Raw genomic sequence first — 283082 nt, forward strand, 5'->3', positions numbered from 1 at the left:
AACGTTTTAGGCCGGACAGATACATATCTGTAACTCACGGAATGAAGTTGCCTCCCATTTAGAATATTTTGTATCTCTTGTAAGACATGCTGGCAAAAATGCACAAATGATTTATCAAGTAAAAAATACGTGGCTTACAAAAATTCATTTAATGTGAAACACTATCATAAAAAGTTCTGTGTTTATTGATACACAGTGCCTGATATACATCAATTATTAACTGACTCTTTTTAACTTTATCAATAGGAAATCTGTTTGATTTACTTTGAATTTTGCAAAAAAACAACAACTGCTCGAGGACTATCTGCTCTAGTCGTTCCTAATTTATCAATGGTAACTCTTGGGCTACTCTTTTTCCACCGAATTGTGGGATTGATTGTACCATAATAACGCCCACACGGTTGAAAGGGAAAGTGTGTTTATCTTCATGCCATGTTAGGCCTAACCATCTGGACACATCAGGTTTCATGAACAGGAGGACTAGTGTTGAGATTACTGAAGTCAAAACTTTCTATTGTTTTATTCCCGAAAGTTTTAATTTTCTCTTTACCTTCAAGGAAATTGTAAATGACATATAATGATTAGATTAATACCGGTTCTCTCTCTCTGATAATGTTACAGTATTTTTTTAAATATTCTTAATAATGTATTACAGATTGCTACGTATTAGAATTAGTAGTTCGTTAGTACTAGCGTTTTATGGCCTGGTAGTAAACCTGTATTTATATGGTGTATTATGTAGTCTGGAAATCCAAAGTAATTTAGGGTATTTACGCTCTCTGACCTAATTGACTGTATACCATATTTTGATAAAACTGAAATGTGTTTATTTATGACACTTCCTATGTCTGTTTTAACGCATTTATAATCCTCTTTACCTGAGGGTTTTAGTGTATTCAAACTAAACTATTTCTTTACACAAAGTTTTAATATAAAACTTTTCTACAAATGACAACAAAGTTTTTTAGTTGCTTCATCTGTGAGGATAATCTAAATGCCCTGTAATTTCTTTTTTACCCATAACATGCTTGTTTTTGATAATTGTCAAAACGAACTTTACTCCCTAGATAATTTATAAAGGACTTTAAATTTCAACCTACATTTTAACATTGCCGCTTCACTAAGGGTAGTTTGGTTTGAATTTCGCACAATTATTTGTTTGTTTTAGTTAAGCAAAAAAGTAAACAATGGGCTATGTATGCTCTGCCTGCTACTGACATCGAAACCCAGTTTCTAGTGTTTAAGTCCACAGATTCCCCTATGCGAATAGGAGACGAATTTCGCACAAAGCTACACTGTAGGTTTGTCTGCTTTAACCGTCTCTAATTTAGCAGCGATAAACTTGAGAAAAGGCAGCTAGTCAACGCGTGGGAATATTTTAACTTTTTAATTTAATTACCTAATTTTTTAACATTTAAAATCAATTTTGAGTAGCATTCTTTAGCGAGAAATTATTGTGGTTGTCTTATTTCGTCCAAAACATTTGTTTAATCAGTCACACACGTTACACGTTTATTGTATCCTCCAATGAGTAAGTAATAAATTTAAGAATTTACAACACTAAAATCCGGGGTTCGATTTCAGTGGTACATAGAGTGCTCATAGTCTATTTTGTAGCTTTGCGCTAACGATTGTCAACGGCAGGAACACAGATTAAGCTTGGTTAATGATAATGTAATTGGAAAATGTTGAAGGAAGCACTTCGTTGACGATAAACAGATGCATAAGGTAATTTTGGAAGTTCCTATTTTCGTAGATATAATGCGCCACTTTTCTTCGTTAGATTGCACAAGTTTTTAAAACTAAATTTATGTGTTTATATATAAATATATTTACTTTAACGTAATAGTTTGGTTTGCTTGATTTGTTTTGAATTTCGCGCAAAGGCACACGAGGGTTATAAGATTGCAAATTAAACGTTCTAACCAATGGATTATGCCTGGTGTTACCCAACGTTGAAATAAAAGGTCTCTTTTGTTTTTTAGTTGTATTGAAATTAAAGATCGTATCGGATCTTTCAACTAGTCTTGATTAAACTGGTGGGACAAGTTTACCGACATACAAACTAAGAATAAGGACTTCCAGTCATTTTCTGTCTTATATTATGATGTAAATAAAGCTGGTGTGCATCAAAATATTTATGCAATAACATGATTGCACATTTTGAAACTCTACACTTGACTTATGGCGTTCTACAAAATCATGTTTTCTAGGAAAGGATTCGTTCTGAGAATGGTGAATACTGATCATGTAAAAAATGGTGATTATGTTTAACCATTTATTTATAACCAAAAGCACTTTTCATTACCATAAAATTTTGGTAAAACAATGTTAACTCGCGTATTTCGGTACTCGCTTATAAAAAAAAAAATTATACAGGGTGTTCGGAAAGTCACTGTGCACTTGTATATTTATTAACAGACATGTTTCAATATAAAATACAGGAGATAAATATGAATGACACTTATAAACAATGTTGAAAGTGACCCTCGTTGGCATCAATATAGGCTTGGATTCTTCTTATTTTGTTTCTAAACACTGCTATCAGTTGCTGACTTGAAATAGACTGAATAGACATATGATTACAAAACTGCACAGTGGCTTTCTTAATACCCTGTATTACACTTGCAAGAAGTACAATAATCTGATATTTGTTTTATTTTTCAAACTTTTCTTATATTAAGACTTCTACTGCTAAATACAATCGTGGTAGCAGAAATATAATTAAATTTACTCTTGTTTCACTGAAGGAAACCGTATACGAGTTTGCGGACTAAGTTGATATCATAACCACAAGGCTGAATGCCTACATTTGCTTTTAACAGTAAAATAACAGTATGTTAGGAAAATGTTTACTTTTGATTTCTTTACTTCAGAAGTTTTACAAAAGAATGGTACGGCATGGCCAGATGATTAGGGCACTCGGACTCGTCATCAGAGGGTCACAGGTTCGAATGTCCATCACCCCAAACATGCTCACCCTTTCAGCCGTGGGAGTGTTATAATGTGACAGCCAATTCTATTATTCGTTGGTTAAAGAGTAGCCCAAGAGTTGGTAGTGGGTGGTGATAACTAGCTGCTTTCTCTCTAGTCTTACACTGCTAAATTAGGGATGGCTAGCACAGATAGCTCTTGCGTAGCTTTGCGCGAAATTCATAAACAATCAATACAAAACAGACTGACAGAAATACTTGATAAACAGTAATAACTAACTGAACTTGTAAGACTGTTTCAAGTGTTTCACATTTATAGGCAATTTTAACGTTCCCTATTGGTCCAGTTTTGGTTGCTTAAAATAATGTCAAAAGATTCATTTTCCCCCACCAGAACTTTCTATGAAAAACAAAATCGAAAGACGCTAAAGTATTTGCGAGAAAAAAAAAGAATCCGTTGCATATTTTAAGCTTTTTCATTCATTTTATTCAACAGAGTAGAGAAGATTAGGCCCACTAACAACAGAAGGTTCTCGAATTTCGTACTTGTATATATGTTTCTCAGCGAGTTGCAACAGATTTCCAAGAAAGCGGCAAGAGACAGGCTTTCACAAACAAGTAAGTAATGACACTTTCGTAGTTACCACTCAAACATATAATACACTAAACAGTAAAGTATAAGGTGATCGTATATACGTGAGTTTGTCACTAACAAGAGCTGAAGAAGGCATTAATAGAAGCTAAAGTGTTCTTGTCAGTTGGAGTAGATCCCGTTATAAGTTAAATTATGTAAGACTCTTCTAAGCAAAATAAAGAAGTTACTACCTGAATAAAAATTTCCGCAAGTGAATTATCACGTCATATTACATAAAACTTTCAAAACCATGAAATCAATACTACACTTAATCCATTGACATTTAGCGTGAGCAAACACTAAATAAATGCCAAATCTTTCACACAGAACGTGAACAAACAGTACAAAAATGCTAAATTCTTCATATAGAATGTGAACGAACGTTACACTAATGCCTAATCCTTCGCAGTTAACGTGAATAAATGCTACAGAATTGTTAAATCCTTTATCCTTAATGTGGTAAAATGTCACAAAAAGTCCTAAATCCTTCACATTTACTGTGGCCAAATGCTACAAAATTACTATATTATTTCCATTGAATGTGGTAAAACGTTACAAGCAACAATCAAAGTCATTCATATTTAACACACATGAATGCCACAACAATAATGCCTTGCTCTTTTAAGGCGAGTACAAGAGCAGTAATGTAAGATACGCTTACGAGTAACTCGAATTTTTAGATTAATGTAGAAGTGAAAGTATAAACACATTACAGCAGAAACTAAATATTTATGTCCAATATTTTATGACTCAAACCGTAAATCAGTAGAAACAAATAAGGAAGACGGAAAAATGCGTAAACATTACCCAAACTTATACTGAATATCGTTAAATCAATCTTGTAAAATTCTGTGAAAAGTCTGCTTTTGCAAATCCACACATTGTCTTAAAGATATCGATAAACTCTTAAAATTCCTGATACAATAAATAGTTATTGGCTTTTGTCAGATCGTCTGGCCAGTCAAGAACAATTCGATTCACAATCGTTACCTGATTAGCTAGCAAGAATAACTCGGCTCACTTAGTGAAAACAAAATAGTTATTTTTGGAAGAGAATCAGGTAAGAAGGTTTAGGCACTTCTCAAGTGTCTTTCTGCATCCAACTGAAGAATTATGAAAAACAACATAATTTTAAAAAATTTACTTTTTGACTAATGGGGTTGAAAACGTATAGTAGATTTCCATACTACAGCTTCCCTCCACCTTTATTTTTTTAACTGATCCACTTTAGAACTATAAAAAGTCAGATCAAACTTTACTCACGTAACATTAAAGAAGTCAAACTAATTCCTTCTCGCTTGTCCAATAACACTTAAACTAAATATTGCAATTCAAAACAACATTTCTTGCATTACAAAGTTCACCCACCCACTTATATATACTTATATACACAAAAAACCTTTTATCGGAAGGAATGTACCAACTTAAAAAACCCTTAAGAACAGTTGTATATTAAAATAATAAAAACGTTTAATGTATATATACATTCCTTTTTTGTTATTTCATTGATACATGATACATTCAAAAAATATCTCGCGAACATTAAAACTGATGACACAATACTCATAAAATAATACAATATTGTATTATAACATACTCTCGGTTTTAATGTTTTCTAATTGTACATATAATTGTTAATGTCATTTTTCTGTTATTAACGAGTCTTTTTCTATAAATGTTTAATCATTAGCATATATTTTAATATTCATTAAATTTCTTTGAATGGTTTTAAATAAACTTGATACTTGATAAAAAATTTATTTTTTTATAATTTATAACGACCTAACTTTTTTTTTGCATTTATATCATGATCTATTCTTAATTTAAAAGATAGTACAAAATAGTGCTTTATTATAATAGTGTATTGGCATTATTTAAATGCATTCAGTATATTCAAAATTAAATTATCTTTCATAAGCAACCGTATTATTCCTTTTTCTTATTAGTAGAATATTTTTTACCATGCTATCTCGGAACTGCTATGTTTTTTAAACATAAAACCAGCAATTAGACTTCCTATATTGTTATATCATAACGAATCACAGATTCTCATAAAATAGTATAAACCAAGTAGCACTCAGAAGGAGTGTTATTAAACTGAAGCTCATAAATATTTCATGTATAAGATCTAGCACATACGCATTCCACATGTGATTTTTATCGAAAATTGGAATCTATGATAATTTCTTAATATTTAAATTGTATTGATTTTCAATTGTTACAAAAGTACATGATAACCTGAAGTTAGTTGTATTTAAAAAGAAACAAACATTTAATGAAACAAAAACTCATATGAGCAATCAAAATAGGATAGTTTTGAATTATTCTGCACTGAGTATGAATACACGCCCATTTAGTTTTATCTGTGTTTAAATAGGTATGATTTAAGTTCAACCATTTCAGAGTATCATTAAAATCACTTTTGCTTAAGTAGGATTATAATCACTTATTGTATAGGTGTAAATAAAACTATCCTTTCACAAATCGCTTAACCCCTTTAAAAGAGAATAGTCTAACAGGCTACGCATGAAACAAAACAAGGAAAAATAAACAAAAATCTTCAACACAGATCAGAACAAAGTAAACGAAAATAACCTTTTAATATCTTAACCAAAAACATATAAAGTACACATACATGAAAACAAACAAACAAATACTTCAATCCTAGCTTTAGTTCTAAACGAATACACAATGTGCGTCAATAGAATGAGCCTTGTAACTAACTGTACAGAATATTTATACACAATAATTTAAGAAAAATTGTACAGTTCGATTGAAAAAAAAATAGAATCCAGTGCAACCATAACCTTTTGGTGCATCATGATGGTCTAGTGGATAATCTCACTCAAAAACCTTCCAAGTTTGTAGCAGATCTATTAAGAATTGATGCGCCTTCTCCTCTAACTGTGTTAGCTGGTTTTATTGCTTTATCAGATAGTCCTCTTCAGAAGTACAGTGTTCCAATACCCTTTTCCATCTGATTGCTCGATTTGTCAGTCGAGTATTAGCACATATGCTGTAACATGAGTTGCTATCTTATCTCAGTTGGATGCTTCATGGGAAGCACTACTCTCTCTCCAATGACTCCTCAGGAACCAAGGCAGTGGAGCGGTGGAATTGGATGCCCTTGTGTCAATATCTTGGTTTTGCCCTTGTTGGCATAGTCATAATGGACAATGCTACTTTGGGGATGTTTTCGTTGTTGTGGTGATAGTACAGTTAGTGTAGATGGTTGAAAAAGTGGCCAAATTGGAATTTGCCTCACACTGAATTGGCTGTAAGTACAGAAAGTTCCTACTTAAGTGAAAAAGTTTGTAATCCTACCAAAAATGCATATGCTTATCAATATGATTATCGCTTTCATACTTCATCATAGCACATTCGTGATATAGAAAATTAACGTAACAGTTTAATTATTATTAATTGTTTCTGTTTTACATTAAATATTTAGCTACTTGCTTATGGTTACAGATATCTGCTACGCTGAAGAAATATCAGTGATACGTAGAAAATCCTACTACCTACTTATTTTCCAATGGCGCCCTGCCTCTACATTAGATGTGAACTTTTACAGACTTTTATTACATGCATATATTAAAAATATGTAATATGAGAAAAATAAAAATCTCAATTATGTGTAGAAATACATTTAAATATACTATGTTTTACGTAGATGATACTAGTTCGAGGCTTCATGTACTAAGAAAATGACGAGACAGAAGGTTGGGGTTTGTTTGTTGTTAGTTAGATTATGCTTGAAGGGCTATCTGTGCTAGTCGTCCATAGTTTTGAAGTGATAGACTACAGGGTAGATAGTCTTTCAACGCTAATCACCGTTAGCTGTTTGGCTACTCTTGTCAGATACTGCAGATCGTGATATTTATTTAGTTATTTTATTTTTCAAAGCGTGAAGCTCAGCACTCTATCCATTGTATCATGCTTGACCTAAGCGAAATCTAGAAATTGGACATCTTTAGTATTTTCACCGAAGGTCTCATAAAAATGTTAAAGATGTACAAAAGATGTATTATTATTCTTTTTAGGTTTGAATAATTAACTACTGCCTGTCACTAGATATTCAGAGTTTGGATCAGTCTCGTGCATTCGAGTAACCTTTATGGTGTAAGGTTATACAATAAATCTCTACCTTTTTATTGGTGTTAGGTAGATTATTTTTTAATTTGATTTTCCATACTCTCTAGCTAGAAACCAGGAAGTTTGTTTTATGACTATGTACTAATAAGACCCCAACTGTGTAGACAATAATTGGTACCAATGAAGACTGGCTCTGTAGTCTCACTGTGTTACATATGGTCTGGATCAAGGTCAGACTGATTAGTAGAATTATTAATGAATTGGCAATTTTTTATAGCTTAACTAATGTTTTACCCCTCCCCCGTAAATTCTATACTCTCATTCACTTACTTAATTACTGAAAAAAATAAAACAGTTCTGTTTATACAGATTCCTCACTGAACGAAGTAATGCGTTCATTCAACAGGATATTCTGATAATAGTCCTTGTCTGTTGAGGTCACATATATAGGTTTTCCCACAAAACGTGTTTAATTATACAACCTTCCTCCTAGCTCGAAATGTCTTTTCACAGCTATGTATTACGCAACTAAATTAGCATAGACCTATATATGGGCTGTTTCGTGGTATTTCCCAAAGAAGGAAGTTACATTTAATTCGAAAGACACCTCTACATTCATTGTCATAATTTTTTATTTGTCGTTGTTGTATGACTCACTGTAGCATACAGAAACAATACTAAAGTTTTATTTCAGAGCAAAGCCACAAAATAAGCTATCGGGACGTTGCACACTGTTGGGAATCGTACTTCGGATTTTAGCGTTTTATGTCCGTAAACTCACCATCGACCAATTGGGAAGCAACTAGTAACACAGACTTCAGACTATACAATGAGTTAAGTGCAGGACAACTTCTGAAAATTCGTCTTACTCTAAAACTAAAAATTATACGTAGGTTTGACTGAGTATTTTTGTGTCGGAAAAACTAATTTTCACTTGTGAATTTCACGCTAACCGCTACGCCACGCCCGATCATACGAAGAAACCCAGTAGTGGTGCCAGTAAAGATGCAACTTTCTCGAATGTAAGATGTTATAACTTTTGCTTCTCTAAAGTCAGACCACTGAGAAAATACAGGATTGTATGTAACGCGTTTTACAAATACGATTTCGTTCGCTGACATTAGTCATATATATATACGAGTGTGTATGTGTACGTAACGAGAATGCTTTGCATCTGTGTCCGAGAGTACGTTATGTGGGTGTTCATGAATATCAAAGACGAAGTTGCTTGAGATTATCACCACCAAGCGTCGAAATAATGAGCTTTAACTGTTCTAGGAAAACACCATTCACAAATTTTAAACAGACTTATGGCTAACAATATTATTAGTTCTGAAAACAGTTTCCACATTACTTCCAACCACAGCGACCACCACGTTTATGAATGTCTCCCACTTGATGTGCTCATGTGTTATCTTAATTTTTCAACGAACTCTAAATTGTTAAAATAACAGCGGTAACAGCAGATATAAGAAATTAAATACTTATGACAAAAATGTAAAATAATATAGAAAACTTTGACATTTTTTTACCCACAATATAACTTTTCAATTGAAATTTAAATATATATATCAAATTTGTAACAGAGACTAATTTTTTACAGCTATCTTGAAATTACAAGTCTTTTAACCCTGATGGGAGTTTTTCGGCAGAATTTTAATACGAACTTTTTTATAACAGCAAAAATATAGTTTTTAAGTCAAGCTCAAAGCTACACAATAAGTTATCTGTGCTCTACCCATCACGGGTATTGAAACCTGGTTTCTAGCATTATAAATTTACAGACATTTCGCTGTATTATTGCGAGGCGTTTTATGTTGGTGTCGAAATAACGATATCAAAGAACAAAATACGTTAATAAAGCGCTTTATACTTGAAACGTATTTATAATACTTTTTTGTCTGTATTAAAGCAAATCCACATGGGCTATCTGCTGTTGTCCACCTCCGGGAATCAGGTCCTGGATGTTAGCGCTTAAGTTCGTAAATTTATCGCTAACTTATAATATTCAAAATGAGCTAAAACTCTCTACAATTAACAAAATAAACACTAAGTCTTACTAGAGAACTGTTCTACAATATTCTGTGATTTGACCCGACATGGTCAGTTAGTCAGGGCGCTCGACTTGTTACGGGAGGGTCGTAGGATCGAATCCTCATGCCACCAAATATGCTCGCCCTTTCAAGAGTAGCCCAAGAGTTGGCGGTGGGTGGTGATGACTAGCTGCCTTTCCTCTAGTCTTACACTGCTAAATTAGGGACGGCTAGCGTAGATAGCCCTCGTGTAATTTTGCGCGAAATTTAAAAACAATTATTTAACTTTTGTTCAACATTTCTGTCCTCACGAAATTTATTATCATTTACATTACAAGGATATTTGGATCTTCTCAGAGGTTTTCTTCTCTCGTTGTTTCTCAATAATTTAGAAAATGCTTACATTTCTTTTTAACCTCTCAGTTTTTGTATTTCCTATGCTCCTACCTAAACACCTTCACAAAAAACACTGATTATTAATTAGATAAATATGCTGAGTACAATGAAAATAATCAAAAGGATATGTGTTCGCAAAAACAGTAAACAAAATTAATTTATTTTATTTGTTTGATAATTTACTTTTCAATGTACACCACCAAGAAGGCCCGCATGGACAGATGGTGAAGGCATTCGTAACCTGAGGGTCGCGGGTTCGAATCCCCGTCCCACCAAATATGCTCGCCCTTTCAGCCGTGGAGGCGTTATAATGTTACGGTTAATCCAACTATTCGTTGGTAAAAGAGTAGCCCACGAGTTGGCGGTCGGTGGTATTGACTAGGTGCCTTTCCTGTAGTGTAACAGTTATAAATTAGGGACGGCTAGCGCAGATAGTCCTCGTGTAGCCTTGCGCGAAATTCAAAACAGACAAATATCACCTAGAAACAGAAACAAACACACGGTATGTTTTAGTTGATTGAAGCTTTCATTCTTCGTGAAACGATAACACCATCCAACTACATGTTTTAAAATGACGAACAGTAGTTTTCTCTTATATATTTTAAGCAAGTTTAATGAGTATTTGTAATGTATGGATTATTCTCATTTTCTTCTTATTTCTATACTTTTGAATAGTATTTACTAAAGACTGAAGAACCCTGGATGTGCCGTTGTGCATTTCGTAATATCGACACTGTTATAACTGTCTCGTGATATAGAAATAATTTTTCTCATTTGTCTAAATAAATTGTCTCTAGTGAATTTTCAAGTTCCTATACGTAAAATTAACCCTATTTGTATATATACGATATAAGATACAGGTTTACTCAATTATTCAGACTGCCCAAGAAGCGTGGTAAAGGACGGAAATAAGGTTTGAAGTTACAGAAATAAGGCGTTAATCTCGCCGTCAGTTTCCCTAGGAAACATTCCTCAGATTTTATGAAGTACGTTTGTGTATCGTGTGTTTGCAAATATGATAAGTGATGACAAATGCGTAAAGTATTTCAACTTAGTTTCCGTCACCTGATACTGGTAGATACGCCCGAAAAATTACAACTTTTGATAATGGTGTTACGTTGTACCATGTATCCTGTTGCACAAGCTGGTGTTATTCTTAGGCGAGTGACGTGGCTTAAAACACAATCAAAACTATAAATAAGTAAACAATAACGTGCAGCTTTCTCATGTACTTATCTAGTTACGGCGTTTCTTCTGCAGAACATTTGTTTTTCTTCTTTGTATCATGTTTTAATACAATATGTTATTTTTTACTTTCTGTGATCACTTTGATCTGAGGTCTAAAGAAAAAGTCTTTGTAGCACGCGCTCTTAACGTCCTCTACTTAGACTAAAATGCTAGCAAGAATAAGTAGATAAAATATGGGAAATTTGTTATACATGAGAATTAACTTCAGTCTCTGACTGTACTTTTAGTATGAGTTCAAAATTAATGGACGTTAATACACATAGCCCTTGTAACCTTCATACAGATCTCTGAAATAAACAAAGCCAACTAAATAAAACATCAAATTAGTGTGTGTGTGTGTGTGGTTTCTTACGGCAAAGCCACTTGGTGCTATCTGCTGTCTTCACCGAGGGTAATTGAACCCCTGATTATAGAATTGTAAATAACAGACTTACCGCTGCTAGCGCAGATAACCCTTATATAGCTTTGCGCGAAATTCAAACCAAACTAGTTTACTAAGTTGGATTTAGTTTTCAAAGCCCCTGGTGACTTCAACTTTTTAAATTATTACAAGCTTCACACACGCCAGTAGAATTTTAGCGTTTTCCTTAAAACTGTTCAAAACGTTGCCTGAGTTCGGCTATTTGCGACTATTTGATATTCTAAAAATCTGACATTCTATTATGTTTATATTCTTTATATAAAACTCATAAATGACTTTATATGTTTTTGCACCTTTATGTCATACTGTTAACTATTGGACTATTTGAAAATTCTATCAATTTTTGTAATTATCATTATAAGCATATTGTACTATTTTCAGTTTATCCGCCTAATTAAGTATATCAGAAATGCATAGTATTTTGGCTAATTCACTCTCATAAATATGACATTACTTCCCGAACTTCTTGTTTCAATTAGCAGCTTTATCATTGAGTTGATTCGTAACTGAAATTTCATATAAGACAGTACTAGTAGCGTATTATTATGTTATTTCAAAAAAATAAATAGTTGGATATAACCGTTGTCTACGGCATCGCAATCACTGGGACTGCGAATTCTGATTAATACCTAATGATAAGGCAAATCGCATTTTAAGTATTGTTAATTACATCAGATACAATTGGATTGCTGCAAAAACTACAGGCCATTGAGTTGCATAAAATAAATACTAATCATTCTATATTTTAAAAGATAAAGCAAAATACTTCAGCTCACATGGTTGATATTTAAACTATGATTATATAACAGTCTTCCTTCCTATGGTGTCTAATAATGTCAATCCACTATTCGTTGGTTCATGAAGCTGCCTTCCCTCTAGTCTTACACTGCAAAATTAGGGACGGCTAGCACAGATAGCCCTCGAGTAGCTTTGTGCGAAATTCCAAAACAAACAAACAAACAATCCTATGGTGTCTAAAATGCTTCAACTATTTGAGTGTTTAATACAAATCACTCACTTAAATGTATACATTTTCTTCCAGGTCCCTAAATATTTCGACCATCGTTATACGTCTGTCTTACGTCTTACCCTGACTGATGTAATAAATAGAGTTTGGCCAACTAAACAATAAATCGCCATGTTGTTATCCATTATGAGCGGGATATCAACGGTATTAGCGTGTAAACTATCTGTACTGTCTGCACGGTACAGCTTTGCTTACCTTTAGACATGGGTTCACTTCACTTTGCACTCTCAGTGTTTTCAGTATGAGACAGAAACAGTTAAACTATTAAAGAATTGCATGAACAGTCGACATCCTGCAAAGGTACAAACTATAGTCATTTTCCATGTTAACCTCGAAAAGACTATTTTAAGCACGAAATTAGCCAAGAAAAGAAACAAATCTAAAATATGATATATCTAATAAATGATCTTGATAAATAAATAGTATGAACGTACTTACATCTAATAAACGAAAAAATATATATTATAGAAACATGTTTGTTTTGAATTTCGCGCAAAACTACTCAAGAACTATCTGCGCTAGCCGTCCCTAATTTAGCAGTGTACGACTAGAGGAAACGCAGCTGGTCATCACCACCCACCGCCAACCCTTGGGCTACTCTTTTACCAACGAATAGTGGGATTGACCGTATTATTATAATGCCCATATGGCTGAAAGGGTGAGCATATAAAATGAGGTATTTTGACGAACACTTTATTTTCTGGGATGGAATGTTTTAAAACGTCGTTGGTCACTACAACTATAGTCTACGTTAGTTTCTGCACGGTAACCCTTGTGACCATGCTCTTGCTCCAAAGTTGTCGTAACGGACAGCTTCAAACTGTCTTTGTTAAGCTGAAGATGATCTGATTGGGTCCAAAACATTGAGGTGGAAACAGCTCCTTAATGGCTGAACTGACTAGATCATCGTAGGAAGCTTTGACTGTTGATTGATTAAGAAATTCTGCTACGAAACTCCAAGTATCATAAAGATGTTTTCTGGTTGTATACAGCACGGTACTTTCACGAAGCGTATCATCAGATAACGCAAAACTTTATTAAACTGTAGCTTAATTCTCTCTTGATCTTACGTATTAATGTTTTCTTTCCTTTGTAAGTCTGTTGGGCTTATGCATGTAAACCACATTGTTCTGTCGACAAGTTTCTCCTCATGTTTACATATTCGAAAAATATTGCAAAAAAAATTCTAATTTGTTAAGGAACCATTTAAGTTCATTAAAAATCAAATATACAGATTTAATAAATAAATCATATATGCAGTCTTGTAGACTATTTCCTGATTCGTGTCATACTAATACATTGTAAACTTTTAACTCAATTTATGGTTAAGCCTGGTCAAGTTAACAGTAATTCATCTAATAGCTCAAGTTTTCCAGTCTGCCAAAACATGAGAAACGATTAGGTGAAAAGCTGTGTTATAAGGTTTCAAAGAGATCATGACGAAGAAAAAGGCTACAACTAGTCACGAAACATACAAATGAGTTATCATTTACTTTTGCTTTCTAGTCTTCACAGTGAACTTTTTTATTTCCCATTTCCGCTTCCGTTCCAGATCTCGAAGGAACCTATGGCTATCCATCATCTAGATCGGTTTGAACAGATTAATATCACGTCATTTCTTCAATAAGAATTACATAAATTGAAAGTCAGACGTGCTTATGGCGTTCGCTCAAATGGTTAACATGGCGCCTTGCTATCACGTGAGGTCGTTCTACCTAATAATGGTCTTATTCGACTGGATCCAAGCTGGCCAGACTCTATTTATGGCTCTGAAATAATACCTAGTATCTGCGCTAGTAATTATGTTCAACAGGAAATAATTCGTAGGTTCGAATAATCAATAGTTGAAAGAGGTAATTATTTCTCTGTACAACATTCCTTTTCTCCAGTATCTCAATGAAATTAAGTAAAAAGCTACACAATGGGCTATCTGTACAGTACCCACCGCAATTATCGAAACCCGGTTTTTAGCATTAAACTTTTTTAGACTTATCGATGAGCCACTGAGAGGCGTTTCAGGTTTCTCGGAATGTTATTTTCGTCATGAAATGTGGGAGGATCAGGTACTCCCTGGATCGATACCTCGCTTCTTAGTTGTTCTTTTCTTGATTGACAGAGCTGTCTTTATTCTCTGATATCGTTCGGTCCGGTAGCCAGGAAACATCTGTACGTTATGTAGCCACTGCATGTGGTCTACAATTGATCATAGGTTATCGCATACGTGTGTGACCCTTTTTAGGCTACTTGGCTTTGGTTTGTTTTGAATTTCATGCAAAGCTTCACCAGGTCTATTTGCACTAAACGTCCTCAGACTAGAGGGAAGGAGCTAGTCACCATCACCCACCGCAAACTCTTGGACTACTGTTTTATCAACGAATAGTGGGATTGACTGTAATGCGACCATAAGATTGCAAGTTGATCGTTGTAATCACCAGGCCAGGACCAGTTTCGTATCACATTAAACAATTTTCGGTTCTACATTAAATATAAATATAAACATACAGATGAGGGCCTCTAATCTTTTGTTATTATTTATAAACGTATCTCATGTTCCTTGAACAGTATTTAAAATCTCCAATAACGTAGCATTCCATTTAATTTAAAAAACCTTTTTCTCTAGAAATTAACATTATATGATCATACTTCGTTAGTAATTAAGAAATGTTATAATCTTATTTATGCTTTTTATATTCGTATAGAATTTATAAATAGCAAATAGGATTGTGGAATACAGCAGTAAGACTTTGGTCTGTCTTGAAAGTGTGGTATAGATACAACCCAGTTTTCTCTTATAAGGTGAAGTTGTGTTCTTTTTAGAAGTAAAAAACATTGAACAACATGGAGGTCAGTCACATAGTAAAACTATGCGCATTTTGTGTGAAAAACAAAGTTTTGTCGTTGTTTAATATTTGTTTTGCTTCACATACTCGTTTCATTCTTCCACAAATAAATCATTTTTAATCCCCTTCCATACTGCAGTTTTGATACCTACCAAATTGACTCCAATTTTTATCTAAGAATGTAGTAGCTGAGGTTATCACACCTGCTAGTCTTTTTAACAATCTGCTTCCATACTATTCAACATTTGTATAATATTTCCATAGTTTAGTTCTTTGTGGCAGTTCGGTTGTAACAACTGTAAACTTGTGCCTAGTCTTCTTCTGGTATTGTTTGGAATAAAATAAGTGAAAGTTGACTTTTGACCTTCAGGAGTTAAACGTATGGTTTTTACCAGGAGAAACAGAGTGATAAAGTTTCAGTGTTCTGTGTGATTACTTAAACGTTGAAAAGAACATGTATGTATTTAATACAACTATACTTTATCAAGAACACTTGTCCTCGATTTCGCTCAGTAAAGCCTAGTTTATCCACTTTTTATGTTGTGTATTTCTGTAAAGTTCTGTCTAGGAGGTCTGTCAAATAAACACTTTTACTTCAAATCCAACTGTGTTTATGTGTACAATTTCTTTCTTTCTGGTATTATACCACTTAACTTAGTTCCAGCATTTTTTAAGTCTGCTAGTGGCCCGCCTAGCCAGGTGGTTAAGGCACTTGACTCATAATCCGAGGGTCACGGGTTCGAATCCGCGTCACACCAAACATACTCGCTCTTTCAGTTTTGGGACGTTATAATGTGACTATCAATCCCATTATTCGTTGGTAAAAGAGTAGCCTAAGAGTTTGTTGGTGGTGGATGATGATGACTAGCTGCCTTCCCTCTAGTCTTACGCTGTTAAATTAGAGACAGCTAGTGCAGATAGCCCTCGTGTAGCTTTGCACGAAATTCAAAACCAAACGAAGCCCTACGATCAGACAACGGTAAGTCTTCGGATTTACAATGCTAATATCAGGGTCTCGATTTCCCTCGGTGGACACAGCAGATAGCCCGCGTGGTTGTGCTGTAAGAAAATACACACATACATTTCATTTTTTTAATTTCAGTGGCTCGCTTCCAGCTGAATCTTGGTGTTCTTCCAGTTATCGCGGTTTTAACTGATTTACATGTGACCCTTAACTTAGGAAAAAACACAAACTTATTCCAGGATTAATGTAAGGAATCGTTAGCTTTTTTGTATATTAAAACGATTCACATCTAGATGGTTCGTTTATCTGTAATTAAGCACAAAGCTACACAATGGGTAATCTGTGCTCTGGTCATTACGAGTATCGAAACAAACCCTGTTTCTATTATTGTAAGTCTGCAGACATGCCGCTGTGCCATTAGGGGGCCACATGCAGATTGAATATGCTGTTATGTGAAACATTGAAAGAGCTCAGCTGTTCCGAGAACGACAAGTGTCTACCACACTTTACGACTGAAAACTAAGTCCGATTTTAGATTTCAAGAGCTGGTATTATGAATGAAGCTTAACCGTCAGGTACTTGCTTGAATTTCAAATAAAAATCAGCTTAGCAAACAAACAGCTAAGCTGTTATTTACAGTGCTGGCCAAAATCTTAAGGCCAATGAACTTAAAGAAAAAATATGCATTTTGCGTTGTTAGACTCAACCACTTAAATGAGGAGAGCTTCGAAAGATGAAAATAAGAAAAGGGAAAATAAAAATATTTTTTTTTTAGCATTTAATGGGGAAAATGAGAACACTATGAAATTAGCCTAAATACCAGCTGGTCAAAAGTTTAAGACCATACTGAAACAAAGTGTTGATCGGTAAACATGTAACGAAATTTAGTTATTTGTGTTCAAGCATTGGCGTTGTTAACATCTCCCACTGACATCTCCTGTGTTACATTTGGTAAAAACATGTCAAAGGCTAAAAAGTTGACAAAGTTTTAACGTGGCAGAATTGTCGAGCTGCAAAAGCAAGATCTCTCTCATCGTGCCATCGTTGGTGAGATTAAGCGAAGTGAAACTTCTGTTGCGAATTTCTTAAAAGACCCTGAGGGATACGGAACGAGAATTTCCAGTGGTCAGCCGAAGAAAATTTCGCTGGCGTTGAGTAGGAGGATTTAATGGGTTGTCCGGCAAGACACCAGCCAATCGTTGAACCTGATTAAGGCCCTTATTGACGCAGAATTCAGATCAAAAACAACAAGAAGTCATCTACGAGAGAAAGGCTTTAAAAACCGTAAACGTCTTCAAAGGCCACGCCTCCTTCCACACCACGAAACAGTTCGGTTAAATTTTGCTGAGAAGCACCAAACATGGGGCGTAGAAAAGTGGACGAAGGTTTTGTTCTCTAATGAGAAAAAATTTAATCTGGATGTTCCAGATGGATCCCAACGTTACTGGCACGATAAAGATATCCTACCGGAGAAATTTGCTACACGACACAATGGAGGAGGTTTCATCATGATCTGGGGTGCTTTCTCCTTCCATGGAACAATGGAGCTTTAGGTTATACAGGGGCGTCAAACAGCAGCTGGCTACATTGGCATGTTGGAGAGCGCATCCTTTTTGACTAAAGGCCCTCGCTTGTGTGGAAATGGCTGGATCTTTCAGCAGGACAACGCTGCAATCCACAATGCCCGCAGGATAAAGGACTTTTTCATGGCGAATAACGTGATTCTTTTGGACCATCCTACATGTTCGCCCGAACTGAACCCCATTGAAAATGTTTGGGGGTGGATGGCAAGGGAAGTTTATAGAAATGGACGTCAATTCCAAATATTACATGATCTTCGTGAAACCATCTTCACCACTTGGAATAATATTCCAGCCGGCCTTCTGCAAACGCTTATATCGGCCATGCCAAAGCGAATGTTAAGTTATTCGCAATGATGACTGTGTAACTCACTACTGAGACCTCTTGTTGGGCAGTTCCTACCCTGTTTAGGACTTCTTTTTGGTATGGTCTTAAACTTTTGACCAGCTAGTATTAAGCTAATTTCATAGTGTTCACATTTTCCCTACTAAATGCTAGAAAAGTTTTTCATTTTTATTTTCCCTTTTCTTATTTTCATTTTTCGAAGCTCTACTCAAATAAGTGGTTGAGTCTAACAACGCAAAATGCATATTTTTTCTTTGTGTTCATTGGCCTTAAGATTTTAGCCAGCAGTGTCTTTATAAGAACTGCATTCCAAAACTCCTAGGCTTAACTGTTTGAATATAAATTAAAAATTATCTTGTTTGTTACTTATTACTATTTAACATCAAACTTTAATTTATTTTGAAGTAAGCAGATAAGTTCCAATAACCTATTTTCGATTTTACTCTTCACCACGAGCTTTCATTTCCACACACAAAATGTTAAGTGCAAATATATGACTATAGAAAATTTGAAAATTAAAATCACAATTTTGATTTTTTAACTTACAGAACTACTCTGTTGATACAAGTACCAATGATATTTGTGTATGAAAATCATAAATCGGAAACAAATCGTACTTGAGATGAAATCTACTAATAGCACTTAGTCCTTGTACACGCTTTATCTTTAGTTACCCTAATGTAATAACTAAAAAGTGTGAATATATCAATAGTTTTTTAGATATTACTTCCACGATAATATTCTTCCGATATCTTTCCTTAGTTGAGTACGTTATGTTTAAAATTATCTTTAATATGTAACTCAGAAAATCATGAGACAATCACAGCCGATATGAATTCGCGGTGAATCAGATATAGAATAACCAAATTTGACATTGTTTAACGTTATATAAGTAAGGTAAATAACAATCCTTTCCGACGCAAAATATTCATACACTCAGTTGGGGAATTTAGGATTTTCAAAACAAGGACATCACTGTATCTCAGAACGGCTGGTATGGGTATTAACACTTCTACTGATAAGCAGAGAACAACTTTTCGACTTTCTTATGTCATCTTCAAGTTAACAAAGAGGATATCACTTACATTTAATGACATTGGAAAACAAAGAAACATGAATCAGTTGGGGTGCCATGACTATCAAGAAAGAAACTTGCAACAAGTCGCACCCAAACCATGGTAAGCAAAGTGCAGTGTATTGTGTAATGTTTGAAGATCAACGAACGTATAGGCCAGTGACAAAGCATTTCACATGCCCCAAGTAACAATTTCCATCTGGAAAACCAACAAAAGTCATGTGCACTCAAGCTATTTTCTCTAAATATCCGTTCTACCATTGCTTACCACAAACAGCTGGAGAATGAAAAGGAAATTCATGCTATTCCATATGCAGACATTCGAGATAAGTCACTGGACTTGGTTACAAAGAGTTTCTTTATAATCAACGATGAAACGAACGATGAAAATCAGTCATTCTCGTACATTAGAAATATATAAGATACCAGGGAAGACGGATGCAAATCGAACGCAGCAGCCTTATGATCAACGAAGCCTTATGCAAATCAAAGTACTCAACTCGCCCATTGCCAAGGTGCATGTTTGTTCGTTTATGTGAAATTATATGGATATGGCAACATAGACTGAAATAGCTTGTCGAGTCTCCAAAATCGCTTTTTTTAATACTCAAACTCTGTATATGATTTTTAAAAGTAAATACAGCTTTATAAATGAATAGTAACATATATTTTTATTAGATAAGACTAGAGGTCTAAGAATTCACAAAAAAATAAATGATTTAGTTAATCCCCCCATCTTAGTAGAAAATAACTGTCTTTAAAGCACTATCACTTTCTATCCTTGAATATTAAATTGTTTAATATCGCAACGCCTCCCAATAGCACAGCAGTATGTCTACAGACTCGCATCACTAGAAACTGACCCTTCGATGCCCTCGATGGGCAAAGCAGAGACAGTTCTGTTTACTGTTCTGCCATCTAGTGTACCAACATTGACTTCGTGAAATTTGTATTTTGTTGTTTCTGTTTAATCTTTTATTCGCTTGTAACTCGATCGTGTTACAGTTTTTGTTTTTAAATTGAAACAATTATTTCTTTATTAAAATACTCCATATTGTATTTTGCCATCCTCTCAAAGCCATATAAAGGATAGGACTTACACGGATAAGAACCCTCTTTGTGTTATTGAACTTATTTTTTAATTTATTCTGAATCAATATAAATATCTAATACAGCTTCAACAACTAAAGGGTATATTTTTAGTATTCTTGGTCATTTATTTTGTTCAACAATCAACATAAAAATCTAATACAGCTTCAGCAACTGAAAGGTTTATTTTTAATAGTTTTGGAAATATATTGTATTCAGCACTCAAAATAAAAATGTGATACAGCTTCAATAACTAAAGGGTTATTTTGAGTAATCTTGTCAATTTATTTTATTCTGCAGTCAATATAAAAATGTAATACAGCTTCAACAACTGGATGGTTTGTTTTCAGTTGTCTTGGCAATATATTGTATTCTGCAATCAATATATAAATGTAATGCAAAGGCATGACCATTCTCCTTAGATGATGGAACTAATCAGAGTTGAATATATTTTGCTTTTTAAAGCTTATTATTTTTCTAAGAAAATGTTTAATCATTTACCGAGTTTATCCAGTATATTTGTTTAGGGGTAATGAAGCTTTAACGCATTTAAAAGTATATATTAGTGTTAAAGTATAAGTCTAGAGATTGGAAAGTTAGAATCCCGTATGTAAATATTTAATCAAATTGTGAGAAACTTTCAATTATCTTATTAAATAGTATGTAGTTTTAGCTTTAAAAATTAATATAATTTATCTTTAGTATTTTTAACACTTTTTAAGTTTTTGTTGTGAAACATAATCGACACACTAGTTCACGGTTTATGCTTTCAAGTTCAAATGGTTTTACAAAGTAATTCACAGAGTGTGATTTTTGATCTTTATTTGACTCAAACTAGATAACAAATCAAATTTATTTTCTCTGTTTTTTTCTAATATGACTATATTTAGACAGGTTTTGCCTATTCTTTATTAAACTTATGTACAAACTATTAGGACTCTTAATAAAATGGCGGTATATCTGCGAATGTACATCGCTAGAAATCGGGTTTCGATACCCGTGATGGGCAGAGCTGTGTAGCTTTGTGCTTAACTGTAAACAAATGAAATAAGCAAAAAACAAACTATTAACTAAGTAGCTATTCACAAGTTCAGTTCCTTATCTTCTTTCTGGTTGATGGTGACGTATTCAGACATACGTACAAAATGGATATGTCACAAGCGTAAGATTACAGTTTATAACAAATTTATCAGTGCAAATTCTTACAGTTTTATCAATCTCTTATATTTCCATTCTTTTTTAAGTTAAATAAGAAATACAGATAGTTTAATTACATTAATTAAGTCAAAATACGAAGTAATTAAACAAAAATTTGAAATCCTGAAATCCCGGGATTTAAAAAAGCTTTGAGACTACAAACCCTAAATGGAATTTATTCTTCACTGTCCTCGCTTTGGTTTCGTGGTTATATGATATATTAACGACATATTTACCGTGGTCTTTAGTGTGTCTTGCTGAGTCCATCGAGGGGAATCAAACCCCTGATTTTAGCGTTGTAAATCTGTAGACTTACCACTGTACCAACGGGGGACCTTTACTGTAATAACCTTCATTGTATACTTTAAATTCTATTGCTTTAAAAATACGTTCTGTTATTTATTTTGAAGTTCATAACATGGTGAATAGGTACTGCAAACAACAACAAACTTGAAATTTTTAGTGTTAAAAAACGCAGCGACAAAATTGTAGGTGGCGTCTCCAGGGTTGGAATAATTCTATCTTATATTCCTTTTTTTTCAGCATTTTAAACCACATAATTTCGATTTGAACCAATACTTTATATACAACTGTATATGTTATTTAATCAAAAAGCATATCTTACTTGTAACTGTAGTTTTTTATCTGTAATTATTACAACAGCGTACGTTCAAGGCACTTCTCGATAATAAGAAGTAAATTTAGTTTGAGATAACAGTAAATATGCGCTTGCATTAGAACAAAGAAATATACAAGAGCTTTTCACAAAATGTTTTCACATTGTTTATTACAATTTAACGATAAAGGCTTAAGAGTAAATAATCGCATTAATAATAATAGTAACAAGAGTTTAGGGTAAATCACCTAACCTAATCAACCAAATTGTCAGTAGACAAGACAAAAAACGCTGGCTAATTTCGTATTTATAATTTAGTAAATTTCACTCACGAATTAAGAAAATACATATTAATAATAATAGGCGTTTAACAAAAACAAAATAAATAACATGAAACAGATGTTTTCAGCAGACACCAAAACAAAATTATACAATCTTTATTATTAAAATAAGCTTTTAAAGAATTTTGCTTTTGAAAGACTTAAAACGCCATATATTAAGTATACCAAAAACAAGTTGTTGGTAACACTGAAAGCCTATCAAAGAACACATATTCTGTATACAGACTTTAGATATTTAGTATTCTGCCTTATTGTTATTATTATATAAATGTATTCTCTCTAGTACATTCTATCAGAGCCAGGTCTGCAGTTGACTAGCCCTCTTCTTCTGGCAAATTTTCTGTATCTGGTGTGTCCAGCTTGGGGAGACTACGCACAGCTGCCGTCTTTTTGATTGGTCCTTTTTTGGGGTCAATTACCCGTTGATCAGGTGAAATATTTCTGCAAGAAATGTTTTTTTTTTATAGTTATAATTTTATACAAAAGTAAATTAACTGATATGTTTGGATTTCACGCAAAGCTACATCAGGGCTATATGCACTAGCCATCCCTTAATTTAGCAGTGTAAGGCTAGAAGGAAAGCAGCTAGTCACCACCATCCACCGTCAACTGTTGGGCTACACTTTTACTTGGGATTGACCGTACCATTAATACGCTCCCATGGCTGAAAGGGCAAGCATATTTGGTGTGACGGGGATTCGAAACTGCAACACTTAGATTATAAGTCGAGTGCCTTAATCATCTGGCCATACCGGGCCGTAAATTAATTGAATTGAACTAGAAAATAGCAAAGGAAGCGAAACAATTTTTTCCAAAATTCTCTCTTAGAAATCAAACAACATATTTATAACATATAGCACTATAACAAGGTATTCTTTAGTTCATCAAACGAAGATACTAAAGCAGATAGTTTAAATAAAAATAAATAGTTTCGTAGATATAGATAAAAAAAGTTCTATTGATAAAACATAATTTTTATAAAATGTTATTTGGTTTGTTTTGAATTTCGCGCAAAGCTACTGGAGGCTATTTGCGCTAGTTATCTCTACTTTAGTAGTAGTGGACCTAATGGGAAGATAGAAAGTCAATACAATAAGCCGCCACCTCTTGGTCAACGTTTTTTAGAAAATTTAGTTATTGACTATCACATTATAACGCCCCCACAGCTGAAAGGGGAAGTAAATTCTTGAAATGTTGTATGTGTAGCTATGAGATTATTATTTTGCCCTTAACAACAGTAGCATTTACACCCAAGAAACTACTTTTTACTTCATCTAACGGCCCGGCATGGCAAGGTGGATAAGGCACTCGACTCGTAATCCGAGGGTCGCGGGTTCGAATCCCCATCACACCAAACATGTTTGCCCTTTCAGCCATGGGGCGATATAATGTGACGGTCCATCCCGCTATTCGTTGGTAAAATTGTAGCCCACTGCTAAACTAGGGACGGCTAGCGCAGATTGCCCTCGAGTAACTTTGCGCGAAATTAAAAAACAACAACAAACTCTTCATCTACTGATTACTCATTAATAACTGTTTTACAGTCAGAGTTTAACGTTGGTTCAGTGTTATTATGATATTCATAACGTAATATTCTGTGAAAAACTGTCTTTCTTAAGTACGAATTTTAAAATGTATTTGCATATAATAGTAAATGATGATTTAATAGTTTTAATGCTGATATTTCACACTTTATATTTTACTTGTGGAAAGATGATAAAATTCACTGTTCTATGTATTATTTAAACTCTATTTAGGAAGAATAGTCATCATAGATAACAAAATTTAATGGACTTTAAAGGTAGTGTTTCAAGGCTATAATGTACTCCTGTATTTAAAGAAAAACAAATAAAAATTAAAAGGACAACATTAACTCTAGCAGGTTATTTTTGGTACCCTTTTCAAAAACTTTCTTTTTAATATTTTTATACAAATTTCCTAAGATAGGGTCCGACATGGCCAGGTAGTTAGGGCGCTTGACTCGTAATCCGAAGGCCACGGGTTCTAACCCCTGTCACACCAAACATGCTCGCCCTTTCAGCCGTGGGAGCGTTAAGATGTAACGGTCAATCCTACTATTCGTTGGTAAAAGAGTAGCCCAAGAGTTGGAAGTGGGTGGTGATGATTAGGTACCTTCCCTCTAGTCTTACACTGCTAAACTAGGGACGATTAGCGTAGATAGCCCTCGTGTAATTTTGCGCGAAATTGAAAAACAAACAAACCAAACTTCTGATAGGGAGCGTGGTAAGCATACGGACTTACAACACAAAAATCCGGGGTTTGTTTCCCTGCTGTGAGCGCAAGAGAGGGCCCAATATGGCTTTGTTCTAAATAAAACAAAAATAATCCTGTTGGAAAAAAATGTTCTTTGGTTACAAATGATTATGTCAATAGTTCATGAACTTAGAAAATCTTGTATCCTGCCAGATTGTGATTGTGATTGTTTTTTTATAGCAAGGCCACATCGGGTTATCTTCTGAGTCCAGCGAGGGGAATCGAACCCCTAATATTAGCGTTGTACATCCGTAGACATACCGTTGTACTAGCGGGAGGTATATCCTGCCAAAGAAATAAAAGGAAAAAATAAAAAAGTGGGTGAAACTTCGAGTATTCAAAATGCAACACAAGTTTAAGCAGTCTGGCATGGCCAGGTGGTTAAGGCTCTCGACTCGTAATTCGAGGCTCACGGGATCGAATCCCCGTGACACCAAATATGCTTGCCACTTCAGCTGTGGGGCGTAATGATGTGTCGATCAATCCCACTATTCGTTGATAAAAGAGTAGCCTAAGAGTTAGTTGGTGGTGGGTGATGATGACTAGATGCCTTCCCTCTAGTCTTACACTACAAAATTAGGGACGGCTAGCGCAGATAGCCCTTGTGTAGCTTTGCGCGAAATTCAAAACAAACCAAACCACAAGTTTAACTAACACAATGTTAGTATCGCTTTGGAAAGATCAATATTTGTTACTTCTTTATGCTGTGTCAAAGCATACTCAATATGTTCTATTTTTTGTATAAAGTAGGTATTTTCCTGCATTTTGAAATGTTTAACTTCAGTATGTTCATTGTCATTAGATTTGTTTCCTTTCTTTAACAAATTGTGTGTAAAGAAATGCATTTTTATTTCTGGGAGAACTTGATTCATGCATTGTGGACACAAAAAGTTTAAAATATAATAAAGTATCTGAATAATGCATAAGAATTTTACATATATCTGAGACGACGAGGACATTTTGCTATAGAACCACTCTCGCTGGTTTCTAGAAGCTTCAAGCGGTTCCTCATGGCCTCGAGATTCAACATAGCATCGGTAATCTCAGTCATGTAAGCCTTACGAGTGTCGTTGTATTTATGAAATTCCTGAAAATAATGACATTAATATATTCTTAACAAATGCACATATAACGACAGAAGTAATTATAACTTAACTCATGAAATAAATTAAAACCAGTTTATAGATAAAATCTACACAAATATCATCTGAAAACTGTAGCGTTGAGTTACATTAGTTCTCGTTAACTTAACTAGCTAGTTGATTTGTTTGTCAACGTTCGAGCAAAGATACTCGAGGACTATCTACGAAAGTCAACCTTAATTTGGAAGTAATAGAATGGAGGGAAGGCAGCTAATCAACATTAACCATTGCCAACTCACAGGTTATTCTTTATCAATTAATAATGGAATTGACCGCATATTATAATGCGATTCACAGGATTGAACCCACTATCGAAACCTGCTTGCTAGGACTATAAATTGAGTAGATTCTGTTTAAATATAAGTCTTTGTGCATCAATGAAACATGTAACAAACATTGCGATAATATAATTAACACGTCAGGGAGTAGTAATATTTAATACGGTTTTTCGTTCAGTTAAATTTTAAACACTTCAAGAGAATTTTAAACTACATACGAAGATAAATGAAGTACCGTTGCTCGTCCGTAACGCATTTTCAAAAATTCAGAACTTGAAACATGATATAGCAGTCTTCGTATTTACCACATACATTAAACATATTGACAGTATGATTCTTACTTCCCTGACGAGAGTAAAGTGATGTGTAAATAAGAGCAATAATGTTTTTATATTACATCTTACTCTTACTGATATAATCTGTGCAATTACACTTAAAGACTTTCAGTTATTATTTTAATGGTAAATAATTTTCCCCTGATAATTCTCCTGCTTTTCATCCTCAGCCTATTTATATTCAGGAACAGGCCATGACAACGCACTGAAAGAGTCACAAGGTATAGAATAACATGTACGACATGGCAACATTAAGCAGGGTACAGTAGGTATAGAATAGCATGCACGACATGACAAATCTGTGCAGGGTACAATAGGAATAGAATAACAGGTACGACATGGCAAGTCTGAGCAGGGTACAGTAGGAATAAAATAACGTGTGCGACTTGACAAATCTGAGCAGGGTACAGTAGGAATAAAATAACGTGTGCGATTTGACAAATCTGAGCAGGGTACAGTAGATATAGGATAACATGTACGACATGAAACCCTAGACAAGGCATACTGTATATAAAATATCGTGTACTACGATATGACACCTCTGAGCAATAAGGTACAATAGATATAAAGTAATACTTACGACATGACAACTTTGAGCAAGGTGCAGCACGTGTAAGATAACATGTACGATATTACAATTCTGAGAAAGGTGTACTAAGTGTCATCATAAAGTATCCGTTTCCTGGAGACAACATCAAGTTTTACATACTTTTGATTCTTGATCAAGTTTCCATTCAGTGTCACGAAGCTCGTTGTATAGAATGTTTCGGTCTTTCTCCAACTGCTTCAGGTATCGCAGTAACTGATTCTGGAAGCAACAAAAACCATGTTTACCAAGCAGTCCCAGTCTTTGACTATTGTTCAACTTTTTCTTATTGAATGTGGCAATAAATGAAATGAAAGATTGGAAAACGTTGCAGCAGAAAATATCTGGTGTATTATTTATTATAATGCACTAATACGTTCCTAAAGATAATTTTCAAGCCGATGATAATTTATTTAAGTCTGCTTATAATAACGGAAAATCTAGGTATAGAAACTTAAGACTCGTGTGAGTTGAAGTTTAGTATTCTTCTAAATAAAATAAACTGAAAATTATAAACGTTTTTATTTAACTCTATTTTACCTCAGACAAACTATCCAAATCCAGGTCCGCCAGCATAGCTGTGACACCTTGGAAAAAGGAATTAATGTATTATTGAAAAACAAAAAAATCATGCTTACTAAATAACTACACTTCTTCCGTTGATCGGGAATAAATATTATTGAAATTATTACGTTATTATAATTAAAAAAAAGTTTTATTTTCTTCGTGTTTTGAAATTCAATAAAAAGCATCTATGCTGAAAATCTCAAACACATTATTTAAATATTTTAAACAAGTTAATTGATTATTTCGTACAGAAATAATTTAAAATAATGATATTTAAAGTTTACAACTTTTTAGTAGTTAACATAATTTCAAATATACCCGTAAATTTAGATTTAATACCATACTTAGAGATGTCATAAAACTGTTAGTAAAACGAAACTAGACAACCGATTCCAACTAACATAAGAAAGGGGCATCTTTTTTAAAATGAAACTTTACACTATTTCCCAAAGGCCCCTCACTAGTACAATGGTATATCTACGGATTTACAAAGTTAAAATCAGCGGTTCCATTCCCTTCGCTGGGCTCAGCAGATAGCCCTATGTGGCTTTACTATAAGAAAAACCCACACACGTTTCCCAGAGATGTATTCTGTTTAATACTGAGAGTATATAATAATTTTTAGAAAAAATCTGTAGATGTTAATATAATACAATACTTCTACAGAAGCAAGACGTCGTATTATGGGTGACATATTTAGCATCTAAATACATGTATTTAGTTCACAGCGAATTCTCATCCATTCCACGTGAAGTGCAATGCCGCAGTGTAAGAGTTAGAACTGGAGGAATATGTCACAGCCATTTCGAAAGAAGAATGTTCCTATAGTGAGATTTGTAAATGATGTGGAACAACAAAAACATTTTGAAGGAAGGATCTTACAATATTCTCAATGGAAAAAAATAAGTCACAAAGTATCACATCCTAGACAACCCGAAACAATGCTTTCGCCCACAAAGTGAAGGGTGTGGCGATGACAAAGAATCTTGACTCTGAAAACCATTGTGATTCAAATAGACCTATCTTAGTCGTAAACAAGATAAGTAGCGAGGCTATGAAGCTGTCAAAATTTTAAGACGAAAAGTTCACAATCTTCCAGCCACACTTCGAAATTAATGAGCGTTTCCACGCGAAAAATGACATTTCGTTCAAGTGTCTAATACAGCTTCAATAGACTTTCGAGTTTTTGGGCTGCTTAAACGTGATTTTGACGTGAAAAATTTATGATCCAAAACTGACCTCGTCGTTCTTTACGAGTACTTGTGAAAGATCGTTATTTTAATGTTATGAACCCAAATTAAGCACTTGGCTATCTAGTTATTTGTTTTAAAGATTTACTACATGATAGTTTATCACAAAATTATTACACATTAAGTTAATATCCCTCAACTTTTGTTATTAAAAGCACAATAGTGTGGGATGGTAATGTTATTTTTATGTTCCAGTCACATTCTGAGAAAGCTGGACCCGTTTTTCTTTAAATCTAAACAAAAGATTCAACAATAATACAGGGTGGCCCGTAAGTCCCTACCCATTCTTATGTTATTATGTTATATTCAATTACGCATATACAGTATACCCTCACCTATTCGCGGTTCCCCATTCGCGGGTTAGGCTCTTAACCCTATCGCATCGTATGCCGGTATACCAGGCTAGCGTCATAACGTCATAAAAACAAATGCTCGGTAAACCGGGTTTTTGTAGGTCATAGAGACTAAAAGTGCTTTTCGAGGGTATGTCTGTATTTACTCTCTCAAGCAGTTTTATCGATTGACGTCTTTATCGAACAATTATTACTGAATTCTACTGTACTGTATTATTATTACCTGAACTGTGCGTACTGTATTTATCTGTCTAAGTTTGCCTTTAAATTTGTTCCACTTTCTGTCAATTCTAATACATGTGTTGTACGCATAGAAAATGACTTTACGGTACAGTAATACAGTATGGGTAACTATACTATGTACGTTTCTTTTTGATTAAAATATTGTTGCAGTACAAAATTAAAATGTGTTTACATTATCATTACTACATTAGTGAAATACATGACTGCATGCAATATTACTACATTATTACTGTATTAATGAGTAAGAGTGTCTTTAGAAAGTGTCTGGGAAGCATTTAGTACCGTATATTATCTCATACATAGAAGTTTTAAAACTGCATCCAATATTCGCGGTTTTTCGCTATTCGCGGGGGGTAAAGAACGTAACCCCCGCGAATAGCGAGGGAATACTGTATTATAAATTTGTTTCTTTTTTTCAGAGAAATATGGCCGATGTAAGCCCATTTACACTTGAAGAGCGTATTGTGACATGAATGTGGGTACATGAGCGCAAGAATACTGGTGACACCACACAGATACACTAGATACATAAGATATATGGATGGGTAGGGACTTACGGGCCACCCTGTAGTTCGTGTTGGTTACGTTCATCAGTTTTGCACTCAGTTACAGTAGTCTAAGTTTATTAATACACAACAACGTTATAATGTGTCACATCTTATTTCACAGTGCCCAAAATTTGTTTATTATTTGTCCACTGAAAGTATCGAACCTCCAACTTTACTAACATAACCTTTAAGACTGCTGTTGAGCCATCGAAGTGGGGTGTTGTCATAAATAAGACAATAAATGTTGTTATTACGTGTAAAGATTAACCGCGTGCGCGTGCACTTACGTAACGCTAACGTAAGCCTAGCGAGTTCATACTCAACCAGTTTTATTGACGCGTCTTATGCCAACCAAGAAATTTCTTAGGAACTAATTAAATCTCTGATGATGATGACCTTTGATCCTTAACCAACAATATAACCTATTTTATATATGACAGGTGTTAACAGGTTAAGGACACAAGTATTACTTCGCAGGTGTTTCCGGAGATGGTTTTGGCCTGAATCAACAAGGTTCAACAAAAAAAATCAAAGTAAAACAACAACAAAAAACATGAAAGCATTACGTAAATACAAAAGAACAAATCAATAAAAACGACGAAATATGAAGAACTTGTTTGAACATTAATTTCTTCTTTTCTTATGATATACCAGCCTTACGTTTTAATAATTCAACATTTTACTATAATTCATTTAGTAATTCATAATAGTACTGGCACATGAGCAATAGAAAATATTGCAACGCAGTCTTAATCAACAATAATTATATGACGCAAATAGTGCAAACTAATTCTTAAGGTGATAACGGCACACTGTAATGGAAAAGTAAAAAGTATATGATACACTTACTCTAGAAGTGTTACAACACAGTAACTCCCTCTTCCATGTTGGCTCATCGTTCAATCATTTAATCAAACTTGTGCATTTCCGAGGACTTTGGAAGTGTTACGACATGGCATATTCTGCTTTCTTGATGGCCAATCTGCTCATCAATTCTTCAAACCTAATTCTTGCAAACAATGTACTTGTCGATTTTTAAGAATTTGTTATGCCCATCCTTAACTAAAGGTTTATATTTACTTAAAAAACAACAACTCGTTATTTCGGAATGTTATCTATGTCTTCTTTAAATTCTGTTTTACTACTTTTATCAGTAAACATCTTGGTTGCCATCTTTTTATGGTGTCACTCAAGTGATTTGCACAATTACCAATGACACACAGTACGGATGGGTGCACAATGTTTTGTATGTGAGTTAAGATTAAACTGAAGTCCACACGTTTTTTTTACTAACTTTGTCACAAAGACTCAGTACTAGTTTAGACACATTCACCTGCGTCCTCCTTACAGCCATTTTAATAGATCTACTAATGTGAAAACCGAATTTTTTTATGCTTTCTGGTTTGGTTTGTTTTTTTATATTTTGCGCAAAGCTACACGAGGGTTATCTGCACTATCCGTCCCTAATTTAGCAGTGTAAGGCTAGAGGGACGACAACTAGTCATCACCACCCACCGCCAACTCCTGAGCTACTCTTTTACCAATGAGTAGTGGGATGAACCGTCACATTATAACGCCCCCACGGCTGAAAGAGCGAGCATGTATGATTCTCTCTTTATTTTGGGGCTGGGTTCATTGCACCTCTTGTTCCCCAACATTTATTTCGCTACTGAAAGCTTAAGAATCCAAATTAATATAAGTATACATATTCATATTTACAAAAAAAAAAAAAAAGAATATGATTTTTTTCGTTTTTCAAGTTCATAGGAAGCAGTAAGCGCTGGATATTAGCTCCTTCTCTTACCTTCTGCTGTGTGGTTGCGTGCAGTTTCAACACGTTCACGCAGCCAGTCACGTTGTCGTTCTAGCTGACTGTTTACCTCTACTTGAGTGTAATACCGAACTTTCCACTCATCTTCTGGAAGAAAGAGAACCTTTGATCAAAAAGGTTAATTGTTGTTTATAATATTTCAAACTAAAGTACAGTCTTAACCAATATCTGTCGTTTTGAAGAATCGTGGCTCAAAATAAACCAACCACTTCAAGCTTGACCTTATAGAATTACGCTTTGTGGTCAATTTGTGGATGTGCGTAATATAGTTTTACCTAAACATAAAATCCTAGAGAACACAGATATTTTAATGGTCAGTCTTATAGTTCAATCAAAACGCTTTGCAATAAAAAAAATGGTGTTTCATAAAATGACTAATATAACTTTTCAGAAAAAAAAACATTTTTGTATCTCTTTAACGAATTAATTTAACCACCTCTAATTGAAGAGGTCAACGTTACAGTTCATATACAGCCTTTAGACTGAATAATTGTAAATTAATTTGTTTAGTTACAATCGTTACAAACGAAATATTTTAATTGGAAACATCAGTAAGTAAATATCATAAAATAAAACTCCCTTCCCCGTTGTTGTTTTATTCTCGAGCAAAAACTATGGAGAAGACCTTTACATATTTTACAATTTATTTATGTATTATGATTGTAACTATATTTTGAAAAACATACTTTCAATTGCCAAGGTACAATATAATATCAATCATTCTCGTCAAAGAAACGTTTGTATTTCGCTGTTTTCATTTGTTTCTTTAATTATAAACTGTGCTACATCTCACACACCAATAATACAATTTTTTGAAACTAAATTTATCCAAACTTAGTCTCAAAAGAAAATATAACACTAAATGCCGGATTACTTTTCAACACTCGTGATGGGAACAACACAAATAACCCGTTGTTTAGTCTTGTGCTTTACTATAAATGAAGAACTATGTGCCATAAGAAAATACCGCCGGGCATGTAAAAACTGAGTGCGTTAGAATAAAATTTTTAGTGCCATAACATCAAGCAGATGGTGCGCGAAGCAGAGACGCGTCATTTGTGATCTGTTATATTATCGCTTTCTCGAAAATTACGATATATTGATTATAATGAGACAAAACGAGGTCCTTTGTGAGAGGAGATTAATGTATATTTTGTTATTTTATGTAAAATAGTTCCAATATTTGATCAATACAAAGAAAAAACGTAATTAAATACCTTGCGGTGAATAGTTTAGGAAGGCCATTCCTAGGTTTACAATGTGAAAACTATAAAAACAATGATATCTGATAAATACGTAATTCTGTGAAATGCAGATATCATGTGACTAAACTAACATATTGCAAAGTATGTAAATATATCCTGTTCATAGAACTTTTGAAAATGTGATTGTGGGTTTCTGTACTAACAAACTATGAATAAACTGGTTATGCCCAACACACAGCTATGCTACTTTTATGCTTTGGGTTTCAAAGTGTAGTCTATTTTAAATTATCACAGACTAAGTTACTAAGAACAAATGTGATGCTTTGACTAAAAATATTTTGAAGGCATTTAAATTTGACGTGATTTTTGTACTCCTTGTGCTCTCGTAAATTATAATTTTGAAGTGAATTGAGATGGAAAATTGTTTCCAAGGTGACAAAGAGTTTATTGTGAGGAGGAATAAATAGTTACTGAAGTACAATCTTGGTAAAAGACTACAACGAACTTCTAGAAATCTTGTTTTGGATGTGATGCTTTGACCTCGGACCTTAAGACTCATGCAAACATTTTCAGTGTAGTTACTAAGTAAATGGATTGAGTTAAATCCCAGGAACTGTTCATTATGTAGAAGAATTAACAACCTTTAGTCGCTATGATGATCTATGCTGATTAGATAGATTTGTGACCATGCTCAGAATATATGCTTATTATATTCTATAATTCACCACAACATTCGTTCATGTAAAAATATCTGTAGCTTCAGTGTGTCTAATCTTTATCATCAGTTACAGTCATCAGTTACAAGACGAAAGCCATAGGTGCTGCTAGAGCTATTTTATCATCAGATGTGGCAGAACGAATCTCAGGAGAAAAGGTGCAAATGTTTTGAAGTCTTACGTCAACTGGAAGTGCAGAATAGAGTTGACTAGACTGATAATCTATTGTTTACAGCCACATTTTGTTCTGCTGCTCAGGAGTCAGAGCCATACGTTTGTACTTAGCCTCTTTAATGATACAGATATATCAATTATTGGTGAGCTTTTTCATTAATTGCTGCAATTCAATGACAGGAATATAAAAATCTTCCAATCTCATTCTCTAATCAGTTAATATTGTTATGTATGACTATATTTGACGTGTTGCACGAAACATCTTTCAATTTGAAAACATTAATACCTTTTTCAAATACAGTTGACTCAGATTCATATCTAGTTTTCAGTTTTAAATATTCTAGAACTTGTTAATGTGATTTTAGTAATTTATCTGAGAATGTCAAATCTATTTTGTGAAGTAATTTTAAAAGGTAAAAACAAAACAACAACAACATACAAACAAAAAACAATCAAATGAAAATTAAGAACTTTACCAACCAAACTATCATAGCAATTGATTTTATTAGAAATGTAAGTAAAGTTGAAATAATTTTAATATAATTTTAAAAGTTACAAGCAAAAGTGCTCTGAAAGTCAAAATTATATATGAAATAAAGTCACTTATAGCTCTAACTGCGTTCGACTTTTAGGTTAGATTTTGATATCGGAAGAATAGTGAATTTTCAGCTAGCATTAACTGGGTTTTAATTATATGAAATTTGAGCATTTTAATAAAACTTTCAGACACTCACCATCCCCAAGATCAGAGTTTTCTGCTTGCTGTTCCAAAGTTTCCACACTCTGTTCTAGGTCCTCAATGGACTTTTCTAAGAAATCCCTGAACAAAAAGAACCTATTAACAACTTTTTGCAAAAGCACTCAACTGTGGCTCTATCTATTTATTTAATTGTAAAGTAATGGAAGTAACTTTTACTGTTACTTTCAAATTTCGAAAAGTGGATTACTACTAAATAATTTCTTAATTTCTGTTGTTTGAAAACAAAAATTCACTTACAAAACTCCCAATGATAGTTAATCCACAGCCTTGGTTGTCTTTCTTGTAAAATTTAAAAACTGCTATATTATTGTGAGAACTCTTATCGTTCGTAATAACTTTATAGAAACAGTGCTGATAGAAATTCTGGTCTTTCAATCTGCCGAGATTAGAGAACAATTCATATTTTTGAAAAAATGTGAAAACTGTTCAAATGCAAGCATTTATTTAAAAACTCTACTAATGTGTCTGAACATTATGGCGTCATTCATCTTGTAGGTTCGTTTATAATTTGTTATATGCCATTTAAGTAATTTTAGTTGTTCTTTTGTAAACACGTTCCTCAGTGAATTAGCGGTAAATTTATGGGCTTACAATGTCAAAATGTGTAGTTCGATATACAGCGTTGGACAGAGCCTTAATAGCTCACTGTTGTGCTTTGCGCTAAAAACAACTTATAAACACTTCGTGTATAACGTAAAGACGTTAAGCTTAATCCAGATTAAAAGTTAATTCAAAGAATGTTTACCAGCTTTTCACCAACGTAGCGATACTTTAGTATGAAACTTCAGTAACTAGTATTATACAAGTATGCATGCAAATAAGATTTTTTTACTCTATTTCTGAGACACATAAAACAGGTATTCAAAGAAGTAAATATTCTCACTTCATCTTCTGTTCATTCTCGATTTCAGCGAGGAGTTGATATTCAGCAGCGTCATCATCGTTAATAGTTGGTGTCTTTCTCGGCATGACGTCTGATGAAACTTAAATTCTCCGTAACTATTTTATATAAACATACAACAACTTCTGTCACCATAGTAACTACAATAGGTAATCATGCTGTTTATGACGTCACTCAGTATAGGATCAACCATTTTCTCTAGCCAAGGGTTTGAGAATAACGAACAGACCAACCAAAACAACCCTATCAGCAGTATAAACTAGAGAACAAAGTGATGGCATTTCAAAATTATGGTGAAAAACGTGGATTCTTGATTTAATTTTGGGTCTGGTCATTAATTGTGATGCTATTAAATGGCGAAAATATCGAAATAGAAAATAACTTTTATCTTAAACATAAAGATGTAGGCTGGGAAATTGTTCTATGCTCACACCAGGAACCTAAGCCCAAACTGTAATGTTAGTAAATCCCGTGTTTACTGCTGATATTTAATAACATTACAGTTATGGCTTAGATTCCTGGCGTGAGCATAGTACAATTTACCAACCTACATCATAAACGCAAACTGATATTGAAGGGAAACAAAAGCAAATACATGAAAATAACATACACCGCTCAAACGGAGACCTCGAGATAAAAAATATCAAACAACCAAGTTTGATTCAGTTTTTCAACTAGCACGCAGTTTCTAGAATAACAAAGTGTTTTTACCATTGGTTTTCTGCAAGAAAAAACAACTTTGATTTCTGATTGTAAAACATTGCCAAAACGTGCAAAAATTATATTGAATAAGGTTATGATTTGGTAAATAGACTTCTGTGCCAACCGCTTTTTTGTGTGTATTCTAATAAACACGTTTAAACAGATCTCTAAATGCGATGGGTTTGTAGATACCAATGATTTTAATACTTGGTTCTTTTTCCATATTCTACAGCATAAACACTAAGATTTTGCAGTATAAAAAAAAAGTCGTTTTCGTTAGTTTAACCGTGTATGTGGAAAATGATGTATATTTATTTGTTTAATTAAGTACATAGCTACACAATGGGCTATCAGTGCTCTGCCCACCATGAGCATCGAAACTCAAATTCCAGCGTTGTAAGTCTACAGATGTACCGCTGAAAAGAAATGATACACACACACGCACGTTTTAAACAGTTGATAAAGTAACATTTTATTTGCATGTTCTTCGCGAACTCGAATATTTCACGTCATCTGACATTTGGGCAGCCATAAAAATTCATAGGTTTGAAGGGTTCGTCAGTTTATACAAACTATAACTACTTGTTTGTATGTTCATAAACGATAGTATGTCGTATACCAGTTAAATCTTTCATACTTGTTTCTAATTTAGAACTGATAGGCTAGAAGAAAGCCAACTAGTCACTAGTACTCACTGTCAACTCTTCTTTTGAATTTAATTTAATTGTCAGTCTTAAAACAAGTGCATAGTTTGGCAATGTGATGTAAACAATAAGCTTTCTCTGTTGTTCAATTCTAGTTTGAATTTTGATTTTTTTGTTTAAATGACGATGTATTTTAAGTTCCAATATTATTCACATATTTGTTTCTAGAATTATTTGGTTTGGTTTGGCTGGAATGTCGTGCAAAAGCTACACGAAGGATACCTATGTTAGCAGGACATAATTTAGCAGATACACTAGAGGGAAGGAAGCTAGTTATCATCATCCACCTTCAACTCTTGGGTTACTCTTTTACCATTGAGTAGTGGGATTGGCCATGGTATTATAACATTATCACGACTGAAAGGGTGAACATGTTCGGTTAAGGAGATTCGAACCCACGACACTCAAATTACAAGTCGAGCACTTTAACAACCAGGCCATGCCAAACCTTTTAGAAGTTATGTCTTGGATGGTTCATACTGAGCAAATGAGTGTTTTGCTTTGAGCACTTTTTTTGGTTTTTTTTGTAGACATAGGGCACAAACAGCTGATCCTCAGATTCACAATCCAGACCTGAAGAAGATACAACCACTAATAAAGTTTAATAATTTATTTCAATAAATCACAAAGTTGACAATATACACATTACAAAAAACTGTAACTACATGAAACCAGCAGTATTCAGGTCTATAATATAGTAGTATAATAAATAGGGACAATCTGAACTCACCAAACAGCCTCTTAAGAAAGTCGTATTGCTTTTCACCTAACTTGTTTCCAAAATATGCATAGACATTATTATAAACATTTGCCATAAATCTACAACTTTTTGTAAGTGATACACCATATTTTAATAGTAATAAACACTCTTTCTTTCTCTCTTCTTTTCCATAAAACATCCTACACATAACTACTAGTATATTGCATTATCATTTGTCAGAAATGATTATATTCTAGAATGTCACAGTATGTTTCCAATTTAATTTCAAGACATCTTTTGCCAATTAGCGAGATATTTAATACCTCTTTTTTTTCTCTCCTTACTGGTTGGTGCTTATAATCACATCAAGTTGAAAATAACAGGATAGTAGACAAATCAAATGTCATGTTGATACATATGTATTTAAACTTCTATCAGCTAGAACAGTCACAATAAGAAATAAATTTGGTAAGGAAACAAACGTGATGAGATCATAAATAATTATCAATGGCCTTGATTTTGGTAGAAATTCAATAATTTTTCTTGCTGTTCAGTAAATTTTATATTTACCAGTGCACTAATAGCTTGTTTAACAGAAATTAGGACAAGCAGTCTTTAAACTAACTACTTAAGTAAGGCAAGACGTAGCTTAAGATTTTCCAATATATTTTCCATCCTACAAGAGTTGTCCTACAATTTATTGATTCAATATTGGCAAGAAGGAGAAGCATAATTATTATTATTATTTTAATTACAAAATTGTTAAGAAAAAAAATTTAAAAAATTTAATGTTTTTTCAAACAAACAAACAAAAAGACTGAAGGTTGAGAAACCTATATTTAAAAATAAGAAATAAATGAAATGGTCATACTGCAAGTTATTAGGCTTAAAATAGATGAAGTATATTAAGAAAGTGAATTTAATAAGAGATCTGCACTCCAATTACCACCATATAAATCTTCAAAATTTATCTTACTAAGAGCATTAAAATATTTGTTCCATAATCCTTTTGCATGTGTTATAACCTGGGATTTTTTATGCATGAAAGATTATTACAAGAAACAAACTAAACTGAAAAATCCAAATTAGTATAAATACTATCTCTTACAACACACATTTAACTTTCTGTGCAGTTTAAAACAAAAGTAACAATTTCATTTAATAGTAATAATAATCTCAATTTTATAATTTAATTTGTTAATATTTAAAAATTTATCGAAGACTTTTTTCAACATGAAATATATACATGAATAAATATTGGAAGATTTTCATAGAGTACATTTTTATTAAGCACATTTTTGTTTTTTCCAATTAAAAAGTTATTAGAAAATTTAAATCTGTAAACTTTAATACTGGGATTATAATCAATTTAAAGTAACTGGAAATAAATTAAACAGCAAACAGGGAAGTACTAACAAGAACATTTTATTACAGATACTATTCACACTTTAATTTGCATATTTCTGCAACATTTTATAAATAATGTCCCAAATCTTGCAAAAAAGGATTTAGTAAATTGGTCTATAAAACATACGCTTGTGCCAGTCTGTAAAATTTTCTGTTTCCATTGACCTATCTAGAGCTAAGAAAATAAAAAATATAGAACTACTAGTAAGACTTCTTAACACAAAAACATGCAATTTCTTTGCATATATTTATGGCACTTCATAAATATGAATTCAAAAATGTACAGGAAAAATGAAATGTAGACTGTACAAAATTAATCTATTTAATAATGTATATCAATTATTTTTTCCATTTTTCTGACAATTAATAATGTTTTCTGTAAATATTTTTTTCTGTTAGTGTAAAATATAATTTTCCACTTTTTAGAATCTGACATTAAAATATAATTTAATATTTTGTCAGATGGAAAGCATTTCTATTTCAATCATAACCATATGTATAAGCTTAACCAAAATTAAAAAGAACTTGTAAAATATTCTAGAAAAAAATAAAAGGATATCAAAGTAAGATATTTTTAGTTTATATCTTTGGAATATCCAATTTTCTGTTTTCTACAGTCTAATGTTTTATTTCTAATGCAATCTTCTTCAGCCATTTTGTTCTGAGAAAAAAAAAAAAAAAAAAAAACTTTTGTACATGTTCATCAAAGATTGCTTTCCAAACCATGATGTAAGTGAAAGTAAAAGACAGTTCTAAGATATCAGGTAAATAAATTTTTTCCATTAAAAGTAGATTAAAAGACATATATGAAACATCAAGATTGTTCTTTCATTACTATAGGATGCATTGAGGAAATAATTCTTAATCTTTATGTGCATTTCTGGTTTCCATCACAGTATTTTCTAGTAAAACAAAAATGTAGAAATTAAAGAAGTTATGATTGCTACTGCCAACAGAATCCCATTAAAGTTGATCATTTCTAGTTGGTTCTTGACCATACTTTAAAATTCTGTAAACACCTTGCTACTGATCAGAAAGCCCCTTTACAATGCAGAAATTGAAAAATTCGATGCACAGTATCCAAACGTTTTCTCAAAGAAGTCATTGCAAGGATAGCCAATTGTGCCTTTGGGTCAATAGGAAGGGTAGCAACAACCCACCAAATCCAAGCTGGACCATCTACAAGAGTTAAGTAGTCATTTTCAACAGCTGGCATGGCACCAAAATGCTGAAGTATCTGTTGCTTAGTCTGTTGAGGTAAATTCATAAACCATGTTTCTGCTTCTCTATAGATCTGCCCATGAAGTCTTTTCACTTCTTTTTTTCATTAAAAGAACAAAAAATAATTAGTTACTAGTAGCAACAGAAATCGTAATATTTCATATACAATAATGTTTTGGAAATGTTACTTCAAATTATAATAATGTAATAGTTAATTTATGAAACAAATATATATTAAATGTTTTGTATAACATTAAAAAAAAAAAATTTAATACATATCTTAAAACAAGTAAAAGGGAAGCAGAAAATGAACAGTATCAATAGTTTATAAACTTGTTTCTCGTGGTGTATGTTACATTTTTTTATTATTTCTCTTATATCTCCACAACAACAACAACAAAAGCACACGTGTCATCATTATTAATAACATATTTTAACTGAATACATTTTCCAAAAGTAAAAAGTCATTGGCATTTCTTCCTAAAACCAAAAGCAAGCTAGTGGCAAGCTAAATCAGGTGAAAATTTAATAAAAATTTAACAGTGTAAGTGATAAGTTATTAAAATAGCAATTAAAGTTACTTGTGGTGTACCAAATTCAGTATGAAATGTAGATATCAAAGTAGTACATTATATCTAATACTACAGGATCACAATCTCTTTCATTTCTGGTAAGTTTTAAAAATTTATTAATAACTGGGATGATTTGAATAAGTCTGTTTCTTATTTTGGTTCTGATATAGAAGGAATTTAAAGTAAGAAAATATGTTATCACGTACATAAGTAGAATTATTTTTCTCTTGTACTTTGATTTTTAATATGCAATAAAACAAAACTTGTTACACAAGGCAAAAAACAATTTATGATTTACAAAATGTGATGCAATGTACTTAAAACATCAAATAACATTCTAAACAACAGAGAATATGTTATTATTGTAAGTCATACTAATCTTGTTGGGTTTTGGTTAAATATTTGTAACATGAAAAACAACACCAATTGGTGTGAACAAAACTGTAGCATGCTTCAAACCTTGCACAACAATTACAAACATAGAATAGTTTATCATAGCATACTAAAACATTAAAAAACACCTACAAATTATATGATAAAAAACCAGCAATTTCTTTTAGTGAAAACTTTTGGTGAAGTATCAGGAGTGTGTTTTTCAGAAACAATAATTTTGTTCATAATTTCAAAGTAACTAGCAATCTGTTTATCAAAAACAGTACAGAAATTTAAAACCAAATGCCTACATTATTTCACCTGAATGCTCACCTTGTATTTCAGCTCCTTCTGGTGGCTCATCCTTGAGAAATTCTACTGCTCCTGTGTTATATCCATCACGCATTCCTCGTCTTAAAACATGGAAGCGATGTCCTCCTACGGTGTAAACAATGGAGCGACCGTCAGGAAAGTACTGGACATCTCGAATTTCCAGCATTGATCCATAATCAGGGACTCTTTACATAAAAAAAAACGATTATTCAGATCAAATAACTATAGTATATTTAAAATGAATTAGCAGTAACAAGTATAACATAATAATATCATGCTAACAATGTGTCAGTTGACAATAATTACAAGAAAATATTACACATTTACAAAACAAATAAAAAATTATACATTATAATAACAGCTTAAGTATTCACCCTTGAGAACTGTCAGCAGAATAAGTACACATGCCAAACTGCCGAGTACCAGACTCTATGCACTGTCGGATCATAAGTCGATAGCGAGGCTCAAAAATGTGTAGTGGGCACGGTATTGTTGGGAATGCCATGGCACATACAAAGAGTGGAATCACATGTTCTGGATCTTTTCCAGCACTAAAAGGGTTGAAACATCAATTTCATATCAACTGACATAAAATTTATGTGAAATATATGAATAAACAAACATGCTGTGGACAAAAAAAATTCATTCAAGTTGTAAAATCACTTCTAAAGTAGCAAACTACTACTACCAATTTGGACACTGAAAGTAATACTGGGTTTTCAAAATGTTTAACATGAGTTTGGAACAATTTTCAATGTCAAGGAATAAATTTCAGTTTCACAGGATGCAAAAAGTTAAATTCACAACATTATGTCATATCTAAAAGAATTAAAAGTCAAAATTTTAAATATGAAAAGAAAGTATTAGTCTGATGATATGAATGTAGTGAATCAAAATGCTGTGGCTGACTAGAAGAATGGATATTTTAACAGAACACATCTTCCAGTCCAACTCTCCAGAAGAGTAAGGAATTTAAAAAAACCAAAAACATTCTGTCCCTTCAGTTAGTTATTTTCCAACCATATCATGTTTAAGTTTTGCTATGCTCTTGTGAACTGTATATAATTAATATATTATACATCTCAACATATGATTAAAATATGTCTTTCAAATCTAAAACCAGATCCTGAAAATAGAAGCTAAATGAAAAAGAAACTTAAAAAAACAGTAGTTTGTTCTGTTTAAATTTCATACAAAGCTACATGACGACTATCTGCACTAATCATCCATAATTTAGAAGTGGAGGACTAGAGAAAATGCAGTTAGTCATTACCACCTACTGCCAACTCTTGGACTATTACCAACAAATAGTAGGATTGATCATCATATTATAACATCCCCATGAGTAAAAGAGTGAGTGTATTTGGTGAAACAAGGATTTGAATCCATGCAATTAACAGATTTCAAGTCAAGCACCCTAACTCCTGGCCATGTCAGACCACAACTAACAGACTTGTTAACTTGATGTTAGAACAGGTAGTAGTAACTACATGTTTACGTGACATTAAAGAACTGTAACAGTGATTTTTTTTATTATTATTATTTTTTTTTTATGAGGGGCCAGAAATTCAGCTCTGAACTTATGATTCTACTTTGTTATAACAAATTATTCTTCCAACATAAACTTTATTAAAGTACTATCTGTGGTTCAGGTGAATGGTCCTGATGCAGTAAGCCTTATGTCACCTCAAAGAGTAAGTAGTACTAGCAGTTGTTGCCTACATGCTAGATGAAATACTTGTAACTATGTATTTTAACAGTCATATGCTAAATGTATGCATGCATAAATAACAAAACCTAATTTATAATTTTCAAGTAGGAAAGAAGTGATATTGTATTTTTCTTTATTGGAAATAAGATACTCTAAATTTTACTTTTGAAATAAAACAGTCAATCACTAATAAAGTAAAATTATAATAATTAAAAATAAATACTTCACAAGTTCTTCCATCTCCTCTTCAAAGATAAGCTTTCTTTCTACAAAGTCTTCAGGAAAAAACGTTTGTAGAACCAATTCCATGAATTCAGTAGTAGTATGTTGTCTCTTTGCTAAGTACTGTAAACAAGTAACTCATTATGGACAAAAGAAGTAAACAAAGTATTATTTTAAAAAATGTGAAAATAGACAAAGCAGTAACCATACAAAAAAGATGATAAACAAACAAAATATGATATAAAAATATAAAAAAAACATTTGTGAAAAAAATTAATATAAAAATACATTTCCAGATGATATAATCACTTGGTAAGCTTTAGGCCTACTAGATGCAAAAAACGGAGTAAATCAGTAGTAAATACAATACCTTTAAGTATTAAATCATGTTTAGTATTGAAACAATTGTTTTACAGTGAAACATATACATACCCAAACAACACACACAGCTAGATACTAAAACTATACAAATAACTAGATCATTTTTAACCTTTCACACATTTATCACTATAACTTATAAAGTTCAAGACAAGAAAAACAAGTAAGAAATAACACATTTTTTTCCAAAATTTGTGGAAGACGCTCATAGTTGGAGCACAGATTTAACATTTTTAAAATTCTTTTTCACCTTTGTAAAGTTTGTAGCAAACCATGGAGAATAATGTAAAATTAGCATGACTAGTTTCTGCTGAAGCTCTTCCAAAAAAGTGCTGAAATATATTGTATAAACCTCAACAAGTTAAAAATTAACTAACCATAAAGGACTTCCACCTGTGTATTTTCAGTTAATGAAAACTAAAAAAAATAAAATAAAAAGCCACAATGTGAAATTAAAACAGTAAGATAATGAAATATAACTAAACTAACATAAATGTTTAAAAACTGAAAGACATGAAAATCTGTGGTTTCTGTTTGGAAGATATTTGGTTAATCTTTTATCATCATAAGACTAACCACTGGACTACACTGTCCTATGCATATTATAAGAACATAAATAACAACCCAATGCACTTCGCATGTAATAAATGAGAGAAAAAGAGAAAACTACAGGTTCACTGTTCAACAGTGATGTATATTAGTTCATTTAAAAGAACAGTACTATTTGATTATTTGCTCTTTTAACACTTGGTGTTTATCAAACATAATGAGAAATGTAAATTGAATCATATACACACACACACACACACACATACATACATACAATAAATCAACAAAAATATCTAATATGTCATCCTGTTTCTTAAGCAATGCAAGTTTACTGTCACAGTATCCCAGAGTAATGTCAATACTCTTTAGTACATTTTCACAAGTGTTTATGATTTAAGTTGAAAACAATTTACTGTAAAAAGATTTGTTTGTTGTCACAGCTGTTTCTAAAAGTGCCAAAACAACACTCCATATATGGAATTCTGGTACGCTCTGCCACAAACTTAAATCAATGAACATAGTATGCATTAAAGTAAAATAATATTAATTATTAGATCTCACACTTTAAATTATGGCCTGTTACTTTATTTTTTATTTGAAGATTTGCTTTTTTATGCTGTGCAATTTCTCAATAAAATTACTTCACAAAATGTCACATTTATACCAAACCCCATTAAATACCTCCTGAAGTGAAGTCTTGCACATGGGACAGAAAGGTTGGTGATCTAAACACCTATCCAGACACATTCGACAAAACATATGGCCACAAGGAGTTGTTACAGGTTGCCAGAATAACCTAATATAAAATTAAGAAAATTATAACAATGAACATGTATTTCATTTCATCCTTACAACATATATTGTTTACAATGTATGTATACCACACACAACACCAAAGTATTCTATGATAACAATTACATAATAATACAATAATATACAGTACACAAAATAAACCACTAAATCACTGTGAACTCACATGACATACATAATACATATTGCTATAAAAGTACAAAATCAATTAAACTAAAAACATTTTTACATTTCTGTTTGTTTTTGTTAAATACAAGGTACACTATGGGCTGTTTGTGCAATATTTAGTATCATGAGCTCAAATACTTGCCACTGAGCAAGTGTGAGATCCTTCGTTCTTAGCAACATTCTAAGTGCCACCAGCCGAATATTAAATGGGATAGCTACTTCTTCTTTGAAGAGTAAACAACTTTTAATTAATATTCAACTGGCTTTGAATTTGTAAATAAAAGTAACATGGCAAAAAGCCTTTGAGTTTGATTTAGAGTAAACAATCTTCTAAAATATGAAAAATAGAATTATCATTTTGAAGTGCATCATTTTTTTAGCAAAATTAACAATAAACATAAAAAAAAAAGAAATTGTTAGTTACAGTTTTGAATTATTTTTCCCACCAAATTACACTTCAAACTATCTATAAGTTTTAAATAATGGGGGTTACATGATTTGGTAAAAGTTTATAAATAAACTTCTTTTCCATTTTTTGCTGGGAGTATGTAGACACTAACCTTAACTTGAACAAATAAACTTCCTGAAAATTAACCAGTAATGTCCTTTAACCTTTAAACAGCAAGAATGCTGTAAATAGCAGCATCAATTGATGATGGCTGCTGTTTAAGGGTTAAAGAGATCCATAACAATAATAAAACATTGTTTGGGAGAGTTATAAATGCTTTCCTAAAAGAAAAAAAAAATCATTGGCAGTGTAATGTCCTATGTAACATCAGCCTGCTTAGTTTATTGTTCTTCCATGTGTACTGCTGTTGATACAATAATATTTATACCCATATTCAAGCTCTGTGGACAAGTTAGCTATGAGAGCCTTTAGAGTTAATAACTGGCCTTTGTTTTGTTTTGAAAACATGAAACTTTTCAGTTCTTCTTCACTGTCAGTTTCATTAATATCATTGGCTACTATTTTCTTTTTCAACTATGAAGATTACTTTCCAATGTCAGCTTAGCAAGCAGATATGGTTCTAAATTAAAACTGCTTGTGCTGGCTGAAAAATTGAGAGACATTGTTAGGGTTATCCTGTAAATATTGTGAAGGCAAAGGGTAATTAAAAGATGACTCAATATATTCTAATATTTATAATAACAGTATATTAAATTAGTAAATTCATTGCTGTGTTAAATAAAATTAATTCTGATCTATGCAGGTAGTGTGCTTTGATCAGAAATTAATTAACAATCATGGGTTTTAGCTTACTTTTATATAAACACACACACACACCTGTAACAATAAGTACCTCTTGCATTTGTTTAAATATAAAATTGGCTTCATTAACTTGTAAGGTACTTTTTAACTTACTTTCCATCAGAGGTTTTTTTTTTGGTTTTAATAATTAAGCTTCAATCCCTTTCCATTATGATGTGTTTATACAATTATATTTCTGTCAATAAACAAGTAATAAATCTAAATTAATCCACCGGTGAAAACATTCTATAAAACACCACAGAACTTATGATGAAAGATGAAATAGTTGAAATGTAAACAATATTATTTGTGTAACTTAATAAAAAGCAAAGAATTTTCATAAATTCTTCAAAACTACCTCCAGTAAGATGTAAATGACAACTATAATTAAAATAAGCACAAGGTAATTGCTAAAAACAAACCTAAAGACTTTGACATCAGCTGATATCAAAATTAATGATTCAGTTTTTACTTCTTAGATTCTAGAAAATGTAGTCACTTGTTTCCCAATAATTAAAACTGGAAATTATTGGAGTACTAATTTTTAATAAGATTCACTATATTAAAGTTATCACAATTCTAATAGCTTACATGAGTGAAATCAAAATTGAAGCCAATAAATAAACTAAGATTAGTATATATTTATTATTTTTTCAAAATAGAGAGTTAATGCAAAATAATAAACTAAATGATCCACATCATAATACTCTACAATTTATTTAAAGCATATAAGAAATGTCCATCCGTTTATGACCCATGATTTCCGACATATAATTTCAATCAAAGATTCACAACATATTTTTTAAACTGTTAATAAAATATTGTTACTGTGTTCAATTTAGTTTTTAATCTGAAATATCTGTCAACTGTTTACTGAACAACTTTTTATGAAATCTCCTTGACCTACCTAAGAATAAAAGTTTAGACTATTCAGTTTGCTCACACACAAGCTTTTCTTTTCCCATAGTAATGTTTACAGTGTTGCAATGAATGTTAGGCTAACTCTTGTTTCTTGTAACATGCTGCAGTTATAAATTATGAAAGGAAATGTCCTTATATTTCTTGAAGAAATAAATGCCACACCTTTGGACATAGTTAACTTTTCATCTGAGCTTGTTCTAGTACGAGAATTACCTGTTATAAAAAAATATAACAAGAAAATGACAAGTGGTTTTGGCCACAGGTAACTGTTTTCATCCAGAGAAGGCTTAATACTGAAATTGGTTGTAACAAAATCATCCCTTCTATACAAGATCTTTGGACTTTGTAACTTATTGCAATAAGGGCACTCAAAAGATGGAATAAAATGTCTATTATTATTATTATTATTATTATACATAATTATTTCATTGAAAAAATATTTCACACAAGGTTTCAATGATTGTACACAGTAAAAGTTAACATTTGCTGAAACTGAAAATTTATTTCCAACAGGTAATTACCTCATCTCATACAAAATGTATCTTAACCATCATCTTCCCTTTAAACATCACAAAAAGAATTTTTAGTAATCAGTGCACCACTCTTTATACCTCACCAGTTACCTATCATTTCTGAACATGTACCTAACATGTGATTACCCTCCACCAATTGTACAGTTGGCTTTCTCTGCTATTCCCACTCAATCCTGACTTTCAATAACTGGCAGGTACTAAAATAAAACCACTGGTTTTGGTAAGGAGGAAAGGTTGGAAGTGTGTGCACAAAGATAAGGACCTATCAGAAGTATATTTTTAGTGTAAGAAAATGTTAACTTGCAAAATGGACTTACCTTCCCTCATACATTATAAAGGTGGAGGGCCAATGTATGCAAACAACAAACAAATCAATCAGAATGAACATGTATGCACAGAGATGAAAATTAAGCACACCAGTGAGGTACTGCACTACTTCTGGAATAGGTATTCTCTTCAGCCGGGGTTGAGGATAGAATGGTGAAAAAGGTAGTGCTTGTACGACTGTAAAAAGTGTTAAGAAGATGCAAGCTGTAGCAACATATTATGAGAGAAAAAAAAAAGTAATAATAACAAGTGGCTGAGACATGTGGACCAAGTTACTGATACCCAACAACCAAACTGTATGTAAACAAAGTGCTGCAAATGAAGCAACTATAGTTACAAAGAGGAAGTGAGCAGTGACTATAATCAGAAAAACTCCCAAAACTGCTGTGAGAGCAAAAAGTATGTCAAACCAAATTCAGTATTATGGATTCTTGGCATTGGCTTGACTCAACTGTAAAACTAGGGAAAACTATAACAGTTATTATAGGCATAATCAAATCTCACTCAAACATAAATGCAGGGCAGAAAATCCTGTACCTGGAATTATAAGGACAAGCAGTATTCACCCAACCATAAGAATAGAAGCCATCCCCAATTATTTTTGATCATTGGCTTTACTGACTGCAGTCCACTCAAGTAGAAAACAATAAACAAGTGTAAGTACAGTAACATGAAATTATATTTAGAAAGATGTCTTCACGATCCACCACACCAGCAACTGGAAACCGAGAGTGGTAAGTACTTCCGTGATCCACTAGAAGAAATAAGTGGGGGTTAAAATGTAGTGGGTAGTTCAGAAGAATGTCACACACGAGACAGTGCAATAGGTGAGTGTGCTGTTGCCTATTTTGAAATATAGGCCAAACTCTATTAAGGAATCAAAGGATTAGCATGGATGGGCAGAAATCCTCTTCTGCTTTAATTATTAAGTCCATGAGTAACAGTCCATCAAATATATAGTTTTAATTATTTATAATACATTGTTTGATTGATTGATTTAGTGTTTTATGGCACAAAGCAGCTAGGCAATCTGCGCCAAATGTCCGGTAAAAAGGTAAAAATAAATTAAATGTAGTAAAATACAGAAAAGGAAATGAAGGTAAAACAAAACATCAATGAAAATCAGAAAAGCATAAAACTAATGTTCACACCTAGTTTACAATGTTAAGAGAGAAAGCAGAATAAAAGAAGTTGTAAAGTACTTACTCTAGCAAAATGGTAATGATCATAACCTGCCAGGAAGACTAACAGGTAAGTTCAAGAACCACCGTCAGTCACCTGAAGTTGGCCTTTCCAGTCCTGGTTCTGGGTTATGTGTCATAGCAGCCATTATAAAAATGTAAAATAATAGAAGTTTTAAAAGACATATAGCAAAATCGTAATAATGAGTAGCCAAATGTCCAGTAAAAAGGTAAAAATAAAGTAAATGTAGTACAATTTGTAAAAGTAAACGAAGGTAAAAACAGCAATTAAAAACAGAAAATTGCATAAAACTGATGTTGACATCCAATCTATAAAGTTGTAAAGAACTTCTGTAGCAGAATGGTAACGATCATAACCTACCAGGAAGACTAACAGGCAAGTACCAGAACCACCGTCAGTCACCTAAAGTTGGTCTTTCCAGTCCTGGTTCCGGGTTATGTGTCATTATGGCCAGTACCAAAGGGTAAAGTAATAAAAGTTTAAAAGACATGCAGCAAAATTAGAATAACAACACGCTAGGACAACTAACGGGTAGTTCAAACAGCAGCATTAGTCACCTGAAGTTGACCTTTCCAGTCCTGGTGTTGAGTTTTTTAATGTTCTGGCCATTTTTCAATGTCAAATTCAACTAGAGAGAATGAAACTGTGAAAAGGGAACTACAATTAAAAAGGTGTAATGAATAAATATCCAACACTTAAATGAGATTAAAAAGATTAATGGCCATTAAAAAACTAAAAACTTTATCAAGGTGGACGGTGTCACCATCACCAATAACACTGTCTAATGTTACAGATAAACCCTGGGAAAAAACATGTTTAAAATATTGCCGTCGTTGAGAATCATAATGATGGCAAGAAAGTAAAATGTGGCTTATAGTGATTTGAGTGTTACACAAACTACACACTGGTGCATCAGTTCCAGATAAAAGAAAACAATGAGTTAAAAAACTGTGACCAATGCGTAGTCTAGTTAGAACAACTTCCTCCTTCCGAACCTTACGGAAGCTAGATGGCCAAAGCCCAATATAGGATTTTATTTGAAAAAGCTTGTTGTCGTGTTGCTCACTCCAAGTGGACTGCCAGCTGGCACGGAGCCGGGCCTTGAATACAAGACCATAGTCCATGTACGGAATAGGCACAGTGGTGATAGTGCCGGAGCAGATAGATTTAGCTGCCATGTCCACAAGCTCGCTCCCGCAAATACCAACATGGCCTGGTATCCAGAAAAACTTGATAGAAGTAGCAGTTAATGAGAAATGGGCCAGTCGGTTTTGAATATCAGCGAGAACAGGGTGTGAGCCAACGTGAAGTGATTCCAGGGCCAGTATAGAACTAAGCGAGTCAGTATAAATAGTGCAGTTGGAGTACTGCTTAGCTTCAATATGATCCAGGGCAAGAGATATGGCATACAGTTCAGCAGTGAACACAAAAGCTGTAGAGGGGATTCTGCTCACAACCACCAAACCGCAGCAAACCATAGCAGAGCCCACTGAATTACCCGATTTGGAACCATCTGTATAAATGGGAACGGAATGATTGTTTGAAAGATGTTCGTTAAATACATGATGGAACTTCCAATCTGGAGTAGTTCAAAATAGTTGCAAACGGTGAAGGTGCAGAGAAGATTCATGAGATTCAACGTATAAGCTTTAAACTGGAGAGGTGCGGAAAGCCCCAGTGCAGAGTCAAAGTCCTTGGTGATGAATGGGGTCTAGCATCTTTAAGGCTGAGGGTCTGGCAGAGCCATAGACCATTGATCCATAGTCAAGTTTTGATCAAATAAGAGCATGATATACCTTTAACATAGAACATCGATCTGCCCCCCAACTGGTAGTAGAGAGGACACGGAGAATGTTCAGTGCTCTTGTGCATTTGACCCGTAGCTGCTTTAAGTGTGGTATAAAGGTCAGCTTGCGGTCAAAGATAAGCCCCAAGAACTTGGTCTCAGGGACCACTGGCAGTGAAACTTCACCAATATGAAGTTCAGGATCAGGGTGAATACCCCGTTGGTGGCAAACGTGCATGCAAACGGTTTTAGAGAGAGAGAAATTAAAGCAGTTTGCCATAGTCCACTTCAGTACATGATTGAGGGCAGTTTGTAGTTGCCATTCAATATATCTCATGTTCAACGAATGACATGAGGTGTGAAAGTCGTCGACATACAGCCCATTCGCAATAGTGAGAGGGAGTTGTTCAGTGATGGCATTTATCTTTGTACTGAAAAGTGTGACACTCAAAACACAGCCCTGAGGGACTCCAAGTTCCTGTACAAAAGAACGGGAAAGTGTCAAACCCACACGAACTTGGAATCTTGTGTCCATTAAAAATTTTTTAATAAACATGGGTAAATGGCCACGTAACCCATATGTATGGAGGTCTTGCAAAACGCCATACCTCCATGTTGTGTTATAAGCCTTCTCAATGTCAAAGAATATTGATACAAGATGTTAGCATTTGAGAAAGGCTTCTCTGATTGATGTTTCAAGTCGAATTAGGTGGTCCGTGGTGGAATGCTGTCGTCGGAACCCACACTGGGTGGGCGAGAGGAGGTTGTTTGATTCGAGGAACCAAACAAGATGAGCATTAACCATCCTTTTTAAGGTCTTACAGAGACAGCTCGTCAAAGCAATTGGATGGTAGTTTGAAGGAATCTTGGGATCTTTCCCTGGCTAAGAGAAAGGTAAAATAATAGCCTGGCGCCAGGCATCAGAAAAAACATTCTCCTGCCAGATCCAGTTAAAGACAATAAGAAGGACATCAAGAGAAGCAGGAGATAGATGGTGCAGCATGTCATAGTGTACATCATCAGGTCCAACAGATGTACTGCCAGACCGATGAAAGGCCATTTTCAGTTCCACCAGTGAAAAGGGACAATTATAGTCAAAGAGACAGTTAGTTCGAAAGGAAAGAGGTGAACGCTCTGCCCAAGTCTTGATGGCCAAGAAGGTGGAGGAACAAGCAGAAGTGCTTGATACCTGGCAAAAGCTTTCACCTAGAATATCAGCAATGCTCTGGACATCAGCCACCTCCTGACCATCAGAGAGTAAGATCGAGAGGAAGACAGAATTGTAGTGCCCACTGACCTTTCGAATCCTGTCCCATATGACCTTGGAACTGGTGGTAGAAGATATGCTAGTTGTGAACTGAATCCAAGATTCCTTCTGGCTTTGACGTCTTACCCACCTAGCATGTGCATGGGCCCGTTGGAAAGCGACGCGGTTCGAAAGTGTGGGATATCTACGAAAAGTATCCCAGGCCCGTTTTTAAGCTTTCCATGCTAAGTGGCAAGCAGGATTCCACCACGGACGAGGATATCGTGGAAAATGTGTCAAGGTTTTATGAATACATTGAGCAGCTGCTTGTATAATACAGCCAGTTACCGCTGCCACACAGTCGTCTATTGATGGCCGATTCACGATGGCAGGATCAAGTTCTGTGAGAGCAGTGTAAGTGGACCAGTCTGCCTGATCCAGCTTCCACTGGGGCACGCGGGTAGGGTGGCATCAACCATGGCCAGTCTCTCTCAAAAGTATAGGAAAATGATCACTGCCTAGTAAATAATTGTCAACCCTCCATGAAAAATGGGAGAATAATTTAAGGGAGCAAACTGAGAGATCAATAGAGGTAAAGGACTGACTAGGTGCATGAAAATAAGTGGAAGAACCAGTATTGAAAAGAGAAAGATTGTGATCAGAGAGCATACGCTCTACAGAGCGACCCCTCCCATCAATAACAGCACTTCCACAGAGGGGATGATGTCCATTAAAGTCCCCCAGGATAAGAAAGGGGAGATGGCAACTGTTCAACGAGAGCATCAAGGTCTGATTGATCATATGTCTCTCCAGGGGACAGGTAGAGAGAACAAACAGTGATGGTATGACCCAAGGAAACATGGATGGCTACGGCCTCCAAGGGTGTGTTGAGTGACAAAGACAGGGTGGGCACATGCTGATCAACCAATAGTGCCACCCCTCCATGCACTCGTCCATCACACAGCCTGTCATTTCTGTACAGAGAAAACTGCCGAATGGTGACTGTATCAGCAGGTTTTAGAAATGTTTCTTGTAAGGAAAGACATACAGGATGGTAGGAAGCAATCAGTGTTTTGATATCATCCAGATTAGAACGTAAACCTCGACAGTTCCATTGTATCAAGGTGGCCATTTTTAATAACGGGAAGGTGAAGTGGCTGGAGAACCCTTCTGTTTACGACCACGTCTTTTTTCCTTACTGTTCATAGTTGGGGGAGGTCTATCAACCTCCATGGATCCTGCCCTGGGTTGATTGGGCAGGTCTTTGTTAGTAGAAAGGGATTCCAGTGACTGAGGATGCAAACAAATGATTATTTTGCCTCTTGGGGTGGGAGAAAAAGATGTATCAAAAGAAATGCCTGTATCTGAAACTGAAAGATGTGGATCTTGAGGTTTGTTGGAATGTATGGGAGGAACAGAGATGAGTGTGGAAGTCGATTCATCAACCTTTCTAACCATGGAGGTCAAAAGGCTTTTCATTTGTTTTGAAAATGATTCTCTTGGAGGCACAGAGAGATCTGTCTGCACTCCCACTGTAGTTGTGGAACAAAGTGCAGCAGCATATGTCCGAGATGGAGTGGCGGGCAGCAATTTCAGAGTCTCAGGATAACTAAAGTTATGAGTCGTTTTCAAACGCTGCACCTCTTTTTCCTCCAACCATTTTGGGCAAGAACGAAAGGAGGAAGAGCAAGAACCATTGCAGTTGACGCAATGTGGGTCCATGTCACATTCATAGGCATTGTGGTCCTAGCCACCGCAACGAGCACATGTCAGGGAACCACGACACGATGTCTTTGAGTGGCCGAACCTCTGACATTGGAAACATTGGAGGGGGTTTGGAATGTATGGCCGTACTCTGCAAATTAGATAACCTGCCTTGATGGTGGCAGGTGCACGTGATGATGTAAATGTCAAAACGAGGGTATTTGTTGGCAGTGTAACTCCATCTTTGCGAGTGGAGATGCGCCTCAAGGTGGGAAGAATAGAAACCACATTGGAAAAAAAAAACAAATGCCAGCTAGATATAAACCTGCAAGTCCCTGAAAACCAGGCAGATAAAATTAATCCTGTGTCCTGGGAAGTCATGCTATTGCCTATTACGATAATATCATCATCTGCCATATGAAATCTTGAATTCATACCAAAACATGTAAATTCAATAATGAAAATTTTAATACAAATTTGTTGAAACGAATGAAACCAAATACAAATATTCAAAACTGTTAGACAAACTTCATTGGAAACGGCAACAATGCACAATAAAAAAATTCTAGTCACACTTTGAAAAACTAAACACATCTAAACTAAAAAATGGAGGATTGAGTAGGAATAGAAGAGAGAATTAGCTGCACCATTACAGGTGGTACAGTACTATTATGAGAGAGTAATCACATGATATTTACATGCTCAGAAATTGGTACAAAACTGGTAAGGTGTAAAGACTGCTGTGCTGATTACTAAAAACTCTTTTAGCAATGCCTATAGAGCAGACAATGATTGAGACAGCATTTTTTTGAAGGGAGTTAATCCATTTTAAAACTTTTGTTAACAATGTTTCACTAAGTTTACCGAGAATCATCAGGTGAAATAGAAGAGTTGAAGCTAACAGAATTAATCTGAAAAAAAAGTTAAGTGAAGATCTATAATAACACTAATCTGCAAGCACACAACTAGGCAAGTGCAAATATTTTATCAATAAACTATCAAAGTCAAGAATAATAAACAAGACTTTTAAGTTTCACTCTACATACATTATTTATACAAGAAAGAGGGGAGTAATAAAAATAGATTTGTATTTGTTAAGAATAAGTTTTTATTATTATTTAAATATAACCTAGTTCTTTCAAATATTTAATAAAATAAATATTTATTTTTAAATAAATTATTTTTTAAACATGAATAATAGATTTAATATATTGATAACATCAGATTTTAAAAATTAATGAAGTATTAACAACAGTCAAAGCTTCTACTGATCACAGTTGGATCATTTTTCACAGAACAAAAAGGTTTAAAATTGATGACATTTTGAAAACTTTTTTTCTACATGTGTAGTAACAATTTACTGTTAACACTTCAATTTGTGTCATTTTAGTTGGACTAAAATAATGAACATGCAAATTTTTAATAAATTACTTTAAAGGAATGCAATATTGTTTCAAAAACACCAGTGTAAACTTACTGGAAGATTTTAAAAACAATTCAATTTCATGTTTGTTACACTTGCTTGGTCTTCAGTCCGTTTTCTAATGCAAGTATAAACTCTATTTTCAGTAGTAGAGCAAGGAATAAGGTTACTTAACCAAACTTCACTTTTCTTAAACTGCCAAAGCACAAAATTATAGGTTGAAAACAAATAAGTTAAAAATACTGTAATTCTTGTAAATATTTTGAATGAAAATTACTTCATAATAAGAATTTAAGTGATTTAGAGGTTAATTTCTACATTTGGTTTGTATGATTGTTTTAAAAACAAATTACAATCTCAACTGATTGTGTCATGATGGCTAGTGAAGAAATAATACTGAATGCTTCTGTTCAAAGGAAATATCAAAGAAATTTACTAATACTGGTGTACTATTTTCATACAATAAATGGTTATTATAGTGCAGTTGCTAAATATCAAATACACACAAGTTATTACACTAAATCACATTTAGTTTGAACTACACTCTTTCTAGATAAGTTGTATTCTATTTAATAAACATTACCTGAAACAAAGAGGACATTCTACATCTTTTTTGTCCAGCTTCTTAGGGTCAACTGGTCGATGTTTCAATGTTGGTGCAAAGCCTATTACCAAAGAAACAGGTCATTATTATTAAAAACCATCTTTTTATTTTTGGTAAGATGATATGACAAATCCAGTTTATTTATTTTAATTGTTTTACTCTCTAAAGTGATAACTGTTGAAAGGTTAAAACACAGGATACAAGAGCACTAACAATATTTAGCAATATTGAAGGAATAAGTGATATAATAATAAATATTATTTGAATTATTTCCAAAATTATGAAGAGAAAATCAATAGGTATTTTTTTTTAAACTATAAAGTTTTTAGATCTTAAATCCTTGTTTCAACACCTTCAGTTAACGTACATTTGTCAGTACACACACAAGGTTTGCGTCTTTAAATGTTATCTTGCTATATGAATACAAATATTTGGATTCAGCTTTTCTTTACTTTAAGCTTATAAACATCAAAATCTGATTTTAAATCTCTATTTCTAAACTTCTTTTCTCAGTAAGTGCTTGTGTACTTTATTTGATTATGAAAAAAAAAAATAATACTCACTTTTCACTTTCTGTGCTTCCACAAAGAGTCTGTCAAGCACTTTATGGAAGCAATTGTAATCCCAGTCTCCTGTTCTATAGCTTTCAGTCTGTGTCCATTAAAAAAATTTTTGTGTTCAAAAGAACAGTCAACTGTCAGTTTCTGCCAGTTGTTCAGCATATACTTATTATACTGATAAATCAAATTTTATAATTTGTCTTATATATTTCCACTCTGCTGTGAAATAACATGAAGACATAGAACATAAGTATTGTATATGATTAGATGAAAAATATCCTAAGTATAAAGTACAAAAAGAAACTGGAAAAGAGCAGATGTGCAAAGACGGTATGGAGAGTAGCACATAAATATATGGAAAAATAAGTAGGTCTAAAAGCAGGATAAATGAAGGTGAACAAAGCAATACTGGTTAGAGATACAAGAATGATACATATGTAGAAAAAGAACCACAAGAGAGAAAAAGATAAAACAAAACACACTAAAAAACTAGATTACTTTCACAAAGAACTTTACAGTACAGTGAATACAAGATAAAGACTCAAATTTAACAGCTCACATAGAAACCTCAAATTAAGGGAGAAAATTAATTTAAAACAGTTTTTTTCCTTAAAGAAAGGACCAACTAGTCACTGTAAGGTTTAGGTGTGAAAATAAATTTAAAGGATACAAGCACTGAATAAATGAAGATAAACTACATGATTTATATCAAGAAAATAAGTATACAATGCAACATTTAATAGCAGAATGTAAAGGGTAGACAAGGTTTAAATATAAACCAGGAATAAGAGGGGGTACTAACGAAAATTCTGGATGAAGATAAAGGGAATTTAGAAAACTTAAGACATCTGCAGAAAATGTTAAAGTCTACAAGTTAAAAAAAAACAAAAAACAACTAACAGTGATTGTATTGTTAATATTTTAGTTACTTATATATGACAATGAAAAAGTTAAAGCAATAAATTCATAAAGATTAATTTGAATTTACCATTTTCACACTTGAAAAGACGAGCAAAATAAAAAATAAAGATTGTGTTCTACAAATGAATTTTGCAAAAAAAAAAAAAAAAGAGGCAACTATACAAGCACAGTTCAACATACCTGGTAAAAGCTTTCTTCATCACTGTCACTGGTGTGATATAGACTATCACTGCTGGCAATACTGTAAATGCTTCCATCACTCCCTCCTAAAAAATTTTGTCCTGGAAAGCTTGCTGAAGAACTGCAGCTTGATTCTGAGTCTCCATGTTTTAATGACGAATTAAGTGGAATCACACTTTTTTGAATTATCTATATTTTATGGAATATTAGACACAAATTTTAAAAAATCACAAATCTAATAGAAGTGGATAACAACAGAAGAAATTAGCATTTCAAAATCTCCCGCTCTCTAACAACCCACGAATACATGCGACAAAAACACATTTTACGTGATAGGTACTAAAATATGCACATATCTATCTGATATCATAAGTGTTTTTGTATTATAGTTGGGTTTGTTTTTTTTAACAAATTCAAGCTTCTCATGGTTGACATTTTTAGTTTAGAAGGAATGTCTTTTGCTTCTCAAAGAAATGAAGTTAACATTTTTCCACAGGTCATGCCATAGAAAATAACAGATTAAAAATTCAATTTTAGAGTAAATGATCATATAGTGACATTAGTTAAAAGTAAAAGCATTTTTTAAGTAATCAGATAGTAAAAAATTTAAAGCCAATAAAAATAACATCACCAACAGCAGATAAATATTTGTTAAAAAAAGTAATCAAAGGAGGAACTTTCAACTAAACCATCATTTCCATGTACATAAAAATTACATATCAATTTTATTATGACCCATGACTGTAATAAAACTACACTGTATTTCATAACTATTACAAACATTTATGAAACAAATGTGTAGCTAAATACAATTAATAAGCACTTCAATCATCACTATCAAAGAGTTTAGCTTCACATCTTACAAAAGAGATAACTTGTAAGAGAAAGTTGAATATTCTTTACTTAAAACTTTGGTATAAGAATGTCAAAGGTGTTGACACAAACTTAATTTAAGACTAATAGAAAGATCCTACTCCTGGTCAAAACTGATGAATTTGAGCAACCTTTTAATAAAATTATTTATGTTATCAAATTTAAAAAACTAATAAATCAGTTACACAAAGCTTTACCAGAGATAAATTACACTTTATAAGGAAAGATTTTCCTATACTTAATTAAATTATTAAATAACATATACCAAAAGGACAACCTCTTAGAGAAGAGAGTATCCAGTGTTCTCCAAAGGAGTGAACAAAATTGAAAAGAAGAATTTAGGACAGTAAGGTGTTTTAAAACCATACACTAAATCAGTCTGAACAATGTTTTAAAACCATACACTCAGTCAGTCTGAACAATGTTTTCATCCACAGAATGAAATTATAATTCCAAAAAATGATACACTGACCCCAAAAGCCATTACAATGAAACTGGACATCCAGAGTCTTTTTAGGGCTGTCTTCCTTATAGTAAAGCAAGTTATAATGTGCAACTATTCAATGTTGCAAGTTCATTTTAATATCATAGGTATAATTTATATCTAATGAAAGAAATATTGATTGAAACAGTTTTTAAGTTGTGAAAACGTTTGCTGGTAAGCACAACTTATAATCAATCATATCTGTCATAAAAAAATAATATTAGCTTTGTCATAATTTCAACTACTATGTTGTTCATTCAGTCTCTTAGGGTTTTTTGAAAAGTGAGGAGTAAGGGTATTTGAGCTACATCATATCCTAGGGTAGTTTAGAAGAAATTAATCTCCTACAATGTTCTGTTAATTTTCAGTTTTAAGAAATTGAACTTACTTCTGTAACTTCTTGTTTGATAATTGCTACAGAGGAATCCAGTACTAAACACTGTAGATAAGCCACTGCTGCCTCTTCATACCGCCCTAGGCTGGCAAGTGCAGCTCCCTTACGAAAGTAGCCCTAAAACAATATAATGTGTATTTATAAGATAATCAAATTGGTTTACAAATGCAAGGTTCAATTATACTAAGATAAACAATATCAAGAAACGCACAAGCAGCATACTTTACATATTATACAACTAATAAAAAATGACATAACATTTTAACCACTTCCTCTTTGCAATAATGTTAAAAAACTACAAATTGCTATAGTTACAAGATCATGTTTCCTCAATTAATATCATTTAACATTTTAAAAATTTAAGATAATAGTTCTTACATTCAATTTTACTTATAATTTTTAGACATCCAGTGTTATGCTTTTGATATTAGCAATTGGTTTTCATGTATTATAATTTATCCTGGATGAGTTTCAAATTCATTATATTACATATTATAATTTCAAATACCTGGAAATTTGAATCTGAAATTAGAAGCTGTATACTTGAATATTGAAGAAATCTGTGGATCCTTTTCTTGCTTGGGAATCAGTTTACTTATGGCAAATGGAGCTTGACCATTTGAACTAGATCCCTTACATCAATGATTGTCAATCACCAAGAAGTTGCCAGTAGAACAATTATTCACAAGATCCCTATCAAATCTAAAATATGTTGTCCTCTGAACAAGTGTCTATCATTTGTTTTTGGCTTAATTTCTTAGCCTGAGCTTGAGTCACAGCACATGCAAGAAACATTGAGGTTTTTCTCAGCATCATCATTCTTAGGAGAAACAGTGATTAGCTTGCTATCCAACTTTTTTGGCTTCTGTACAGGATTGTTCAACAGTGAGATGGTTACTTTCTCTTCCACCTTCAATATGGACTTGTTTGACCTCATGATGTATACTTTCTATTTCAGCTTTGATAAAAGCATGTTCAATCTCAATTTGTTTGGGTTTTAGCTGAATTTCTAACTTATCTTTATGACTCAACTCTGATTGGCTAGTGGAAACACTAGAGTGTTCCTCTAATGCTTCCTCAGACAACAAATCATTGGCAACTAGTACTTCAATAATATGCATTTTTAGTTCATGAATTCTTAACATCTAATTCTAAAACTCTGGCAACATTGAGCAATTCACTTTTTTTATATTATTCTAGTTGTTTGAGGGAGAGTTTCAAGAGATTCTTGATAATCAGACATGATTGAATCTTGTTGGCACTGATAAACATATACTGAATTAAGATTTGAATTTTGTTCCTGGTTGAAATCCCAGAAAAGCCCCCAGTTTATAATATTATCTATATAATTTATCCCAGATGAGCCTCTGAATTATTATCTTAAATATTACAATTTAAAATAGGCAGAAATTTTAATTTAGCAGTTAATTGAATGTTGCCATGTATCAATTTTATGACATTTGCCAACAAGATTCACACATAATTTTCTTTCTTAACACAAATATACAAACAGTAATACAATTTAAAATAACAGTTGTTATAAATAGTTATTACAAATAATGACATGTGTATACATAAACCTGCAAACACTGCTGAATCTTACATCTCATCTGGAACTTAATATTTGATCAACACATGATGAGTGAATTATTGTGAGTTTATATGAGAACAGTAGTTAGCCATCCCTTCACACAGGTTTTTTCTAATGAAAACATCCAAAGTATTCATCAAAAATACTAACATTTGAAGTTAATTTACCGAAGTTAAACGGTTTACAATCTTCTAAATATGTAAATGTTCCTGGTCAAATATCTGTAGTTTCCTGATAGATAAGCATTAATCACCATTATAACTTTAGGTTTTATAGTATACAAACTGCAGCAAACAATATTAAAACTGTCTCCTTTCACTGCACTAGTTACACCTTATAAACTTCAGAGGAAATTTTCTAGACATTTTAGCTAAGGCAACAATAGTCACATTTTACATACACACATCCTACATAGTTGATTCTTACAATCATGAATCTTCTATAAATTTAGAGAACAGGCAGGACTTTTGCAATACACACTTAACAATACAAGTTAAATGCATTTCTAAATATATATTTTATTGAACATTAAGATTAAAATAAATATGCATTAATAAATCCATCACACGTGACATGGTCTTCCGCCCCACAAAGTGGCGAAGTTTTATAGCAGAATGAACTGAGATATACTAGACTTTAACGTATTCCATAAATAATGTAAATTGTTTAATCATTGAGTTTGTGCATGGTATCAAAAGTAAGTGTTAGAAACCAAACCCTGCAAGTAAAAAAATTATACTCCAGATCACTATATCAAACCTTAAATTTCATCACATTAAAAAATACAATTTCATCCTATAGCAGATATTTTTTGCATACAAACAGTAATAGATCAGTGTTTAATTACAAAATGTGATGAAAGACATTTAAAAACTCCTACTTTAGGCCATGTAGGACACAAGTGTGTTGCTAAGTCAGCAACATTTAGTGCTTCCTGTGTTTGTCCCAGTATCAACAAAGCATGAGATCTGTTGCTGGCTACCAGGTGATCATCTGGATCTGATGGAAGTAAACAACATTTATTTTAGATAAAAAAGCTAAAATACAACTTAAACTTCACTCACAACAACCACTGGTAACTGTCTTCTATAACTGTGTTTAAGGATGAATAATGTACATCAAAGAAAGTTAATGTTTTGTAATACTAATATAACAAAAAGTTTATTGAAAAATATTGAGGAATCTTCAAACACAATACTATATCACAAACAATGACAACAATCTTTTCAATAATTGAAAAATAAATACTGTAACAAAAAAAAAAATACACACAAAACTGCTATACATTTCAATGACCACTGGTCATCATTCTGAAGGGCATGCTAACCAGAAATTCATAATCATGTAAACACAAAGGAATGAGCCAATAGATATCATTCTGAAAATGTTTTACAGTTGGTAAATATGCAAGAGAGGTAGCCACTTAACATCAAAACTCATTACATTTTTGTAGCTTTTACAAATACAACAACCTTCAAAACGTCCTAATATTGTAAAGTTGGTAGAATGTTCAATAATTTCCAACTTCTTCCAATTACTATTATAGTCATTTAAAGAAAATGATCTATAATATAATCTATAGATGTTACATTTTTTTAAACTACTTTATTATGGTCATTAATGCATGTTTATCCTATAAAAGAGGATTAATAATCATCAGATTTAATTTTATACATTATGCCAATTTATGGCAGCCTTTATTTTTAAGTGTATAAGGTTCTTCATAATGAGGAACAACATTTATATGCAACTTGAATACTGACTTCCTAGAAATTAGTTAAATAAAGACTATCAGGATGAATCTGAGAATGGAAGGGTAAGAAAATATCTTATTGAAATAAGCAAAGTTATATGTGAAAATTGATAAGATTTTTTGTGCTGTATTCTTGAGACAATTGTATGAAGTATAAGCTTTGAAAAATGAATAATGAGCTTTAATTAAGACAGTTTTTAAGCAGAATAATGAACATTCCTTCAGTAGCAGTGCAGGCTGGCACTTAACAGAAGTTTAAGAAGGAAACTGACAATCTTCTGAAAAATCAAGGATGGGTTTAAATCTGTATGTTTCACATGGATGTTTTAAAAGGACCAAACAATCCCTTGATGAGGTAGCACATACATTACATATGTTATCAGGGTGAGTAGGGTTTGTTACAAAGTCTTAGTCTTGTCTATAATTTATTATCTATGTTATTAACATTGTTTTATTTACGTACTTCACAATTTACAGTTCTTTTTCAAGTTCTTAAGTTTCATCAACTGAATAGAAGCTGGCAAGAGAAGTAAAAAATACTGTTAATATTTGTCTGTCTATTCTGTTATTATTAATTTATGTTACTTTGCATGTAATGTTTTTCATAAAAAATGAAGACAACATGTAGCACTCAATACTTATCCTTTAATTAGTAATTAACTTTTAGCAGAAATGCTTTGAAATTCTGATTTTTTTATTTTTTTTTAGCACACAAGACTTATAATGCTTACTGATAGTTTGCCAGATTTTGTGAAGATACAATTTCAAGAGAATGGTATTACAGTTTCACGATATACTCATATCACTGTATTACCACACCTTTATATGTTACATTAATAAAGATATTCTAAACACAGTAATGAAAAGTCTACAGTTGAATTAATCAAGCAACAAATATAGTACTATATTACACTTAAGAAAACATCAACTATGAGTTTTTACAGGCTTGAACAGTAAACTCCAATGATATATTAAAAACTAATTGGAACTATAAGCTTTATCTATTTATAGAGTTCAAATTTTGTCACATAGTCTCCATACAAATTGTATAAATTCCACATCCAATACCTCTGCAAGAGAAACAGATTTTAGTAACAGTAAATTTCAGGAAATTAGGTGATACTAGCCAAAATAATAAAATACAAACTTACAGTGAAACTAAGATAACCTTAACATCATTAATAGATATAAAATTAATTTAATTAACATAAATTTCACAGATAATTCAATCAGCATATGATAAACATGAATAAAACTACAAAATCTATACAAAACCATTTTATGTAATTAAAAATCATAGCTACCACTTTTAGTTTCTCTGAACTGACACACATCAGTCAGTGCAGCAAAACCTTTTTTTTAATCAACTTTATAAGCCTTAAACTTGCAAATGTAGACTTAAGATTTACTTTGCAATGTTAATATAATTTTTCTTTTGTTTTATTGTACAAACCTAACACTTAAGTTTCAAATTACATATTTAGTGGTACTCTGCCAAATAAGAAATACTATATTTACACCTTAAAATGACCCATGTTGAAAATAAGGTTAAAAACGGTTAAAAAAAATAAGTTTATAGTGGTGAACTGTAAGCATTTAATAATACAATCCTCAGCATATTTATAAAACACTTGTTACCCTGCCCATAAGATCAACAATAGTCTTGGAATGGCCATTTACAGAGGTTGTTTGGTGTGTTTTTTATCTCGTATTTTCGATTTTTAGTTATAAATTATAGGGCTAACAAAAATTGTTGTAAAACAATACATTTTACTTCAAAAAAAAAGTCAAAAAGTTGTATAATGAAGCCATTAAAACACTTTTAAGAGATATTCTAAATACGGGGTCAAATCTCATAAACTGAGAATTGGTAATCCAAAATCCACAAGAAACGTAAATTTGCGTACCAGAACATCTATGAACGCAACTGTCATATAAGGTACAAGCAAGGTCGTTTATATAACAGGTTGTTATAAGCACATCCAAGAGCTATGTTTAAGGCTCTTTCAAGTAATAACATCTGGCATATTATACGAGCAATGTACAAGTCACAATTTGTTAGACTGATAAGATAAAGTAATAACAAGTGTGCTTCAGCCTTTTCCTTAATTCTTATTCAAATAATAACAAAAACATTTAATGCTGATTGCTGTAACCTTTTCTTCTATTCAAGCTCTCACGAGGAAATTAAATTTCACTTCCATGCCACATACAAATACCAATATCAAATTATACACAGTAAGAAATTAATATCATTGTCGGCATGTTCCTGTAAAACGGCGATAAATCTGTTCACGGCTCAGGTAAAAACGGGTTTAGATAAAAGAAGGCTATATTAATTTATTTTTGTACATATGTGTATTATAAACACCCGTTTAACCAACTATTATGACTAATAAGTATATTCAATAACCAGCAGATTTTCTGTAAAAGTGCAAACTTACGATTGTCTTCGCATTTTTTAGTGAATAAGCAAAACACACACAAATCAAGTACGATTTCTTACAATTTAAATTATTTGATATTTAAAAATTTATTTTTGTTACTGTCATCAGGAAACAAATATTTTCTTCAAATAACTGTTTACAGTATGAATATTCAGAAACTATTCACAGTAATTTACGTAAAACTGTGTTGCTGGTATAAGTTAATTTCATTGTTGTCATTTGCACTCTATTTTCGAAAATTAAAGAAACCACACTTATAAAAAGGAATCTTCTGGAATTATTATTCATACAAAATTCAAAAGGCGCACTATTATATATAAAACAAATTTGCTTTCCATTTTTATGCCTACGTGAAAACTATAATATCCGAATATTCTATATTATGCCAAATTTGAAAATAAACAAAATTTTAATATAATGAAATATACAATAGTGTTCCATTATCCTTAAGTAATTCTACTATATACTCTGTACTCGAATTTATAAGTTTCCCTGGTAACTTTGTAATCCATATTCTAAAACTGTGCATTTTGTTTGTTCAGGAAAATCGCGGAAATCTGCACAACGGCTTACGAGTACCAACAGTCCCTAATATTGAGCCAACAGAACACCAGTCAACAGCACTCACCGCCCTCTACCTTTATTATTTCACCTCATACTGCTCTGAAAATTTGAGCGTAATTTTTAGACAGTGGGACGCAAATCTGTTTGTTTGTTTGTTTGTGAATTTCGCACAAAGCTACTCGAGGGCTATCTGTGCTAGCCGTCCCTAATTTAGCAGTGTAAGACTAGAGGGAAGGCAGCTAGTCATCACCACCCACCGCCAACTCTTGGGCTACTCTTTTACCAACGAATAGTGGGATTGACCGTCACATTATACACCCCCACGGCTGGGAGGGCGAGCATGTTTAGCGCGACGCGGGCACGAACCCGCGACCCTCGGATTACGAGTCGCACGCCTTACGCGCTAGGCCATGCCGGGCCAGGGACGCAAATCAAAACCCTCAGATTCGTAATGTGGCATGCTAACCACTAACTTTATATTACCATAATTTAAAACACGTTTCACTTTTTTCTCATTTTACACAATTATCCTGGCTCTGACAATTTATATTCCTCTAATATTACATCTTAACTGTGTTGCCCAATATTTCGTATTTTCTTTATCTAATAACACTTGCAAATCGTTTATGCAGATACTTTCACCAGTTTTTATTACTTGTCTAACCTCCGATATCACTAACACTTATATTTTTATGGACGCAATAAAGAGAACACCGAATACATTAAAAAAATTAAAAGAATCGATGAAATACTGCAGTAATAACATTACGCTACAAAATAATCAAACATCTATGAAATATTCTAAATTTAAAATTTCTGTATAGGTGTTTAACTCCGACGAAGTCGCTAATACCACTTCAATATTTTTCAAAATATTAGTTATACGACAAAACTCGAGCCTATGCTACGATCGTTAAAGTCCACAACTGAAAATTCCCAAAGTATAACACTCACGGCAAAATTAACTTCTATAGTTTGAAAAAGTTAATATAATAATACTCAATTTTACATGTTCTGGAAATGCGAGTGCACATCATTGTTTAAATGCGCAGATATAAGCACTCGATTTAAACATACTTTATTAGTAAAAGTAGAAGGACTATTTAATCCTCGAGCACCCATGTTGTTTTCCCAGTTCCACCAGAAAATTATTGTATCCGTGCTAGTTTAGAAATTTTGCACAATAACATTAATAACTTATCAAACTTAAAAAGGTCTAATGTTAGGTCGTAAGGTAACGCTATAAGTGTAATGATAGTATTAAATACGGTAACGTTAGCCCTAACTAAAGTAAAAGCAAAACGTACAAGTTAACTTTGTAGTTAATTTTATCTCTTATCGTATATACTATAGGTAAGAAGTACGAAAAAAAGTTTAACTAATGTTAGGCCTTGGTCAAGTGGACACTTAAATTTTGGTGTCGGCGATTAGAAGTCTTTTGCATTATTCAAAAAATTCTGTATATGAAAAAGTACTGTTGTACTAAAGATATTAATTTGACTGCAAAATATTTTCCAGGTAACTGCTAGTTTGTGTATGTGTGCATGCGTGTGTATGACCATAGCACAAACGAAAATATTATACAAATATACCAAAAAACTACAAATTAAATATTTAAAACTCTTGTTCTCTTTGTTATTTCTACCAGTTTGGCGACTTTACACTTCAAGATGTAATTTTACACAATCTATAACAAAACACTAAAAATCAAATACTTTTTTCAATTAAATATAAACATATCGAAATATGTAGACATAAAATACAATCCTTGTATATATTGAACAAATTAGAATATACTAAAAAATAAATTAGTTTAAATGTTTCAATATACTTTCACTTTTTTTTTTATCCTTTATCAAATTATTGAACAATAAAGAGGAATTAATTCATCCCAGGCTTAATACAGATTGTTTTATGGAAAATACTAAAGATGTTAATAAGTTTGTTGTGATTTTAAGTTCATAAATAAAGAGATTAAGTTTACCTTTGAAAGTAATAAGAGTGCTTTATCCTTTATAGCTATTCTGGAGTTTCACCAGAAAAGACTGAAACCGATATATTTTACAAACTTAACTCACTTCAATATGTAGAATTTTTAGTAATAACCTCAACACAAAATATTAAGTGTTACGGTAAATCTTGCAATATATTGCTACAGCTAAAACAGTTTTAGTTTAAATGTCACAATTCAGAAAATGTTTATTCTTAGGTTTGAAAATTGATAAGAATAAAGTGTTTTGATAAAAAAAAAACATTCAGATGGAAGGATTAATAAACCTTAGGAGAAAATTATACCATTGTGATTACTCATTTTCCAAATATACTTATTAATATTTCATTTGTTAAAACACAATCAAAACAAAATAAAAAAACTGAAAGATTTTTCAAAAAAAATTTATCAAGACAAGCAGAAAATTTATATAGATTAGTAAGTAAACATAAATATCCTTTTTCCCCCCCTAAAGAATATATTTTCAGTTGTGAAAGAAAGAATTAAACAATGTAATAAAATTTTTACTTTTCCTTGTTCCTGGACAGAAAGTGTTATTTCCCAATTGCTTATGCAAAAGACCTATTTTTCCTTCAAACTTTGCTTTTGTGACCTGAGAGCAAAAAATGAAAACATGATGGGAGACGATATTTGGGGGCTGATACATGAAAGTGATTTATATTAGTCGCATATCTCAAAAAACAACTCACAAACAGTTTTGTGTAACTTTAGTATAAATACATGTAAATCTTGATTCATATGTTGTTTTATTCAGACCTTACGTAAATGAAAATGCAAATTTACCCATTTTTACATAGAAAATTGGTTAATTTCTAAATTTCATTATTCAGGTCACAAAAGCAAAGTTTGAAGGGAATGGCCATTTTCTGTACTTTTACAACATAAGTAATTAAGAAATAACACATACTATCTAGGAACAAAATTTGTGTTACATAGTGTTATGTTTTATGTCATTCAGGTTATATTTTATTAAAAATTTATTTAATTACAATTCTAGAAGTGTAACATATCTTTTAGGTTTATGGATAAATTCACATAAATTTGATGTTAGAAGTAAAAAACACACAAATACACTATATGCCAGTAAACATTTCAATAAATTTATTTTGGTTAAATTTAAAATTCTAAATAACCCTTATTTTCAGATGTTCCCTCTTCTGGGTGTGTATTATAAAACATACAATATTAATTTTTTTCCAAAAGTACTTCCTGTTTTTTGACATTACTTTAAATACACAGAAGTAAATAACAGTAGTTGAGTAATGTGAGTTGGAATTGTGCAATATTAAAAACTGTTACTAGGAATCACAGAAAGAACAATAAAGAGATACATCTTGTATTAAGCTGTTAAATATCACAGAAATAAATTGCTTTTCCAATAATAACAGGAGAAAGCATGACTTAGATAAAGTTTCAATAAAAAAATTATAAAGGATTGGATGAGTATATTTTTTTATGAACTTGTGTAAAGCTTGTATTTATGCATTTGGAAACATGTATTTAATTCAGGTTATTTATATTTAGATGAAAAATGGTATTTGAACATTTTTATTACAGATTCTTTGTAAAATGTAATTCCAAACTAGAAGAAAATAATAAGGAGGAAAAAAAGGAAAGTTCAGTTATTGTAGTAATTTGGTACATTTATATATAGTAAGTTTTTAACATTGCATAATTCCAACTCACATAACCCAACTACTGTTATTTACTTCTGTGTACCTATACATCCATATGAGAAAATTTCAAAACTTATAAATTCATGGCAGTATCTGGTCATAATATAAATGTATTGAAGGAGACTACAACCTGAAAGTGCAATGGATTCATACAAGTTTTGAAATTTTCTCATATTATTGTTTGATAGTGCTGATCTTGATTGCCTGTTGATAATTATTATAAATAATAGTTTTGAAACTATTCCTTTTACTATACACACACACACAAGTAATAATATGCAGGTGCACATCCTCAGGGTCCACTTAGTATGGGTGCAAACTTTGAGGTTTCTAAAAAGATGCACACATGTGGGGATAAGTAACAATACCCAGGTGCACACTCTCACGGTCCACTTAGTACAATACGTGTGGAAAATTTCAGTTTTTTTATTCTTTCCTCTTGAAGTTATGGTAGTTGCACACACAGTGCCACAAATTACTTTTTTTATGACATACATACAACATTGCATTGATTATTGTTGTTGACGCATTAGACCATAAACGCAATCAAAGTACCTTCCTTCCCGTTTTTGTCATTTTAGTAGGAACATTTTTTGGGTATAATTATAGTTTTGAAATTTAACAACAGAAAATAAAAAAATAATCTTTACAGTAAATAATAAAAAACTGCCATATTGTATAAAGTATAACCATTTAGTTTTGTTTCAAAATGTTATGTCACATGATAATCCCTGATCTCAGCTAGTCTGATTATACAAATGTAACCTGACCTACTCCAACTATCTTTAAAAATAAAAATCAGAAACTAATAAGCATATGGTTTTATAACTTGTTGCCAAAATACACATAAATGATGCTACAAATAATCTGCAAACAATAAAATTATTTTCAAATTTAGTATTTTAAGAATTTTAGATACCATAAATTGGTACATTGATTGTTTTTACTTTTTTGAAAATTTCTGTTTGTAATTAAATTTACTATGCTTCTTTATGCTTTATATTGATACTAGGGCCCCAAATAGTTATGTTGTTACTCATTAAATTTTGCAACAATATGTTGTGTCTATGTGTATACATAACTTATCAGGTGCTCAAAGTAGTCCCTTAAGACAGGGACTACTTTGAACAACATTTACTGATTGTTCAGAAAAATCTGAAACTAAGGTTACTTTAAATAGGTAAAGGTCTTATGAAATACACATGTGCAATAAAAATACAGTTTTATAACTATAGTTGTAATACAAGTGTAGGAATATAAACACACATACAACTACACATATAAAATTCTAAACAAACACTATGCTAATAAACATTGCTAAAGTAACTGTCTATTAAACTGGGAATTTGATATCAAGCATGGATTGCAAGTGCTCCTCAGTTGCTGAGAGTTTAATGCACAGTCACAATTCAGTTCCAAGAAACATCAGACATTATGTTGTATCTTTCTATGGAACACTCAAAGTGTTGATTATTTGCTCTAAACCTTCACACTCCTCATCACATTTGTGGAACTACACAAATTTTAATGACACTTTCTGCCAGGACTGTAGAACTTTGATAGCAACTGGAATTGAATCTGATGAAGATGTTTCTCTTCCATTTTTCACCTGAAAGTTTACCAAGTAATACTGTCCACATTCTTCAGCATCATACTTAACCCCCGTCTCCTCACCATTCTCAATCTCTCTTCATAATAACCCCTATTTGATGTGAAACTGCACAGTTAAATTGTTTAACATAACATGATTGCATGTTGTATTTAATAATGATTAAGTCATTTAAGTATGCAAATACATAGTGAAATACTCTATTTTAACTATATTCTACAAGCATATACGAGTGTGCTTATGAAAATGATATTAACATATTTACAGTTTGAAAGTTAAGGTTGAAGGTGACAGCGGGATCAACTGAACATTACAATTAAAACCAACCTAATCTCAAGAAACACGTTAACTTTTCATAAACACGAAATGTACTTGTGTTTTAAAAAAATATATTTTCAAAGCTGTCCGGTTTACAATGATTAATACTTAAAACTATATAATAAAAGTTAAATCCATAACAATTAATACGTTGGACGTTACTTCAAATATAAGTTATAACAGTTGAAATTATTTCACATTTCTAATTAACTTAAAAAAAAATAGGAATATCATAAACCTACCTTTTAGAATCCATTATTACTGAACACAACTTGAACTCCATTATTATATGTTATGAATATAAAATTTTCGATAGAAGTAAAACTCACCTAATTCATAAGCTCGCGTATACTTTTCAAGGGCTAAATCCACTTTCCCAATGAGAAACAATTCGTTCCCGTCACATCTTAATTTTGCTGACTGCAACGCATTTGACCACCATTTTTCTACGAGTGTCGAAATAGTCACATTAATTTTAAGATTTGAAATGTGGTTAAAAGTGTTAGTTGCCCCACAAACATTACATGTAATAAGCACATTTTCTTTAATCAGACATTTTCTACAAAATGTGTGTCCACATGAGACAGTGACAGGTTCGAGAAAAATACCCTGACAGGCATTACATCCAGCCAGGTCCACGATCTTTGGCAATCTTAAACTAGGACGTCGACATGACCTTTCTTTGGCTATTTCAGTTAGAGATTCTATAATACTTTCCAACTGATCTGGTGTTGCTGGCCCACAACGACGTGGATGGGAATATACTTCCATAGTTTCCTATTATCTGCTACCTTAAGCGAGTTTAACACTATCCGATACGCCTAATGGTAATAGTACAAGCACTAATACTACTAGTGGTACTGGTATTGGTATTAGTAACACCTGGTACTGCAACTTGCAAGTCTGTTGTTCTTGTTGTAGACTCGTATTCTTTCAGTTTCATCGCTCTTTCGCACATGTCACTTGCTCAGCATAATCACAATTTGTAAAATATTTTGATCACCGTCACTGTTCATTACATTCATGCTATTAAATACAATCACCAGCTTCAATCAAATGCATCTTCACTGAAGACAAGCGTACTCAAAACATTTCACTCACTTCTCAAACCGCTACACATGAAGGCAAATACGTTTCAAGTCGCTTATGTAACACAACGTGTACGAGGCGAGTGTATAACAATCACGTGATCACAAAGTCGCGTGTCATTTGTTGTCACGTTTCTGACGTTCACATCCAGTTTATTGCCCTTCGCAGAAACGTTTTTGTTCATTCACTTAGTCTATTTTTTTCACTGTTTAAATATTAATACCGATTATTTCTAAAACAAGTTAAAGCCAAAAACATTTATTCCTAAACACATTCCTTTCCACATTAAGCTTATCTTCTTAATCAACTAAAAATTTAGTTAGTCAACAACATTTTATCTATTTATATTCATAAGTACAATATATAGTGCATAATAACAGCGTAGACGGAGGAATCTTGGGAAGGGGGGGGGCACGTCACGTCCCTCCCCTAAATTTAACTATCATAAAACATCGCTCTTTCAGTTTTGAATTCAATGGTCACGGTTAACTTTGCAAATAAAGTAACCCCACCACCACCACCACCAATTGTCAGTGCTCCTCCCAATCCAAATATGTTCCACTGTCTACGTATGTCAGTATTTCAAAATAATATAAAGACGACTAACATAAACAAAATTTTTAGTTACAGTAGCCCAAACCTTTATTCCTGTAATAATCAAATGTTTCAAAACGATTGAGTGGAACTCCTTAACACTGCATGCAGCGTGTTATTAGCCAAAGCACTACAAATACTCCACGTTGCTAAGACCTCAGCCCGAAATATTTTATCAGGCTAATCGTAGCACTTCAAGTGCTTTTTCATAGGAAGTAGCGTTGCTGTTTGTGAAGGCGACTGCTGTATAAAGACTTTCAAAAGATATACATACGATCGCTATTTAACAAAAGCTGGCAAAGAGAACGGTATCATTCTCGAATTTACTTACGTGTTTAATAAACATACTGAGTAGAACTTTCAATAGTTTCCTCATTTTAAATCATGATTATTCAGGTTTAACTTAATGGGTAAATTATGTGTTAATAACAAATACAGAGAATACAACTTTCATTCTATTTGCCATAAGACATAAGTATTAGGCCTATTATATATACATATTTATAAATATGATATGTTTTACCTGGTACCTTAGTGACGCCCCCACTGGCAGAGCGGTATGTCTGCGAACTCATGACACTAAAAACTGGCTTTCGATACCCGTGGTAGGTAGAGCACAGATGGTCCATTGTGTAGCTTTGTGCTTAATTCTAAACAAACAAACCTTGAAAATATTCAAGATTATTAAAGAATTTTGTTACGTGTTATAATTTATCTTGGACAAGCCCCCAAATTATTGTGTTACGTATTGTGTTTTCCAATAGCCTGAAATTTAGTTAAATTTTAATTTAGAAGTTAATTAAATGTATAGATGTATCAAATTTATAATGTTTGCAAACAAGATTGATACACAGTGTTCTTTCTTAACACAAATATATTTTAATATACAAACAATAATACAGTTTTAATAACGGTTGTTACAAATAATGATTTATGTACAAAAGTTTAACAAACTATATTGAGTCTTCTCTCTGATCTGGAACTGATTATTTTATCGACGGTTAACAATGAGCGAATTAATTCAGAGTTAATATGGCCCGGCATGGCCAGGTGGGTTAAGGCGTGCGACTCGTAATCTGAGGGTTGCGAGTTCGAATCCCCGTCGCACCAAACATGCTCGCCCTTTCAACCGTGGGGGCGTTAAATTGTTACGGTCAATCCCACCATTCGTTGGTAAAAGAGTAGCCCAAGAGTTGGCGGTGGGTGGTGATGACTAGCTTCCTTCCCTCTATTCTTACACTGCTAAATTAAAAACGGCTATCGCAGATAGACCTCGAGTAGCTTTGCGCGAAATTCAAAACAAACAAACAAATATTGAAAACCTTAGGAAATGTAGCGGTGTGGAAAAGTGCCCCCACTCCTTCAATTGCAGCAACAAACCTCCAACCAGTCCTGAATAATTTAGAGGAATACTGCCAGAAATATAGAATAAAAATAAATATTCCGAAAAACCCAAGTAATATTATTCAGCAGATTAAATAAACTGAAAAAATAGCCACCTAAGTTATACATGAATGGATCACTTTTGCAGGCTGCTACTTCTGTTAAATTTTTAGGATTAACTTATGATACCAAATTAACGTCGATACAGCATAAAAACAATATTCTGATTAGAATCTGGAAAAGAGCAAATTATGCAAGAAGTCTTTCAGGTAAAAATCAAGGAACGTCACCTGATAATATTATAAAAATCTACAAAACTTTCATTAGACCTATAATAGAATACGTACCTCTTGCCTGGATAAACATAACACAAAAACAATTACAGAAACTACAAAAAATACAAAATTCAATCTTAACTTCAGCCTATAAAGTACGACGTAGTACTTCATGCACAAGTATGCAAACACAGAGACAATATTTGAAAGACTCTTACATAATACACTAAACTATTCTAATAAGAATTGGCATAAAAATGATTTATTGTGTAATCTCGACAGATACTACGTACATGATGAACATAGTCCTAAGCACCTCTCTCCTATAAATATATATTTAAGAAATGATGACTAGCTGCCTTCCCTCTAGTCTTACACTGCTAAATTAGGGACTGCTAGCACAGATAGCCCTCGAGTAGCTTTGTGCGAAATTCCAAAAACAAAAACAAGAAATATAAATCAAGCTGGCCACCCTGCGCTAGACACATAAAACTAGTTTTATTTTATTTTATTTTTTATGCTTTTCATTTTATTGTTTTTTCCCTTTCTTTCCTTTCTTTTCTTTTACTTTTAATTATTATTATTTTAATTTTTCCGATAAATATATATAGAAAATGGGAAATATATATATATAAGTGGGAAAAAAACGAATAGAAATATAAAAAATGGAATAGAAGTAAAAAAAATGGATAAAGAAATAAAAAAGGGTAAATCAAGACAATACATGGGCATTGCCTTGAAAAGGGCCGGAGTACTGTGGGATACTTTGACCCAAAATCTACAACAATAACAAATTCTTACTAGTCGCCGACAGGAGAGCTAAGGGTGGTGGAAAAGGTCTTGTGCACCTGACCCTCCTGGGTATTCAAAAATTAAACATACCCAAATACCCACAAAGAAGAAGCGAAGCCTTAGGAATAAATTCGTATTTTTAGAAAGCAACATTGAACTGCGACTTGATTGTTTATTGTCCTGGAAAAAAAAAAATGTTTTAATGTAAGAACAAAAACGAATAACACGTTGTGGTGATAAACAAATGTTAGTTTTCATTTCATTTCAATTAGTCTCGCATCTGACTGACCTTTAGCTTCGCATCTGATTGACCTGCGTTCATAATTTAAATATGCATTTATTTTATTAACCTTGTGTTGAAAATAATACATTTAAAACAGTGTTTAAATGATCTATGTGATATTAGAATCTGAAATTTATTTTATTAAAAACAACTCAAAACAACAGTGAACAAGACTGCTAATTCTGTTTTTTTTTTTCCTTTCTTTTCTACAGAAAAATATAAAAAAACTAAATATTGCAACTTGCATTTGTTTTGGAATTTCGCACAAAGCTACTCGAGGGCTATCTGTGCTAGCCGTCCCTAATTTAGAAGTGTAATACTAGAGGGAAGGCAGCTAGCCATCACCACCCACCGCCAACTCTTGGGCTACTCTTTTACCAACGAATAGTGGGATTGACCGTCACATTATAACGCCCCACGGCTGGGAGGGCGAGCATTTTTGGCGCGACTCGGGCGCGAACCCGCAGATTACGAAGCGCACGCCTTAACGCGCTAGGCCATGCCAGGCCGCTGCAACTTGCAAGTGTATATAATATAGATTATGATTTCGGATCATTAAATTCTTGTTTTATTTGTTAGTTTCGTAGCTTTAAAGTAAATTTTAGGACAGAAGTTCAATAATCTTTAACAATATTGTTTACCAACAGTAATAATACTTAAAATATTTTTAAAAATGCTTCGTTACAAAACTAAAACTATTTCTCATGCAGAGATTTCAACATTATTTTAGGCCAAGATACGAAAAGTGTTGCATCAAGTTGTGTAGATGTAATTACAGTTTTTTTCCACGTGAGCTTTAGTATTATTAGAGGCTACTTATTTATATATGTATATTATCTCTCTTTTTTACGCTCTAAAATCAAGCATTATATAAGGGGATCGATATACTGGACTTCCCAGTGACTAGCGTGAATGTTTCAGTTCGTGCCACGAAGACCTGAGCACGCGTAGTTAATATTTATCAGACCGGTAATTTAGTACGGTGAACTCAGGAGGCGGAAAATTCCATTTTACTAGTTCTAAAACTTGTAAAAGTGTACGATTTTTTTGAATAAGATAAGCTATTCGAAATTGAACAAAGACTATATGACTGTTAAAGAAAAATATTATTTTGTCAATCTGTTAATTCGATTAGAACCATGTGAACTAATGATATTTCGGTACTTATATAACATGTTTACTTGGTATAGACGTAGCAACAGCTGCAACGCAGACATTGGTTGTTGTCTGAATAGCGTTCACGTGTGATGTTACATAACGCTCAATGGTAATGTTGTTTATGAGAAACATTTACACATGAAATTTAACTAAAGGAAAATAAACACTTATGAATGTTATACCTAATTTAGCACGAACGTCTTTTCAAATGCAAATTATCTCTATAGGTGAAAAATAATAAATAATTTTTATTTAGTTAAAAAAGTCAATTATATATAACAAACTAGACGTAATTACAACAGAAAAGCGAAACAACTCGATAACAATTACAATATGTAAAATAATAATTTAAATATCCTCACTGCCAACAATGTCGGTCGTAATAACAATACTATCAATCAACATTCGGTAAGTTTACGAGATTTAGGCCAGTCTAAATCCATGTATTGAACTAATTATGCAAAATAATCTTTATAAGTGTAACTTTTTTACAAATTACCTAGCGTATAGCCTATTAAAAATGATGGGTCAAGTACTACCCTACCCTATAGTAAACTCATAACTCAAATTTCGTAGCTAACAGAAATAAATAAATTTTGCGAATTCAAACTCTTCTTTTAATCACTTTTTACAGAAGTAACTGACGTTCCTTCAGGTGTAGCAATGGTAGAAAGATGGTGGTTAAGCTATAGGATTGTTTGCTTTTTTAAATTTGCACAAACCTATACGAGAGCTATCTTCATTACCCACCCTAATTTAGCAGTGTAAGACTAGAGGTTTGTTTTGAATTTCGCGCAAAGCTACACAAGGGCTATCTGCGCTAGCCGTCCCTAATGTAGTAGTGTAAGACTAGAAGGAAAGCAGATAGTCATCACCACCCACCACCAACTCTTGGGCTACTCTTTTACCAACGAATAGTGGAATTGACCGTTACATTATAACGCCCTCACGGCTGAAAGTTCAAGTATGTTTGATGTGACGTGGATTCGAACCCGCGACCCTACGATTACGAGCCGTGTGCCTTAAGTACTTGGCTATGCCTGGTCAACTTTCAACACATCAGTCTTCTAAAAACAACGATAAGAGTAGAGGCACTGAAATCAGTGTGATAATAACTCTCATTGGTACTTACGTAACTTGTTTGTCGTTGCTACCATATCTATCCCGCACACAGCCTAAACTGCTGAATACATTTCAAGGTTGTTCTCATACTCCTAACTATTTCACTTGGCAGAGGGAAGGCAACTAGTCATCACCCCCCAAACTCTTTGGTTTCTCTTTTACCAACAAATAATGAGAATATATAACGGCCCATTATAACGCCCTCACGGCTAAAAGGGTAAGCGGGTTTGGTGTGAGAGGGATTCGAACTCACAACCCTTAGGTTGCGATCACCTGGCCATCCTGGGCCGTATTTACACAAAGCTATATAAGGGCTATCTGCGCTAGCCGTCTGTAACGAGGAACTAATAAACTAGAGAGAAGGTAACTAGCAAACTACTCCTACTGCCATTTCTTATACTGTTCTAAACAAATAGTGAAATTTGACTGTCACTCTTATATCATCTGCGGACGCAGAGTGTGGACCGCAATGATGAGGCAACCGGACATGAACCATAGATTTCACGGTTCGGCAAATTAACAACTAGGCGACGCCAGCCCATTTATGGCGGAATAATGCCAGCTAAATATTGAAATGGCCCGGTATGGCCAGGGGATTAAGGCGCTCGGTTCGTAACCCGAGGGTCGCGGGTTCTATCCCGTCACAGCAAACATGTTCGCCGTCTCAGCCGTGGGGACATTATAATGGGACGGTCAATCCCACTATTCGTTGGTAAAAGAGTAGCCCAAGAGTTGATGGTGATGGTTAACTGCCTTCCCTCTAGTCTTACACTGCAAAATTAGGGACGGCTAGCGCAGATAGCCCTCGTGTAGCTTAGCGCGAAATTCAAAAACAAACAATACTGTTAATAAATAAACATTAATTTTAATTTAACCAGGAACGTTGAGCAAGTTCTTCATTGTTCATTCATTTTAATGGGCTTGTGCCAGTGGTATTATTGTAGCTTTGCGCGCGTTAATAAATAAACATTAATTTTAATTTAACCAGAGACGTTGAGCAAGTTCTTCATTGTTCATTCATTTTAATGGGCTTGTGCTAGTGGTATTAGTGTAGCTTTGCGCGAAATTTAAAAAAAAATAAAAAATTGTAATCTAGGTTAGGTTAACGTAAATCAATGCTTAGAGGTTTTATATCTGATAAAGTTCCTAGGCATACATTCCTTAAACAAAATAAAATAGCTCTAAAAATACTGTATCAGTTAGGAATGTTACATTATAAAATTACTGTAGTGTCAGCATTTTGGTTCTGAATGCATTGAAGCAGCTAAGAAGGTAATGTTGTAATAATCGCATCAGGTTTGCTTTGAAACACTTATATATAATATTTAAGTGTTTCGCCATTGTTTAGGAATTATACATGACTGAACAGGACGTACGTTGGATAGCCACTGTAATCAAATAGAGTCTGAGCAAAGAGCTAAGTATTCGGTTTCTTAGATTCAGTCGGTCCTATCAGTGTTAGATATACACGACTGTTTCATTTGAATTTGGTACAATAATTGTGATTTAGATAGTCGTTGGACATGACTCTTAAATCTAGTATTTTTGGTAGTGATGGTTTGTCGTAGATTTACTTACCTAACTGTTTAGGAATCATGAATCATTCGTTGTGTTGTTCAGTTGTTGTGAATTGATGTCGTGTGATTTGAATTTTCGCAATTTTTATCGTTGCTTTTGTGTGTATTCTCACATCATGACGCCTCATAGTTTGTGGAAAGTTCTAAGCCCTAGTAGAGCAATATATTTATTTATTTGTATGTTTCTACTTTAGCACAAAGCTACACAATGGACTATCTGTGCTCTGTCCACCACGGGAATCGAAACTCCGTTTCCAACACTGTAAGTCCGCAGGCATAATGCTCTGGCACTGATGGGACAATATATGTATATGCAACCAAATAAGCAAGTTAAGTTAGTGAAAGTAAAAGTGAAGTTAAACTGCGTGTTAGTTTAATCATAACGAGCCATTTCTAAAGTAAGTTTCACAACTTGCATTGTTATAACAGAAATAAAGAATAATTTTTCTCATCAAAAGATGTTCTAAAGTAATTGAACTAGTCTGCGTAAACTATGATGAAAAGGTGACAATTACTTAAAACTCTGGATACAATATGGTAACCAACAGTTATAGTAGTTATTTTAAAGTAAGTATCACAGCCTTGTATTGTAATAACAAAGATAGAGGAGTATGTCAATGTATGTTCTAAAGTAATTGAATCTGCTTGCGTGGATTTTGACGAAAAAAGATAATTATTTAAAGTTCTGGATACAATTTTGGTAGAAAGAGAAAGATCAAAAGAAGAGAAGGAGGGACTGGAAATAGAGAGAGAGAATAAAATCATAGTTTTAGAAATAGAGATAATCTACACATAAAGAGAATAAGAGCACAAATTGAGATTTCCAAGCTCATGCAACAGAAAAATGACAATTGTGTCAGAAGCAACTGACCCAACCAGTTCAAATTTGATGAACAGAAAGACTACTTGGATGTTGTTGTTGTTTTTTGCGAGGTGTGAAAGATTTACTAAAAGTCAGAACTGGGACAAGGGTAACAGGGCAGTTTGTTTCAGCCCACTTCTCACAGACAAAAACTTACAAGTGTATTAAGGCATGATATCAAAAGATGTCATGGACTATGACGAGTGAAAAGTGGTCTTGCTGAAATGTTATGAACTTTCCAAAGAAGGTTTTCATTGGAAGTTCAGAGAAATCAAACTTGTCACGTCAATTTATGGCATATATGCCATGATACTCCACAAGATGGATTTTTATGGCTAAATGTGAAAATAGTTTTGAAGGACTGGCAGGCGAGTAATAAGTGAACAGTTTCTGATTACGTGCTCAATTGACATGTCACTGTTTATTAGGGAGAGAGTATCAAAAGATTTGGACCAGATGATCAAGCTGGTAGAACAGTATAGGGAAGCCCATGGATTGAATATAACTGACGTGTTCAAGAATAATGAGTAAAAGTCAAAACCAGAGGAGTCTGATCAAAATCAGGATATTGCTAAAATGACAAGAAGTCAACAGACGGAATGAGGAAAAGATGGTATGCTTGTTATAAAATAAGGTACGTTACGAGTAAATACTGGTTTGTCACCAACAAACAACAGTAGAAATCTCAACAGGAAGCAAAGCGATGCTACATTTGTTGTACAATTGGACACACTGTGAGAAAGTGCAAGTATTTCATCACCAAGCAGCAGCAGAAATCTCAAAAGAAAGCAGTTAGAGTTACATATAAAGGTGACATTAGCAAGAAACAAAAGAGAAGTGACTGTTATTAAGGATTCTGCTGCCAGAAGAAACAGAATCAAGAATACTTGCCAGATTCACCAACAGAAGGGAGTGCTGTCACCATGATTAGACAATTCATGACTGATAGCAAATGATCAACAGTGTCAGTACTCAATGAAGCATGTGACAAGCATTGAGATATTCCAACACATGACAGTATGTGAAGGCTATGTTGGGGACAAGAAATTAAAGGTACTATGAGACACTGGGTCCAACAATGAAAACCAGACTAGTTCTTGATGATCCAATGGTGGGTAAGGTACAGTTATGTATGTTGATTGATGGGACAATGAGAGTTTTCCATAGCAAAAATAAAGGTGGATATTCCATATTAAGTCGTAAACCTTGAAACCATGTGTATGAAAGCACCCATCTATGACTTGGTGATTGGAAATATACCAATCAGTGGAAACTTGAAAAAAAAACAGACAGAAACAAGAGTGATGAGAATCTGCAGTCACCACTAAAGCTCCAGAAAAAAAAAAAACAGGTAAGATATAAATCACTTGCAAGTCTCAAAGGTGACATCCTAAATGTAATTTTAAGGAAACTGAAGGAAGAGACCTTTTACTGAAGAAAATTTGGAATGGTGCCTAGTAGAAAGTTGAGGTCAAGACAAAGGAGAAAGGAACTTACAGGATACAGGACCAAAAGATAGTACTGTACCAGTTCCATCAAGGTAGTTATACAGTGGAAGTTAAACAAATTGCAATATCAAGAGAATACTGTACTTAAGTGATGAAGCTGGCTCATGAGTCAGCAGTGGGAGGACATCTGGGAAAGTCGCTGGTAATTCTGTCTGCCAAGGGTCATCAGAGATGGAACCATATTCTGTAGATCCTGGGACATCTCTAAATGAAAAATACTTTAAGGGAACGTATCGAAGGTGTCATTGGGTGAAATACCTCTTATTAAAAAGTATTCAGCAGAGTATTTGTGAATTTGATGGGACTACTAGTAACAGTTTCTGACAAAGACAAGTGGGACATGTTACTTTAAGTGCATTGTTGCATCATAATGTCTTGTAGTTTGTAGAAACTTCTAGGCCCTAGTCGGCTGCCCAAGCAAGCAAGTTGAGTTAGTGAAAATAAAGTAAAACTATGTATCAGCTCAGCCATAATGAGCTATTTGTAAAAAAAGTTTCATGGTTTGTATTGTAATAACAGAAATAGAGAAGGATAATTTGTCATATCAAAAGGTGTTCCAAAGTAATTAAACCAGTCTGTGTGAAATTTGACGAAAAGGAAACAATCATTTAAAGCACTGGATACAACTATGATAACTGGCAGTTATAGTAGTCATTTTAAAATGAGTATTACAGCTATGTATTGTAATAATAAAGACAAGAAGAACAATTTATCTTGTTAAAGGGTGTTCTAAAGTAATTAACTACGTCTGTGTGAACTTCGCCAAAAATGAAAGAATAATTTAACACTCTAGATATAATTGTGATTATCAGTAGTGTAACGAAGTTTTGTACATACTTTTGACTTGTTTGACTGTTATTTTAAAAGAAGTGGATTATATGCTGTTCATTTATTATTGAAATTTATTGCCAACAGGGTTGCAGTAGTATATGTTCTAGCTAGGTACTATATTTTAATAGGCCAATTCTCTCTGCCAAGAAACTTTTTGCTTGACCAGTGTATAACTAGTGACCACAACCAATGTTTTGACATTCATTGTTGTCATCCCAAGAATCTCTCGCCTTGTGCAAATGTATGTGCTGTAACCAAGTCACGTCGGCCCTGTTAATATAGTGTCATTCTAAATTTATGAGCTATTTCCGAGAACGTGTAGTTTCACATACCACAAGGGCAAGAAAGTCATAAAGCTGGTATCATTTTGTCTTCCTTTGGTCTTTGTCATTATACTGAAATCACATCTCTTCTGTTCGTAGAAAACACGACTGTATTGTTGCACGTTGTACAACAGTTCAGGCATAAATCTCCTTCAATAACATCAAGTTTATCTTTAGGTTACGGCATTCCCCTGTGTTTGAACGAGAATGACCAGTTATACAGCGTCACTAGACACTCTGAGTTAATCTTATCTTACACTATTTTCGTGTAGATACCACTAGATGATGATTGCCACAAATAATGCATCAAGAGATCCAGGAAGAGCAAGTGAAACACTCAGAACTAGCATTCTTTTCGTTTGTTTGTTTGTTTGTTTTTGGAATTTCGCACAAAGCTACTCGAGGGCTATCTATACTAGCCGTCCATAATTTAGCAGTGTAAGACTAGAGGGAAGGCAGCTAGTCATCACCACCCACCGCCAACTCTTGAGCTACTCTTTTACCAACGAATAATGGGATTGACCGTTACATTATACGCCCCCACGGCTGGGAGAGCGAGCATGTTTAGCGCGACGCGGGCGCGAACCAGCGACCCTCGGATTACGAGTCGCACGCCTTACGCGCTTGGCCATGCCAGGCCCCATTCTTTTCGTGTAGTAAGGTAAAGTACAACTAGCTGAGAAATAGAAATAAATCTCATGTATGAACGTTTGCGTGTTGAACCACTTATAAACTGTTTAACTGCTGTTCTTAACCTGTATTGCAGCTAATAGTTCCCAGTACTTTGAGGCCAGAGACTCTCCATATCTTGCATAACACAAAGACTGGAGGGTATCAAGTATTTTAACCTTCAGTGGCAACTCTGTTTGTGACATTCAAGTTGAGGCATTTAATTCTGATATCATCAAAAAAAAATACCGGCCTAAGAAAAGTAAATTCTAGCAGAGAATTGTTGGTTACCCCTACAAAGCATAACCATAGATATGACTGGTCAGCCTCCAGAGATGGAACGAGGTTATCTGTTTATGCACGTGGTCATTGACTACTTTATGAAATGGGCCAAGATTTATCCATTGATCAGTATGTCAGAACACTCGGTGTATGTTGCACTGGTAGAGCTATTGATAGCTCAGTTCAGAGCATCTGAAAAGATTAGGGATCAAACTTTAACAGCCAAATATTTTCAAAGTTGTGCAAAATTTTCGGTGTGTTGAAGATTTCCATCTTGCTTTTTCATACCAGTCTTTTGGTTTAGTTGAATGGGTAGTGCAAACTGTCAAGCATATGCTAGATAGCTTCATTAATCCCGATCAAACAGAATAGTAGGAATACTTACTGCCAAGGTGAAATGGAGTTCAAGAATCTCCTGATACTGTCTTGATCCATAAACAGATGTAAGTTATTGGCTACGTTCTTTCCTATTTGGCATTTGGGGGAAATACATTATATGAAACCAATAAACAGCAGTGCATAACGGAAGGATAAGGTTTTTAGCTGAAACGTAATGATAGTGGTGCCGAATGCTGTAAAATGGTACTATGTTTTTCAAAGGAGTCGCGTTACAGATTTTATAAGCAAATAACTACATTGAACTAGTAGAAAGGGTGCAGTTATATCATTAAAAAGAAAACTAAGGTAAAATATAAATGCATGTTTTGTACACTTATGTAGTATGTTTTAAGTCTCCTAAGCCGAAGTAATACGATATGCTTATTCTGTTCGCTTATTCTTTATTAAACGTCATTCCAAAGTATACAGGCAATCTGAAGAACATTTATTACACAGTCTAGTGAATAACGATGGACCATTTATTTAAAATAATAAAGCACTTAAAAGTAGTAAATTTACATTTCTGTTCCCATGGTAACTACACACAGAGTCAAGTGAAGGCAACTGAGTAAAATTTTATCAGGAATCTTCAAGGAACAATTTAGTGTCGGTCTTACCTTTTTTGTAGCCCGGCATGGCCAGGTGATTAAGGCACTCGACTCGTAATTTGAAGGTCGCGTATTCGAATCCTCGTCACACCAAACATGGTCTCCCTTTCAGTCATGGGGCGTTATAATGTGACGGTCAATCCCACTATTCGTTGGTAAAAGAGTAGCTTAAGAGTTGGCAGTGGGTGGTGATTACTAGTTGCATTTCCTCCACTGCTAAACTAGGGACGGCTAGCGCAGATAGCCCTCGTGCAGCTTTACGCGAAATTCAAAAACAAACAAATAAAAACAGTCTTACCTTTTTGTAAGGTAAGATACTTAAATCTCCAAAACATTAGGCCATACCACTTGTCTACGAAGCTAAGCCATGTGGTAAGATTGAAACGAGACTGAAGCTGTCTTTAAAACTATTGATCAACCAATTTAGAAAACAAGCATTCAATAAAGGTAAGACTAATGTGTTAATAGAGTTTAATAAATGAGTGTAAAATAATTAATCTTTCTGTAAAAGCTAAGCCAGTGACTAGAGAATAAAACATACTCTGCGTATTTAAAAAAAACTGAGTCGATCAGTAGGATAAGAATGACATTTTTGTAAAGAAACAAAAGCGATAATTGTTGACGATTATACATATAAATATAAAGGAAGTCTCGGTGATGTTTGCCTTATTGTAGCTCAGGAATTCTGAGTTTCAGACTGATCTTATTCACTGTAGTCTCCACTATAAATAATATAAGTTTAATACATCAGCATTATCTACGATTTGTGAACGCACACAGGCCTGCCCCCGCTAGTACAGCGGTATGTCTCCGGATTTACAACGCTAAAATCAGGGTTTCGATTCCTCTCGGTGGGCTGAGCAGATAGCCCGATGTGGCTTTGCTATAAAAAAAACACACAAAGGCCACATCAAATACGCTATTTTTTTTTGTAACAGCAACAAACAATGATAAGGACAATTGGTTTTATGACCTATTGAAATTTGGAATATGGTATAAAATTGCATACGAGTTGAAGGTTATATATCTAAAAGATATTTCGATATCTAAAAGCAGAATTGATAAGCGTCAATAGATGTTACCTAGCAACATATTTTTTCAGATATTTTTGTCATCATATTACTGTATCACTATGATAGTGGATAAAGGATGAATGATTAACAAGTATGCCACATGCGTGTGTTATTATGAAATGTATACTCTTTGGTCTATGAGTAGTGAACGTGCGCATGTGTATTCTTCACTTTTCGGTAAGATAACAATAATCATTTCTATTGTATTGATTAGGTGAGCTAGTTTAATCAAAAACGACCCGGCATGGCCATGTGGGTCGAGGCATTCGACTTGTAATCTGAATGTCGCGGGTTCGAATCCCTGTCACACCAAACATGATCGCCCTTTCAGCCGTGGGAGCGTTATAATGTGACGTTCAATCCCACTATTAGTTGGTAAAAGAGTAGTACAAGAGTTGAAGGTGGGTGGTGATGACTAGCTGCCTTCCCTCTAGTCTTACACTGCTAAATTATGGACGACTAACGCAGATAGCCCTCGTGTAGCTTTACGCGAAATTCAAAAACAATCAAAAAGTGAATGAAAATATTTTAGCTAAAGCTTAATGTATAAGGTCACGGTCATAGTAACATGCAGTGTACTGCACAATAACTTTCTTTTTGTCGAAGTATGTATTTTTGTAAAAAAACAAACCTTTCTACCAAGATAAAACCAGTTCATAAAAACAAAATAGATCTTTCTATAGTGTTTTCGTTGATGACTTCTTAAATGCACGATAAGGTAACAAAATCTAAAAACGAGGCTACATAACCACACTTAAAATATATTATTTTATATATTATTATCGTCACATGTGAAGTTTACCTTATTTTAAGGCTTTAAACACATATTTCAAAGAGATGATGCAACAATATGTTGTGGAATACAGAGCTTATTATATATTTTGTACGAACTTAATTGCTAGATATATTGAACAAAATTTGATGTATTTTTTATTTTGCAGTAGAATTTCAGTCAAGGAAACCATTAAATTCTTTTCACCCTATTTTCTCACAAAACTGGGTCAGTCTCTAAGGGCAACACGTGTTCTCTATTAGTAAATATTGCAGTAATACAAGACTTACTGTATAAATAGTGACAGTGACTGGTAAGACGATGGGTGTCCCAAGGATATAACAACCCTTGTTTTTGGTCAAAGTGGCCCTCAGTCACGTGGATGGCATATGTTCTCAATAAACATGACACAGTTGTTTTCACTGTACAATGACATATCAGAAACAGCTTGGGAATAGCATTGGATATGACAGATATAGTGTGTGGTTGACGTCTTATTAGATATTCGTAAGTTCTTAAAATTACTAAAGTAGTTTTCTCCCATTAACTCTGTGGTTGCTTTGAGTCACTCTACAAACGAGACAAATTTGATGGTTCACCAATTTTTCTGAATAATTGTAAAGTTAATTCAAGTAAAGTTGTAAGAATAAGTAATTAATGCTATAATTATATGAATTCATTCATTCATTCACCATTTGATTCCATCAAGGAACATAGGGCCGCAATCGCTTGCGGATTCTTAAGTGAGTCGGTTGTTAGCCCACTGCACCGAGCCGTCCCTAATTTAGCAGTGTAAGACTAGAGGGAAGGCAGCTAGTCATCACCACCCACCTCCAACTCTTGGGTTACTCTTTTACCAACGAATAGTGGGATTGACTGTACCATTATAACGCCCTCACGGCTGGGAGGGCGAGCATATTTGGCACGACGCGGGCGCGAACCCGCGACCCTCGGATTACGAGTCGCACGCCTTACGCGCTTGGCCAATTATATAAATTGTATTGCGCTATTGATCCTTACCAGATTCTGATTTCTGAATTTATAATAATTACACTTCACTTACTTAATCTAGGTCATACCATAACAGCTGTTGTTCACGCAAATGACAAGGCCATTCCAAGCAATTTTGGAGTGGTCAAACTGTTGCCACAGCTAATGTGACACACATTACCTTCGTTTAAAGCATACCATTTCTAGGGGGTGAGAAATGCTTTCTAGAAATTGTTTTGAAAATTTAATACTATGAAATTGATCCTTCAACCATTTTAACTACAAATACTTTATTCACACAACGTAATGTATTGAATTAAAAGGAGTAACTTTTCAAATGTAAGTTGTAGCTATACATACTATGAAAAAATGGTTAAGCTATGGCCTGATTGATCTCATCGTGTCATACAACCCTGATTACTGATAATGTAAATAGAGTCTCGTCCACTAATAACTTTGTCATATCTCAACCAGCTTGATGAACCCTAATACTGGAAGACAGGCTTCGCGGCACTGGATGTATCAGATATAGTGTGTTTGATGTATTATTATACATCCTTCTTTGCTTTCACCCATAAGTTATCAGCACATACAACTTTTAGAATTTCTTTCTTTACAACTTCAACATCTCGAAAACTTTAGCTTAACTTAAAGTCAACCTAAGCCTAGATTGCTGAGAAAATACATTATAATTTTATTGTCAATACCACTGTTTGTTGGCAGAAAAACGTAGCTCAAGAGCGGTAGTGGATGGGGTTGAGTAGTTGCTATCCTTCTTGTTTATCACTGCGGTAGTGGATGGGGTTGAGTAGTTGCTATCCCTCTTGTTTATCACTGCTATATTAGAGACGGCTACTGCAGATAGTTTTGCACGAAATTAACAAAACAAATAAATTGACTAACTTTTTTCTAATAAATATGTATAACAAACACTTGTCTCTTTCACTTCAACTTGATTAACTTTTGTAAGTAAGGATTGTTATTGTGTGTAAAATTGTGGCCAATCTCTTTCTTTATGTCAGACTCAGTCAAAGTCAAATCTGGTATATTCATGTGAAACTGAGTTAAACTTCAAACTTGAAATCTAAAGGTTCTTCTCCGTTTGGGACATTTTCTTGATATCTATCATGCGCCTGGTGCTGAAGAGATGTAGAAAGTAGTTGATGTGATTTTGTGGGCATGCCTAGTTCTAGCGAGGTATGTAGCTTTGACCAAGAAATCAGCCACACCATTTGTGACAGTACCAGTTGAAATGGCAAACAAGCGATCATTAGAAATGCAAGTTTCATATTGTAGAGTGCATCAACTAGTCCTCGATTTCTTGCTTCATCATGAAATTTTAAGGCAAGATAAGTTGATATTCAAAGTTGTGAGATGATCTGAATTACACGAAACATTATATGTTTTGGAGTAGATTCCTCTTTAACATGCGATCCATCCAGTACCATATACACTAATGCAGTCAGGAATAAAGGTCCAGATAGTTCTTGACATTTTGCAGGCAACCTTCCATCAAATGTTTGTTTTAGAGATAATTCATTTCAAAAATTGATCTGTGCTGCTTTCTCTAGTGTTACCGCTTCTGAATCAAAATCCTGACTGCAGACGTGTTTGAGTGCTTCTCCAATCTCTTGCTCAAATCCTAGTAGGAACTTATTAAGTCTGAAATTATTGCCAATGTTATATTAGTTAGCCTTGTGGTGTGCAACTTGTGTAGTACAGACTTCTTAGATTTGCGATACAGAATGCTGGTTTCTTTTCTGTTAAATATCGAAGTGTTTAAATGTGTGAAACTAGCTCAGCAAAGACATAACATGTGGAGAACGTTCACTTGAATTAGGTTCTGTATCTTTGCCAACCTGTGGATCAAGTTTGTATGGCTTAGCCAAGCCTTTTGTATGGTATTCAGCATCAATTTCCACCATATTTCCAGGTTTTGTGAACAATTTTGTGTTTTTGCACACTTCCGTATGTTAAAATCAGTATCAAATGTTGATACCTTAGGAAGTCCAGCAGTACGACCTACATTATTACAGAAAATAAACAAATTAATGTTTTCTTTGTGTTTGATTTGGGGCCTGGCATGGCCTAGCGCGTTAAGGCGTGCGCTTCGTAATCTGAGGGTCGCGGGTTCGCGCCCGAGTCGCGCCAAAACATGCTCGCCCTCCCAGCCGTGGGGGTGTTATAATGTGACGGTCAATACCACAATCGTTGGTAAAAGAGTAGCCCAAGAGTTGGCGGTGGGTGGTGATGACTAGCTGCCTTCCCTCTAGTCTTACACTGCTAAATTAGGGACGGCTAGCACAAATAGCCCTCGAATTGCTTTGTGCGAAATTCCAAAATTTCTTCTTTCTTTTCTGTTTGATTTCAGATCTGAATCTTTTAGTTTTTACAGAACTTGTCTTCTTCGATTCCTTATACTTTCTCTTGCATGTGTTTTCAAGATTTAGACTTCTAATTTTTATCACGCAGTTTTATTGTCTTTTTATGCAATTTCCACTCCAGAACCTGCTTCCAGTTTTGTATATTTACTCTTACAAGTATTACATTAAGGCTGTGGAACCGTAGAAGATTTTCAGTAACATTTGTATTCAGCTCCAACATATTTTATCTTGGAGTTTACAGGACACTATAATGTCTCTTGAGCTTCAGTCTGGCAAAGAATATACTTTTTTCAAGTCAATAGGATCGACAATCTCTCTTGACATACATGGCCCAGCAGTACCTACAAGCTTGTATTATTTTGATATAACCACAAGTCAGGTCTGCCTTCCAAAGCTAATCTCGAGGTACGTATCATCGCAACTACAATTTCTGTAATCAATAATTCAAGACCATAGAGTTATAAACAGAGAGATCACTCTGTACATTGACCAATCACAGACTGTGACGTAATGGAGGTTTCAAAATGGTCGCCAAAACGGGAACAATGCCAACAACACACAACCAAAACACTAGCACATGTGAGTTTCGAAGGGAGTGAAAATTGACTGAGAAAACTGTATAATTGACTAAACATGTCTGCGATTATAGTAATTGTGAAGCAAATTGCGTGCATGAAGTAAATTTGCGCAGTTAATTGCGGGTCCTATTGTCGAATAACGCCCGTAGGCATCATAACCTACCTGATACCGTAGAAATTTAGTTTCTATATTTACGTATGAGTACGAACCATATTGCTTAAATTCGCCGGGTTCTTAAATTTGTCAATGAGGTTATATATATTTCAACAAATAATTTCCCCTACTTTTGTGACTGAAAAGCACTGCAGGCAGTCTGAAATATAAAAATGTTCAAATTCCACATTGAAAGCTCCCACCTGCAGACTTTTATAAGCCGAGTAGCGAATTTAGAAACCCGACGAATATAGGCCCTATGGCTCGTAAGCTTCAAAACGCGCGACTGGGCGATATTTCCTTTCTTTGCATGCTAATTCACATTCATCTTTTAGAAGCTGATATTAAATGGACATGAAGATAAAAAATGATAAAGACTAATATGGTGCCAGTGCTGTTTCGGCCCTCGCTGTTATAACGCGGAAATTCTTTCTGGATATCTTGCCCGTACTGGAAATCTTCTATGTGTGGTATATCGTAAAACAATGCAAAGGCTAATTTTGACTTATGGTCAGTTGGGATATTTAGCATGTCATAGTTCTAGCTTTTTAAATCGTCAATCACTTTTTTGAGTTATATATTCAACTTATTACGTCTCATACATTTCGTGACATTACAGTAAAGAATGCATAATCAGACCTACATGTGTATTACTGAAAAATAAGTCATAATATGTAATGTTATTCGAAAGGTATGCCAACTAGCATTAGTCTTCACTATCCTTGTTAATTTCCTTCAAGTGATTCAAAGTCTCTTTGAGAAAGCCAGGTTCTCAATTTATACTGGAACACCACTGTGTAATTGTTGTTACATGCGGTAGTGTGAGGTAGCCTCGTAGAAATTCATATGCTTGTGGACTATAAAAATTAACTGTGATTGCAAATTGTTTGAGATGATCTGAGTAATGCATTCCCTTGGGGTCAGTCTCACATGCCTTCAACTCATTCTAAGTAAGATCCAGATTTTTATCATTGAAGTTTAGTGACATATAATCAGCTTGTGCTTTGGTAAAAAGATTCTTTTCTTTAAGGATTTGTAGCAGTTTTGCAATAGATTCAGTTTTACTTTTCATTTTTTGCTTGATTACTCTCATATAGTTTTTGCACTTTTTTTAGCTTGTCCTTAGCTGCTTCAAGCTGATCTTCCACTGGGACAGCTGAACAGTATAAATGCTCAACACCTGATGTCTTTTTCTTCTTCTTGACAGGTACTGGGCATGTTTCCTTAATTTCAGGAGCTCGTTTTATTGGAGGTGGTCTACCTTGTGATTGTACAACTGGAATCATGAACCTGGAAAGATGGTAGGCACTGCTAGAGGTTTCAGTTCATACTTCAAGATGTCACCTTCTTTTACCTCTTTTGGGTGTACACCTGGAAATAAATAAAAACTTTTTTTTACGTTTTGTGATTGCAGCAGGTTTTCAAAAAGAAGGCCACTGGTAGTTTGTTATCTCATTTTTTAAACAGACCCGAAATTAAATATACATGGCCTATAAACAGTAACAAACCTAGGCAGTCATTATTATGTATTTTACATATGTTATAAAGTCATTGATTGTATTTTTGAAAAATAAAAATATGAATTTTATTTTCAAAAATATTAATAAATATTGACAGGATTGTCCAAGTGGTTGCATACTTCTTATATAATTTTTTGCCAGAAAGTGTTCACTGCACACCCTGTAATGCCTGAAATTTTTCACGACTTACATTTTCCAACCATTGCTGACAATTGCTTCATCAGAAAGGAACCTAAAAATGAAATTGTACTGTAACTGATTTTGAGGACACACTTTCCGACAATTCTCCACTACATCTATCTGAAATCTTCTTTTCAAATTTTAAAATCAGACAAGAAAAAACATCATTGGGACCAAAAACGTGTTTAGTCTGCGCCTAATTTTCACCAGCGACCATTGCCATTCATGATTTGGCTGCTTGATCGCTTATTCATACCTAAATACTGGTATATTTAATACCTCAGTCTAAATCAGTACCATATCAAACTCAATTCTGATGTCTAGTATCTTAATTAGACCTATCGTGGATAGCCTAGTAGATCTAGTAGAAATTAGTACATTACAATACAGTTTGGCCCTTTTGGCCTTGGCAGACTCAAAGCAGACGACATTTTGTAATTGCCTGAGCTTCAAAGCCTTCATTTTGAAAGAAAAGTTAATAAATGTGAATATTTACTTGTGGAAGGAAATTCCAAAGTTTTTTACGCTTATTTGTGCAATTTAAACAATTGCACAGCTCTCAGGCATTGTTTAAAAAGTTGGCAGTTCCCCATCTTGTCACACGGACACGTGACCAGAGCTCTCTCTCTCTCTCTCTATTTATAACTCTATGAAGCAAACATACTACACGCCTGGATGTTTATTGTTTCACACAGTCAAACCTACTGCATATAGTAAACAAATTTTAATTTAAAAAACAATGATTTTTCAGGTAAAAATGCTAAGAAACTTCAATTACATTGTCCAAGAGATGCAATTTCTCAGTTTAATTATAATATATCCATTATTGTTTCTTCAAGTGAAATAACTTCACCTTATGAAAAGTATATGCACAAAATCTCAAAAATTACATTTTCAGTTTTATTTCCACCGTGAGGCATTGTTAACTGGGTTCCATATCCAAAAATATTCCGTATGGATTAATTTATAAATGTGCCAAATCTTACACTTTTAACCCAAAGTGAACCATTTTTTGCTTTACTGTCCCACAAAAAATCTGATAAAAATGTTTTGAAAATTCATTTAACAGAACTTGAAAATTTGTTGGATGGTCATTATGGTTTTACGAAAGATTTGTCTCTCATTAAATCTTATTCTTTTTAGATTTACACCAAAGATACAAACAATAGATTATTTAAGTTTGCTGATGGTATTTTCCTTTTGGATGTCGCTGGCTGTGAAAAGGATGTTGCTGTCTTACACAAGGATTTGGATTATTTAGTGAGTTGAGTGAACAAATGGTAGATATATTTTAATTATAATAAAAGCAAGGTAATACTTATGGGATACAGCTTTAACAGTGTTATGAAAGACAAAGATCTTTACATTCTGGGTGATCAGTCTCTTGAGCATTTAAGCATTGTGTTGTTGCTAATAGCAGGGCAAATGGGGATTTTAGGTTTTATCTACAGAAATATTGAATACAAGTTTAAATTGGTTATAATGGCTAGGTCATTGGTTAGACCACATTTAGAGTTGTGTGTTCAGTCTTGGGCTTCTTACCTTAAAGAGAAAATTAAAATGCTGGAAAGTGTTCAGAGAAGGGATAGTAGAATGATATTTGGAACGAAAAGGTTGTCAGACAAAAATTTGTAAAGAACTTCGAATTGTTTCTCTTGAAAAATGAGGAGTTAGAAGGGATTTAATTGAAGTGTTTAAGATTGTTAATGAAATTGATAGTGCTCATGCATCTTTTTCATATTTGATGATAAAAGAAGGAAAAGTTGGACTTTCAAATGGGTTACTTTTGATGTGATGGAAACAGTTAATAGGAAGGAAAGTTTGATAAGTATTTGAATAATAAGGGCTGTCTTTGAGGGATTTTTTAAAGTGTTTAATCTACTTTAGTGGATAGGATGGCCTTAATAGACCGAATAGGATTTTACATTGTATTTACAGAAATACTGAATACAAGTCAAAAGAGGTTATAATGACCTTGTATAGGTCATTGATTAGACCACATTAAGAGTATGATCTTCAGTCTTTGGCTACTTACCTCAGAAAGAATGTTGAATTGTTGGAAAGGGTCTACTAAGTTAATACTTGGGATGAAAAGGTTATAATACGAGGATAGGTTAAGATCTCTGAACTTATTTTCTCTGGGAAAAAAGAAGAATTTGAGGGGATCTGATTGAACTGTTTAAGATTGTTAAGGGAATTAATAGTGTTAATGATAACCTTTTTCATACTTATTGGAGCGAATGACAAAACACGAGAATACAAATATAAAGTCTGGTAGAAAAGAAGTAATTTTCTGCTAAGGAAGCTTTATTTTTCTAACAGGGTGATTACTCTCTGGTTTGGATTCTCTTCGGATTTGGGGCATGCAATTAATTCAAGGGAGCTTGAAGAAAATCTCCATAAATATTTGAATGATTAGGGCTGATGTTGAGCCTTTTAAGGATTTAGCTCTATTTAATGAATTGGACAGACTTGATGGACCAAAAGATCCTTAACTATTCTTTAATGTTACGTTACTGGAAATTCTTATCAAACCTATGGAAAATTGCAACCATGAGATACCATCTATTCTACCACTGAAGGAAAACATTTCTATGTTATGTACTAAGTGCAGCTATATTCCCGTGAATAGAACAAGTGTGACCACAATAGAATGAAGATGAACAAATGTAGCTAGAATATGATCAAATTTAAAACTTACTCATATCTTCATCACATGTTATCACACACACTAATAGCTTAAAACCAATTACACCAATCGCTTCTGCCTCACACGCTAATTATTTTGCCAGTCTTCTTAGGTTATACCAGGTAGGATACATTTCCATAGCCATGTTACAGTAGAATGCTGCCGTATTGGAACTATCAATCTCAAGCATTTTTCATTTTAGGGTCATAAAGTAAATAATCACAAACAGAAAAATTACGACTTTTTAGCTAAAATTATCATAATTAAGGTCTGTATTTGTATTGTTATTACAGTATATATATATATATATATATACATTCATAAGAAAAAACTTCATTACTGATGTCGAGAACTCGTTTTGCTCTTTAGGTATCAAGAAAATATCTAGCAAACACTATAAAACATTTCCTATAGAGTTCTCGTTACTGAGATTGATAAGATAATGATTCTTGTGAAATGTCTCTAATGTTTTGCCTTGTAGAAATTATTTGGTAGCTAGTAAGGCAACGTCTCCAACACTCTTTCAACATATTTGCTATCATCTTGAGTTGTACAAACAAATGAGGCACTAGGCATTAAATCTTTTGGCAGTAGCCATCTTAAACTGTGTTAATCAAACAAGTTTGTTTTTTGTTTTTGAATTTCGCACAAAGCTAATCGAGGGCTATTTGTGCTAGCCGTCCCTAATTTAGCAGTGTAAGACTAGAGGGAAGGCAGCTAGTCATCACCACCCACCGCCAACTCTTGGGCTACTCTTTTACCAACGAATAGTGGGATTGACCGTTACATTATAACGCCCCCACGGCTGGGAGGGCGAGCATGTTTGACGAGACTCGGGCGCGAACCCGCGACCCTCAGATTGCGAAGCGCACGCCTTAATGCGTTAGGCAAACAAGTACTATTCTATATTTAAGAAGTAACGTTTCTTGACACAATAAAAGATGGAGTATTTATTAGGTTTAATTATCCAATAAAGGTTTTATCTTTCGTAATGCTAAAAAACGTCGTTTTTGTTTTAACTCTTAATATAATAGCAAAGTCTTCCGGAAAAGAAATTGCAAATACTTTTTTACGTTATTATAACAAAAATTTGAGAATATTTTCTAATACTGAAAATGTGAAATAACGAGTCATTAAGTTGAGTATCTTATATTCTTACTTTTATAGTAGGTGACCACAAAAACATATGAAAAATAACATCAAAAACTTTACTTTGGAACTTCGCCCAAAGTTACACCTGGACTAGCCATTCCTTCTTTAGCAGTAACAGGTTTGAGGGAAGGTAAGCTAATCAACATTGCCCACCGAAAACTTTTGGGGTACGTTTTTAGCAACAAATAGCTGCATTGACCTCAACATTATAATGCTCCTACGCCTGAAAGTGTGAGAATATTCGGAGCCCAGATTGCGAGTTTCGCGCCCTAATAATCAGGTTTTGCCAGATCGAAAAAAAATTCTTCTGCTTTTTATTTTGAATTTATAAAAAATTACTAAGATTATTTGCCACTGCCCCTAATTTTGAGCTAATGTTCAGATTGAAGACAAAATACAAATTTAGTTAAAATCATATAGGCGAAGAAAATATGGAAATTAAATAATAGGTTGACGTTTCGAAACATCATCCTTATTTAAAGAAAACAATATATACAAGTTGGCAATTGTTAAACTTATTATTTAATTTAAATTCAGAAGTAAAACAGCTAAGAAAGTACCTTACCATCCACGTTGAAGGATTTTCTATCAATCTTACAGAGATTAAAGAATGGAATTTATCCCAGCAAATAAGTTCCGAAATTCCAAGTACATCCAGGGGGACTACCCAGCGCCCTTAAAAATTTTAGAATGCTTGACTGCCAAAAGAAATAACGTATAATGTATCAATGGGACAACTGATATTTGAGCATACTTTCAAAATAATGGGAGTATAGCTTACAAGGCTTTTTATTTTAAAATATAGAATTAAATGTTGAACATTTAAAATTCTTATGCTGAGTCTTTTTTTATCAGTTACGTCTCGTTTATTCTGCCCAACAGATTACTAATTATTAACTAGCGCCATCTATTTAACAGTTTAAGAAATATAAACAGTGATACAAAATACAAAAATCTGAAATTTTCATTTTAATTAATGCTGTAAGTAGCATTTTTCGTTTTGAACTGTTTTTGTAAATTTAAATACAAAATAACGAGCTTATAAACTTTTTAATTGTGCTGTGATTGTTAGAATTTATTACTTCTTACCGACTTTGCAGGGGTGGAGTTGTTTGTTCGTTTGATGTTCAGTACAAAGCTATACAATGGGCTATCTGTCCTCTTCACACCATGAGTATCGAAACCCGGTTTCTAGCGTTGTAAGTCTCCACAGACATACAGCTGTACCCCTTGTGAGTTAGAGTAAAACGAGATAAAATGAGGAAATATTTTACTCTAATAAAGAACTTTCCATCGAAGATAATTTCGTGCATTTCAAAGAAAGCAGAAAGTCACAAACTAAACCGATAAAAAACAACCCAGAAACCAACACAGTAGAACAGGGTGCTGTCGAGAAATATTCATTTCTTCACCACGTGAAGGAAAATTTCGTTTCATCTCACTGTACACTACAGAGATACTGTAATTCCCAAGAGGAATTAGGGAAGAGTGTGTGTGTGTTTTCATATAGCAAAGCCGCATTGTGCTATCTGCTGAGTCCACCAAGGGGAATCGAACCCCTGATTTTTAGCGTTGTAAATCCGTAGACCTACCGCTGTACCAGCGGAGGACTCCAAATTTTGTAAGGTGTTCAAAAGTTTCTGCATTTATGGATTTTTTTTCAGCAAATGCATCTTGAATTTCTGAATCAGTTTAAATCAGTTGTACTAATTATTATTTCTAGCTGTTTAAAACGTTGACAGAAAGTTGCAGAATATACTGAATTTAATATATTTATATTTCTTCCCGAATATCGACAAGAGGTGCAATCAGTGCACTTTCTCAATTCAATTGATATTCATTCTCAAGAAAACTGATCCCATAAATACCAGTATTTATAAAATAAAACATTTGATCCCATTTCTGTCTCATTATACTACTTCTTAATAACCCGTTACACCAAATATGCTCGTCCTTTCAGCCGTGGGGGCGTTATAATTTAACGGTCATCCCACTATTCGCTGCTAAACGAATAGCCCAAGAGTTGGCGGTGGGTGGTGATGACTAGCTGATTTTCCTCTAGTCTCACACTGCTAAATTAGGGACGGCTAACGCAGATAGCCCTCGTGTAGCTTTGCGCAAAATTCAAAACAAGCAAAATTAAACTTCTTAATACTAAAGGACGAGTACAACTCAATAAATTACGCTTGTAAATATTTGAATGGTACCTGCCATGATAAACATTGCTGTTTACCAAGTTGTCAAAAGTGAAATAATAAACACGTAGTTCTGATTACAACGTGGGACAGCGATAAGTGTATAGACTTGCAACGCCAAAGTGCGGAAGTGGATTCCTCATAGTAAACATTGCAAATAGTCCAACGTGACTTTACTCTAAAACAAACTGATTATAAAGAACTCACATAATATAAATAAGAGAACTCAATATAAGTCTCGTGTTATTATTCATCTGTATAATAACAGTGAAAACTGACTAGAATACTTGAAAAAATATATTGATTTTTATATGCGATTAGCCTTATATCGAATAAAAGTCAAATAACTTATTATTAAAACCAGAATTAAGTGAAAATTGTTAAGATTGTTGTGGTTGCCTTTTACATTGGATAAAATTAATGCTCTCTATGTATTGTAATGTTTTCACAAAGTAACAATAAATGAACTGTTTGTGTGAAAAAATATTTGGACTTGATTCACGGGGTCTGTTTTTGTACCAACAACTTGCATTACTTACAATGTGCTCCAACTGTCAGTCCGAGACCTCATGTTCGTAGCCTGCTGTCAAAAAATATCTGCAAGTTGAGACCGTGGGTGATAGTCAGTCATTTATACGATCAAATAGAAGTAACTTAAGAGTTGGTGGTGGGTGATTTCAAATTCTGAGAGAGCTATGCCCCAATAGTCCTCATGCATCTACGTCGTAAATTCTGAAACAAACTAATTTTTATTATTTGATTAAAAACGAAACTACTAAACAAATTATAATATTTTAACTTATAAGTGCAGCTTATTAGCTGTTAGCAGTATCTGGTATATTGAATAGTATCTTCGAGGGTTTATTTACTTATTTTAAAATGTTTTTAGAAATAATGCTAACCTTTGACTACGTTTCTATACTCAGGTGTGCATGATTCTAACCGCAACCAACACCATAATGAATGATAAACTTTTTTAAATAAATGGAGTTGATGGCTGACAGCTTTACATTAAAGTCAAAAATAGAATAGTTTTATAGCTTTTATACTGACACAAATGATGATAAATGTATAACTCTTGTCCCTATGAGTATAGATAAATACATCAAGTGATACACTAATATTAACATTATATATATATTTTATTAAGTTTTTCTTCAGAAATTATATCATTTATATTTAAAGATGGAACGTACTTTGTGACAATTCATGAGAAAACACAATGATAATGCATCAGCACAATATTGTGCAAATGATTAAAATAACAAAACCTTGAAAACACAACTAGTTTCGATATGAAAACTTGTGATTGTGTATCATCATTATTGCGTCGTTTTGTTGTTAGGCCTAGCATGGCCAGCTGATTAGGGCGTTCGACTCTTAATTTGTTGCTTGCGGGTTCGAATCACCGTCACAGCCAACATGTTCGCCATCTCAGCCGTGGGGGTGTTATAAGGTGACGGCCAATTCCACTATTCATTGGTAAAAAAAAATGGTCCAAGAGGTTGACTAGCTGTCTTCCTCTAGTCTTAGACTACTAAATTGGGGACGGTTAGCGCAGATAGCCCTCGTGTAGTTTTGCGCGAAATTCAAACAAACAAAGTTTTTGTTGCTGTTACACACACACACACACACATATATATATTCTGATTATCAGGATATTTTCTTACTTATCACAGTAAGAATCAATGAGGCTTAGGTCAAAACATGTACGGAAATAAAATTATTGTTTGTGCTCTTAGAGAAAATTTACAGTTCGTTCAGTTTATTAACTACAATTTCGTGCTACATTAACTAGCATCAACAAATATAGACTGGGTACATGGCAAGAAACAGCTAAAATGCAAAAATATGTTTGTTGTAATTTAACTTCTTACACCCTTCTTATGATTTTCCATTGCAAGTATCCACCAGTGGCACAGCGAAATGTCTGCGAACTTACAACGCTAGAAACCTGGTCTCTATACTCGTGATGGGCAGAGCACAAATAGCCCATTGTGTAGCTTTGTGCTTAACTTTTAACAAACAAACAAAAACATTGTAAGAACTATGCCAAACAAACTTTACTAACTCAGATAGAGCTATAGTGTGATTGTCTTTGTTCAGAGGACGCTAAATTCACGTGACGAGAGAGACAGGATTTCTTTGTTTCTTGATTTACAAAACAAAATGATTTTGTTTTTTCCTATCATGAGCTTTATTTGGGTATACTCTTTCTTTACACGTATCGCCTACTTTCTGAAGGTCACAGATTATAATATGATATTATATGTTTTACAACACAGCTTAAACCATAGAAAGAATAAAAATAAATAAATAAAAAGGAAGTTCAAGCTGTAAAGTTAGACACTTATAGTGTCTTTCTCTTCGTAAAACTCTATGAAATAATGGAGCGTAAAAAATAGTGCAATATGTAATGTACAATAACTAAAATGGAAAAGCAAACAAAGTATATGTGCTGTGGTAAAGAAACGAAGATGTAAAAGTAAAGGGAGCGAGAATATGGATATAGAGAGAATTTTTAATTTGCACTGAAAACGAAACTTGCATTTTGCACGGAAAATTTTATGATAGACCTCTATAACGTTATCGCCCTATCTGCTGTGGGGGCGTTATAATGTGACGGTCAGGCCCAATATTCGTTGGTAAAAGAGTAGCTAAAAAGTTGGGGATGTATAATGATGACTAGCTGGCTTCCATCTAGTCTTTCACTGCTAACTTGGGGACAGTTAGCGCAGACAGCCTTCATGTGGCTTTGGGCAAAATTAAAAAAGAAACGAAACTTTAATTTCATAAATGACTCCAGTTCGTTGATCAAAGTTGTTATACTATTAGTTACACATATTGCTGGACTCAAAGGAACTAACATTGTTAAAATCTTTTGGCACCATCCAATATATATAGAGGAAAAGCTGCAATAATTTAGAAAGTATTTTTGTTTGTAATTATAAATTAATAACAATTATCCTGTATAATTTACTAGAAATTGGTAGCAGGTTAAGACTAGTTACCAAAAAAGTAAAGCCTGTAATAGAATACAATGAATCACAAGTTGGGTACACTTACTGTATGCATGTGCATGTTAAAATTATAGAATATAAGTATAGAGTTGAAACAAATAAAAAGACTTGTAACACATTTCACTACTTTTTAATATTGGAGTGATCCGCTACGCGGCGTGACATTATGTCTTTATTGAAAGTAAAATACAAATTCAAATAGTATTGCAATTGCACGTGGATTCCACCAGTTGTTGTGGTACGTTTGATTTGTACCACCGTCTTGCGCCTCAGGGAATAATTCTATTTTTTGTCACACGATGAATGCAGTCGGATGTTTTTTTTTTTTTTAATAGTGATAGATATAAAGTTTTTTGAAAATAGGCAAAAGTATATTAATCTAAAAATCGGCGCTGACTCTTATGTCAAGAGGTTACAGTTTTATATTCGTAATCCAGCAAATGGCAGTAGTAATGAAGACAAACTTTATCTTGAAGACATTCACGTTCGCCCTCTACAACTGAATAGTTCGCACTAGTAACCAAAGCAACGATGGAGGCAGCATTTTGCAGTTAATCATAACTGGTGCGTTTTCTGTGTTAGCGTGAACTTTAAGATGTTGACTAAACAGAAACTTCAAATCTGTGATATTATAGCGGTATAAGAGCGTTCAGTCAACAGTGCTGACGGTTAATTTGGACCGAGTCATTGTAGCTTTCCTACGATTATAACATGTTCGTGCTTGCGGGTCATTATTATTTTATTATTATCAAGGACAGGTAAGAGTAGTGAATGGTTGAATTATTCAAATAGAAAACTTGTAATAATAACATATACTACAATAATATAATATTTTTTATCTACTTCTGGGCCAAAATTTGGATTTCTACACATTCGTATTGTACTGTATGTTGTTCAGATGCAGGTTTTAGGTACAATTGTTTCTGAAATGTATGCGTTTCTTATTAGGAATTATATATTTTTATTATTACCAGTTTAATGACATTACCTATTTAATTATGTCACTAACTATATTAAATTATAAAAAAATACATTGGTATCAAATATAACTTAAGCTATTAAACCAAGAAATCATAGTTAATTACAAACGGAACTATGATATTTAATATTAGTTAAAAGGGAAACAAAGATCGGCAAATGTTAAAGTAGCATTTTTTATTAAGACAGTTTTGCAATTCGACTTAATATTGTAATGAATATTACGAAAAGCTATCCCATCTTTACTAAATATACCGTGTTTCTCCGAAAATAAGACAGGGCTTATATTAATTTTCACTCCAAAATATGACACTAGGGCTTATTTTCGGGGGATGTCTTATTTTGATATATTAAAAAAATGAAGTTACAAAGTAAAACTATTAAACTAACCATTTAAAATAAACTATTATTAAACTATTAAACTAACTGATTAATACTTAAACAAACTAATTAACTAACTATTAAACTAATTAATAAATTATTTTTTTTATTTCTTTCCTCTTCCTGCCACTCTTAACTAGGGCTTATTTTAAGGGTAGGGCTTATATTAAAACTATCCTCAAAAATCACACTAGGTCTTATTTTATGGGTAGGTCTTATTATCGGAGAAACACGGTATCTGTACCTTTTACTTTATTTTAGGCTTACCTCCAGTTGTCACAGTGTATAAGATTGTAAGTTAATAATAGATTGGAATGAAACAATAAAAATTACAGAACATGAAATGTTTTATTGTATGAGAACATATCACCTTAAAAACACTTTTTATTAATTATCTTGTTAGAATTTAGTTCTAGAAATATAAAGATAGTAAACTTTTCGCGTGATAAGATCATATATTTAGTGATTCTATTTATCAACATTCTAAGCGCTAACTTGACGATGTTCAATTTTCAGAGGCATTCAAAATTGTACAATTAGCGACATCATAAAACACGATATTCAGATGCATTCAATTTCGTAGAACTTGCTGTGCTCTTTAATGGCGTTCAAAGCGCTAGTTTAGTGATATATAATTTCCAGAAACCTTCAAGATCGTAAGCTTAGGAATGCTACTAACTTAACATTCAACACGCCAATTTGACGTTATATGATAAGAGAACAGAAGAGCTAACAATGGCATGTGGAAATATTCATGATACGCAATTTCTATAGTCATTCAAAATAGGGAATTTATCAAAAACAAACAAAAATAATTTTTATAGCTTTTAAAAAAATAAAGGACGTAAACTTATAAAAATATTAGAATTTTCACCACAAAAATTAAGAAACAACAAAAACGTATTTAAAGACATACAATACACAGTGCTGACAGTATTATTGTTTATTATACCAGAAATAGTAAATACATTTTAAAACGTTCAAATGTCACCAATACTCTGCGAGTTTCCAATACAAAAAGAAGCAGTACTATGTGCCATGTTTGTGTTTAATTTTTTCAGCAGTTTGCTAATTCTCGTCAGTAACCATAGCTAGAACTCATGAAACCTGCGGAGCAACAATATGTGGGGGTTTTTAACCACTATTGGTAACTATTGTAGGGAATCCAGTAAGCGTGAAGAAAATATGTGTGTGTTTGTCTTATAGCAAAGCCACATCAGGCAATCTGTTGTGTTCATCGAGAGGGATCAAACCACTCATTGTTGTAAATCCGTAAACTGACTACTGTCCCATCAAAACTCTTGGGGTTTGTGGAGTACCATTACATGAGCGTCCTTAGCCACTGTTTGTTTGTTTGCTTAGAAATTTCGCGCAAAGTTACACGAGGGCTATCTGCGCTAGCCTTCCCTGCTTTAGTAGTGTAAGACTAGAGGGAAGGCAGCTAGTCATCACCACCCACCGCCAACTCATGGGCTACTCTTTTACTAACGAATAGCGAAATTGATCGACATCTTACAACGCCCCCACGGGTGAAAGGGCGAGCATATTTGGAACTACGGGGATTCGAACCCGCGACCCTCATATTATGAGTCGAACGCCTTAACCCACCTGGCCATACCGGGCCTAGCCACAGTTATTAACTATTGTGCGATACCTAATAGGGTTAAGGCACTCGACTCGTAATCTGAGGATCACGAGTTCGAATCCCTGTCACACCAAACATAGTCTTCCTTTCAGCCATGGGGTGTTATAATGTGACGGTCAATCCCACTATTCGTTGATAAAAGAGTAGCCCAAGAGTTGGCGATGGGTGGTGATGATTAGTTGCCTTCCCTCTAGCCTTACACTGGTAAATTAGGGACGACTAGCGCAGGCAGCCCTCGTGTAGCTTTGCGCGAAATTCCAAAACAAACAAACAAAACCTAATAGGGTTGAGGATAGGCAATCGGATTCTTGGAGTGACATTAAATGAGGACTCTTAATCATTGTCGTTAACTTCTGTACGTGCTTAAGACTTTTTTGATTTAGATTACTATTTATCTGGCGTTCAAAATCATCTTGTTGTACGAGATATCGTCCAAATACATCGGCGAAGAACAAAACGAATGTTTTAAAATCTGGATTCTTCACAAGAAATCACAAAGCCATTCTTTTAAAACAGAAGTTATGTCTTTATTTGTCATAATATACGAGACAGAATATGTACAGTTGACATATGAGTGGATTTATTTTCATCGCTACTTATTAAACTGCTAAAAATTAAAGAAACAAGTACGTTTTCTTACATAATTTATCTCAGTGTTCCAAATGTGATAATATTTTTATTTTTTAGGTAATTTGCCTCGTTTTTTAATGTGTGGTGAACGCTAAAACATGGAAAAATAATTTTTTTAAAAAATGACCAATATCGCCAAAACTGATATCCGATATGAAACAATACTTTAAAAAGTTTACATGTGTTTACTCAAGAAATGTTTGAAACATTCAAATATCTAGTGTGACCTCCACGGGCTGTGATACACTCCTGACACCGATTTGGCTCACTTCGAATCAGTCTATAGAAGTTATCTTGGGGTATGGCAGCCAACTCGTCTACCAGGGCTTGTCGGAGTTCCTGTACATTGTGAGGAGGGTGCTGGTGTTCACTAACACGCCTCGACAACATATCCCAACAATGTTCAATCGGATTTAAATCTGGAGATCTGGCGGGCCACTCAAAAGTCTCTATTTCTTCCTCGTCAAGGAGGTCCATACACAGTCTGGCGACGTGGGCCTTAACCTGCATGAGAATAAACCCATCGCCGACAGTACCAGCAAAAGGACTCACGATGAGTTCCAGAATTTCGTCTCTATATCATCGTCCGTTCAGAGCACCCTTGTCGAGTATGAATAAGTCCGTGCGGCCACCCAAGCATATGCCTGCCCAGACCATTACAGAACCTCCATAAGCGTCAATGTTACAAGCGGAAAATCGCTCTCCTCGGCGTCTCCACACTTTCGTACGTCCGTCATCACGAGATACAGTGAACCTGCTCTCGTCTGTTCACAGCACGGTGGCCCGTTGACGACGTTCCCAATCCAGGTGCTGACGAGCAAACTCCAACCTGGCTGCATGGTGTCGCGCTGTCAGAATAACGCCTCTTGCAGGCCGTCTGGCTTTAAGGTGTCCTTCGTGCAGACGATTGCGAACTGTTTGGGTCGACACACGGGTTCCAGTGGAATACTGAAGGTCATTTCGCAGTGATCGAGCCGTAGCTAACCTGTCCCGCAGAGCGGTAGTCATGATGTATCGGTTCTTTCTGGCTGTTGTGCAGCGATGACGGCCTTGACCTGGTTTCCTGACATAAGAGTTCGTCGTTCAAAGTCGATTGATGACGCTTGGTGACACATCGACGCGCTGTGCCACCCTCCTTTGGGTCTGGCCATCCTCCAGCATCTGGACTGCCCTGGCCACCTCGTTCTCTGTCAGATAGCGCCTGACACAAGATGAAGGTACACACTGACAAAACGAGTCGCAAAAGATCCATGTTGGTGTTTGTTTCGAGAATTAACGAGGAATGCATAGTTTCACGTAAAATCCTTATATAGGGTACCTTGAGTTGTATTCTCCTTGAGTGAGGTGAGTTTTGTTTGAGTTGCTTAAAACTTCACTCGCAAGCTTAAAAATACATTTGTAGACGAACGGATATGTTTTTCATACATAGATTTAGTTGTGACAAAAATATACTGAAATATGTACTTGTTCCTTTAATTTTTTAGCAGTATATAAAGTTATCAAACTTATATGTAACATCTTCACTTGTTTGTTTCTTTAGTGAAAGCATAATGAGATAAACATAATGTTTAGTTATGATACTTTAGAAAAACATAGCAAGATAAACATAGTATTCAGCAATGCTGGTTTATTACTACATGAGAAAATTATTATAATTTTACGCAATGCTAGTTTAGTAAGAACTTAAGGACATAAATATATCCCGCATTAATATTATTTTAGTATAAACAAGGAGATAGGCATAATCTTAAATTATTGTTGCTTTAACAAAACATAACAAGATAAGCATAATCTTTAATAATGCTACTTTAATAAAACATAATAAAAAAGTATAATTTTCAAGAACGTTACTATTGTAAAACTTAGGCCTTGAGTAATGTTACTTTAATGAAACATAAGGAAATAATTATAACCTTCAGTAATGCTGCTTTATTAAAACATAATAAGATAAACACAATTCTCAATAATTCTGCTTCAGTAAAACATAATAAGATTAACATATTTTTCAATAATGCTACATCAGTAATAGATAATGAGATAAGTATAACTGAAACAAACGATTTCACCAATTATTAAACAACTTTGAATTATTGACCCGAATAATTTTTAGTTCATTTTATTTTCTATTACCTATTTCCTCTTTTGTCAACCTGTAACTTGTTCGTCATTTTAAAGTAATGTTATAAACTGGATGCAAAAAATTCATTATTTTTTCTTTTCAAACTTTTTGAGAAAATATTTTTATCGAACTCTTGTTTTGACTCAAATTTTAATTATTTAATAATTTATATACAAAAGTCAAAATCTCCCTGTTTTATTTTTTCCCGATTTCACTGCGCAGGTCACATTTCTCTCATGTGAAGATGCGCAAAGCAACAATTTTTCACTGATATATACGTCTATCGTTTGTTTGTTTCTGAATTTCGTGCAAAGCTACACGAGAGCTATCTACTCTAGCCGTCCCTAATATAGCAATGTATGACTAGAGGGAAGGCAGCTAGTCATTACCACCCACCGCCAACTCTTGGGTTACTCTTTTACCAACGAATAGTGGGATTGACCGCACATCATAACGGCCCCACGATTGAAGGGGCGAGCATGTTTGGTGTGATGGGGATTCGAGCCTACTATCCTCGGATTATGAGACGAGTGTTTTAACCACCTGGCCATGACGGGTCCTATCGTTTGCTAGCTGAACCGGTAATCTTGTCGTTAACATGTATGTTACACAAATAAATTCTATGTAGACTTGACTTTTTTTTGGTAAGATTGAGTTAACATTTAATTCAGAATATAGCATAATAGGTCTCTTTAGTTATAGATCATTAACTATACGTCTACTAAAACATCATATATTTAATCTCGCACACAAAAGAAGTGTATACAGAGTTCGAATGTGTGTAAAAAACAGTAAGATTTACGTTATAATACTTATTGTGTGAAATTAAGTAATTTTAACATAATATTACCAACATATTTACGTTTAAAATTTTAATATTTGAGGAAGGATAACGGGGGATGGGAGGAACAGGCCTAAGCTTATCCTGTTTTGCTAGAACTGGGTGCTTAAACGTCTATAAATATTTGTCACGAGGGCCTATTTATTAGTGTCAGTGCAGGAAAAACAAAAAACACCGTTCATAAGGAAATTCTGATTTAAAACAAGTTTGTAGTTTATTTTCAAAACCAAACCTAAGGTATGTTTTCTTTTTGTTGTTGTTGTTAATAAATTCACAAAATATTTTTTCCTATCGAAATACAGAACGGGTAACAGAGAGAATAGTTTTGTTGTTGTTGTTTTTTTGAAAATCCTAAAAAGCCTCTAGTTAAATTGTAAGAGGTCGCGACACTGTTCTTGCACGAGATTTCTACAAACCGGCTGCTGTTCACAAGAATGACAGGTTGTATTTTTGTTTAACCTTGTGTAACAATTACAATGGAAAAGCTGTTATGTCTGATTTCAAGATATAAATTAGAAAATCTGTTTTATTGGAATAATTTGATGGTAGATTAAGAAATAAACTAGATGATTGTATGGTGTATCATCAACACTGATTTATCTAATCATATATTTGAATATTAGAAGTACACGATCTTATAACACAAAACTGTACAACTGGACACTCAACGTTTCGCTTTTACAGCTTCTTTAGGAGCGTTACGGTTTGCGCTTTAGTGGAACACTCCTAAAGAAACTGTAAAGCGAAACGTTGAATGCTCAAATTAAACAAAAATAACAAAATTGATGTTATGAGATCGTTTATTTACAGTATTAAAATTTCTTCCATACGTCAACATGCACTACAGATATTAAGATAACACATTGAACACATTTTTGTGTTTAAAAGTTATGACGTTACGTATTGTTGTTTTTCGGGTGACGTTCAAAGCACGGGTGGAAGAACAAAGAGGTTGACTAATAAACAGATCTACCATCAACATATGTTTAATTGCTGATCGTAATACGGAATACTTATGTGACGCCACATTATTTTGTGATTCGGAATGTTTATCTAACGTAACATTGTTTTAAATTTTCTTACGAAAACATTAATGTCCTCAACGCAGATAAGCAACAGAATAAAGGACGTAACAACCGCTTTTCTCATTTAATTCATGTTATACAGAGTTCATGTTATGTAATGATAAACGCTTAGGTAAACTTAATTAGAAATAAGACTTTTATGTTTTGTTGAAGTATAAAAATAAACACTCACTCTCAAAGCTTTTTCCATCTTCATAAAAACAAGAACTGCACAGCAAGCACTTAGTCTAACAAAATATCAGCTGATATAACATTTCATCTACAAAATATTTTTTCATTAATACCTAAATCTTATTGCAACAATATTGCATGCGCTGCATATAATGAAATAACCCGGCACAAGTATATTGCCGTAAATTAATTTCTTTGTTCTTATTGGCTGTATCGAGAACTATTCAAAATTAACTTCCCACAGCTCTATTTCGCCTTCGAATACGTATGTCTGTTCCTGTCGGCCTGGCATATAGCCAGCTGGTTAAGGCATTCGACTCGTAATCCGAGGGTCGCGGGTTCGAATCCCAAACATGCTCGCCCTTTCAGCCGTGGGAACGTTATAATGTGACGGTCAATCTCACTATTCGTTGGTAAAAGAGTAGCCCGAGAGTTGGCGGTGAGTGGTGACGACTAGCTGCCTTTCCTTTAATCTTACATTGCTAAGTTAGGGACGGCTAGCGCAGATAGCCCTCGTGTAGCTGTGCGCAATATTCAAAACAAACCAAACTATTCCTGTAATTATCAGTCTATAGTAAAACTAATTGAACCAATGCTGATGATGTCTACTAAATCTAAACCACCCACAGTTCCCACGTGAAGGTTTGTGTATCTGGCTATAACTAATAATCTATTATAATATAACTCAATTTATTTTATTTCCCGAAAATGAGTGCGCACCTTACTATTTAAATACGAATGCGTGCGAACTTCATTTCAATGTATGTAAAAAAAGGCAGTTGCAAATAGACTTTAGTGAACATTTTGTACAACACTTAAAAGCATACCAAATTTTTGTTTATTTTGTTATGCAGAAAGCTACACAAAAGCAATCTGTGCTCTCTGCCCACTACGGGTATCGAAACCCGGTTTCTAGCAGTGTAAGTCCACTGTGCCATTGGGTAGCAGTCTTAAAATGGTCTAAAGTTAGATCGTATTTAGTTCCATAAAGGTTAGTCCTAATTAAACCGAAGAGAAGAACGTACAAAAGTTACAGTGTTAATATATCTATTTATCGAATTCAGGCCTAATGTTAGGTTTAAGACAAGTGTTCATTTTTGTATTGCTCAAGGAATCGTGTATTTAAAGAAGTACTGTTGCAATAAGAATAATAATTTGACCACAAATGTTTAGCGGGTCTCTGCTAGCATGTAATAAAAACCAAACCACCCATAATTTCGACGTGAAGGTTGTCTTGTTTCCCTATAATTGGCCCGGCATGACCAGGTGGGTTAAGGCGTTCGACTCATAATCTGAGGGTCGAGGGTTCGAATCCCCGTCGCACCAAATATGGTCTCCCTTTCAGCCATAGGGCGTTATAAAGTGATGGTTAATCCCATTATTCATTGATAAAAGAGTAGCCCAAGAGTTGGCGGTGGGTGGTGATGACTAATTGCCTTACCTCTCGTCTTACACTGCTAAATTAGGGACGGCTAGCTTAGATAGCCCTCGTGCAGCTTTGCACGAAATTCAAAAACAAACCCTATAACTACTAGTATTCAATAAAATTAAACTAGTGATATCTAATAAAATCAATTTCCAAATGTAATTTTTGTTTTTATATAACAAACGATATTTGGAAAACAACAACTAATGCTTACAGTTTTCTTATAACTTTGTAACCATATTTCCAACCTTAAAAAGTTCGCAGGGGGGACAGCGGTTGGTCTAGAACTTACGCCGCTTACGTATGGGGTTGATTCCCTTCTGTGGACATAGCAGATAGCCTGATCTGGTTTGGTCTAAGAAAGATACACATACAACCTGAGCATTTGTAAATTTCTAAATTGCTCTGATATTATTTTTTTTATATACATATGTGCCTAAATCATTCAACGTAGAAATATTTTTGTTAATCACTTACTCTTATCTGCAGTATTTATATTGTGCGTTTATCTTCCTATTTTGACGTTTTGACCTCACAAGCTATACTGTCACTCGAGATGAACCAGCAGGTAGCAGCTATACGCGCAATGCTTTCTCTTCAGTTACACATTGTGTGCAAATGTTAACTAAAATTTATTAGATATATAGAACATTACGACAAATGATCTAAATGGGAGAAAAGGATTCAACGGGAGTGGCCTAGTGGTTAGCTAGAAATTGAAGGGTTTGGAGTTCGAGACGTAAACACTTTTTACCTCTTACTGTGTTATAAAGTAATATTAATTTCGTTATTAAGCCCAAAACACGCAGACAAAGCCTTTGCAGCTGTAGTTGCTGTTTCTAGTTGCCTTTGCTATAGTCAGTAGCTCAAAATTAGGGACGGCTATAACTCAACTCTCAGGTTTTACATGGGCGCAAGGTGCTTTTCGATTTAAACATTTCAGTTCTAATACACTTGGGACAAAGAAACCAGAAATTTGAACGTAAATGAGATCTTATTTTCAGTGGTTTATTTATCAAAATCCAATCGAATTTACTCCTTAGTATTCCAGCCTTTTGGAAAGGGATTATCCTTTACAATATATTTGATCTTGATAAAGAGAAATCCATGTTTAAGAAAATAAAAGTTTTAAAATAGTTTGAATAGGTAATGAAAAATATTTTTTATGAACATACAACGTTTTGAATATTTCATAATCAGGTACAAGTAGATCACAGAGATACATGAGTACATACATATATATATGCAGTATAAAACAAAGGAATCACATGAATGGATATTTTTTCATATCCTGATATAGGTATCTTGGTACCATTTGGGTGTTAATATAGGGTTGACTGTTTTCTTTAATTAAGAAAACTTCTTTTATTTTGCGTTTATCGATTTTAGGTTCTCTGGTTAAAATTATAGTGTTTTGTATGGATATATGTGAGGTTTTTTTTATTATGTTCAGTGAATCTAGTTTCCAATTTTCTACCTGTTTCTCTGATGTAAACTTCTGGACAGTTATAGCATGTTATTTTATAAATGATGATGGAATGGTGTGATTCTATATAATTTTTATATAATCATAATTTTAGTTTATTGCTGGGTTTTGGGCGAATTTGACGTCAACAAAAATATTATGTTTGATGGCAAGTTTTCTCCAAGTGTTGATTATTTTTGGGCTGATGTCAGGATAAATGGTAAACTACAGTGTAATGTTGTTTAGTTGTTTGGTGTATTAGTGTCAATTTTTGTTTGTGAATTTCGTTTTGAAGTCTTTTTTATGGTGGTTGTGTGGAAATGTTTCGACAATGGTCAGTGGACATTTGTTGGTGTAAATGAAAAAATGCTTTATAGAGTTGGTTTATTCATCTATGTACTTAGTTTGACAGAGTCTTGAAGCTGTGTGTATAAGCGGTTTTAGTATATTGTTATTTGATTCATGGGCTGAATTCAGAGAGATAAAGAGGCTTGTGTGATTGATTTTTCAATGAATTTTGGTTTTAAAATATGTATGAGATCTGATGATGTCGAGGTTAAGAAAATACAACTGTTTGTTATTTTTGTGTTCAATGGTGAATTTAATGTTACAGTGAATGGTGTTTATGTATTTCGAAAAGGGTTTATATGTTCCATGGAAGTGTAACAGGCAAGAGTGTCGACGACACATATGCACTCATGTGTCTCTGTAAACTACTTGTACCTGATAATAACAAAAATCTTGTCGATACGTCGTACGTTCATAATAAAGTTTTTTCATTACCTTTTACTTTATAATTTTTTCTCCATTATTTTCTATTTTGGACTTTAATAAAATCATTATTACTAAGCGTAAGTGACTGAAACTTTGTATACATTCCTATTTGACTACAGTGTTTATGATATACCAAGATCACTTTACCATCAGGTATTTGATTCTGGTACTACCTTAAGAGTAAAATTTATGGCAACAGCCTGCCGCATGCCATGAGTTGAAAAACAACGTGCAGCAGGTAGCCAGCTCTACAACCATGGATGCACTAAGAACGGAAATATGAAATGCTTTGCCAACACATTTATTTGTTTGGTTTGTTTGTTTAGAATTTCACACAAAGCTACTCGTCAAACCGAATCTCTGCTTTATTTCCAATTTTTAATTTGGATAAATCTCCTGTATTGTGTTCATTGTTACTTATATATTTCTCTCAGTTCGTTCTATTAAATTCACTTAAGTCACTATCTTGTTCTCGATTCTTTCCTTTCTTCACACTTTGTAACTGCCTTCCAGTTTCTTCTTCTGGGCAATTCATCTCTCTGCTTCATACCAGAACACAATATATGTGTAAGGCACTCGACTCGTAATCCGAGGGTCGCGGGTTTGAATCCCCTTCACACTAAGCATGATCGCCCTTTCACCCGTGACGGTCAGTCCCACTATTCGTTGATAAAAGAGTAGCCCAAGAGTTGGCGATGCCTTCCCTCTCGTCTTACACTGCTAAATTAGGGACGGCTAACACAGATAGCCCTCGTGTAGCTTTGCGCGAAATTAAAAACAAACCAAAATAAAAACCTTTATTAGCTTACTTCATATTATTATGTCATATGGATTATTATTTCAGTACTGTATGATATATCAGTTTTTTATGTTTTGGATAAGTTTCTGTTCTATACTTTATACTGTTAATATTACATTCTGTAAATCTATGTGGTATTTGTTATACCGTTAAAATTACATTTTGTAAGTTTTTGTGGAATTCGTTATACTATTAATATTACATTCTATAAATTTCTGTACTATTCGATGTACCCTTGATGACGAAAAATCCACTTGAAATAAAAATGTATCTCATAACGGCTGGTATGGGTATTAACACTTTTATTGATAAGCAGACAACAACGTTTCGACTTCTTGTTAACATGAAGATGACCTAGGAAGGTCGAAATGTTGTTCTCTGCTTATCAATAAAAGTGTTAATACCCATGCCAGCCTTCCTGAGATGCATATTCGATATACTGTTAATCTTACAGTCTGTAAATTTCTCTGGTATTCGATATAATGTTAAGATTGCACTCTGTGAGTTTCTCTGGTATTCGTTATAACATTAATATTACACTCTGTAAGTTGCTGTGCTATTCGATGTAATGTTAATATTAGATTCTGTGTCGTACATGAGAAATGTACAGTAAAATTATCTCCAGAAATGTTCAGTTACAAGTGATGGGTCTTAATACGAATACAATGCAGATAAATAATTTCTTATAATTAAGATCTAACTAAATAATATCCAAGTGATACCATTCACAACTTCACTACTAACACCAAAGCATTGATTTGTAAGGTGTCTTAGCATGCCACTCGACTTTCAGTTCTTATAGAAGATCGCGTGGGAGTTTAGTATTAATACGATACCTGACTTTTTAGTTCTTATTACAAAATAACACTGATTTGTAAGTTGAGTATTGGTATGATATCTAACCTTCAAGTTGTATTTCTTCAAGAGTTGTGTAGCTACATGATTTAAAGTGTGAGTGTGATACTTGATTTAACACTTCATCCAGAAAAACACTAATGAATAGAATATAAAGTCAGAGTTATAACACTGAACTTAATTCCATTTACAGAAGAGTGAGAGACAGATAATACAATGCTGATATAATACTTAATATTAACACTTCGCACAGATGAATGACACAAGTAATTATTATGACTGAACTTAGTTTACTCTCAGAATGTTAGATGCAAATAAAATGATTCAGTCGACATAATATGGTGTGCTTGTTATAGAACAGCACTGAGAGATTGGATAAAGTACAATTATAGTAATTAAACTCGTATTCTTTACACATGAGTACAAACGGTTGAGGCAAATTATTGTTGCGATACGTAATTGTAATATTTTTGTTGTTGTTGCAAACTTTTACAAGGGATATTAATTGCTACTAGAATGCTTTTCTAGTTTTCCTCATTTCAATGTTCTATCATGTGATGTGTGACTTATAATCTTGTTTGTATTAGGTAATGCAATAAACATAACAAAATTGCAGACGATATGAAACATCGTTTGTTCATTGTGGATCTGAACTTGAATCGATCTTAGCAAAGGTTGTTTTATTTATTTAGCGAAGGTCCTCCTTAACGAAAGTTGCTCAGACAAACGTAAACTCCAGCTGTATTCGGAGTTGATACAACACCATTTATTAATTTATTCTAAACAGCTAAACAAACGCCTTTTACTGAAACGTTAAAAGCGCTCTTTTCAACGAATCAGACGTTCACAAAATATTGTTTAAAGATAAGGCTTAGCAACTGGTTTTTTTACGCTATTTCGTAAGAATGCTTTAGATTTGATTTATACCTTTTATGAGTGACTTGGGAGGTAACGCTATAACCCTAGTTACCATTTATTATTAAAATTACCATTATATAGTTTTAAGGAAAAATCTTACAACTAGCAGAAAACGTCACTGATAGTACAGCTATAGCTATTTGTTTTACAATATACATCATTGTAGAATCATAAGTGGTTATATATAATTCAGAAGTCAATTGAACGTTGATGTGTATTAAATTCACGATATTTGCCAACAAGGTTGATACACGCAGTGTCATTCAAAGAGATATGTATAACTTAATCATTTTGTACAGCGTTTCATTATCTCAATAAATATTTTTAAATGTATGTGGGTGTGTTTTGTTATAGTATAGCCACATGGGGCTATCTGCTGAGTCCACTGAAGGAAATCGAACCTCTGATTGTAGCGTTATATATCCGTAGACTTATCGCTGTACCAGCAGGGGACCCAATATGCTCGCTCTTTCAGCCATGGGACGTTATAACGTGATGTTCAATCCAACTGTTTCTTGGCAACGGATACCCCAAGTACTGACGATGGGTAGTGTCTTCTCTGTACTATATCACTTTTAAATTGGGGATGGCTATCGCAGTTAGCCCTCCAGGAGTTTTGCACGAAATTCAACAAACAAATAAACCCTCTCTATTTACAAATTAAAAACGGTTAGAACAGATAGATCCTGTGAAAATAATACAAACAAATAAGCAATATTTAGTTCGATATATTATTATGTAAACAGTAAAAGCAAATCAGAGTTAAGTTAAACTTGATAAAGCTATAAAATTTGCAGATTGACGTTGAACTTAAGAAAAACTCTAATCTAAACTATTTAAAACTTATGCGTAATCCTGTATCTAGCAACTATTTTAAACTTACGTTTTTGTTTGTGAAAACAAATCTATATTTGTACTACATATTGTCCCCTGGTGGAACAGCGGTAGTTCTATGGACTTACAATACTAAAATTTGGGGTTCAATTTTCTGTAGTGGACACAACAGATAGCACAATGTGACTTTGTTAAAAAACAAGTAAACAATTTTTACTGTATATATAGAATGCTATGTTTCATTTTAAGAAAAGTAATATGGCTCGTTATACCTAGAAATATTTTTACCAAAAATTCAGTTGTTTCTTTTAATTGTAATATTTTTGAGAAAAGTGTTTTTATCCCAAGTATACACTGAAATGCTATTGTCTTGTTTTTAAATAGCTGTAGATTGATTGAGACTATCTCCTGCAGCTTATTATCATTGCATAAATATTATTTAAATCATTTTTCTGTATGTTTCTCCATAAAATATGTTTTGGACTATAAAGCAGTTCCAACCGACCTGGCCCGGCATGACCAAATGGTTAAAGTACTCAACTCGTAATCCGAGGATCGCAGATTCGAATCCCCGTCACACCAAACATGCTTGCCCTCTTAGCCGTGGGAGCGTTATAATGTGACGGTCATCCCCACTATTCGTTGATAAAAGAGTAGCCCAAGAGTTGGCGGTGGGTGGTGATGACTAGCTGCCTTCCCTCTTACAGTGCTAAATTAGTGACGGTTAGCGCAGATAGCTCTCGTGTAGCTTTGCGCGAAATTCAAAACAAAACAAATTCAACAGACCTTACAACAACCAGGTGAAAATTAATAGATAAATATTGTAGAAAATAAAACTTAAACTGTAATTATGATCCATTTACGCCCTTGAGTCTGCACTTTTTTTATCATTTTTCATTTATACTTAATGTCCGCCCTAAGGTCGTGCATAAAGTAATGTGTGATCCGCTACTAGTACAAATTTAAATAACTTTGATTTTAACAAATAACCTCACATTTTATATACAGTGTGTTGATGAATAAGAAATTAAAATAATTTAATGCTTCCATTTATTGAAATAAATTGTTAAAGATAAAAGTTTGCTTATTTTAATGTGCAATGTTTTTGAATTTATTGCAATGTTCAATGTCTCATTTCCAACACTTTACTAACTGCATCAGTATTCTTCTTTAGTTAGGTCTTCCACAAGAAAACAAAATGATTAATTCTAAAAACATAAATCCTCCGTAAGATAACGTATGGGGGCACGAAAGTGTAATTGATGCTCAAGATATTCATTTTTCTAAATTTCATAAATTGTAACCGTAATTTAAACATACTGTAAAGAATGCCTTGGATAGTTTTAGCTCAACACTATGCCCGGCATGGCCAGGTGGTTAAGGCACTCTACACATAATGCGAGGGTCGCGGTTTAGAACCCCCGTTACACCAAACATTCTCGACCTTTCAGCCGTGTGAGCGTTATAATGTAACGGTCAATCCCACTATTCGTTGGGAAAAGGTTTGGCGGTGGGTGGTGATGACTAGCTGCTTTCTCTCTAGTCTTACACTGCTAAATTATGGAGCAGATAGCCCTCGTGTAGCTTTGAGCAAAATTCCAAACAAACCACTCAACACTACTGTCTGGGATGTGACGTAAATAATTAAAAATATATTTATTGTATTTTTTAAATTTTTATCTCACTGTTTATTTTCAAAAGTTGCAACAATTCGCAAAATGTCGAAAATTTGAAGGAAATTGGTAACATTTACAAACAAAAGTTTGAAGATTATTAAATATCAAAATATTCATAGTTTTAAGTCAAATTTAACTTTCTTACATTCTTTCACGAAGTTCGTGGTCCGTTGCCTGGGACATTCGACTTCCAGACTGAAGGGTACGGGTTCGAATTCCCATTTTAGCAACATGCTCGTTCTTTCAGCTGTGATGGTGTTATAATATGACGATTAATCCCACTATTTATTGGTGAACGAGCAGCTCAAGAGTTGACAGTGAATGGTGATGACTAGTTGCCTTCCCTCTAGCTTTTCACGGCTAAACTAGGGACTGCTGGCGCAGATAGTCCTCGTGTAGCTATGCGTGAAATGCAAACCAAACCTTAACGACTTTTGTAAGTAAGTAGCGCCTGTAAATGTATTTGATTGATAAGTTGTTTATAATATAATGATGTGAATGATCCTCAACTAACTAATCAAAAAGTAAAGATTAAAATTGACATTACGTTATTCATAACAGCTGAAAAATTCAGACATTTACCATTTTTGTTAAATACTATTTATTTTGAATATTAGTAAAAGAATTAATTTGAAACAAAAAATTATAAGGTGGTTTCAGATCTTTAATATATGTTCTTCTGTTTATATAAGCCTCAGTCGTACTATGTATACAATATGTTTTGATTTAGTTTGATCGATAAATAAATTTCACAAATATTAACTTCAATCTCTAAACAACCAAATCTCGTTGATCCTTTCCTAACTTTCTCTCTGGTTTGAAAGAAGCCCCCCACTAGTACAGCGGTAAGTCTACAGATTTACAACACTAAAATCATCGGTTCGATTCCCCTCGGTGGGCTCCGCAGGTAGTCCGATGTGGCTTTGCTATAAGCAAAACAAACACACACTCTCAGAATATTTCCTGGGGTTTCTAAAGACACACGTATAAACGTGTTTTTTTTTTAATATCACGTGATATATAAAAGCTCTTTGTATAAACGCCAAACAATACTTCACGTTATAACATTGATGTAGCTTTGTTTCACATCGGTTTTTTTTAAGCATTAAAGTAAAAACATCAAATTGACTGTCTTTCATCATGGTTATAAAATCCCCGTCGCACCAAACATGCTCGCCCTTTCAGCCGTGGGGACGTTATAAAGTTACGGTCAATCCCACTATTCGTTGGTAAAACAGTAGCCCAAGAGTTGGCGGTGAATGGTGATGACTAGCTGCCTTCCCTCTAGTCTTACACTGTTAAATTAGTGACGGCTAGCGCAGATAGCCCTCGTGTAGCTTTGCGCGAAATTCCAAAAAACAAACAAATAAAAACCAAACCAACTTTTAAACATTTTCACTACGACTGTATCACTAAAAACTACTAAAACGAGCGAACTATCAGATTTAAGTATTACGTGAATTTTTCAAAATAGGAGTCATTTACGGTTATATATTTGTTATTGTTCATCTGATTACAAACTGTACATATAAGTATATCACACATAAAAATTATATTTCAAAGCTCAAGCAGTCAAACCGAATTGGCAGCCCTCATGCTTTAGGTTTAACGGAAGCTGTCTTTCCGTTAAACAAAATAGTTGAAAATTAAAGACAACACAATGGGTTGTGTGTGCTTGGCTATATAAAGAAAGTTCTCGACAGCTTCGTTTCTGAAATGGGTTTATCGCAAAGCTACAAAATATGTTATGTGTGCTATTCCCATAGAAATACAATTTTTAGCTTATAAGCGTGCAGATTTATGGCTAAGCCACCGGAAGGCAAAACACTTGTCTCTTATGAAATAATGCTCAAGTATTTCTGAGTATTTCTAATGACGTAATAACGTAATTAAGCTGTAATTCTATGCTTTTATCAAATTGCAATCAAATTTAATCATCTTAAAAGTAATTTTAGGCATAATAAAATACACACATTGCGATTAAAAACTATTGTAAGAACGTTGCTCATCCACTATAAGTGTGAAATGTTGATTTTAGGTTTAGATTTTCTATAATATATTCCAATAAAAATATTGAACATTCTTAGAATTTGTTTTTAACCGTTTATAAAATATATTTGTTAATTACATCTCTTCTGTGCGGCATTTTTTCAAGTTACATTCAATTTCGACAACTTCAAGGAAATACTGTTTGCTTGTTTGTTTGTTTGTTTTGAATTTCGCACAAAGCTACTCGAGGGCTATCTGTGCTAACCGTCCCTAATTTAGCAGTGTAAGACTAGAGGGAAGGCAGCTAGTCATCACCACCCACCGCCAACTCTTGGGCTACTCTTTTATCAACGAATAGTGGGATTGACTGAAACATTATAACGCCCCCACGGCTGAAAGGGCGAGCATGTTTAGCGCGACGGGGATGCGAACCCGTGATCCTCAGATTAGGAGTCACACGCCTTAACGCGCTTGGCCATGCCGGGCCCCGAGGAAATACTAAACTTCTTATATAAATAGCCGAACGTTAGCATGGCGGAGAATAAATTTGAGGTTCCGTGGCTCACGTTTCGTTACCACTAATTAACAAATCACGTTCTGCACTATGGAGTTGTGGGTGGGTGATAAGAGTAGTTGAACAGTTGTCAGTAGATTTTGTTGACTCGCTGCCCGCCCTCTAATCTACCATTTCAAAGTTAGGGTCGGCTAGTTTTACGTGAAAACTAACAAACTTGCATAAAATCCGTACATGTCGCTATTTCCAAAAGAAAAAAAACGTTTCTACCAGCAGCTTTGTTCATCAATAACGGAGGTTTTGTCATAAGTTTAAATAAAAAGAGTATCTACCTCGAGTACCATATCGTTTTTTTTTTTTATTTTATCCAATAATTTTAATAACAGATCACACAACCAAAAGAGATAGATCGTTTCACAAGTCCCTCGCTGGGATAGCGGTAAGTCTTCGGATTTACAACGCTAAAATCAGGGGTTTGATTCCCCTGGATGGACACAACAGATAGCCAAATGTGACGTTGCTTTAAAAAAAACACAACACACTCGTTTTCTAAAGTGTCAAGATCAATTTATGAAAATATGGCATGCTATAAATAGATGGCGCTGTTCTGTTACTTGGTGGTAAGCTTTTAGCAGCTGCCTGGTATAAAAAAGTTATATAGATGAAACATTCAACGAATATATTCTATTTGCAATATAATAAAGTGTTGGTAAAGCTTTTTTCTTTGTTACAGTTTTGATACGTTCATTAACAGGTATTTTTTTTTTCAAAATTAGTCAGTTACTAGTAACTAAAAATATACAAATAATAATATATATGTATGGTAATTTTATTTTAAAACGTTTTATTCAGTCGTAAAATCATAAATAATAAATAAAAGAAATAGTTTGTAAATTTAGAAAAAAGGAAGACAAATAACCCATGCTAATGTTAATAAACTTGTGATTTAAATACATACGGTCTTTCATTGAATATAAAGTCAGAACCTTAGTAATTTTTAATACAACTCTGTAAACTACAATCAGAATTTTATTAAAATGTGCACTTATTGATGTTTTTCCTTAAATTTAATTAATGTTCTTCCCACTTTATTTTTTAATTAATTTTTATATTAAAAGTTGGGTAGAATTTTTTACTACATTTCAAGATGCTCACACAGTAATTTCAGATTATGTTATTGTGCGCAGTTCAGGTACTATATCATCCACTCACAAATTTAATGAGTCTGCACATTTAAAAGAACGATATTGTCCCTTCATCGCACAGGAATTCTGTTGCGATATATACATATATATTGGAAAAATGGAAACAGTTGATATGTAATGATCACATAGAAACATTCTATAAATTTATCTGTAACGCGCTAAATGAAAACAAGTTAGTTTTAAATATAATTTATCTGTTTCACAGAATCGTGTTTCTGGATTTTATAATGTAGATGTCTGATAGCAAAGTTTGCACAAATAACTTATTTTGACGAATCTAAGATACTCTTTAGCACGTATGGTTACAAGATATGGAGTCTGTGTGGTTAAACAATATCCTAGCATCAAGAACGTTATAGATATTTGCAGAGCAAACTTTCAGCAACAACATTGCCTCATTGTGTTTTTAATTTCACTTTGCCAAACAATGTTAGGAAGCAAAGCTATAATCGTGGTTAATTTTCAGCATGTTTTTGTATTCGTGATTGTATACATCAATATTCGTACAGTTTAAGTCAGCTAAAAGTATTACTGGAATCAATATTTGTAGTACACGTGTTTGCGTAATCTGTGTTGTTGTTGCTTTCTCCTGGAAGAGCACAATCACTATAATTCTTCTTCTGTCGTGACAAGAAGCGTGTTTAATCTCCATCAATGTCCGTGCATCATGTACACTGTCGCTCGACTTTGGAATTCCAATTGTAACACGATTCTGCATAGGAGAGTAAAGTCAGGTTTAGATCACACATCTTTACCAACTTTTCACAGGTTTTAATTAAGACTAAAGTTGAAGCACATCAAAGGCAAAAATGTCAACTAGAAGTACATCAGGAGATTTGATTGGTATGTAGTTAAATGGGATTGCTGTGGTTATGCTTTAGAGCCATCGTTTTGACGAAAGGAGTCGTTGGTTTGAGGTGTGGATGAAAGTATGTAAGCCTTCGTAAATTTGAGGTTCTTGTTTATTATCTAATTAAGTACCAGAAGATATGACCAGGTTCATCACAGTGCCTTTTGTTTAGGTTAAGAAGGTTAATATCGTAACCACTATTTAAATTAAATCGTTTCTTCAGACTAAGGTATTGGTTTAAAGTCTTGCTATCCTGAATGCTCTGTTTGCAAATGTTTTTGTTTAAAATCTATGCAGAACGATTTTTTCGAAATATTGAGTTTAATGTAATTAGTCTAATGTCAAGACATTGCACTGTCAAATAATTTAAAATTTAATATAAACTGAACATGTCGCTCTTGGCGCCACGGCTTTCACCTGCGTTGACATGCCATTGCACTTCTGTATGCACTATGTAACTGTCTTTTTAGCGCAAAACTATACAATGTTCTTTTAACACTCTGGCCCATCATGGTCAGGTGGTTAGAGCGATCGACTGGTAATCTGAGGATCGCATGTTCAAATCCCCATCACACCAACCGTGCTGGCGTTATAAAGTTACGATCAATCACACTATTCGTTTGTAAGAGAGTGTCCAAAGAGTTAGTGGAATGACTAGCTGCATTCCCGCTAATTGTACACTGCTAAATTAGGGACGACTAGCGCAGATAGTCCTTGTGTAGCTATGCGTGAAATTAAAAAAACAAGCAAACAAACTTTACACTCTGTTTAAGGTGGTGGCTCTAACCTCGGAATTCAGCGTTGTAAGTCCATAAACTAGCCACTGGCGCACTGAGTCAAGTTCTTGTGTTAAAGTACGGTTAAACCTCTTTACTAATTTAGTTTTTGTAGATTTTAAAATTAACGCTAAACGTGATAACTGTTTAAGATAACTCTGGAATTATTCGCTACATTCTATATTACTGCTCTTTCTTTTTAAAAAAAACAGTGCATAATAAAAACCTGAGTTGTCATGATTACTTTTTATATTACTTTACTCTAAGTGTCTTATCATTTGTCCAAAGTGCTATTAAAGATTAATATGATCCGAAACACATCTTGTAGATAATGCAGTTTGGAAATCTGGTAATTATGTAACAAAGCCATATAGCTACCAACAGTGACGTACTTTTACGAAATAAGACACTGTATTCGAACTTTTGTTCAAAATATAAGCAGCATTTAATGTTGTCTTAGGACTAAACTGAAACTGATTACACTTTCTTTTATTTTTAGTAGAACTAAAGCAGGACACTTAAAATGCAAAGATTGCTCTCCAGATGTGTTTAACGATTTTTTTCTAGAAAGATTTTACTTTAAGAACACGTGAGCAGAATGTGCTGAGAACACATAAATGGTTCTCAGATTTATAAGTGGAATGTAATAAGATGCTTTGTTTCCTTCATGCTGTTCACATACTTTCCCACTAGCACAGCGATATGTCTGTGGACTTCAGCGCTAAAAACCGGGTTTCGTTACCCGTGATTGGCAGAGCACCGGCAGCCCATTTGTAGCTTTGTACTTACTTCTAAAAAATAAATATAATCTGCTCAGATAGCACTAAAACTAAGTCAAGAATAACACATAGAATAAGAAACATTCTCTTTAAAAGTAATAACGCGCAGAATAAAGGCTACTTTTAACTTTTGTTTGTCTTTTCTCCTTTTCATCAAAATCGTTCATAACTTCAACTTATTTTGCTTCTGTACGCTTGTCTTTCTTTATTTTATTTTTCCCAGAAGTGATCCAATGGCTGAATCAGTAGTTGTGGGCTTCGGAACGAAAGGTCAAATATTCGCATTCGTAATATATCGCTAAATATGCCACACACTTCCAATTATGAAAGCGTTATAAAAGTGGCAGTCCATTTCGATAGATGATGAAATGTATTTCTGAAATTGAAAGGTGCTGCTGATAAGTTGTCTTCTCTTTGGTCAGCAGTTCAAAATTAGGGACATCTATGCCAAATCTATGATCGCGTAAAGTTCAGTTCAAGTTGAAAATACCAAATAACAATACACTACTCATCCCATCATTTTGCTCGTTTTTAGAACGTATTTTCTCACTGCTAAATAAGTAATATATTTCTGACAGTTACATTTACTAGGTCAAATTGACACCTGTAATAAATAGTCGTTATATCGAGTGAACTGATCGCAACGTGAATGACAAATTCGATAACACCAACAAATTGAAAAAGGAGTATTGGGACGATCTACGTAAAAGACTACTTTAAATACAGTTGATACGACGTCCTAAATAGGACTTGAGAAATGTTTTTCGTTTAGGCTTAACATAATTTTTCTTAAGAGGTATAGAATGAGTTGGACCAAAAATCACAAGGCAGAGTAGAAATAAGTCATAGATTAATCTTCTTTAATGTATTTTCAAACTCTGCTTCTTTCAAACTGTTCTTAAATGAGTCAAGACAATAACTAAATAGCCATTTTGTGTTCATTTTAAAAAAAATTATTGTTGTTTGTTTACACTGAGCAATGAAAATTTCACAAACAGATACTATAAAAATTTACAAAAAATGCGATAAATAGGCTTAAATAATTTATCAAGGTTTATACTTAGATATACTTAAAAGTATCTGCATGAATACTTAGCAAAAAACTTATCTTTTGATTTACACTAAAGGTTATTTTGACATTTATATTTTTTGTTTCTCTTAGGATATTTACTCTATACAAAGGGCTATCTATGTGTGCACAACTGATCCTAGTTCTGAATATACAGTCCGGTTAGGCCTGGCATTACCAGGTGGTTATGGTGCTCGACTTACAATCTGAGGGTTGCGGTTTCGAATCCCTGTCACACCGAAAATGCTCGCCCTTTTAGCCGTGAGGGCGTTATAAGGTGTCGTTCAATCCCACTATTCGTTGGTATAGAGAGTAGCCCAAGAGTTGGCGATGAGTGATGATGGCTAGCTGCCTTCCCTTTAGTCTTACACTACTAAATTAGGGACAGCTGGCGCAAGTAGTCCTCGTGTAGCTTTGCACGTAATTCAAAAACAAAACAGACAGGTTGATTTTTATATGCAAAAACGGCTCGTTTGGGTTGAGAAAATATTTTACATAGAAGCGCGAACAACGTTTCGACCTTCTTCGGTCATCGTCAGGTTTGTGAATAAACACAAATTATAAATTTCTCAACAAGTGGGTTTCTCGACATCACTGAGACAGGTTGATTGTACTCACCGCCAATTTTTGGGTTAGTATAGTCTATCCAAATTACAGGTTTTGACAGTCACCCAAGGCCCCAAAATGCAGAGCAACGTTTGAGAGCAACGAGCAATGAACCACATTCACTCCTAATAAAACATTTTATTAATTTATAATACATGGTTAAAATTATGTATTGAGTAGTAAAATGATTTCAGTGTTAAAAATGGATTGATATTTTTACGTATCGATAAGGTTTAAATTTCTCAGTCTCAGCATGTTTATTATGTAATATGTTCAGGAAAACTGGAGATTTGGTTTTTCTTAAAATCACATGAGACTTTTCATTTTGTTATTCAGACACACGTTCACGAATTTGTGAACGTCTTTCAGCAGCGTTTACAAAATTCCATGAGTTTTCATCAAATGGATTTATCAAAGATAAATATCTATTTGATAACATTTTAGGAAAAGTATATATTTGTGTCTTTCTGTGACAAAAATGTTCAAACATCCCAACCTTTGACCACAACAAGTCTTCCAGTGGGTCAACTGTAGTTTTACACACTTAACCACAGAGCGTCTGTAGCCCATTATGTAGCATTGCGTTTAACAAACGACAACAACCTTTATCTCATTCCCTCAAAAACTCAGCAGCAAGTCAGTTTATTTGTTTTTAAGCACAAAATTACACAATGGGTTATCTTTGCGTACCCACCACGGGTATCGAGAACCGGATTTTAACATTATAAGCTTTCAGCCTTACCACTGAGCCATTGGGGAGGGGCTCTCATCGGTAAGTTTGAAGGTTTATACCACTAAAAATCGGATTTTGATATCCGTGGTATGCTCAGCAACAATAGCCTATTGTACAGCTTTGCTATAAACAAACAGCACCTTCTGAACGCCATGAAATTTTCAATGGTCTTTGGATATGCCCCAGAGGGACTTTTAGATACCTTACTTAATTATTAATTTTTCATGTTTACGAGTTTTGCAGGCATTTCAGCTTTCTTACCTTTCACTAATGACTTAATGCCTACCTCCTTAATTCTGATCATCAGAAAGGCCAGGTGTTACTGAGTAGTTAGCTCATCAGACTGTCAGTTTGGAGGTTTATGGTTGGTATCTCGTTGCCGCAAAACACGCTACTCACTTTGTGTCTTATTTGTTTGAAATTTACAATTTTGTTTTGCAGAAGGCTAAAACATTTCCAAATGAAACTAAATATTGAAAGAAATGTAGAATAAAAGTATGACATATTTCTTGGATAATTCTATTCATTCAAAAATGAATCTAATTTTTCGTACAGCTTTGAAATCCAAAGAAATAAATTCCGTGCTTAGCACGCTTACTTTTCGACAGTCTTCTTTCATAACTGTTTTAAGAAGGTAAATTACCCATCAATTTATTTAATACAGCATCTCTAACATCTTCTTCATCAGGACTGAAAACGGGGAATACTTTCGTCTTATTGAGTCTGATATTTTTGCGACAGGTAAGCTGCTGCTGCTTATAGCGTTCCTTGTTCAGTCATTGATCGAACGTTGGGTAAAAGGGAATCGATACCTTAACTCTAGGTGACCAACACGGTTATTTCAGAAGACAAAGATACGAGCATGCGTAACTTACATTTATGGATACAAACATACATACTCTCAAAACCGTCATTTATCGTCTGATACGTCGCCTTAGTGGGAAAATGGTTGTTCTGACTAATAAGGAATAGAGAAAGTAACAAAAAAACAAGGGAGATGAATAGGGTGATAAGTAAAACTTATCATTTGAAGTTCACTCTCTAGCCTCATAACAGTCAAATGTTTCAATAAATAGCATAATAAGACTTAACATAGTTAGGTCAGTAACTGCTGCTGTTGTTTGAAGAATAAAAAATTAAATCAATCCTCATATGTCAAACAAATATGATATTAAAGTGGCCGCTTAATTATGCAAGCAATCTTAATTTTTTTTTTTTTAGAATTAAGCACAAAGCTATACAATGGGCTATCAGTGTTCTTCCCACCACGGGTATCGAAACCCGGTTTTTAGCGGTTTGAGTCCGCAGACATACCGCCATGCCATTAGGGGGTAATCTTAAATGGCCTCGCATGTAACCTAACAAGCATGTCAAAAATAATGTCAACATATGATGTTAATGTTAACGCCACTGGGGGGGGGGGGAAGCCATAGTTCAACTGGAGTAACCTCTATTTTTCAGAATCATAAACTAACGATGAGACCATTCTACTGTTTAAGTATTTCTTCTCGTTGCAGAGTTATAAAAACTAATTTGTTTTCAAACCGCTAAGATAAAACAGTGTCGTTGTATTTCAGTCTCAATAGCAAAAGGTTCAGAACGTGATCTGAAAATCTGGTAACTTTTTCGACCTTCGCATTTTATCTTTGTTTAGACTTTAAGATGCAGTTTACTTACAGAAACATCATCGAGCTTCGAAGAAACTGAAATCTTAATATGATTTTATTTTCTGCTTCACTGACTCTATGAAAATGGACAAACTGTTCCTTCTCTGTTTCTCTAACACTGTCAGATACTGGTGTTGAGAAATTTGGGCGTGACTTTCTCGTTGTCGTTAAAATTTAAATTCAACCGGGGCTGTGAATTCAAGGTATGTCAGTGGTATGGATTTTAGGGCTGGTAAATTTCGTTCGATGCTATTCGTTGGGTCACGTTTGTTTTCTAGTTTTATTCTATATAAAAATAAAACTAGCATCTCAGCTCTATTATGAGCTGTGTATAGTTACTAATGGTGCAACTCTTGGAACCCATAATTGTTAGACTTTTTATATTCTTAACGCATAGAAGATCCACATTACACATCCTCTCTTCCCTTTTTTATCAAAGGTAAAATTACAAATTGACCAAAGCTTAATTTCGGTATCAAAATAAAAACACTGAGTTTGTTTCTTAAATCAACGTTTTTCGTAGATTGAATTTCTTTTTTATCCTCAACATTTATTACCTTTCTATCGCCCCCCGATGAGACAACGGTTACAGATTTACAAAGCTAAAAATTAGGGGTTCGATTCCCCTCGGTAGACTCAGCAGATAGCCCGATGTTGCTTTGCCATAAGAAAACACACGCGCACACACACACCTTCCTATCTGAATTTAAAACGTTTAATTATTCACTTAACTAAGTATTCACGATATTAAAACCTACGTAACATTTATTTTTAAATGCATAAATTGTTGACTTTAAATAACCGGTTTCTTACAGCACGTGAGAAATAAGTTCAAGAATGCGAATCTTCTTCTTCCTCACATCAGATATTTCAGAACTTTTTTTCAGAGATTGCATCATCTTCGACGACTTTGTTTGGCTACGCATACATGTTTGATTAAGCAATATGTTATCATTATTATGTATTTTACTTACCTTAGCATGAACATCAAAATACTCAACATGTTAGAAACTTTTATGTCTTCCCGTACATTTCATATAATCAGCTTATGTATTTGTGTTTTGTGTGTGTGTGTGTGTATGAACAGATGTCAGAACTTTTTAAGTTTAAAATTTTTCATAAAATTAAAGATGAATTAACTAAAAGTGTTTTTCCTAGAATAATGAAACTTCGTCTTTTACAGATAAATGTTCGGTTTCAGTGTTTATACAACCATTGTTTAACAAATACGTCTTCTCTATCGCATTTCCATATATATTCAGAAGTTCAAATTTATATAGAAACGGTGAAGCATGGCTTTAGATATTAAGATGGCCAGTTCACATGAGAAAAGGTTAAATGTAATTATACATGTCTAGTGGGTCAAATTTATATGACATACTGAGGTAAGGTTTTTACATGTTTGGTGGGCCGGGTTTATATGAAACACAATGAGGTAAGGCTTCGCGAGTCAGAATGATCAGGTTTATGTAACATAAATTTAGATATAGCTTTACATGTCCGGCGGATCATGTTTATATAAGACACCGTGGGATATGGCCTTACGAATCAGGATGAGCAGCTTTCTATGACACAAAATTAGATAAAGCTTTACACCTCCAATAGAGGAAATTTATATGAGAGACACTGAGGTAAGGTTTGGTTTGGTGTTTGGAATTTCGCACAAAGCTACTCGAGGGCTATCTGTGCTAACCGTCCCTAATTTAGCAGTGTAAGACTAGAGGGAAGGCAGCTAATCATCACTACTCACCGCCAACTCTTGGGCTACTCTTTTACCAACGAATAGTGGGATTGACCGTCAAATTATAACGCCCCCACGGCTGGGAGGGCGAGCATGTTTGGCGCGACGCAGGCGCGAACTCGCGACCCTCGGCTTACTAGTCGTACGCCTTACGCGCTAGGCCATGCCATGCCCACTGAGGTAAGACTTTACACGTCTGGTGGATCAAATTAATATAAAATACTTTATCATAAGGTTTAACATGTCTGGTGGATCATATTCATATAAATTATCTTATCATAAGGTTTAACATGTCTGGTGGATCAAATTAATATGACACGAAATTAGATATAATCTTACATCTCCGGTTGATCGGGTTAATATAAAACACTGAATGTTTGTTTGTTTTGAATGTCGCGTGAAGCTACTCGAGGGCTATCTACCCTAGCCGTCCCTAATTTAGCAGTGTAAGACAAGAGGGAAGGCAGCTAGTCATCACCACCCACCGCCAACTCTTGGACTACTCTTTTACCAACGAATAGTGGGATTGACCGTCACATTATAACGCCCCCACGACTGAAAGGGCGAACATGTTTGGTGCGACCGGGATTCGAACCCGCGACCCTCGGATTACGAGTCGAACGCCTTAACACAATTGGTCATGCCGGGCTTCATATAAAACACATTGAGGGTTGCAATAACTAACTTATTATCTTCTTTATGCAAATATTAAGTATTGTTACTATCGTCAAGGTTGTGTGGGCCCTACATCCCATGTACTTTTACATATAATAATTTTATCAATGGGCCCTGTAAGCCCTACCTATATACGCTACTGCTATCATATAGTTGAGAACAAACAAAATTCGCCTAGTTGTTGTGACGAATGATTTAACAAGCATCTATAAAAAAGATATTAGCTATTAACAGATTAAAGTAGAATCTAAAGACAAGGTTTTCCTTCCTGTGTTTGGTGAAACATATTTGTTGATAAAAAAAAAGAAGTTGAAACTGGCGTTTTCTAAGCCAACAAATTCCCATCAGCATTTAGATTTTTAAGCAGTTATTGTAAAAGTAAGTAAGGTGGGCGTGGCTTAGTGATTATTAATGTAATGGCACTTAATAGTTCCGAATTTTTAAGTTGCTGATATGCTATGAACGTAATGGTCAAATCTATTATTCACAACACTATTCCACCTTGACAACTTTCAGTTATTTCAATTTCCCTTGCAATGAGATCAGTTTTCAGGGATAAAACTCGATCTACTCTTCTGACATTGGCTGAGCTTTTGGAATCTGCAGGTGCAGACAGATCAAATCTGCGAACTTTACAATATTAACAAAAGTCTGACTTCCAAGAGAAAACTTTTCCTTCTCACCATATGGATAACAGAGTTTCACCTTTATCGGAGCTAAGAATGTATTAGGTTGGCTCTATGCCTTCAAGATGTGTCTGGCATGACTTGGTTGTTAAGGCACTCGATTCACAATATGAGGGTTGACAGTTTGAATTCCATCATCGATCATGCTCGCCTTTTCAAACAGGTGGAGGTTATAACGTGATGATCTGTCCTACTATTTTGTGGTATGTGATGTCGACTAGTTGCTTTCTCTCTAATCCGTCGATTCTAAAACATTAGTACAAATAGCCCTTGAATAGTTTTTACGAAATTCAACAAATTCAAGACTTAACCTCAAACTGCTTGACTCATGCAAGATGGTGTTACAAACTGACTGAATCTCGTGTCATTTAGTTTAATCGGTTACTACAAACTTGCCCAGAACAGCATGACTGGTCATTTACTTTAAAATGTAAAAGAGGTTGTGACCCAGAGATATCACCTGACCTATCATTGGAGGGCACTGATATTGACCTTCATACACAGCTTGCAACTTTACAGCTACATTCCTAGCAACAGACAAGTGTTAAATTCAAAGCAGTGACAAAGAACAATGGAAGTTAGAACGAAATCAACTTCGCGACGTTTTGATCACGCATTATGCAAACATAGTAAATACTTGAATAATTAAAAACGTTTGAAAATCTTACTTAAATAAAAAAGTAAAAGACGCATGGTATAAACCAAAATTACAATTAAAAGTGTAGCTTGGATTTTAAACAAACTTTGGTGTTTATGTTTTGCAGTGAAGCATATTTGTAACAGACTGTATGATAACTTTCTTAAATATGAGAAAATATTTCTGTTTTTATTGACACTTACCTCAATCATCATAGAAATTGACAAAGTTACTAATCAATATTTAAAGATTTTGTTCAATTGATTTACCTAAACGTTTTTGTTGATTTTTTTATTGTATCTCTGTGTGTTTCAACTAGTGACATTTGAGGCCATGCCAACATCGAAGAACTTTATACCCAAACAACATTAAACAGTTGTCACATGAAGAGCACTTTATCGTCATCTTGGACATAAAAACCTGGGAAAATCTGACGTGACCGTGCAAGCTGCACGTGCGCTGCTTATTAGATTATTGTTCCAATCCTATTTGTGGTGACTTTTTGTTAGCCCAACTTGACTTCTATGTTCTTCTACAGAAGGACTGATCTACTTGTGCTGCACAGCAGTGGAAACAGGTTAGGATATACTTTCATTGTCGGGAGTTTAATTTTACCTTTACACATAACCAAGCAGTAATTTAATAGGCTGTGCTCTCTCCAATGTGTAAAGTTTCTCCAGCGAATAAATCAAGGTATTGTAGCAATATCATGTGTCGATGAATTAAAAATAGCACAGATTTGTAAAAATTAATTCGCCGTTTTCAAAGGATCAGACTTTTAACTATTTAAACAACCTATAAATGGGGAAGTTGTATTGAGAAGTTTATGGAAACGTTTTCTTTTTCAGTTGTCAAATAATTCGTTTGTAAAATGTGTACAGATCACTGTTACTTTTTCATTGATTGAAAGTTAATCCTAAGTGTCTATCAAGAACGATGTTCGACTTCAAATTTACGTACTGAGCATTTCATTATAAAGTTAAGGTTACGTTTAGAAAAGTTACAAAAATTAATACAAATACAAAAATTATTCTAAATAAAAAACGTCTAAAGGTTTTAAACAACTATTTGTAATTGATACGTTTCTTGTATATGTGTAACGATGATTGAAAGCTTTGTTTAACAAAAGATTACTTTTGCCCCCTTCCAGTGGTTCAGCACTAAGTCTTAAGGCTTATAACGATAAAAGTCGAGTTTTGATACCCGTAGTGGGCACAGCACAGGTGACCCATTTTGTAGCTTAACAACAAATAAACAAACGATGTCTCTGACTCCCCCGACCTCAGCAAGTTTAAACAAGACTTCAAATCACTAAAACTATTAGGGAAATATTAGCAGAAATGAGTAGAAAAAACAAAAACAGAAAGATCGATCAGACAGTTGAAACTTAACATCACATAGTATCTTATGAGAATCTTCAACTGTAAGTTTTGACTAACAACAATAAATAATACGAGGAAGTAGTCTGATTTAAATGAAATTCCACGTATATCATGAAATCATGTTAATTTTACCTATACTGAAGAACACTTTATTGTCGTCTTGAACATAGAAACATATTTGTATGTGCATCATGATATCGTGCTAATTTATTCGTTTCGAAAGTTGGCAAGTAATAAGTTAAACAACGAAAAGACAATATTTAAGCAAGTCAAATATTCCACTTTTTAACCAATGAGGTTTTTTATCTCTTGCAAGAAATGGTGTAAAGTTAATTAAAGTTATAGCAGTAGGAGAACTTGTACTGCTTTAGCTGAATTTCTAAGTATAAGAACTGACAGTGTTCACTGAATGGTACAACTTTGGCTAGACTCGTAAGTGTCTCAGAACTGATACAGCTTTGGCAAAATGTGCAATAATTTAAGAAATGGTGCAATTTCTTCTGTATTTTTAAGACTGTAAGAATTGGTATGAATTTACTTGGCATTTGAAATAATGTGAGAATTAAAACAGCTTTATTTGGATTTATGTGAATAAAAGGAATCGTGCAGCTTTGGCTGGATTTGTAAAAGTGTAAGAATCCGAACAATTTGCCTGGATTTGTGTTTAAGAAGTATAACAGCTTTTGGTTGGAATTATGAGAGTATAACAAACTGATAGCTTTGGCTGCACTTTGTTGTAAATGTAAGAACTAGTGTAATGTTGGTTGAGTTCATAAGTGTATTAATTGATATAGCTCCAGCTGGATTTGTAAGAGCTTAACAACTGGTTAGTTTACTTGAATTTGAAAGAGCACGAGAAATGAACAGCATCTGATAGATTTGAAACTTAAAGAAATGGTACTTTTTCACATTGGCGTCGATTGCAGGAGTACATGGGGACAAGTCCCCCTTATTTTTTGCATCTCGAAGGACAGGTAGTTGCTTCCGTTTTACAATCGTATATCTTCAAAAAAAGTATTGATCTATTCTGCAAACCAAATCTCAAAATACGAGATTCTATTAGGCTATTCCTGTCAATGAAAATATAAAACAACACATAAAAAAATCTGAAATAAGAGGCGATTTGAGGGGGAAATTTTTACGCGTTGTATTAGTTTTCTTTAACACGAATATCCGAAAGTTCGAAAGTAATTTGTGTCTTGTATCATCTTTCGCTTAACAAGAAGATATTTTCTAATCAACTAGTAATAGTTACAAGAATGTTTTTAACAATTACAATAACTGTATCATATCTTTCAGTCTGAAAATATATATATCATAATAATAACCTTTTCTTATGCAATTATAATGTAAATATACATACAATTCTCTAACCATACACACACACGCACACAACTATAATATAGATCGACGCTACTGCTACTTTGGCTTGAGTTGAGTGTAAGAACTGGTAGAACTGATAGACATTTGAATGGTTTTATAAGGGTGTAAGAAAGAGCCAGTTTGATTGGATTTGTAAAAGTGTAATACCTGATAGAGCGTTAACCTAACACAAAGCCGTTGACCCAACAAATGTGCCTTTGATATGTTACTTGGATTATTTCTTTGTCAGTGTGTAAATTAGTAACTCTAACTCATGTCGTGATTCAAGGAAAAATCTTTTCAGGTTAGGCCTAATCAATTACTCTGTGATTGGAAGATTATTTTTGTGCAATTTCTTTGAGTGAGATGATGAATTGAAGTCTATAGATATTAACAAAAACAACAACATCATCGTTTTCAGAGAGAATCAAAATTTGTTATTACTCGCAGGCGTTATAGTTTACTTGAATTTAAACGGAAGGGCTTCTTAATTGATTACACAGAGTATTGATTACAATGTAGCCTAACTTGGATAACTAAAGACTTTTCACGATGTTTAATAATGTATGATATTTTCGAAGTACACCAATAATTATGTGCTGTATACGTTTGTATTCATGAAATTTATGTTACTAGCATCACTTACTTTATGGGCATATATTCGTTGTTATTTTTAAGATTCTGCAGTAAATATACTTGATAAAATGCTTCATTGAGAATGCGTAACATTTGTTCGTAAGTTGTAACTCCAGCTTGGTTTGTTTCGCTTAGCAATAAGCATCTTTGCTTTATTATGTTATATGTAATTCCATTAAATATGATTAGTTTTAAAATAAAATGCAAATAAGGTTTACTTTTGAGAAACTTATAACTCATGTAGAGATGACGCCTAGTCTGTCTACTTCAAACTACTGTGTTTGCAGCGTAGACGATTTGTATATGCTTTGACCATGAGTGAAGTTTTAAGGATTCAACATTAGATCTGAGAGCTGCATAACTGTATTATCATTGGTGACAACTGGCTTATCTTTTTTTCTCACCTGTATTTTTGGGGTTTTAGACTTCGATTATATAAAAAGAACAACTATAACATTAGGAAAGTAGGTTTCTAATTAATATTACATTCACCAAGATAACACAACAATTTTTATTATATTATAATGTATATAAAATTTATCAAACCTGCAACTGTAAAGTGGTCATTTTGAAGTATTGTTTATTATTTGTTTTTGTTGCTTTGTTTTTTCGTGCAAATCTGTAAAGGCTATCTGTGCTAGCCGTCCCTAATTTAGTGTAATACTAAAAGGATGGCAGATATAATAATTTTCTATGATATAAATTCTTAATATAAGAGCTATAAATCCTTCTATATTGCAAACTTGGCTATACCTAATTAAATCATGATAGTATAGGTATAGGATGAAAATAGTTTTGCATTTAAAATGAACATTGGGTATGTATGTACAATAACAAGTATTCTAAGACGAGAAATTTGAAGCGCTTTATTGTTTGATATTAAGCGTAATGAGTTCATGAAAATGTTTGTTTTTTGAATTTCGCGCAAAGCTACTCGAGGGCTATCTGCGCTAGCTGTCCCTAATTTAGCAGTGTAAGAATAAAGGAAAGGCAGCTAGTCATCACCACCCACCGCCAACTCTTGGGCTACTCTTTTACCAACGAATAGTAGGATTGACCGTCACATTATAAGCCCCCCCCCCAACTGAAAGGGCGAACATGTTTGGTACGACCCTCAGATTACCAGTCGAACGCCTTAACACACCTGGCCGTGCCAGGCTCTCATGAAAATGTATCTCGATTAACAATTAGATTAACAAATCGTATTTGCTTATTCTGCTTGCCAATATCTTTGTGCTGTACTTATTTAAGCTATCAACGCAGACTGTTTTCTTCCAATAAAGTTTAGAAAAAAAGACAGTGACAGTGGGTTATCTGTGCTGTGTCATCACGACATTCGAAGTCAAGTTTTAGCATTATAACTTTTTCAGCTAATCGTTAAGTTTATGCATGGTTGATTTTTCATAGTTCATATGAAAATTTAAAAAAGGTCATTAGAATGTGATTTTTGGCGTTTAAGTTTCTAAACTTTCCCCGGGAAACCTTCACTAGAGGAAACGTTACTTTACACACCACTCGTGTTTTTAACTTCAGCTCTTTAATAATATTTATATTCCACCATAAAGTATACTAAATCCTATTCTAATATATGTTTAAGCTGTGAATGTGAATGCCATCTGGTCGTTTTCACACCTGTAACCATAAAATTTCAATAATTATAGGTAAATACACACTATCATGTAAAGTAATTTACAATAAATAGCTTTATTTTGAGTTTACTAATTTATTATAAATAACATTTTATTTCAAGTTACAGCTTTTACAGTGAGGAAAAGTATTTTAAAACAGGTACAACATTTCGATCACCGTTGCGACATCGCCCTTTCTGCCGTGTGGGCGTTATTATGTGACGATCAATCCCACTATTCGTTGGTAAAATAGTAGCCCAAGAGTTGGCGGTGGGTGATGATGACTAGCTGCCTTCCCTTTATTCTTACACCGCTAAATTAGGGACTGCTAGTTCAGATAGCCCTCGTGTAATTTTGCGCGAAATTCAAACAAACAAACCGTTGCGATCATTCTCAAGTATCATATTTTTAAAGCATTTTTCCTTACTGTAAAAGCTGTAAATTATGGTAAAATAATATACAATAAAGTTAACATCTTTATTAACGAAACAATACTAAATGTATATGGATAATAGTTTCGACGTTTACATTGAAATGTGAAATACTGAATGTATTATCCATGTAAATGTTGTTTCTTTTTTCATTAGTGTGGATTTAAACTTCATTTTCAATTTCAATACTTGTCTAAAACAAGATGAAAAACAAGGAGGTTCTAAAACATTGACAAAGTTGGTTTTTTTTTTATCTATAATGGGTTATAGGAAAACAATAAAAATTATTAGTCTGATCTATATGTTACTTTCATGTAAAACTTTACCTGATCTGATATATTTCTAATGTATTTCGTCCCGGCATGGCCAAGTGGTTAAGGCACTAGACTCGTAATCTGAGGGTCGCGGGTTCGAATTCCCATAACACCAAACATGCTCACCCTTTAAGCAGTGGGAGCATTATAATGTAACGGTTAATCCCACTATTCGTTGGTAAAATAGTAACCCAAAAGTTGGCGGTGTGCGATGATGACTAGCTGCCTTCCCTCTGGTCTTACACTGCAAAATTAGGGGCAGATAGCTCTTGTGTACCTTTTTGCGAAATTCAAAACAAACCAACGTAACGTATTTTATTTTTACATCGATACAAATACAAAAATAATGTTGTTTACTTGATCCTTCGTTGTAAGGAATATTCACGTATAGTTTGCGTATGTGTATTTATGTTCTTATAGCAAAGCTACATTGCGCTATATGCTCTGTTCACCGAGGGGAATCGAGTCCCTGATTTTTGTGCTGTAAATCCGAAGACTTACTGTTGTCTCAGCAAGGACTATTCACGTATACTTCAGTTTTCATAGTGGTACAACGGTATGTCTTTGGACTTACAATGCTAGAATCAGGATTTTGATACACATGGTGGGAAGAGCACAGATAGCCCATTGTGCACATTTGTGCTCCATTACAAACAAACAAACTTTCCATAGTGCAAAGAGGAAAGCTTCCCCTAGAGAAAAATATTATTAAAGGAAAGTCATAATAGGCTACAACCTCTAATTCACGGATAATATCCGATTTACTGGATTTTTAATGTCTATAATCTGAGTGCTGTAGTACTGTTACGACTTTCAACGAATTACAGTTTGGTTCTTCTCTCGCGTTAAATTTCTATATAAAATCTTCCTTAATTTGAATTCCTATCATTGTTGTTAAACGTTTTGAAATTAAATCCCACTTTATTCAAAGGAAAAGGGATTTCTAAGTTAGTGTTGTGATGCATGTCATGATTGTCAACAGCTCATAAATGTCTGAACTGTTGGCTCCACATAAACTGATAAATAAATAAAAATACGCATTAAATTACGTATTATGTCAAAAGAGAGCGCTGCAAACAAAATCTGCAGTCGATTCTGATCTTAAATGAACTGAAAGCAAAAACACTGAAAACCTTGGTGTACACATATATATATACTTTCTTTTATATACGTAAACAAATTATCAAAACGTTTTTATTCATAAGGGTAGGATTAGACTATTAACGTTTGGATAACTAAATATTTTACTTCTCTACTGATTCATCACTTGTATTCAATATTTTCTAACAGTTATAAAACGTGTAGTTTTTCACCCACTTTCGAATTATATCAAAAGAGTTGATGAGATAATTTAATTAATATATATTACGTTCATTTAATATAAAAATTCCTATTGAAAAAAAAATGTCACGTAAGCTTTCTACCATAATATTTTTCAATTATTTTAACTCATTACAGATCATTCATATTTTCTACATTATTACCTAATAATCAATATTTTACTGTATTATTATGACTCTTAAATGCAGGATTCGATTCGATGCAGTTCGCAGAGTGCTTGTTTTGTATTTTTGCACTAATCGTCCCTAATTTAATATAGTGATACTGGAGGGTTGTATCTATGCTTTCTTATAGTAAAGACACATCGGGTTCTCTGCAGGCAGTTATCATTATTCGTTCGACTCATTTACCAACGAATAGTAGGTATGTTTGGAGTGAAGGAAATCCGAACCCACGACCAACGGATTGTGAATTGAGGACCCTAACGACCTTGGCCAAGCGTGTTAAGGCGTGCGACTCGTAATCTGAGGGTCGCGGGTTCGCATCCACTTCGCGCCAAACATGCTCGCCCTTTCAGCCGTGGGGGCGTTATAATGTTACGGTCAATCCCACTATTCGTTGGTAAAAGAGTAGCCCAAGAGTTGGCGGTGGGTGGTGATGACTAGCTGCCTTCCATCTAGTCTTACACTGCTAAATTAAGGACGGCTAGCACAGATAGCCCTCAAGTAGCTTTGTGCGAAATTCAAAACACACACACACCTAACAACCTAGCCATGCCACGCCAGGTTTACAGCCCGTGAAAGCCTACTGTGTAGCTTTGCTTTAAGAAAACAACAACAGTTTCTACAAATCTGATTGAATATGTAGCATATTAAACAAAACACCAAATATTTTCTTTTTTTTCATTATAAGTGTTAAATGTTTTAAGCAATATTTTCTATTACTGTGTTAAAATTTTAAAATGTTAAGACTAAATGCATGTTTTAGTTTCAGTTTGATACATGTAATTTTTTATTATTTTAGTATTTCTTATTTTTGGTGTCTCTTGCTGATATTCTAGGTTTCATCTTTATGATGAACCGTAATAAGCAATTTTTGTTGACATTTTACTTTAAAAACATTTACATTATTATTCCCTTACTATTTTGTTTCTCAAAATCTTTTTTGTAAAAAAAACAACAACCAGGTGGTTGCGTATTAGGTTAGCAGTTCTATATAAGACAATTAGAAATAAATAAAAACTTGGAATATGGTGAAACTTCTGGTTACCGTGAGAGCTACGTGAGCTAATATTTCCTTTTCTGACTCTCATTTTTCACCATTAGTCATGATAACAAACGGCTGGGCATGGCCAAGTGGTTAAGGCACTCGACTCGTAATCCGAGGGTCGCAGATTCGATTCCCGTCACACCAAACATGCTCGCTCTTTCAGCTGTGGGAGCATTATAATGTGAAGGTCAATCCCACTATTCGTTGGTAAAAGAGTAGCACAAGAGAGTTGGCGGTGGGTGGTGATGACTATCTGCCTTCCCTCTAGTCTTACGCTGCAAAATTAGGGACGGCTAGCGCATATAGCCATCGTGTAGCTTTTCGCGAAATTCAAACCAAACCATAATAACAAAACTTAGCACGTGAGAGGTGAGACGAAATGAGTATATGCAGTAATTAACTGAACCACGTGACTGCGAATATTAATTAGTTTACTTTTCAATTAAAAATGAGCTGTATCATATTTCAATTATATTTATAGAATCAAACTTGAAAGAAGAGATATTTATATGGAAGATCGTAGAATAATGCTTGTAATAAAATATGGTTTCCAGTATGTAATCATCTAAAGATAAGAACATATAATCAACTACATATTCCCTTTTTTTCTTATGGAATTACTTATTGACCTTACTGGTGTGAATTTGGTCTTGATTCGATGAAATACAAAAGACAGTTTTGTATGAGGAAGTTATTCTGCGATAACGTATCGACAAAATACATGTTTTGCTTCTTAAACTTACTTTTTCAGAAACTGTATGTTTTATTAGTCATAATCATCGCTTTTGACTAAACATAAAGGTCACAATGATTTGATTTATCTGCTGGTTATTTCCCCAATATCCTTGTAACAAAGCAATAACCAAATCTTTCGTGTTCGGTTTGTTAACGTTTCGTTCAGTACCTCAGAGTGTTATAGAAGACCCGCTGGGAAATAAATCTAAAGAACAGAATGGTATTCTTATCACTTGGTGCTGTTTGCTTCGAAGTTATGAATAAGACTCTATTTTGTCTACATTAATGACGTACATACTCTGTTTGATTACGAGATTTACACACAAAGAAGCGGCGAAACGCCTGCATGTCTGTGCGACAAGCTACGGTAACTATTATAGAAAACAAATATTGAATCATCTGGGATCCTGGATGGTTACCATGGCAACAAAACTCTTGAGATTTAAGCTTGTTCTATAAGACTGGTGTCAAATGTCATCATTTTATCAGTTATGAATCAGAGTGAACGATATCGATAGTAGTGGAATAGGACAGACCCAAATGAAGCCTATTATATGCTATTTAGAAGTAAAATCTAAGTCTGTAACTCGATCCGCCAGTGTGATGAATTGCATCTTTTCCATTGGTCGCTATTCTAAAACGTGACTTTATTAGTAGGGAAAAAAACGTACGATTGCACTAAAAAGTAAGCTTTTCTCTTATTAGTCAATACCGCAAAAGATCAGGCATTTTATATTTTTGTTAGTAAAATGGTAATTTTAAAAGAAGATACATTGTACACCATGGTTAATGTTTCTATATATTTTAATTATTCTGACAACCAAGTTTAAATTAAAACTACACGACTTCAATAATTTGTCAGTTTTCTATTCCTGTCACTAAACCATTGAGATGCAAAACGAGTTTGCTGGTGACGTATTAAACTGTTTCTATATGTGAAGTAAAAGCAATGACATGTTTAAAGCACTGCCAGGAACGTTTTTGGATTTATTTGTTTCTTTTGGTATGTATTTAATTTTGCAGGTTGCTCTTTGTTAAAGATTAGATTTCTATTTCTGTCAATAAAATAATACAATGTTTAGGCGTTGGTGATGATGTACTGTTACGTACAAGGTGGTGTTGGAACTTATCAGTGTAATAATTTTTGTCGGTAAACCATTATTATAAGCACAATATTTTTGGTGTCGTATAAATGTCATCCTATTTCAAAAAAAATCACACGTCAACCACGCTGTTTTACCACTAAATATTTTGATTATGGCCTCATCATTTCACTAGCTGTTTCAAGAGTCATGTAACAAATGTTACCATATTTCTGTATCCAATCCAAAAAGAGAACGATGTTCTTGCCTCCAGTAACATGATAGTTTGGTGCAGCCTTTTCTGGATGTAACTGGTACTGGAAACCGGACCATTCTATGTTACTCTTGCTAGTGAATCTTTATATGAGTGGAAAAATATACATATTTCAGTATGTATAAATATGTATGTGTATTACCATTTCTACACATATTTTTGCACTTTTCAAGATTCGGAAGATGAACGAACATCCTTCTGTGCATAATATACTTTGCAATTATTATTTCCATACTTCATAAAAGTTAATTCTAAATCAAGCTGTGTCATGTTCTCTATAGCTAATGTGCTAAGAACAGATTTTGATTGCATAGCCATCAATATGACGTAATACAACATAAGTTTTGCTATTGTTTATAACAAATAAAATGTTTAAGAACATCTGAAATCATTGAAACCACATTTCTATCCCATTTTATTGTTCTGTAATCTGGTAAAACATTTGAGGCTCCTAATGACTCACATCCTTTTTCCTTCTCTTTACTATTTCATTTGTATGTTTCATTTTTTAGTTATCTTTGTTCCACTAAATACCATACTTTTTAAGGATGTTTCTTCACAAAAATTAACAAAATTATGTTTTTAAATTAGTTTCAAACGTTCCAAAGCCACGGGAAAGACTGTCATTCTTATGAAAAGTTACAATCGCTTTCTGGCTAAAGTTTTGGAGTTGCACATTTTCCTTTTTGTCTTAATCTCACTACAATTCTAAAAAGTACACACTGAAATTACCCCAATCTCAACTACACGTTAGCAATAATGAGAGGATAATAAATACATTTAGTTTTATCTATTAATCTATATATACATTTTTTACTATTGAATTTTGTTATAAAAATTTAATTGGAACTATTCTGAAAGTACTTTTTCCTATACCTTTTCTTATCTTTGACACCTCCTTTTTTAAATCATTAAAAATTTATAAAATTTATGAATTACATAACAATAATTTTCTTATGAAACACGAGCTATAGATCCCACTGTGTGAAGTTAGTAATAATATCTCGAAGATTTGTGAAATATTTCATTCTTAGCATTATACTCAAAGTCAAATTAATCAAAGCAATCCCAAGATTTTTCTTTTCATGTTTTCAATGTTGTTATCTGACCACACTAACAAGATGTAGTGAGTGTTTTGTCAGATCTGATATGACCAATCAGTTTCATGCTGTTTTAATATTTCAGACTAAAAATGTTTCATGTTTAGAATAGAAATGGTCGAAGAGTTTCTTGTAAGAAGGAGTCTTGTGGACTTAGAAATAAATTAGTATACGTATTTGTTTTCTGAGAAAAGCTAGGACATTGAAGGACAACTATCAAACAGAACTCTTCGACGACTTTCAATGATTTTAGTAGCTTCTTCAATTCTGTTATTTATTATAATTAAAACCAGTGAGCATCTTCATTGATGCAAAGATGATTAAAATCTGTTGACGAATATGTTGTTTTACTTTATTTTTCCATCTTTTGCAGTTTTCTACTATATTTACAAAGCGAGTAATATATTTAATTTGCTAATATAATTCATAAATAATTTCATAACCTCTTCTATACATATAGTATTTTGTATACTTAACCCATGGTTTTCCGTAAGCACAAATTAGAATTAAGTTTGATATTTTTCTACGTATATGTATGAAGTATCTCACCAATAGCGTTGCAATGTCTATTAACACAAATATATTAATGTGGAATCCAATAGAAAAACTACTTCAGTTAAAGGAAGGATTTATTAAACTTGATAATATATGAATAATAATTCGCTGTCATTAAAGCTCGAAGTTAACGTTACAATGAAAAAAACTTCAGGACAAATTTTAATTTTTTTTAGTTTCAGATAAAACTTAAATGCTAGTATCTTCAGTTTTGTAGATAATGCTTTATAAAAAAAAAGCACAATGTGGTTTGGAACATTACAGTTCTTGAACTCATCTGTTCCCGTTACACAGATTAATTATTTGTTTTTTATTATTCTCTGAAAGAATTATTAAAATATTAGTTAAAAGTGCATAAGCATCCATTTTATATGGCTTCGTAACGTATTCTTTTAAGTACACTATTCTACTAATTAACTTCTTAAATAACTGAATAATCATACCTGTATCCAAATTATGCATTAATGACTGACAAATAAATCCAGCTACGATCTTTCTGCCCAGCAACCTCATGAACTTGCCAGAACATGTGCACGTTTATGTAAAGTAAAACGCAACCTCCAATTCACTTCGGGTTTAAAATAATCTACAATGTGCCAGAAATGTGTAAAAGTAAATTTAATAAGAAAATATATACTTGAAATTATCAGTACAACAACTTGTTATTGGAAAAAGTTTTAGAATTCAACACGCACACACTAATTTGCTTCAGATAAAAAATCAGCCCCATGTTAGCCTTCCTAAAGGCTGGGATTTGATATCAGTAAAACTTAATTTGTTTTCCATAAAATCTAAGTAAATGCTCGAAACAAACTCATTCTCAAATAAAGCATATTTCTACAACAAACGAATGCTGGAAATTGATGTAAAGAAACGTTTGTTTTTAACGCAAAACTACATACACTAGCTGTTTCACCGCGGGGAATCGAACCCCTGATTTCAGAATTTTAAGTCCAAAATCTTATAGCTGACCCATAGGAAGGAAGGGCAAGATATGTTTGGAGTTATAAAATTTTATATAATTTTATTTGTGTAAATTACTACATATTTAGTCGAATTAGTATTTATGAATATCGTTGACCTAACTCTTAATGATACAATTAGCCATTGGTACAACTAAGTCACGTGACTTATGTTTCGTAATATTTTTTCCCATATTCTAGTGACGAATGGTACAGGTGAGCTGACGAAATGTCATCTAGAGGAGAGACAGTTAGGTCTTGCTAAAGCAATCATAGAAATCCCCAAAGAGAAACACTGTGATTTATGCCATGGACAGTTCCAACGGTTCCATGATGACCAAGTCTTTGGGCCGCAAGAAGAAAGTGAGCATTAAGAGGAAGCACATTCCTATTCCACTGGGACCATTAAAAGACAATCAAACTATGGATCCTAAGGAGCGGACATTCCTGGAAGCAGCCGAGCGGGGCGACAAGCACACCATTATCCGGTGCCTTCAGCCACCTAATCCTGTCAATGTCAACTGTACCAACATTCTAGGTCGCAGCGCAATTCAGATCGCTGTGGACAATGAAAATGTAGAAATAGTAGAGCTTCTTCTGATGCAAGATATGGTAAAGATTGGAGATGCCTTGCTTCACGCCATCCGCGAAGGTGTTTACAAAATCGTGGAGATGTTAATCAACCATCCGAGTATCACAGCAGGCATGTTGTCCAACGACTGGGCTAAGAGTCGTCAGCAGGGCGAAGAGAGCTCAGATTACAGCCCTGATATCTCACCTGTTATCCTTGCTGCCCACTGCAATCAGTTTGAAATATTACAGCTCCTACTGTCCCGAGGAGCGATGATTGAGACACCACATTCTCTGTCCTGTTGTTGTCAGAAATGTGAGGAGGAAATACATACGGACAGTTTACGTTACTCTCTGAGGAAGATCCACACGTACCGAGCTTTAGCTAGTCCAGCCTGGATCTCACTAACCAGCAACGACCCAATTCTCACTGCTTTCAAAGTAATTACATAGTCTTAGAAACTTTTGATGCTCTGTTGTAAACAAAGAAATCTTCCTATAGGTATAGATAATTAGACATAGCCATTAACATAAGTGTATTTGTTTAGTTGAATTAAGAGTGGAAAACTAAACAATACGGAGGATTATATATGAAACTTCTGTTCGTTTAGTTTTGAGAATAAGATTATTTTCGGTAACTTTCGTTTAGTTTCTCTCTGAAGCAATCGTTAAATAGTCTGTTGATTATTTTCCCAAGTTGTTTATCATGAATACAAATTAATGTTGTTTCTTTTACATATTTTTTTCAGGGTAGGAAAAATAAATATTCGTACACGTTAAAAACACGCATAATAGTGTTTCCATTAGACTTTTTCAGTTTATTGATAAGTTGTTAGAAACATTTAAAGTTTGCACATGAGCATGTTTTGATTACATCTTTTCATACTACTAGTTTTAGAAATAGGTAAAGCTCACATATGAGAGTTTTCGATTACATCTTTTCATATTCTTAATCAGTGTTTAGAAACACGTAAAGGACACACAAAGTGAGTAAGTTTCACATAAATTTTTTTCTACCATGCCCCCAGTGACATATCGGTATGTTTGCGAACTTAAAACGCCTGAAACCGGGCTTCAATACCCGTAGAACAAAAAAAACAACATAGAAGCAATTTAGAAACACGTAAACCATAAAAATATGTAGTAAGCATAATTAAAATTTAAGCCTAATCTCTCATTCGATTCACCTCTTGTCATCGAATTATACCAGTTTTGGCAAATTCCACCCCTCGTCAAAAACCCTAGACGAGGGCAACTGGAAAGAACAAGATAAGACTTATAACATATAATATACTGAGCCAGTTTCGACTGAGGTAACTAATACATTATCTTCCTTTTTTATATTTCATATTTGTTTTATCTTAGATGTTATTCCCGGTGTTTGAGAAACCTGAGAAAATATATTAAAATCTGATTATACGTAGAGATACTAAGTTTAATTGAGAGATACGTATGCAACATTTTTTAAATTGAATGTTGTTTTCATAGAATTTTGGATAGTTCCATAATACGTGTTTGGCATCACGATAATCTATATTTGTTTTTTTGTCTCTCAACATGGCTGTGACATTACCATGTGCAGAAAGAATTAATTATTATTCTGCATGCAGTTCAGAACAATAGAAATATGAAAAATCTATAGGTATCGAACATACTTCGCTTACATACTTACTTAAGGTACAAGTGTCGTTTCAATTGTATTATAACCTATTACGTCTTTCTGTGAGTCATTTCATAATTTATATATATATATATATATTTCTATAATATCGAAACGTGTAAATATATATTTAATCTAATACATATACTATCAAATGCATAAAAGACCTTGAACTCAACTGATGCATTTTAATAACACTTGAAGTCACTAAAATAGCATTCAACAAAGACATACTGTCTCCACACATTTTGAAGTTTGTGTGATCTTCAGTTAGCGGAAAATAGACAACAAAAAAATGGAAGAAATTCATGTCGTGCACAATTTAACCTAGAAGTTAGTGAGCAGACAAAATATAAACATTTTAACCCTTGTGAGGAGACATCAAACTACCAGAAAAGTAAAATACCTTTGTCTTGGTTTAAGTTATCGTAAAGATTCATATAGTTGATGGGGAATCAAAGTCGTATTCACATTTTCTCTTACTTTTTTTTAATTTTATCCTCCGATAATTCAGTGGTAAATAAACTTGCAGGCTGATAATCCTAAAACTTTGGTTCTATGCTTACAGTAAGCGTGGCTCAACTAATCCATTACGTAACTTCTCGCTTAAAAACAAACAAGCATTTTTCTCTGAAATTTTCCCACTATTGCAGTTTTCTGATAAATTGATATGTTTTTTAGCAGTTTAAGTCCACAGACAAACTATTATGCCACTGGATGGAATATACTTAATAACACTTTAAACTTTGATAAATACACCAATAAGAATACGTAGTACATTCACATCATACGTGGCTCGAGAGTGGAACTTTCCATGTGAATGAGGGACGATGAATAAGTGAAGGAAGTTAGTTACATGAAATTGAAATAAATGCAAAAACGAAATAAATATATTTTTTTACTTCTTTTTGTATATTTTCAGGAGAAAGTTTATTATTGTTTACCATTGATAAATATTATTTTTGTGTTGAAAGTTTCGTTGTGTTGAACACAATTTGAAACATTCTTAAAATATTCAGCACGTTTTTGTAGGCGGGTTCTTTAGTGTTGTCCAGATAAACTACTTACATTAAAATCGTGTTTCTTGGATACTCCAAAGAATATAAATCTCCCCAAAATATTATTATTATGACCCGATATTTTTTCTTCCCTTTCTCCTTCATTACGTCTCCCGCTGGTCCAGCGGTAAGTCTACGAAGTTACAACGCTAAAATCAGGGGCTCGATTCCCCTCGGTGGACTCAACAGATGGCTTTGCGATAAGAAAACACGCACTCCTTCACTATCGTTGACATGAAAACAATGATTTCAATTGGACGATTGTTTCCATTTGTTTTGAAACGTAGAGATAGTGGTAAATTTATTTACTTAAACAAGAGAAAATATCGGTTACGATATTATACAGGCTTGCTCCAATTATCAGATGTACAAGTAGAGATGAATTTCCTTCTAGCTATACGTAATGCTGTTTCATATTTAAATGAGCATGAAAGTTTATGTACTAGAAATATGCTGAAAACGTTATTTTCATCCACATGTACGTAAGCAATAATCTCAACACTTCTACTAAACTTAAAGCAAGATAATATGATGCTTTCATTCATAAACATTTTATCGGTTTCTTTTCTTTAATAGCTTGAATACAATTATCTTATAAAGAAATTCCTGATACAGTTACAGCTTGACGTGTATTTTTGTTTTAACTGTAATATATTTGTAATTACGAACATCCTTAAAGCTTTGCAATGTAGAAAATAGATAAAATTAAATTAAAGTACTTTTACTGGTTCGTAAAACAGAGATATTAGTTGACTTTGAGTATCAAATTTGTAGGAATATGAAACTTGTTCTTTTTCGGTTTCTTTTGCTAAAACATATTCTAAGTTAAACATTCTTATAGCACTAATATGTTGAATTCAAGTTACTGCATAATTTATTTCTTTTATAATCATATTTTGAATTGCTGTAAGTCTCAAAATGTAAACAGTTTTATTAGTCATTTGTTGTAACATTGTACAGGGAATGTAGAAATACAAAAACCAGTGAAATGTCAGAGAACAATATTTTTTATTTCATCGCCAGACGATGGCACCTAAAACTATTTCAACAGTAATAATAAACATTCCCATTAATTTCTAACTTTCGACAATGCTCTTATTATCTTTATGACGTTACGATGTATTTTCTAATGTTAAGATCCAGAAACAGTTGTTTTTTGTGGCATAATTATCACAAAATCATTGTTTTATTTAACAGAAGAATATAAATAAAAAATCTTTTCACGGTAATATGTAAAATCTGTACTTAAAACGGTCAACGTACGTCGCCTTAGGACTAGCTAGTGATAGACCCATACGCAAAATGTTTGTGAGGGGGATTCTAATTTATTATATCAAAAGTTAACACATACTGTAAGAACCACAATAAACATGCTAGTGCTACGAAGGTTTGCGGGCATATCCCACTTCAGAAAATTTGTGAAAAGTAGGCGTTATGAGATTAAATCTGGAATGAATTTTCTATTAAATAAAGCTTACGCAACTGTATGGCTGTTCACACAAAATTCACAAACATCCAATGAAAAATCAACAAATATAATTTTATTGTAAAACTGAAAGGAAATCTAGACTGTGCATGTTTTATTATAATAAAGCACTGTCCTATTCACATGTCGAGTAGTTATTAATTGTTATATTATATTACTAATTTAAAAACTCTGTGCAACAATAGCATATTAGTCAGCATATACATACATGTATGCGCTACTGAAATAACACGTTAGCATACGCCATTCTTCTGGGATGCTTTACCATAAATAACTAACCTACAATTTCTATGTTGGCAGCAGCGAGTCTGTATTAAAGCTAGAGCACACAGTCTTTCTCGGTTTGTGTACACTTCAATTATTCAACCGGCAAAAAGCAGATGACGAACTTTCACATGAACATAAACTAGATGGCGGTATGTTTTTACATCACAAAAATAGGAAGTTCGGTCGAACTCCCCCCCCCCTCATTCCTGCGTACGTACTTAAGTATGTAACATCATAGAGAGAAACAGAATCTCTGTTAGCAGCAACTCTGAAGAAATCAAGGAATAAGACTAGACCTATTTTAAAACTTTTCAGTATTAATTGGTTTGACATAAATATCCAGTCAGCTGACCCAGAAGAAAATATAGGACTTCTGAGCAGTAACGTATTAAAGTTTTCCACCAATAGGAATTGTCATCTAACCACTCTGTGGGCTAGACATCGTTTCAGCCAAGAGGTATAAAGTTCTTTAGACCAGCGAGGTCGAGAAATGCGCGAATTGCGAATCTTATTTTTTTCACAACAGCTTATCATTGGTTTGTTCATCACATATTCTGTTCACTTCAACTAGTATCCCGCACGTGGATCTGAGGGGGTCAAGTTCAATTTTGACCTCTTCTTCTCTCCTACAATGGTGCTTAGGTTTCAGTTAAAGGGGCGAGCATGTTTTGTGGGGCGGGGATTCGAACCCACGACCTGCAGATTGCAAGTCGAGCGCCCTAACCATCTGGCCTTACTGAACCAGAAAAAAGCTCCACCGTTCGAAAGCACTCGGATTGTAGGGTATCGTATTTTAGTCTCAAATAAATAATGTTTAGATTTGCACTGCCTTCCTAACTATAAACTTCTTGGAAAGAACGGGCCGGGCGGGACTTAATGGCTAGAGTGCTGATCTGAGGATCCGACGGCCCACAGTTTGAACCCGTGATGTGCCACTAAAGACGTTTCGAATTTTCAAATGTTATATAATTGACAGTCAAGCCTTTTATTTGGCTACTAGTACCCAAATAGGTAACAAGTGCAATAATGTCTACCCTCCTGCGGTTAGTAGTTTTAATTAGGGGCAGATATGTCTGAACCTTGGGGTCTCTAACTTGGGCTTTTAACTTCTCTGTCATGTTAGGTGCCGTTAAGATCGAAAATACCAAATATTTTCAAAGAAGTGACAAATACACATTACAATGGATATCCACGAGATTTTCTAAACCTGCTGATTTCTTTATAGTAAGTTGCGCTAGTTTCAAAAAAAATGGTGTCTGTATTTTATCATATTTCGTCCTATTGTTTCAAAACTTTGGCGTATATTTTGTATAACAGTCACTTAAGTTAGATGCAACCGTATTCCTCGGACTTTATTAAATAAAGTTGAAAGAAAAAGATTAATTATATACTCTTAAAGTTTTGATGTAATTATTTTATAATAATTGTTTGTTTGTTTTTGAATTTCGCACAAAGCTGCTCGAGGGCTATCTGTGCTAGCCGTCCCTAATTTAGCAGTGTAAGACTAGAGGGGAGGCAGCTAGTCATCACCACCCACCGTCAACTCTTGGGCGACTCTTTTACCAACGAATAGTGATTGACCGTCACATTATAACGCCCCCACGGCTGAAAGGGTGAGCATGTTTGGCGCGACGGGGATGCAAACCCGTGGCCTTCAGATTACGAGTCACACGCCTTAACACGCTTGGCCATGCCGGGCATTTTATAATAAAACTGCAGGAAAAGACTGAAGACACAAGTAAACACATATAAATTAATTAATTAATAATTAAACTTCATGTTCTTGATTCCGCTTCCATATTTATATTGGAAGTTTTTTAAAAGAATAAAATAGCTCTTTGCTCAGGCTTTGCTGATAATATTAATATTGTTATTACGGCATTTCATTTAATGTAATGGGAGTTATAACATATTGATATAACCTTCTTAATTTATACCGAAAATAAAACAGAGTAATATGTAGTTTTCCTGAAGTCCTAATTTGCCAGTGTTTCCATTTTTCACCAAAGTGAATATATTAGAACATATTTCATTATTTTCATTTAACTCCGATGGTTTTATCGACGTTCTTCTCTTACCTACTCCTTAGCTCTCCTGGGAATTGGAACACTTAGCAATGCGTGAGAACGAGTTTAAGGAAATTTATCTGGAGCTGAGTGATCAATGTAAGTGTTACTCCTGCGATCTCCTAGACCTATGTAGGAGCACGGAGGAGGTAATCGCCGTTTTGAATAAGCAGTCTGACTCGGACTCTGAAGACGACGAGGACGAAGAAAACTCAGACAAATTAACCCTAGCTCGTTTAAAGTTAGCACTAAAATATGAACAAAAACAGGTAGGTTTGTAAAGGGGAAACTAACCATAACTTGTCTGAAGCTAGCACTAAAATATGAACAAAAACAGAAAGGTTTGTAAAGGAAAAACTAATTCTAGCTCGTTTAAAGTTGGCAGTAAAATATGAACAAAAGCAGGTACGTTTCTAAAGAGGAAACTAACTCTAGCTTCTCTAAAGTTATCACTAAAATGGAAAAAAAAGCAACTAGGTTTGTAAAAAGAAAACTGCCTGGAATTGTTAATTAGGTTTCATATGCAGGCGATTTCGAACATTAGGCTATGTTAAAAGAATGTTGTGACATCTTGAGTTGTTACTGAGGTGATCACGAGATGTTACATGGTAAACTAACTTAATAGAAGTGCGTGATATGCTATGCTGTTAAACAACAAATAAGATTAGGAGTGAAAAGTGCAGATGTGAAATACCATTAATGTGTTGAGTGACAATAAGAATTTCTTTATCAGTTTGTTAAACTTATACAAGTTTAAATTTTTTATATTATTATCACAATACTTGATAAAATAACGTGAAAATGTAAGAGAACAATACAGATCATTTATTGTAACGAACTATTGATTACTATCTTAAAATGGGTTTTAAAATCTGAACAATTATTTTAACACTTAAGTTTTTGAAACAATCCAGTATTTATCCTTAATCGGTTAAAATCATTTTCTTAATACAGGAGAGAGAATAGGTAAAGGAAAAATAACTTATGCCATACTTTTTCAAACCGAAAATGATAGAATTTCCCGGTGGTTGCCAGTAAAACTGAGGTATTATAAAGCTAAACCTTGGGTTTCTATATCCCATAAAGGCACAGCATATCTAGCCCATTGTGTAGCTCCATGCTTAACAAAAAAATAGACAAAATGAAATGACAGAAGATAGGAATACCATCCTTCACAAGTCATTATTTAAAGTTAAGTATTTTGCCGCAGAACTTTAAAATACATTATCAAAATCATATATACTTATTTATTAGTCTTTCTCAAAATTACCAGTTTATAGCGCACCCTAACTGTCAGCAACTGCTAACATCCATCTGGTACGAAGGCTTACCTGTCTGGCGACGGTGGAACGGTGTGATGAAGATTTTTATGTGTTTTGGATTGATTGCCTGTATGCCCCTGATAGCGCTCTATTACTTGACGTTTCCTAGGTCCAAATTAGGTCGTATCGTCCGATCACCCTTTATGAAATTTATCTATCACAGGTACGTATTTTTTGTTATTGTTATTTTGTTGAATATACTTGTATTTTTTGTTATTGTTATTTTGTGGAGTATACTTGTATTTTTTGTTATTGTTATTTTGTGGAGTATACTTGTATTTTTTGTTATTGTTATTTTGTGGAGTATACTTGTATTTTTTGTTATTGTTATTTTGTGGAGTATACTTGTGTTTTATATTTTTACAATTAAAGCTCAACTTAGACACATCGCATTATATTGGACTAAACATCTCATATTTTGTTGCAATTTTGCGAAAAATAAAATCTAATGCATTTTCATTATAAATATTACTTTATACACTGATGTGAGAGGCTTCTAAATTTTGTGTGTCCTGGTTGACTTCAATAAAAGTCGGAATTAGACTTATTTTTCAAATATAAAATAGACTCATAACTAATATTTATAAAATAGCCACGTAATATTAATATTTATTTTATTCTCATTTGTTCATTTGTTTATATTTCTAAAATATTAGTTATCAGTTGCTTATATTAAAAAGAGTTGATAACAACAAATCCGAAGAAGGATCGTTGCCTAATCGTTAACATGTTGGCCTGCTGATCGAAATGGCCAAAGTTCGAACCGTAATATTCTGCCGAATACACTCAAATATTTTAGAATAATCATGATAATCAATTCCGCTAGTTGGTTAATAGTAATTGTGTACACGGCGAATGCTGCTGACTGATTGCCTTTCCTGTGGACAGTAGTTATATATTGATTATGCATATGCCTCACCCATTCATGGGATCCCTAATCTGGCCGTTTAGCCCTTGTTCAGCCCTTTACATAATTGAAAATACCAACTACCATTACAAATATCTGAGTTAACTTCTAGTGCATTGAAAACGCCCTGAATTTACCTGGTTTACAGATTCATAAATATACAATTACTGAAAGATTGTCTTATTTGAAAATATGTGGAACGTAAAATAATAAGGTTTTATCTGGTTTAGATATTTGTAGAATATGAACATATAGTGTTTCTCTAGTTTAACGTGCGTGGATTAAAAAAAAAAAGATTTATAATGCTTAAATATAAGGAAAAGATTTATTTTATAGTTTCATTGATTGACAGGAATATATAACTAACAAAATTAGAATAGTAATTCTTGATTATGAGAAATCCAGTTGAATTAAAAATGTATATCAGAAAAACAGTTGAAAAACTGACAAACACAACACCAACATAATTTCTAAAATACAATGCAACAACTGCCACGACTTCTATATTGGAGAGACAAGCAGAAAAATGGAAACTAGATTCAAAGAACAAAAAAAACACCTTCACACGTTTTTGAATAATGCAATTCAAATAAACACAACATATCTATAGAACACACCCAGATTTTAAGTAGGGAAACAGATATAAACAAACGGAAAATTAAAGAAGCCCTACTTATACAACAACTAAAACCAAAATTAAACCAATATAAAGGAACACGTTTATACATATACTAATTAATAACCTATCATCCACCTGCATCGTCCCCTACAATCTCGTATCCGTTTATACTCTCGTCCCTAAGACATGCATCCGTCAACGGTCACATTCAAACTCTCTCTTGAGCTGAAGATGACCTAGGAAGGTCAAAACGTTGTTCTCTCCTTATCAATATAATTGTTAATACCCATACCAGCCGTTCTGAGATACAAAATTAGAATAGAATGTGTTTTTGGCCGGCATGTCTTCTTCTACCAGCTGTAAGTAATTCCAATGGAAGGTAGCTTTAACCCGCACGTTTACCTTATACTTCTGATTACCGATAGAAGTATAGAAGTAATTAAGTTAGAAACAGTAATTAGAGTCCCTCCTATAGAACATTTTAACCTAAGACTTAAACAATTAAATATCAAACTATCAGCTATTCTTGTAAAAGGACTGTTTACAGTGACATTTGAATCTTGATATATTGTTGTATAACATAATCATCGAAACGTTAGTTATGCAACATTTTATTCTCTAAATGCGCGTGTAATGCTTCCACTTACATTTATTCTCCCATCGACCACGTGTTCACCAGTAACCTCGATATTGTAAGTTATGAATATTTACAGCTACTAAGAAGTAAATGTCCCAAATTCCTTGAATTTTCAAAAATCATTTGGACAGACACTATGAAAGTAATCGGTATGACCCAGTAAGAGAGATCACTTGAAGGTAATCCTATTTAGAAACTGTGCAAGTAAAATTAAAAGATAATCAATAAATGCATAGCGTAATTTAAACAACTATTCACAATAATGAACATATTATGGGTAAGTTATTGAACATTTAGATTATTCACGTAACAGATATCTCATCAGAAACAAGTTAAAGCTTTGTTTTCATTCAAGAAAAGTTTTAATGAAAACAACTAAAGGTGACTTAAATTAACTTAAACCTTCAGATAAGGAACTTTTTAAAGATGTTAAAACTGATACGGTCCTGCATGGCCAGGTGGTTAAGGCACTCAACTCATAATCCGAAGGTCGCGGTTTCGAATTCCACTCGCACCAAATATGCTCGCTCTTTCAACCGTGTGGGCGTTATAATGTTACTGTCAATCCAACTGTACGTTGGTAAAAGAGTAACCCAAGAGTTAGCGGTGAGTTATGATTATTGGCTGCCTTTCCTTCTAGTCCTACCTTGCTAAATTAGGAGCGGCTAGTGCAGATAGCCTTCGTGTAGCTTTGCACAAAATTCAAAACAAGCCAAAATTCCTCGGAATAACCTTTAGAATAGTAGAGAACAACTCTAGTGAACTGATCATTGATTTTAACTCATGTTAGTTTGAGTTACTATTGTATATAGTTACAATAATATGACATCATATTACCTTTTGATGATTACCGTCTTTGCCACATTCCAACCACACTATCTTTCCTTTTTGAATACTATTATTTTTAGCGAACACTCTATTTCCAAGAGGCGTATCATGCTTTCTTTTCCCCTTTTACAGAAAGTTTAATGTAATTTACTACTTCTAACTCTATGTATTTGTTACAGAGGGAACTTAAACTGAGAGTGGTTTTGTTAGGCGAACCACGTATTATGTTTAGCTTGCTGTTTCATTTAATATTAGTATGTTGCTACTGAATGGGCTGTAATAGGAACGAGGAACGAGCATGTTATGTTAACTTCACGTTTTAGAGATAATTTTCTAGTGCAACAGTAGCACGAGCAGAAAGCTAACGTTTCCGTGTCCCTTAGATACGGAACATTATGTTATCCATTTATTTTACTTTCATGAATAATATTGGTTATACTGTTGTAGAACCGAACTGTGCTACATGTTTTCTATTCCTTTTGGTTTAAAAATTAGGTTCACAATTTTTTTATAGTTCCCCGGGTTGAGACGTCACATTGCTCGAGCAAGTTTCAAATTTTAACTTGTCAATGGTCTTCACTGCCCATTGGCCGACTTATCTGACAAACACCAATCAGTGTTTTCTTACGTCAAAAACTTAAAATTGTATTACCATATTCAAAACAGCGTAAGAACTTAGGGAAGTATATTTTTCTATACACTTTCAGCAGACTTTACCAGATTTTATTCAGTAAGAGTGTAATTTCAATTACGTTTGTTTTTTGGATTTCGCGCATAGCTACACGAAGGCTATCTGCGCTAGCCGTCCCTAACTTAGCAGTGTAGGACTAGAGGAAAGGCAGCTAGTCATCACCACCCACTGCCAACTCTTGAGCTACTCTTTTACCAACGAATAGTGGGATTAACAGTCACATTATAACGCCTCCACGGCTAAAAGGGCAAGCATGTTCCGTGTGACGAGGATTTGAACCCACGCCCCTCTGATTACGAGTCGAATGCCTTAACCACCTGGCTATACCGCACGACAAAAGTTTGAGAAACGCTGTTTTACGTGGTAAATCATCTTGAAGAATTAGTTTCGTTTGCTTGTTTATCGAGTCAGACGAACGTGTTTTCTTTTCCAGTGCCTCGTTTGGATTTTTTCTTTTACTGCTGGTTCTAGCCTCCACACGTCTCGAGGGGTCCGAGCGGTCAAAGCAGAATATTCGTGGACCTCCTCCATCCTTGATCGAGTGGTTGGTCTTCTTTTGGGTCACAGGTAAGGTGATGGATCTTTTCCTTTTTTATGGTATTAGCGTATTACTAAATAAAAATATTGATATAAACATTTTGAACCTCAGTATACATTTTGCTTGTTTCGTCTACCATAGCCCTTTTTGTGGAATAACTTAATGGTTAATGTAGCTGACTGACAATACGAAAGTTTCGTGTACACTTTAGCTGTTGGCGCATTAAATTAAAAGTCAATCTTGCGATACAGGTAAAGGTAACCGCTTTAGGCGGTTGTTACTGACGGCTATCTGCCTTATCTCTGGTCTGTAATTCAAAGTTACGGACGAATTTACCTGAACCATAAGTGTGTTTGACTGGTTGAGAAACACTGATCTAGAAGTTACACTTAATAATGGTGAACTTCCAAGGTCAAATAAATGTGGATAATGTGACAGTATTATTCACAATGTTTTCTTCTAGTCAGCATTGTTGGCAACAAACAATTCGTTGAATAAGCAGGAATTGTTGCGAAAAACATGCTGCAGTTTATGATACTTTCCACTTGACGATATTTTAGTCCCATATGTTATAGAATATACGCAGTAAAAACATTATTGTCTAGCTCTAATTTCATGGCATATTGTCAGATCAGGTTAACTTACCTACAGTTTAGCCACTAGAAAAGATATAAATTTTAATCACGTGTTTTATATTGCACCTTGACTCTTGAATCTTTTGATCTGCTAACCGTTAGGCACGACCGACCAACAAATATGACTTTATTGCTTGAATATTCAGGGGTAATTTCACTTTCAGACCATCGTTTAATTCGGATCATTGTTACGGTATATTCTATTTATCCACTTAAAAACTCAGCCTTAGATTTGATGACCTAATTTTGTTGGTATTTAAAAACAACATTTGCGTCGACTTGGTAATCTAGATACTTTTATCGGTTTTTTTATGAACACAACTCTTATAGTCAGTTTCTATAATAAAAAGGAATGTGGATGAACACCTAATTATCAGTTTCTGTTTACATTCTAGGAATGGTTTGGGCGGAATGTAAACAACTGTGGGAGGAAGGAATCAAGGCCTATGTCCGACAGTGGTGGAACTGGTTAGACTTTATCATGTTGTCTCTCTTCCTTACCGCTTTCTCCCTCAGGGCAATGTCCTTCTTCCTGATCCAGAGCGAACAGTATGGGCCTCGAATACTGGAACGTGCTCGCTGGCCCAACAACGATCCCACTCTCATTGCTGAAGGCGTGTTTGCCATGGCTAACGTTTTTAGCTTCGCAAGGATCATCTACCTGTTTCAGACTAACCCTCATCTCGGACCTCTACAGATCTCGCTAGGATGTATGATCATTGACATAGCCAAGTTTCTATTCATCTTCTTTTTAGTACTGACGTCCTTCGCCTGTGGTCTGAATCAGCTCTATTGGTACTACGATATTGACAGTGAAGTTTGCGACACTAAAGTGGTCGGTGGTGAGAACGTCACTGTTAGCTGTCAGCGCAATACAGATGCTTTCATAACGTAAGTTCGAATTTTTAATTTTCTCAACGAAGTAATCTAGGACTTTCTGGGAGTGAAGTTATTCTAAAAAAGGAGCTTTTACCCTCCAAACAATAATAATAAAAATTAAATTATTTCAGCCAAGGTTTCACTATCGTTACTTCATCAGGACTAGTAGTACAAGAACTCTGGTACTACACTGAAGCTACTGTCTATGTGTTCATGTTAATCGATGTTTGGAGTGAAACCGTTTTCTTTTTCCTGATTGTTGGGCTTTATTGATTAGTTGTAGGATATAACTAGGCTTACGTAAAGCTATGAATGTTATGAAATAAGGTCTTATAAATGAAAATGGCGTATAGCAGTTTGTGAATTTATTTTAATAGTACAATGATTAAAAGATAGAAGTCGGTTATTAAAACAACCAGACTTCTTACTGGTGATTCGATTTTTGTGTTAACTGTTTTTTGTGGTCGCAAAAGGAAAACGACAATCGAATTATTTAACAGCTCATCATACTCCAACCAAGAATTATATGCCCTTTAATATCACGCATTTTCTACCTAGCCAAGTTTATTGCATTCGATCGTAGTAATGAAGAAGAGTTACAATTATTAATTATTTATGCTCACCTTAAAAATAATAAGAGCTTTTTTTTAATAATTATATTTGAAATCAGTACTAGATCATTTATATGAGGTATGCATTGCCTGTATTAGTACTCGTTTTTCTTTTATAGAACAACTTAAATCTTTGATCCATTTAGTAACTATCTGAACGCACTAACTGATTCTTTCAGTTTTATCTGCACCCGCCAACTCTTTCAGTAACTATCGTTGCGCTTAGAATCTCATTTTTGTTAGCATTTTTATTCTATATCAACCACGATTTCACTCTTTTCAGGATGTGTTAGTTTTGTTCTACAATTCTCAGTGTTTCAGCTTTTGCTGTTACTTTTCCTTCTCCCTTCTATGTTTATGCTAATTTTCTATATTTTTTTTCAGCTTATATTATCTCATTTCCTTTGTTTTAGATTACCTGAACATTGATTGTGATTATTTTACAAGATAACTTTAGATTTTCTAGTCATGTTCTACTCCTTCTTTATTTTTGTTTTTTCTCATTCTAGTTCAGGTGTTTTAAAACTCTAGTTGAAAAATGTTGCTAAATGTTTTCTTTGTGAAAAAGCACTTCTTCGCTGGAACTAACTGCATAACATGAATGGTAATATAAAACCTTTTTTCAGTAGGTTTTTTGTTGAATAATGAACGAAATTATACATTTTGTTTAAGTGGCAAATTACTTTGCACCATTTAAATTATTTAATTTTTTATGTTATTCCTTTGTCATTTTGTAGTATTCTGATATTTCTCTCCAGTGACTCAGCGATAAGTATGAGGACTTATAGTACCACAATTTGGGTTTGATCTTTCTTGTGGGCTCAGTTCCAGTTTTCCGCTGTGCAACATAGCATTTAAAATACACAAACTTATTTTCTGTAATATTTCAGGTTTATTGTTGTTCGACACGCCAAGCCTTTGTTTTTTAACACTCCTACGAAAAGTGGGGCCTAATAGGCCCCAGAGCAACTTGAAAGGTTATTAATATTAGGCTAATAATTTTGTATTTAAATGAAATTGTCATTTAAATCCATTAATGAATGGATTAACGAGATTTCCACTTTCCCTATCTACTATCTAGCGAAACCACAGCCAGGGGAACGGGCTTAAAGAAATCAGGACTAGAAACGTCTTTTCGTAGGAGTGTTAAATTGTCTTTACATTTCCACTTTATCTTTTGGTTGTTTTGTTTTTCTTGTGTGATAGTACTTGATGATTTATGAAAGCTCTTTCTTTTGGTTTTTAACCTTGAACTATAAAGCCCTCTAGGAATAACATATAGATTTTATTAAGTTATTTATTTTTTAACAGTGTTATTTCTCATCTCATTGGTTTTAATCTTTATAAAGAATAATTACATGTGCATTACAAATTTACCTGATTAAATTTGTTGTTCATACAGTTGAACTCGCAGTTAAGATCCTCGATGGAACTTTTGTGCCCAGGCAAATCCAAAAGTTGCAATGAACAACATAGCTCGTAATTTACTGGACACTTTTGACGATGTTATCGTGTGAGCACGCATCTTGGGAATGTTTATCCACTCTTAAAAATATAAAAAAAATCTTTGTTTTATTTAAATCAAAAGCGCATGATTTTTCAAACACAGGTCTAGACGTGTGTTCAGTGGTTTGTTTGTTTTTTAGAATTTCGCACAAAGCTACACGAGGGCTATCTGTGCTAGCCGTTCCCTAATTTAGCAGTGTAAGACTAGAGGGAAGGCAGCTAGTCATCACCACCCACCGCCAACTCTTGGGCTACTTTTTTACCAACGAATAGTGGGATTGACCGTTACATTATAACGCCCCCACGGCTGGAAGGGCGAGCATGTTTGGCGAACGCGGATGCGAACCCGCGACCCTCAGATTACGAGTCCACGCCTTAACGCGCTTGGCCATGTGTTCAGTGGTTTTAGAAATATATAACACTGAATGAGGATATGTAATATTGGAGTCAAGCGAGAAAGAATGTAAAGTTCTGTGTTAAGTGTTCTACATCACCAATTCTAAAAATAATTTCGTCCCCAAGCTGTCAGTCCACAAAGTTTGTTTCTTTTTGTCAAACGATTTCCACTTGTTTAGAAATTGGACAAGAAGCTACTTCTTGTCTGCTAAGTTACAAACATGTTAGCTAGTTGTAGAAAGTATGTGCTGAGTTTTATTTATCCGGCAAAGGAGGCATATGGATGAGATTATTACATTTTTCACCACAACTCTGTTTACACAAATGGTTGTTTGCGATGTGTCCGCCGTGAACTCTGAATTTTCGTGCTATAAATGCCTTCAAGCTTACTACTGAGCCACCAACGGAAGATTATCTTAAGAAATTTCGATAAAATATTGGTAATACCATTTTCAAACTGACGGCATATGTGTGATTCATGGTTGAAGTAGTCACTCAGCAACTTTAGGTGTAACTATTCTTTACTGTAAAACTGTCAAGCAGAAGGTGTGAAACCAAGTCATCAACATCCATAACCTATACGATTAGCGGAAGTGGCTCTCAGTTTGATAATGTGCCAACAGCAGAAAGTGCTGGGAGTTCAAAGCGTTATGTGGCTGGCTCGAACCTTCGATCTTCCGATTTGCAGCAGAGCACGCTAACCATTAGGCTCTTTCAATAAAGTATTTAATTATTTCGACAAAAAACTCCTGTTCCTCCAAATTATTAAACACCTCGATCAACTGTTAATAGTGGATGAAAAGTACTGATTTCTAAGCGAATTTGAAAGAGATAGGGATTTAAAAACTACCACTAGTCAACTATAGTGCGAGATTTCAAAATTAGATAAGTTTTAACGTAATTTTTTTTACGCCACTATATTACCTAGCTCGTTAATAAACTGTAATAAAGATAAGTTTACGCTAAGTTTTAAGTTTCAAGAATGAAGTTATGGATTAAAATTGTCATCGAGTTCATATGTATGAAAATTACCATTAAAAATTTATTAATTTTGAGAAAAATGTCTCGTATGCTACTAGTATATCCATCTTTATACACTGATACCATATGGTGATATATTTTGATTAAGTTCAAAAGGGAAAGGTAATATTAGCTCGAGGATAATTTAAAATATACCTTAATAAATGAAGTAGTCTTTTATTTTATGGATAAATGCTTCTTGTATCTTTCAAGTAATCTTTAAGGCCTACGAATCTTCAGTTCTAGTGTGAAACGGTCTAGTGATACCCTAATTATATTATATATAGAACATTGGTAGTGAGGAAATAGTGAGTAACAAATTAATCATTCAATCATATCTCTTAACTCGTAACCAACCTTTCAGAGCCTCACAAAGATTAAAAAACATATAAACAGTGAAGTGTTGTTGAATTTATTATAACAAAAACAAGGTTCAGTTGATAATAGTTATTACAAACTTATTACTTCTTGTTTCTCACAGAATGGTATGATTTATTACTGGGCAACTGTTTGTTTTAAGTTTATCATTGAAATCACATATTTGTTAAGTATATTATTTAGAAAAGTATAGATAATATGACATTACCTCAGTAGTAAATTATTTATTTTAAAATTTAATAACTTTAAGTTTAACATTGTTTATTTGAACCACAACTTTAGTCCTAATTCCGTCATTCTCTTTTATTTTGTTTTTTAACCGTAAGCCATTTTCAGAACTGCATAAGTTCTTCTGTTCAACGTTAAGACTAGTTAGTACCAGGTTTTAGAGATTAAAGAAATCAATTTTGTATGAAATTTATAAATTATTTGTCACTTATAAAGAGCTTAATGCCTGGATATTTGTTTAGTAATAGTAGGGCTTTATTTGAGCAAACTTTACACAAAACCGCTTTCACACAAAAGTAACAAATTCAATGGTGAACGTTTCACCAATTTCACTAAATCAAACAAAAAACAAATATTTGATCAATTGGAATATTTTATTACTTGAAGTTGTATTTCCTTGAAAGCATCAAATGCTACTTTACACCGGAGAATGAAAAGGTTTTTAATCTTGAAGAAACGTCATTTGAACACATTTTTTAAAATGTCAAATGTATTATTTCGTTACGTGATAAAATAGAATTTATGCACTTATGAAAACTGAATTTCTAGGTTCACTTTTAGTCCTTTATGTAGGCATAATTATTAAATTTATTAATTGCTAAGATTATTTTTGTAGTTCGACAACTCTTGTAACCATTGAATACAACTTACTTTTTTGATACTCTGTTGTATAACTGTATGCGTGTTTTCTTAGCATAGCTTCCATTTCACTTTCAACCAACCTTACTTGTTATCTTTATCCACCACAGCATAGACTCCAGCTATACAACTTTGTTGTGGTCTTTATTTGGTGTAATTCCTATCAAGGACCTGAAAGCCAGAGAGGATCAAGCCTTTACCAAGTGGGTGGGACAAGCCCTCTTGGGAGCTTACATGATCATGGCTATGACAGTTATGATTAACATGCTGATTGCAATGATGAGTCGCTCCTTTCAAGATATAGAGGTAAAAACGTCTAGTGTTCCTCTTGTGGTCATACAGAACAGTGGTTGGATGTTCAGATTCGTAGTTTAACATGTTCAGTACTTTCTATCATACGCAGTTTGTAGAATTCAGTTTTACTAACCAGGTATGCGCGTTTGGAGCTACGATAATTCTGGTTTTACGTTAAGTACTGTTTTGCGCCCAGCAGTTATTTTGATGTTTTTTTTTTACAACTTCCAAAACTGACTCCATCAAATGGTAAGCTCGCTCTTATTCGTTTCCAGGGCAGGAGCTTAAACAAGACAACTTTGGAAAAGTATAAATGTTAACAGATGGGGATAACTTATTAACAAAAGTTATGTTGTTTCTCCCATCGCTGCTCAGGATCGGGAACACGTTCGGCACTCTCTTCTGGTCACTTTTCGGCGTTACTTACCCGGCCAGCACCGAGCTCATCGAGGACCACGCGCAAGTCGAGATGGTGGGGCAAGGGTTGTTCATGGCCTATCACGTCACTGCCATCATTGTCCTTATAAACATATTAATAGCTATGATGACCAAGTCCTTCCAGGTGATTGAGGTACGATCCCCGGGTCATTGACCCTATTATTCCTTTTATTCGCTATAGCTTCTCCTTGTGGTCGTTGTTTAGCTGCACAGCTTACTTTAGAGTCGTCAAATTGACCCTCACTCATGTCTTTTAATGAACAATTATACACATTTTATTTTATAACGAAATTATTTTAAAGAAATTAATTTAGACTGTAAATACCTAAATTTCATGTATATAAAAAAATCAGTTTGTACTTTACTTCTTAGTAGCTGAAAAGCAAGAATAGAGAGACTCAAAAGCCACGCACACCACAGTGATATCTTCAGTTTGTGCCCTAACTGCTCAAAAGGTGCAGAGGTAATATCATAATACGCAACGGCAGGATTGCTCCCATGTATTTGTGCAAGGCTAGTTACATCCCAACCAGTTAAAGTGGCAAAAGACAGTAAGTGTAATTCAAACATAACTTGAAAACAAGGAAGATACTTAGAAGTATCATGATGGTGCGCGACTTTTGCTCCATTTGGTGTAATGAACATTGCTTATTTATAAAGCTTAGGACAGACAATATTTGTGTCAGCTGTTACGTTATACAACTAGAGGGGCGCGCAGTACAACGCATATCTCCGCCACGCAGCGTTGATTATATTCTGCTCTCAAAAAAACACGAAAATGTGTCCATTATGCTCGTCGTTATCAACGGCACATGCCATTTTTGAAAGGACAATTAGGAATACTATTTCACATACGTGCATCAAATTTCATAAGATCTGATCATTTTTGTCTGAGTTATAAGAGCAAGCTTAATGTGAAAAATCAGTCCCTATATTAATAGACAGTGATTTTTTATTTTCCATGATTCTGACCCTTTAAAAACTAATCATTTCCAAGTTGGGTTATATTCCAAATGTATACCAACTTTCATTCAAATCCATTCACCCCTTTCGATAAGTCTTGCTGTCAAACACACAGGGGTTATAACATTATATCCTTCCACTTTCGGTGGCTGAGGTAATTACACATAACTTACAGACTCTAAAAATAAATCACATTCATTAAGTTTTAAAATAACCATAAAACTTTTAAACTCAGGTAAAAATCATATAATTTGTACGTTTCTTATCAACATACTTAAAAATAAATTAATAACTTATTTTATATTAAACATATGCAAATCGATGATTCAACAACAAAAGCTCTTGATGGTAAAATTTAATAAACTACGCGCCTGTAATTTTTTCTTCTGATCTTTTGATATTCGCACGAGGCTGCTTAAGGGCTATCTGCACTAGCTGCCTCTAATTTTGAAGTGATAGAGTAGAGGGAAAGCAGCTAGTCAACTCTTGGGCTGCTTCTGTCAGGTAGAATAGTGAAATCCCCGGTGATTAAGTATGCGGACTTACAATTCTAAAATCCATGGTTCGATTTCCACCTGTTGATAGACTTCAAATAGATCATCATTTATCTTTGCACTAAGAATACAATTAGTACTGAGTTTTGTCTGTCGCCATTATAAAGGAGCCATGACCTAAAATAAACGGAGCGGGAGTTTTTTTATTGTAGTAACGGGACACAAACTTTGGACCTGCAAACCAACACTACTTTTACTCGGCTCACCTATAATTGGAAAACAACTTTCTCAGTAAGAAAAACATTGATAGTAGTGCTTAATATTTGAATATAATTCAAAATTATGAAAGTACATTTGAAAACAATTATTATAGTAGGATCTATAGATAGTTTTTTATGAATAGTTTGAACAAATATTTTTATCACTCAACTTTATTAATGATAATATATACATATATCATGTTTAAATAATTAAAAGAAGAAGAAAATATCTAAACCAAAGGATTTATAGAATTGATGAACCACTGAGAACTTTAGCGATAAGTTAAACGTTACTGGCAAAGGCATCGTTAAAAGCAATCAAACCAATTTAAATTTTAAGAAATCACAGTACACAGTTTAGTTGTATATTGTGACTTTAAATGACCGCAGTTTGAATTCTAACAATCAGTGTATTTCTCACTAACAACAAGTATCGAATTATCTGCGATAGCTTTTGATCAGAAGTTTAATCATAATTATTTTATGCTTTTTTTTTAGTAGCAGCTCTTTAGGTAAGTAAGTAATATCTGTTGTAGTTCATTTGTATATATATGGCTTAAGTAAGCTAAAAAATGTTTTAAACATATTATATCAAATGGAAAGGTAACGTAAATTTTACACAACACATCCAAACCTTAAATTAAATATAATTAGAGTTAATTTTGTAGAGAGAATATATATATATATATATATTTGACAAAATGCAGTTACAAACAAATATCCAACACCAGGTGTAAAATAATAACAAACAGTTGGGCTTAGTAAGTAGAACCTTAACATTTTGGTATTCATGTCCAAACATCATACTGACAGCTGGAATACCAACTTCAAGAACAGTTTTGCTATCTTCACCGTTTATATATAGTACTGTGTTATCTTTTTAATTATTAATGTGAGCAACCACCTTCCTACGTTTGGCTGCGGTCACCGAAAAGTGGTAAAGATTTAAGATCTTATGGGTTTCAGTAATCACATCTGCTCTTTTTTTCATTTTTAATCATGTGAATCTGACGAAATTGGAGTAGACAGTATACCCCCAATACAGTTTGGGTCCTACTTTTCGATACCTCTAAAAACCAGGACACATTACATAATGACCCACCTTATGATTTGTGCCTCGATGTTGTATATTTATTTTGCGACAGTGTTTTCATTATTTTTCAAGTATATTTTTAATTTCTTTATTTACGTATTTATGTATGTTTGCCTTCTCTATAAAATTAAATCTAATTATATTTACACGAAGTCTGAATACACAAAACTTTCTCTACGTTTGTATCAAAGTGCCCAATGCGTTTTATGATAAATTACGTCTTTGGGTTAGAGTTAACTAGAAAGGACTAAGACGAAATTGCTTAGAACTTTAATGCTTAAAATCTGTTCCTTTAGTTTTCTTTTCGTAACGATGCATTTTAACATTTCCAGAAATATTTGTTGAATCTTTCAAGAAAGCCATCAAGCAGAAAGAGGCAATCTTCTGTGATGATTTGGTATCCTTGGAGTTTTAAATCTTTTGTTACCAAACATCTTGGTCCACGGGTTGTGAGACGTCTTTGCAGAGAAACTGAATACCTAATTTAGTTAACGGAATTCGTCCCTTCTGAAAACGTCAAGCTTGCTAACATTTCCTATTCTGAAATATTCTAGTGAATTAATTCAGTATACTTAGATTAACTAACATAAATCTTATAGCTTTCAAGATGTACCTTTTATTCTAAAATGAAAGATCTAAAACAACACTTCTTATGTATACTGTATATTCGAAGGAATTTTAGACACAAATAAGTGCTATAAAAATATTTAGCCATTTATTTTCAGAAGTATTTTCCTGAATACTTTAAAGGAATAATTTTATTATCCTAGCTTATAGAACACATATTCTTATGTTCTTCCAAACCCTGCGATTCAAGCATCTCCTGAGAACATTCACATGGTACAAAGCGCTTCCTGCAGTGTACTTAAGAAAGGATAGAATAATTTAGAAAAAATATTTATAGATAAGAAGGAAGGCAATATCAAAAATATAAAGGTTTCTTTTCATAGTGAACTGTAAATATGCATATACATTTTCGCGTGAATTGTTTTATGACTATTACCTAATAAAAATTCTCCCTTGTTTATTTCGAATCTTCTTATGAACATATATCTACTAGCTTTTCCTTATATCTCTGGATCATAGTTTTGCCAATTGTTTTAAATATTATCAATGTCTTAGAAACCTTCAAGTCTAATTTCAACTGCGAAATCAGGAAACTTGTAAGCATTTAATTACTGGACATTTGGCGGAAATGGTGATTATCTAATTCTTTCAATTCATTTGTGACACATCTTAAACTTACTATTTCACGTTGGAAATTGCTCATTTAATAAATATTTTCAATATTTGTATTATTTATCTAAAAGCTCTGAAACTTGCAACAACGTTAGTTACAGTTTATTACTCGTATATATATACACACTCACATTAACTTGGAAAATGATTCAACACATAATACATTTTTACTTTATTTGGTGAAAATTCTATTGTTTTCGAAATTTTTAATTTGGCAATGTAACATGGTTCGTGAGCCTTCACTTAAGAACGTCCTCGATTAATCAGCGGTAAGTTTAAGGACTTACAACGCTAAAATCCGAGACTCAATTTCCAACGATAAAGAGAGTGCAATCAGCCCTGCAGCGTTGCACAAAGAAAACAACAACAATCTTAGGAACAGTTAACGTGACAAATTTATTCGTTATTTCAAACTACGACTAGCTGGTGATCTTCACAGTTAAAAATAATGAAATGCTTCTTTTAGATGGGATCTTAAGTTAGTAAGTTTTAACTTGTTAAATCACAGATATCTATTTTGCTGTGCTTTGAAACGTTCAGTAACTTAGATGAATCAAAATCTTCACATAACTGGTCTCTCAAGGTCTCTATTTAGCAGATGTGGTTACAGCGAGTGCTTACTAAATGGTTATCTCGACCTGGAGTGAGAGAAAGTGTTTCCTGTCCTGAGCATATTTTTGTAGCATGTGAAACAGAACTTCTTTAAGGTATATATGTTGGGTGTCATAGAAGTAACTCTGTCATTGAGTGCAGAGAAAAGATCGAGTGTAACTGTTTCTTTATCAACTTACTTTTCATGAAAGTATGCTTTATGATATACAAATCGTTATTTATTCGTGTTAAGTCTGAGAGGCAAAGTATGTATTGTTTGGTATATGTTAAGCCTACTGCATGAAAGTGTCGTTTACGTGATAATCATTGCTCTTATGATGCCCTCAGAGAAAGCTTACAATGAACAATTAATTCCTTATAGGCACATCTGTTTGAGGGGGGGGGAGTGTGTAACATGTAAATATATTATAGGTAGTCTTATTTTACTTTCTTTACTTATAACTATAAAACTGGTTGTGGCTATTGGAAAAAAAGGTTCCAACATACCCCCCTAATTTTCAAATCGTTGAATGAATTGTAAACTTTAATAGATCAAGTCGCTTCCTAAGCTCCAGAGAGGGCGCTCCGTTGTTAAACACAACTAACAATGAAAATACTGTTAGTTTTTATTGTCAAAATTCAACAAGAATATAACCAAAAAAAAGTTTGACATTTTTTATTGTTGCTTTTCTTTCTATCCACTAACTTATTTCATTAATTAGTATTGTTTTTACACGTACCTTATCGTCCAAATATCTCTGTTAGTCTATGGAATATGAAATATTTTGTATGAATTATATACATTTGTTTATCGTGTAAGTGAATGTAAAAGAAATATCACTAAAAAATAAATCTGTCTTCCCTGACATTAAGGATCATGCAGACAGAGAGTGGAAGTTCGCACGTTCCAAGCTGTGGATGGGTTACTTCGACGAAGGATCCACTCTTCCACCTCCCTTCAATATCATCATTAGTCCAAAGTCTATCTTATACTTTATACGAGGTCTTAAACGTCTTTGTGTGACCATGTTTGGTAAGACCTCCATGAGCCACCAGTCTACTCGTAATACTAAAGCAAATATCAAGGTAGAGATCTCCTTCATCTTTTCTCTTTTGGGGTATTTTTTTTTCTTTCTGTGATAATCCTTTCTACGCCTTAAGTGAAGTTTACAGCTATTGGCTTGACTGAGACTATCATTTTGTGGAACAAGTAATGTATACCAAATATGTATTCTTTCAAAATACATTTAGTCTCAAATAAGACTTGATTTACTTGAGCGTGAAAATACAACAAAAGAAAATCCCTGTGCGCGCTTATTTATAGGTATTGCTTGTGGACTGTACAGAGTTCAATGTGATATCTAAAGATATCTTCATTTAATTGAAATCAGTCAGTGTTTCTCTCATTTGAATAATTTTCTGTTTTTATGGTACTGTAAGATCGTCAATTATAATTCCAATTGGCAGTGCAGTTTAACATAAGTTTTTACTTTGAAGATTACAAACTAAGTTATCAATGTAAAATATTTATTTGGATAGTATTATTATTTAAAAATAATAATGTCTAATCAGTGAATAATTTTATAGTTAATGTAAAAAAATATATTCACCCTGTAGTATTTGTATAGTGATTATACGGCTTAGTTTTCGTTTTCCTTATACAATTATGCTTATTTTATTACGTCCAACATTATGGGCATTAACAATATTTAACGTTGAAACTCTTTTTTTAAAGTAAAGTTTTTTAGGCTGTATATAAAAGCCATGCATGGCCAGGTGATTAAGGCACTCGACTCGTAATCCGAGGGTCGGGGGCTCAAGTCGCCATCCCACCAAACATGGTCGCCTTTTCAGCCGTGGGGGATTTATACTGTAATGGTTGATCCCACTATTCGTTAGTAAAAGAGTAGCCCAAGATTTGGCGGAAGGTCTCACACTGCTAACTTAGGGACGGTTAGCGCAGATAGCCCTCGTGTACCTTTGCGCGAAATTCAAACCAAACTGTATATAAATGTTTCAGTTTCTTAACATTTTTTGCTTTCCATATTTTAGGATCGAAACAAAATCGCTGTTTTAATGTTTAAATATTTGTTGTAACATAACCATTTCATTTGTTAAGTTACAAAAATTCAGTAATAATTAAGAACATGTCCTCTGAATCAGAAATACACCCTTTTTCTTATCTTATTCACACAACATTCTCTTGTTTGGAACTTGACACTAAGATTAAATTTCTTGAGTTAGAACATCATATGAAAGCCAAATCCTGTTCAACTAGCTTTCGTTCTATACGGTCCACCATGGCCAGGTGGTTATCGTGTTCGAATCCCCATTTCACCTGTTTGCCCTGTCGGCTGTGGGATGTTACGATCAATACCACTATTCGTTGATAAAAGAATGGCCTAAATTATGGACGGCTAACACAGGAAGCCATCGTGTAGCTTTGCGCGAAATTTAAAAACGAAACAACCTTTCTATCTAGCAAAATAATCAGTGAATTGTCTGAAAATATTAGTAACGTTTATCTCTCGGTAGTCAAACGGTAGGTGTTCCTCATGATTAAATAAAGTTGTATTTCTACTAAAGAAAAATAACAATAAAAGGTGATTGACTTTTAAAGTCTTAACTAATTTGTATAGTTGACTGAAACACTTGTTTGTAGTCCTGTTCTTTCAAAACGTATACTCTGTGTTTGTGGTTAGAAAATGTAATGTAACAAACAGGACTATTAAATTTTCATATACACCTATCTAATCCATTCTTTCATTAGAAACCTACTTCACACTGTTTAGTTTTTTTTAAGTTTATCCTGTATTTTTTTCAATATTATTTATGATATAAATCCTGCTATTTCTCTATAATATGCCCGATATTTTTGCAAAAACACAAAACCAGTTAAACGTTAATTTAATATATTTTTGTGTATTCTAAGTCACTTTGTTAACTATCTTTCAGCACGGACACCCAACAGTTGCCTACATCAGCGATCCTGACGAGAAAAAGGCAAGTTCTTTCATAATGTCATTCTAACTGCTCTATTTAACAGGATTTACAACGGCGCGTTTAAAGTAGGCTTACTTGTATATTGAGATTTAATTTTAACACATCAGGCTACAACCATACAGGCTAATAATAGAAAATTGTTTTAAATTTTAATTTAATTAGAACTAAAAGAATAATTTGTTCTTTCAAATTTCACATACCAATCTGGAATTGACTATGTAGTGTTTCAGACTACGGATTTACAACGTTAAAATCAGGGGTTGGATTCCCCTTGGTTGACTCAGTAGATAGCCCGATGTGGCTTTGCTATAACAAAACACACACACCTGTCATCACGATATTGCTTAGATCTCATCAGGAGCTTCTAGTTTCGTAACTATCAGAAAGCAAGAATAATGATATCTTCTCACTGGCTCGAAGCATAGTTTTCACGCTGACATTAGCAGCATTTCTATTTCATCTGCGGTTCTAAATAATAACTGTTTGTTTTAGGAGAGAAACTACAGTGCATTTATTCCTTAAAGTATACACAAAAAAATTGTACATTTAAAATTAAATAAACTTAATCAGTTTATTACCTTCTTAAAAAAAACATCCTCCTTTTCAGTGTAGTTTGCATAGCTATTACCGCACTAAAAATGGCTAAAAAAACGAATAACTACGTTCTTTATTTCTAGAGCCGGGTCCAGTTTACAATTAGAAAAACAATTAGAAAATGGCCTAGCTAATGGTAGATATTAAATGTTTTTTTTTTCACTATAAAAACATGTTAGTAAGTTTAAAGGTATGCAGATATAAGGTACTAACTGAATATAGCTTTTAAGCACCTCAAAGGTATAAATTATCGATATTGAAATGTTTTCTACAATATATCTTTCTTCATATTGTATCTTTTATAATTTAGCTCTTGGCTTGTTTACTGGGTTTGTGATTGTATCTAGAAACAGCTATTACCCAGGAACTGAAAATAATTTTGTTCTTCTAAAATCGGGAAGCAGTGCGACCTGTTTCTGGTTGATTTATTTTTCTAACCTTCCAGAAAGCATTTTCGCACGGAGTTATTACAGTACCGGGAAAAGTTGATTCATCACAATGTTTCGAGCGAATGACCTCTGTCATGGAATCAGTTTAAATTACTATTGATTAGATACATTTGGAAGAGGGAGAATTTGTCAAAAATAGTGTTTAATAAACCTTTTGTTTGCATTATTTTAATTATTCGATTTGCCCTTTTTCGCGTGTTTTGAAACATTTAGATTTTTTATGTTTTGAAGCTGAATGAAATATTTTGAAACTAATGTTTACAGAGAAATATATTTACTTGTCCTTTATATCATACATTCTAATGGGTGTATCTTGATTTAGACTAAGAAAAAATTGATGCCTGCTGCCATAAAGAAAATTATCAGCTTAAACCAACGTTGAGGATATTTAAAATATCTTCAAGGCTATTATTTATGAGCAAAAGTAATTATTAAAGGGAGCCTTAGTGTTTAAAGTTTGCCACACCAGAAATGTGTAAAATATTGTACTTAACAGCTTGTATACTGCAAAAACGCTGAGCTTAAAAACTCTGATTTTCGAGATATTATTCTTTCGATATATTTTTCTCGCAACAACAGTGTATGTTTATAACAAGCTGACACTTTCCCAATTTCATCGCTACAACCTCCTACCGTTTTTAATAGTACTCCAAGGACTCGCCAAGCCTAAACGGTTCTACTGTGCAAGTAGTTCCGACTTCTAACGGAAATAGCGTCAACTACCAGGTAAAAATATATCACTTAAAGCTTTAATTTGCTCTTTAAACCTAATGAGCTTTTGAAATGCTTGTGCTGTTTCAAAATAATTTTTAACATAGCAGATTTCTTTAGCTTATATCAGCGTATTTCTTTTGCACCTTTTTTAACTTGTGTTGCAAAATGTTTATATCTATTTGCACATTCCTTTGCGCTCTTAAATAACTTACACTTTATTTTACTTTAGCGCAAAAAAGAAATATATTCATCTGCTTGTTTAAGCTTCTTCCAAATCTCCTTCTGAGAAACCTTAATAGGTTGTTATTTTGCATATAATTTTGCTTTATGTGACACAATGTGTTTTATAACGAATGTGTCATTTTTGAAACATTCAGTTTACTTGAATTTTCAAATGCCTTTGCCAAAGTCAATTTAATATATATATATTTAACAACTAAAAGATGATGCACTTTGTGTCTCAAATGGTATTGCTGTGTATTATATTTCAGAATGTTTTGAAGGAAGGAGGGCCTGGCATGGCCAAGCGCGTAAGGCGTGCGACTCGTAATTCGAGGGTCGCGGGTTCGGGCCCGCGTCGCGCTAAACATGCTCGCCCTCCCAGTCGTGGGGGCGTATAATGTGACGGTCAATCCCACTATTCGTTGGTAAAAGAGTACCCCAAGAGTTGGCGGTGGGTGGTGATGACTAGCTGCCTTCCCTCTAGTATTACACTGCAAAATTAGGGACGGCTAGCACAGATAGCCCTCGAGTAGCTTTGTGCGAAATTCCAAAAACAAACAAAGGAAGGAAAGCGTTTTTGGTGCAACCTAATATTATCAATTAAATTTGTGTGTTTTACTCTCAACACTTAACACTTGTAATTGGGAATGAAATCAAAGACCCTGTATCTTATAGACCGCTTACTTTAAGTGCTGCCTTGCGGATGGTTTGATATAACTACTATTTTAAATACTCAAGACATTCAAATTCTTTCTGTTAAATATGTGGCGGCGTCTCAACGCGATAATAACGGTTTTGTCATAACTTCGTATCGTACGAAAGCTTTCAAATCGGGTTGAGTAACTTCTAACTGACAAAGGAAGTAACAGGCTCAAATAATTTGTTTTCCATTCAAGTTACTAAAATGAAATGCCTTAATTATACCCAAACGTAATTTGTGTGTGTTAAATAATAATTTATATGCATTTAAGATTTTCGTATGATACTAAAAACTCGATCTGTGTTTGGCAGTATGAAACATTTTAAACTTCATGCAGGATGAACTGTTATGTTATCTTTCTTTTTTTTTTTTCAATTAATGACGGATGTCTTTTCCTCAAACCGAAAACAGAGTTTATTTTCGTTTGTTTTTATACACCTTACTTTTTTTTCGCTGGTAGGAAGTGATGAAACGGTTAGTAAGTCGTTACATTCACCAGACGAAGAAACAACTTCGTCAAGATGGAGTGAACGAAGATGATTTACTTGAGATTAAACAGGATATCTCTAGTTTGCGGTGAGTTTACAAATGATCAAGTTACTGTAAGATCAGATGAGGTTAATTATAATTCGTGCTAAATGACTCAAAAACAACAAACTTTAAACAGGTTAAACCGACACAGTGTATACATTAAAGTAAAAAGGGAAAAAATTTACTTACAATCCCAGTTTAATTAAACAAATGAAACGTTACACAGTTAGTTTTGCCACTTCTGTTTCAACAAGCTGCTAAAAAATGAAAAAATACAGTTCTATTTTATTATAACAAGTGCAACTTCTAGTAAACACAACTAAAATAGCATGCGGTCATTAATGGAACTATAATAAGCTTTATCTAGTTTAATATCGCATATATTAGTGTGTATATTAACAACACGCGTCTAAGTTGTGTGTTGTTGAAATATTTTACGAACCTTAACCTGTTTGGTAGTTCTTCTAGTTTATAAACTAATTATACATGTTTGTTAAAACAACACAGGCTCCTGTAGTTAACGTTCACTGCACAAAACAAAGGATAATAAGAATTCCTAATACTGTAGTTAAGACAAGATATAAACATTTGTCAGATCTTTTTTATGCAGGTGAAATCAATTGCGTGATCTCAAGGACAATTGGTTGATTATTCAGCCTATCTCACTCTCTCCCTGTGTATATGTGTGTCTGTATATGTAAATACAAAAACAAGCCCAAACAAAAATAAAAAACGCTGCATTAATCGAAAAAATCCCCAGGGTATAGGCTATAATGCAGAATATAAAATGTACACCAGATTTTGGAGGTGACTAATATCTCACATCATAACTTCTACCCTAGGGATCTTTTTTATTAGTGCAGCGTTTTTTATTTTTATTTATAACAAACTAACATTAGTCAGAGGTTTGGATTTTGTTTTATTTTACTTGACTATTTAGTATTAATATTCCATATATACATATATATTGAGATACATATAGATAGATAATGAGAAAGTCATGAGTCATAGCAAAACCTTAAAGGTTAGGGTGATCAGTTATCTACCTAAAGTTGTCACGGTTAGTCGAAATATCCACTATTTATTAATGTTTCAACAGTTAACATGCTGTTCTCTTCAGGAAAATCCTGAGAAATACTATGTTTTTTTTTGTGGTGGTATTAGGCAAAATTCACTCTCAGGTTTTCTGAACACAGAGGATGGTGTGTTACCCACTTGTCTGGGGTCTTCTAAAATAAAATTTTAATCCGCTAATTTATTTGAATACTTCTAAAAGAAACTCCAGATTTCGCCGAATGTTAACACATTGGGTCAGCTGAGCAAAGTCAGAAAACTAGGAGTTACAAAGATCTAAATCCACTTCTACCAAATTTTGATTTGCAATCATAGGCTGAAATACCAATAATTCCAATTTCAGATTAAAAAAGGTAGCTTAAGGCACTTGAGTTGCATAAGAGTGAACTGGGAAACGTAATTAACACTAATTTATAACACCGATAGTGGTATTGTGTTATCCTATGTGAAATATTAAATTCAAATTATCCTTTAGTTATTCTATGCATTAATTATTGGTAAAAATCATATCGAGACACAGTTATATGCAGCAAAACCCCTGGTTATTCAGTTGTAAGCTTGAAGATTTATAACGCTTGAAGTAGAGGTTTGATAAATGCAAATATCCCATTGCATAGCTTCATGCTTAGAAACAAAATATAGCACAGTTTCGGCCATTGTAGTGTGAATATGAAGAGATTTATATTTTTAAAAGGGTGAAAACAGTGAAATTGACAAAAAAGGTCAGGAGATATTTTTTATTACAGTTTTCTGTTTCAATTACTCACTAGGTTTTAGCTATATTCTACTGTCAAATATTTTGAATGTCTTTATATATATTGTACAATAAATAAAGAGGGCGAGTTCATGAAGTGATGCCTACTAGCAAAAAATTTAATACGACATTAACTTATTAATAAAAAATGTTTGATTTAGTTTGTTAACATGAATATTTCTAAGAAGGTATGCAAATCAGAGTGTAAAATGCTGTTTATGTTTGAAAAACACACACGAACAAGAAATTGCTTAGCGTAGATACAACGCGGTATAGCAGTTTTCACCTAATTACCCAAACAATATTGTTCGAGAAACAACATACTGAGGACTAGTTATAGAAAGATGACTTATTGTAATTAGTTGTTCCCCAGTGGCTCATTGGTTAGTTTGTAGACTTATGACACTAAAAAACTGTGTTTCAATAGCCATGGTGGCAGAGCACAGATAGCCCATTGTGTAGCTTTGCGCTTAGAAACAAGAGAAAACCAGACCATTTTAAATAATTTAATATTTCATACATTATTTTACAGCTTATTATGAAGCGTGAGTAAGTTTATTTTTTCTAAATACAACTTACATCACCTAAAGTTTACATGTTTTTTGCCAGGTATGAGCTTCGAGAAGATAGAAAACGTGAAGCAGCTAGAAACAGTTGCCAGATTGAAAGCATCAAGAGAGACATCGTCCGCTCACTCAGGGGCAACCAAGCCTGGAGTAATAGCCAGGGAGTGATTCAGCCAAGTCCGGAATCCAATCAAGATTTACAGTTTGGCTTGTCCCACTACGAATTAGAAAACCTCAAACAAGAAATTGTTTCTAGTTTAAGAGAGGAAATCAGAGGAGTGTTAAGGGAAGTTACGCAAACGAGAGCGCTCTCTATTGGCCCAAATATGAATTCAGATCTTTATCAAACACACTTGTACACACAACTCTGAATAACGACAGGTTTACATAAATGCTGATCCCATCCATTTAAACATAATTATTAACTTACACATCTTAAGTAAGAACAAAGTTAAGAGGGAGTCTTGTCAATCCAGCTTAATAATTGCAATATATAAAATTATTTAACAAATTATTTGTATAAAACTATATAACAAATGCTTTGTAACACTGTATCAAATAAACTATCTACGTGTAGATTATTTTGAAAAAAGCACTACAATTTTAAGATAAATTTGGAGCTTATTAACACTGACTTCAAGAATAGTTCTAACTGGTTTATTTGAGAGTCAGTTTAGAAAATGCTGATTTGTAGTTGTGGAAAGGAATATGGATGCCTTCTACTAACAATTTGTATCATCTGAATATACAACACCATTTGTTAGTTCTCGAGTATAAGTTAGTGTTGTGTGATATTATTATTTGCGAAGTAGTAAGTGTTGTATTTGATTAAACTATTCTATAAAGAAATAAAGTAGTCCTTAATAAGGTACATTTTGCTGCTGTTCTACAACATTACAGTGATAAACTAACAGCTACCATAAAGATGTAGTTAATGCAAGTACCATAGTCATTAATTTGTTTGTTCGTTTTTTGAATTTCGTGCAAAATCAGTCAAAGGCTATTTGCGATAGTCGTACTTATTTCATAGGTAAAAAGACTAGAAAGAAAACAGCTAGTTAATCACACCCACCTTCAATTCTTAAGCTACACTTTTATCAATGAAAGGTGGGATTGACCATTACGTCATAACGGTCCCCTCGATTTTGAAATGAAAAAAAATTAGGGGGATTCCGTATATTAATCTAGGGATATTTAAAACATATCTGCCTTAAATCAAAAATAAACATTTACATGTGTGTGCGTGTGTGTTTTCCTTATAACAAAGCTACATCGAACTATCTGCTGTGTCCACCGAGGGGGATCGAACTCTTACTTTTAGCGTTGTAAGTCCATAGATTTACCGCTGTTCTAACGGGGGACAAAACTTTTCATAGAGAACACATAGTGAAAATACGTCAACGTTCTGGATTGAGCGAATTGCGTCGTCGGCAATGAATGAAATGAACACCATAACATCTGTTGTAATCATGAGAAATATATCCAATGCGATTAAAATTGCGCATGAATTATATAAACAGAAGTTGCCGTTAATATTTCTTGCCCTAAAAGTTATATTCAGTATTTTCACATTTTTCCTAAAGCTTTTAACAAAAAGGATAAAAATATCAACAGGTTATTTTAAAAGAATGTTTTTCGTTCGGTTTTAAAATGACAAAAAAAATTACGCGGAATCTTATATATTAAAGTAGGAAAATTTTAAACATATCTAACTTCGAGCAGAAACAACACTTTTCATAGAAAAAAACGTGAACGTTTGCAATTCACTGAAAGCATATAAATACTTTAAGAAGCATATCTACAGAAACTAAGAAAAATACAAGTAGTGACTACGAGAACTTCAGTAGATCCTGATATTTAAGACCACCCCTTCTGCAGAGCAATAGTGGTCTTAAACAGCAGGTGGTCTGTTATTGCAGGAGCCCATTTTTTGCATGTTTTTTTTTATTTGTACATATTTTGAAGTTAACAAAGAAATCAAAGAAAGGCTTTTCATTTGTTTCTTCTTATTTTTTTTTCTTAGCAAAAAAAAACAAACCAAATCAAACTAACAGCAATATGTACAAAAACAATTTTACAATACATGTAGACTCTATTAACTTTATTTACAGTTTGAAAAAGTCCTGAATGCACAACTGTTTTTTTCTGGTCTGCTGAGCCAACACTGTCACTGACTTCTGTCCACTCTGAACAATATTCAAAAGTTCTGCGTTGTTCTGGGCCACTGCGCACTTTCGAAGATATTCCAGGCATCTAGCCATCTCCTTGTTGTCTGGAACAAAGTCGTCTCCAGTTTCCTGGTCTTGTTGCTCCTCCTCTGGCTCCTGGTGCTCACCAGCAGCTGCTTCATCGAGCTCCTTCTACCAGTTGTCTCCAAACTGGATGGTGCTGACTACGTCACTGTCGCAGTCGGTGAAATCCTCCCAGGATGTACCACCCAGGACACGCTCAAAGTCTGGATCTGCTGTGGGTAGCTCCAGTTGTGGTGTGTCCTCTGTGGCTGGAGCAAAAGCTACAAAACCACACTTCCGAAAACAGTTGATCACTGTCTCAGCGGTAACACAATCCCATGCTTGTTTACACCAGTTCACCATGTCCAGAATGTTCACAGATCGCGCGATGTCTGTTGCAGGGTCTGTTTCATTCATTTGGAACAGCACATGCCTCACAAGCCGCTTCCTGTAATGCGCCTTGGAAGCACGGATGATTCCTGCGTCGCATGGCTGTAGCTTTGATGTCGTGTTCGGAGGCAGGAAATGCAGCTTGACATTTGACAGGGTGATGGCGGGGTGAGCGAGGCAGTTGTCCACAAACATAAGGATTTTCCTCTTCTGCAGCTTCATTTTATTGTTGATAGTTGTGAGCCAATCCCTGAAGATAGTGCTGGTCATCCACGCCTTCTTATTGTGTTTATATATTACAGGAAGCGATGATGTTGACAGGCTGCCAAAACAGCGGGGCTTGGCAGATTTCCCGATCACTAATGGGGTCAGCTTCTCGCCGGAGGCACTGCACGCGAGTAAAATGGTGAGCCGCTCCTTGGAATTTTTGGCCCCACTGCAAGTGTCCCACTTCTTGACAAGTGAACGGGTGGGTAGAGCTCTATAGAACAGCCCCGTCTCATCTGCGTTGAAGATATCCTTCAACTCGTAGCCCTCGGTAATAGCTGCCAGGCGCTTGTTCCAGTCATCGACTGCTGCAGGATTCACGTCTGATGCTTCTCCATTCAACACTTTCATGGACAGATTGTTGCGTTTTTGGAAAGCCTCCAGCCAGCCTGTAACATAGAAAACAAAACACGCGTTAAAATTTGCGAAAGTAACTTAAACTTATTCAAGTCAAGTAAAACAAAAGTGAATGCATATTAAAACATTTTGGGTTATCAAGCTGGAAATTTATAGGCCTAAATAATTACCATTGGAGGCAGTGAAGTCATCCAGATTCATTTCTGTGGCTTTCATCTGTGCATATTCCTTCAAGGCTACGCCAGTAACAGGGTGGTTTTTGGCACGTGCGGCACAAAACCAGTCCCACACTCTTTCGTCCAGCTCCGTGTAGACTGTTTTCCGTACTTTCTGATATTTTTGGCCAGTGTTAGCACCATTTTGCCACAGTGACATTATTTTTTCTTTGTCATTTACTATGCTTTGTATTTGTGTCTTTCCAACGTTCATGGATTCTGCAATTTTTCTGCAGCTTTTGCCGCCTTCAAACAACTTTCACACGATCTTCTAGTGAAATCACTTTGCGTTTTCGACAATCAGCCATGACTTCAGAATGAAGATAAAGACGTTTTGAATATGTGTAGAGAAAAAGAATCAAATTGAAACTGATTTTTAATAAATATATGCCTCCTATTTATACCTTAACCAAACTGATCATTTTTTGGTATGATTTGGTCTACTAATCTACTAATTGGATGCGACATATTTGTTCAGCAATTATCAATGAAAAGCTGGCGTGTGGTGTGGTTTTGTTTGTTTAGCAATATTTTACATCAGTACATTGGACAAAACTGTCAATTATCAGACGTGAGGTATTATGAAATGACCGTTAAGACCAGCATTTAAGCGACCAAACGACCGGTTTTTGATCACACACGGGCGGTCTCTGGTCGCGTCCAGCGGGTGGTCGGTCACTACGGGGAAAATAACATTGAAAGCCGTCCGTTGGCAGAAATATGGTCGGAAACACCGGGTGGTCGGCGACAGCGGGGGTCGTCCAAACCAGGATCTACTGTATATTATCCAGGCAGAGGTTTCATAGTAATCACGTAAGATATTTGTTTGCCTTGACCCTACAAAAATGCTGTGGGTGAGGTATGTAATTATGTTGCATGGTATGTAACCAGGAATGATACTAATTTTGTTGTATATCTTGATCTTTATCAATTCATTATTTTGTTAATGAGAATATGATGATGAAGATATTTTAAAAAATAATCAGTAAAGAACTAGATCTGCCTATAATTAGGATTTTTTTCATAAATCAACATATGTAAAATAAATAATTTAACAGGACGTAAAATGAAGAAAACTTTCCTTTTGCTCTAGCAACCTATTATAGTAGGTCATTCACCTAGGGTATAGATGCGCTTTCTCTAAAAGAATTAATAACAATAAGATTTAGTGTACGAGTATGTGTGTGTGTCACATGACTCCTCATAAACCGCTGGTCGCACTGACTTGTAATAGTCTCAGCCCCAAGGTTTCAACAAAGGTAACACTTCTCTCTTAACCCCTTAGGGAACACGAGTATTTCACGAAGACACTTTTACGTGGATTCCTCAAAAGCATACCCCAAATTTGGCATTGATTTACATTAGAGCACATATGTAAGTAGGTTTACTAATTATCGTTCGTAACTTGGTTAAACAAGTTAAATTTGCATTATAATAGCAATAATAATTAAACTGAAACAGTGTAAAATAGTACTTAAAGCATTAAAGTTGCATTATTGCGGCACTATAAATGTAAGCCATAGATACACAGTACTAAGTAGAAGTGGAAAATGGCCTATTCTGCTGTCAAGTTAAGTGATACCTTGAAAACACAAATTTTACTAAGCACTGCTAAAACAACTACGGGTCGTTTGGTGGTGATGCTTGAGGTTATACAGAGCTAATGATAATTCACCGATTTGTCACTCAAGGACAAGACTTTTAATGCTTGTCAAAATGAAGTGGTCTCTGAGTATGGTCATTCTGCCATTATTCGAATACCTAGTGTGTTTAAATCTGGTGTTAGCTAAGAGTCCATAGTTGGAAGACTTCTAATTTCAAAGTAATATATTTTTGTAAGTAAAACTAAACAAGCTTATTCTCAACGAGTATGTGGCTAAATAGGATTTAAAACATTCAATCTGGGCACTGTTGAGAGGAGCTGGACTCTGAAACAGGCAGTGAAGTGCTTGATCTGGAATTTGAATAGTCCAACTTTTGATTTTATCAAGCATTTAAACGAGGAACACTCCGGAAATGAAACCTACTTGTGGCTAAGTTATGTCAACATTTTATTTAGGTGAAAATCAAATTACCCATTAGGTTGACATCAAGGGTAAAAAATTACGTCCCATCAAGAACTTTTCTGTATATATGAACAGTTTGTGCCATTTGCATTGAAAAAAATATTCTGTAATGGCTTTAGTAAATTACGAGGAAACCCCCGTAGACAAGATCGCCCTTCAGCTGTGGGCTTGATCGATTCGATCAAGAACTCCAATGTGACAATTAGTTTCCATCATGCATAGGAAACTGAATCGAATTCAAATCGATAAAGTGATAAAACTGATACTTTTTCATGAACCGAAATCGGAAGAAATATCAAGGGCCAGGTGGGTTAAAGCGTGCGACTCGTAATCCAAGGGTTCCTGGTTCGCATCTCCGTCGCACCAAACATGCTCGCCTTTTCAGTCGTGGGGGTGTTATAATGTATCTATCAACCCCACTATCTATTGGTAAAAGAGTAGCCCAAGAGTTGGCGGTGGGTGTCTTGTCTTACACTGCTAAATTAGGGACGGCTAGCGCAGATAGCCCTCGAGTAGTTTTGCGCGAAATTCAAAAAACAAACAAACATAAATATCAAATCGAAAAATATTTAAAACTTAAATTGAAACTCGAATTGAAATGACATGAAAAACTGAAATTCGAGCTCAAATCGATAAAAATATCGATTTGTATTTCGGTATTTCACAGGAAGCTGTCAAATACACTGTACAACAAAGTTTTTGATTCTTGAACACTCTTAGGTGTTCCTTATAGATTTTTGACTGCTGATCACGAAAATCAAATCCAAATTTGCCCATCACGTACCGTTTCATCGAAATCTTCAGTTCTGTCATGTTTTTTCTTATATTTGTGTCCAAAAATTTTTGTTTCTGTAAGAGACGTATGAACAATGTTTTGTGCAGTCTGGGCATGTCCAGACATGAAATCAGGCCAGGTTGGAAGCTGTTCTGTGGAAGTATGCAGTCCGGACATGCCTGGACAGGCCGAAGCCAGCTTGCCACTGTCCCAGCAGGCTACAAAAGTGGCTTGCATACACAGATGCTGCTCATTGGAATAATATAGACCTTATAGTGTGTACGTATTGTTTCAGAATATAGCATTGCCTCAGTAGCACTGTAACAAGTAAGTTAAATGTTATAGACTTTTTACAGGACGATTGGTGTTGGCCTATACGTCTCGTCAATGTCGTAACAGCCGCGATACATTCTGCTATATTTGTGACGAGTATACGCTTGTTCATCAGAGACTCTCAATGACTGCTCTTGTGAAAAAAAGCATATCATCTGTATTTCGGCTCTAAAGTTGGTGATCAAGACCAGGAATGAGCGCCTCACATTTGTTGTGCGACGTGCTCTCTGTCTGAGAGCTTGACTCAGAGGCACTCGAAAGACAATGCCGTTTGCTGTCCCTTTGATATGGCGAGAACAGAAAGACCATGTGACGGACTGTTACTTCTGTTTAACTAATGTGTCTGGTTTCTCTGCCAAACACAAGAAGTCAGTTAAATACCCTAATCTGCCTTCAGCAATGAGGCCCATGCCACATGACGACAGTCTTCTAATTCCGAAATCACCAGAGAAATGGACCTTAGACGAACCAGATAAAGAAACTGCAATGCAGTGATATTAATCCGGATTTTGAACCGTGCTCCTCAGGCGATCCACATCTCATAACACAGTCAGAATTAAACGATCTGGTCAGAGATTTGGGTCTGTCAAAAGCAAAAGCTGTATTGCTGGGTTCGAGACTGCAGGAATGGTGTTTGCTGTCAGCAGGTACGAAAATTTCTGTTTTTCGAAGCCGCCAAAATGATATAACCAAATTCTTTGCACAAGTTGACAGTCTCTGTTTCTGTGTTGATATCGAAGAATTGTTCTCTGCTTTGGGTTGTGACCATGACCCGCAAGAGTGGCGTCTCTTTATTGATTCCTCAATTTTAAGCCTCAAAGCTGTTCTGTTACACAATGACAACGTTCACCCTTCAATATCTGTTGGCTATGCAGCACACATGAAAGAAACCTACAAGAACATGGAAATGTTGCTGAAGCACATCCAGTACAGCAAGTACAACTAGAATATCTGTGGAGATCTGAAAGTCGTTGCTCTGTTACTGGGACTGCAGCTCGGCTATACAAAGTACTCTTGTTTCATCTTTGAATGGGACAGTCGTGCCAAAGAGTCACATTATTCTAGACAGAACTGGCCACTCCGTAAAAAAGTTAGTTCTAGGAGAAAAAATGTGGCGCATGAACCGCTTGTCGACCCGGCAAAGATTTTTTTGCCTCCTCTTTACATAAAATTGGGACTTATGAAGAATTTCTTGAAAGCAATGAACAAAGAAGGCAAAGGTTTTCTTTATTTAAGACAGATGTCCCCAATAATAACTGAGGCCAAGATAAAAGAGGGCATTTTTGTTGGCCCTCAGATCAGACATGTTATGAGTGACAAGCGGTTCGAAGATCTGTTAGTTGGGCCGGAAAAGATTGCCTGGAAAGCCTTCAAAGACGTTGTTGACAATTTTCTTGGCAATTACAGAGCCCCACATTACATTCAGCTGGTGAACAAACTTCTCAAAACATACAAAATAATGAAGTGCAACATGTCACTCAAGATTCATTTCCTCCACTCACACTTGGACTTCTTCCCCGCAAATCTCGGTGCTGTCAGTGACAAACACGGTAAAAAGGTTTCACCAGTACATTGCTACAATGGAAAAACGATATCAGGGCAACTGGAATCCGTCAATGCTTGCTGACTATTGTTGGGCACTGCAACGTAATGCACCGGACTTGAATACAAACGAAAATCAGGAGCAAAACACTTTTAATTATGTTGAACTTAATAGCGTATTAGAAACATAAACGCAATTAAATACGTTATTGCCGGTAAACAGTTAACTGTCTATTTTTCAGAGTTTCTACGTGATGAAGCAAAAGCAAAATTATATTTGTGCATACCCACCAGGTACCTGTTGCAATCAGCAAAAACATTTCAGGAAGCAAAACGTTTCAAAAAAATTGTCGTGCAGTGATATATCTAACTTTTCATTAGTAGAGGATCACTTGCTGCACGTGTTATTCACCCGATAAACCGAACTCGTCAGATCAGACTGGGCCTTTCATTTATGTTAGAGCACCCGCTATATCGTCCATGCCTATTTTTCCCTTCGTTCTTATTGACCTCATTAACCCTCATCATTAATCCATTCTGCTGTAATAAACCTCTTAAGGGAATGATATTCTTACAAAAATCTCCTTGGTTTTCATTGTTGTAAGTTCTTAATTATTTAATGAGGTTGCTGGAAAGTGACCACTGATTGAATTTCTAGATGTTACAACGCGGAATAAAATCGAGAAGGAAGCGGCGCTTTTGAACATTTTTGGGGATTAGATAAAATAGAAAAATAGAAGTAGTTCTGTGGAAACAAGGTTTGAAATTGTAACTTCAAACCAGCATAAAAAGAGGAAAAGCCTACAGAGAGCTGTAGTGGCTGTACCTAAAAGAAATACACTCACCTCAACGACTGCATTATACCACGACTCAACTTTATTAACAGCACCAACAGCCAAAATATTCCTGACTTCCATGGTTATCTCATAATGTTTGTGCCACAATAAATGTTAACTATATCTCCATCCAGATGTTGCTCTGAATAAATTATTATAAGTTGAACTAAGCCTGGCATGGTCAGGTAGTTAAGGCACTCGACTTGTAATCCGAGGGTTGCTGGTTCGAATCGCCATCAAACACGCTCGCCCTTTTAGCCTTGGAAACGTTATAAACTCACAGTCAATTCCATTATTCGTTGGTAAAATAGTAGCCCAAGAGTTGGCGGTGGGTGATGATTGACTAGCTGCCTTTACTCTAGTCCTATACGGCTAAATTAGGGACGGCTAGCGCAGATGGCCATCGTATAGCTTTGCGCGAAATTCAAAACAAACCAATCCAAATTGAACTGCTCATAACGCGGCAAGCAACAAGGTAAGCAAGACTACTGGTTTTCACCAATTGCACAAAAGATGAGGAAGAGTCATGGGAAAACTGTATTTACTACTACTTTAACTTTAGGAAGTTAACAGAGCCCTGTTTGATTGTTAATAATAAAATATACCATTAAAATTTATAAAAATCAAACAGGTGATTCAACGGAGCAGCTGTTGATGGCAAGTTTGTTTTGGAAATTCGCTCAGCAGTGTAAGACTAGAGGGAAGACAGGTAGTCATCACAACCTACCGCCAACTCTTGGGCTACTTTTTTACCAACGAATAGTGGGATTGACCGTTACTTTTAACCTCCCCAGGGCTGAAAGGGCGAGCATGTTTGGTGCGACAAGAATTCGAACCCGCAATCCTCAGATTACGAGTCGAACGCCTTAACCCACCTGGACATGCGGCACCGTTTATGAAAAGACTGCATGGTAAAATATTTGATGTGATTCGATTTCTTACCAATACACCTTTCAAAAATAAAAAGAATGGTTGGAGCGACAACACATTCAAGACATTTTAGTGTTTTGCATTTGAGTAGTTTTGGGTTGTTGTTTCTTTCTATATATCTCTATATTACGAAAATAAAACACCAATCATGCCAGGATATCCTTTGAGATGAAATGACAGGAAAGACCCCCTGTATATACTGATCACACATATTTTACGACGGTAATATGGAATTAACATGCTGTTTTTTTATTACTAATGCTACCCGATGGGTGGCACTGCTGAAACAGTAAAGTTCATGAGAAGATTCGAAGATATAACTAGGAAGTTATTAAATGGATAAATGTGATTTATAAGTAAAAATTACGTCATTTACTTTCAGTCGTTTTGCATATAAATAACGAATATATTATGTATGATACATGCAGATACTCTTTATACAGCACTCTACTCGAACAGTATTCAGCAACAGTAGCACAAGCACTTTGTATCAAACCTACTGCTTGGAACGTTGCGGTTAGTCTGATTTCATTTTTTTCGGCTAAATGGGCCATCTAGAATAAAGAGATTAATTGTTACATATTGTAATTTATCTCTGACGAGTTTCTGATTTATTATGTTACGTATAGTGCATATTAAGATTTCAAATAGCCGGAAATTTGAATTTGAATTTAGGAGTTAATTGAATGTCATGAAATTTATTATATTTGTCAACAAGAGTAATACACACAATTTTCTTTCTTAACACAAATACACTTTAATGTAAAAAATACAATTTATAATAACGGTTATTACAAATAATTCTTTATATACAAACGTTTTACACACTTACAAATTATGCTGAGTCTTCTATCTCGTCCACACCTAAATATTTTATCTACGGTTCAAATTCACGACGAGCGAATTAATTATTAGTTGATATTGTTACACTTCTCCTGACAGCTATCTCTATTCTTGTTTGGCATAATGCGGGGCCCGGCACGGCCAGGTGGTTAAGGAACTTGACTCGTAATCCGAGGGTCACAGGCTCGAGTTCTCCGTCACACCAAACATGCCATTTTAGCCGTGGGGGCGTCATAATGTGCCTACTATTCGTTAGTAAAAGAGTAACCCAAGAGTCAGCGTTGGGTGGTGATGACTAGCTGCCTTTCCTCTTGTCTTACACTGCAAAATTAGGGACGGCTAGCGCATATAGCCATGGTATAGCTTTTCGCAAAATTCAAAACAAACAAAACCAAAAACACTGCCAAATTAGGGACGGCTAGCGCAGATAGCCATCGTGTAGCTTTGCACGAAATTCAAATCAAGCCAAACCAAACCAAGCCTAACGCGATCTATAAACTTGCTTTTAACAAAGGAAAACAGATACCTAGTGTCCTCGCAAAAGTACTAATGTCCAAATCTGATTCTCTGAAGTGGATTGGCTCGTGATGTTCCAAATCTAAAAACGTTTCTGGTGAAATATCTATAGTTTTACAATTAATTATAACTACCAAGACTTATAATATCCTGACTCTACGAGATCAGAAATATATATCTGTCTCTTGGCACGTCAATTTATAATATTTAAGCGAAATTCTTGAAAGTTCACCTGCAAACAGCGTAAAATTGGTTTTTACACTTGAGATTCTTCTTCAAATTTAGAGAACAGGCAGTACTTGGGCAATACACATTTAACAATATACGTCAGATGAATTAAACGGAAACAACGTAGATATTAAAATACATGTATAACAGTAAATTTGTTACACTGTCTTACTTAGAGAAATAAAAATTGCCGTTAGACAATTTTTAACTAAGATATTATATACATATATATACTCTTCAAAAAAAGAAACGCAAAAGGCATAATATGAGACAAATTGTTAACACGTTTATTCCGGGTAGTTCTGTATTACATGTGTGAAACTTTGCACATTCACTGCTGAACATCCAAAGTCTGCAAAGGCGAAGTCCACGCTCACTAGGTGAAGTTTAACGTCACTCAACGTCAATAACGAGTATGCCCCCCCCCGTGACCATCAATAACTGCTTGGCATCTCCTGCCCATGGAAGCGATGAGATAACGAATCACATCCTGTAGAATGGCTGTCCACTCAGCCTGCAAAGCTGCTGCAAGCTGAGGTAGAGTCTGCGGTTGAGGTTGTCGCCGTCGCAGACGTCGGTCCAACTCGTCCCAAAGATGTTCGATGGGGTTTAAATCTGGTAATCTGGAGGACCAGGGAAGAACGTTGATTGTTGTGGTGTCTCAAGAAGACTGTGGTGAGTCGGGCTGTGTGAGGACGGGCGTTGTCATGTTGAAAAACGTCGTTGACGTTCACCATGATGGGTTGCACATGGGGCCTAAGAATCTCGTCGACGTATCGTTGAGCCGTAAGATTCCCTCGAATGTGCAAAAGGTCTGTTCTGGCATTGTAGGCGATGGCAGCTCACATCATGACGCTGCCATCACCAAATCTGTCAACATCCTGCACACAGTTTGCTGCAAAACGTTCACCTCGGCGACGGTAAACACGGGTCCTTCCATCCTGCCTACGAAGCATAAAACGTGATTCATCGCTGAACCAAACATGCCTCCATCGTCGATGAGGCCATACCCGATGTGCCCGAGTCCACTGCAGCCATGCTTGACGATGTTGCTGGGTGAGGATGACGCCTCTGACTGGACGTCGAGGTCGGATTCCTGCATCTCGTAGACGGTTGCGTAAGGTCTGATCGGAAATCCTTTGCAGCCCTGGTATAGTTGAGGCAGTAGACGTCGCAGTGGTGGTTCTATCCCGAAGGTGACGTAACCGGATGTTGCGATCTTGTGCGGGCGTGGTCACACGAGGTTTGCCAGATCGTGGACGGTCACGAGTTGATCCATGTTGTTGGTGACGATTCCATAGCCTTGTGATGGTGCTTGGGTGGACATTCACAGCTCTGGCAACATCTGATCGAGATTCGTCTGCTTCCAAGCGACCAATGACGTTGTTGCGTTGTGCTTCAGTCAGTCTTGGCGTAACTGTATTGCATGTCGGTGGCTTAACACTGAGCTATGGAAACCGAGAACCCGTCACTTTTATAGGGATTTTACACATGTTGCACTTGCAGAACATGCAGATCTCTCAAACAAATTTATTGGACACGCATGCGTTTTGGCGAAAAATCCGATGTTTTCCTCCGTTTTCAAAGTGCACAACTTTTATTTTCATTTTGGTCTGAAAATCAGTGCCCTAACACGTGTAACATCACATACTCTGAGCTTGTAACGTTATTACATATATTTTTCTTTAAAATAACAAAAATATCCCTTTTGCGTTTCTTGTTTTGAAGAGTATACATTGATAACAATACACTAAATACAACTGTCAAAAAAGTATACAATTTCAAAAATCATGACACTACATAACACAATAAAAACAAATAACCTAATATCATAAAATTACATTGCATGTGAAAGTACTTGAAAACAAATAGTATCTTTTGGCTTAACTCCTTAAATAATCAATCGACTGCCTGTTACATGCCTTTTATATAAACTTGTAACTCACAATTGTAAATACAAAATAAAAATAAGAAAATATTGATTTGTAACATACTTTTTAAACTTATAACAAGAAAAAAATATAAATGATAACAATAGTTTGCTATTGTTTTGAGCATTATAAATAAATAGTTTTTTTTTTAAATAATTAACTGGAATAACAACAAGAAGAAAGTGTTCTATAATTTACCTTTATAAACACGTAATAGTTTATTTGTGCTTTATCCATACAGGGTATCTAAACCCGAATTTTACCATTATAAGCCCTCAGCTTTACTGCAGATTTACCTAGATGCCTTAACAAGTTGTTCCGCGATGAAACAATGGTAAGACTACGGAGTTACAATGCTAAAATCATAGGTAATATTACCCTCGATGGACACAGGAAATAGCCCGACATAGCTTTGCTATAACAAACTCAGAGATACATTTAGCAAGTTGAGGTTGTTAAACAATTAGAGCAGTTGTTGTATTTTTAAAGAGCTAAAGAAACATTCTCCGATGAGGTCTTAGAATGCTAGAGTCTGAGGTACAATTACACACGATGGGCAAGGTAGAAAGCCCAATGTGGCTTTGCTTGGAGGCCCGGCATGGCCTACCGCGTTAAGGCGTGCGCTTCGTGATCTGAGGGTCGCGGGTTCGCGCCCGAGTCGCGCCAAACATGCCCGCCCTCCCAGCCGTGGGGGCGTTATAATGTGATGGTCAATCCCACTATTCGTTGGTAAAAGAGTAGCCCAAGAGTTGGCGGTGGGTGGTGATGACTAGCTGCCTTCCCTCTAGTCTTACACTGCTAAATTAGGGACGGCTAGCATAGATAGCCCTCGAGTAGCTTTGTGCGAAATTCCAAAACAAACAAAGGCTTTGCTTGAGAACAAACAAACAAGCTATCAAATCACTATTTTTTTAGTAATTTATGTGCTTTAAAGCTTGACAAGTAAAGCATTAGCATACACCAATACAATAGAATAATTGTGCTTGATAGTTGATTCGCCTTTGCTGAAAACTACAAAGATACAGATATTTTTAAAACACCTTTCTCTATACATACAGGGAAATAATAATAAATTATCAATTTAAATAACAATAATATCTAGATCTGATGAATCTCTGATATATCAGCAGTAAATTATAAATGAAACAAAAGTTTTTATTTCAGATAGTAATGAAATAATTTTAAAATATACTTATAAATTATTTATTAAATCTCTTATTAAAAGCTTTTTATTTTTCCATATATAAATATACTTTACTATCACTAGTGGAAAAAGGTTAAAATAAAGTTTTTTTTAATGTTATTTTTTGTTGTAAGGTTTAGCAGTTGTAAATTGAAACTTCGACGATAGGTGTTCATCATATATCTCGAACTGTTTATTTATGGTTGTTTTAAAACAGTGAAAAGTATGGAGGTAATTAGTTGAAGTTTAATATCTCAAAATATATTGAGTTTTTGATAATAAACTTAATTACTTCATAAAGTTGTAATTCGTGGAATAGTTGAACTAAAATTGGTTAAACAAACATTAATATCAATCGAAATTGATTTAGGCCTACGGATAGTAATACTAATACAATTAGTAATAACACTATGTAGTGTTATTGAATTTATGTTAGCTGCAGCTCTTAATCTTATGAACCAAGTTATTATTTATCACATTATTAACGGAAGAGTTTATTGTACGCCATTATCGATTTATATACTTTACTCTTTATATAATCTTTAAATTCCATTAATAACCATGTAAACTTCATGTTTAATATTGAAAAAAGTAGGAGTATTTATATAAAAAAAATGCATATGTTTGAATGTGTTGTGCAGTAATGCAAATTACTTTTCTCATTTCCTTATAGGTAAGTACATATTAAATTTAAAAAATATATATAAAGTGTTATTACTTAAAGTGTTGTGCATATATTAGTCTATATACTTTTAATTCACTTATTGTAATACTTGTACAGGAGGTTCAAAAGCATTCAGTACACACACTGGTCTTTCGGTCATTGAAGAGGACTCATGATATGTTTCTCTCAGACCAGGCTAATCCTCCACCATCTGATGAAGCCAGGTAAGGACTATGGTATCTAGGCTGTACTTTGCTTGTTAAAGAATCTATAAGGTAGCTTTATAAAGCTACTAATGTTTGCATTACAAAATACCTCTCAAGGAGAATAACAGGTACTTTTATCTTATTCCTATTTTAAAAAAACCTAAATTTCTTTTAGAATTTAGAAACATAAAAACAGCATGACAGAAGACTTCAGGCTTATGGTAGTGACTATGCAATATGTGTTGCTATATTAGCAGAAACAAGGTGTCACATGAAAACTAACAGTGTCTAAGACATACATATGTTGAAAATAAAGAATACATACTTCATCTGTTGAATTTAGTTTTTAATCTAAAGACTGTAATTGTATGGTTACATTTTTACCCACAGTTTGGTCTATAGATATTATTACAATAAATTAATAAATTATTGTAGGAAAAACGTTATGAGTCTCTTCTCAGTTTTCTGCCAATGGCTCACAAGTGAATGGAAATGAAGCATATATTTAAATGAGTGGCAACACTAGGGCCATTTATAGTAAATAAGTACCTAGATTGAAATAAAACCTAGGTCATCAGCACAGCTATATATGGAAATCATTGATGTTACATTAACAAAACAAAGTAAATTAAAAACAACAAAAGCATACATTGCTTTTGGGCATATAGCTGGTTTCAAATGATAGTTTGTTTGTGGTATTGGTTATATACAATGGTTGTTAGAATCTACAGTTCATAGTGTCCAACTTTGAAATCTGTTATGATATATGCAAGATGTCAGATGCTTGTGATATAATTTATAAGTTATGGATTCTTGTAGTGTAGTGTAATCAAGGTTAATTTGTTCAATGTCTACAGTTTGTGGCTCTATTTGTTTTTGATATCAGAACCTTCCCTACCTTTAAGTTATATTATCATCTCCAGTAGCTTTTAAAATATAAATAATGTATGAAAGGTAAACCTTTACATTAGAATGGCTAGAAAGTGTATACACTATATTAACTATATATCAGGATGGCAGCAAGATAAAACCTAACATTTATTCATAAGGGTAAAAGGTTGTACAACTGAAATATTGAGACTCACTGAGAACAATATTGGATACATTATTTACTTTTAGAGATACAAATGAGAATGTCAAAATAATACTACATAAGTATCTATGCAAGTGTATATATAATTACATGAAATTTTAAATACTTTCAAGCTGCAGCCATGTGAATTCCATAGGTCAACTGCCAGATCTGAGGGAGCCACAACTTAATCATCTATAAATTGAGCCATGTCTTGAAACACAACTCATAACTAACTGGCATATCAAACAAAATGTTATTTACATTATAGAACATTGAACACCAGTTAAAAGTAAGAATTTCAAAATGAAGGATGTTTTAAGACTGTCAATGAATGTTTGCTAATTGAAATATTTATCATTTGTTTTCAAGACCATTACACCATTTCTTTGTGACAATATATTTGATAGCCAATTGTTATCACTAAACTATCATACTTTGATGATCCAACTGCTGTAATGATGATTTACATTTATTATGGTAAAAATTATAAGTTTGCAAACCTTTGAGATATATTGCACAGTAAATTTTGTACATATGTTCCTTATGCTTTTATATCAACTTAGTTGAATATCTTGGAAGTTTGTAGGAGTGTATAACTGACAAAAGAATTTGTTAAAGTGTTAATGGAATGTGATAATAAGAAAGCATTCAAGCATACAATTACCTTTTAAATGTTTAACATGAATTGGCATTTAAGTTTGGTCTAACTTGCATTGAAGTAACTTATTCTGATTGTAAGTTAATATCAATGTATTGTTATTAAGTAGAAGTTAAAGTAGAACCCAAGAACAGTATCTGCCCACATTCAGAGATCACCCAGTAAGAGAAATATGGTATGATATTAAGTTAATCAAGATAAACATAACAACATATGTGCTCTGAAGAATACAGTGACTAATGCTGAAACACAACATACTCTAGTTTGAGTTATATAGGGTGTTCGGAAAGTTGCTGTGCACTTGTATATTTATTAACAGACAAAATTGCACAGTGACTTTCTGGACACCCTGTATATATGGAAATATAAAAATTTACTAATTACAGATAACAATAGGCTGCATAACAGAATACATTGATGCTAGCATATTTCGCATGTCATTTTTAATGATAAGTTTGAATATATGAATATCAATACAGGACTACTATTATAAATACAAGTTACATGGTATTAATAATATCATAATAAAACTGGAGATGCCTGTTTATGTTATATATTGTTTTGCTATTCCAACTAATATCCAAGGAGGTTTACACATCAAGATGTCTTTGTTGCTTTTTGAAAATTGAATAAACTGGATAAAAAATCAACAAAAACTTGTATGAACCAGAAATCAAACCACAACATAATATTTTTCAGTATTCAATCAAATAAGAAATGTTGTGTGTGTTTTTATGAAATTCTTGTGATTAAGTTGTTAATCTCTTATTTCTAGTTTATTATTTTCATGATAGTAATTACATAGATTAAGGCAAGTAACAATAGTTATGTATGGTTTGCATAGAGTCTTTCTTTTGTAAACTGAACCTAGATACTTTGCACACTGTATTTGTATACATTCAATATGCATACCAATAACAGGTGCTGTTAGCAACTCATTGAATGATATTAGTTTCAGTGTGTTCCGTAATAAATTTCCATTTCCTTTTATAGTTGCTCAATTCTGTGACATAGCTTTCAATATATATTTACAACTTAGGTTTTTATTCCAGAATATTTCTTTCATATACTGGTATGTATGAATATTCTCAGGTAACATATTTGGGCCATTATTTTAATACAGATAATTGTGTGGAATGTCTGTCAACTTGCATGCTCTAGAAGCCTGCATTTTTTTCTCATTTCTCTCTTGCCAAAGGACAACAATTGTGATATAGCTATATATATTTTTGATGTAAACCTTTATCCCTATATATATATATACATATACCTATCAATCAGAAATATAAAGTTTAAAATAACAGAACAAACTAGATTATTGGGAAAGCCATATCACAATTTTGTCACTCTTATTTTGAAAAATTGGGGAAGTTCTTTAAAATAAATTTCTTTATCCTGAAATTTTATATTATAAACTGGAAAAGGTAGACAAGGAAATAGCGAAGGCTTTGAACCATTATCTGTTAGATATTATTAAGATTGAGAAGGTTGTTGGTTGTTAGAGGATAAAAAAAAATGTAATTTCTATTCTTAACTGGAATGAATTAAAGGATGACTTACGTATTAGTTAAACTTTATTGTTGGTAAAATGTTGTGATCTGTTGCCAAAGGTCGCATGTCAAACTTCAAAAATACTTTTTCATAAGAAATATTTTTATTGTTATGTCAGTTCTTCTAAATGATGTAAAATTAACTAAATGAAAATTAACAATAAATAAATTGGTGTTAAAACAAATAAATATAATCTTAACCCTGCTTCTGATTTGTAAATGACTCAAAATTTATTAAACTTACACATTACCAACTTTATTTAGTTCACTACAGAACAGTAGTTGCTCATACAATTTAATAATACAAATGACATACCAGCCACTACAATATTTGTTATATTCCAGCTGGCTTGATGAGCTTTTAATTTGAACAAAAGGTTATTTTTTTCCAGTCATGAATACAATAAATATAGTTTGGTTGATGTATTGTTTTACATTCTTCTTTACTTTCAGTAATAAGTTCTTACAATTGCTAATTTTGGTGGCTTTTGATGGTTTTGTATTAATTTGAATAAGGGCACTGTAGTAGGTTTTCTAAACATGCAGAACAGTGTACATGAAGACATGGTATGTACAGCTAGTTTTTAATCTTTATACAATTTTGTTTGATATATTCTTGATGTAATATATTGGATTTTAAGATTTACTATTCCTTTATTTTACATTTTTGATGAATTGGAGAAATTTAAAATGGGTCTTATTTGTGAGAGGAACATTGATAAAAGAAAATTTGGTTTGATTTTTGACAAATTTCTGAAATTGTCAGATTATTGCTTAACAATGGAGAAAAATAAAATATGAAGTAAATTATGGAGATTTACTGATAGGAATTTTTAATTTAAAAGTAATATAGTCAGTGTAACTTTGTTAAAGAATTGATGAGGTCTTATTTAGATTACCATGTTAGAGTTTAAAATACTAGTCAATAAGACTTTAAATTCTTTGGCCTACAAATGTTACTTGGTAAATTTGCAACATTAGGATATTAATGTAAAGTGAGTTTACTTTAAGCCTAGTATACAAAAGGTGCAAGATTAAAATAAATATTTCATTTATTAGCTGACTTTCTTGGTAATTCTGATTTTGTTCACTATTTTAATTAGTTTTTTGGCATCTTTGCATTAAAAAATTGTAGACAGTAATTTTGTTTTGCTGGCAAATTCCTATAGCTAACTAGAAATATATAAAATAAATTTCAGAATTAATATTCTTTATGTAGTTTGTAACAAGTATTGCTCATAGAATTTTGGATAATATACAAGAGGTGGCTACTGGAATGATACCTGGTTTAAAAAAAAATTGTAACTTGGACTTAGCTTCTTTGTGTGTTTGTAAGGGAGGTTGAGAATATGAAATTATTTAACTCAGTTGTTAAAAATTATTTACAACCAGGATAATCTGTCTGACTTGTGTAATAGTAAAATAAAATGTTCGAAATAAGAACTTGATCTTTATTAGAAGTGGAGTAAAGCCATTTAAACTTCCTTAAAAACAACAAACTTGAGTTAAAAATTAATATAGTGCAATAGATTACAGTACTTAAACTTGCATATAGTGTTAATTTTTGTCACTTTATATTTCTTTCTTCTTTGCATCTTGAATAGTTACTTTATTAATCTTTTTGGCATTTGGCACTTTCAGCTTGAACAAAAATTATTAAACTTTTTTTTTTCTTCTGTTTCACTAGAAAAATGTATCAACACTATTATATATTAAGTGTTTATTTAAACCTTACATAAGCATAAATGCTGGAAATAAAAAGAAACTCTTGAACCATCTTATCTGTACAAATAAGCTTTGTAAAGTATATAACTGTTCTCCAGATAAAACTTTGTTACAGTTTCTGTGGTAATTGACCCTTATAAACTAAACACCATCTTAAATAAAATATTTATGGGCAATTTCAAGTTCGACAAAGTCACTAATCTTTCCATTTTGCGAAGTTTAAGATAATGACAGTTACACTAAAACTCAACAGATTAGCTATAATTTATTTGTAATTATTTATGCAACATTCCAGTTTTAATATTTCAGTGAGAAGATCAAACTATTAGTAAAAGCAGCAGATGAATACAAACCAGTGATGCATCTCATTAGAAACAATCCTGACAAAGAATTCAGACAGAATGTCTCTGACCAAAGAGGAGAAATTGAAAATGGAGGTAAGGAAAATATAAACTTTAATCTTTTCAGGTGTTGTATAGCATTTTAACAAACTGTGATGTATCATAAAATTTTGGTTTCACAAAAGTAATCTGTATCTGTAAATATAGTGTATAAAAACATGACATATTGAGCAGTTTTAGAAACATCATGTCACTTGAAAATTAGTTTGGTTAATTTTGTACAGTTTAGACCCACTTATTTATGAGGTTTGTAAACTGCTCATTAGAGATTGGCCAAAAATTTTTGTGCCTGCATCCTTGTCAAGAGTTTGCCTTGGGTGAATAAGACCGGTGCCTAATAAGTAAAATTAATGAAGAATGTATATAGGTTTTACCTTCTATTACAGCTGAAAATTGTGTTTATTGGAGTATCATGATGAAGAACTATATATAAAAAAAGCATTGATTCTCTCTTGTTCCACAAAATGAACTAAGAACCTATTTGTATAATTTTCTGAACCATTTTCTTGTTCCAGTTTGCTTATTTTTTAGACAGGTTAATAAAAGCCATAAATCACTTTTAATGATAAAAACTTGCACTATATAAGTTATAGTTAAGATAATTTTTAGTCTAATTCCTTTTGATATTTAGCAGTTTAATTAATAGGATAACATTGCATCCATATAATTAAAACTTTTCTAAAGAAATTTAATTTTTAAATTATTGATTTAAGTGCTAAAATTGTTCTGTAAAATGGAATATCTCAAAACCATAGTAAAATAAGATGTACAAATTATGATGTATCACTTCAACAGTGCAATCTAATTTTTATTCTTGATATTCAGATACATTATTTATATTTAAAGGATGGTTCATATAGTTAGAAGATGTTGCACAGAATAAACTTGTGAACAAAACATAGGTGAAACATAAACAATGCAAATAAATTGATATAACAGAGTATAAAAAAATAAAAATACTGCTTTGCTATTGTATTGTCACAGTCCTTAAATAACATTGAACAAGTTCACATTAAATAATATTTTCAGTTTATTGTTGTTTTGGCTTTGTTTATACTTGTCCTGCTTATTTTTTATAGTGTAAATAAAGTAAACAAATCAGTGACTTTATTATTATCTAACAATAAAGAAATACAAATTATTTGTAAAAATTTTGTGTCATTTTTATTGAAAATACTTATTGAAAACATTATAATTTAAAATTATTTCTTGGTATATTTCATATTATAAAAAGTTAATAAGAACTTAATATCTTTGATACAATATGTTCTATTTTGTTGTTGCAGGACTAACAAATTAATTGTCAGGTTGTTTGAAAAATAATAAGATATTTTAAATTTTAACTTAAATAAGAAATAAAAAAAATTCAAAAGCAACTTTATTAATCAAAATAGGAGCCTAGTAAATTTACACACTTTTGCCAATGAGAAACAAGATTATTTATACCATGACAAAAAAACTGGAACCCTAGAACTCTTTCCCTGCTTCTCTCTATTGTTAAGCTCTTGTCCTGTAAAAAGTTGTTCAAATGCTTGAAAAGGTTGTAGTCAGTGGGCAACAGATCTGTGAAGTAAGGAGGATGAAACAATGTTTTGAAACCAAATTTGTTGAGTTTCTGTCAATTGAGCAGCATGTGGCTGATCATCATCATGAAGCAATATTGATCTTCTTCATCTAACTAATGGTGGAATTTTTTCACACATCTTTCTATGCATTTCTTCCCATTCTTTACAGTAAACCTCTGCAGTGATATTCTGGCCCTCATTGACCATAATCTTGTGTTGGTGCAACTTTGGCTTTAAGAAGTGTTTTGGAGTCTCATCAGTGTTGAACCGTTACACAGATCACTTTCTTTTGTCATAAAGAATTCACTTTTTTTATCACAGGTGACAATTCGATCAATAAATTAGTCATTTCTGTTACTCAAAATTGGCATAGAGCACAATTCAAAACTTTGATTTTTTTTATTTTCACTAAGTTTGTATGGAACCCACTTGTCAAGCTTTTTTCACTTTTCCAGTTTGAAATTTTGGAAATGTGAACATACAATTCTTGTGCTGTGTCTCAAACAGTTTAGTGCAGGTGTCTGTCCACTAATTTTCTCAGTTGGTCATTTTCAACAACAGAAGGACATAGTATGCCCTCCCTATCTTCAAGACACTCACCTTCATTGTGAAACTTTTGGAACCAATGCTGTACTGCACATTTGGAGGTGGTTCTTTTGTCCCATGCTTGGTTGATATTGTGAGCTGTTTGCAATGCATTATGACCAAGTTTGAATTCATGCAAAAAATGATGCACAACTTTTTTTTGTTTCCATTATCAATTGTAAGGGTCTTAAATTTTGGAAATAAGTTTTAGAAAAGAATAAAAGCACTAATGAATAGAAGAAAGCTTTAGTTTTTCAATGATATATAGGAAGTCATAAAAAAGACAGGCTTCTTATCTCTATAAACGACTCAAAGTTTTATATAAAAATCTGCCATTTTTTATCAAACAACCTAATAGAATCCTTATAAGAATCAAATAAGTTAGTTGCATACCTTTTTTGTTAACAAAAACTTAGTAATTATTTTAATGATTAGGTGAAAATAACTACTTTGAAAATTATTTGGAAAGTGGTCAAGACTCAAGAAATGAAACAGACCAACATTTACAATCCAATTATGGTGAGATTACACAACCTCCTATCAACGATGATTACTATACATCAAGTGGACAAAAGCTTTCACAGGTGATTTGTTTAATTCATTTTTGCAAACACTGTTTCCTATGGTAAGTTAAAATGTTCTAGAAGACGTTTTTCTTTCTGTTGTATACATTCTGGTAATTTGTGATGCCTTGAAAACATTTTAACCCTATTGTAATGGGTTAAAGATCCATCTCGTTGCATTTGTTGACTTGCATTCAAAATTTTATTGAATTATTATTTTATGAATTTATGTAATTAAGTTTAGTATCAAACAGTAGCTTACAGTTCAAACTTTAATATTTTATATAGGTTAATTTCTTAATTTAGAAGTAGTAATAAAAGAACATATCTATATTTCAATTTTTGTGAGTCACATCATACATTGAATGTAGCTTTGGCTCATATTAGATGTTTGTGATGTTAAAATACTAAGTCTGTAATTTTCTATGAATTAGGACCTCAATTTACTAATACTGATAAGCTAGAATATAGAATAAGAACCTGTTATGTTTTCATTTTGCTCTACTCACTGAACTAAACATAGTGGCCCTACTCATCTCTCTCTCTTTTTGGTAAAGATTCCTTGTGTATGCTTGTTTCTGTATGTAACATGAATAACCAATCAAAAGCTCAGAATATCCCCCAAATGAACTTGTATGAAAAATTAACATTGTTTTACTTTTTATATTGAATATTGTAAAATTTTAAATATTAGTATAGATTAGATCTTAAGTTTGTGTAAACAAAAGAATCATTTATATTGAAGCTGTTATCATTTATCTTTAGACATAGGCTTATTTGTAAATATTAATAAGCAGCATTGTGCTCCAAGCGTGCTTAAGAATTAAGTTATTAGATCTTGGCTGTTAAAAGTTTATGTACTGACAAAAACATTGAGAAAATGCTACTTAAAGAAATTGACTAATAGTGATCTACCAATTAATTCTTAGTTCTAACAAAACATTTTGTACCTTTGCTAGAGTAGTAAACTAAATATACACTTCAATGTGGATGTAATAGAAAAGAATTATCTTTTATCCTCTCAGTGCATCTGTACAAGGTATATTCAAATTAATTCTCAACTTTCATTTATGTTCATTTTCTCTGTAAAGGTATTCAACCCTATAATACATTTTATTTTAGGCACTGGTACTAGCTGGAACACAGCAGCAAGCAGTGTCAAGAAAAGCTCCTACAATACCCAAACCTCAGTGGCATCCTCCATGGAAACTTTATAGGGTATAAAATTAACTTTGGTTAATAAAATTGCAATTAAGCTTTTTTTATATTTAATTTATGAATTTTTTATATTACTATTTTTCTTTTCATGGCCTGGTGGTTATAACGTAATCCTTTCAGGTAGCATTCAACTCCTTTCCTGAGGGAAAAACTACCTGAAATATATATCTCTATAGGCTAAAAATAGAATAAAACTTTTTTTTGTATTTGTTGCACCTATAAAAAGAGATGAAGACAGAAGATTGGATGTGGAATGGCTTAAGTTGTTTTACTGAGCAAAAAATGAATATTTTTTCAGTGTCCCAAATAATCTGTTCACATAATGAATATTTTATGATAAATTATATTATTTTAAATAAATTGTAGTGTTAAAAATGAAAACTCAGTATTGTAAACTTGTGTTTTTTAGGTCAGTGACTTTTTTCTTCATCTGGTAACAGACATTTTAGAACTGTTTTACTGTGTTTACTAAGCACGTTTTTTTACTTGTGTTTGAATTCTATTAAAGATTACCAGAAGTAATTACAGTATAAAATCAAAACAGTAAGTAATTTAGTTTTGTTTTGAGTTTACTCACTGATTAAGTATATTTTGCAGTAAGATATATTTTTAGAATATGTATAGTAAAAGCTATAAATTGTAATAAAATCTACTTAATCAGTAAATAAACTCAAAACAAAACTAAGTTCAAACTACAGCAGCAGTTGAAATTTGTTTGTACAATTTTGTGTTCTTTGTGCCTGCAGTCTTTACTTTCCAAGACTAAACATCTTTGTCTTGTATCTGTTCCAAAAAGAAATCTTACATACTCTAAAAACTGTAAATTGTGATAGAGTAAGTACTTTCTTACCATCAGTTAATAAAATTAGACTAGTATAAAATTCAGCTCAACAGTATCTCGTAACTGCAGGTGATTGTAAGCTAATCACTGTATAAATCGTGATGTTTCTTAGTTTGATCTGGTGAATACACAGCAAATACTGTGTGTATTTATTATGCACAGTTTTTGTTTAAAATACATTTATTTATCTTAAAATATGCATATTTATGGAAATACACAATTTATCTGCAACACTGATTTGGCTCATATGTTGCTCATTGTAAGTATATCATAACTAATTTAACTTGTATAACTTACATGTTAGAGTTTCAAATTTGTTTCAGGTGATCAGTGGCCATCTTGGTTGGGTGAGATGTATAGCTGTTGAACCTGGAAATGAATGGTTTTGTACAGGGTCAAATGACAGAATCATCAAGGTATGTTCAATTGTGTACCATTATCACACTCTCAGTTAGCAATGATGAACTGACATTAACTTATAGTCAAAAGGTAATACTTGTAAACATGTGTAATTTAAAGAAACATGAAAAATTAGGCTCAGTGTTGTAAACTCATATATTTCTTCAACTTCAGCACAATGCCAGTTTGTTATGGCTATAACAACTATTCTGATTTCCGATATTTAATTAAAATGTTTTGATATAATAATTGGATGAAAACTGTGAATAAAATTATCCTGTACTAAATGGTATTAGACTTGTGTATAATTCATCACTGGTAAAATTTGATGCTATATTTTTAACTTTACTAGATATGGGATCTTGCTAGTGGAAAGTTAAAGTTATCTTTAACAGGCCACATCAGTGGGGTCAGGGGTTTGGCTGTCAGCCCTCGACAACCATACCTCTTCTCTTGTGGTGAAGACAAACAAGTGAAATGCTGGGATTTAGAATACAATAAGGTGAAATATACTTAAGCTCAGTAAAAATAATTGCTTGATGATAGATTATAAACTTTTTTTTTTACCTTTGCTAGGATACCAAACTAATCATACACTTTAATATGGATGTAACAGAAAAAAAATTATATTTTATCCTTTCAGTACGTCCATACAAGGTCTACTTAAATAGTTAACATGAAATAGATTTTGATATCATCAACAATTGTGATGAAATGTGTTATTAATTTTAAAAGATTTATTTCCTTACTAACAATTAAGAGAACTGATAAAATTCTGTTATCTGATTTAACGTTTAGTTATAGCTCCTTGCTAGTTATAGTAAAAGTATAATATGTACATATTAAGTGGTGAAAATAGTTACATGATGCTAATAGTAACATACGAATGTTAAGTAAATGAATGTGCAGTTTTTATTTAATTGATAGAACATTATTCCACTGGACATAATGAACACTAGCTCTATTGTATTACTGTTCATTTAATGTCTAGGTAATTCGTCACTATCATGGTCACTTGAGTGGTGTGTATGCTTTAGCCTTACATCCAACCATCGATGTTCTTATTACAGGTGGTAGAGATTCTGTAGCAAGGGTGAGTTTGTCTGTTATTGTCATATTTAATAAGTTTTTATCAGTTTTATATCCTTATATTTTAAGATCCTTTTGATTTCCAGACCAACAGTTAACTAACTACAACAGTTTATCTCAAGACTTAACAGCCATGTGACTAACAGCTAATTATTAGCTACAACAGTATCTTAAGACTAACAGCATTAGCTCAGTCACTTTTACTGACCATGTAACCTTTTTGTACTCATTCAAAGTTTTATAGATTTGGTACTAATAACTTTTATTATAGTATGTATATCTTCGTGAAATTTGCCATTCTTTCAGTAAACACTATAAGTCTTTTATATTCAAAATTTAATTGTCTCATAACCACCAAAAAAAAAATCAAAATAAATCTGAATTATTTGTTTTTCTCTCTATAATGACTAAATGTACATAAAGCTGCATTTGTTTATCTTAAGTACCTTTAAACTTACAACACTATTTAAAGTTAAATATTATTGTTGTATCACCCTTTGGACTGTGTCTAACTACTGTTAATGCCATTATAAGTTGTAAATCACTTGGGAAACATGCACCTCACATTATGCTATTGAATTACCTTGCCCACAAGCTACTCCAAGCTACCTGTGTGTATGCTTCATGAAACATTTTTATTATGTTATTATAATTACTATTTATTTTACCTAATCTAAGTGTAATTAACCAAAAGAGATTCCTATTTTTATATTTTAGTTACTTTTATAATAATACATAAAAATGAATATGAAAAACAAAAATAAAGTACTGACCCAAGGTTTCTTTTATGTTTACTATCAGTGGCCATAATTCTACTTTTGTCATATTAAAGGTAATAGTGCATTAAATATTTTTTTATTTAATGAAATAATGCACTTAACAATATAAAATAATAACATGTAAAAGGCAGACAATTTCTTCCAATGATGAGTTTTTCTGGCTTTCTAGCTATGCAACGAGCCGTTACAAATTCATCCAAGCTAGCCTTTGTGGTTATTGAGAGAACCAAAGCTATATTATGAGTGAAACTGACAATTATCTGTTCAGAGTGTTATTTAATAGATATAATTAAATGTAAGAGAGAACTATTAACAAATCCTGAAAAAGAGGATGCAACAGGTGGGTGTGGCAGTAGGAGTCTGATTTTCCTGTTTAATAGCTCTTTAAAGCAAACAGAATTGAAGGCTATAAAATCATGGTTTGTGTGAGCAATGATGATTTTATAGTAAGTGATTTACTTTAATTATGTAGTTACTGATGAGGTTGTGGATAAAATAGAAAATTTCACATGTGCCATACTGAGGGAAATTCAGGCTACCTTTAAAAGTTGCTTTGTAGAATTAAGAACTTAAAAACTGCTAAGATTTTGTGCTAAACCAATTGATATAACATAAAAAGTAGTTTAATAAAGTTTTGAATGTAAGACACTAAAACTCTATGTCATGTACAGTAAAGGATAACCATGCCAATTGTATTAACAGCTATTAATTAGCTAAAACAGGTTAAAGTCAGTTAACGGCAGTACAAAAGTTCTGTTATTGAAAATTCACCAGTTAAATCAGAAAGCATTAATACATTTATTGCTATAATAATATTTTTTATGTATTATCTTTATAAAAAAATTAGTTTTCACACACACACACACAGAGTTATGGTAATTTTTCAAAACTAAAAATATTGATATAGTTATATGAATATGTGATATACTGTTATAAAATATATACCTCCCTTTAAATTGTTTGCTGCCATATTTAAAATTAACTGCTTCTAATGGCAGGTTTACTTTGGGTATACAGTAACAAGAACTACAAAATGACCTGCTTTTTAGTATTACTTATCTGAAACTTGAAACTATGAACTTGGGGAGTTTGAGGAATATTCTTTTTTCCTGGTGGTACAAAATTCCAAACTTACTTTTGATTAACTGGACAGGTTTCAATGCTAAAATAAGTTTTATGTGTGTCCCATCTGTTACTGTGACAGTCATATGAAGCAGTGAAGAGTTAAGACTGCCATTGGTTTTTGTTTTGTTTTTAATTTGAAAATTTGCAACAGTGAAGCACAATATGGAAATATTCAAAAATACTTTATTGTAAAGTTGTAAAAAGTTTTATATATTGTAATAAAAAACATTAAACTAGTTTTTAAAGAATGATTTCTTATTAAATCATATGAGAATCCAATTTTTACTTGTAAAGTGTTTTTGCTTTTCTTTGCCTAATGTAAAGACATTAATATGAATTTGTTAATAAATGATGGATCAACATTTTTAGATTTGGGACATGAGAACCAAAGCTAACATCCATACGTTAGCTGGCCATACAAACACAGTAGCTAGTGTCCAGAGTCAAGCCACAGAACCACAGGTATTCTCCACATATTGTGCAGTATCTCTTTCTTCATATATAGCAAATGCAGTCAATGAGCTTTATATTAAAGTTTGTGTTTTTAGTCTTCATATGTTAAATTCAATGCTTTAGCCACTTCTGTATTTGCCTTTATAAAAATTAGTAACTCAAGTGAAAATATAACAAAGCATTAAAACAAATACTTTTGAGCTTAAAGTTATATTTTGTGGTATATTACTATGTATTATAATAAAAAATTCCTACATAACATAATTGTACACTAGGGCATTGCATAACATGCTCATAACTTTTGACCTGAAAGCCAGATTGTACACACATTGACAAAATCCAGACATGAGTTTAACGATTGTGTGCACTAGGCTACTTTGTTGAGCTACATTTTGCTATAAAATGTCTTTTATATCATTAAAACTAGCAATATAGATACTATTTTCCCTCCATAATTGTTTTTTAAGAACCCTCACTTATCTCTAAGCTAATGCAAGGATGAAGACATCTGTGAGATAACATAGTTTAAAGTTACATGTGGTGGTTTTTGTAAAGTGAAAAGAAACCACAAAATTCATTAGTTCCAAAAGATAAACAGATAGTGAGAACTAATAAAATCAATCTATTATATTTCTCTATCATAAAAAGAAACATAAAACTATGATATAATTAGATTATTTGAAGAAGTATGATCACCAAACACTGATATAATAACTAAACATTTGAAGTATTTAAAATTTACCATAATTTTAAGGAAAAAGAGAGTTCTTTGTCAAAAATATTGGTGAGGAAAGAAATAATTTCAGGTTTGAGATGTTACATTTATTATTTTGTTAGCTTTAGGAACTGGGAAACTGTAAAACAAAATTTGCCTTGAAAGAAAAAATGCCTTGGTTCTTATTACATGTTGAAAATAGGATAATTTAGGCTTTCTTTTTATGTTGTCACTATATCCTCTTCTGATATTTTCAACTTATGCAGGACATTTTGGTTTAGGCCTACAGTGAAATTCAATTTATTTGACACTGAATATGTTTTCTAATTGGTCTATCTCAATATCCATTGGAACTTTGCTGAGATAAGCAAGTGTTGATGTCTGCTCATAATCATTCAAATCTAGTTTAGGATGGTATGACTCAAACATGTCTTTGAACACTGTATCTTTTGTAGGGAAATATGGGCATTTGTTAAAGATGACAGCCAATATTCTAGACACCATGATAAAATGTTTGACATTACCTAAATTGAAGCTCAGCTATAATTGGCTGAAAGCATTGATACACCATATCAACTAACAAATCATGAGGTGTGTTTGACATTAGATGTAGTGTGAATTATATGACCAGATTATCCCTTCTTTCACTTGTTATCATCTCTCCTCCCATTATAACCCTTCACTGAGTTATCACAAGTCCAATACGGTACAACTTGTATTTATTAAATATCTCTCAAACCAGTTTCTTTTAACAGTATTTTACTGATATCTTTGCCAGAATTTGCTGTGATTCTCTAATTCTCACAAAATTCTATCTCAGAATTTTCCATTCATGGTGTAGTTGTATACAATTCCATGCATTGTGGATCACATCAGAGCTAAACAACATTATCTGTATGGAATTACTTAGCTTATTAAAGACTCTGAAATTGTTTAGCTTTAGCTGTTATTCTCTTCACATTGAAATTAACAAACAAAATCTTGGTGTATCTTTGTCATTTAGTGAATTACAAGCCAGTTTGAACTCTTAAGAACTCTGATGCTACAGCCACAGTACATTTTGTACTGGACTAAAATCTTCAGTAATTGGCCATCGATGTTTTCTAAAGATAATAAGGTGGAATTTGTTCTTGTAAGGGTTAAAATTGACCACAGTTTTATTGTATGCAAATGTGATGGTAGTATGCCACTTGGAACTCCTTTGACCACATTTTACTTCCATACCATACCATCTCTAGTGCTTTAGTCATGGAAATATTCAGACATATTTTAACTCTGTGTCTTTTTGACATTCCACAATTTCAATATATTTTTTAACTATATTTTTTGTCTTATACACTTGGATTTCACTTAAATTGTTTTCATTGTTGTTTTAACAAAAAAGATGGTGTAGCACAGATAAATATTGTAGCCACAAACACCTGAAATAGCAAAAAAAACAGTGTAGCACAAATAAATATTGTAGCCACAAATGTCTAAAATAGCAAAAAATCCAGGTAGCACAGGTGAATATTGTTGCCACAAACACCTGAAATAACAAAAGCAGCTACATAAGCTTAGGTATTATACACCATACAGTTGCATGATTCTCACGTACAATTTCAAAATAAGAGTTTATTACTGACCAACTTTTTGCAGAAGTTTGTGATATTATGGAATGAAATGTGGCCTGAATTTGTTTTTATCAAAATAGATGAAAAACGCTCTCAATAAATATTTACTTTTCAGGACTTTATACTTTATATGCACACGCATACACATATTATATTTGTACTTTATATACACATGCACACACACATATTATATATGTGTATAAATTTTTAAAATTAATACATCAGAATAGAGAGTTCAAAATTATACCTATAAATTTCTTTATAATAAATATGAAATCTGTTTCTTCAATCTTGCGTGTATTACACTATGATATTTAGATGATTTTTCTGATGTTTCTTTACATTGTTTCTATGTCAGAATTTTTACTATGCATTTCTAAAATGTAATGCTAAATTTTATTGGTTTACATAGTGTATTTTATATATTCGAGGTCATGACAGGTAGCCATGATTGCACCATTAGGTTGTGGGACTTGGTAGCTGGAAAATCCAAAGTCACCCTTACTCATCACAAGAAGAGTGTCAGAGCACTTCTTATTCATCCAAAATTGTAAGTGTTTTATGTTTACTTGGTTTTGTGTTAGTACTTTATAAATTGTCGTCGTGATTCAAAATGAGATAGAGTATCAGATTTACTTAGATCATTCTCTGGTATTGGACAGACCATTGAAAGCATATATATCTGTAGGTAAATTATTCTTAAAGTTTGTTGCTTATTTTGTGTGGAAGAACAATGTAAAAATAAAAATTAATTAAAAACACAAATAAGTACATTTTAATTGAGAAAATTACTAATAAATAATTTTATCAGTAATGGTTGTATAAAATTGACTTGATAGAGTAATCAAAGTCACATTTTCATATTTTATCCAAACTATTTAAGAAGGTTTTACTTTATTAACAGAAATCTGAAATGTGAAATTCAAATTTATCATGATAAAACCTTGAACTAATTGACTTTAACCAGCAAGTTACTTATTAAGTTTGGAATAACTCATTTCTTACAAGAAATTACTGGTCAAAATATTTTATTAAATCAATAGTAAATGAGATTCTCTATTTAAAATTTGTTAGAATTAGGTTAAATAAGTGATAATAGCTTCAGGCATTAATGTATTTAATTTAGCATATAAGCATCTATGAAACATGGATATACAAGCTGTAACATACCAAACCAAAATAGTTTCTTTTAAATGTTATTGAACTTCATGTTTGCAAAATGCAAACAAAGGATGATAGTATGAAATCTGAAGTAAAATATCAAACCAATATACAATTTCTTTTAAATTCTACTTAAGTTTATTGTGCATGTACTAAGTAATGTAAAACATGATAAACTGTATTGAAACACAATAAAGTGGTTTCAGTTCAACTGGCCAAAATACTTGGACTGGACAGTAGTGGTAGTTTTACCACCTCAGTATATTAGAAATATAATCATAGATAATGACCTCACAAAGAGTGTTGTCAATGAACAAGTTCAGATTTCTAGTTTTACCTGTTCCTGAAGTATCCTAAGTCACAGTTTGACTTCTAAAATGACACAATGTATGCCACAATGTAATGTTAATAAAACATTAACCATGTGCAAATACAAAATTGTTTGTTTTCAAGGAAGTTAGTATAATTCATACCTTACACTGAGGAAATGTGTTTTGAATCTTTCAAAAATTCAAGATATGATTACCTTATTTTTTCCATGTTGCAGATGACATACAATGAATAATAATAGAGATTTCAAGTTTGTTTCAAGGCCTTTTCAACAAAGCAGTTCACTTATATTATTAAGTTATGTTTTCCTGTAGGAACGTTTTTAAATAGCTAATTGTTGAAATAACTTCAAAGGAATTAGATGCCAGAAATCTGAGCAATTGGGAAAGTCTTATGAAGGCTTCTACCAACTGATCAGACTTCTTACAGAAGCTATCCAACCATTCACAAGTCTCACTGAGTTAGGCTCTGGTTGTTTGCTTTCTGAAAGGAATTCAGACACCTTTAGAAGAAGTAGATTCAAGTAGTTATTGCATGATTGTGTAACAAGTGGAGATGTTGTTAGTCATGGGTTTGACTTTTTAGTGATTCTTCCAAGATTATCAATAAAATTTCTGCCACAATTAACATATTGTCAACCATTTCAATTATTAATATATCTATAGACATTATAATAAGATTACACTGTTAGACTAGGTAAAAATCTTTTTTCAGCTTGCACAAAGCTTGGGTGGCAAAAGTTCTTGATTGCAGTTAAAGCAGTCATCTTCACTTGGCATTGACAGCAATTGACCTGATCTTGGTTACACAGGACAGGATTGGTTAGAACACCTACAATTATGTCCACTGTCTATGAAACCCCAGTCTCTTATCTTCAGCAAAAAGGATGCTGGTAATTTTCTACATAAAACTATAACACGTGATTTTAATTTTGACTCCCAGTGCTTCATGCACTTTCATATACAATACTACAAGGTCTTACTAATTCTTATTGTTCTTTAGTTTCTTATAATGCAGCATGTTCTAATTGGTGTGGTGTCTATAATCCCCAGACAAGCGTAGAATCCAGGCCATTTAATCTCTGGCCTGCACATGTTCCTCTAGTATAAACATCCACATTTTAGGACTTGAGTTTGTTTTTGTGGTCTGATTACTTCTTCACTTCTGTTTTCTCAGTTTTGAAATTTTTCTGTAACTAAACATGTGTTCCTGTGACTTGCATGTTAGTGCTGTAAGTTTTCGCTGCATTATAGTTACTTACTGCTAACATATGTTTTACCAGAAAATCCTAAGATATTTAAAACTTGCTATCAAGCAGTTGCTTATAATGAAACATCTTGATTATTTCAAAAAATTACTATGGGAAAATGAGTTTACTAATATCATTTGTTTATGTATTATTAAATAGGTCTTGATATTAACATTATACCACTCTTGTGATAAAACATCAAAAATCTTCAAAACTGGTATTTTATGAGCATTTGAAACACAATCTCACAGTATGGAATCAATTACATCTGTATGTTTTTGCATGTCATACACACTACCAAAAATACTTTTCTCATTTACATATGATCAGTATTCAATCAAACTCACACTGTGGAAGAAGTGGATGAATTTCTTCTAAATTTCAAAAATAAAGCATGAAATAAGTAATTATGCTGTTCTGAAGTATACATGTCAGATTATGAAATTACAGTCTGGGATATAACAGGAACTGTTTGAGTTCAGAACCCAAATGTTTAAATGTAGTCTTTCAATGAGTTCTTTATTCCTGATATCTTAACCTAGTTTCCAGTGGGGGTTAAGCCACTGCCTGTAGGAAGTCGACAACTTTTGCAAATCTTTCTGGATACAAGCTAATGAACAACAACATGCTTCCTCGTACCTTAATCACACACACACACACACACGAAGGACACAAATATGTGTGTGCGTCTGTCTGTCCACTATTTAACCACTCATTGGTTGTTGGTCCAGTGTCAACCAAACTTTTTGGGTTGATAGTTTGGGAATAACAGGTATGTGAATAACAGTTTACAACTCTTTCCACCCCATTATTATTGTTACTGAACTTTTTATTATCTCTGACGTTAAACTGATGTTAAGTATATTCATAAATGGCACCAGATCCTTACACTAAAAACAAAAGCTTTATTAAATTTTCTATAAAATAGCATATACACAGTGGGGGGAGCACACAAACATATTGTGTATCTCAGACAGTGTACTAGCACTCTCTGTCCAGAAGTGCAATGATAAAAATGGCCACCACTATTGGAATACTACATTAGTTGAAGTATCTACTCTAACAACCATCATAAGACAAATATGAAGTGATATCTGCTTCCTTCTATGGCACATAACATTTCAACTTTGGCTTGTAATACACTTCTGCAGCCAATGACCATCAATTAATTAATAACATAAAATAGTGTGGAAGGGCATTAAGTGGGTGTTGAAAGCAGGTAATGGGAATCACCCCAACCACCACTACATTGGCTGCCACCTCTTTGTACAAAGTAGCCCTGATTATTGCACAGTGTATGCCATGTTATAAGTATATATATATACAGTGAATTTTTAAAACTAATACAAAACTTTTGGTGAGGTAATAATGAATACTGTAATAATATTATATTATAAATAAGTTGTGTAAAAATTAGGATGTATTGTGTTATTTATCATAGCATTTACCCCAACATTATAAGTTCATAACAGGACATAGGATGAGTATCTCAGCTTGTTTAAAAGATATGTAAGGTAGTAAGAGAACATTAAATTCATTAAACTGTTTGAGTTTGAGTTTAAAATAAACTGATTCATATACAAGGTGCAGAAATAAGTCTAGTGACTAAACTAATCAAAACATGGTAAGAGGAAACAGTTATTTTTTGGCACTGACATCTATGCTAAATTCAATTTAAAACTATTTTGTGTTAAAATTCTCATCTAAAAAATTCAAGGTTTTTAATTTTACGTAATCATTATTAGTTTCAGCATAGCAGCAAGATTTTTAACACCCATATTTGATAAACTTAGTTTTAAAATGTCAGTTAATTAGAAATCATATACCTTATTGATTCCAAATTAAGGTTTGTTTTACCATCATAGAATAATTTTTTTCAAGAATTGTTCTTGCAGTCCCCAGTTTGTCAAGATGTACCTCTCTTTGGACAAGTGGATTCTTAAGAAATTATCATTTTGAATATAGGGTTCTCTTTATAATTACAAACTTTGATATTTAATATAGGAACATGTTTGCATCAGGAGCACCAGATAACATCAAACAGTGGAAATGCCCTGATGGAAAGTTTATTCAGAATTTACAAGGACACAATGCTATCGTCAACTGTTTAGCTATGAATGTTGACAATGTTCTTGTCTCTGGAGGTAACTGTTACTTTCTTACTTATATTGATCTGTAGGCTGATACATTGCAGAATCCCCCAAACCTTTTTCTTTTTTTTCTTCAAACCTGTAATCTTAAATATTGTTTTTTTTTTTTCTCAGATACAGTATCAGTAATTATTTCATGCTTGTTGTATTACCAAAATTCATCTAAGCATATGGGCTGTTATATTATGAATAGATTAGAAAGATCATTTTATCTTTATTAAAACTGGACAAAATATCCCTCCATACAAGCTGTGTTTCCAACCACTTGTTGAGTATTATTTACAAGATATAAGGTGTATGAGTAATATATTCACAAAAATATTAGTATTTTGTGTCAAACTTGGCAAATTTAGTTATCCAATTTTTATAATGTGGTCATGTTTTATATGCATACTTGAGATGAAAAACTTAACACATACACCATCCCCTCCAAATTTATCTTGAATATTATACTCTCACTTTTTGATATTTATCTTTTGAGTAGAAAGTCAGAAATGCCCTTTTCCCTGAAAACAAAAACTTCTCTCAAATTTTATACCTTCACAAAATTACATTTTAATTTCTGAAGTTGTATAGTTTTACATCAGTGAATTTAAAAAGATAAATTTAACAAGTTTTTATTTCTTCAACCTTTTCCTTTCTTTACAATCTGCTTAGAGCTACTGCATATGTACATATCTCATATTGTTCTACTAATTACTTTGTAAGAACAGTTTTATGTTACTTTACGTATAGGTGACAATGGGACATTATTTTTCTGGGATTGGCGGACAGGATACAACTTTCAAAGGCTCCAAACACCCGTACAGCCTGGGTCCATAGACAGTGAAGCTGGAATATTTGCTGCTATCTTTGATCAAAGTGGGACACGTTTAATCACTGCAGAAGCAGATAAGACCATAAAAATCTTTAAAGAAGATGAAACAGCTGTAATTATTTCAATTTTTTGTTAATTAACTCAGATTTAAAATATTATAATTTATGATAAAAGGTTACAGTGTTAATCATAATTGAATATAGAATTTTTGTTTTTGCTAGCAGATTTCTAGTGTTAACCTGTAATTTAACAGGTTTTCACTATTCAAATGACTAATTATTTCAGTGACTAATGTTCAATCTCAAATATTAGTAATTAATACAAACAAGAAGGTGAACTAACACATTTTTCCATATTTAATTTATGAGCCTGCATATTCATTTGTTGTTTTAAAAACAAAAACCTGGACTGACTGGCTTCTCTGTTTTAGGTTATAAATAATTATTTGCATTAGTAATTATATAAAAAATACATTTTGGTGTAATATTTAGTATCAGTGGCAGTTATTCAGTGAAGATAATTAAATTTGTTTTTAGTTTTTTTTGTGAACAGACAGCGAATTGAATTAACTTACCATTAATTTAAGCAAATATTTTATTATTTTCAGACTGAAGACAGCCATCCAATCAACTGGAAACCAGAAATTATCAAACGAAGACGTTATTAATCTACTATTATTGTTTTGTGTTCCAATAAAATTTGTATTATGAATAATAGTAGTTGTATGTTCAATGCTCAGTGTATGTTATTACATTGTAAAAGAATAAAAACCCTATAACCTGAGTGCTTTCGAAAGATCGACCTTTCTTCTTCAGGGGTAAACTGGAAATGGTGATGTTATAGAATGAATGATATACAGAGGTCACTGAAGGTACTAAATGACATTATGGTCACATCATTCACATTAGCACTTAGGTTTATAGGGTTGTTGTTTTATATTAAGACGTATTGAATCTTTGTTTTTCTGACATCATAATTAGTAAATTAGTTACTTTTACTATTGTCATAACATTTGGTCTTTTTGATTGATTTTCTTGTCATTAAAATTGAAATACATCACTGCTAGTTTTTGTAAATTTCAGAGAAAATCATTTGTTGCTCCAGAAGAAATTTTGTTATCTTTAATGTTTCAAACAGAGCCATTACTGCTCTGTGCTTTTTACATAATTAATAAAACTCTGTGGAAGAGAGTCACATGTACATACAAGTAACACTTGCTTCACAACTAGAAAACAGTGGGCCCTTTTCTTTTAATAGTGATTACTAATTCCACTATTTATTTATTTGTTTCATGTAGACAGATAGTGGGAAGGGTGTAGAAAAACAATTTATAATATGAAAATTTTTTTGAAGAACATAAATCTTTGTGAGAAAAAAAACAAGATTTCTGTATAAAAAAACCCATAACTTACCTGTTTGGGAAAATACGACCTGCCTCAAAGAAAAATGGCAACCTAAAAATTAACTTTTTTTTTTCTCCCCCATGTTAGATGTACTGCTTACGATATCAAACCCCTGTGAGGTATGGCATAGTACCCACAAGTTCCCATTTATACAATATGTAAAATCATGAATAAGGATCTTTCACTAGAAAGAAAAAGATATGAAGGGGAAAATTCATAATTTATTTTCAAAACACATTGTAGAATGCCTAATTATTGGAAGTTGTACAAGTGGAGTTTATTTGGAGGTAGTTTGAAATGTGTTGTCCCATACATTGAAGCTGGATATATACAAGTGTTTGCAAAAACTGAATAGTTTTCTGTTTTTCAACTAGAGGGGAGAAATAAACTTTAAAAATTAGTACTAAGTGTGTTGTTAAAGGTTGCTCACAAGGTTTTTGGAGAACTAAGAGTGAATAGTAATCCTGCTAGGGAAAATAGTTAACTAAATTCTATCAGGAGATCATAGTTTAGCTGGTGCTGAGAAAAAGTCCCTCATATTAATGGCAATGTGTTTATAAAATTATCCATAACATGCTTAGTTACCCTACGTAAACTAGATGTCTTTTTATATACTGTCTTACCTTTTGTAACTACTTAAATTATATATTAGCTCTTTTTTTCTAAAAAAAAAAAGCCCCTTCACAATTAAAGAAAAAGTGCTTGTGCATTGATATACTGTAAACAGAACTGACCATATTCAACCTGTCACAAGAAACTACTTACACTTTAATTTCCATATTATATAATAATTACAAAGGTACTCTTGGAACTGGCTTACCTACTAATTTCATGAAGGTAAAGGAAGACCTCTTTGTGAGTTTTCAATCAGTGTGATACTTTGTGAAGGCCTTATTATCAAATGGACATTAAAATTTAGGTTATTAAATTAAAATAAAGGTAACTGAAATAGCGATGTAACACATTTTAGAAATTAGTAAAACTTCTGTTTGACTGTTAAGCTTTAAATAGTTTCACATAAATTCAAAGGAGAGATGACTTATTAAAACATTGCAATATTTCCTGTAAGTCATAGTGCATAGTAATCTACAGGGTGGCCCGTAAGCCCCTATCCATCCATATGTCATATTCAATTACACATGTATTATAATTTTTTTAAAAAGAGAAATATAGCCGATATAAGCCCATTTACACTTGAAAGATCGTATTGTGACAAGTACGTGGGTACTTATTATGCAGCGAGAATGAGGGACAGCACACAGATACACAAGATATATGGATGGGTAGGGACTTACGGGTCACCCTGTATATACGTAGGATTATAAAACGAGGCTTACATAATGGTGACTCCTTTTCATCAGCTTAGAAACATAAAAGATGAACATAATATCCATACGAAATTAATAAACGAAGGTTATATATCTGGTTAGAAAATCATGGCATATTATTCTAGGAGTCGAAAACATTTCTCCCAGAGATTGTGATTTTAACAATAAAGCATAAGAATTAAATAATAATTGTGAAAATGATGTAGATTTATGTCGTTAATGCCTGTTAAAGAAAATGTTCTTCCTTTCTGTGATAAAAATGACGTCTTAAGTGAAGTAGAGGGGAAGTCTGAGTCAGGACCATATAATTTCCAACACTTAAAAGTTATCACAAAAAATTGCATTGTAGTCGTATGTTTCTTGAACTTATCTTCTTATACAACTCTGGATTAGCCCATAAAACGTGGAATTCCCTGCTGGGTTATTTTTTAAATTTAAAAATTAAAATTCTGCAGTTAACTTTTAAAAAACTTTTTTACTTAAATGTTTTAATTTTTAGGAGTGTAAAATTTTTACTTATCATCTTGAAAGGGGTGCAGCCAGCTAAATTATTGCTGTCCTATCTTTCTGGTATGTTTCCCCATTACCTCTTACTCGGTGACAATTTTTTTGTTTTGACACATCAACGGCGGAACTGATATTTAAATGCTGTGCCTTCATGATTACCGTAAGCATAAAGAAATGGCTTCAGTTTTTACCAGGACGTACAAATATCTATTTATATAAAAATAAAATGGGTTCAGGCAAAATTCGAATTTTATTGCGATGCTAATCTTAGGCAGTTAAGTGTAGATAGTGAAAGAAAATTAATATGTGGTGACTACCATTACAAAATGACGTCTGTAGTTGCGACATTCTTACAAGGCTGTGTTTATTATTATAAGTCATGGCTTACATGCACTATCTGCTTGATATTATGAGAATGGAACTACTGATAATTCGAAAACCGTTAAAACACTGATTGATATTACATCCATAAATAAGATAGAGGTTGAATTTTGATATGAATATATCTTAAATCTTTGGTTTACTACTAGAATATAAATTATCTGCAATTTTTCAACAGTTACGTAAGCTTTATGTTTTCAAATATGCAGATAATTGGTCTGGCACATTTATTCAATACAATATTATTCATGCTAAGTCTTGTAAAACACACCTGATGCAACGGTTTTATATCTCACATTTCAAAAATAACACTTCACTATGATATGAAACATAATATAGTCGTGTTTGAACATTCGAAGAAGCAACTTTGATTTATTTGCTCGTTGTATAAAGAATGCTTTTGAGTAAACGCTTCTGTTTTGTGCTATGATTTATAAAAAGGAAATGTAGAAAAGTCTGGGAGCAGGAGGGAATAGTGTATATTAAATACTGTTTCTATAATAAAACAACAAAAAGATGAATCATTTGACGATTCCATAACAAGATATTTTTGTTTTCAAATAATAAAACTTCATCCTAGAAAAAGGAATTCGTTTGAGAAGTTTGGGTGAATGTAAGAAATAATCTGTGGCTGTTTATTAACCTGGAGATTTTATGGGTTTACAAGTAACGATCTTGTGAAGCTGATTTCTTTATTTCAAATCAAACATTACATATAAGTAGAATAAACTATGACAATACTTTAAGTCAGTATAAAGTTGTGTTTAAAAATTGAAAACTCTGAATGTTAAAATCGCTTTTTTGTTTGCTGTTTTTCGCTTACGTCAGTTTCTATACTTTAGGTTAGTTTACACTTGTATGGCAAACTTACAAACACGTAATGAAACACAACTTCCCAAAACACGATGAATATAAAACACAATATTCATGTCCATGTCGATACTCGAGTGATATACTTGATAACTGTCAAAAATACCAAACAAAATGTTATACTTATTAAAAATGGTACGGAAAGATTAAATACGATTTTAAAATATTTACTTTAAAATGTGAAATATGTGACAAAAAAAGACTCATACTGAACTCTGTTGTGATTTCATATACAATTTAGAAACTATGTGGTAGACGTTTTTGTTTTTTTTCTTTTAACATAATTCTATGTATTTGTGGTTGAAATGTTAACCTTAGTTTTAAGAATCTACACAACATACATTAAATTATTCACCAATGTTCACCGGAAACATCAATACAATCTATTATTATTCATAACTTACTCATAATCTATTCTCTAACTTTCTCAGTGCAGAAAAATAACGTGTTTTAATTATAAGACAATTATCTAGTTGTAAAACTATGTATTTCAGTAATAACAGAATAACGTCAAAAATAAAAGAAATTAGAATAACTGCCATGGTATAAAAAAAAATGGCTGAACTTAAAAACATGATAATGAATGCGAAAGATATATAACAGATCCTATTACACATTTTTCCCACCCAACCAACTTCCGTCAATATCTTTTCTGTCTTTCTAGAACTCTAATAACCAAAGGTTACTCTGTATATCAACTGAAATATATATATGTATATATAATATTTTAAAAAAGGGCAAGTAATGTGAGACTAGTAATGGCGTAAAACATAACAAACATGTGGCAGCACAATTACTCAATCATTTGTACTAGAAATCCGACATCCTTAAAACGAACACCACTCTCGATCGAGTTACCGAATGCATCTATTGTAACTAGTAATAGCTACCGAAAGTTAAATAACCTAAATTACAGTTACATATTAAATCGCTAAAACAGAAAAAATTGAAATCACACACGTTATTGCGTTATACAAGATGAACAATTCAGTAACAGCGGTTTTACACGATTTAACTAAATATAAATTACAAAAGCAACACCACAACAAAATAGAATAAATATGCGTTCAAAAATACTAACATACAACTATACATTTTGATAATCATAAAGAGATGTACATACTTTAAAATTAATTAATTTGTGTATTAACTTCCTTCTTAACACAGCGATTGGTAACAATACATTGCCTAAAAATATGTTGTACCAGCGGAATTAGAGGTTAGGATGAAGCGTAGTTTCTACCAAATAACATGTCATACTGTTATTTAGTTGAAAAATTGGCTTCATTTGATAAAGTGCATATATATTTCATGAATAAAAGACGCACCAACACTGTTGAACAGTGTACACAAACAAAAAATATATATACAGTTTGTTTGTTTTTTCAATAATTCATACAAAAGCCTTATAAGTTCCCTGATTTTTGTATAACAATTCGGCATCTTATTTTTCAAGAAGCCTGCATGGTTTTCACTGCATATTTAAAATGTGATCATAATATTAAGTTACAGGCTTCTTTACACGTAGCCACAGGACTGAAATGAACAACAACAACAACAAAAAAAAAAGGAAATAAACTACATAGAATATACAATGTGCCTGATATTTTTTGAACCTTCTATTATTATCAAACCTGTTTTAAAAACATTTAAATCAACTAAATGGATAAATATTTTATTGTGAAGAGAACAGCATAACTGTACAAGTAAAAGTTGGCACATACTTAAATCACGACTTAAAACACGATACAAAAGGCTATCATGTATTTCATACACAACTAGAACTGAAAACTAAGTTGAATTACGTGTGCATGGATCTTTAATGCACAGAATATTACGAAGATGATACTAAGCGGGTGAATGACATTGGCCACGACTATGTCACCCAAATGAAGCACATCACACATCTATGAAAAACTGTGCGTTTCTTCTAGACGTCACTTCAAGGGACAACACACACACATTACCAACATACGAGCGGACTAGTAATGAAGATGGACAAAATGGTCATTGTTGTTGGTGGGTGCCTGCACTGGCCCCTGGACCATGAAGGCGTGTCACATGCTCCATCTTCTGACCTGGGGAGATGAAGCCCCGACCACAAGTGTCACATTTGTGAGGGAATTGCTTGGTGTGTTTGTAAATCACGTGTGACTTGAGGGTGCTGGCCTGTGTGAAGGACTTAAAGCACAGAGTGCAGGTATACGGGCGCTCCTTCGTGTGTACACGCGTATGACAAATTAGAGTATTTCGAAGTGAAAAGCTCTTGCCGCAATCCAAGCACTGGTAGGGCCGTTGTTTGGTATGGCTTTTCAAGTGAGATTCTAGGTTTCTCATGGCTACAAAAGTTTTCCCGCAGACTGGGCAAGGTAAGCTCATTCCGCCAAGTAGCCTGTGGCTGCGGTTTACCTTTCCGCGCTCAGGCGGAGGAGGATCTGATTTGTTAAGTTCCCTAGTCACGTGAAGGGTGGGGGCAGCCACTGGTAGTTCGCGTCGCTCGTGACTTCCATCATATACACGGCTTACTGTTTCGGTAGAAAAAGGCCCTGTTTCCTTGGGTGATGGACGGTCACCAAATGGTTTGTGTCCGGCACTGTAATCCACGGCATTCATATGTTCTGTGGCATGTACAGAGAGAATTTTCAAAAGACACAATAACCTTTTCTACACTAAATACACATACAATGTTCACTTATCCCTGCGTACCTGATACAGCAGCGTGCCGCAAAGGCTGCTGGGAGCACTGGCGCCGTCTTGTGCTCGACCAGTTAGTTGCGTTTGTAATAAAATAATATTAATTGATCTGGAGGGGAAGAACTCAAAGTTCTCAATATTCTTCTTAAATTCAAAATAATTTTAATTTATTAAGAAGCAGATTTCTTTACACAGATAACGCTCTTTGTTTGTTTCGGCAGGCATCAAAATTGGTACAAATCATGATATATAGCACGAGATTTGTTTACGTTATACAGACACGCAAAAAAGTATTTTTTCATATACTTACGTAAACAAAAATCTGTACCTTTTTTAAATGTATTTTTAACCTATTCCCAAACATTTTCGTGCAATTTACAGAACGTATTCCAGTAAACAAAGCACAAAGTTAATTGCGACGATACTCAATAATGATACAATACTTCTAATCATTATATATTTTAGTTTTCTCTTTAATTTATGTTACTTTTCACTTCTGGTCTCTAAAGCTAACTTACTTTCAACCAAATAGCTATTATTAACTATTTAGTTTTCTTATTGTAGTAATTCACTACTCTGTATTTTGAGTCTCCTTTAAAAATTATGATAAATAAAGATCTTAAATATTCAATTCTACTTAAACTGAACGCCATCTAAATTTTCACAGTGAACAAATTGATAGATTGTCCAAGCCCCTAAGAGCTCAAGTGTCACACTGTGTTTAGGTAGTTAGAAAATTGTTCCAAACAGTTACGCGAGTTCGAATCCCCGTCACATCAAACGTGCTCGCCCTTTCAGCCATCGGGGCGTTATAAGTGACGGTCAAGCCCACTATTCGTTGGTAAAAGCGTAGCCCAAGAGTTGGCGGTGGGTGGGTGGCGATGACTAGCTGCCTTCTCTCTAGTTTTACACTGCTAAATTAGGGACGGCTAGCACAGATAGCCCTCGAGTAGCTTTGTGCGAAATTCCAAAAAACAACAAAAGAAAAACAACAGATATCCCTCGTGTAGCTTTGCGCGAAATTGAAAAAAAATAAACAAACAAATCAAAACAGTTAACCTTTATATTACAAAAGATACGTAGATGACCCATTAGTTGTGCTTAAAAATAAATGTGATGCGTATGAATTTCAAAACTGTGTAAATAGTCAACATGATAATAATACTAAATTTAACGAATGAAGAACAAATTGCATCTTTCAACGTCGGACCCGGCATGGTTAGGTGGTTAAGGCACTCGACTCGTAACATAAGGGTCGCGGGTTCGAATCCCCGTTACATCAAACATGCTCGCCCTTTCAGCCGTGGAGGCATTATAATGTGATGGTCAGTCCCTCTATTCATTGGTAAAAAGAGTAGCCCAAGAGTTGGCGGTGGGTGGTGATGACTAGCTGCCTTCCATCTAGTCTTACACTGCTAAATTAGGGACGGCTAGCGCAGATAGCTCTTGAGTATCTTTGCACGAAATTCAAGACAAACCAAAATTCGTCGTCCCCTAGTCAAACAACGGTATATCCATGGACTTACTCTAAAATCCCTAGTTAGATTCCGTGCAGTAGAAATAGCCGATAGTCCAATGAGGTTTTGATCTAAGACAAGCGAACAGAACGGTTAATTTAAGTAAGTCTTTTGAAAATAAGTGTCATCATAAACTAATAATTACTGATCATATGTTCATTTTGATAGTTTTCTACAATTTTAATTTAAAAATAATTTAATTTAATATACTGTAGCTGCATTAACATTATACTTCCTCTCAAACTTTCTCCTTTTATAGGTTATTTTTGTCCCTCTTTAGTCAAGTGCTTTTATAAGCCAGATATTTATAAGCACGAAGTCTTTAGTGCGATAGAAAATTTGGTAAAAACGTTATCTGACTCATTACTATGCAACAAGAAGAAAGACACGATCGAAGAAGCATTTCCTTCTATAGCACAGAGCTTATTACAGCATTCTCTATAGCAATACTTAACTGAAGGAAATAATGTATGCTGAAACTTTGTTTCGTTGTATGTTATCAAACACAAAGCTACATAATGGGCTGTCTGTGCTTTGCCCCCAACAGGTATCGCAACCAAATTTTTAGTGTTATAAATTCTCAGATATAACTGTGAGCCATTGAGGGGTTTCAAATATTATATGCACCGCAAGAGTATCTGCATACATTATTTTTATCTGAAATTAATTATTTTATTTTTCAAGTGGGTATTTGTAATTTCGAGATAGACCTGAAGGGGCAAACTATTCGTTTTAACTTTTGTGGGTTATATATAAACACGTAAAGGCAAATTCATCGATTTTAACTCTTTTGAGTTATACAGACATATATGTGACGGGAAATGGCTTTGATTCTGGTTGTTATTAATTCTATAAATGTCTTTAAAAAGTAAGCCTTTTAACTCTTATGACTTATATAATAAATTGAGTTACCTTGGGTTTTGTGATAGCTCCAGAAAAAAGAATCTATAGGGTGGCAGACGATTGTGTGTGTGTGTGTGTGTGTATTCGTGAGAAGTCCAATTTAGTAGATGACTCTCTTTCTCTCGAAGTGGTCTCTCCTTAACTACGAGTTATTTCAGGAGTTATCAAATTCTATGACTCTCCTTTTGCTACTGCCGCATTTCTTTCATAGTGGCGATCATTCTCTTGTTTTTCCAGCTTTAGTGCATTATTTTCAAGACCTTTCTTGATTTTTTAGGTGCTTTTGAGATTTTATCACACTTCAAGTTTGGGAAAATCTTCTTTGCTGTTGCGATTTTTGGTCCCAAAGAAAACAGGCATAAAGATTTTTATTCCATAAATATGATGTTCTTTACTCTCTTAAGTAAGACATTAAAATTTTTCTAACCTTCTTTTTTGTTCTTCTCTTGAATTAGCGGAGGTAATTGAGCTGGGTCTAGATTCAGCTGACGGTTGTCTTCTAATATTTAAGAATAAAATGTCACTGATTCAGTAGGTATTCTTGAGAGTAGAACACCATGTGATCTGGCCAGGAGGGCTTATTTCATTAGCATGGGCTTCTCGCCTGTAGTTGGGCGTAATGAAAGCAGATTGTAACGGGAAGTCTATCAAAGTCATTGTATTCACCATTTTACAACAAAAACTTGTATCTTATACTTTTGTTTTGTGTGGTCAGACAAAGCTGATCAAGCTGAAAACTGCTATAACCAATAGGAATACAAACACTGGATTTTATAACAAAAGTCAGAATTGAAAATACCATATTAATTCAGTCTCTGTTAGGTTAGGACCTCAGTGAGCAATATAATGTTAAATGTTGTAACCTGGTTATTTCAACCAAATCTTTCTTAGAAATATTTTGTAGAAAAGTACAAAAATATTGTCTTTTCTTCTGTAGCTGTATATGCGCGTACTCTACACCTAATGAAAAGAAAGTTTCTGTTAGCATCTATGAAAGCGGCAATTAACTTAAGGTTTCTCAACTCTTACATTTCTTGCCTGATAACTGCTTAGTGACAGTAACGTTTGTAAACTAGCATGGTTACCTACTCGCGTACATTCGAAATACGTCATTGTCTGATTGTGATGTTAGAGATGTAACTTGGGGAATAGACGCGAGATTGTTATTGTATTCCTATGCCAGTAACAAAAAACTTTGTTCACTGATTTTGCAAGCATACGTCTCTGTCTCCTAATCTTTAGAACTAACGACTACAAGGTTAACGTTACCTCTGACCTGCCAATCGAAAATAAGATAAATTCTGAGAAATTGTCCAGAAGACAAAATCCACAAGCTTATGAAAAATTTTATTTCAAAAATTTAACACAATCCTAAAAACATTGAACGCACCATGCTTTTCTTTGGCTTAACGTAAGTCAATAATAGCCGTTTCACGAGCCTCAGAATATTTCAAATCTGAAAAGTAAACATAATCTTACCAGTATCAATGCACACGTCGGTAAGCTATGTTTTATATTGATGTGGTGAAGTTTGAAACCGCAAATATATATAAGCTAACAAATATTACAGCGAAATTTAGAACAAACAAATAAATATATTTCTTTGTCATACAGCAGAAATATTGTGGAGCATATGATTTGTTTGGTTTGAATTTCGCACAAAGTTACACAAGGGTTATCTGCGCTAGCGGTCCCTAATTTAGCAATTTAAGACTAGGGGGGAGGAAGCTAGTCATCACCACCCACTGCCAACTCTTGAGCTACTCTTTAACCAACAAATAATGGAAGTGACTGTCACATTATAACGCCCCCACAGCTGAAAGGGCGAACATGTTTGATATGATGGAGATTCGAACCCGTGACCCTCGGATTACGAATCGAGTGCCTTAACCACCCGGCCATGCTGGGCCCAGAAGATATCACTGGAATATGTGATTACATTGCACTTATTATAACATCATTCTGATTTCGCTCTCATGAGCAACTGTATCAAAGATAAGTTGACAATTTTACCTGGTTTAAATCAACACCAGATAATTCACTAAAGAATATTTTAGCGACTATAATGCGGGTCCATATTATTCACTCCAGCGAAATCGGCAGAGCAGATGGTTCTGCAATTATTATATCTTGAAAAAGATGAGTGCTAGACATCAACAGTATAGCATAAATCTCACAATGGAATAGACTTCCTTTTTCAGTCACAGGACCAATAAATATTTCATTTTTTCTGTAATTCGGAAACAACGCATGCATGCACACTTTTCTGGCTTTAGTTTCAAGTGCTTTAGTCTTTCGCTGAAACATCATTCTCGGGTTTTCTGCAACAGACAGAAATGCACAAAAGAGTTCCACCAAGTCAACAGTAAGGTGACGTATGTCTCTCATTATGATCTTCGTACTATAAACTCCATCAATCATTAACAAGTAGCCAATATATTACCCAAGTTCAATGACATAACAATAAATTCATGTATACCATCTTGAGTGCTGACAGCAGTCATAGGTGCCGGGTCTAAATAGCTGAATTTTTTAAGTAATCTCACTATGTCACTAACGTTTATACTCGAGGTTTATAAGTCTATCGTTATATAAGTTTCCGTTTAACTTTAATGAGAATATTATTACTTAAAATAGTTTATTTAGTGCGAATGTTAAATTTAGTTATTTTTTTTAGAAGTGATAATTTAATGTTGTATACTTCAATTTTTGTGAATTGGCGATTGTTATATTATTGCACCGTGTTATAAGAACTTTCTGAGAATTTCTTGTTGTATAAAATTGAATATTATTGCATCATAATATATAGTAGCATGTGGAACATTCTAGGCTTATGACGGGATGCAAAAAAGATAGAAAGAAGAAAAGCATATATTTGCCATCTTTTAAGTTAAATTATCATAAACTGTATTATAATAAGGCAGTAGAAAGAATAAACAGTCTTGTCAAATTGTGTTCTAAAGTAACTAAACCAGCCTGCGTGGACATTGACGAAAAGGAGATAATCAATAAAAGCTCTGGATACAACTGTGGCAACCATCAGTGTAACAAACATTTGTATATTCGTTTGACTCATTTTAACATATTATTTTGAAACAAATGAAGTGCGTGCTGTTTGTTTATTGTTGAAGTTTACCACTAACAAGACATATACATGTCTAAAAAGTATTAATTTTTCAGGTATGCAACTTTGTTTTTGTTTTTTAGGAATCATGAGGATGGGAGCGAAACACGATGTTGTTTTATTCACTTACCCTATATAAAATTTATTCTGTGCTAAAGTAGATGTTTATGGTTTAATAGTACTTTATAGTTTTTAAGTGGCAGCTGAACCTTTTGTGAACACAAAAACATCCTTCTTACTGCAAAAAAAAGAGCTTCAGTAAAATAAACAGTATTTGTAAAATAACAATACAAGGTTGTTTGTTTTGAATTTCGCGTGAAGCTGCACGTAGGCTATCTGCGCTAGCCGTCCCTAATTTAGCAGTGTAGGGCTAGAGGAAAGGCAGCTAGTCATCACCACACACCGCCAACTCTTTACCAACGAATAGTGGGATTGACCGTGACATAACGCCCCTATGGCTGAAAAGGAGAGCATGTTTGGTGCATGGGGATTCGAACCCGCGACTCTCAGATTAGCAACACAAGGATGAATTTTTGTCTAACAATCAGAAAATCTTTTTTTTTTTTTTTTGCTCTTAGCAATTGAAATAAAAAGCGCATTGTTTCAAGCCTGCTCTTGAAGATAGTTTTTGCCTGTATAATCTCTTACGAATTTTGTAAAATTGTTGGGCGAACTTTATTGTGATTCACTATCGTGGTTCAAGATACCAGTCTATCAAGCATTTCCTTTCCAGATGTTGATTTTTTCTACTTAACACTTGGAGATGACGAGAAAACTCACTTGTAGAGAAAAATATATATATGTAAAAACGGCTGGTTTGGGTTATGAAAATTTTACAAACCTTTGTGAACTTGACGATGACTGAAGAAGGTCAAAACGTTGTTCGCTGCTCTGCATAAAAAAATTTCATAACCGAAACCGGCCGTTTTTACATATTTATAGTGTTCACATTTTCTCTATTAAATGCTAAAAAAGTTTATTTTTATTATCCCTTTTCTTATTGTCATCTTTCGAAGCTCTACTCAAATAATTGGTTGAGTCTAACAACGTAAAATGCATATTTTTTCTTTACGTTCATTGGCCTTAAGATTTTGGCCAGCAGTGTATTTAGATACTAGCATACATTTAAAGATATATAGCATTTTCAAGTTTGTTAAAAATACAGGGTGTTGGGAAAGTCACTGTGCAGTTTTATAATCATATTTTATTCAGTATATTTCAAGCCAGCGACCGATAGAAACAAAATAAGAAGGATGCAGGCCTGTATTGATGCCAACGGGGGTCACTTCCAACATTGTTTATAATTGTCATTCATATTTACTTCCTGTATTCTATATTGAAACATGTCTGTTACTAAATATATAAGTGCACAGTGACTTTCCGAACACTCTGTATTTAAAACAAGATACAAACAACAGGTATCTAACCATTTTTTTCCCTTCCCATTAAATACTATTTTGGATCTGTCGGATTTAAAGTTGTTTTGTGAGTTCGCTAGTATTTAAGTATACACGTTTAAAAAACAATAGAAATTTAATGTGTGTGTGTGCGTGTGTTGTCTTATAGCAAAGCCACATCGCGCTATCTGCTGTGTCCACCGAGGGTAATCGAACTCCTGACTTTAGCGTTGAAAAATAATATACAAACCTTTTACGTCTGTTTAAAGTTCATGAAGAATTAAAATCATAAATCAATATAAATTCTTAAAAAATAAAAAACTTGTACGATTTTTATTCTGATTGTAATAGAAAATAAACTAACATCCTCTAAAACTGTAAGCAGTCCATATGCTTCACTTAAGCATTTTTAAGTGTTGTGTTATTTCTTTACAACATTAGAACAGTAAATTACAAAACTGAACCCTAGCTATAACAAATATTAAGCCTGTGAAGTTACGTGTACCAGATATTTTTTTATCCGTTTCATCTGATGAAATCTCACTGATAACTAAAATCATATGTTCTCACCAGAGTTCTATCACGACGCATACACACAAGCATTATTGCAGTTAAGTATTAATGGCATGCTACAAATTCATGAATTTTATAAATCTTGTTCTTAAATATGTCCTTAGGAAACCTTTTCTTAATAACTCCTATATAACTATGTTCATAAAATATGTAAGAAAATTTCTTCATAGACATATTCTAGAAAAGTGAGACTTTTCCACTCAAACAGATGCAATAACGTAATATTCGGATAATAACAAAGTATTGGTTGTATTAAATTATAATTTTTCCATCTTCAAGATTATAATGAATTTTAAAACAAGTAGAAACTATGCAGCACAGCAAATGTTAACAGCTCTGTTTATTAATCACAAGCCTGATAACTGTCCTGTAATGTTCTGCTAATACACAGATTTTGCTTAGTTTTAAAATGAGACATTTAGTAGGAATTGGTTTTGGTAAACTGCGTTGTTCATTACTATGAATGAACTTGTTTACTGAATCAGTTTCATAAGATTCAGCTAAAATTAATACTTAGATCACACACAAAGACATCTCCTAATTAAAAGGATAATTTCCGATACAAAAACATTATTTCTTAAGCATGCTGTGCATTAAATCATAATTCATTGTTGTACTGAAATGGAAAGTGAGAATTCCTTATAAACAATCTTAAAGGTATTAAAATTCAAAGTGAAAACAAAATAGCCCAAATTAAACTGTGTATACCTACAATATTAAAGTGCAATATCCTGTGCAAGCATTAAAACTATTTAAAAGCTAGTAACTAGCAGTCATAAAGATGTATTTCAGGATGGTTGGTACGAGTATCAACACTTTTACCAAAACAAAGCAGAGAACAACAGGTCAACTGAAAAATATGATCACCTGAATTTGGAACATTTGGCTTGGGGGGATTTCAGGTTAACCTGAAGATGATACTAGAAGGTTGAAACATTGTTCTATGCTTTATTTTGGTAAAAGTGTTAATACCCAAACCAGCAATCCTGAGATACATTTCTACTTAAAGTGGGTTTCTCATCATCATGAGCAGTCGCAAAGAAAACTAATGTTGGTGAATGCAATGTCCTTTCTGAAGACACTTAAAAAATTATAAAGCTAGTTTAAAAGACTAGAATATCAACCTACAGACCTAACTTTTTTAATACAATATACTAACTTGTGTCTTAATTTCCTGCAAGCTGTTACTGACATTTGAGTTGCTGTTTTAGGTATAAAAAACAAACTAAAACATCTTGTTGCTTCATGTGTTACTTCAAATTCATGTGCACATTTATTGGAGAAACTGCTTATATGTCATGAAATTTAGTTATTTCTGAACTGTTTTACAGTAAATAAGAGTGTGTCAAATCAGCTATTCTTGTAGATAGTAATTTACATGAACTAGGAACAACCAAACACACAGTTGCTACACAACTATTATTATTCAAATAAAATACAGAATTTTTCAAACATGCTTACATAACTATAATTAATGCTCTCTAAATAAAATAAAATATAAAACACTGGTATAAATATTCTGGTAAAGTATTTGCAACATGCATTGCCGAAATCCTAAGACATCCTTAAAATATTCAGTTAGTTGATACATAAAATTGTGTATAAGTTTATAACTGTTCCAACTAAACTATCACCATTCTCAAAATCACAAAAAAATATTAAAATCTATATAAATCCCACATACATAATAGTGGATTTGGTAGTGACACACAGTGGCGTAACTACTTATTCATGAAAAAGTATACCAAATTATTAAATTACACAATTATGTTTGAGTATGTGTGAAAGTGGCTTTATGAACATGTTTGCATCATTTCTTTATCATAAAGAGAGAAAAAATAACCTTTTTACAGAAAGTTAAAATTTAACATGACCTGAAACTGTTTCCAACTAACCTGGCATATTAAATTTCAGCTATTATTTGGTAATAAAGTTACTCAAACTTTACTAATTAATTCAACTGGTTAAAATGTTTGCCTGATGTACAGAGAATCCTTTAGACACTGTTTTGACTTATCCAAAAATTAAGCTTTGACTATAAACCTTTTTGATATTTACATTCAAGTAAGTATTACTGAAATGACCATAGATTTATAATGATAATCAGAAATAGTTTCTTGAACTCTTTTGCCATTTATGCAAAGCCACATGATTCCACTGGTCATCAAAAATATTTTCTTAATTTTTTGCCATACAACTATTGCTCTTAGATGCAGACTCAAATATCTATACAGGTGGGAGTTACAAAAAATCACAAACAAGTAAAACAATGCTTACTGCAAACTTGTACTAAAACAGTTTTTAGTTATACCATTCTTCAGAAAGTAAATTTAAAATAAGCAAAAAATGTAACACAAAAATATAACAATTTATGCATATAAAATCAGGAAAAAGTTACTTCTTGGCAAATAATATAAAACCAACTAAAAATTGGATATAAAATGTAAAGCATCTTAAAATAAAATATTGTAATTATTTATTCATTAAATTGGGGAAATAACTGAATTCTTAACTGAGACATTTTTAACTAATGAAAGATCAGTATCTTAAATATAATCTATATCAAAAAAGTATCTCTGCTGCCAACTTATAATGTTTCTATTCATATAAAAGATATGGTTTCTGTTAAGTTCTTTAATACACACCTTATGATCTTCCATACATACCTTAGGTACATATATGCATTCGATGGCACAAAATTCTTTATAAAACAATGTAGTATCCGTTATCTTATACATGAAGTTAAGTATCTTACCAACCCCTAATTTTAATATTCAAACAACTTAAAATATATATGTATATAAATAACATTCCATGTATACAATATTTCAAAAAGGTAAACAAAACAGTATTTGTTTTTAAATCCATATGTAAAGTTGATTACATGAAATGAAAATTCTATATCAATGATATCTTTTTTCCTACAATGATCAAAAACAGCGTTTTAGAAAAATCTCCAATTACAAATGTCTATGGCTGAAATGTATTCAATTTATATGATGTCATAATTCTACATTTCTAAAACATTCCTACACAAATGCAAGGCATGTTTTTGGTCATTTTAACTTTATTGAAAAATTATAAAATGTATTTTAACTTGCCAAGACTTTGTATATAAGGCACAAGTGATATGTAGTTATAACAACTTGAACACAAGAGGAAATCTCTTTCTCTAAAAAACAGTGGACTTAAAAGTGTGTAACCTTCACAAACACTTAATATTTAAACAATAATTTTAAAAGCTTAACATTTTTATTAAAAACAGAAAAATACTAACCATTACATTTAATACAGTTTTAAAATTACTAAGACAATGAAGATATAAACAGTTCCAATGATTACTGTCATTTTCTTCATCTTTAACAAATTTCTCAATTATGTAAGATGATTTTACATGATAAATGTATATTTTTTCTTTCATTTATTTTGATACCATTAACATTATTTTCAATATTTAATATAAGTTATACTTTTCATTATAAAAAAATATACCCATATACATGTCTTCAAAGACATGTTCCAAGAATTAATTCAGACCTTTTACACACCTCTGTAAAAATAAAAAGTTATTTAGCAGTCACGTTTCATTTCATGAGTCAATTGTACTGTTAGTAAGTTTAACTTTGTGCTTTGATATTTAAAGACCATTTTCAAAATCATGACATCACTAAATGTAACAAATTATTACTGATTAAACTCAAGTAGATGAAAACTACAAATACAATAGTTCAGAGCTTATTCAAAAACTGATAGCTTCATGTTCCTTTCTAGCTACAGGGTTTCTTCAAGAGTTGAGTGACTAACAATCAATACTTTTAACAAGTACCTTAACATAAGAGCCAATCAAACAATATAATTAATGTAACTATTTGTAAATTTTGTATACATCCTCATATTAATTTGAACACTTTTTACTATGACTTTCGTTTTTTAGTTTAAAATTTGAAACTTCTGGTAGAATACATTAAAAACAACCCCCACAGCTACCACCAATATATATATATAACAAAAAATACATTTACATAAACCATCTACACGTGCTACTTCAAATTATTTATTTACCTAGCTACAAAGCTGATGTTTCAATGTAAATGTATGCTAAAATTACAATTTCGATCTTAGCTAGACAAAAATGTATCTCCAAAATATACACAGAATAAAAAATAGAGATATTATATTAAACATGAATATTTGTTACTTTAGCGTGAAATATATAGGAAAAATCTGCCTAATGTAACACCTTTCACTGTATGTAAAATAAAGTTTATTTATAACACAGCATATATAACATAATCCAATGCACATGATGTATTGAGTAACAAAATTATTTCTTAGGACAGCGTTATTTCTTGTACTTTATTTTACCCATTTGGTATTTAAGGTCATTCATCATTATTTTCTCCACTCTTTTAAAGCTTTTTGGCAGATTATGTTAATTTAAAATGAATATAATTAAATAATAAGTGTGAACAATCTCATACAACTGAGCAAATGTAATGATTTAACTCTCATTTGTTAAGTGTTAGAAGATAAAATAGGTTGTCCTGCAATATAACAAAAGGCTTCCATGCACATAAAAAGTATTTAGTTGTTAAAAAAAACAGCATCTGGAAGATTTGAAACTTTAAAGTGTTTGAAAGTGACTGAATATCTTCTTTAGACATAAGGCACTAATTTTATTTTAACTGTATTTGGCAATTTACTTTCATAAATTTATCAATTTTTTTTAAATGTCACAGAAGAAAAGTACAAAACTTCATAATAAAACTTATCAATAATTTCTCAATCTCAAGAGTGACAAATCTTCATACTTTCAAATGATTGTTTCATTTCTTATTCTGCCAACATTTCTTAACAGGTTTTTTAAAAGTATTTCTTGTATTTGTTACAATAATTTATAATATTAAAATATGTTTATCTCAGAGACATGTGACCGAGTTAAAGTGCAAGTTACACTTGAACTGTCCTGAGTATTAATACTTCACAAAAACACCCTGGATTTACTTTTTATCCTTTTTTTTTCCACAGTTGCTCATAAAATTTTAGAATAAGTTTTGTGATACATCATCAAAAACATCTCATGCACAGTAGCAAATAATTAATCATATTACTACAGTGTATAAACAATTTCAAACTCTTCTACCAGGAGAGAGAGAGAGAGATTTTAAGACAGTATACAAATATCATCAATACTGCAACAGGTATACAATGTACTGTGATACAAACAGTACTTGGTGTGCAATGGAACATGTTAAATATTACTAACCAGTAGTAAACTGATACTACTGGTTAGTATTGCAGTCAAGCCTAGAATAAGGCATGTTTTTAATGGGTTAATCTAAAATCTTCAGAAGTAAATCACATTGTGAAAGAAAACTGACAATCATAACTCCATTCTGTAATCCTCTGCAGATTCCTTAGTGGATATAAAACATCACAAGTTACTCATCTTGTGTATGGCACAATCATAACAAATAGTATTTTCTAATAGGTTCTAATAACAAATAGTATTTTTTCAACTACACTGCCTTTTTTCTCTCTCTCTCTCCCTCTCTCTCTCTGCATGAATATAAACTTGTTTTATATGCCCATTTTCACTGACAAAAGTTGTTAAAATAGCATCATATCTTAAGTTTATACTTTCAAGAATAGATTATGAATTTATTTTAGTAAATTTTACAAGCAAAGTTTATTGGCACTTCATTACAGCTTACAAATATAGATTCAAACCCAACCACCTGTCAATTTATGAAACAATTCTTCATTAAGTGTTTGGTTTTGATCTTTAGACCTCATGGATAAGAAGATATAGCCTCCAATGAATTCATGCACAACCTTGCAATCAGCTGTCAAACAACTAAAAGCAATTGTTTCTTCTTCAAACTGAACCTCTACCTGTTTAACTTCCCAGTTGACATTCCATACCTTCATAGTGTTGAATCTCCAAGTTTTGATGTGGTCTCCTGTGTGCAGGTCCATTCGCATCAGTCTATTATGTGCAATTCCAAGGAGATCCTAGATAAGAAAACTAGATATAGTTCAAATTTTCTTATAGTAAACTAAGAATATTTTATAATAATCCAGTTTCATACACTAAATCAAGCAATAAATTTAATTAATCCTCCAAAAAATTAATCTAAACATTCTTCTAGCCAAACACCTAATACTACATCAAATATTCTATCAAGATTAGACCTAATCCCACCCACTGCTATCACAAAACAATCTTTCTCAGGACTTCCCTGAAGACAACAGCTGACAAGCAGACAAAATGTGGGATATAAACTAGATAGTATTAGCATCATGTGATAAAAAAAAAGATATAGGTGATTGTATAGGCTACTAAGCATGACAATTACTGATATCCAATCACCACAATTTTAACTTAAATACCTAAATATAAGAAGTACTTTTATCACATTCATCTTTTCTCAACTACCTGAAATACAAAAAAAAAAATATCCTTCTTTGTCAAGATTCTATCCTAACAAGTGTTATGCATCACCTCGTAAAAATAGATTCTTTCCAAATGAAATATGTCAAAAACAGGTCAAACATTCTAAAAAACCATCTCACCAAAAATTAATCAGTACTAATTAGAGTGAGCCAAGGTATAGAATTTATGAAATCAAGCCAGTAAAGTACATTATTAAATTTACTTACCTCTCGTTTACAACCTTTAAATTTTACTACAAAAAGTGAAATCCCAAAGTCAGGCAAAGCCTGCCATGCTTTGATGAAGTGTAATTTTGCATCAACAAGAGTCAGGTCTTTCACATTTGCATGGGCTTCCAACATACGATTTACAATCTGAAAAAGGAAAAAATCAGTAACCAAAAAACATTTAAGCACTAATAACAACTGTTTTAATCCAAATTCATTAGTTATTATAGTTTCTCTAAAACTTGTATAATACAACAAAATCAAATTTACTTAATTGAAGACAACACTAGCAAAAAAATTAAGCATGAAGCAATCACATGTTTTTACTACTATTTAGGATACAAAATGAAATATCTCATGTTAGTAAGTTACTTTCAAATATTCAATTAAAATACAATATTTAAGTTACTACAGCAACAATTTTGTGGTTTGTATAATCCAAAGACTAAAAAATATAAATTATACAAAATTATATTATTCTGATTGAATTTGTGTTTTTTCTAAAAAAAAAAAAATCAAATAATGCCATTACTTCATGGAAAGTCATGCTAGAACTTGGAAAATAAATTATTAATACTTCAAATTTTATAGTTTGATCTAAAATGTTAAGTTAATAACACTGGGGAACACTTTCAGTAACTTTGAGTTGCATTGGATATTTTAACTGATTCTGAAGGAGTTTTAGGCGCTGATTTCAAATCTGAAATTAGTTTTTCTCTACAAGCTCTAGTTTGTATGCAATTTGAGGTTAATGAAATTGTACAAACATGAACTTGCGTAAACCATGTATAAGCATTTTCACGTCCATATATATAGATAGCTTCTAATATTTTGATCATTCTTCTTTTGTTTCAGATCAAACATGGCTTCCAAAAATAGATATCATTGCAGAAACAAGCCTGATGCCTTCTGCTACATATGTGGGTGTTACACACTCAATCGTCAGAGACGTAACATATCCTCGTTCGTCAAGCGTGCCTACAAGGCATGTTTTGAAGTTCATCTTGGTGATCAAGACAAGCAATGGGCTCCTTATGTTGTGTGCCACAATTGTGAGGAAATGCTTCGAGACTGGACTAAAGGAAAACGCAATGGTCTGTCTTAAAAAATAAATAAAAATGTCAAATTGCATAAAATCTGTAGCTTGCAGACAAAAACCGAATTCAGATTTGAAATCAACACACTCAAATTGACTATAAAAAGGTCTTTTTTTAAATGCAACAAAATGAGTGTTCCCCAGTGTAATCAGTCATTGATAAAGGTTTTTCAGAATTAAATTTTTTAATGTTTATTTTTCTACTTTTCTTAAAACTTGTCTCATAAAATGCTGTTAAATCTTGGAAAAACAATAGTAGTAGTTGCAATTTGATAAATAGAAAAAAAATGTGAATATCAAACAATAATTGGTATCATTGAAATATATTTTAGCATTTACAATATTTTTTTATTTTAAATTTCCTTTTTTTTTAAATATGCTTATCTTGTAAATCATTTATGACATTTTAACTATTAAAACAAATGGTCAACTTCAACAGTGCAAGACTGTTGTGTTATGCAAAAAAAAAGAAAGAAAACTTGACATTGTTTCACCACCACATAGAAATAAGACAAAAGTATACTCATTTGTGATTTGCAATGTACATTAATACATTCTATACGCAGGAATTTTAAGTATTACACATGATGCCATTAACCTCTTTTGAACTCTTAAAACTCCAATTAGTATTTCCACTAAAGTATAAGCTAAAATTAACATTGTAGGTATCCAAAGTTTAAAATTTTGCATTCATACTACCAGTATCATTTGTTATCAGAAGAAAAAAATCCCAAAATATCTTTTTGATTTACATTTAACTTCTACAGATAATTACACACTAATATACTAACACATACAATCTTAAAGATGCCCCAAAAAATTCAAAACATAACAAACCTCTTTGTCCCTCCAATTTCTGAGAAACCTGAGGGCAATGTAATCATCAGGGTTGATGTCCACTTGTGAAGGACTGATGGCAGGAGAAGGAGCTGGCCGTTGCATACTGAGAAACTCCAAGATAGTTTTTACTTCCATGTCATAAGAACTATCTGCCATGGTCTTCCCTTTAGAAGCCAGTCGACAGGCAGCCATCCACTTAGCATACTGCTGTTCCTGGTGATTAATTAGTTTAACCAAATTTAACCAGACTAAATTAAACCACAAAAGAACTGAGTATTGTAATTACACTAAAGAGCACCCCCTTTAATTGCATGGTGGAATACATTTTTTATCAAGTAAAATAAAAAATATATTGCTAATCCTCTTTTTTTCTTCAAATTGCTGGATCTTTTCTCAGATACAAAGCCACTTCAAACACACAAGTTAAAAAGGATCTCTTTCTGGTTACATTTCAAACCATTTACGACTATTTCTTGGTGATTAATAACGTTATAATTTGATAGACCACAAATGTGTTCATTCTTTCTGGATTGGAATGAACTTCTTGTTGAACATGAGCCAAAACCTTGTTGTCAGCAAAAAACTGATAGCCTGGGATAGTTTCATTACTTAGAAGCCACACGATACAGTGACTTAAGATTCCTTGGAAAACCTATTCAAGTCATTATTGCTCATGTTGTTGTTGTTATGGTGGTAAGGCTGCAGCTTTATCCATGACTTAATCTAGTGTCATCTGTGAAACTAAATTCAATCCTAAACTTTGGCACCCTTGTAGACATTCTTTTAAGTAATATCTATTTTTTTTGAGACTGACTAGACATTCATAGTATTCAACAGCTAGAGTCAAGTAGTGCACAAGTTTCTTCTTTAACAGAAAATGACCTGTAATAGACTTGACCAAATTCCTCCAATGCAAAAGCCAAATATAAGATGTGCCCTCAAGCACACTGCTCTCATTGTCCTCATGGATGTATGTTTTTGTTGCTTTTCCACATTCACCAACCAGTTTTGATATAAACTTCAAACATATTTCTTCAAATCTAATGCAAGTGATTTCCCAGCACCACATATCTTTGTTACATTAATCACATTTTAACTGTGTTTCACTCTCCAGTTTGTTTTTATGTGAGAGAACAACACACTTTTTGTAGCCATAACTAAGAAACACACCTTAGACACTAAAAACATAAAACATGTCACTGCTTTAAACTGACTAAGACTGACACAAGCAATAAGAAAATGCTTAAATACTGCATACACACAATTAAAGCAAATGCGTTCTTTAGTGAAATGTGCATGAAACTAGTAGCTCATGTCTTATAAGCAAAATGTCTGGTATTTTTGGAAGACTGACCTTAAACATGGTCCAATACAACCAGAGAAATTTTTTCATATTTTTAATTTATGCCTTTTTAAGGCTTTTTATAGGGTCAAAAGTCAAACAACCCCAAAATGTATATTTTTCACTCAAATCCAGTCATACTTACAGCAATCAGAATTAAAATTGGTACAAATATAAATTTTCATGCACTCAACACACTGATATACAAAAAAGTTGGATTTGCTAATTCTGGGTCAATTTAGGAGTGGGAGAGAGATTAACAGCTCACAGAAAGAAATAAGCATAATTTTGGAATTGAGTCAATTCATGATTGCAATTTGACCAATTTATATTAAATTTGGTACAAAGATACACTTCTACAGGTCCTACACTTTGATAAACAAAATTGGTGGGCTTGCCCACTTTTAGTAATGAGAGCATAGTTTTAGCATTTTTTAACAATTAACATCTTATATATTTTTTGGTCAATTTATTTAGTATCTGATACAAAGATACTTTTGTTTTAATTGGTCTACAACTGAGTGTAGACAATTTTGGAATGTCTGCCTTTTTTTTTGCTCAATTTTTCCAAAAAAGTGCAATTTGTGGTTTTTGTGAACTATTCATGTGTATGAGCATTCAACATATATGGGATTTGATACAAAGATACCTTACTGCAGGTTCCAAACGGTAATACAGATAATTAAAAACTTTTCTATGTTTTTCACAATTTTTCTGGTAGCAAAACTGGCTATATCAGTATTGCACAGCAAAAAAATATTGCATTCGTCCATCAATGGTGGCATCTTTGATTTTATATAACATTTGAGAATATAACCATATTTGATGCTGTTCAAAATCATTTTGTACAGACAAGACTCACAAACGTCTCTTTTATTTCATTAATTAATTAAGGTAAGCTTAAGCCACATCTTTAACACATTTTTTGTAGTTATAGTAAGTTCATTATTAATAATTTAATTTTTTTTATATGTTCAAGGACATGTACTTAAATTATTTCATTAGCTTATAAAAGTAACCACTCTAAGAAACTTACATTATCACACCTGATCCAATAATCAACCATACCCTTCTGACTAGGCACCTCTAGCTTTATCCCATACTTTTCCTGTGCCAGACTTACATCAGGTGAAACTTCAGATCCTATTAGAATTAGTCCAAATTAGCCAATTTAACATTGTAGCACAATATAATTTTATAAGAATGTCAGCAGTAGTTTCTATTACATTTTTTCTAAAGCATAATATATTATACTCAATAAAATTACTATTAAGTTACCATCAACAAAATTACTGTACTGTTTTTCTTACCTTCCTATCTTAACAAATATAGAATTCATTAGATTCTTATTTGGAAAAAGCAATATTTTTATAAAAATACTTCAACAGAGGATTGTTTACGATGTGGTGTAATGACACCATCTTTTACTATGTATAAATCCACTGTGGATAATGACTACTGTTCTGCAGTATAGTTTCCATTACAAAAATATTTTTGCAACATACTTAAGATCATGCTGCCTGCCACAATTTTATATGCTTTACAAAGTCTGTCAATAATACATAGTTTGGTTTGAATTCTGCATAAAGCTATACAAGGGCTACCTGTGCTAGGCATTCCTAATTTAGCAGTGTAAGACTAAAGAGAAGGAAGTTAGTCATCACCATCCACTGCCAACTCTTGGGCTACTCTTTTACCAATGATTAGTGGGATTGACCATAACACATTATAATGCCCCCACAGCTGAAAGGTCAAGCATGTTTGGTATGACAGGGATTTGAACCAGTAATCCTCAGATTGTGAGTAGAGCACCTTAATCACCTGACCATGCTAGACCCAATAATATACAAATGTTGACTTTCATGGGCACATTTGAGCAACTCAAATATACAGAAGTCAAAAATGATGAATTATACAACTTAATCCTCATTTGTACCATACCTTATGGATAAATTGGCATGTTGACTTGGACATTTAGCCAGATGAAATCTAGACTGGGGATTAAAAATTGTTTGGGAAACTTACTTTTATAACAGCACTCTAATGAGGTAGATTCATGATAAAACTGAGTTTGGTGCTGAGCTTTATGCTGCATAGCCTAAAATGTGTAATTAATACCACTGATACAGTTAATAAATTAAACAAAAATACATTGTGTAAAGTCTTTCACTTACAGTCCAATGTCTATTAAATGTATTACACATCTTAGTAAACTACAAATGAGTAAGAGAACAAAATTTCATGACTTGAAACTAATTTGCAGAAAACAAATCTCAAAAAAATAATGAAACTTTCTAAAGTACCACTCATCCATGCTACAAGTTTTTAATGGGAACTGAGCAAAATCTGTTTAAACCAGGCTTAAACGATTTTTTTTTAATGAACTGTCAGCCTAAATCCATCCATTGCTGAATGTTTTGTCTCAAAGAAGCAACATGCATTCTGTACAAACAAAACTTGTATTTTATCACAGAGTAATGGTGTCAGCATAATAACATACAGAGTTCATCTTTGTATTTTTCTAAACATTCATCAATATAATTCAACACTACAAATAATTTTCTTGAAAGTCCAAAAATTTCATGCCTACTACACTTTCAAGATCACAGAATAGGAAAACTGTAAAGTAACCATACCAGAAAGTTAATTTTAGGCACTACTTGCACTTGGAAATTATAATGCTTTAATTACAAGATAGCCAAGGCATTTCACTTGTGTTGTCACATATAATGGTATAAGATAAGGCAACTGCACGTACAAATTGTTGCATAGATCATGAGGAAAAACTATTTGTGTGGTAATGCTACAGAACTTAAAAGAGAAGATTGTAAATAATTAAAAAACATTTTTGATATTCAAAAAATATATAATAAATTTCATAAATTTATCTCTAATGTATTTAAGAAAGCATACCTTTAAATTTATCTCTAATGTATTTAAGAAAGCATACCTTTCAGTTCAATAATCACTGATGGTACACTACGATTTTCTTCGTGGTTTTTATAAATGGCCAAGCTGGTGTCTTTGAATGAGAAGAAGCATCGCTTGAAACCCTTTAAGGTGAATCGTTTAGGTCTAAAAAACAAATTTTTTTAAATGTGGTAAATAATAATGAACATGAAAATTACTTTCATCATTTTCCTTACATTGTACAAACTCAGCAACCACAAACATCATGTTAAGTATAAAACTTACTTAAAATTCTTTATTTTTTAACAAGTGAATTGAAAAAAAAAAAAAGAAATAGAAATTACCACTGAACCAATTTATATTTCATAGATCTCTTTGGCAAAAAGTATTTAAATATGATACCTTTAATACTTAATACAAAAGAGCCACATACCCAATAACATCATTCAGTAATATTTTAATATAGAAAACGTATAATAATCTAGAACAACATACTTCATGTATCTTAGATAATCTGAAAGCTCTGGGACCTTAGTAAGGTCTCCATTTCTTTCACTGAGCATAGATCCTTCTAAAGATACTTGAAGGTCAGTCAAGGCAGCATCCACATCATCTTCTCCTTTCTGGGAGTCAGGCTGGGGTACATTAGCTTGCATGTTAACCTGTAGCTATAAAGACAATTAAATGTTTAAAACAGTTATCATATTGAAATTCATACTTTTCTTACAAAGTAATTTCAAAAATTTACCAAATTTGTTTTTCTTTTCATTTTTGGAAAAACACAAATATGATGGAATAATCTTGTTCGTACATATTTTATACTCCTAAGTGCAAAAGGTACTTTTGAAATACATTGTGTTACTTGTGTCTATATTACCATTATGTCAGTATATTAAAAAATTAATCTGTAATCACAATGTGAACAAATATGAATATACCACTTTCACAGAATTCTAAGCATCTAAAGTGTTCTAGTTTGAAAACATAGAACTTCAGTAGCTACTCTTTAATTTTGAAAGTGAGATAAAATTTGAAAATTTAACTTTCTAATGTTTATTAATGGTTGCTGAAAGAATATTTTTAAGAAACAATTTTAGAAGCAATCCAACCAATCAGCAATCACATTTGTTGAGCTACAACTAACTTTAAGGTAACTTCTTGGAGTTATGGATATCAAATAACAGAACTGTTAAATGATGAAATGCTCCACAGCTGTCTAATAAAGTTTGTTACTTTGTAAATATTTATGTACCTGTTTACCACTTTCAACTTACAGTGACAACTCGAACAGTAACATGCACAATTTCCAATCATTCTGTTGTCCTGCACTCTTTGGCAACCTCTTCAAATAATGAGCAATGCAGTACTAATGAAGAAACATGTGACATACCACTCCATGTTTGTGGGAAATTACACATAGATATCCCCCAAGCAGTGTTTGATGCAAATACTTATAACCATAAGGAGTATTTTTATTTTTAGCCTGAAAATCACTTTGCATTCAGACAGACAATTATAGTAAAGGCTTTAAAAACTCACAAATATTTAATATAAATACTTTATTAAAAAAATATTTTATGAAAAACAGGCTAATAATGCTTACAAAAGTTTTAAAACAAGTTTTGTAAAGATATGCTTGGTAAGTTCAGAGTTCAGGTTCACCATTCTAGGGCTCAGATATGTGAACCAAACTGTGTGGAAAGATTTAAATAAAGTTAGCTATATGCACCTAACACTCAACAGTCTAATGATAAATGTCTTGATGGTTAATATATTACCTAACATTGTCACTGCAGTTTATGATCTGAACAATACAGTTACATTTGGATGACAGGCTATTTCACACCTTCATGATCTATTTAGGCAATTATAACACTATATTACAACAACGTCAATAAAACTTTGATATATAATAAAATTTCAAAATGAAACGTATGTTCTATCAATACTTATCACATTAAAATTAGTTACGAAGGATTTTATATCAAAAGAAAATATATATATTTATAGACAGATACATGTCAATACAGCTCCAACTAATTTACCTTCACAACTTTAAATAATTAGTATTTTCAACATCAATCATTTTCTTCATTCTATATCCTATGATGAATTTTGTACATATTGTAAAAGCTGCTTTAGCATTACTTTAAAAAATTAAAAATATTATAACCATGTATCATAAAAGCTGATGAGATCAACATGTTTTATTATAACCTTGAAAAGGAAAAACAAGAATAGAACCAACCTGCAATGCTGCAAACATCATCATTTCTTCATCAGTGCAGTCAATTTCTTCCGTTAGTATGGACCATCTAGCTTGTTCATATATTTGATTAATTCTTACAGCATCATACTAATTGAAAGAAAACCAAAATGTGAGAAACTGATTTTCTCAAAGATAAGTTTAAGCAATCAATTCATGTCTAATTAATATTTTATATATTTATATACAGAATTTAATTAAACAATTTTATTATGTTGTATGTAAAAAAATTGGCATCGTGATAAAATTTGTAATTCAATCACAAATTTGATTGAATTTTAAAAAATTCACATTTTTTAAATCATAGTAAAATAATTTACTATAATAGTTACAAAGAAAATTTGTAATTCACATTTTATTACATATATTTTAATTTCTCATTTTGAAAGAAAATATTTAAAATAAATGTAAAATATGCTTTTCATTTTGCTTACCATGTGATGTTTTATTTTTTTCTTGCTAAGTTTATATTTTAGTACAGTTGCCAAACAATGTCTATAGTGGTTAACAAATTAGGAACTAAAACTTCAAACATTTACAAGCTAGAATATAAAATAAGAATCTCCCATCTTTTCTGATTTGTTGAAATATCAATATACTTTTCAAATCTGCAAGGGTATCCCCATCCACTACTCCATTTTTCTTAAACCTTTTGTCTACTCATACCTATTTCTCTTAAGTACTAATTTATAATCAACAGAAAGATCACCAAACTATGTAAATCTGACAGTCATTTATAATTAGCATGAAGAAGAAACTTGTAAATGATAGGAGATTTGAAATCTATTGAGTAAATCATCACTCCAAACAGAAATAATATTGTTTATAACCTATATACAACTCGGGTAGAAAGGCAGGCAAATTACTGGTTTTATGTACCAGTATAGTAACTTGATAATTTTTTTTGTTTTCTAAAATGTATCTTTGAAATCTACAAAAATCAATTTGGATTTCCCCTCCACTTCAGAGAATAAATGAAGCTTTCAGCAAGGCTTAGCAAGTACAACATCTTAAGAATTAGGAATCACTGTTTTTCTATATATTTGTTATTTACTATGTTATGTTTTAAGAAAAATAACTAACAATTAAATACACACACACACTCAACTGCATATACACACACATGCACTTACTTTGTACGCTTACACTACTAAATTTCCACTGTCACAAGAGAGTAACTAATATCTCAAATACCTATAAATATTACTGAATTGGCCAAGACTTTGTATAAAGCTATATCATAAAACATTTTTTCACTTTCATTATTTTAGATAATTAACTGCAACCACTGTACTACAAACAAGCTGACAAATCTTTTTGTATTGTGTTCTCAGACCTGAGGTTATGTTAAACTTATGGATTTGTTCTGGTAATTACACTGAACAAGCTTATTTGCAACTGACTGTGTTATATTACGATGTCACATTTAAAGAGCCTAATGTTAAAAGTGGTGATTCATTGTTTTATGATAACAGTTTTCTACTTTAACTACTAACAGTAGAGCAAACAGAAACTCTCAGAAGTATTTTGGAACATGATGGATATTATTAAAGAGAACAGAACAGTTCTACTCATTTTATTTTACATTTTTCAACCTTTAAAACCTTATGATGGTTACGAAGATGGCATAATTGACCAAGCCTTAAATAAGGTTAGAAATGAGAAAATACATATTAACGTACAAAGTTTTTTGACAAAAAATTATTTCATATTTAAATAGGAGGTTTTAGATATAATGCAATATAATCTGAAAATTATCAAAGGAAAAAATATTTTCAATCATAATATCTTTGCATTCAACATTTCACTCCATATATTTACAATGCAATTTTTAGTAAAAGTACTTAATTAAAAATTCTGATTTTTTGTTTACAAAAGACTTGAAATGTTTGTTAAAAGTTTAAAAAATTTCAAGAAGATGCATAAGATACTTTAAAAGTTATAGCATGTAAACTTCAATGGTGATTTTGGGGTCTCATGGTTGGCGTAATCCACCAAGTCAGTAGCTAACGAGTTAAATGTAAATATCAAATCCAGTAAAGTAACAGTATTGATGCTTTGTAATCAACATGTTACATGAAAAACACATACTGTATAAAAATGTAAACAGTTAGAATCTCAACTTTCTAACTTAAATATATCAGAAACAACATTCTGCATTTAAATTAACTTAAAACAGAGGAAAATTTTAACATAATTTTGGTTCATTCAAGCACTTGCATGTCAAACTCAGACTTCCAAATGATGTTAAGAAATCTAAATTTGCAATCAAACAAACAGACATATGGCAGTATTAGGACACATTCATGGCTAATAATTAGATGATTATAGGATTTTAGCAATAATTAACACTGATATGGTCAAATGTGAGCCTTTCCCAATAACTGACAAACATGAGAAATGCAAATATTTAGAATCTTCCTTCAAAAAGATAACAAAGAGCTAATTAGATGTTTTTTATTATTTAAAAAAAAACCTTAAAGTTTTCAAATGTATAAGTCATTGCATACTATGCTACTGATTAACAAGTTTATTGTGGTATTTTGTAGTAAGGTAACCTTCAAAAATAGTACACATACAAAATTATTCGGTTATGATCTTTCAAAATTTAAATATTATTTGTCTGTTATTCTTTACGTTATTTTGTATGCTGCTCAAATTGAATTCTGAAGAAAAAATAGTTACTTTAAATTTATATGAATTCTCTTTTCTATAAATACAGATTTATAAAGCTGAATTGGTAGCAAAACATACAAATATTATAGGAATAAACTGTTAACACTCTAAAGTCATTAAGTTGAAAGTGGCCAATTAATGACAGTTAATTATTAAAAATGCATTAAAAATACACCAAATCTGATATTAGTCCCTTATGATCTATTATAATAACTTAATAATGCTAACATTTTACAAACAACCAAAAAGCTTTTCTTATGTTAACTACTGACGCATACAAAAACATTAATTCTGATATATAGTTGTTTTCAATATTGTACAACAATGTTAACAAGTCATCTTGTACATATTTTTCTATTTTTTAAGAAATGGGAATTATAGAAACTCAGTAAAAATAAAAAAATAGGAGATGAAAAAAATAGAAGAATTATAAGTTTACTTTGCTCATTGATTATGTGTATTCAAAAGCAAAATGCATATAGTTAATGACAATGATCATTACAGCATTCATGTAGGACTAATCTATGTGCATAAATGAACTGTACTATATTATGCAAGTTTGTCTTGGTTGTCGAACATAAACTCGGTTCCCAAAGCAAGATGTCATGGCCCAAACCCGCGAAATAACCTGACTGATGACCCGAACAACCCTTCAACCATTTTCAGCCCACACCAAGCTTGCCCAAAACATTTTACCCGCACCTGTCGCTCAGTCGACACATCTGCTGAAATCTGCTATGAACGTTCTCGTTTTTCTTTGTTTGTTTTTTTTTGTTCTTCTAAATATTCTGATTAAATAAACCATCATGGGGTCAAAGGAGGATAATGAAAGCACTCTCATACTTTGCTACGAGATCTTTTTTCACATGTCTGACCTTGCTACACAGTTTGGTATGGTGAAGTATATAGTCTGTACCATACTGAAAAATAAAGAGGTCATCAAAGGAGCTGATGTTGCAAAAGGAGTGACAGTGCTTACGAAACAAAGATCACAAACAATGGAAGAGGTAGAAAAACTGTTGTTGATTTGGGTAAACGAAAAACAGTTAGCTGGTGATAGCATTTCTGAGACCATCATTTGTGAGAAAGCAAAGCAGTTGCATGCTGACCTCCTGAAAAACACCCCTGGAATGAATGCTGATACAAGTGATGCCTTTAAGGTCAGTAGGGGGTGGTTTGAAAAATTTAGGAAGAGAAGTGGCATACATAGTGTGGGTGCCATACAGAAACAAACCTCACTAGACAAGTTTTAATGAAATATGTCCAGTGTGTTTCAAGCAGGTTGTAGCAGTGCAAATAGACAGAAAAGAGAAAAAACACAAGAAGGAGAGTTACCTGAAGTTTTTATGGAAGGTGACTCCCCTTCCAAACAATAATAATTCTCCTACTCTCCACGTTCCTCACCACCTTTCACTTACGCCATCAGCTCTCCTCAGCACAGGTAGTGTGCAGTTAAATTTTCATTTATTGTTTTTTTATTGTGTTTATAGTTTTTGTGCTTGACTTTATGCATGCAAGTATTATTATACAGGTATAAATAAGCAGTATTTTTACTTAAAATGCTTCATAATGCATAATTTTTGGAGGTCTGTAATGGATTAATTTAATTTACAGTATTTCTTATGGGAAAAATTGATTCAGTTTTGAAGAGCCTTCTGGAACGGATTAAGTCTGGGAACCGAGGTACCACTGTATTGGAATCAAATTAAATAAAAAAAGAAAAACAAATTGTACACAGGGTCAGCACAGACTCTTTTTACCATTAGAAAACTGTCCATACATGAAATAAGTTAAACAAATAAAGTCCAATTAAAAATTTTTATAAACATGAAAGAACTTACTTTTGGATTCAGATCATAAAAGTGAAACAGTTTGTATTTCAACTGTAGTGTATCAAATTCTCTGACATCTTGTTCCATCAGTGAAAGAGAGGAATCCAGCCAGCTGCAAAGAATGAAATTAATAAATGCTACATAACAGTTACTTTATGTAAACAGTTTGTAAGCAATCTAAAAATTATTTTGTGTAGGAAACACATCTTTCAACATTTGTCCACTTTCTTCACATATGATAAGCTACTATATACAAACTCAGGGTGTGTGTGTGTGTGTGTGTGTGTGTGTGTGTGTGTGTGTGTGTGTGTGTGTGTGTGTGTGTGTGTATATATATATATATAGACAAAAGATACAGGACTGCTTATGTGCTTGAATGAAAACAAAGTGGACAAATGCAGCCACATTTTACTCATGTTACTAAGGCCACTGTAACACTTTAATAAAAACTTGCTTGCTTTAATAACTATTATTTCTAAACAATCTCTCTCTATTTTTGGGTTTGTGTAGGAGAAAAATTATCTCAAAACATATGACATTATTCAAATTAGTATATTAAGAAATATTCCTCAAATTCACCTCTACATATATGGCCTTAGTGTCCAATTTGTCCAACATATTTCTTATTATATGCATATGGGGTGAAATATTCCTTGCTTTTATACATATTGTTTCATGTTAGGTAAGTTAGACCATTATCTTATATGAAGGCTTTAATACAGTTTTTACATCAGTGTTTAAGTTACTAAACAAACCAGCAATTTCTGGCTTGCTGATAAGGGAAAAACTAGAATTAGCATGAATGTTTTTATGATTCTAAAATTAAAAAAAAAAGAACAGAAAAACCTCTAAATACTGCTACATTCTTTAAGTAGTTCAGTACAATTTGTTGGTCCTTTTTTGTGGGTAAAATATTAAATATTCTTTAGATAGATAAAGTAGGACATTTTTCAATAAGCAAATGACCTGTTCTTGTGTGATGGCATGTAGTTTTCTGTACACACTGGTAGTCAATGTACACAAAAAGCTATTTACCATATCTTCTTCATCCTTCTTCCTGTATGGTTTCACAATGTCAGTTATGCACAAAATACTTTTACTTATCAATATTAGCAATATGAATCTCTTTATACAGGAAGGTTCCTCTAGGCATATTTAAGCAATAAACATCATTCTTTCAATAGAAATAGACATTCATGAGCTTGTGTTAATCCAACAAAAGTACTTTTTTTAGTTCTGTTATAATGCTTACAATGTAGGTTTACAGTTATACTGTAATGGAAATGTATATGCACATATAGTAGAAAAAATACCTATAATTAAGAAAGGAAAATGTTGTCTGCAAACATTATTTTTACCACTGAAAAGAAGAATTACAAACATCCAAACAGCTGAAGACATTTAGAAAAGTGGTAGAGACAGGACAATAAATATGAAACTAAAATGTAACTACTGTAAGAGACAAATAGGAAATAAGTAATAAACTTAATAAAGAACATTATTAAATGACAAAGTCTCACAAGCAAATCACTCAGAGATAAAGCATCATTCAAAATGACAGATTTTTATTATTTACCAGAATTTGTAGTGAATACAGAAGAGATTTAAATATTTTGATAAAAGTTAAAAAATAAAAAAAATTAAAAATTACTCTTATACTTCAGATAATTGTAAGAAAACTTTTATTTCCACCAATGTTTCACTTTTGAAACTTTTTCAGAGCTAGGATATAAAAATTTTATTTGTTACTCTTAATAAGTCACAAACATTAAATGTCAGTAGAAGTAAAAATTCTCTTGTAATAATCTCTGGTATGAGAAGTGAGTTTTTTCAAAATTATATTACCAAAATGACAAGGTTAAAGAGAAGTCTCATAATGAAAGGAATCCACACATTGCATCTCCATAATTCAAAAGGATTAAGTATACATAGAGAAGGTGAGTAAAAATATTGGGCAGAATCCACCAACTTGATTATCTCAAAAGAAAAGAACATAATGAAATAGAAGCTTAGATTTTCCAGTAAGAAAATGGGTTTAATGGGAAGTAAATACAAACTCTCAAGATAAGGTAAATTAAGCTCTGAAAGTGAAAAATCATCTACTTCTAAGAAGAGGGAAGAGGAGGGCAAGCAACATCAGGATCTTCATGTAATGAACAAAAAAAAAAAGAGAGAAAAGTAGATATAATTAATCAGATGCATATTTAAATCATCTCCAAACATTTTTTTATAATGGTCATTTTCCATTACAAGATAAGCGACCACAAGTGAAGGTCCATTACAGCCTGAACATAAAGGAAGGTTCCATTATGAAACCAGATATGATGAAACAAAAATAATCTTCTCTACTTGAATGAAAATTAGAAAAATTCAAGATGCTGAAGAAGTTGAACACAAAGGGAAGCTTTTCTAACAGTCAGAGAAAATGTATGAGTAAAGCCTTTCAAATGATAACTTGCAGATAAATCATTTGAAGAATGAAATAGCAGCAAACAAACAGCTCAACAGTGAGAAAAAAGTAAGAATGACTGATCACCGATTTATAAAAAACTTCAGCTGATATAGACTAAATTAAACCTACCATGTGTACCAGATGTTACAGATGGGTTAAAGAAGTTTATGAGACATATAAATTTAGTGAATGATAGAGATTATGACATGGTGTTAAAAAACAAAAGAAAAAACTCAAAGAGTGTTAAATGTACAAGCTATATGTCCATTTTGAGATAGTATTATTTGAATTTGATATCATGAACAAATTACCTTGTATGATTAAAATATCTACAGTCACTACTATCACTACACGTAAACATTACCCAAATTTCAGCAAATTTGGTTCAAATAAGGAGAAACTTTTAAATCAAAATCTCAAACAGAAAATTAAAGCAAAAGGCTAGTGAATGTGAAAAAAATCATACAAAAACAATTTTAGTATGTGTCTGTCTACATTTTATTTAAAAATAACCTTCAACCAACAGATTTGACCAATCTTGTAACCACCATTAAAACTGGGAATAAATGTAAATTATAATTTTTTTCATTCTAAATGATTACAAATTATAAATACAAAATCAAATGTTTAGCCTAAATATCTTAAAGGTTATACAATAAAAATGTTTATCATTTTTACTATACTGACCTCTTAGCTATTGTTAGCTAATAAAATCACAGAAGTTACAATGATGAGGTACATGTTCACTCATGTTAATGCATCCAAATGTATAACTTTTTTTACAAAGCGATCTGTATTGGCTGTGTTTTAGTGGACTAGTATTTTGTAAAACACAGTCACATTTTAGTTATAATAAATTATATATGTACATACACTATTAATATTTACAAACAAGTTCTTACACTTATTTTACTTAAAACACTGAAAAGTAAACAGATAACTGTAGCAAACTATAATATCTTCTAGTTACAATGACCTTTGTGCTTATTTGCTGCAGGTTACTAAAACTAATTTCAAGCTTAATAAATAACCTGTATTTCAGAGAAAAAAAATAATGAAATTTTGTAGAGCCTAAAAACTCAACCTATCTCCTTGAAGTCTGGTTTCAAAAGAATGAAATGACATAGCTGTACTTGAAAATGGCTGAGAAAGCTACTAGTGGAAACATTTTAAGCTTTCACTTAGTTATTCACCAGAAGTAAGCATATATAAGGAACCATTTCCAAAAATGAAAATAGGTGCCCATGGCTTCTGTCTTTGATCCAGTACATGAAAGATATCTCAGCAAACAGGTAAGATAGGAGTTATTATTTTATACTCTAGCTTGTCAATATCAGAAATTTGAGTTCCTAATCCACACAAAATGACAGACTTTATATTTTGACACCATAAACATCTAACTCAATTCAGTGGTGCATTTAAATTATCATTTGACACAAAAATTTATGTTTAAGTACATCTGTTTAATATTTATTTTTAAATCAAAAATTCACTAATGTATAATACTAAAATCTGAATTATACTCAACAATTTGATACCAAATTTAGAAGCATAAATTCATAAAATAATCATTTAATTAAATCTGAATGCAAGTCAACAAACATAATGACAGCATTTGACTTGTGACCATAAGAAGACCTATCTCAGTAGGCTTAAATGAGTACCCTTGATTAATGGGTTTATATCATAGTTAAAAAGACAGTAAAATAATAGCATATGTAATTTTAATTCTTGTTTTAATGTTAGTGATTTATATTTGGTGCACAGCTGTTGTTTTTTGCTTTGCTGCTTAACTTAAGGGAAGTTCAGTTGTGTGTGTGTTTGTCCTTGCAATAATATACACATTAAATTTTACTTTAATATTGTAAAAAGTTTCAAATAATTAGTTTGTTTGTTTGTTTTTGAATTTTGCACAAAGCTACTCGAGGGTTATCTGTGCTAGCTGTCCCTAATTTAGCAGTGTAAGACTAGAGGGAAGGCAGCTAGTCATCACCACCCACCGCCAACTCTTGGGCTACTCTTACCAATGAATAGTGGGACTGACCATCACATTATAATGCCCCAATGGCTGAAAAGGCGGGAATGTTTGGTGCTATGGGGATGCGAACCCGTGACCCTCAGATTATAAGTCGCATGCCTTAACACGCTTGGCCATGCCAGGCCTAAAAAATTAGTACTGAGTAAAATAGACTAAAAAATATTGAAATTAGCCTATGAGATCTTTACCCTTGTGGTGATGTCACACATCTGACTAATTTTGGAAGGGCTCCAACACTATAAAAGGTAGCACTAAACCACTGCATAGAATGCAATATTTTTTTCAATATTAACTTTCAGACTTGATAAATTCTTAAAGGCTTAAAGCAACATCAGAAATAAAATAGGAAAATATCACATGTAATTAAACATTTTTTAATGTCTGCAAATATTTACTTACAGCTGAGTGCCCTAAAATCAAAGTAAAGTAAGTTACTCTGACATACCGATGAAAATGTGGGCCAAAATTTTGATATTCTGTCATACTGACATCTTTGTTATACCATTAAAAACTTAAAAAAAAAATTGAAAGTTCTGAACAACGTAAATTTGAATGAAATAAGAACATTCCACTTTTACAAGGAAATGGCTTAATGTTTACTTCAACAAACTACTCAATGTGTCACAAAACTTAACATAATAAAAGAGCATTAATAAATAAGTTGAAAGGTACGGCTTACTGGTGCTATGAAACTGTGATTGATTAAAACATATACCAAATAAAAACAAGTGTTAAAAATATTCCAACTTTTAACAAGTGATGCTCATAATTCATAAGACCTTAGCAACATCTAATGTGTCAGTACACATACAGAAAACAAAACAAGAAGCACTGAAAGATACAAAAAAACATATTTTTACATATTATGAAGGAGTTTAACATTAATTACAGCTCCATAAATGTTTTTAATTCTGGGCATTACATCAGCTCAATAGAAGTGGATGTAAAAATCAGTGGGAATAAACAAACTGTGAATATTGTCCCTTTGTATGCTGTGTTCTGTCAAAGAAACAGAAGAATCTCAAAATACACATGTTGTAAAAGCAAAAAACATTGGTTGACTTGTAATATTTTTGGTAAATTGTGTTAAAATTGTTATTACATTCAAGGCAACTGCTGTTTTTAAAGCAGTCAAATATTCACACTTTAAAAGATGCAATGTCAGAAAAGCATTGATAATACTTGATGTAGTAAATGACAACAAATTTAAGGATAACAAGAAAAACTTTGAAACCACACAGTAAACATTCACACTTTAGAAATAAATAAGATTAATCGACTAGAGGTGCAGTTGACAAGATTGATTACACCTACATAGCAGTTATAAAGTAGTAGTAATGCACCTCTATTTTTGCTATCATTACTGAGTAACTGCAAAAAAAAAGAAAAAGGGTTACTTAGCAAATTAGAATATTTTTATGTTATTTTATGCATATCTGTAGGCTATTTAACATACAAATAATTTAGGCTATCTCGAAAGGATAAAATTATTTTCTCAGTTTGTCCACATATACACAAATGTTGAAGTAAACTAGGCAGGCTTAACATCACTTAAGATACAATTAAAACCAAACATTTAAACATGTTCTAATGCTACAGACTTAAATTGTTGACCCCAAAAGTACCATTTCATTACAGATCTGCAGGTGAATCTCTCTGCCAAGGCATACAATGTTATCCAAGGTTTCATTTTTCAGCTATAAAACAGAAAAACACTAATATACCTAGTGAATTGATTAAACTTTCTATAAGTAATTAAACATTGATATGGACAAAAATAAAGTAAAATGATTAGCAAATGAATATTATTTTACCCTGCATTCAATCTTGCCCTTTCAATAAGTGATTTTGTATAGAGAAGTCCTTGTCTAGCCTCTTCTGTTGGTGTTTTGGGACTTTGTGCAAGTGGGAGTTCCTGGCTTGAAACACTTTCATCACTAAGGAAACTGTGTGTTCCAATATAAGATCCATTGTGTGAAGAATAACTTGAGACATTCCAAACAGGCTATAGAAAATGTTTAAATCAAATTAAGGTAACTTCATGATTTTATACATAAGCAAACCTATAAAACAACTAAAGAAGCTGGGTATATTACATTAAAATGTTGGAGTCTCACAACATCAGAACACCTCAGGTAATTACATCTGTTCATGCTCTACATGAGTGTCGTGCATCTTGACAATGGATCTGCAGCATAGTTGCCATTGCAAAAAGTCCTGTTGTAAAGCTGTCATGTCCAAATCCCATTACTCCTACATACTTGATTTCCATAACCCACCTACTCTATTAGGATGATAGTTTCCCTCCAGAAATTCATAGATGTGGTATCTAGTGACTTGAATGGTATTTCATTCTCAATCTTCTTTAAATATGTAACAGTTAAAGGGAAGATATCTGGAAGCCTTATCTTGTTGAACCTATTCCTTCTTGCCTTTTCCTTTCAAATGGAGAAAATTCTTCATTATATGTTGCATACTGTTGCCTCAAATGTAAACAGCTTTTGTCATTAACCTTTGCTATCACAGAATATCATCTGGGGTGTAACTTGTTGCAGATCTCTTTCTGGATGGTTCTAGTGTCTCAAAGATGGTGCAAATTTTTGCTTTTTAACGACATTAGGTACAATAGATATTTCTGTCTTACAAGTTCTACATCCCTGATCTAAACACATCTTTATGATCTGAGTTTATGAATATTTTATGATAGAAAAGAATGGTACATATCCTTCATAAAAGCAATATATTTTCAGTTGCATCAGCAATACCTACAAAAACCTAGCTAGCTCAAAATATTCTTCTGGTTCATCCCATTCCATTGCGACTTAATACTAACTGTGTTTGTCATGAAACTTGTCGATTCAAAATTGTTTTGCTATAATGTACTTAACTCTCTGCATTTATACTATTGCACTTTAGTTCTCTTTAATAACATTTGCCTTATTACATGCACTGGTAGCCGTTTTCATTAGCATGACAATATATATTTAACTCGATGAAATATTTGACATATACATATTAAATTTTAGGCTAAAAACAGAAAATGTTTCAAATTTCTTTTTATACACACACTCACATTGAATACACAGAGAAAAAGTTAGCCAAAATTAGAAGAAAGCAACTCCCCCCCATGCCTTAATTTGTGTAAATTCTTGAAGCCATTGAGAACTTTTATAAAGTGTACTCACACCACTTCCAGGGGTTTTCATGATTGGTGAATCTGGTGCTGTTTTTTCAGGGGTACTAGTGTTTAAACTCAAGCTTCCTACTGAAGATCCCTGACCCTCTTTATTTCTCTGCCTTGGACTGCAACCAATATATCGATAATTTCTCTTCAGGTGATCCAGAACAAGAGGCCGAGTAAAAGATAGTTCTTCTGGACACCTTATACCTAAATAACAAATGTTTATAAGAAAATTAGTTACTTATTCCAAGAGGATTACTTATCTTTTTCTATACAAGTTTGACCCTTTATGTACAAAATAATGTAATATGAATAGCAGTCTTGGTCTTCAATAAGCATAAAATATTTATTGTATAATATGGGTCCAAAACCTCCATATGTTTGTGATAATAATTATACTTCTTGATAAGAACTGCAAGAGAAAAAATATATAATAAAACAACTGAAACACTGCTTTAACAAACTGTTTTTACTTGTTATTTTAAACTTGCAAGATCTATTAAAAACATGTGGCACAATGCACAATATGCTACTGGGAAAAGACTTAATGACCAATTATTGTATTTTTCCTGTAAATTATTTACTTGCAGTTAGGTTTACTTAAAAAATTTGACATGATGCTTGCATAATTGTGACTTAATTACCAACTGAAAAAAACTCTTGAAGATCACAGAGACATCACAGTAGTTCCACACAACTACCTGATGTTCAGTACACAATCTTTCAAGGTTTTGTAAACTAAATTCACAGTACAAAACCCAATGTTATTACACTATTATACCAGGTATCATTTGAAGCAACTCACAGAAAATGCTTGATTATTTGTATTTATGGTTATAGCATGGTATATAGCAAGTACTGTTACTACTTTTTTTAAACATGAATTCAATTTATAAGAAGCAATGTTTACTACTTTCAATGTTATTTACATAATAAAAATCCATTACTAGTTTTGCCATGTAGTTATAAGTATATGACATTAGAAAATTATGCTGTTTAAATATAACTAAAAAAAAATAAATCTTCAAATTCCTTTTTTGAAAAGCTTTTTTGTATTTAATTGGTTAAATTTCATACTGTCCATAAAAATAACAATTATTTGTCTAGCAACATGTATTCTTCTTGTTAAACAGTTGTTTAATGTATTTTGATACATTTATGAAATAATTTTCTTTGAGTAAGAATTGTAACATTTGTACGGCATGTTAGCAATTTTTGGAGTGAATAATGTTAATGTAATTATCAACCTGTGCATATGTAAAGTTTATTGAGTTTAACTTTTAAAGTTATTTTCTTCAGAACAAGCCTGAAGTAGGAAAGAAAGAAAATGTGATATATGAATATACCAATGTTTTCTAGCTTATTCCAGTATTGTAATAGTTACTCTTAATTTTTTCTTTGTATAGAATATGTAATGGTTTCACATTACAAGGGGTCAAGAAAACCATCAAGTTAATCTTGCTTTAAGTTCCTTTTCTTCTCAAAAACAGAATACCATTTACCATTTGGAAAAAACACTGTTTAATACTATCTGTTGTGTGACTTTAATGGTTGGTTCAGTGTTTAAGTAATGTATAAAGGTTATGTTTTCATCTGTATTGTACTGTGAATAACCATTCATGTGAACAGTAAATGTTGCTCTGAATAAATGCGAGGTTTCTTGGGAGCTAAGGAATATTACATTTAAACAACTTAGTACATGGTTTCAGTTTGAACAGTTGGAAGAGAAGTCAATAAAAGTGATCATCCCATTCAATTAAACAACATGTATACACAAACATATCATGTGTTGTTTTTTGTGTTAACAAAGACTGTACATTTTACTCTGTCCAGTCTTGTTATTCCATTTTACACAATTCAGTCAATATTTATGTAATACTATTATTACCCAGTAATTGATTTCTTGATCAAATTTCCAGTTACCTAATGGAGCTATCTGGCATAGTTTTAAAGTTAATTCAATTTCACACTGTTATACCCCATATGTATCAAAACATCTGTTTAAATATGCAAAAATACACAAATGAAGCAGACTGGGATAATTAATGATTTTTTAGGTGATCCCCAAAATTTTGACAATTTTTAAATCATGAAACAGTAATAATTCAACCATAATTGAAACCCAAATAAAACCAAAATTATTCAAGTTCCTTATTATTTTTGGATTCTCAATAAAATAAAACTTATTTTCAAACTACATACCCAATTCTTTGCACAGTTTTACAACTGAAGAAAACGTTTTCACAGAAAAGTCTACTTTACAGTCCATGAATCGTAAATCAGGCAACTGAACTCTCAGGATTTTGTGCATTGGAGTGAAATGTAACAAAGCATCTGCTTGAACACCACACTGGTCAAGAGTAGACTTTGTTCTTAGCAGCCATTTGTTCTTTGCTGGCCACCAGAGGGCATGGTCTGACCAATCTAAAGTTACATCTAAAACAAAAATGTATAATGTACATCAGAAACTTGATATTTAATTTATAGAAATCATCATTTTTATAAATCAAAATTAATGTTAACATGAAAATAAATACTGACAATTTATTTTATGACATTTGGAAACAACTAGCCAAACCTTTACTGTTAAAATCTGGCTTTTAAAACTTCCCAGTGTAATTTACTCTTAAGGCAAATAAAAAATCAGTGAAAATTAACTAAAAATCAAAAATATTTTCATTATAGTAGAAAAAAGAAAGTAATAAAATGAATATATGTTTCTTTTTAAACCTACCCACATCTTCAACAAGGTTCAACATTACACCACCAATGTGAAGATCACCTTTAACTCTAATGGCTCTCTCGACTTGCAAATCAGTCACATAAACCTTCAGGTCCCAAGAACCATCTCCAACAAGATGTCCATCTGCTATCATGATTCTGTGTTGTTTTTAACAACTGCAAAAAGTATTAATGAACCTATTTTAAGTTGCATTCTATAAAGATATTCCCATTGTTAAATTTCATCATACAGATGCAACACTCAGACTTTAGTGTATTACTACTCCCACAATAATGAGATTTCACTTCCATGAATATTTCTAAAGCTAGGTTCTCTAATTATTTCAATTATTTTAACATTAAGAAAATATACAACTTTATTATTATCACTGCATCTTTATTTAAAATTTTGATTCTAATTTCTGATACACAAAAAGTGATATTACATCAACTACAATGGTAAAAAAAAAATACATTGTACATTTTAACCTTAACATATAGTATTAAGAATAAAATTCTCAGAACTTATTAGATGTTACCCTTGTACATATCCTTTAAAACAATTAACAAATGTTCAGTCAGATGGTGAAAGAAAGAAAACATTGAAATGATTTATACATTTACATTTTGCAGTACAAAGTAACCATAGGAATACATACGCATATTGAGAAATCCAAAATCAAATAAATTAGCACATTAAGCTACCTTTAAATGGCATATGACAACAGCCAAACTTTAGTTTTCCATTTTCAACATTTCCTATCTAGATAGGACTAATTGTAATTATATCATTTTTGTTCATGTATACAGGTTAACAATTTAACAATGTTACATTTCTTAATAGTTATTATTCCATGTCTATTAGGTTCAACAAACATAATTAAAGTAACAGGCTATTTAACAATCAACATTTTCTTTGAGACAAAATAAAGGAAAATGAAGTATTTTACCTCAGATGAATGACATAAGGCCTCACTTTGACTGACAGCTCCAATACATATGAGAAAATTCAAGAGTAAATACTATAGTTTGTACCAAAACTCATGCCTGGGATCTTGATGTGATCAGAAGGCATTCACACATTTCATTAAGTCACTATAGTTTACTTTCAATCTTAATTCTTAGAATCCCTATGTGGCCTTTTTCTAGTTATACTGTGGTTACTTGACCCACCCCAGAAATAAAAAAAACTAGTTTGACACTTTGCCAATTCTATGAATGATGAGTAAACTTAAGTAAAAGTAAATAAATAAAAATGTGTTATTACTCTATATCACACATGTGATTTGTAAATGATCAAAAAAATTAATTTCACCAGCTTAATGTAACTGTTGTTCACACAGTTTAATAACATAAATAGTACCACAACAAATATTCTGTCCACTTTATCCCACACACCCTGATGAACCCTAGTATTAGGCAAAAGGCCTTGTCAGCACTGGATGTGACAGATGTAGGGATATAGTAAGGTTCAAATACTTTTACATTCTTCTTTCACTTTAATTTCTTAAAATATACCATAATTTGGTTTATTTCCAATTCCTCAAATTTTGTCATCAGTATACAAGTTTGATTTGTTTAACCTATCTTTCATGAATACATTTAAACTTAAACTCATCATTAGTATATAATTCACTCTCATCCTGAACACTATCTCGCATGTCCAACCATCCCACCTGTTGTACAAAAACAGTGACAAGTTGACTAAATTATACTGCAATATACAATACCATCAGTATCAAGACAGATATAATACTGATCTTAATCACACTGGTTGCCAAGTTGTTACAGCAAGTCTTAGACTAGTGAGAACAGAGAGACCTAGATTTAAGCTCTTTCATGGCAAGTTTCTGAAATCTAAATTTTTTAAATATAATTTATTACAAGATTATAAACATAGATCAACCAAATACATAAAATGTATGATTATTACTGCATATGCTTGTATATGGTTAAATACAGTAAAACATGCACTATATTCATAAATAGGGTTTCTTTTATACAGATTTGAATCTCTGAAATCATTTCCTAGTTGTTTAGAAAGAAATGTAAGCTAAATGTGAATCCTCAACATTTTACAAACATATCAGTATTAATGCTATAATGTACCAATTAATTCTAAAACCTTCCTATTTACAGTCTAAAAAAATTCTAAATAGGTTACTAATATCCTAAATTATAACCTGTTATAATTGCTAATCAAAAAATTAGGACCACTGTCTCTTACAAAACATTTTGACAAGTTAACACAGGGAGAGAGTGCAAACTAACAAACAAAAGCAACTAATGCATTTGAAAAGTTTTTACCACTGATATAATGCCCTTTTATATTTGTGGTATTTGATGAATATTTTAAATTACGTCAGTAGATGAAATCTTCAAAAAAAAATGAATAGGAAAGTTTTTATTTTCAATGTAACTTACCATAAATCTTACTTGTAAACCTTTGTAACCAAATACTTCACATTATAATACAACTTTTAAGCATTTTTAATGACTCTTTCTTTCTAAAGTGCAATTTAAAATCCAACACCTTGCTTTGTTCATCATCCAGATTAGAAGTTGGATATAATAATTAGTCCAATGGCAGAATTGTTTAAATGGGAAAGCACTTGTCATATGTAACAATTTAAGTTTATCTAAAAATAAATTTTTACAAACACATTATAAAATTGATCTTATGAAATAAAAGATATACAATTAAAAATGTTTACAAATTTTGTGTTGCAACTAACAGTACACTGGAATTAAATAGAAACAGTGGATTTTCTTTCCACGAAATTGCAATTATGTAGAACACTCAGTTATAATCATTAGACATTCATGTTTTAAACTGCATGTTCAGTGTTTATAATATACAGTGGATTAATGTATATCTAAGACACACTTGGTGAGAATTTTAAAGCTACATCAACTTAAGCCTTAGCAATCAATATTAATTTTTTTTTGTTGAAGATTGGTAATATACAAATCAATAGCTAATTCAAACAATCTTATACCTAACTTCTTATGTCTCATTTTTACACAAGTTTTCACCTAATAAAACTACAAAATTCACAATAAAAGTTAGATGCACCTTATACAAAATTAAAAGTTAAATTGTAATATTATTAAAAGTATATTAAAAGACTTACTTCATTAATCTATTTTAGTGTTACTGTTTAGGTTACAACTTTACATTACATTAGTTAGATGTTACTGTAATCTAAATAACGTGTCATACTTACCAAGTGTACTCAAAGTAGAAATTATAAGCAACTAACAATGTGCACGTAACCGGCTTCGCACCCAATCAGGCAAATCTCACACGAGCTTCTGGTTTGTTTTAAAATTGAAGACTAACTAGTGACGCTTATCAATAGAGTAACACTATTGCAGTGACAGTTATCTTTCAGAATCTGAAATTGACCGAGTACTCTAACCTACAAACAAATAATAATAAAAAAAAACATGAAATGAAAGCTGATCTCAGAGAGTTAACAGTAAGTCACTGAGTAACACTGTCCTACATACCAACATAGTCCCAAAGATTGCAAAACCCAAAAGCAAATCATGTATTTCTTGCATTGGAACTAAAATGTCATAAACCAATCAAACTGTTAAAATACTATTATACATCAAAAATTTTATCATTGACATTTGAACACTTACTTGAACAGCTGCAAAAGAATAAAACTCGTACCGATGAGATTCACTAACAAATCGGGTCAATTACCATAAAAGGGAAGGCATGGTAGATTGCGATGGAGCCGCCCTTACTTGTCATTGGATGAACAACAAACCAGTGACGTAGAACTTAAGGAACCGCCTTGATCTCGTGGTAAAGAACACACAGGAAGCTTGATGTTTACGTGAGAAATACGCTATCGGAATATTTTAATTTGTTAACTGCCGTAATTTCATTTACGAAATTTTATTCTTTTACATCTGTCAGCACTATAAATCAGTGTTTTTCATGAAGATCCAATTTTTGATTAGATATTTTTGTATGAGTAACAAAAAATAATGACTTTAAAAGCAAAAACATTTACATCTTGCTCTACCGAAATAGATTAAGTGACTAGACAGTGTATGTATTCCTCATAAAAAAAATTGTTTCTTGCAAAAACTGTCACAAGTGTATTCTGTTTTTATTAGTTATACATTAAACTTGATAGGCATAGGAACAAAATAAAAACATTGTATAAACTGTGAAAAAGGTAACGAGGTTTGTTTTTCATATTGAAGACGGTTGCATTTTATTCGTGTTTAGATACCAGTAAAAAGCAAGGGCCTCTCTAACAATCACATATTTATTCCCTTTATATACATAACAAAAATGAAGCAAACAGTAGATTGAGTTGACGTTGAACTGATGGATAGAAAATACGAAAAAATGTTTATACATCACACACTTGGTTGTTTATGAAATAAAAATGATTTTTTTAGTACCGAGTTTTTGAATTAATGACCAGTTGTCACGTGTTAACAAAATTTCACATGCATAACTCTGATACGGGACTGTTCTCCAATTCTTAAGCTGGAGACTAAATAAGCCCTACATGAAAAGATAATACTGGAAACGTGTGAACCTCAGATCGCAATTCTTTCTATTGTGTTATTTTTTAGTAAAGCAAGATTGAGCTACCAGTTGTGTCCAGTGCAGGGAATCGTACTCCGGAGTTAAGCGTTGTAATACCGTAAACTTTAAGACAGATCATAAATAAAAATAACTACTAAGGTATGATCGTATCTCCGTACCTCACCCTTGACGTCATAGCGTTTAAAATAGAAAGACAAACACTCTGAAGATAGAGGGTGCACTTTATATTATTTATTGAGTATGATTTTATGCATGTAAATAAATACTTTCATGCTGCTCTTGAATTTTTGCTAGGAAGTATTTATGGCATATACTGTAAAGGTTCTTTTTAGACAAGATTTTGGTCTAAATTCATGACAAAACACTTATTTTAGTTAAAAGCCAGAGACAATATAAGTGTAGTAACTTTAAAACAATATATTTTTTTCTACAACCATCAAAATATTTGACACATTTGAAACTGACATGAGGCATTAATAAACAAAACTCGAACAACTCCTTAGTCTGAGAAAAAACAATACAAGAAGTGAGAAAGATGAAGAAATGTTTATTTCACACAAAAGTCAGTATTTGTTGGTTTTTTTTAATTTCGCGCAAATCTACTCTAGGACTATCTGCGCTAGCCATTCTCTAATTTAGCAGTGTAAGACTAAAGGGAAAGAACCTAGTCATCACCACCCACCGCAACCTCTTGGGCTACTCTTTTACCAACTAATAGTAGGATTGACCGTAATATTATAACACACCCGTGGCTGAAAGGGCAAGCATGTTTGGTGCGACGGGGATTCTAACCCGCGACCCTCAGTTACGAGTTAAACGCCTCATCCCACCTAGCCATGTCGGGCCAAAAAGTCAGTAAAATAATGAAAGTTCCTTAATTATGTTATCTTCTCTTCGCCACTAAAGGCAGTTAGGCTCGTTAATCAATCTGGCAGATTTCTTACGACGTCGTAGGGGCTAGAGAGTGCTCAGTCCCAGGGCACATGGTTTTAATGGGACCCATTGAAAATTTCATTCCGTGTAAAATTGCATGGGATGTAGGACCTATAAAATTATTAGCCCCTGGGCCCACACAACCTTAAATAGGGTGTGTGTTTTTTCTTATAGCAAAGCTACATTGGGCTATCTGCTGAGTCCACCAAGAGGAATTGAACCCCTGATTTTAGCGTTGTAAATCTATAGACTTACCGCTGTACCAGCAGAGGAGTCGCCAATGGGTATTTTCAATTTGAATCACATTTCCTAACAGTTGTTAGATTTTTTGTCCCCCCTTTGGGACAACAGTAAGTCTCCAGATTTATAACGCTAAAATCACGGGTTCAATTCCCCTCGGTGGACACAGCAGATAGCCCGATGTGGCTTTGCTATAAGAAAACATATACACTTCTTTTTTCTTTAATAACAGCGGGGTTCTCTAGCAAAAGTGCGAGATTTCTTGTGACTATATCTAGACTAAGATTTAGTTTTTTTATTATTTTTTGTATGAATAAATGAGCCAGACATCATTTATATTTGTTCAACCAAACAAAGTTTGTTTGTTTGTTTGTTTGTTTGTTTGTTTTGGAATTTCGCACAAAGCTACTCGAGGGCTATCTGTGCTAGCCGTCCCTAATTTAGCAGTGTAAGACTAGAAAGAAGACAGCTAGTCATCACACTCACCGCCAACTCTTGGGCTACTCTTTTACTAATGAATAGTGGGATTGACTATGACTTATAACACTCCCACGGCTGAAAGGGCGAGTATGTTATAGTATGACGGGGATTCGAACCTGCGACCCTCAGATTGCGAGTCGAACGCTTTAACCACCTGGCCAACTACATTTTGAACAATATGCAAACACAAGTGATGAGCAGATAATATATAAAATACGATTATTAATCCTAACATGATTTAATGAGTTTTTGTTGTTGGTGTAAAATGGCCGAGAATACTTTAGTATGTCCTCTCAAGGTAAATATTCAATGCTCTAGCTATTTATATTGAAAATTATGTACAATTATTGCAAATAAATTACTTTCTAATCGATATAATTTGTGTAACGTACGCGTGTGTATGATAAGCTTTTTAAATCTCACTAAACTATGCAAAAATAGAATTGGGAGTAAGGAAGTACAGACGATGTTACCACATGCATAAGGGTGAGGTGGATATGAATAATACTATGGGTTTTAAAAAGTTTGGTTTGGTTTGTTTGGAAATTTCGCACAAAGCTACTCGAGGGCTATCTGTGCTAGCCGTCCCTAATTTAGCAGTGTAAGACTAGAGGGAAGGCAGCTAGTCATCACCACCCACCGCCAACTCTTGGGCTACTCTTTACCAACGAATAGTGGGATTGACCGTCACATTATACACCCCCACGGCTGGGAGGACGAGCATGTTTAGCGCGACGCGGGCGCGAACCCGCGACCCTCGGATTACGAGTCGCACGCCTTACGCGCTAGGCCATGCCGGGCCACGTTTTAAAAAGAAATGCATTTGTAGAATTGGCCTATCGTCCTTCACAGCCCCACGAACTTTCAGATTTACAAACTGGGCATGCTAAGCACACCAGCCCATTTTTTTTCTATGTTAATAAATGAGCAAACAATGAAGTTATGATATAATAATTTATCACATCACACGTACAGGCCACTGGCCAAAGTCTTCTCGTTATGTCGAATCCACGCAAAGCTACTGAAGTGCCCAAGAAGTGGGTGAGCTGATATTCTGCAGGAAGTTTACTCAGTTCTGACCAGATTAAACCCAGGAACAAGGGAATGCATTAGTGTACGTAGCAGAGAGAATAATAGTACCTCCATATACAAACTGTTTTAAAGTGATACTTAATAGCAAGCAATCTTCCTTGTTTTGTCATCATCTAAGACACAGTTGATGATCATTGCAACTTGATTTAGCCTAACTACCACTACAAACATTAGTATTCTCTCAATGACTCAACTGTTAAAATCTGCAACTATTTCCCTAATACTAACACCATAATTTCAATTACAGAATAACAAAATTATCCTACTATAAAAAGTTATATGTAAATGACCATACGATTCTATGTACTTCCCATTTTACCAGCTTGCATCAGCCCTTAACTCATTAGCAAAAATTTCAAAAATAAAAAAATATGACGACTACTCTTTCTGGCACACCATTAGTCAATGGTCTAACTTTAATTATTGTGCTAAAAATGGCATTTAGAAATTATCAAATCCTACCAACTATTTATAAAATCTCTTTTTCAAAATGAGATACTTTCCAAACTCTTGAAGGTAACCATTATTGTTATTAGGAGTAGATGAAATGGGGGGGAGGGGCTTTTATGATCCAAACTGTGAGAAAAATAAACCAGAAATGGACGTCTCATTGAGAAATATGCTTGCAACTGTATCGCTATGACAACAGCAATATTAAACATTCATATAGACCAATTATCATGACAATTTTCATTAATATATTCTTACAACTTATTATTTTATATTTACTTGACCATCTCACAAAAAAAAAAAGTAGTCATACTTATATTATGAATATTAAAATTAATATTTTACATATTATCTTTCAGTGCTTGTGTATTGCTGGAACTGTAGTTAGTAAACAGTACTAAATTGTATTTGACTTATTTAAGATCAGTTCTGATGGTCCTTTCTACAAATGTGCCCCAAGGCCCCCCAAGTTCTTAACTCGATCCTGGTTGCCATGATCCATAAAAATATAAGTTAGCAATTCAGCATGATAAATAATCTAGTATAGCTAGCTTTTTAAATATCATATAGGCAAATATCTTCTCAATATATATATGATAGCCAAATGTTACCATCATTATAGAAAAAACTAAATTTCAAAATGCTACTTTTCAAGAGTACATTACATGATAATTAATAATTCTCATGATTCCTAAAATTTCATATTGATATTAACATCAGCCTTCACATGCACTGAATGGTTAATCTGAGAACACGAATTATTAAGAACAGAAACGTTTCTTTGTACACAGGAATTTCACACAAATAATGTGACTTCCTTTATCAACTGATTGGAAAAATATTCTGAAGACAAAAGCATGAATGGAAAAGACACATAAAGATACTTGAGAATATTTTGTTATTGTTCAATTAAAATTTTTTTATTATTTCTTCACAATAATATTATATACATGTATGATTTTATGGGAACATGTTAAAGAAAATTATTTGAACTGAATATCTTTCATTTGACTCTTCTTACCTAAATGACAACTGGCAAACAGTACCAATTTTGGTAGTGGGCTGTTTTTTTTGGTGCTCAGTAAAATGAATCCAGCAAGAAAACCCTAAAAACAATTCTGTGAACCCGTATGCTCTATTGTACTAGATGCATCCATTGCATTAAAATCCAAAAATTTCTGCCAACAATGCATTCTAGTCACTCTACTTTGCATAAAAACAAAGAAAATTGCATTTTATTGTAAATGGCTCACGAGACAACTATGTATATACACTGATATAAAAGATTGCATATTAAATATTTATTCATCATTAATTTTTGGAAAATTACTATTGAATTGTTTCAACAGGTATTTGCAAGTTACTAATAAGTTCAACAACAGATTAGCGAGGTAAACAAATTATCAGTTGACACAATACATTTTTCTGGGTATTAATAATAAACATTTTACCATTTCCTGTTTTATAGACCTAGTAAGGACATTTCATACTGTTTTACATAACATATTAAAATATTAGCTTTTAAATTATAAGCTGCCACCCTCCAGCTTTCAAACTTTTTTGGTGGTGAAGAAGGTAAGTGTTAATGAGTCATATTCCCAGACTTTCTTTCTCAAAGCTGGTTTTCCAAATAGGAATCATCAGTCCTGTTCTCTTTACTGTTTAAATGAATGACATGCCATTATCTTCTCCAAATTCCTGCTAATCTTCAAATTTGACAATTAATGCAGCTATTTGGAAAAGCCCTTGGAAAATTGATACAAATTACTTTACAAAAATTTGTATGACAAATGGAAAATCATCTTAATTCTCCTTACAACCAAACTGTCTGCTTCTGTAAATTACAATTACACAAACATCATAGAGACTTCCCACATAAGTGAAATTTCTCAATATTATCTGTTACTAGAAATGTACCCTTGGTTTAAACATATCAGATGTTTGTCAGGGCATTTGAAAAAGAATTAGCTATGTCATGCTCTATTTGGCCACAAAGTAAGAAATTCTGATGACAAGTTTAACAGATCTAATATGTATCTACATTTTTCAGAGAAAACACCTGCACCATCATGGTTAATGTATATACATCTAAAACTCAATATAGTACAAAATGATTAAAATCAAAATTTTGAACATTTATATTAATCTCTTACTATGGAAATTTGCTGTCAGCATTACAATCACTTCAGAGTGATACTAGAGAACTGTGGCATAAATATTTGAATATACACTAATTTCCATGGTTCTTTTATTCTGAAAATGTTCTTGCAATTGTGATAATTATATTTCGATAAAAAAAGCACAAAATTGTGGGGTATAAGGATCTTTACATATAGTAATGAAGCACAGTTTGTAGTCAATGGTTCACTTGTAAAACATCTCAAAATAGTTTCAGATTACTCAATCACATTTATTGTAAATTTAATTTTTTGAGTAATCCAGGATCACTAACATTCGAAGAGCTCCTTTATTACTTTCATAAAGAACCTGGAATTATATAAATTTAAACTTTCAGTTTAAATGCTTTGACAAGTATTTCTCAATTTGGATGAAATTATGCTCAGTGCAAGTATTTTCTTTTGTTAAAATAAATTCAAATTTGTAATCTATATGCCTTATGTCACCCAGTATTATTTAACCATATAATAGTCAACTTTTCTAATTACACAGTTTTTGTTTGGGCTGTGCTCATGTATTTTATGTAAAAAACTTATCAACAAAGTGATCCTTTTATTTTATCTATAAGAATGGTTTAATAGAAAATTACAGACTTGCCAAATTAAACTTTAAGCATGTTTTAAGGATATTGAATTATCAAGTTGTTTTCCTTTACTTTCAAAATAAGTGTATGTGCATTTGCTTGCTTTATGTGTAAGTTAGTATTACACACTCATATTAATTTATTTCCCATGTTGTATTAAATTCAACATTTAATTTTTAAACTAATATCAGTTTTATTTCAGTCTGATAATAAGTAGAGGTTTAGTTGTGCAATTTTTGTAATAAAACTGTGCAGACAATTTAATATGGTTATCTTTTAAAACTTTCAGTGCTGACTGAAGGATGGAAACCCTTTTCAATAAAGACAACAAACAACTGAGATGTTCATAGACCCTTGAAACAACTGTAAGCTGAAACATGGAATAGAATAAATAAACATTTATCAGAAGACGTTTGTAATCTTCATTGGAAATATTTTAAAATTATCTCTTTTAAATTCTTATAATATTATTTAGTTAGGTGTATGAGTGATAACTTTAATGAGTGGTGCACATGAATATTATCTCGAAAAACTCTTTAAAACTGTCATTTTAACATGAATTTACTTTTTGTGAAAATGCTTTTCCAAGTGAATGACATGTAAGTAAACATGCTATAAAATTTACAATAGAAATTCTTCTAATTTTTACAACTTTCAAACTTGCATGTACCCTGCCATACAGATTATTATTCCTCATGATGAAATCCTTTATCTTTCAGTAAAAAACGTAACCAATCTTAAATGATTAGTCTGTGAAAAGAATAAATCACCTGGTGATGACAGTTTTTAGCATCTTTTTAGGCCCTTTTTTGCTTCACCATACAATATATGTTATATAAAAAACTCTTCCAATCTAAAATAAAATTTGTTAGTTATAAAAAACAATGCATTACCCATGTACATGTAATCAACAGATGGTATATTCTAATAGTTTTTGTTGTTTTTTTAGTGAGTTTGTAGCTTACTTTTGTTCAGCAGTTTTAAAACTACAAAATTTTTTGCAGTAAACAAACATTTCATGTTTTAGAAGATTGATGTAAATGAAACCATTACTTCTAAAACATGTAGTATCTCTTCAACCAGATTATATAATGCCACAAGATGTGCTGTCACTTTAATATCATACAAGAAACAGATTGTAAAAGTAGATATGACCATGTAACTACAACTCTCACAAGAAGGGTTTTTTTCATTCAGTGTTTTATATGGGCTTTACTCAATCAAACAATACAAGGAAAAAGATTGTAAGAAGGGAAAATGTTCTTATGTTGTCTGCTTGTTGACAGGGCAAAACATGGTTAGTGGGTAAAAATATTTTTAAAAATTGCGATTGAAAGAGGCAATCACTGTATGAAATCTGTAATCTCTATTTCAAAAAGGAAGAAACAAAGATATTAAACTATAATGTAATTTTTTTATGTAATATTCACCAAAGAATACAAAATTCTGTTTGTCTCTACCCTTTACAACATCTTTCACAAAACTATACAGCTTCACATCTTCAAGAACTGGACTAACAAATGGAAGAGAAAAAATATACACCAAAACTGATTTTTCTTGTTCAAGAAAAATAACATCAATGTTTTATACACTGTTTTTGAAAAGTAAAAACAACTGGTCAAACTCCCACTAACTAAAAAGAAAGCAAATATTTATACATACATTGCTAGTAGCCTTGTTTTGTACATAAATTTAATATACCAAATTGCATATCAAGTGAATTTCAAAACATGTGAATACACACCCACTAACATGTACCAATTACATATACGTGAATCAATACACTAAAACGAAAATACACACTTTTATACACAGAGATATTTTTACCACTCCTACATTTCTTTTTGTTTTATGTTATTAATTACAAAGCACAATGGGTTACCTCTAAGTCTTCTCACCGAGAGTATCGAAACGTGATATTTAGCAGTATAAACCCTCAGACTTACCACTAAGCCAGTGAGAGGCCCATACATTTTATTAGCTTCATATTCTATAGTCTTTCATTTATTTAAAATGGGAAGTCAAGGTTCTCTATTTATAATAAAGATGCTTAAAAGGGAGTGTAGCACTTTGTTGCAATAAGTTTTATAATTACCAACTTGTAAACAAATTTGAGAGAAAAGGTTGTCTTCTTTTTTCTATGCAAGTTAATAAGCCTCATGTAAGTTTCTAACTTCAGTAAAATACATTCCATATAGTTTAGATAATTTTTGAATATTAAACTTTATACTGTACCTAAAATCAGCATTATGTAATAATCACATATGTGATCAATTAATATGCAGATTTTATTTTGAGACAGTAAGTGAAAAAAAAACCACTGAACAAAAATTCCACATTAACCTCCAAGTTCCTGAATAGTTTTTGTACCATCCAATGTGGCCCATTTCTTACATCATACTGAGTAATTATTTTGTTTTTGTAGCGAAGTGCTATGAAAACCTTAGCGAAATCCCTCATTACCCTTTTGAATACACAAGAACCCCAGCAGTAACTAGTAGGAACAGCTGCAATATTTAAGTTACTTTTGTTCATTTTTTGTGGGAAACTTATATATTTTTGCAATCCTGTAAATAAAAGAGTTGCGAGTCCACAAACAACTAGTGCATAAAGTTTAGAAAAATATGTTAAAAAAAAAACAAGACAGGAATCCAAATGGACCTCAGTGGTAATTGTAAAGTTCATAAATTTAAAAGTATACATAAATTACCTTATTCAAATCCTAACAAAAATTGTTTTATTAATATACTCCTGTTCCCTACTTTCAAATCATAGTTTGCACAAAGACAGATATAACAAAGTTTAAATGATACTAGTGAATCAATCTCCCTTAGACAATTATCAACATTTTATAGAATAAATGTTTTGGGTTTGATGCTATTACGAGTAATCATCAAAAACAATTTAATATTTGTCATATATAAGAAAAAAATCAAATGAAATAATCTTGTTCACAAGGTTGAAAATCATGTATTCACTTGTTAATACATTATATAGCTAAAATTCATGTACCAGAAAGTATTCGATGACAGTGACAGAACTGAAAGTCTTATATACATACTTGAATGTAACATAAGAATTAACCATGCGTATCACATATATTTACATATGTAAAAAGAAAAAAGTGAAGTGCTTTAGTAGACTAACGTTTCTGATAGCAGAATTCTTAAACAGGTTCAGAACTTTATACATTAATATTAGAAATCAAATGTTTTAAAATGATGCAACACTACTTAAAAGGTCAGCATTCTATTGAGAAATTACATAAAACTGCTACATGGTGAACTTTTTTACCATTCATGGGTAACAAATAATGTGTGTATGTATGTGCAAATAGCATTCATTAGCTTCTTCATTATATACATACTGTACATGAGTCTTTACATGCTTCTATGACATTTCCCATATATTAATGTAATTTTAAATTTACAACCTAGAAAATAATTACACCTGGAAACCAAATTATCTAAATAAAATGCTCATAAAATTGAATACATTTTCATATGATTCTAATTATGCAGTGAGTGAAGACTGAAAAATGACGTATAAGTACTACCTTGTATTTTGTTTTTAACTCAAAGCTACAGTATAATCTATTCCTGCTCTTACAGCTGAGCCAGCAAGGTCACTACCTTGTCATTAACAGATTTTTATATATTAAACCTTTCTTAGCAAGAATATAACTGCTTAATAACAACTGCTTGAATACATTTATTCTCACACATAGTGTTTAATTGTTGAAACTGTCAGTCAGCTCATGTGCAGTTTAATATCCTCGGTACTTTCAGTTACTGAGTAAATTGATTCACAGACATATTCCAAATAAAAATATCCATACTTAAAAGTTCCTACATTTCTACTACTTAACTTTACTACTAAAATATTTCACATCAACAGAAAAACAAGATAAATTAACAAGTTTACCAACAATTAGTACAATTTTTTGAAATCATCCATATAAAGCCTGCCAGAATTGAGTCTTCCAAAATGTTATTCTAGCAATTAGATACTTAACTAAAGAGATTTTGAATGAGCCCTGAAAATGTATTTCAGATAGATACTCATCTCTTTATACCATGAAGAGCTTTTACCTCACATACACAGTTGTGTAAGTTCCTGCACATGCCTTAAACAAGGCTCTGGTTTGTACTCATGCCATGTATTACACTAGCCTATGATGTAATCATCATTTTAGACTATAGCCCTCCACCTAGGAAGATGATACATCTTCCATGCACAGTAAACCCCATGAGAATTAGCACTGGAGCAAAGGCATGTTCTTAATGAGGCAAACTAAATGTACCAGAAATAGGGAAGAAGGGTGGAAAGTGAAGCATATAAGTATTCATCTGAAATGCATGTTAGGTAAGGAAAATTCTACTCCCCTCTTTGCACCCCCAAAACAAGAGCTAGAATCTCACATTAAAGATGGTGAAAGAGCAACTGCAGAGAATTACAAAAGATAAGCTTCAGAAAGGGAGAGCCCATGGAGTGCAACTTTCTCAAGATAGGGTAACTCAGTGGGCCAGCACACTCGATGAGACACTGCATCATCAGAAACAGGGAATACTCATTATTGAAATGAGGTAATGGGGCAAAATATATTATCAGAACAATTTTTCAATGTGTCTTTAAAGGGAGCAAATTGCTCAACCACCTATCATTGCACAGGTAACAGCTAAATGATGTGTAGTATGGCTAGAGCTCTTAAGTTAGGTCATTCCATATTAGAGAAATACATATTTACCAACAAAATCAGGTAGTGTACCAAGACAAACCTGAGATCTTTTTGATTGGTCCTAACCATCTGTGAATGGCTTGGTTCATAAAATTGTGAGGTGTCTTCTATGATACAACTAGGTTATATTCCAGTTCTACTTCCCAAATGAGGGGTGCATCCATTAGGTCTTGCACCAGTGGGATTGCACTGAGTGATGAAGAACTCTCCATGTCAACTTTGGTAGTTTTCAATTGGAGAAGCCAGGGTTCTCTCTCATAATCCACTAAGAGAAATAGAAAGGGGAGGAACTTGTATGGTATAGTACAGCAAAGAGGTGTGTAAGCCTTTGTCATTAAGTACATAACCTGAAATTAGGTCTCACACTGAGACACTGTAATAAGTTACTAAGATTAAAGTCAGTAGGCTTGGTGTTGATTTTTGTTTTAAAGATATAAAAACAACTCAAACAGTGTCACATAAAACTCCACCTTAACAATGAGCACTAAGCAGGAATGAAGGAGCTTAACACTTTTTATATTGCCCTTCTCAATGTGGATTTCTAGGGAAGTATTCCTTGCAAGGCAACACTGGATGCTCAGTAGATTCCATTGTCTCCATAATATATATGTTGAATAACCTGGTCATGAAGCTTGGAATAATAAAAAAAGAGTAAATGAACAACTCACTATCAGAGCTACTATAAAGAGTGACAACAGAAAGTGGAGGGAAAAAAAACCACGGATTAGACCATCCTGTGGTGAAAGTAATAGGACACTAATGTGTTGGGTCCACATCCTCACCTACTAAATCTTACACAGGAGACAGCAATGAATATGGGAAAAATAAACCATTAGATAATAGTAAAAAAACAGTAAGGAACAAAAAAGATGACTTGAGTCAGAATGACCATACAGGGAGGAAAGGTGAAGGGAGGATAAATGAAGGAAACATGCAAGCCACCAAAGTTTTAGAGTGATCTAGGAAGTAGTAGTTCCTGTGCTAAATAGTGTGGGAAGAGACCAAGATAAAAGTGAGTAACAGCTACTGCAAGGAGAAAGGGAGAAGAAATATCTCTATAACATATAAAAGGAAGTAGAATGACAGTATCATCAGCCAAAGCTGTAGATTTTAGAATTGGATACAAGTGAGTGGAAATAAGATGTGAAGGGGATGTGGAGAGGCAGCGATGATGGGATCCAGTAGTGGGAACAAATTCACTGAAAACAGTAGGAAATGAAGAAATCAAAGTATGGGAAGCATCCATGCATATGTAAGACAGTCAGGAATTGAGATATGATAGCTTGACAACCAAATGAGGTGTTGTGGGTCTAAAAGAGAAAGTTCAGAGCCAGGAATATAGAATTTTAAGAACAAGTGCTTTGCTATTAAATGAAAGAAGGTAACAGGTATTTGAATGGATCATAAGACCAGGCAAATGATAGCAAGCCTATGAAAAGCCACTAACTTAAGAACTTTCTTGTTGCTGGAGACCAGATGTTAGAATCAGAAAAGAATTTCAGAACTGTACCCCAATGGAAATGAAAAAGTGTAATTAAAGGACTGGGTGGAATTGAATACAAGGATAATACAGTGTCATATGTATCACACTCACTATAAACATGGAAATCCACAAATGTATCTGAAAAAGAGGCAACAGACCAACCTCTTAGCCCTGAAGAGCACCAAAGACTTTAAAATAAGAGTATGGTGGGGAAGGAAGGCCATATATGGTGTTGTGGGATCTAGTAAGCTACCATTACCACATGGGTTGAAAACAAGATGGTGTATATCCAAAGATAGCTGTTTTGAAAGGCCAGATACCACTGAAGGGAACAAATATGAGCACATCCAAGATAAAGAGACAAATGAGAATAAAAAGTCCTCCAGGAAGATTCATGCAATAAATGAAGAAGACATGAGAGCCCTGATATCAAAACCACTATGTCACAGAGAAAAAAGTTGGCCAAACTTGTTCCATATACAAAATGAGAGGGAGACCTCCATTTGAAGGAAATACAGAGTTTTAAGATTGAAGTGGAAAACTGAACCAGCCACCTCAAAGGAAAATAAAACTCTTGAAGAAGGGAGGTCAAAATAGAAGAAACTACATTGAAAAAGGCTATTAGAGACCAAATATTTATAGAGCAGTAAAATAGTAGCCCCTAAAATTGTATTATCCAAGTAAAAACCCATGAATATGAAGCATGAGAATAAACAAAGAGGATCCCTAAACTGAAAGATTCAGGTGAATGAAGCTCATGCAATAAGTGAACTCCCAGATTCAGCAAAAAATGAATAGAAAAAGAGAAAACAAAAAACACATATTTGAGACAAAAATTGGGTTAGTTGATCCACATCAGGAATAGAGAATGAAAAGTAAAAGCAGCCTCAGAAAGAAAATGATGAAACCCTTACATGATGGTGCAGACTCAACAGAAGAAACAGAAAAAGAGAATGGAACAAACCATGTTGTGCATATTGGCTGGCTGTAGTATCAGTGAAGGTCAGTGTTCCCAGTTGCCATGACAGTACTGGATGATTCTTGTGAAGGAATGTTAAAAGCCTTGTGGCATGCTATAAATGTGGGATCATGAAAGCATAATCCAGTTAATACATGAAACTGATGTTAAGATGATTGTTTTTTTAAAATACATAAATGGAAATTTTTTTTTTCTGTTACCAGTTATAGAAAAGGCAAGTACAGCAATGGTGCATCGGCCTAATGATGACAATGAAGTGTACTCAACAAAGCCCATATGTTAAATTAAATAACATGGCACAGAATGGGACATGCATGGTTAAAAAACCAAAAACAATTAAAAGAAAATCAAATAAGAAATAATTTGAATGAAAGTTCTAGCTGATACATTTAAATTTTAGTATCATTCTTTCACAATAAAGAAAATTAAAGAAAGAAAGACTACATGACAAATAATAGCAGAAGGTTAAAACAATAAGCACAAAAGATGGTGGCATATCTGATGAAAAACACACCTGAAAACAAGAAGCACCAAAGAAATAATGAACCTATGTGCTTGTGCTCATTGGAATTACTGAATATGGAGGATGTACTGCCCTTATATTAGTGAAGAGCTATTGTCTAATGATAATGACATCATAGGCTGGAACAACATATATAGATACTTATAGGGGTAGAAACTGTTTAGGAGTTTGGGATGCACAGGATATTACACGTTTATGAGATAATAGGTGTTGGTGGTGCAAAAGGGTGAGTAAAATTTTTGAATTTAAATTTTCTTTGTTTTTTTGGAAGTGAAGGATTTTTTGGACATGTAAAATTTAATAATGATTAATTGAATTTTGATTTAAATATAAAAATTTCATACTCCATAAAACTGTAACAAAGTATATTTGTGATGTATACTGATTTAAGAAATCACTCAATATGAGCAGTAATGCAACTTGATAATAAATTTCTTAATGCTAAATAGTTTATCAAGAAATTTGAATGGAGAAATATCTTTGTGATTTTTTTGTTGCTTTTTAAAGTACGAAAAGCTGTGAAGATATTTTCTTCTCTGCGAGGAGTTTCAGTGTGCATATGGTAACAAAATATGCTTGTAAGGGAATGATCTATTACGTTTAATGTTATCCATTTATACACAAATTTATCTTTCAGACTTCCTATCAACATTTCTATTCAATATACTTTTTTTGAAGAATAAATTCTCAAAACACAGAATTTACAAACAAATAACAGGTTACATAGAGCTAAATATTTTATGAAGAAATTATACCAACTCTCACATGCTATGCCTGTACAAGGAAAAACACAAAAGTGGAAAATACACATATACCAAGAATGTATGTTTGCACTTTTAACCTTCTATTTAAGTACCAACTGAAAAGGAAATAGTTTATACTATATTAAATCCTTGATGTAAGTATTAATTACAATTATATTATCTCTACTTAGTGACAATTGATCATCACCAAAAAATGGCTGGACTGCAGCCACAGCAATTAATAAGAAAAGTTGGCAGTGAACAAGTTAAAAAAACATATTCTTTTTCATTATTTCCTTGAAAATAAATTCATTAAAATATACATGATGATGTTTTAATATCAAGCATAGATAATTACATAGAATATCATGATTCCCAACTGATCTAATACCAAATGCAATATACAGAAGCAAAATATGCTAATTATAAACAAACTCCCAAAAACAGTCATCTGTAATAATACATATAAAAACAATGATTAAAACTTTACACCAAAAACTCTTTTCAGTCCATCAAATGTTAATGTTATTTCATTCACAAAATGCAACAAAAATTGACTTCTTTGTCGTTGACAAATGATCAGAACAAAATACAATACACTGTTATCAATGTTTCACACTTGTTACATCTATGTCTATGTATAATGACAACTGTACACACTTTTGTGAAAAAAAGGGACAGAATAAATACCCATTTTACTGGAAGTATTAAAAATATACTATTTACAAGTGCAAGATAGAATAAAACAGTCAATTTCAATCATTTTAAGCTATTTTAATTCACCAAATGCATATCATGTTATGTACTACAGCCAAATCAACTTCATCTGTGTTAAATTATGCAAGATGTTTTTTAAAAACAAACAAAATTCCATAAAATCCACTGAAAATGTTTTGCAGCAAAGTCACTTGACTTCTACAAACACCTAAACACTTGAAACATTTTCTACCAACACAGAATGGCAGTGATCTCTTTTTAAACAAGTCTTAATCAGTTCATATAATCAAATTTTCCTATCACATTCTTATAAAGATTCTTTTCCTGAGACTTATGTTTCAGTGATCAAATTCTACATAAACCATACTATAACTCAGCATAGGTTTAGTTCACATTTCACTGGCATCAGGTTGGCTTCCACAATATTAATTCACAATGTTTTGTAAATTCTTTCACAACCATTATTCATGCTGAAATTTCACATTCTGGCTTTTCAAAATTGTAATAAAGCTTACTTTATGGTTTCTTGTTTTTGTCTAAATCTGAAGTTTATTTAAAACCTTGGTTCAGATGTTACACCAAATTAATAATTAGTCACTGAATGATCTGAGTGTAGTGAAATTAAAAGTTTTGTTCCTAAAATGAAACTTCAATAAAAAAAATGATTAAGAATTAAAAATTAGAACAGAATCATTTTCAAATTCACAGTAAAAATGCCTCAAAATACCTTACACAATTTCAACAACTTCACATTTATCTTGTTGTATGAGAGTAATGCAACAAAAATACAAATGTTTCTTATTATTGGATTCTTAACATCAGTTTATATTAGGAAACATTCAACTTTTCCCCACCAAGTCTATTTACCAGCTAGTTAATAGTGACATATATCACCACAGTACATCTACTTAATAGTAGCTGCTTGCTCATAAATTGTAGAATAAAATCACTGATATGACAATAAAAAAAAATCCAATTGATGAAAACATATTTGACCAAAAAAATACAAAATTTTAATCTACCTCTAAGCACTGAGTTTTTACTTTTTTTAAACTGCTTAGTAATTAAACTGTAACTGCTTTACCTCAACAATACTAAACACAAACTTATCTGATGTTCCTACTTAGATTAAAAAAAAAAAAGGTTTCCAAAATTAGGTCTCATTTGGCTAATATTGTTTGCCATAATTAAAGCTAATTGCACTAGGTGGTGTTTATCATGAAGTTTATTTTTTCTAATTCCAGTTATACTATATAGCAAAATAACACCATTCTGCAATTTTGATGGTTCTCTTTGTGACTAATTGGCTAATTATGATTTTAATATAATAAATTTTTTACTAAGCTATAACAGGGGTTTTTAAATACATAAACAGAATGAACTTTAATAGACCCTATACATGAATTAAAAATACACAATAAAATCCAAGTACCACAGTGATAGTTCATCCAGACTTGAATACTTGCTGTTTGAGTTAATTTGTTTACACTTCATACATTCTAGTTTACAAAGGGCTTTTAAAACTATCCCTTACGAGAAAAGTAATATTTAAGTTTCCATAAGGCCTAGGCACAAAATAGAATAAATGTTTTCTGTTTTTAGGATTGTTATTATAGCAACTTTTACAATTCCTTTATTATTCCAATGAAATAAGGCTTTGTTAAGACTGAAATTCCTGCCATTTGGAACAAATTTCATGAAATAATTAATCAGGAGATATTTGACTGTTTTATTGAGTCACTTGAACAGCAGAGATATAGGAACTTCAAGAAATAAAATTTTACTAAACAAAATAATTATTTTAAAATACAGAATCAGCTACCATACATAGTTCAACAACATTCTTTTTTATTGGTGTATTCATTTTCTCTCTTAACGTTTCTTAGTTTATCTTAACTATGAGCTTTTGTGACCCACCAGGAAGAAAGAATCTTAAATTTATAATTCTTCAAC

The 283082-nt window shown here is 33.0% G+C and overlaps 6 protein-coding genes across 14 annotated transcripts; 2 read left to right on the forward strand and 4 right to left on the reverse strand.

The window, feature by feature from the left end:
* Nucleotides 1–22648: 22648 nt before the first annotated feature.
* On the reverse strand, nt 22649–36133 carry LOC143249385 (coiled-coil domain-containing protein 169-like). Of its 2 annotated transcripts, none has more exons than XM_076499147.1 (7): nt 35981–36133; nt 35072–35157; nt 32216–32326; nt 27991–28037; nt 27574–27672; nt 26045–26196; nt 22649–23276 (listed from the first exon to the last, which is right to left on the reverse strand). In XM_076499147.1, the coding sequence occupies exons 1-7, from the start codon at nt 36064–36066 to the stop codon at nt 23150–23152; spliced, it is 708 nt and encodes a 235-aa protein (XP_076355262.1). In that variant the 5' UTR covers nt 36067–36133; the 3' UTR covers nt 22649–23149. The 2 variants fall into 2 exon arrangements, with proteins under 2 accessions (XP_076355262.1, XP_076355261.1); XM_076499146.1 differs by having other exon boundaries at nt 32216–32329.
* Nucleotides 36134–37999: 1866 nt separating this feature from the next.
* Nucleotides 38000–73365, reverse strand: LOC143249384 (LON peptidase N-terminal domain and RING finger protein 3). Its single transcript, XM_076499145.1, has 11 exons — nt 72554–73365; nt 62727–62845; nt 60250–60372; nt 58505–58693; nt 57407–57494; nt 56823–56904; nt 45551–45665; nt 43944–44065; nt 42384–42560; nt 42010–42194; nt 38000–40828 (listed from the first exon to the last, which is right to left on the reverse strand). The coding sequence occupies exons 1-11, from the start codon at nt 72993–72995 to the stop codon at nt 40542–40544; spliced, it is 1929 nt and encodes a 642-aa protein (XP_076355260.1). The 5' UTR covers nt 72996–73365; the 3' UTR covers nt 38000–40541.
* LOC143249386 (uncharacterized) lies at nt 48975–56811 on the reverse strand. The gene is made up of 2 exons (XM_076499148.1): nt 50084–56811; nt 48975–49054 (listed from the first exon to the last, which is right to left on the reverse strand). Exon 1 carries the CDS (start codon nt 54832–54834, stop codon nt 54247–54249), a length of 588 nt encoding a protein of 195 aa, XP_076355263.1. The 5' UTR covers nt 54835–56811; the 3' UTR covers nt 48975–49054; nt 50084–54246.
* A 29699-nt stretch (nt 73366–103064) lies between the features above and the next one.
* On the forward strand, nt 103065–179994 carry LOC143249387 (transient-receptor-potential-like protein). Of its 5 annotated transcripts, none has more exons than XM_076499153.1 (12): nt 103065–103423; nt 146402–147211; nt 153331–153576; nt 154581–154792; nt 158745–158878; nt 159880–160375; nt 165252–165447; nt 171387–171599; nt 173469–173516; nt 175205–175285; nt 176656–176771; nt 179164–179994. In XM_076499153.1, exons 2-12 carry the CDS (start codon nt 146510–146512, stop codon nt 179489–179491), a joined length of 2772 nt encoding a protein of 923 aa, XP_076355268.1. In that variant the 5' UTR covers nt 103065–103423; nt 146402–146509; the 3' UTR covers nt 179492–179994. The 5 variants fall into 5 exon arrangements, with proteins under 5 accessions (XP_076355268.1, XP_076355266.1, XP_076355264.1 ...); XM_076499151.1 differs by lacking the exon at nt 103065–103423 and adding an exon at nt 133619–133766; XM_076499149.1 differs by lacking the exon at nt 103065–103423 and adding an exon at nt 133725–133882.
* A 13866-nt stretch (nt 179995–193860) lies between these two features.
* Tango4 (transport and golgi organization 4) lies at nt 193861–217751 on the forward strand. The gene is made up of 13 exons (XM_076499154.1): nt 193861–193994; nt 194545–194651; nt 199951–200078; nt 202628–202776; nt 203878–203973; nt 205138–205230; nt 205566–205715; nt 206205–206306; nt 208576–208668; nt 211419–211537; nt 215732–215871; nt 216613–216806; nt 217302–217751. Exons 1-13 carry the CDS (start codon nt 193989–193991, stop codon nt 217359–217361), a joined length of 1437 nt encoding a protein of 478 aa, XP_076355269.1. The 5' UTR covers nt 193861–193988; the 3' UTR covers nt 217362–217751.
* A 15045-nt stretch (nt 217752–232796) lies between these two features.
* LOC143249389 (unc-112-related protein-like) lies at nt 232797–265215 on the reverse strand. 4 transcript variants are annotated; one of them, XM_076499156.1, is made up of 14 exons: nt 265060–265189; nt 264636–264830; nt 261422–261585; nt 260890–261123; nt 258692–258894; nt 257321–257511; nt 251026–251128; nt 246491–246598; nt 244738–244910; nt 244283–244407; nt 242369–242475; nt 239988–240203; nt 238055–238201; nt 232797–237406 (listed from the first exon to the last, which is right to left on the reverse strand). In XM_076499156.1, exons 3-14 carry the CDS (start codon nt 261561–261563, stop codon nt 237116–237118), a joined length of 2040 nt encoding a protein of 679 aa, XP_076355271.1. In that variant the 5' UTR covers nt 261564–261585; nt 264636–264830; nt 265060–265189; the 3' UTR covers nt 232797–237115. The 4 variants fall into 4 exon arrangements, with proteins under 4 accessions (XP_076355271.1, XP_076355270.1, XP_076355273.1 ...); XM_076499155.1 differs by lacking the exon at nt 264636–264830 and having other exon boundaries at nt 265060–265215; XM_076499158.1 differs by lacking the exons at nt 264636–264830; nt 265060–265189 and adding an exon at nt 264922–264943.
* Between the last annotated feature and the right edge of the window lie 17867 nt (nt 265216–283082).

This window comes from Tachypleus tridentatus, chromosome 4 (assembly GCF_004210375.1).
Source record: "Tachypleus tridentatus isolate NWPU-2018 chromosome 4, ASM421037v1, whole genome shotgun sequence".
Lineage (NCBI taxonomy): Eukaryota > Metazoa > Arthropoda > Merostomata > Xiphosura > Limulidae > Tachypleus > Tachypleus tridentatus.

Coding starts and splice junctions, on each gene's coding strand:
- LOC143249389 (XM_076499155.1), bottom strand. CDS start 261,563: ATGATAGCAGATGGACATCTTGTTGGAGATGGTTCTTGGGACCTGAAG. Junction 246,599..251,025: donor TTTATGATCTGAATCCAAAA/GTAAGTTCTTTC, acceptor TCTTTCAATTAG/TATGATGCTGTAAGAATTAA. Junction 242,476..244,282: donor AGTGATTATTGAACTGAAAG/GTATGCTTTCTT, acceptor TAATTCTAATAG/GATCTGAAGTTTCACCTGAT.
- LOC143249385 (XM_076499146.1), bottom strand. CDS start 36,066: ATGCCGAGAAAGACACCAACTATTAACGATGATGACGCTGCTGAATAT. Junction 32,330..35,071: donor AAACTCTGATCTTGGGGATG/GTGAGTGTCTGA, acceptor TCTTTCTTCCAG/AAGATGAGTGGAAAGTTCGG. Junction 27,673..27,990: donor ATTTGGATAGTTTGTCTGAG/GTAAAATAGAGT, acceptor TGTTGCTTCCAG/AATCAGTTACTGCGATACCT.
- LOC143249386 (XM_076499148.1), bottom strand. CDS start 54,834: ATGGACCCACATTGCGTCAACTGCAATGGTTCTTGCTCTTCCTCCTTT.
- LOC143249384 (XM_076499145.1), bottom strand. CDS start 72,995: ATGGAAGTATATTCCCATCCACGTCGTTGTGGGCCAGCAACACCAGAT. Junction 56,905..57,406: donor GGAAGCACAGAAAGTGAAAA/GTGAGTATTATT, acceptor CTTTGGTAATAG/GCTTTGCACCAACATTGAAA. Junction 42,561..43,943: donor GAGATGGAAGAACTTGTGAA/GTATTTATTTTT, acceptor CAACCCTTTTAG/TGCTGGAAAAGATCCAGAAC.
- LOC143249387 (XM_076499153.1), top strand. CDS start 146,510: ATGGACAGTTCCAACGGTTCCATGATGACCAAGTCTTTGGGCCGCAAG. Junction 153,577..154,580: donor TAAAATATGAACAAAAACAG/GTAGGTTTGTAA, acceptor CAAAATTACCAG/TTTATAGCGCACCCTAACTG. Junction 160,376..165,251: donor AATACAGATGCTTTCATAAC/GTAAGTTCGAAT, acceptor TATCCACCACAG/CATAGACTCCAGCTATACAA.
- Tango4 (XM_076499154.1), top strand. Junction 202,777..203,877: donor GTGGACAAAAGCTTTCACAG/GTGATTTGTTTA, acceptor ATTTTATTTTAG/GCACTGGTACTAGCTGGAAC. Junction 215,872..216,612: donor CAATGTTCTTGTCTCTGGAG/GTAACTGTTACT, acceptor CTTTACGTATAG/GTGACAATGGGACATTATTT.